The sequence below is a fragment of the Astatotilapia calliptera genome, chromosome 7, assembly GCF_964374335.1.
Source record: "Astatotilapia calliptera chromosome 7, fAstCal68.1, whole genome shotgun sequence".
Lineage (NCBI taxonomy): Eukaryota > Metazoa > Chordata > Actinopteri > Cichliformes > Cichlidae > Astatotilapia > Astatotilapia calliptera.
The window spans coordinates 40,973,653-41,262,010 of record NC_137428.1 but is presented as its reverse complement, the minus strand read 5'-3'; the positions used below and the strand labels follow the sequence as shown (position 1 = coordinate 41,262,010).

The 288,358-nt window shown below is 44.1% G+C and overlaps 1 protein-coding gene and 1 long non-coding RNA gene across 2 annotated transcripts; one reads left to right on the top strand and one right to left on the bottom strand.

The window, feature by feature from the left end:
• Nucleotides 1-63,318: 63,318 nt before the first annotated feature.
• Nucleotides 63,319-211,425, bottom strand: gfra2b (GDNF family receptor alpha 2b). The gene is made up of 10 exons (XM_026174688.2): nucleotides 211,290-211,425; nucleotides 206,561-206,860; nucleotides 135,834-135,911; nucleotides 110,873-111,072; nucleotides 103,617-103,804; nucleotides 85,606-85,715; nucleotides 84,636-84,776; nucleotides 79,813-79,997; nucleotides 70,326-70,373; nucleotides 63,319-67,953 (listed from the first exon to the last, which is right to left on the bottom strand). The coding sequence occupies exons 1-10, from the start codon at nucleotides 211,360-211,362 to the stop codon at nucleotides 67,810-67,812; spliced, it is 1,467 nt and encodes a 488-aa protein (XP_026030473.1). The 5' UTR covers nucleotides 211,363-211,425; the 3' UTR covers nucleotides 63,319-67,809.
• Nucleotides 137,527-138,758, top strand: LOC145430113 (uncharacterized). The gene is made up of 3 exons (XR_013910525.1): nucleotides 137,527-138,233; nucleotides 138,333-138,525; nucleotides 138,603-138,758. It is a non-coding gene; the product is annotated as an uncharacterized LOC145430113 (long non-coding RNA).
• Nucleotides 211,426-288,358: the final 76,933 nt, after the last annotated feature.

The following is a 288,358-nucleotide window of genomic DNA, read 5'->3' as shown; positions in this document are numbered from 1 at the left end:
GGACCATGGCACACACACCTCGTGATGACGATGATGATGACGATGACGATGATGATGATACCTCTTACATGATGTCTCATACCTGTGCTGGGACTACACTTTTTCTATTCTCATATCTGAGTCTTCCAAACTCTCACTCAGGTGGATGTGATCCTGACCCAGGAACCAGGTGATGATACAACATGTGCTGTCGACTTTTCTGAGCACTGCTTCCACGTTTTCATTGAAGGGAAAGATGCACATATTGTCCCCGGCGTCGCCCCTAAAATCTACACCCACAGTGATGCTAAAGACTGTTTTGAGTGTTCAGCATCTCCATTCAGGCTGTTCTAATAGAAGCAGGTGGATGGCAGCATGGCTTCGGCGTGTCTGGATGTCCTTATCATGGGTTTTGTGCCTGATGTGGAGCGGTTTGAATCATCTGTGTTTGAAAGCAGCAACACAAATAAAGCAGCATCACCAGCCCTGGCTGAAGGGCAAGGGAGGGAAGAGGAATGTGGGAAAAGAGGCTACGGATAAAGGAGGAGAGACGGAGACTTTTAGCAAGCAGATAAATGATCCTGTATTTCTTATCACGTTGCTGCACACTGTGTGCACATGTGTGGTTTTCTGTGTGTTTGTGCATCGGCCCGGTTTGCCTAATTCTCTCTGTAAATCAGTTTCCCCCTTCAGTCCTCGCTCGCACTCTTTCCCTCCTGTCCTTTTGCTCGCTGGCTGATCTTGTTGTATTCACAGAGAGCTGAATTGCTATTGTGCGCCGTGTTAATGTTGCTGACAAATTACAACATGTAAATAGTGTCTGGGTAAACGGCGGTCCCCTGGCAGCAGGATAATGGAGGAGAGATTCCGCTGTTTATTGAACGTTTTTCACAGGATTGTAGCTTGGGGCTATCTGTCCTCTCCTCTGTCACAGTTGTTCCATAAGAGACAGTGTGTATGTGTGTGTGTTAGCTAGAGGTAAAGGACACGTCCTTTTGGAAGAGGCTGTGTCTTATTTCACAGCGTGTCTGCCTCTTTGTGTGCAGTATTAATCTTACCCAGGGTGGCAGCGATGGCATTATGGTTCACATGAAAACGCTGGAAGCACAAGAGCACACGGGTCACTGTTTGTTTTAACAGCTTCCTTTAAACTCCTCCTTTCACAGGGAGAGGCGCTTCCTGCAGATTTTCCAGAACATCAGTGCCATCACGACTGTCTGAATATCTGCTCTGTAATAAGGCCACCTTTAAACAGACTGACGGCCACTTCTTTCCTCGTCATCATCCAGTCTGATGTTGTGGCTTATTAGCTGGAGGCGTTGCTAGTTACAACGGACTCACTGGCAGCTGTCATGTTTTATATGAGCAGTTAACAGCTGTCATGTAGATTAAGGGCTTTTTCTTTTGGAAACAGTTCTTTATTTATTTTTTTTGATTTATTGAACAGCAACAGTGTAAATGAAGGCAATATGACAGCATCTGTGGTCTCTCTGTGCAGGTTATATAAGACCATATAACATACAGGTGACAGTGACAGGCAAAAATGATCACAGTTCTAACATGGTCTCCTCTCACAGCCCCCGAGATCCACCCTTCTTTAAAGAGAAAAAAAAAACGTTATTGTAGTGCGCTATCTGATCAAAGTCAGGATGTAACCTCTGCCTGGTAACTTCATGACAATTATTCTTCTGCAGGTTATTTTTGCACTCAGAGTTGCAGAAAAATGGCTACACAGCTAAAGACAAAAACTCGGCTAACTAAAAATCAATCACTTATTTACAACTTGTCACAACTTGAACTAACTACAGTTGTGGTCAGAAGTTTCTATCCACAGAAGGTGGTCTTGATTTTTGATTTGGCTGATATTTGACCGCTCTTCTGGGTAGAATTGGTAGAGTTGTCTGTGAAGGTTCTCAGTCATCCAGGTCATTTTAATCAAAGGAGCTTGGAAAGAAAAGTGTCTGGACTTGTTAAAGACCTTAAAGAAGCCAGATGCTTTTCTTTCCAAGCTCCTTAATTGGTAGAGTTCATTTAAATTGGTTCATTTCCTGGCACAGACCTGGCTTTTAAGCATAGTCCACACATTTTCCACCGGGTTGAGGTCAGGGCTTTGGGAAGGCCATTCCAGAAGCTTAATGTTATCCTGCTTTATCCTAAACCAGTTCTGATTTGTGATTGTCCCGTTGGAACATGATGTCCAAGTTTCAAATGTCTAGCTGCTGATTTGAGGTTAAGTTGATGACTTCATTCATTATTCAAGCCACTGACAGCAAAACAGCCCAGAGGATGATACTACCAACACCATGCTTGACAGATGGTTCAGTAGTCTTAGGTTTGGAAACCTCACCTTTATTCCTCCAAACATACCTCTTATCGTCGTGTCCAGACAGCTCAGTCTTTGTGTCGTCTGATCATCAGACCTTTCTCCAGAAGGTGTTTGGCTCGTCCTTGTGGGCAGCTGTACCCTCTTGGTCCATGGAGATGTGAAACTACTGTGGACATGATGCTGGTGTTCCAGAAGCTTCCAGTTCAAGGTTCAAACCAGTCAGGTTTGAAACTTGGTGGTTCCTGGATTGTTCCTGAACCAGTTTCCTCCCATCTGAGGGAGGCAGTTGGGTCAGTGGGACTTTCCCATTGTTCTGAGTGTTGGTCAGTCCAGTCAGTGCTCAAACAAATCCTTTCATGCTGCAAGCAGAAACTACCAGCAATAATCAATCGTGATCCCTAATGAGAAGTTAACAGGCCATGTTAAATTAAACATACTGTAAGAACCTTCAGCACCACTTATTAAAAGGTTATAAAAGTCGTTAGAGTGTTTGCTTTGCAATCATTTTGCCCTGGAAAAACAACAGTTCAAAGATGGTTGGAAACGTCAGAAACAGCTTTACATAATAAAAATCTGTTAATTACAGCTTCTTTATAAAATAAGTTATACCGTGTGGAGTCATCACACAGTACACAATCATTTTAGAAATGAATCACCACACCTGTTTCTACGGTCTCTATAAATTTGTCTTGTGGAGGCACCTGTACAGGCAGAGATATGACTACACGAGTGCTCGAGTCTCTCCAGGAACATGGAGCCAGGAACATCATGTCTCTGCTCAGTCAACAGAAATAATAATGGATTGGATTTATATAGCGCTTTTCAAGGCACCCAAAGCGCTTTACAATACCACTATTCATTCACTCTCACATTCATACACTGGTGGAGGCAAGCTACAGTTGTAGCCACAGCTGCCCTGGGGCAGACTGACAGAAGCGAGGCTGCCATATCGCGCCATCGGCCCCTCTGGCCAACACCAGTAGGCAAGTAGGGTAAAGTGTCTTGCCCAAGGACACAACGACCAGGACAGAGAGCCCAGGGATCGAACCGGCGACCTTCCGGTTACAGATGCGATTCCCAACCCCCTGAGCCACGGTCGCCCAGAAACACATAATAATGGCATTATCATCACTCTGCTCACTCTTTGTTGACCACAGTGCAGCTCTGCACACACTGCTGCACACCCTCTGCATGTATTGTATGCATGGATTTAAAACAAACAAACACACACACACACACACACACACACACACACACACACACACACACAGGTTAGTGCATATGGCTGTGCCAGGCTGGATGGCAGTGCAGGTGAAGTCTTGGCTCCACACCAGCACACACTGGTCTGAACATCAGTAACAGATTGTGTTATTTTATTGGAGCTTTGTGGGTCTTGTGTGCCTGGCATGGTGCTGGAAGCAGGATGTGATGGGGAGGACTGCTTTCCTTTAACACAGGCAACGGTGCTGTGACAGAGCTGTGACAAAGAAACTGATTTGCTTCTGAAAAACCACCTGCAGGAAGCTGAAATGTTGTGGGTAGTGTTCCATTGATGGCAATACTGTAGGCATGAACACCAGGAAGTGTGACCAGTTATTTACGAGGACTTCTCACTAAAACTAAAATCACCTTGAACTGAGAAAAAAACTTTCCATTAGTGATTATTTCTTATTTTTCTTCAGCTCATTTGGACTTTTATACCTCAAGGCCAGCTAACAAACCTGCAGCATCCAACCATGGAATCATAAAGCCAAGCACCATATGATATCCCCCCAACATTCAAGTATTCATCATCCATCTGTATAACCAACAAATCATTAACCCTACGAGAAGACAACAAACTCTGTAGCCACCAAATCTGATTTGTGTTCAACCCTCCATCCATCCAACTAAACATCTAATCATAAACCACACCACCATCTATTTTCCAACAATATAACTATTAAAAGTTTAACATCCATTCATAAAGCCACCTGATTATCTCAAAGAAGTCAAAGAAAGGACTGGTTTGTTTTGGTCCGCCGTATTCACCCACAAGGTGGAACACTCACATAAGTGATAGAACGGGTATTCTACCAATCTTCTGATTGGTAGATGACCAGCATTCTGGCGAGACGGCAGCAGCATGCAGCAGCCACTCCGGACCAAAATGGTGCTGTTTTTGTGCTCTCTATCGCCTTTTCATCATGACCATTTCATCATCATATAAAAACTGACCAGGAACTGCTGGAAGCGCTGTGTGTCCTCAGGTTGCTACGGAAATCAGGCCTTTAGTTCCTGGCGTTGCCTGTTGCCGTGGCCAGGGGAAGGATTGCCAAAAGTGGTGTGTGAGGAAGCGGAAGTGCGGCAAGCACGAGGGGGTCTGTGCTAAGACTAAGAGCAAATCCAAGCTCTTCCACACATCTTGCTCTCAAACATTTGCTCACTGGACAATAAACTGGACTACATTCGACTCCAGCGGACCACACAGCGGGAATTTAGAGACTGCTGCATCTTTGTTTTCACAGAAACATGGTTCAGTGACAGAGTTCTGGACACTGCCATTCAGCTACATGGGCTCACCTCATTTCGTGCTGACAGAAATGCAGCTCTGTGTAGTAAGGCTCAAGGTGGTGGCTTATGTGTCTACATCAGCTTGGAATGGTGCAAGAACTCAGTGCTAGTTTCTAATTACTGCTCATTGCTGGTAGAGTTTATGACTGTTAGATGCAGACGTTTTTATTTACCTTGGGAATTCACTGCTGTGCTCATTACAGCAGTGTACATCCCACCCAGCGCTAATGCCAAAAAGACACTCTGTGAGCTGTACGGGGAGATCAGCAAGCTCCAGAGCTCACACCCCGATGGACTGTTTGTTATTGCCGGAGATTTCAACCATGCAAATCTCAAGTCAGTGTTTCTGAAATTCCATCAACACATGGACTTTGTGATGAGCGAAGCCCCGCCCCCATCTTGGACACTCAGACCACTTGTCTGTTATGCTAATTCCAGCATACAGACCGCTCGTCAGACGCTGCAAACCGGTTCTGAGACAGGTGAGAACTTGGCCTGCAGGAGCTCTCTCTGCTCTTCAGGACTGTTTTGAGCACACTGACTGGGCAACAAATGGCAACCGCACCAACTTGGAGGAGCGCACATATTGTGTGACCAGCTACATCACCAAATGCATCGATGATGTCACTGACTCCAGGACTATCATAACATGCTCCAACCAGAAACCACGGATGACTGCAGAAGTGCGTGAGTTGCTAAAGACTCCAGACTCCACCTTCAGAGCAAATGACAAGGCGGCCCTGGGAACAGCGAGAGCCAAACTGTCTCGAGCCAGCAGAGCAGCAAAACGCTCTGATGGCCACAGCCACTTCCAGGACAGCAGTGACATGTGGCGCATGTGGCAGGGCATCCAGGCCATCACCAACTACAAGAAGATAACACCTGCCTGTGATGGTGACGCCTCCCTACCAGATGCGCGGAACAACTTCTGTGCACAGATTGACACTCAGAATGATGTGCTGATGAGGAAGTCCACCACACTTCACAGCGACCAGGTTCTGTGTCTGACCTCTGTTGATGTGAGGAAAACTCTTCGCAGAGTTAACCCACGGAAAGCTGCTGGTCCAAAAAACATTCCTGGAAGAGTGCTCAGGAAATGTGCAAACCAGCTGACAGATGTCCTCACTGACACTCAGCCCACCTCTGTTCTCTCTACTGACTCACGACTGCTCAGCAATGCACAGTTCAAACCACATAATCAAGTTCGCCGATGACACGACTGTGGTGGGTCTCATCAAGAAGAACGACAAGTCAGCATACAGAGAGGAGGTGCAACAGCTAACAGACTGGTGTAAAGTCAACAACCTGTCTCTGAATGTGGACAAAGCAAAAGAGATGATGGTTGACTTCAGGAGAGCACGGAGAGATCACTGTCCACTTAACATCAATGGATTGATGGATCCTCTGTGGAGGTCGTCAAGAGGACTGTTACGACTGTTGTCGTAATTATCATATGTAAATTTGAGCGTGCAGGTGCTCCTCCGTGATTGGTGCATCCAGGGTGGATGGATTGCACCGATTGGCTAAGGACCGGGAGGCAGCGGATAAGAAGAAACCGCCAGGGACTGCCAGGTCATTCATCCTCGGCCCAACCCAACCGGCAGACCGTTCACTGTGTCACTATGTTGGTTAATGTAAGAGCATGTAGGGGTGGACCGCCTTTTTGTTTGATCAGTTTTCTCCTGTTTTTGTTAGGCAGGGAGGAAAGTGATTGTCGTTTGAGTCAATTCTTTTGAGTAGGTAAGTTGTGTTTATTCCTGAGATAGGTTACTTTTTGTTTGTTGTTTTGGCCTTGGGTTCACCCTGAAGTTATGGTATGCTCCCTTCCTTTGTTTAACTGCACTCATTGTAAATAAATCATTGTCACAAAGTATTAAGTGTGTGACGTGCTGCATGGGGTTGGACGGGGATCGATCACCCTTTATGTTGTGGTCTGGCCGCGCCTAGACGGGCCATAACAAGGACCAAATTCCTTGATGTTTACTTGGCGGAGAACCTCTCCTGGTCCCTCAACACCAGCTCTACAACTAAGAAGTCTCAACGATGTCTCTACTTCCTGCGGAAGCTGAGAAAAGCCCATCTCCCTCCATCCATTCTCACCACGTTCTATAGAGGGAATATTGAGAGTGTCCTAAGCAGCTGCATCACTGTCTGGTATGGTAACTGCACCTTATCAGATGTTAATATCCTACAATGGACAGTGAGAGCAGCTGAGAAGATCATTGGAGCCTCTCTTCCCTCTATTAAGGACACTTATAGCACCCGCTCCATCTGCAAAGCCACCAGCATTGTGGAGGACCCCACACACCCCTCACACACACTCTTTACCCTGCTGCCTTCTAGAAAGAGGTACCAGAGACAGTAAACACCCAGGCTGAGATCTTCCTCCACCTCTCCTGTATCTCCCCCTCCTGCAGAGTGAGCTCCTGAAGAGAGGAGAGCTCCTGCAAGATGTAACAACCTCCCCCAGGTGGCTCGATGCACCGGCGGCACCCTGCGCCAGGACTGGGCCCCCATACACCCACCCGCCAACAACCCCGGCAACACACCAACCAGGACCCAAGCCCCCGAGGCCCAGCCAGGGCCCCAGCCCAGAGACGGAGCGCCCCCAGAACCTCACGCCCATCCCGGACCCACCCAGGGGCAGCCAGGCTACCAGGTCAGTAGCCCACGTCCGTCAGCACAGACCCTCCCCTAGCCCCGCTGCATGCAGCCACGAGGAAACAGTCACCTGAGAGCCAATAGAGCCCTTAATGGGCCATGACCGCTACCCCGGGTTGAGCCCCCCAAGGAAGATGCTCCCGGGGAACCCCCCGACGCCCTAAGCCTGCCCCTACCCCCACACCAATCACAACAGTGAAGGTGGGACTAAACTATGACCCCCCACCCCCACTAGGTGATGGAGCTGATCAAAGGAGCCCAGAGCAATTGATCTGATGTGGTGGCAGAGGCTGTATCATGTAATCTAATAGATAATCTCTATATTGGTTAGAATTAAGATTATTTTTATTTCTCCAGTTCATGAGGACTGTTTTCTTGGCTATGCATAGGGCAGTGAAATGGGCTATATTCATATGGGCTATATTCTTTTCTGTAGTGACATTATCAGCGCTATATATATATACATACATACATACATACATACATACATACATACATACATACATACATACATACATACAACAGACATAATTGAGAGATCAGTTGAAAATGGAAATCACTGTCAGCTTCAGCCTAACAAACTGCACAATTAAAATGGATAAATCACTTTAAATAACACAGACAGGCAACTGGAGCAGCAGGCGAGTTTCTGCCTTTCAAGCCTGATTAAGCTGTGAGAACAGAAATGCTGTGTGCCACTTTCAGGGGTTTATTTGCTTCTCAGGTGCTGGTCTCTGTATTTGAAGACAGGAGCATCCATTTGCTTTGGAGGAAAGCCAGTTTGGACTGTCTGTCACTGCCTGTTACAAATCAATCAGTGTGTCATGGTGGGGAGTGCTGTGCTTTCAAGGAGAGTGTGAGGAGCTGATTCAATTTGTCATGACTGATAATGTATCCCACAGCAACACAGACTTCAAGCCTGTGTGGTCAGCTGTAGCAGTTTGGTAATGCTGAGGACAAATTCAACCTCACAGGCCTTTTTCCACATTCTGAGCTCAGTCCTAGTGATAATAGAAGCATCATGTTAAATTAAAACAAGAGGATGGTTGTCAGAGTGAGCAGGAAACTGAGTTGTCGGGTACATGGAATATATTAAAGGCAAACAAGATGTATTCATCATGTTTCTGGTGCTTTTAACAAACTGCGAGCTGTGACAACACGACAATAATGGAGCATGACCTGGTCAGAAACATGAAAGCTGACCTTTTTACAGCTTAAAAGGAACTTGAAAGTCAGATGATTACTGTACTCGGTATAAGTCACATTCAAATCCCTCTCAAGCAAATCTATTCATGAAGCATGTTGCTGGTATTTCTCAGAAACTGAAACATGGCAGGGCAAGATTACCGCCTGGTTCCACTGATGAATGCATGAAGGCACAAGAATACAGCCTGTTCAGATTAACCACAGCAGGAGGGAGCAGGAGTACAGCCCAGATAGTTGGATGAAAGCATGACGGTACAGGAAACCTGCCTCACTGGACTGACCAAAGTGCAGCAGCACACAAGTATGACCGGGTCAGCTGGATGAAAGCATGATGGCTGGAATACAGCCTGGTTGGAAGGCTGGATTCATGAAACCCTTTTGGAACTTAAAAGGAACTTCTAACTTGAGATGATTACTATACATGGAAAAAGAATTACTGCCACATGCAAAACGTTTCAAAATTTGAGCAAACATATACATCGAATATGCTTTTCAGAAAATGAGAGGCATGACAAGCTTGGTGTAGGAATTCTGCTGATTTATGGATTATGCAGATTTCTGCACCCGACTGCAGACTCATGAAATTAACCAAAAATGAACCTTTATTAACTAAACTCTATTGACTAAACATGTGAACATCTAATGATGGAGAAGGTGCTGGAGATTCCAAAACAGGACACGGTGAATACAGAGATGACTGAAACTCAGGGAATAAACCATAAATGAAAAATATTACTAAAATTAAAAACTGAGCAAGCCTGAACAAAAACAAAACTAAAACTAAATGAGACAGACTAGAATCCACACTGACAATGACAAGAACAAACAGTGATGAACAGAGCTGAGAACATTGGGAGAGCCAGTCTGATGAAAGCACCTTGCTGCCTGTTTAGATGGACTAAAGCATGATGGAACAGAAAGACGGACGGGTTCGAGCCATGAAAGCATTTTGGAATTTAAAAGGAGCATGAAACTTGAGATGATTACCATACATGGAAAAAAAAAGTCACAGCCACATCCAGATTTTGAGCCACTGTATTCCTGATACAGTGGGGCAAAAAAGTATTTAGTCAGCCACCGATTGTGCAAGTTCCCCCACCTAAAATGATGACAGAGGTCAGTAATTTGCACCAGAGGTACACTTCAACTGTGAGAGACAGAATGTGGAAAAAAATAAATTAAAAAAATCCATGAATCCACATGGTAGGATTTGTAAAGAATTTATTCGTAAATCAGGGTGGAAAATAAGTATTTGGTCAATAACAAAAATACAACTCAATAATTTGTAACATAACCTTTGTTGGCAATAACAGAGGTCAAACGTTTACTATAGGTCTTTACCAGGTTTGCACACACAGTAGCTGGTATTTTGGCCCATTCCTCCATGCAGATCTTCTCGAGAGCAGTGATGTTTTGGGGCTGTCGCCGAGCAACACGGACTTTCAACTCCCGCCACAGATTTTCTATGGGGTTGAGGTCTGGAGACTGGCTAGGCCACTCCAGGACTTTCAAATGCTTCTTACGGAGCCACTCCTTTGTTGCCCGGGCGGTGTGTTTTGGATCATTGTCATGTTGGAAGACCCAGCCTCGTTTCATCTTCAAAGTTCTCACTGATGGAAGGAGGTTTTGGCTCAAAATCTCACGATACATGGCCCCATTCATTCTGTCCTTAACACGGATCAGTCGTCCTGTCCCCTTGGCAGAAAAACAGCCCCATAGCATGATGTTTCCACCCCCATGCTTCACAGTAGGTATGGTGTTCTTGGGATGCAACTCAGTATTCTTCTTCCTCCAAACACGACGAGTTGAGTTTATACCAAAAAGTTCTACTTTGGTTTCATCTGACCACATGACATTCTCCCAATCCTCTGCTGTATCATCCATGTGCTCTCTGGCAAACTTCAGACGGGCCTGGACATGCACTGGCTTCAGCAGCGGAACACGTCTGGCACTGTGGGATTTGATTCCCTGCCGTTGTAGTGTGTTACTGATGGTGACCTTTGTTACTTTGGTCCCAGCTCTCTGCAGGTCATTCACCAGGTCCCCCCGTGTGGTTCTGGGATCTTTGCTCACCATTCTCATGATCATTTTGACCCCACGGGATGAGATCTTGCGTGGAGCCCCAGATCGAGGGAGATTATCAGTGGTCTTGTATGTCTTCCATTTTCTGATGATTGCTCCCACAGTTGATTTTTTCACACCAAGCTGCTTGCCTATTGTAGATTCACTCTTCCCAGTCTGGTGCAGGTCTACAATACTTTTCCTGGTGTCCTTCGAAAGCTCTTTGGTCTTGGCCATGGCGGAGTTTGGAGTCTGGCTGTTTGAGGCTGTGGACAGGTGTCTTTTATACAGATGATGAGTTCAAACAGGTGCCATTCATACAGGTAACGAGTGGGGGACAGAAAAGCTTCTTACAGAAGATGTTACAGGTCTGTGAGAGCCAGAGATTTTCCTTGTTTGAGGTGACCAAATACTTATTTTCCACCCTAATTTACGAATAAATTCTTTACAAATCCTACCATGTGGATTCATGGATTTTTTTTTTTCACATTCTGTCTCTCACAGTTGAAGTGTACCTCTGGTGCAAATTACTGACCTCTGTCATCATTTTAAGTGGGAGAACTTGCACAATCGGTGGCTGACTAAATACTTTTTTGCCCCACTGTATGTGCCGCTCAGGTTTTCAAACCCGGTCCCTGACTAACCTGCCAGGAGAATGAATGCACTGATGAATGTCATCAGTGAGATGGGAGGGAGAGACACTGTGGCCCTTCCATAAATGAAAGAAAACCACTTTTGTGATGTAAAGTGTGAGAATGTGTTTTCGGAAGACATTCAGTGAATCAGCATCCACAAATGGGCTCCTAATGAGAGGCTCCTAAAAGCTGTTAAACTTCATCGCTTATTGTCCAATTACAGTTCATAGATGAAACAGGATTATTTTTGCTGGATTATTGTCTCGTGTATCAGGATTTAGGATTTTAGGACCGGGCTCAGATCAGAGTCTTTGTTAGGGGATTTGTTTTAAGTCTGTCCAGCTTTCTGGTTTTACACTCTGGATTTAGTTTTGGCCGTGTCCAGTCCTCCTCATCCTCCCCCTCGCCCTCCTCCTCCTCACAAGTGCTGTGGTGTTCAGGGTTTAACAACTCGTGCTTCAGGTCAAAGTCTGATCAGAGCCTGCAAATCCGGGAGCTCAGCTTTTCACTCTGTCCTCCTAATAGACACCTCTCCCACTCCCTTATTCTCTGCTCTTCTTCACCTCTGTGTTTATCTGCAGCCTGCAGATTTGTTAGCCCCCTCCGCTCCTCTCCCTCAGGATTTGTCCCTTCCCTCATTTCATCGGAGGAAAACGTCTCTACTCTCTCCATGGTAACGCTGGCTGTTTTCATCAGGTTGAATTTCATTACCTTGTGTGTTTGTGCATCTTAATAAACCAAGTGTGTGTGTGTGAATGTTTGGAGTGTGTGTTGACAACCTATTAGTGTGAGAGCTGCGCTATGCGGCGCTCTGCACATCGATGTGTGTGACTTTACAGCTGTGTGTGCTGCAGAATAAAAAGGTCAGTGTTCTTTTGAAGCCTGAATTCCTCCATCAGCTAAGAAACAGAGCTGGAGGGGTGAGAGGGAGAGGGGAGGAGCGGGGAGGAGAGGGGGGTGCTAAAGGAGAGTTAAAAACAAAATGCTTCTAAAACAAGAAAGAGCAGGTGAGGACAGGAGAGGAGGCAAGAAGAGGAGAAGAGGGGAGTGTTCATCTGAATCATGGATGTCTGAGTCAAATGCAAGTGTTTGATTATAAATGGGCTAAACCAGTAAACTCACATCCATCCATTCATTTATTCATTTATCCATCCATCCATCCATCCATCATCTTCCACTTCTCCAAAGGTGGGTTGCAGTAGCAGCAGGAGAAATGTGGTATTCTACACATTTTGCCTCCTTCCTCGTGGGGGATCTGGAGGCATTCCCAGGCAGGATAAGATATAGGTCTGCCCTGAGGTCTCCTCCCCGTTGGCATACCTGAGAAAACCTTACCTTAAGCACCTCAACTGTCACAAACTCAGCTGAGATCTCTCTGAAAGTATAAACCCAGCTATCCTGTGGAGGAAACTCATTCAAGCCTAATATTCCTGACCTGACTCTTTCAGTCTTATGACCATAAGGCAGAACCTATGACCATAGGTGAGGGTTGGAACAAGTCTCAGTGCTCAGTGCTTCCTTAATTTCTCGAGTCTGTTACTGCTGACTCCTTACCAATCCGCTGGTCCTGGTGACTGTAGCGTCGTTGTCTGGGGCAACTGTGCCACGTAGGGAACGTCTGGTAGCCAGGCCTTAATCTGTGGGGCTTTTTAAAGTGCTGCCTCCCTAAAATAATATGATTCTGCCACATGTGGCCCACTACACACCAGGGCAGGCATAAGGTTCGGGGCGGTTCTCAGGGAGCAGGACCAGTAAACAACTGCCTGCAAAGTTTTACCTATAAAATAATTCAGTTGGTTGATTTATGAATCAGTTTACATTCTGAAAATTTCACTTTCATTAAAGTGATTAACACCCAAAAATGTCTTAAGTAATTTCAACATTACACTGCATTACATTATCACATTATAAAGAAATTCTGCTTTAGTAAAACAAAGAAAGCAGTCAGCATAGCTTAACCATGCTTTCAGAAATAAATCAGTAAAATTACACTGGCAGCTCATTATTTGCTTTTTGTCCCATAATTAAACGAGAAATTTTCTGTTAATCTGCAGAAAATCCTTTTTTACTGTGGACATACTTAAAAACATGAAGTTCTGATATTTGATGGTTCACAGTGAAAGGAACTTTCCTGTTTTCTAGTGGACCCTCAGTTTTAAACGCTGGGGTAGTATTGTACTGTGGGTGAGTCTGTTAGTGACAATGTTGTAAAACTGTGAAAATGATCAGAAAAATGAACATCCACGGGGCTGGTTTGAATCCTGTGTTTGACCTCCCTGAAATAATAATAAGAACATGAGTGTTACAAACTCCGTGCGACTCACTGCCTACCACAGCCTGCTAATAGTTGAACGCTACCATCATGATAATGTCATAACAATAATAATAATAACGTTTCATGCTTTGGAAATGTAATTTTTACAAACTGCCAATCATTTTCTCTAACATGTTAAATTTGCCCTCCACAACAGCAAGGGGTGCTGCTGTGAGCATATAAAATGATTTTTAAGTGTGATTCATGTAAAGCTACTTTTAAAAACTATGACGTCTTTGTTCAGTTGATCTGTGACCTCAATGATCGCTTCTGTTGTGAAGGCTCACCTTTTAGCACACTCACTTCACCATATGCACCTTGTTTCTCTTCCTCACCTTTGATTGGGTGTGGTGCTTGCCTGTCACTCGTTATATAAGGACTGCACTCACCTACACCTCACTCTTTCTTCACACATGGGGCAGCAGCTGAGGTGAGTTTCTATTTGAGTTTCCTGAGTTCATGTATTATTTTGAGTTACTTAAATCATACTTTATTTCCTGTCAGAGATGGCAGTCCATGTGTCTTTCCTTTTGCTCATTATTCAATAAAATGGAAAAACCTGCAAGTGATTGCTGACTGTTCATTCTCATCCTGACCGGATGAGCCTATGATGGTAACAATCTCCAACCTCCTCTGAACCTTCCTCCAAAACCTCTTCACTTCGCTTTTCCAGATGTTTTCACATCTATTAATATTTATGTTCATAGAATGTTCCTAGTTTATAAATGTGCATTATTTGGACAGACACTAGATACCAGAAACCTCACCAATTCCATCTGGCTCAAGTAAGACAACATAAGGCTGGAAACTGGAAACTCGTTGGTGTATGAAGAGAAAGCCAGTGCTCCGATCTCGGAGTTCTGACGTTGGGATTTCTTTGGACTCTGCGCTCTTTGTTGCTATGCATTCAGCAGCTCTTCCTCCTCAGGTGATCTATAAATACTTAAAGTCTGCAGCCAACTCGTTATTTTACCTTCAGCTTCTGAAGCGTCACCTCTTTAACTCACTCCTTCTCTTAAATTTAGATTCCTTCTGTCCTCCCTTTCCTTTCTCTTCCTCCCTCCCACTTCCACTGTTGTTCCAGATCAATATAGCATTAACCTTTACTCTCCCCTCTTTCACCTTTTCTTGGGGGTTGTGCAGGTGTATAATGTGATTACTCCCAGCGGGGCTCTGTGTGCGATGAACATGGATTCTGATCAGACTTATCTTGCTATGGAGCGGGTGGATGTTCATGGTGGAAGTAGACATAAGCATTTTCCCTGCTGCTGTTTAAGTGGATCACACCGATGCCTTTTGAAGTTCAGAGACGAAAACGTAAATTAACAGTGCAGTGAGAGGAAGCACAAATTCCACTGAATTTGAGTCTTCATATTCTCAGGCATTTTCACCATTAAACCTCAAAGAATGAGCACAGGGATCAGGAAACTCCCACTATCAACATGGAGAGCTGAAATTATCCAGTAACACATCAGCATCATCATTTGCACACCTGTGTTGTGCAGTCTAATACCAAACGGCAGCGCCAGCATTCAGGCTGCATGAAAACCCAGTGTCGAGGGGCGATTTACTCTCTCATTTCCTCTTTATCATTGAAGTTTTTGGATATGAACATTTATGTCTGGCTGGTTTCAGTAATATTCTGGGAACTCTTGCATGAGATACCTTTGGTAGATTCACAGCAGATATCATGTTGATACCGACCCTGTCAGAGCTCCAGTTCAGCAGCATCTTACATTCAGCTGTGGCGAATCCCACAGATTCAAAATGTAATCATGTACAAAGGGTAATACATTATATGTATCTATTCAATTTACAGGGGTTGATCATGTTGGAGTGTGAAGGCCATATACTTTATTGTGATTGCTGCATATTCAGCATTAGCTTAGCCAACAACAGTCCAGAGGTTGTTCATGCTACACTGAGAGGAGGGCAAACAGTGGCTGGAGATCAAAGCAGGAGCAACATTATCTGAACTCTTTAAAGCAACTTTGGTACACCAAGAGAGCAGTAAGATGGAGTTTCATGCAATCTATAAAAATGCAAAGATTAACTATATGAGTCACAATCATGGATCAGCTACTAGAAATTCCTCCGCAAACAGGGACATAGTTTCTGCAGGACTGCAATTTTACTACAAAATGACAGACACAACTGTTGTTCAATAAATTTAACCTCATAACAAAACATCAAGCAGTAGAGGAAAACCTTTCAGCCCTCCAGCTGGATGTGGGGATGTGAAGCCAAACACTGAGTTGTACAAGGAAATTATCTCTTTAATTTGCAGCACACTGAAATTTTAAATGGGGTATACGTGCAGGCCTTCCTGCGCTGAAGCACTGGTACAAATGTACTGGAAGTCGGCCAGTAATGACTGGTGTGCCAGATTATTGGCTGATGGATTATTGGTGGAAGTTAGTAATGAGTTTGAAAAATAAATAAGTTGGAGGCCGGATAACTGTAAAGAAACAGATTTGAACATGGGAAATGTGCCACCATTAACTGACTGTGCTTGTGCAATTCCTATTGCTGCCAGAAGGGGGAGACGGACATTTCACACAGCTGCTTTAATCATTTTTAGATTCAAAGAAAAACAGAACTAGATTTAGTAAACATGAGAATTTCTGTTCTTTTAAATTCATTTTGTTTTTTCAAAATAAGAAAGCGTGGTCCCCATTTGGGGACCGATGCCCTACAGTCCACTGTTTACAAATATATAAGAGTGTGTGTGCGTGTGTGTGTGTGTGTGTGTGTGTGTGTGTGTGTGTGTGTGTGTGTGTGTGTGTGTACATAAAGGACTGTGTGTGTATAATCACTGATAGTAAATCCAATGAATTGTGTTTTGTAGAGCATGAGAAAGCTCTGCTGATTTGGCCAATTATACGTGCGCTATCAAAAGGTCACCATTTCATTACACACAACACAGCCGAAGTCCTCCTGTCGCTAAGAAAGGGAAACAAAAAGAAAGAAAAATGTCACCAGAAACAGAACAACAGTGAACATGTTTGTACTGCTGGGTGTCACAAACTCTGTGGAGCAGGTGTTGCATTCAGAGGAAGTGTGTCTGCAGGATCGTCTTTGGAGATGTGATTTTAATCATAGACTCATCTTAAATTCACTTGGAAAGCAGAAAGAGAAAAAGAGCAAGAAACATCCAATGCAAAAGTATTTACATTATTCACCTAATTTATTTCTGTTAGTTTCAGCTCAGTGTGAGAGTCTTTGCTGCTGCTTACACTGTGGTTGAGCTCCTTTCCTTTCTGTCACGTGAGTTCCCCTCCTCACACAGACAAGTAAAGGGAAAAGTTAAAAACACTAAAAGTTTTCTTACTACAAGTGTTAACCTGAACATGAGGAGAGGATGAGAGAGAGAGAGCCAAGCTGACAGTGAACACATCGTTGTTGTCTGTGGCGTAATTAAAGCTACTACTGTTTGGCTGTCATGATACGTTGTGTGGCAGGCAGGAGAAGGACCCAAGATGCAGATTCACAGACACGGGGATAAACTCAAAAACACAGCTTTATTGCTGGCCACGAGAAGCAATACAAAATAAACTAAAACTGGGAAAACTAAAGCATGAGATGTACAAGGAACCGAACCACGGGGAGAATAACACACAACATGAGGGAGAACGCGACGCCGAACAGAGGGAGACTCAGACAGAAATACACAGAGGGTTAACGAGGAAAGTGGGCACACACGGGGAACACAGGTGATACTGATAATCATAACGAGACAGGGCGGGGTGAACTGAACATGACATGTACAGGCACAGAGGTTCAGACAGGAGGAGAGAGAGCACGGGGAAAACACAGACATAACGGGCTGGGGAAACATGAAACAACCACAAAGGGAGACGAGGGCTCATAAATACATAGAGGGCACACAGGGGGGAGAGAGAGCACGGGGATAACTTAGACATAAAGGGCAGGGGAAACATGGAATAAAACATAAGGAGAGACGAGGGCTCACAGATACACAGAGGGGCACACAGGGGGTAAAAGCCATGAAGGGAAAACACTTAGGGAACAACACAACAGGGCAACTCAGAAAACATGGCCTAAATAAGGAACGAAATACAAAAATACAAGGAACTAAGAATACTGGGCCCACATGGCCCAGGACCATGACATTGGCGCACTTTTTGCTCATACCTTCCTCCACGCTGTGCTCGGACCGTGCACCGATGCTCTTAGACAGTAGTGTTTCTGAGTGCAGTTCAGTCTGTGAGTCCCTCCTGGTAGTTAGTGCATGACCACAGGTGGCAGAAAAGATCCACGTAGATGCAGGGTCTGAAAAATTAAGCCAGTGTGGATTTGCCTTACACTTAAATATTTTTATAGGCCACCAGGGGGTGATAGCTGTGGTCGCAGACTTCCTGTCCTAAACAAGCCTGTGGGGAAATGGCGCTCTGCAAGAACCTCAGTAAACACTGAGTTTACAGGCTCAGCCAATCTGAAGGTCTTCAGTACCAGACCACACAAACCAGTGGGTGACATCACTGGAGCACCGCCCATTTTTTTATGGGCACTGTCACCTTCAGGCATCATTTCTGACTGATGCCCACTCACACTAATGCCTCCCCGTGAAACCGAGCCACTGCTCTTAATTAGCTCGTAATACATTTGTTTTTAATGGAGACAGTAACCAACCAATGGTGTGATACACTTCCAGACTCACTGACACTGAAAGCGATCCACTGACCTCCATAGCACGTCTGCAAACCGTCATGGCGTCACCATGAACAGCAGCTCGCAGGCTGAATGCAGCAACTATACATCACACCCATCTGACAGCTGACTGCTCGAGCATCTGCTGTTGGAAACATATAAGTGTGTGTCTTGTATAAATAACCTGTGTGTGTGTGTGTGTGTGTGTGTGTGTGTGTGTGTGTGTGTGTGTGTGTGTGTGTGTGTGTGTGTGTGTGTGTGAGGAAAGTGCCTGTGTGAACAGACTGTGTGTATTAGCCATTCGGGTATTAGTCCACAGAGACTCAGATCAGGTCAGAGGCAACATTCATCTCTCAGCCATTTTTCTGCTGAGCAGGAACATATTACACACACACACACACACACACACACACACACACACACACACACACACACACACACACACACCTTACACTCTGAAATCTGGTGTAAAACTGCGAAAGGCTGCATGAATGCTTGGTGTCATCCAAGAGGGAACAAAGAGAGGATCCAAACAAAAAGCGGTACAGCTGACCTTCAGTTCACTTCAGAAAGCCTGAAAAAGCAGACTAATAACAGCTTACACTCTGCTATTTTACTTCATTCAGCTCACAGTTTAGTGCGGAGACTGGAGAAAAGAAAGTGCTATTTCAATTTCTGCTTCCTGCTGTGCACATTAAAAGTTTTCAGTCGTAGTTTCAGGTCAGATCATCACCAAGCAGAACTTCTTTCAAAGTTTCCAGTGAATGAAAATTAAATCAAAGAATTTCAGTTCAGTGTTTGTAAAATTATTCACTCCTAACCTCTCGACTCTCGCCTGGTTCACATCTGTTCCTGTGTGCAGTGCTAACCTAAGCAGGTAGAAAAAGCTGGAAAGTGAGAGTTCAAGTAGGACACCAGGACCAAGCTTCTTTGTTTAGCATGCAGCTACAGTGCAGCCTAACCTTGTTCCTGCCCCTGAGGATGTTAAGAGGTTAAGCTCATGTACTGAGCTCTCTCCTGGGGATGAATTCACTTTCATAATTTATCAGCACCGTTTGGTTGTGCTGTGGTTAAAGTAGAGCCAGAGGTCCATGCCCGCAGGATGCGCCACATGTGAGTCTTTTGTTTCAGTGTTTTTCATTTTGAATGGCACACCTGTAATCATATCTGCACAGCTTCTTTCTTCTGATGAAGGTTGCAGACAATGTCACGCAGCACAGCACTTCACATTAATAATTATTGAGTTTGTTTGGGTTAAAATATATAAAATAAAAATAACTTCCACACAGATCAAAGCGATAAAAGGTGCAGGAAGAAGAAACTCTAATGAACTTGCAAAAAAAGGGGGGTTTACAAAAGCAAAATGCCTCTATTCATACCTGTAAATGTAGCTATGCTCATCAACACACAAGCAAAGCAAAGCCACGAGACCTGCAGTGATGACATCAGGACCTCATAAATGTTTGTAAAGGTGAGTCTTGAGCTTTGAATAAGCTCACAGGTCATAGACTGCAGGGTGTGTGGGGTGGGGTTGCACGGCTGTGAGACCTGTGTCACCTTCAAGGTTCAAGGTTCAAGGTTCAAGGTTCTTTATTTGTCACATGCATAGTTATACAAGTATAACACACAGTGAAATGTAGCCTGACACGCTCCTCGACATGTGCAAAAATTGGGGGGGGGGGGGGGGGGTGTAGAGGAAGAACATTATATATATTAGGGGTGCAACGATATTCGTATCGATATTGAACCGTTCGATACAGTGCTTTCGGTTCGGTACGCATATGTATCGAACAATACAACATTTGTAATTTATTTTATCAATTTTCCTTCTGACGATGCTGTCTGTGTTGAGCGCTCAGTGAATCTGTGTTCGACTACTCCGCCTAGGCTGCACTGTCGAGCGCAGATCCACTGAGCGCTCAACACTGTTCAATGTTCAGAAACAGAAACAATGTTCAATGTTCAATGTTCAGAAACAGCTCCGACGATGACGTCAACGTGTTTACGGAAGCGGTTGTGGGATTCATCGGGAAACTAGCGGATGATACCATGGAGACAAAGACTATCACAACGTTTCCCAACCAGAAGCCGTGGGTGGATAAAACCATCCGCGACGCTCTGAGATCCCGCACCGCTGCCTACAACACGGGACTCATGACGGGGGACATGGACCCGTACAAAGCCGCGTCATATAACGTGCGGAGGGCGGTGAAAGAGGCGAAGCAGCGCTACGGGAGGAAACTAGAGTCACAACTCCAACAGAGTGACTCTAGGAGCCTGTGGCGGGGACTAAGGACAATAACGAACTATAAAGCACCAAAAACCGGTATGACGAACGCGGCCGTGACTCTGGCAGACGAGCTGAACACTTTCTATGCTCGCTTCGAGGCTGCAGCTAAGGTCTCCAACAATGCTAGTGTTAGCGGCGCTAACGGCTGCAGACAGGAAGATACTGCCAGCACCGGAAACGTGCTCGTCATCTCCGAGCATGAAGTAAGGAGAGCCTTCAAGAGAGTGAACACCAGGAAAGCAGCAGGACCAGACGGCATCCCAGGTCGTATCCTAAGAGACTGCGCATACCAGCTAGCTCCTGTGTTCACTGAGATATTCAACATCTCTTTATCTCAGTCGGTGATCCCCACATGCTTCAAAGAGTCCATCATTGTTCCTGTCCCGAAGAAACCCCACCCTGCTTCTCTCAATGACTATCGCCCTGTAGCCCTCACCTCAGTAGTGATGAAGTGCTTTGAACGCCTGGTCAGAGACTTCATCATTTCTTCACTACCAGACACACTGGACCCACTACAGTTCGCTTACCGTCCAAATCGTTCCACAGACGATGCCATCTCTCATCTCCTCCACACATCACTCACTCACTTGGACACTAGAAGGGGGAATTATGTTAAAATGCTCTTCATAGACTACAGCTCTGCATTTACCATAATTCCCTCCACACTCACCACCAAGCTGGAGCATCTGGGACTCAGCTCATCTATGTGTCAGTGGATCTCCAACTTCCTAACTGGCAGACCACAGGCAGTAAGGATGGGCGGACATGTCTCAGCCTCCACCACTCTCAGCACTGGAGCCCCCCAGGGGTGTGTTCTGAGCCCCCTGCTGTACTCTTTGTACACATATGACTGTGTGGCCACTACCAGCTCCACCACCATCATCAAGTTTGCTGACGACACCGTCGTGGTGGGCCTGATCTCTGATAACAACGAGACGGCCTACCTGAAGGAGATTAGGAATCTGGAGAACTGGTGCCAGAGGAACAACCTCCTTCTAAACGTCAGTAAGACAAAGAAGCTGATAGTGGACTTCAGCACTAAGCAGGAGAGGAACTACCAGACTCCCGTCATCAACGAGTGCCCAGTGGAGAGAGTGGACAGCTTCAAATACCTCGGAGTTCACATCACGCAGGACCTGTCATGGTCCTGTCACATCAACACCGTGGTGAAAAAGGCCCGACAGCGTCTCTACCACCTCAGACGCTTGAGAGACTTCCAACTGCCCTCCAAGGTGCTCAGGAACTTTTACTCGTGCACCATAGAGAGCATCCTGGCGGGAAACATCTTAACCTGGTTCGGGAACAGCACCATGCAGGACAGACGAGCTCTACAGAGGGTTGTGCGGTCAGCTGAGCGCACCATCCGCTCCGAGCTCCCTGACCTGCACTCAATCTACAGCAGGCGGTGCTGGACCAAGGCCAGGAAGATCGTGAAGGACCTCAGCCATCCCAACAACAGACTGTTCTCTCTGTTGAGGTCAGGAAAGCGATTCCGCTCCCTGAAGACCAACACAGAGAGACTGAGGAGGAGCTTCTTCCCGCAGGCGATACGGTCTCTCAATCACACCACCACACAGTACTGACCCACACATACAGTTCTTACACACACACTGGACTTTCTGGACTTTGGTTTTGCACAACACTGGTCACTATATTCTTCATTTCCAGTTAATACTTGTACAGCTGCTGTTATTGTGTATATATTTATTTATATTTAGATTTCTTCATACATTCTTATATAGTTCTATATTGTGTATTGTGTATTTTGTTGTACAGTTATTTTATTTTCAACTTTAATTTATATATTTTATCTTATTCTTCCCAGTTAAATTTACCCTTCATTCTAATTTGTGTTGTACAGTTATTTCATTTTTAACCTTAATTTATATTTTATTCCTTCCTAGTTATATTTACCCTTTTTAATTTTTCATATTTATTTCCTATCTTATTCATAGCCTTTCCTTTTTTTGTTTTCTTTAGGTCACGAGCAGTTGTCCAAGCATTTCACTACATATCGTACTGTGTATGACTGTGTACGTGACAAATAAAATTTGAATTTGAATTTGAATTTGAACACAGACAGCATAGTCAGAAGGAAGAGCACAGGGCAAGCTAGCGAGACAGAAGTTAAGCTCTCCTTGCAACAGGCAAATTGAACCTCATTCAGATCTGGCGTTTGGAATTATTTTGGTTTTCATGTGACGTATGACCCTGAAGGTAAGCGAGTCATGGACTAAAGTAAAACAGTATGTTGGATGTGCCATGCAATGCTCAATTACATTGGTGTGAACTAGTGTGTTAGCGCAGTTAGCTTGTTAACGTGTTGGCCGTCTAGCCCCATGCACGGAGCGATCGGCGGTAGCTCGTTAACGGAGATTTGCCGTGTTGTGGCGTTAAGGTCATTTCAACGAGATTAACCTGAAAGCACTAGTGGGAACACAACGAATATGACTGCACATTTACGCCGACATCATCCTAGTGCAAAGACAAGTGGAAGCAGACAAAAAAAAAGCAAGCATGCTACTAACTTAAGCCGAGTTATTTAGACAGCTGTTAGCACATGATTCTCCTTATGCTGCTGAGAATATAGCCCAGAAGAAGCGGATATTATAGCTTTTATTTTGGAAAGAGCCATTTCTCTGTAATAAACTCTCTTTTCCAAAGATGAGTGATTCCTCAATCAGATACAGGGCTTGCAATATCGCTAGCCCGACGTCCCGGAGCTAGCGATTTTTTCAGTCGGGCTACCAAAATCTATCTCTTCCCTGCCCGTCGGGCTATTGTAGGAAAAATATATGTCAATGCTTTTGCATTCTTTCGGAAATGTAGCTGGGTAATTATGTCATTGGCATCGGTGAGCCACTGTCAATATGTGACATATTGAATTTGCGCTTGTTTTTTTGCTTTCACTTTGCAATCGTGCGAACTGTGTATAGAGAGCGACAGCACTGATCTGTGAGTGATGATAATTTGCGCACCAATTCCTCTGACATCGTCTTATTAATCGTTAGCTTACTATGCAAACATGACAAGTGAAATCTCCCGCAGCTTAAACATGTGAGAGGTTGATCGCGCAGAGAATCGCTGAGCTTATGTGAGTGCGTGTGTAAAAGCATTTCAGTTCTGCTGAGCCAAATAAGACAGGTCAGGGTGAAGAAGTGACAGCCAAAGAAAAGAAAAGCTTACCACAAAACGGAGAAGTTATGACAAATCAGACTATAAGGCAAAAAAGAAAGTGCAGCTTTATGGTTTCATGGACAAAAGAATTTCTGTGGCTGCAATATGACGAGCTAAATAACCAGGGCTGCACATAAGTGGTCCGCAGGTGCGCATTCGCTGTCAAAATAAAAAACACGCACAAGGGTTAGGGTTAAATTTAAAAACTGTACTTTTGAGTTAAAATATATATTTATAATTTTAATAAATGACAAATTAAAAATGCATGAACATTTTTTTGTATCGAAAAAATATCGAACCGTGACACCAAAGTATCGAACCGAACCGTGAATTTTGTGTATCGTTGCACCCCTAATATATATATATATATATATATATATATATATATATATATATATATATATATATGTATATATATATATATATATACAGGCGGTAGGAGCCAAAAAGGGTGTAGTTTGTGGGTGTGATCACCCATGTGTACACCTGTGTTTTTAAAAGGTTCATGTAATGATCTGCTAGAGGGTGTGGGGGGGCCACAGCCCCGTCCTCCAGGGCATGAAGCAGGTATGGAGGAGATCAAAACTCCAGACATCCAGAGGCCCCCAGAACACAAGAGACCAAGGAAGACCAACAGAGGGGCAGCCGCGCCACTGTCCCAGAAAGAGCTGAGGAGAGTCCCAGATGAGGGCTCACTCAGCAGCCGCGGAGCAGAAGCCAGGGGGAGTTGCAGTGACGCGCCCGTGAGCTCCGCCGGCAGCCAGCCGTGCCTGAGTGACCGAGCCCCAGGCCGAGAGGCCGGGGGCCCCCACCTCCGAAGTGGCCCGAGCGAGCCCCAGGCTCCAGGCCCCGATAAGCGGCCGCCAAGGAGTGAGCCGGTGTGTACCTGGACGCCCATCCCCAGACACAAAGAACCACCAACGCACCGATGTCTGAGGGAGTCCGCCACTGGCAGGGGAAGTGGTGGTAGGTGGAGATAGGCCTCCAAACCTTGGAGGGCCTGAGATGTCCCCAGAGAGGTGGCGCCTGACACCCAACCTGACATATAGACACAGAAATACAGGCACACACATATACAAACATCCATTCCCACCCTCATGCTCTCATATGCACTTACTCCACACTCAACCAACGTGGAGACAGACATAAAGAGACGCTGTACACACGATCACACTCCCCAAGCGTACTCTACGAACCGGGTCTAGGTACCCTTGCCCCTGGAGGGGGGAACCGCACCCAGACCCAGGTGGTGTTACCCTTTTCCCTGCGGTGGGGGGAGGCAGACCGCCCCGACTCCGCAGCAGCAGGGAGGCCCCACACTCCAGACCGCAGTCGGACGGCCAACTCCTCCTCCTAGCCCCCCCGCTCCTGCAGGCCGCAGAGAATGGGGGTGGGAGAAGACTCCAAACCTCCCTCCACCCACTCATTGTAGTGTTGATGCATGTGTGTTCTAAGGTGCATTTAAAACCCAGGAGGGCATGGAGCTACCTGCCAGAGAGCAGCAGGTAAGCGCATGGTCCCTCCTGCTAGCCCTCAATGTCTACGTGTATTTAAAATTGTGAGGTGGGCAACGACGCCAGGGGTGAGGTGTACACCCTGATGGTACTTTGGATTCCGTGTATCGTGCCCACCCCCAAGATCCTATATGTATGTGTAATGAGAGTGTGAGTAATGTGAATGTCTAAGTTGTGGGATAAAATTGAGGCAGAGGCAGCCAGAAGGGGACAGAGGGGGAGTGCCTACCCTGCACCCTGGTGACATACCTGCACCCCAAACCCTGCGTGTGTGGGTGGGTGTGGGTGTGGGTGCCCCACAGAGCCTGGGACAGTCCACCCAACCCCACCACAGAGAAAACTGCACCCACCCCACCATCCACACATCTTCCAGACTACATAAGACAATAAACACCCAGGCTGAGATCTTCCTCCACCTCTCCTGTATCTCCCCCTCCTGCAGAGAGAGTTCCTGAAGAGAGGAAAGTTCCTGCAAGATGTGACAATCTCCCCCACCAGTTGAAGAGCCCCCCAGGTGGCTCAATGCACCGGCGACACCCTGCTCCAGGGCTGGGCCCCATGCACCCACCCGCCCACAACCCCGGCAACACACCAACCAGGACCCAAGCCCCCGAGGCCTGGCCTGTGCCCCAGCCCAGAGACGGAGCGCCCCCAGAACCCCACGCCCATCCCGGACCCACCCAGGGGCAGCCAGGCTACCAGGTCAGTAACCCACGTCCGTCAGCACAGACCCTCCCCTAGCCCCGCTGCACGCAGCCGCGAGGAAACAGTCACCTGAGAGCCAACAGAGCCCCTAATGACCGCTACCCCGGGTTGAGCCCCCCAAGGAAGATGCCTCCGGGGAACCCCCCGTGAAAACCATATGGGCGATATTCTTTTCTGAAGTGACATTATCTAAGCTGCCCAACAAACACACTAAGGGGGAAGTTGGAATGTTACATTTCAGACACTTCGATAAGTCTTCACATATCTCGCGCCAGGTAACTTACTTACTGGCATGGGGGGTCTTGGTTTGCTTGGTTTGTCTTGTTCCTTTTTCTTTGGCTGGTGTCATACCGATGATTAGTTGCAGTTGCAGTCACACATTTTCACCCCTTTAAACTTTGTTTTCATCCTCACTATTAATCACAGTCTTAGGTGTCATGCTGTAGACTTTATATGGTTTAATGAACAGTCTTAGGCCATTAAATGGGACTCAGTATGCACTCACTTACCAATTTCAAGTATTTTACCTGGCCATGAGTCCACCTACCTGTAAGTGGTGTGTGTAGAGTATGATCCATGACGAAGTACAGCAGGCTGAAATAAAGCAGAATTATCCTTTAAATGACACCATTTCTCCTCCAGCTGTTCCATAGCACCAGCTATAGAATGAATAGATTAAAAGTCTCTCAAACATTGTGCCTGATTTGGATGAAAATTTGACCGTAGCAGCTGATGTATTTCCCAGAGTGTTGTAGTTCACGCAATTAAACCTAGTACAGTCTTTTTTACCTAAAAGTGAAAAGGATGTGCTAACTCCAAATCTGACCACTTGATTGCGGCCACTTTAACAAACATCCAGTTTTATCCTGCTAGTGGAAATTCATGGAACTGATAGACTAACTGAGAGACTAACTCACAATAACACACATCTTGGCTTCATGTGATTCTTTGTGTTTAAAATGAGTTGGGGTGGGTGTGACTCAAGCAGAAGGCTGACAGCAGCACAGAGTTTAAAAAGGCACCAGGAAGAATTTCCTTATGTGGGAATGAGATGTCACAGTGGTGCCAGCATGATGGGTCAGGATGGATGGTCATGTCATCATCTGCACAGGGAGCAGTGTCACAGGGTATTTCTACATTATGGAGAAGAAGATGAACAAAATAAAAAGTCATAAAATGATATGTGACCTGGCAAAATGCTGTAATGGAGCCAGTCTATCTGCTTGCATGTTGAAGTCATAAAAATGGGGCTGTTGGTCCAAACCTCATTCGATGGTCATCTAACTTACTTCTGCACCATTTGCATTCAATATGTCGGGCCAGGGAATCTATTTTCTGATAAAGGCATCAGCATTTAGGGCAGTGTGGAGGAAAAGTGTGAGGAAATGGAGACAGACAATTATTTTCATCAGGATCGGAGTTATTTAGCGAATGAAATCATTTCCATAAACACATTAAATCCATCTTTTCATGAGCTTGCTTAGTGGTGTGCTGGCTGATACTGTAGCTAGTACTACGGCTGAAGGTTTGTCTTCCTTCCAGCTGCTCTGTGGTTAGTGCGGTTCTCAGTGCACTTTGGGTCGGTGCTGATTTCTCTGGTTAATTAGGGAGTGATCATAAATGACATAACTGACTGATGTAGATTTTGTTGCTATGCAGATGATACCCCAGTATATTTGTCTAAAAGAAGTAATTCAGATTATCTGGTGAAAGTACAGGCATGTGTCAGAGACATAAATGTCCTGATGGCCTGTGCCTCTGCTTGTAAAACCAGATAAAACTGAAGTCATGATGAAATGAATGTCATGTGGTTGGAGCTTACAGAGATTACGGCCTCAGTCACACTGTCCTCTAATTTACTTGAAAAAATTGAGAATTTTTACCTTCAAACTAAAACTTTGTTGGTTGCAGTAAAAAGGCACAACTTATATTTTGAAGGCAAACTATCTTCATTTCCAGGTTGTATCTTCAGTTACTGCCAATCAGAGAAAAGTTTGCAAGAGTTTAGAAAAGATGGCCTCTTCCATGCAAATTAAAGGTAACTGTTGCAACCTGCTAGCAACCAAAGCAACTGCAAAGTTTCAGTGCAGCACTGTTTACCTCTTTCCAATGAATCCCACGCTAAAGAGTGGCAGCATCCTCATAAACCACTCATCAACTGGTTGTTGAATTCATGCTTTTTACCTAGCAATTAGTGGTTACCCATTGATTACCATGTGGTCTCTAGGCCCGTGTAACTAGCCGGTTCCCATTTGCCATTATAACCTCTTAAAAAGATATGAAATAGCACATTCCTGAAAATTTGCCATATTATCTTTTCCAGATGTGTATTTTTAAATGGAAGTGTCTCTTGTTCAGTGTTGCTTGAGCTCAGTGTTGCTCTTCTGGTACCGGCCTTAGTTACAGTTTCTCTTTTTATGCCATACTGAATACATAACTAGATTTATTTTTTTAAGTCTTAGACATACCATTTCAAAGTGGAGGATTATCTGTAGTATGAAATCATCCACTCATCATCAGTCATAAGTCATTAGCCAATGAGCGTGCAGTTTCAGTCAGACCATCTGTTCCTCATCGCATCCATTTCTTTGTAATCAAGATGGCGACAGCTCATTTCACCAGCAGGTGATGTAGCTACATCCACCTTTTATACTGTCTGTGGTTCCAGCACTTAGATTAGATGTTGGTACTTGCTTACTCCTTGGTTCAAAAGTGGGAGAGTGGGCTGGTTTATTTCTCATTTCCAACATGAAGAGAAAGTCGTGTAGGCTCCAAAACTCGTCAAACATGAGTGAGTTAATCAGCAGTAATTCAGGCCGATATCAGGCACACAGAAAGCACAGTGTCCTGTTTTTCAAATTTAAGGAAAGTGAACTGGATCTTCTCCTCTGCTTCAGACATGCCTGTTTTCCCCTCCATGTGCTGACTGCCAGTGTTTTGGGTTAAATGTAGATTCTGCTGTGATTGGCCCTGTGAAACTCTGCCTCCTGGCTGCACCTGCTGCTGATTCGTTAGGAGCCCAGTGTAGTCCACTTGTTGGTGGATCCACCTGAAAGAGGCCCTGTTTAAGCCCGGCTGAGTGTGAGTAATCCTCAGCTTTGACTGTGTGAAAGTCTAGTTTTAGTTTGTAAATGCAGCAGCGGACGGTTAGGGCACCCAGTGTGCTGAAGCCGCCTGTAAGGCTGAGCTCAGGTAGCAGGCAGGGTTAATCCTGTGCTCGAGGTGCTGGTTCCTGCCTGGGGTTGAGCCTGGTGTACACACACATCCAAATGCACTCGTGCATACACACAAGCTGTTGTGTTGATTCACATCAGCTGCGGGGTGCTGCTGCTGCTCTGGATTTGGCTGATTTCTGTTAGCTCGGCGCTCTCTCAGGTCCTGCTGTCCCTGCGGTTTCTCGCCACGTCTTCGAAGTCATCTCTTGATTCCTTTTCCTGTGTTTGACATTAAACATCCTCACCAATCCCTACAACCTCCACCTTCCCTTCCCTCTACCCTTGCTGAGCTGGGAGCTGACCTCCACCTTTACATCAAGGTTCATGGGACAGATATAATTCCACCTCTAACACAATCTGTAACTGAAGAGTGAACCTTTTTAATATTACAGAAATTGTGAGTGTGTGCAGGTAGACATAAGTGACTGCCTGTGGGTATTTACATTTCTAAAACATGAAGCATATTTCAAAGTGGGCGTGTTTCTGGATAAACTGAACACATACGGGAAAGCTGGTCGTTAGCTGGTCACATGCATGTGATGTACTCTCAGTTTCAGGCCTGACTGTTTATCTATCCACAGTATGGAGCCTTTCCAACACAGCCTGCAGTGATTTGTCTGTGAGAAGTGCAGCTCAGAGAGTAAAAGGATAACCTGAACCAGCCAAAACCTTCCTACCATCTTCCACTTTCACCTAACAACATGGAGTCCTGTCTCTGACTCGCTCCTCATGACGTAAGGATCCTGCAGCAGTTATCACATGAGTGTGTTGTCTTCTTCTGTGTTTTCCACAATGGAAGATGGCAGGAAGCACAGACAAGTCTGTGTACTTGTCTTCCTCTAATTAACAGTGTTTGCTCATTTAATTTCCCAGGGTGCTGCGCTGCAGATGGTCAGCATAAACTGTTCAATAAGCTCAGCTGTTCAGCCATCACGGGCTCAGTGTGTGTGCACACACTCATCCACAGGTCACTATGCTTCTGCCTGGATGCAGAGCACAGTGCTCTCCTCCTGGAAGACTTTTCAGCTTTCACACACACCTGTGAGGCAGTGCAGAGGTTTGTCAGGTGACTTTTTAGCAGCTTGGTGTCATTTGCATGTGATTTAATGAGAGCAAAGTCAGAAAACGGCTGCAACATCACTGCTGGAAGACACAGTGCTGTTAGGAGATGTGGATTTACAGTGTAGTCCTGCCTTTGGACAGCAGACGGATTTCTACACATTCCTGCTGAACTTGCACATACGGCCACCAGAACGTCACCCGGTGATTGATTCGTCCTGCTCTGAAACCTTGAGCAATTTTTTCTGTGAGGAGTGAGCGGTGGACATGCCTGAGACTGAGGGAGGTGCTCATCACTTCAGTCACACTATAGCTCCACCCCAGCTCAACATCCCCATTTCCTGCGACTTTATTACTTTAATAATTAATAACCCCCTGAGCCGGCGACTGTAGCTCAGGGGGTTGGGAAGCGCATCTGTAACCGGAAGGTCGCCGGTTCGATCCCTGGCCTCTCTGTCCTGGTTGTTGTGTCCTTGGGCAAGACACTTTACCCTACCGCCTACTGGTGTTGGCCAGAGGGGCCGATGGTGCGATATGGCAGCCTCGCTTCTGTCAATCTGCCCCAGGGCAGCTGTGGCTACAACCGTAGCTTGCCTCCACCAGTGTGTGAATGTGAGAGTGAATGAATAGTGGCATTGTCATGCGCTTTGGGTGCCTTGAAAAGCGCTATATAAATCCAATCCATTATTAATTTCATGTTTTATACAAGCAGACCAGGAACCAGTGACTGAGACCACAAACTCATCACGAAAGAGTTTTTTGAGCTCAGATCAGTTGAGCGGGAGGCCCATTTTCTCATAACAAGTCTATACATTCAGACCTGTTACAACCAGAGGAACCACTCCCTGCTGGACATTAGAGAGAATGCTGTTACCAGTTATCTCAGTTAGTGTTTAAGGATAGCACTGAAGGGAGGGGTTACCTGCCCCTCCCTTCCTTCCCTCCCCATCTCCAGCTGCCTCTCTCTTCCCGCTCCACCACAACCACCCACACATGCAGGGCCTTGGAGTAGGGGTATGTCACCAGGGTGCAGAGGAGGCTACCCCCCCTTCTGTCCCCTTCTGGCTGCCTCTGCCTCAATTTTATCCCACAACTTAGACATTCACATTATTCACACTCTCATTACACATACATATAGGATCTTGGGGGTGGGCACAATCACGGAGTCCAAATTACCATCAGGGTGTACGCCTCACCCCTGGCGTCGTTGCCCACCTCACAATTTTAAATACACGTAGACATTGAGGGCTATCAGGAGGGACTATGCGCTTACCTGCTGCTCCTTGGCAGGTAGCTCCATGCCCTCCTGGGTTTTAATTGCACCTTAGAACACACATGCATCAACACTACAATGAGCGGGTGGAGGGAGGTTTGGAGTCTTCTCCCACCCCCATTCTCTGCGGCCTGCTGGAGCGGGAGGGCTAGGTGGAGTTGGCCGTCCGACTGCGGTCTGGAGTGTGGGGCCTCCCTGCTGCTACGGAGTCGGGGTGGTCTGCCTCTCCCCACCGCAGGGAAAAGGGTAACACCACCTGGGTCTGGGTGCAGTTCCCCCCTCCAGGGGCAAGGGCACCTAGACCCGGTTTGTAGAGTACGCTTGGGGAGTGTGATCGTGTGTACAGCGTCTCTTTATGTCTGTCTCCACATTGGTTGAGTGTGGAGTAAGTGCATATGAGAGCATGAGGGTGGGAATGGATGTTTGTGTCTGTGTGTGCCTGTATGTCTGTGTCTATATGTCAGGTTGGGTATCAGACGCCACCTCTCTGGGGACATCTCAGGCCCTCCAAGGTTTGGAGGCCTATCTCCACCTACCACCACTTCCCCTGCCGGTGGCGGACTCCCTCAGGTGTCGGTGCGTTGGTGGTTCCTTGTGTCTGGGGGTGGGCGTCCAGGTACACACCGGCTCACTCCTTGGCGGCCGCTTATCGGGGCCTGGAGCCTGGGGCTCGCTCGGGCCCCTTCGGGGGTGGGGTGCCCCCGGCCTCTCGGCCTGGGGCTCAGTCACTCAGGCACAGCTGGCGGCCGGCGGAGCTCACGGGCGCGTCACTGCAACTCCCCCTTGGCTTCTGCTCCGCGGCTGCTGAGTGAACCCTCATCTGGGACTCTCCTCAGCTCTTACTGGAACAGTGGCGCGGCTGCCCCTCTGTTGGTCTTCCATGGTTTCTTGTGTTCTGGGGGCCTCCGGATGTCTGGAGTTTTGATCTCCTCCATACCTGCTTCACACCCTGGAGGACGGGGCTATGGCCCCCCCACACTCCCTAGCAGATCGTTACATGGAGAAACCTTTGGAATACAAGCGCGCTGATCCACACAGGTATACACACGGGTGTTCACTGCTCGTAGACCCAAATTACACCTTTCTTGGCTGCTACTTCGAAGCACATCTGTCCTGCGTGCTGCACAACAACATTGAATATTTAGTATTTACTGCTGTTTACACTTAGCTAGATTAATGCGATGGTGTTGTGTTTAGTATGTTGCTTTGTTTTGTTGTTTTTTTTGTCTTTTTTTGCTTGTTTTCTATTCTTCTCTCAACAGGTGATCCAGGAGATTTTTATTTTTTTCTCCCCCCCTTTCTCACTGTCCCTCTCCCCTTCTGTTTTTCCTTTCCTTCCTCTTTCTTTCTCCCTTTCCTATCTCTCACTCATGTCTGTCCCGTCTGTAACATCTGTAAATAAAATATAATAAATAATAAAAACAAAGATCGACCAAATGGACCAATACGGCAATGCCACGATGATCCATTTGGCAAAGTAAATCCATTGGGTATCCTTGTTGGTCTTCAGACAACAATTCTGATGGCTAAAGAACCAAATGGGACAGGCGGAAAAAAAAAAAAAAAAAAAAGGATAGCACTGAAACTTCAAAACTCTGCAGTTCCTCTGATGTCCAGCAGAGGCGGCTGTGAGTCAGTCCCCATAGACTCCCATGTTTTTACAGCAGAAAAATGTTTACAGGCTGACACACAAACCGTTTGATGTCTGTGGATAATTTCCTTCTTTATCATCAACACCTGTACAGGAGGATGTTTTTAAAAATCATCTGGATTAATGTTTACATTATTAAGGGCGTGGCCTCTTTGACTGAGAGGTGGATGGTGACCAAGCAGCTGTAGCTGCTAGCTTCACCTGCGCTGGACCTCTGAACTGTGTGTGCTGTTGGAGACTTTTGAAGCATTTTTTAATGACATCATTTGACCAGGAATATGGCTGCTGTGAGGTTACTGTTCTAACAGACTGTCCAATAAGGTGGAGCTCCAGCTTTGCTGAGTGAAATTTGATTATTTTAATTAGATATTGTTGATTAGGAGGTACTTGTGTCTGAGTGAGGCTCACATACACACTGTGGATGCAGACTGTAAACTGCTTGGCTGCTGGGATTTACTCTATGTGACTTGTCAGTGTTGTAACTGAGAGGTAACACACTCTTTCCCATAGAGACTGATAATTCATTTTGATTTATTATGGTTGTTACTTGTTTATAATGAATCTCGTGGCGTTTTCAGGGTTGAGTATTTTTGGAGAACGTATGAAGATCATTTATGATTTATACGATTTGATTTGGATTCCATATTAAAGTTTTCTGTTGCTGCTGTGATGCTTGACAGTCAGTCTTAATAAAGTTTTCCTGAGTGAGTCTGATTTTGTATTCAGTGTAACTTTATTGTCAGTGCAAAGTAAGACCCATCCATAACATACAGCCTCCCGAACATGCTCCATCAGGCAGCTTCAGTCTCTTTTTTGAGGATGAAATCACATTTCAGCTGCAGCGCCTGTCAGAGTGTGCGAGGTGCACTCGGTTGAAGATGAGCGTCTGCATTTGCATCAGCATGCCACGTCAACAGCTTCTGAACAAAAATAAAACACCCGAGTGAAACGTGTCATTTCTGTGATTACTTTAGTCAGAACACTGAGTTACCTGATAAAAAAAAAATGTTATTCAATCCTCTTGGTCTTCTTTCCTCTGCATCAAGCTACTCTCTGCAGGCATCAGACCCCCAGCCCGCTGTGTCCATGTGGAGCCAGGGCTGAAGCCTGTACTTCAACATCACCTCAGCTGCCACGATGATCTCTACAGATCCTGTCAGAGCAGGTGGAGTTAGGCAGGCAAATGTATCAGCAGTTAGAGGTCGATGCAGAGTTTTTTAGCAGATCAGGGAGAAGCATCAGGATTACTGTTCAGCTGTCTCACCACAGAAGTTTAAACTTTAAAAAAGAGCTTCGGTATCCACAGGTAGGAGATATTTAAAGAGCCTGAAGTGATGCTGTGATTACAAACTCATGCTAAAATGCATGCGAATGTTGTTTGGAGAGGTTAGAAAGTGAATAATGCCACCGACACATTATTTTTGCTGGTTTAACAGAATTACAGCAGACAGAGTGTGAATATGAAGCACAGCAGAATCATGGCATCAATATTCAAAAGTACTGAAAGTCTCCAAAGTGAAGATGAAAACAAGCTAAATGTGCTCTTGCTTCTGGTTCCAGTAATGAACTGGAAAAGCCCCAAATTATGATGATATTAACTGATCTTAAATATGATCAACCTGTCTCTAATAATCGTCTCTGGACCCTTCAAGCTGGCATCACAGCACAGAAACAGCTTTAGTGAAGGTTACAAATGATCTTCTTATGGCCTCTGACAGCGGACTCATCTCTGTGCTTGTCCTGCTAGACCTCAGTGCAGTGTTTGATACTGTCGACCATCATATCCTATTAGAGCGAATATTGCTTCATTGGCTTCCTGTTAAATCGACACTTTAAAATCCTGCTCCTTATTAAATAAGTTTAACTGAAGCAACCTGAAATGTTCTGTCACACTGTCTGCACTCAGTCTGAAAAACTGGGTTTTTTACTAGTAAATATCTGACTTTATAATCTTGGTGATTGCAGGCTCTGTTATTTATTTCTTACTCATCGCTGCCCTAATACAGCACTGTTAGTGATCACAGTATAAATCATGCCTACGTTGAACAGAAACTCTTAAATTAAACAGCGTATTTTTAGCTCCTACAGTATCTGAAGACTGAGAGATGACAGCAGGCTGTTGGGGTCCTATAACTGACTAAACCTTGTGCATGTGCAGCAGGAAACAGGAGTACGACACTTCCTTCACCGTCGTTTCTAAGTGAAGTTGAAACCGTGCCAGGGAGTTTGTGCCAGAACACGAGCAGCACGCTGAGTTCCTAATGTACCAGCAGCCGTATGCCGAGGCCACATCTGAGTGTAAATACTGTACATCCCCACATGTGATGATGTCCTCGGAGCCTCAGGGAGACGGAGTGTGTGGAAAATGAGTCTGAAGAGCCTGAAGTGAGCATTCATGACAGACTGAAGGCTGGTGATTATAAATCTGTCTTCCCTTTGTGAAGTCCTCTCCAAGCATAACAGAAGAGCTGAAGACATTCATCATGTGGCTCACAGTGAAACATCGTCATCATCGGAGGAAAAGGCAGGAATATAGAGCTGGCTTTCCTCCACACAGCAGGATTTCTTAAAGGAAAGGTTCACTCTTCTCTCACGGCCCCTTGCATTCGGTCTTCCTCACGTTCAAACCCTCCAGCACAGGAGGTTCATGGATGCAGTGAAGGAGGACGTGCAGAGGGCTGGCGTGACAGAGGAGGTGGATGCAGATTATTCACTTAAAGCAGGAACATCAAACTCATTTACATCATACAGAGCGTTTTTTAATCAGTGTCACAAACTTTAACTACACATTTAATCCCTGAGATATTCGACAGTTCAGCAGCACATCTCAGGTTTTCTACATGATACAGAAATTCGGCTGCATGTCATAAAAAATAAAATACATTTCAAATTATATAAATAATAAAACAATATTTAAAAAGACTGAAAAGCTTCTTCAGTGAATGAAAGAAATCTGTCAGCATGTCTGAGGGTAAGAAATAAATGTGTAAAATCACAAAGAAAGAAATCGTTTTTCTACTCCTGTGTCATCTTTGTGACATCATTTTAACATTTCTTTATCCTCTCATGTTATCTTTTAGATTTTTTTTTCAGTATTTGGTTCAAATTTTCATTCTTTGGATATTATTATTAAGAAACACAGATTTGTGTAATTTGGACTCAGAGTCAGAGTACTTCCATATAAAACCCTCATAAGGGCTGCAGACTGTGCCCTTCACTGCTTGCACTGGAGCCATTGTGGATCTTGACTGTTAACAGGAGGAGCGGTTGGAGCGAGCGAGTGCCGGCAGGCTGAAAATGGTGTCAGCCCTTCAGTAGATTAAAGTCTCTGCTTCCTGAAGCTTTAAACCTAACATGCAGAACGCTCGCTGTCCTAATTGTTCTCCGAGGACTCTTTAGGTTGTGCAGAAGAAAGAACATGAAGACTCGAGCTGAAACGTGCATTCCTGTTTCCTGTAATGGGGACGTGATCATCCCTCGCCCACCACGTCTTTACTTTGAGTCTATCAGAGGGTATTTTTCAAAGACAAGTTGTACAAAGGCTTTCTCACTTCTATTATAAAAACCACCAGTCAGCCAATTATGCCGCACCTCTGCTCGGCCATCTCCCCAGACTTCCCTCATTTCCTCCTTCAGACGGCGAGCGGCGGGACACAGCGCTGCCTTCCTTCAGGGCCCGCTAGTTTTAGAGCAACCAATGTCAGGCGGTCTCATATTTAGGTGAAGACACGACCAATTTATTTTGTGCACATTACAGTCTGCCTCAGCTCCCTCTTTACCTGCTGTCTGATTTCCTGCTGCTGGTCATTTGTTTTCCTCTCTGAAAGCGACTCTGCTGCTATTTGTGGCACAAACCGGCTCCGCCTCAGATCCGTCAGGAGCTTTTTTTTCAGCCCAGCTGAGCAAATAAAACCAAATTATTTCCATCATCGATTAGGCTTCCAATTATTTCTTTGAACTGTTTTGCGTATGAAACGAAGGTAATCAGTGATAAATCAAACCGTCTTTGATGAACACTTCAAAACTCCAGGATGCTCAGTCATGAGGAGAGAGCTCTGAAGATGAGAACCCAGGAGGGGCAAAACACTGTGTGATTATGGAAACACAAGCAGATTCATTTTGGGTTTATTAACTGAGTTTTACTTTTTTGTTTTGCTAGTTGTGTGTTCATAACCAAACGTGGCTCGAGTAATTCATACCCCGGGGGAGGAGCCCTGACTATCTCCTGTTTAGCTTTGTTCTTGTACTTGGTGAAGTACAGCACCAGGCTGCTGCTGCTGAGTATTTCCCTGTAACACCGCAGTGATTTTACTTAAAGTGCCTCGAGCTGACGCTGTAGGGTCACATTAAGAGCATTAATTCAGCAGTTTGTCTTGGAACTAATGACACAGAGTTACTAAGTGGAGCTGTGAGTGTAATCTGCTAACAGCGCACATGAAGAATGAGTGACTGATCAAACAACATCCTCATGAAACTCAAGTTTCAGGTGTGTTATCCAAAATCGAGCCAAGGCAAATCAAACCAGTGAGAGGCAGCTGACAGCTGATATGAGGTGAAGTTGATGGGGGCTGTGTGGAGGTCAGGGTGGCCCCTCCCAGGATAACACCGTCATCTCTGAAGCCTTAAATATGAAATTATTGCTAGGAAATTCAAAGATTTTAAAATTTGAGTGTTTATTGAACCTTCTGGAAAATGTAAAAAAGAAAGAGAAATTAAATATCAGGAGTTTTCATTTGTATCATATTTGCTACAGCTGCATTTTTGTGTAATTTATATAATTTATCTTATAAAGGATGTATTGTGTATTTTGTTTAGGTTTTCCAGAGTAAAATAAATCACACAGGTGATGTAGAGGTCTGAGAAACTCATGCATCAAATGTGATCCACTTGACTTTACAGGGTAAATACATGTATTTACAGGTATATATGTATGTATATACAGGTATTAATACATGTGTGCTGCATGCTTGCTCTGGGAAGTTTCTGCATGCTGTGGGAGGCTGCAGGTATTAAAGTCAAAGGAAAGAATCTGACTGACAGCCAAAGTTTCTGCAAAATCCAGAAATACATCAAGTAATTCGCTTTCATTTTTCATTTACCAAATCACAAAAGTAATGCATGACAGACAGACACACTGAAAAATCTGATGAAAAAATAGATGAAAACCTAGATTGTGATGTTGCAGAGCCCTTTGTGCACACTGAGTGAAGCCACACAGAGACTTTACACTGTGCCTTGATTTGAGTAACTCTTCCTCTCCTTCCATGAGCACTCCATTTAAAGTCCATGAGATCCCCAAATGAATTAAAGCTCCCTGCAGAAACTAACACAGCCACATCAGGCACCAAACCATGCGAACTTTGTTTGGGTCTAATGGAGGAGGCTGTCGTGTTGGCACAAACCAATGGTGAGAATAAAGAGCCGGAGTTGATGGCAGTCTCTGATCATCGGATGGTTCACACTAATGGAAAGTCTTGAATGGGCTTCATTTAAATGAGGAACTGCACCATTAGGGATGCAGTCCAGTCTCTGACTTCTAATCACGTATCTGCAAACCTGGGACTTTGCTGCTGGATGAGTAAATGTTGGAGAAGCTGTGAACATGGTGAACATTATGAGCTTCAGGAGATTTTCTCAGCTTCTAAGTCTGCGTCAGTTCAATGTGGTGTGGCGTAGCGGTTTGGGGGGGGGGGGGGGTCATCCAATAAAATACTTCTGAATGATGGGAATAAATGCGAGCCATTCTTCATTTCATCACTGAAAAACATGAAGTGGCATTAATGATGTGACTCATGTGGCTTCGTGTGAATAATTAAATGTTCAGCTCTTCCTGCATGGCTTCACGTTCAGTGCTCAGTTTCAGGATTTTATTTTTCTTTCTCGTAGAAATGTGCTGTCTCCCAGCTCAGCTCGAGCGGCTGACCTCCCCTCTCCGTGCTCGTCACGCTTCAGTTCAGCTCATTGAGCAGCAGCGCCCGTAAACGAGCTGTTTGCACATATGCGCTGTTGTTCCTGCTCTTTGTTCCACAGACCGAGGCCGCCAGGCAATAAATGAAAGACACTCTGTCCCTCTGACACTCTGAGCATCTTTGTAAATGGAAATGTAGCTGAAATTAAAGAATATGTGCTCAGACCCTCCAAATGAAGCTCGACAGGCAGAAAGGAATGAATCTTTGGACCAATCGTGATCCACACCTGCACACCTACAGGTTTCTACTGGTCACATTTGGCTCTGACTCAGGAAGTCTGGATGCTGCAGGTACTGACCACATTTCAGGTGTTTTCTGACATTTGTGCCACATCTGGTCCATATGTGCTGTAACTCCTGGCTCACATCTGGCTTGCACAGCTTTAGCCAGTGCAGTGCCTGAGAAATACAGTTCCAGCTGTTACGTGGGTAGATGTCTGTTAGCTGGCTTTTAACCAGATTCCATAAATCTTCAATAGGTTTGAGGTCTGAGCTTTGGGAAGGCTATTCCAGAAGCTCATGTTATCCTGCTTTATCCAAAACCAGTTCTCTGTTTGGGGTCACTGTCCTGTTGGAGAACCTGACTGAGTCCAAGGTTCACCCAGATAGCTCATGATTTCAGGTGAAGTTGAAGGATTTGGAGGTAGTCCTTCTTCTTTATTATCCCGTCTACTTTCTGCAGCTACAGCCCAGGGCATGATGCTACCACCACCGTGCTTGACAGCCTCACCTTTACTCACATAAACATGTCTACGGTCATTCAATTCAGTTTTATTTTAGTTATTATTTTATATATTTTATATATTATTTTTACATGTGAATAACTTGTACTTCAGTACAGTTGTTGAACTGATGACCTTGGAATCTGCCCGTGATCAGCAGGTTTACACTGGAAGCTCTTTAAGTCTTACAGTTAAAATGCTCCTTTATAAAAGTGAGATAGGTGTGTGTGTGTGTGTGTGTGTGTGTGTGTGTGTGTGTGTGTATGATGTTGTTGTTTTGGAGGCTGTGAAATAAAACTAACATGATTTCAATTTTCTGTGTTCAGCACAATAAACTGAACTTACTCATGACAGAGCGTGAATTTAATCATACGACTCTGTTAGTGTGTGTGTGTGTGTGTGTGTTTACTGTGGAGTGTGTTGTTTAAAACACAGCTCGATGATAATCACTGTGAAATTAAACTCCAAGCTGTGTTAAAGACTTCTGACGTGGTGTCTGTGCTGCTGAGCAGCCTGTGAGGACAGCTGCAGATATCGGTGTGATCTGAGCCGGGTGATGCCGCCGCGGGGCCAGATTACCAGCCCGCTGTGCCCGGTGTCCTATTAAGCGCTCAGTGTGCCTCAAATAAAGCATGTGTCCTGTTGAAGGCTGCTGCTGGGAAATAAAAGTGCAGTAACATGACGCTGCTGCTCCTGAAATAGCCCAGAAACAGAGCTATGATGCGGCGTGCTGCCCGAGGATGGAGAGGGGAGGGAGGAGAAGAGCGTAAAGCCCCACACAGCAGTGGATTTTGGTGCAGACCCCCCTCAGTAAATATAAGTTGTTGTGTTGTACCTCAGAGGCGCTGCGTCAAAGAGTCGTTTGCCAGGAAAGGGGACGTAAGAGGCATTAAAGGTCTGCGGGAAACGTGAGTGCCCCACAGCAGATTTTAATGTTAGCGTTCTGCTCGGCAGAAAACATCCCGCGGCTTCAGTAACAGGAAGTTCAGGCACATACACGTGAGCCCGAACAGGATAAGGCGGGGCCAAGCATCAACCGCGGAGGCTGAGAAATGAAGCCGAAACCAGCAGAGCCTGAAAGATAACAGAGCAGAGATGTAACAACACGTTTTGCAGGCTCTCTGCTGAGGTTAGCATGCCTGTCCACCCTCATTATAACACTTCATCACTGAAGAGGCGACAATAACCACCGTGACCTCCAATCTGCCCTCAGTACACACTTTCTGTTGTGTGGCTTGGATGAAACTAACAGTAGAGAGCCGCTGAGGTTTGCTTTAGCCTAGCCAGACCTCCACTTCCACAGTGTTATCATGCAGTGCAGATGTAGCCAGGATCCACTCTGAATCAATGTCTGATCATCAGTGGAGCAGCTCACACACTAATGACGAGGTCGAAGGTGTGATCATCAGCTCTACGTGTCCAAGGACGCGAAGCCCTGAATTACTGCTATCAGTGTGTGTGGATGGAGGACTGGATCAGAGAGGCAGATCTCTGATAAACAAAGAACCAGAATGACAGAGTTATCATCGGGCTCCACGTGTGTGTCACTTCAGGTTCAGTCTCCACCTCTTCATCTCACTGTGCAAAGACATGCTGATGTGATCTAAGGTGTGTGTTTTCTGTGTATAATTCTGGCTACTGATTGGCCAGTGGATTTATTATAATCCCCGACTGCCAGCAGAGTCGCCCAGGTGGATCTGACCGGTGGGTTTAACAAGCTGACCGTGAACCGTAACCTCAGTCTCCTAAATCCACCAAGGGATTACAGATGCATCTCATTATCTTCACTTCCTGTCTTCTCTCCACTATAAAAGCATCAGTTTCTCAGGATTATTGAACCACCAAGTGCGAATGAGGCAGCAGCTCATCTTCCGGCTGCAGAGGTGAAAAGTTTGTGTGCAGAATGTGGTAGATATCATCATTATTATAAAATAAATGCTTAATTTGGAGCTCGTGTCTGTCCTGCTGCTAATTGTCTGTCAAGACATTAAGAACAGGTGTCATTTTGATGTGAGTTTTATTTCTTAGTCTGACGTGGCCCTGACAAATTCATTATTCTATATTTAATCATGCGTATTCATTCTGTTGGTAATTTTAGTTTATTTAGTAGGAACTGAATATTAGGCTGAGTACTCATATTCAGACATTAGAGCTATAAGGCAGTTTCAGTCTCAGTGTAGTCCACCGTCCATGAGCCTCTGATGTTTTTGCTTTATTAACAAGCAGATCTCATGTTTCTGATTATTTCCAATTAATTTCTAACATGAGGATGTCAATCTGTCTGTCCTTTGAATTTTTGTGGTTTAGTAACAATGCAGATGGATAAATACTCACGAGTAACATGTTCGTAAAGATTCCAGGTTACTCCAGGTACTACAAAGAGTAGCTCAGTCACGAGCCACACAGCGTCATGGGCACAGGCTAAAGAGTTAGAAGTCTCCAGCATCAAACAGGTGGATTTCATTGGCTGACGTGAGAGATCACAGCCCCGGGTGAGTGAGTGAAGCAAAAAAAACTTCCTTATATCCATTATGAACCTGGCTGTCTCTCTGTACACAAACACACACACACACACACACACACACACACACACACACACACACACACACACAACAGTTATAAGTTATAAGGTTAATGGGCATCCAGCCAGCTAGCTAGTTAGTACCTTGGGTTCAATATCGGTACATGTACATAGGACAAAATAACCAGTTTCTCTCATTACATTTCAAACAGGACAGTGGTAACAACAGCAGGCTACGGACAATGTTAAGTTTTAGATTTTAAATAGGCTGTATACATTTAAATGGGAGCAACAGGACAGTCAAATGTCGCTGATTTTACTACAGAGTAGGACGGATTGTAGGGTAGCAAACATAGTCGGGAAACATGTTTTCAACACAGCAGGTTACCTGGTGTAATGTTTTTCAGCTAAAAAGAAACATGGTCTGACTCCTACCTAACTTTATAAAGAGTAACTGAAGGTTAAATGCAGCTAATATGTCCTGTTTTAAGCCTGGCTCTAACACCTCCGCTCCGCTGCATCTCAGCCACCAGCGTTCTGGCAGCAACGGCGCTAGAGCCAGAGCAGGGGAGAGCTGGAACAAACCACTTTGTTTGTCAGTCGGTCGTGTTTTTGTAACGTAAACGCTGGCCCTCCTCTCAGAGCCTACTCTCTATCTGCTATTCCCGAACAGAGATACACAAGTTTCTCCGTGACTGCAGCTGCCAGTCAAAGCTGCTATGATGACGTTTCACCTCAATTTAACATCGCCCCGTTAGGAATTAGAATCAAACTTATGGGGAAGGAGACCCCTTGGACATCAATCAGCGTGATGAGAACTATTGATAATAAAAGAAGGAATCTTTGGAAAAAATGTATCTGAGGAGAATTTATTTACCCCAGTCCCATCTGCTAACATGGAGGAGGCGGGGTTTATGACCTATACTGCAGCCAGACACCAGGGCGGGATAGTGACGTTTTGGCTTCGTTTTTGGGGAGCTGTCGTGTCATCCATGTTTTCTACAGTCATTGGTTACAACATTCATATTTTACTAACATATGGACGGGGTTAGTGCCGGCTCCAATATCCCACACCTCTGTCTTTGAGACAGAAAGCTGTCAACATGGTGGACGAACTGTGGCTAACTCACCTGCAGCAACACAGGTGAGTTAGCCTAACTCACCTGCTGCTCTTAGCAATGTTAACGTTAGCTCTGCGAATGAGACTGAGACACTGGGAGTCACGAGCCACACTCTGAATATGTTAACGTCATGCCCACCGCATGTTTGTGCATCGGTAAATTGCGTTTTTAATCAGAGAACACGAGTCACGCCCTGGCTTTGCCTGTCATATGACTTCCTGTCGCTGCATGAGTCTGAAGCAGATGAACCACTGTTCACACTGCTCACATTCAGCGGCTTCTACTACATCGAGTGTATGTGTCTGTGTGTTGCGTGTGTGTGTGTGTGTGTGTGCGCGCATGGATGTACCAGATCCCCCTCTATTGATACAGACACACTGGGCTGATCTCCACCTTTATTCATGGGAAACGAGGAAGTTTGGAAGCTGTAGTGGTGTTGGTGGGGGCTGTACTTATTGTTATTAGCCAAGTGGATAAATGTGTGGAACAACCATGCTCTCCTTTCATTTCTATTCTTTGTTCTGCTCCATGTTTTTTCTGCCTGCAGACTTCAAGGCTGGCGTTCTGTAGCGCTGCATTTGCTCGACAGGTAAACATCTCCGCTGTCTTTAAAGGTGACATTTTCTACAAAGGACGAGAAATTAAAAGAAGAAAAAGACCTCCATGGCTTTGTCGACTCTAATTTTGTGGAGGTGTAATCTGTTTCCCCTAGATTTTTTTGTACATTCAAAGCGCTGCCTGCTGCTCTCAGAGCAGCATTATCTCTGTGATAAGGGCCTGTGTTTAAAGGTGCCAGTATCAGCTAAATCTGCAGTCGTGGAAGAAAGAATAAGAGCATCCGTCACCCATGCGATGCATATCTGCTGGATAAGAGCTGAGCAAAGGGAAGCAATCAAGTGGGAGGAGCAGGAGAGTTGGAAGCGCTGCGCTCCAACAAGCCAAGCGCACTAACTGCTCCGTTTGTCCAAATTAAGACCTGATTTGTCCACGACGGCCCGTCCCGCCTCATCCCTGGACCTCCAACCAGATTTTGTTCCACATGTTTATTTTCTCTTTGCGTCACTGAACGTAATGAAAATGCTCAGAGACTGAACTATATTCAGTGAGAGCGGAGGAGCGTTCTTCTTTTTTTATGCTGTGTGAAGTGCAGCTGTGAACATGATCAGTGACGACTCCTTTAAACCTATGTCACATTTAAAAACATGAACGCTGTTATTAAAATTCATATTTAGAGCAGCTCTGGTTCCCATTCATATTTAAAAACAGAGAGGCAGAAGTGAGGGGAGCAAAATCAGAGCAACCAAGTACAGATGTTTAGGACAGGATCGTCCTAAACATTGAAGACTGCACACGAGATGAGAGAGTAGAGGCTCCAGGCTCAGCCCCCCCCCCCAAAAAAAAATATATGGAGATGGTCAGCTGTCCATTTGTCTCTGTGCATCTTCAGTTTGGTTTCTTTCTTCTCTCTCGCAGTCTGCAGAAAAAAAGGAAAGCCTCGGGCAACGTAAACCCTGCAGAAATGCACCTGTGGATGTTCAAAAAACATAACTCTGTTATTTTCTGCACCATTTAGCTGCTATGGCCACTTACGTTTAGCAGCTCCTGTAAACTTGCGGTAGACCACACAGCTCGCTACTGTTTTCCTGGGGTTCGATACGAAGACATTTCAGCAGCGCATTAAGGATTAAATATGTTTGCTTGGAGGCGCCGAGTTGCACCACTTATCAGTGTCACCTTCAGGCCCGATCCCTGACACAGGAACAATGAGGCCAGTACGTCCTCCTGTGCCAGAGGATGTTTGTGTCAGAGACGTTGCCCGGCGTGCATGTTCACGCTGCTGCTGATGAGCTCTCTGCCAGTGTTCACGATTTACATAAATGATTATATCAGCGCATGTCCCTGCCTCAGCTCACAGGATGAGTTTGTTTAAATCACATGTCCATGGGGGGTCGCGGACCTGAAGCAACCCTGAAGTTTGACTGAGAGTGCGTCATTGCACACAAACAGTGCACAGCCCCCGGCACACAAATCCGTCCCTAAATCAGTCAGAGGAAAATATGTCTCCATCATTTTTAATGCAGATATAAGGGAAGCTTATAGGGCAGACTCTGCATCAACAGCATGTTAAACATAAACATGTTGGTGATGAAGATACACTGTTTAACATAGGAGTCTATCAGCTTTGCAAAGGAAAGGTTGCTGGTTCAATTCCAACTGGAGATGATCATGTCCTTCATTTGGAAGGATATCCAACAGAAATCTATGCCAAGGTCAAACATGCGGAGCGAGCCGCTGTGGTGCCCCCAAGAGGGAAACTAGCCTTAGCCTCTGCAGCAGTGTTGCCAACTCCTCAGTAAGGAAAATCGCTATTGGTTGTCCTCAAAGTCGCTAGAAGTCGCTAAATGACGTCATCGCCTAATTTGCATAATTGGTCATGCTAATCTAATTGTAACCTATGTTGTTGGAGAGAGAAATAACATCGTGGAAGAGACATAAAGTGAGTAAAAAACATCCTAAATGCATTTAGAGTTTATTTAGAACTACAAATTAAATTTCTTTTAGCAATTATTGTTTTTTTTAATGTCACAATTCCAACCCTGCTCCTTTACCCGGGCTTGGACCGGCAAAAGTGACCCGAAATAGGCGCTCTGGTGGAGTTACTTTGTGTGTGTTTATAAGTAGTTTTAAACCTTGTGATCCACAAAACAGCATAAGAGTAAAAGAGTAAAAGAAGAACTGACTGCGTTACAGCACCCGCTGCTTGTTGAGAGTAAAAGCGATATGCGCTTTCATGTCTTTTTTTAGCAAAAAAGTCACTAAGGGGTCTGAAAACCCGTTAAATATAGCGACAAAGTCGCTAAGTTGGCAACACTGCTCTGCAGGGACTGACCAATGACTGTAGAAAACATGGAAGATGCGACAGCTCCCCAAAAATGAAGCTAAAATGTCTCTATTGCCCCCTGGTGTCTGGCTGCAGTATAGGTCATAAACCGCACATCCTCAATGTTAGTTGATGGGACTGGGGTCAGACTAAAATAAATAAATTCTCCCCAGATACATTTTTTCCAAAGATTCTTTCTTTTATTATCAATAGTTCTCATCACGCTGATTTATGTCCGAGGGGTCTCCTCTCCCATAAGTTTGATTCTAATTCCTACCGCGATGATATTAAATTGGGGTGAAACTTGTGTATCTCTGTTCGGGAATAGCAGATAGAGCGTAGGCTCTGAGAGGAGGGCCAGCATTTACGTTACAAAAACACGACCGACTGTTTAAACTAGTGATGTGCGATACCACTGATTTCCTTTCCGATCCGATACCAAGTAAAATTCAGGGTGGTATCGATGATACCGATCCAATACCAATAAAATAAATAAAGTTTTTCTGCAAAGTATCTTTTATTGTATCTCAAATTATAGCATCATAATGATTACAGGACATCTGATTACTTGTTCTTATCACTTAATAATGCAGAATTCATCATATAGAAATAAAAAACCTGAAGTTGTGCGCTATTTGAGCATGTTGCCTGCCTGCAGCACTAAAGGACTCCGTGAGAGACGTTTGTCTTGCCCTAGCAGCACCTGTCCCTGTCCACTCCTCCTCTTCAGTTCACCTCAACATACGCTCATCATTTTCTGTGATATGATTTACTCTGAGATGTTTGACAAATTTGTGGTGTTGCCACAACACACGCCAAGGGGTTGCGACACATTTATACAGCTGTATTTCGCACATGACTATGAAAGGTGGAAGAGGAAGTAGTTCCTTCCAATGTAGACAATTCGAATGATATAGTTTCTTTCCACTGTGTTCTTGTTAATGATAAACTACAAATTTACCCTAAATTACTAAAATATCGATATTTTAATGTGAGAATCGATTCTAGAACATAAATGACTGGTATCGGAGGAATCGATATTTCAGTATTGATCCGCACATCACTAGTTTTAACCTGACAGCCTGAGGTGTCCTTCAGTAAACTGGACTACCTGACAGAAGACAAGGCAAGTTTATTTATATAGCACAATTCAACAACAAGGTGATTCAAAGTGCTTTACAGAGACATTAAAAAACAAAAACAATAAAAAGCATGATTTAAAATTGATTAAAAAAACAGTAGATAAAATCAGTAGTTAAAATATAAGTTTTGAAATTTAAGCTTAAAAGTGTGGATTTGGTGCTTTATTCAAATGCAGCTGAGAATAGGTGAGTCTTCAACCTGGATTTAAATAAACTGAGTGTTTCAGCTGATCTGAGGCTTTCTGGGAGTTTGTTCCAGATATATGGAGCATAAAAGCTGAATGCAGCTTCTCCGTGTCTGGTTCTGACTGGGAACTGATAAAAAACCGGATCCAGATGACCTGAGGGATCTGGAAGGTTCATACTGGGTCAGGAGGTCACTGATGTATTTTGGTCCTAAACCATTCAGAGCTTTATAGACCAGCATCAGAACTTTAAAGTCTATCCTCAAGGACCCGAGGCCCCGCTGCACTTTTTCGGTAAGTTAAACTTGTTTGTAAGCTAATCCGTAACTACCGTCCTTAGCTAGTTCCTGAGACCTAGCTAGCTAAGATGAGCACTCGGCTGTCGGGGAAACTTGCTTCCATTCGTTCTTTAGCTAATCCTTGCAGGTGAATGAATTTACCCCGACTAAAGAAATCAAGAGAAACGTCCGGGCTGCTCAGTCAATAATTACCGTTACTGTACTTTTATTATAAGTATTATACTGTAAATGCAACAGGCTGCACCCTGCTGCAGCTCCTGTGCAGAGCTGATTATTACATATGTGCAAACAACAGCATGTTTTCAGTCTCCACATGTGTAAAGACAGTAACACCATTTTTTTCAAGCTTGTACTTCAGTAATTCCTCATTAATCAGTAACTGTGGATTAAACTGTAGAACTGAAAAAAAAATGTAAGAGAAGAACTTCAGATCCTGAGCGTGTGGGACAGAGAAGGATCAGCTTTATTTCAGATTTGAGAGATAAACTTTATATTTCAGTTTGTGATGGTTCTGTTCTCTTTGTGATTACAGGAGCTGCCCTCAGATTCAGACCTCAGCACCACCCAGTGACAGCAGACAGATCATCCAACATTTTCACATGTTAACTGCAAGATTAACTGATGAAAACAGTACAAAGGTTAAAGTACCCCATGTGCTGTTAGTGAAAGCTGCTGCTGTTTTATTGATAAAGTTAAAGACAAAAAAAACAAAAGGATTAATCACCCGTGTATCTGTGTCACTATATATCAGCATTAACAGGACCTCAGTTTGGTGTTTCACAGAGCTGCTGATCTCAGACCTGCACAGCTTCCATTTTAAACACTTGATGTACTCAGCTGCATGAAGAGCACATGAGATTTTCTCTGACACAATTAAATAAAACCTGATGAAGGTCAAAGGTCGTCACTTGTATGTTGAACTACAGACTTGTGATCTGGAATTCTTTCACAGTTTTTTGCACTTTATGGTTATTTACCATAAAGTGATTCAGAGTTATTCATACCAGAGTAAACAGAGAGGATCATATATTTTTAAATATATAACTTTCTACAGGACTGAATATATTATCTTTATGTAAAAGTCCAGTGCCTCTGGGGAGTATCCGAGTATTTATAACATTACACAAACCAAAGGTCTCCATCACAGTGTTCATGAAATGCTGGGTTTATCCATCTTCTGAGATGGGCCTACAGAGGAGCTCTGAAGATTTCCCTGTGAGGGAGCTGCTGGTGAAGATCATGAGTCCTCATTGATCAATGCAATAAGCTTTAGTCTTCCTGGTGTTTCTTAAATGAAGCCTCTCTCAGTGGGTCAACGGAACTTCTGGCACAGGACAGCTGTGATGAAAGAAAGGGAAGAAGTGTCTCCAAACCTCTGGACCCAGAAACCCAGCTTGATCCTGATGGTCTCCCTCACTAGTTTCTCCCCAGAGTGAATGTAGACTCTACTATTAAATGAAAAGAACCAATTAGACTACACTGCTGAAACCTTATGCTGCTGTTTTTAAAGTTTCCATGTTACCAGGCTGTAGAGATTTCAACAGTTTTAGATCCATTACACTCACAGTCTTAAATGTTAAAATCTCCAAGGACAGCATTACATTTTTGATATTAACAGTAACTCTGGGACTCTGTGGAGTGTGTAGCTGATCTCATCGCTGTCTAAAAATGGATAAAAAAAAACATAAGGAGTGCTGAATCATTCAGTAACACAGACTATTAGAGTAGCAGGTGTGTAGCATTGCTAGCAACAAGCCCCCAACACAGTGCGTATGCTAGCGGCTAATCTAGCAAACGAATTAACAACAGAGTGATTTTAGAACTATAAGATGATAAGCTGTGTGTCTTTTTTTATAACAGTGACATGGTTGTATTTACCTTAATTAAACGAGTCACCAGTCGCGGTAAACCAGCTTAAAACTGGAGCAGCCAGACTACGTAAAAGTGTAAAGGGGTGTGTTTGCAGTCACGTCCAGCGGGTGTGTGGGCGGGAGCATTACACAGTCGCTCCACCTCAAGTCACTACTGCGCAGACTCTGGCTCCAAAAATGCAAGATGGCAGCCTCCACAAGTGGGATATTTTGGCTTCATTTTTGCACAATGGGAGGAGGCGGTGTCGCGTCGTCTATGTTTTCTACAGTCATTGATTGTAACTGGTGTTATCGAAGGCACCAGTGCTGATGTCTCTTCAATAAATGGTAAATGGTAAATGGCCTGTATTTATATAGCGCTTTACTAGTCCCTAAGGACCCCAAAGCGCTTTACATATCCAGTCATCCACCCATTCACACACTGGTGATGGCAAGCTACATTGTAGCCACAGCCACCCTGGGGCGCACTGACAGAGGCGAGGCTGCCGGACACTGGCGCCACCGGGCCCTCTGACCACCACCAGTAGGCAACGGGTGAAGTGTCTTGCCCAAGGACACAACGACCGAGACTGTCCAAGCCGGGGCTCGAACCGGCAACCTTCCGATTGCAAGGCAAACTCCAAACTCTTGAGCCACGATCGCCCAATAAGACACTAAAACGTTGCTCATCAACACCAGAAGTACAATTATTTTCCCCAGGACACACCTGAAACCCACTGCTGCCCCTTGGTAGGCTTCCAGATGAGGGGTATCCATACAGAGACAGAACTGAGGATGAACTGAGGGAGTGCACTGAGGGTGCCCTGGATATTAACAGGTGGATGATTTTCATTCCTCCATTTCTTTCTTAACACCAGGCAGACAGAAGGAGTTAAAAGCTTTCATTTATGAGCTGCTCCACAAACACTCTTTGAAATCAGTTGCTTTTATGGAGCGCTTGGCTGCTAAAGCTCACAGGAGTGGTGTTTCTGAGCTGGTGGAGACCAAAACCAGAGCTAAAAACATCTTAGACATAAACTCAGTTACTGCAGATCTAAAGCTGTAAAGAATACCCACAGCATGTGCTTTCACCCTGTTTGTGCCGGCACAGGTCTGTGGCTCACAGCGCTGGCTTCAGACAGGGAAGGCAGGTGACCTCCTGAGGCTCGCGGCCTGTCTCATTAACACCTGAGTGATTCCACTGGCCTTGGACTCTGAGAGGCACAGAGACGGAACGCTGAGCAGTGATCACAGCTCCCCTCCAGGCTCTGCATCGTCTCCTGGCTCCTGCTTTTATTACGTTTCAGCACGGAGCATTTTATTTTTAGCTGCTCCTACCATAGACATCTCACGCGCACACACACACACACACACACACACACACACACACACACACACACACATATACAAATGTACATATACAAACTTGCACGCACACATATATACACACATGCACGTACACACCCACACACGCACAATCACACACAGACACACATACACACACGCTGCATACATTACAGATGCCGAGTCTGCAGGGCTGTCCAGGGTTTCATGTTGTTCAAAGCTTCCCTGCAGGGTGCTCTGTGTGACATGGGAGGAAGTTTAATTAAAAGCTTTAAGCTTTAAGGATCCTGACAAACTAGTAAAGACAGTTCAGCTGCGTTTACATTTACAGCGATCAGACATGTGGATGGCGAGGTTTCTTAGTTTTTCTTTTTTTCTTCTTCTGCATTTTGAAACCAGCATCCTCTGCGTTTCCTGCTCTATCAGGGACACTCCAGTGATCTGTACAAACTTTGAACTTCATTATGAATATTTTACTACATGCAATTTTTTGTTTAGTGTTACCCAAGTTACTAGGTCGTCAACAAAACACACACAATTTGAACCAATCTGTCTCCACAACCTGGCAAGCCAGACCCCAATTCAGTCTCAGACAGAATGAAAGATGGCGGCCCTGAGCTGAGTGTTTTTCATCATCACCATCTTAGTGTTCTTAAACCTGATGTGAGGAACAACGCTGGATCTGACTGTGAAACACACAGTCATTGGTTAACTCCACAGATCATGATAGATTATGGATTACTTTCTTCAAGATGGCAGGCATAACAGCTTCATGGGTTACAATCTTTCAATCTGAGGTAAATTTTCTGCCACTTTCCTTATTTGCTCTCGGAGGAGGCGGACGCACTTTTTCTCCTCTCCTCTCCCTTATCTTCCCTGCTTAGTTCTTATGTCCTTGTCTAGTCTCGTGTTTTTTTGTATTACTTTCCCTAGAACAGTCTCTCACAGCCTGTTTCTAAAACCTAAAGAGAATTATGGATTTGATCAACTGGTCTCTGAATGCTATTGACACCCTTTTCTCAACGAGAAGTCTGGGCTCGGGAGAGCCCGAGTGCCCTGGAGGGACTTTCCCTGCCGGATACACGATGGATGGGTGGCAGGAATGGAGGGTCGTGTGCCTGGCGAGACTGTCAATTGAGGACGCTGAAGATATCTACCTATTCGGAACCATGATAACAGGGTACTTGCTGATTGGAGCTGGCTTCGCCCTGGCTTATCGGAGAATTAATAAAGCGGAACCGGCTGTTCAAACCCCCCCAAGGCTGCCCGCTGGGATTGAAACGATGGGACGAGGCGCGACTTCTCAGAATGGGCTCATTGAGAGCAGCATGGTTAAGACCTTGGAGATGCTTACAGCTGCCGTGAATACTCAGAATAATACCTCTAGCGTATATTGGGTTACATCAAGAAGAGGCCTGCTCAGAATAACACCTTTGAGCAAAAGTTGGATTACATTGTGGAACAGCTGACTGCAGTCGTGAGTTCTCAGAATCAGCTCTCTGAGCAAAAGAATGAAAACACCAGCAAGTTTGATACCATCATGGGCAAGCTCGCGGTTCTTCAACGGGAGTTTGAGAGACCAGTGTCGGAGTGTTAAAGAACAGCTTTGAAATTTTCATGAGTTGTTGCAAAAGACAAATTACCATCATTCAGCGCCAGCTGTGGGCTCAAGGCTGGAGCTGAACAAAAACTCCCTGATAACGACTGTGTTTAGTCTGTTCCTTCCCATTCCATGCAAGGCCACCTGGGTTGGCTGGAAGACTTAGCCTGGCAGGGCGAAGGACACTGTCTCAGCTGAACTATGGACACGCACACACATACATATACTGATACTGATAAGCACTCACTGACGCATCACCCTCCCTACCCCAGATCCCACGCCACCTCCAACGCTTACCTCCCCTCTGATGTGGACATCGGGTCAGCTGGAGGCGCAGTCGAAGATTGTAGCGGTCCCAGATCAGATGTACACACTGGAACTCTTTCCCATGTTGCTGTCTGTGTTTATTGTGCTATGGTGTGTTGATATCTGTGCATTCCTGTATTATCCTTTTGTGTTACACATTTCAATGTTTTCCTCGCTACCTAGCCTGACCTGTCTCTCCAATGTGATGTTTGTGTGTTGTATGTACGGTCGGCAAGGTCTGTCATCTCGGTTGTGGGCAAAAGACCTGCAACTGGCAAAAAAAGGCTATCTCATCTCATCTCTCATCTCATTTACAGTTAAAGCAGTTTTTATCTGATAAAATTTCAAGTTAGAACTGGGCACAGTACCATTACTACAGCTGTGATAGTTGGCCCTGGACAGGAAACAGCATTGCACTGCTTTACCTGTGTATTAACATAGGAATTTTATATTGAAATGAATTGAAACAGCTGTCAAAGGCATTTTACTCAGTAGATCATATGTTTAAAAAAAAGTATTTATGCAGATTTTTGTGTTAAATGGTTTTGAAATTATCTGGTAAATCAAAATCAGTGTGTTCATGCAGAGGAATATAAATCTGCAGCGTTTCTATTTTACTTTCTATTTTTCTGAGTGATTTCAGTAAAAATCACTTTATGCTGATGATACTGTCATATACACACATGCTTGAACTTGACACTGCATTTCACTCATTGCTAACTGCTTTCCTGTGTTTAAAGTTTTATTTTTATTATTATTATTGTTGTTGTTGTGGTTATGATGATGATGATGATGATGATGATGATGATGATTATTATTATTGACAGTCACACCTCATTTTTCCATGAGGATCCCCTGGATCATCTTTCTTTGACCAGAACAGGATCCAGGGGTCAGGGGTCAAGGGTCAGGATTTCTTTACTACTCAGACTGTTTTTGCAACCACAGCTGTCGCCCCCTGCTGGTCACTAAACAGACTGCAGGTTTCATGCTGGGGCTTCCCTGTTCCTTGTCGACCTACACACGCCCATGTAAATCATCGAAGCCCCCTACGTGCTGTTGTGTTTTTCAGGATTCTTCCTCTTTGAGCTTTTCGGTGCTTAACTAGACCTGCAGCTTTGAGAGAGCCTGTATCGAGGCATCATTCATCCAGTGTTGTCTCACAGTTGTTATAACTCAGCTCCATAAGTTCAGCTGAAATGTGTTTTGGTTTGGCCTTTTCTGCACCTCCCGGCGCCACTAAAACATATAATAAAGAAGGACGAGTGGAGCTGTAGGTGCACGTTAGAAAATCTGTTTTCTGGACTTTAATTCCCAAAATGAGCTTCATGTTTTATTCAGTGAGACTTGAAACCAGCAACTGAACCATAAACTCATCAGGAAGGTGAGCAGTGGGCTCATTTCTCACACTTGGATCCAATCAGACTTTGAAATGCAGGTTTGTCTCTGTGCTGCTTTCATCTGTTTTATTGGATTGCGCCTCTTTGTAGTCATCTGAGATTCATCTTAATTGTCTTTGAGTCTCTTTTCAGCCTTTGCATCGTTTTCTGTTTATTTTCCTTCTGATTTGTGGGTTTGCATCTCTGTGGTCCTGCAGCTCTTTCTGGCTTCAGTCAATCTACAGGAAGTTTTTGTAGTCGGAGGCTCTGGGCCTCACGTCAGTGTGTGCCGTGTTTTCAGCATCGAGCTTCTTCCTAAATCACCAAACCTCATCACCTCTCTGATCGTCATCGTTCAGTGTGAGAAAGCACTGCCTCAGAGCCTGTTGTGGAGTTTCTCTCCTTTCGGGTCGACGGCTGATAGAAACATGCCTGACAGCAGGCGTGATGTAAATAATTACAGGGTGTCGGAGGGGAGTGGGTATGTATGGGTAGTTAGAGCCATGTTAATGCATTCATGTTTGCTTTCTGTGTTCTCTCGACTCTCAAACTAGTTAATCACCAACCCCAAACTCTAAATCCTTAACGCGGACTTTATTCTGCTCATCTCTATCTGTTTTTAACTCTGGACTCTCCTCACACAGCTTCTTATGATTCACAGCCGAAACACGCAACTTTCTTCTGACTGGCTGCCCTTCCTGATCAAGAGTAGGTGGGGCCAGTGTGTTATATCCCTCTCTGTGATGTCACATTGAGGTAACAGTAGAAAAAACTGTGTGAAGCCAAGTGGAGGATTTTCACGAAGAAACACAAAGTAAGTAAAGGGCTGCATGTGTCTGAATCCAAATTAGTGTTTAGGAGGAAAATGTTACTGAAAAATCATAGAAATGTTCTCAGTGTTTAAATGAACTCACATTTTGCCAGCTGTATGATGTCAAACTATGTTTTTAAACACTTAATATCTGAAATTTTATATTTTTAGACTTTGGTGATGATGTGACAAATGACAACAAGGCTTAAAATCCTCTGCAGATCATCTCTCCCCCGCCTCCCGCTCTAGCACTCATCCTGTCCCAGCGGGGCTTAAATTGTGATGTAAATGAAGCAGGAGCTGAACACGTGGCATCTGATTTATCATATTTAATGTTTCAGAGGTTTCATTTATTACGGTTATTTTTAGGCTTTGCTCCCACATCACATTTCACAGCGCCGAGTTCTTCGCGGGAAACACGACCCTCACACATCTACGTCGGTATTTCTCAGACAAATAACGACAACCTTCCTCCAGCCACACGTCGCCGTCGGAGTGGTGAGCGGCCTGATGACTAGTGTGTGCATCGCAGCGGCCGCGATGATTGTTGCTGACATCTACGAGTTATCTCTCACTCTGAAGCACGATTTCCTTTTTCTGACCCTTGCTCAGGTCATCAATCCCTCTGATGTTTGTGTTCCTGTATGTGTGTCTGTGTGTGTCCCGGTGTGTGTGTGTGTGTGTGTGTGTGTGTGTGTGTGTGTGTGTGTGTGTGTGTGTGTGTGTGTGTGTTTTGATGTTACTGCTGTATTTAGGAATTCTTCCACCTCCTATTGCTCCTTCCTGTCTAGTTTCTATTTCCAACCGTTTAATCCCCTCTGCCTCCTCTCACTTCCTCCTTTCCAATTTCACTGTGTCAACAGCAGCTTGTGGTTGCCGTGTGTGGTTGCTGTGCACGAGCAGCCACTGGATGCTCTTAAAGGTAAAACATGTGGTGAGTTGTTGTAAATGTTAAGTTTAGAGTTTGTTTGGTGGGTGTGACCTGAAACATCACCTGCTTTGCCACACTGCCAGCGTCAGTCACTGTGGGTCAGCTATGTCCATGTGATGCCCACCAGTGGAATGAAAAGTTTCAAAACAGTAAAGTGAACATAAGCCAACATGTTACTGCTCTGAAGGTCACCTGCTCCAGGTCCACTTCATCTGCATAGTGGAAATCTCACAAAAACATGTCAGACCTGTGAGACTCAGAGGTGTGCGATTTGGAGGTAACGTCTGATAAAGTCTGATGTACAGCTGTACCTGTGAACCACAGCTCCTTCGCCTACCCCTGATTGGATAGCTTCCAAACTCACCCTGCCTTTTTTACACTGCTTTACTGTCCTTGTGCGTTTGTTTTTATTTAGTTAGTTATTTATTTAGGGAACACAGCTGAACTCTGTGATGAAAATGACCCCTGCTGTGCTGGTGACCTGCTGGATGTTCAGTTTAATTTGAACTTTGTTGCTCTTGATTCAGATTTGACTTCTTGTAAGAGCCAGAGATGGAGACAGCTGCAGAGATATTTCTGCTGAAGCTGGAAAGATGTGGATCCAGCTCAGTGGAGACACAGGTCTCCACAGACCTCCGTTAGAGCCCTCTGAGACTTCTGTTTCCATTTCAAGAGGTCTCTGAGTTTCAGTGGAGACCTCAGAGGTTGGTGGAGGACCTCTGTCTCCACTGGAGACCTCTCAGTGGAGACAGAGGTCCTCACTGTGGTTGCCTGTGTTCACATTTGAAGTTTCTCCTAATTGGCAGTCTCATAGCAGAAGAACTCTAAGGTCAAATTAAGCCTCAGAGGTTCTTCTGCAGTTCCGTGATGGTTGAGAGGTCAACCAAAATCTTCTGTAGGTTTAAACAGTCTCTGGCGAGTCCCAGAGCTCAGCTCCATGATCTGTTTCTTATCTTGCTGTGTTAGCAGAGAAGACTTTCTCTAATTTGAGTTGTGCACAAACCTCTCAGAACTCGTTGGTCTGATAGCCAAAGGGATGCTGGATGAAAGAACGAATCTTCTTTTTAAGAGCCTGAAAACGATTCAGCAGACCTGCAGCTCCTATATGTTTGTGTCTGTGCCGTCCAATAGGATATCTTCATCTCCTTTCTTCATTTGCATTCAAGTGTTTGATTGGCTGTCTGATTGGCACATCACACCGAGAAGAACAGAAGATGCTGCAGACAGATGGACGAGCTGAACCGCTGGGCTCAGACTTAATGAGGCAGGAGCGAGAAAGCCGGCCCTTTAAATATGCTCACACACGTTGCTATAGTGACAGCAAAAACAGTGTGTTTACTCCCAGATATTTCAGACATACCAAACCTCACACACAGACACACACTTGCACTCGCACACACACTTGCACTCGCACACACACACTCGCACACACACACTCGCACGTGCGCACACACACACACACACACACACACACACACACACACACACCCTTGTACACACACAGGCACACATTACTATACATGCCGTCTGAGTCTCTGGATCTGAAGCAGCTCTGATTTTTATTACAGGTCAGACACTTTCTTTCAGCGTCAGTGACAGATTTCAGTTTTTGTTTCACTGTTTTAACAAAGAAAAAATAAAAATATATAATATGCTATAACTTATCTGGGCTCACAGTCTCTGAGGTGCACACACTTGCATAAAAGATGGATGTCGCCTGCTGGTCAGTCAGGTCTCCAGCTTAGTGTTACACTTTGTGATACAGCCCTTACTGTATGTGCCTGTATTACAGTTTTTTACAGCCGCTCGGACACATTTCACAATACTTAGGTCACTTTTGCAAAACTCTTCACACAATCCTCCTAACTGACCGTCAGCTTGGCAAAGCAGCTCGTTTCACATTCAAAATGCACTACAACTACCAAAACACTTCATTCAGGTCTCAAATAAACTCATTCTTCCAGAACACTAGCAAAAGTTGACAGCGGACAAACACACTTTGTCACCCACAAAACAATGACCTAAAAAACACTAACAACATGTAGCATTACACAGTGTTTTCTTGTGTAAAACAAGGACACATCTCTGTTTATAATTTCAATATATGTTACTGGAATGAATCAGACATCATGCAGAATTTGTTAATATTTGTTTATGTATTTTTAATTTTTTGCACTAAGTAATCCCAAAATACAAGAATTTGTATACACACCATCCACTGATACACATACAATAGTAATGCTAATCTACTCGGCCTTCTCCATTTGGCCACAGGTTCTCATCCACATCACATCTTATGCCATCTAGGGTAATACACCTAGGAAATAATCTTCTGGCTGCCAGAATTGAAGGAGTTGAAAAATTGAAGGAGTAACACCTGTGTAGATGTTCATCTACAATGAGAATCAGCTGTGGCTGGTTAAACTGCATTTTTAGATTTAAAATATGTTTCAATAAAATATTGCTGTTGCATTTTGCTGTCTTTTTAAGTTTTGCATTGTGTTATTGTTTTGGCCATAAGTTTAACAGTTTTGAAAACAGTATGTAAGCACATGCAAAATGTCCTGTACGTACAAAGATTTTTGGCAGTTGTTGTGTCTGAGTGAGAAAATAATTCATGAAATTTGAGAGATGTAGTCATTGAATGCATTTTGTGCCAAAACAATGATAACTGATCCTCAGTTTAGCCCACATAGACTTCTGTTGTGGTCAACGTGTGAGGAGTTTTGCAAAAGTGACCTAAGTATTGAGAAATGTGTCCTAGCGTCTGTAAAAAACTGTAAAGTGGAATTTAATGTATTTTATTTGAAATTCCAAATAATGATGCTGTAACTGAATGGAAGACATTTGTTAGTAACTTTATGTAGTGCATGAGTAATTTCTGTGTAGTTTCTTGGTAATTTTGTGGAAAAACAAACAATATTTCTTCATCTTACATTTAAATAAGTTGTTCTTTTTGGGGCTGAATTATGGAGTGGCTTCACCTTCAAGCTGTTGGACAGGGATGGAGTCACAATGAAACTGTATAAAAAAACTGGCTCGATTATGAACATAAAACCTCTTGAAATTAGGCAAAGTTCAGACGCTCCATAATACAGCCTGGCTGAGCCCCAGAAAGTACCGCGTTGCTGTAAATGTTCCAGATGTGATGTGAAACCTGGTGGGCACTGCACACTCAGCCACAGTTCCCATATGTTTACCTGGTTCTTTCAGGGAGTCCACCTTTAACAGGAGGTGTAGTGCATTACAGGTCCGAGGTAATGCTGTGGGGGGGGGGGGGTTGCATTACTGTGGCACGTTTCATTACAATATAAAGCATTGGAGGGGACTCTTGTTGTGATATAAAAATAAAACTGTGAGGCAGCCAGTGGTGAGCCAATCACAGTGTCTGATTATGAACAGAGCTGGGTCACATGGATCTGACCTCATTTTTATGTGAACATGGCTCTCGGCTCTGCTTCTGATTTGAACCTGGATCCCTCATCGTTCAGGCCCAGTCTGTTGAGTTCACTGCTATACAAAAGCGCGGTAAGATCCACCACAGGCACCCCACCAGCACCTCAACTTATTAATGAAAGCAGGTCTAATGAACATTGTAATCAGCCCTCATGCATAATTTGTATGCAAATGTAAACCTGAGAACATGGCTTCCTGTCCGTGGTGGAAGCTGCAGCCCCCGACGGCATATCAAAGTTTCACGTTCAGCGTGTAACAATGTGGACAAATATTTGATTATTTCTGATATAATTAGAGGTTTTCTCAGGCTGACTGGGCACCACTTTTCTTCTGTCTTGAAAGTGCACAATAGTATCATAAGGACCTTTGCTCGTTTATGAGCACGAGTCTAATTAAAATTGTAATCAGCCTTCAGAATCACGCATAATTTCCCAGTAAATGTGGGATGTAAACCTGAGAACATGACTTCCTGTCCTCAGTGGCACCTCCTGAATATTAGCATGATATTAAAGTTTCACACTCAGCTTTTTACCTTGTGAAAATTATTTTATTATTAATGTGATTATATATTTTTCTCAGGATATTGTTCTGCTTCCTTTCCTGTTCTTCTGCCTCAGATTGTTTAGTTTTGCTTTGAGCCTTTCAGACTTGGACTCAGCTTTGTCTCAGTTAATGAGGGGAAGAGGGAAGCTGTCCTTCCAGTCTCTTCACTTCACTTCACTCGCAGGACTACAAAGCCATACACAAATCTTTTATCCTGGTTCTTCCTGGAAGATCCTTTTATACTAAATGAGATTTATAGTATCTCCAGAAAGATCTGTTCCTGCGTCAGAATGCCATCCAGGTAGTCATCCATGGAAAGCTACTGAAGGACCCCAGCTCCTGGAGGAGGAACACACCATCTTATTTGTCTGTTTCATAGATGGTGGCGTCCACACAGTTACCATAGAAACAGGAGCACATAAAACCTTCGCATCAGCTTCATAAATCACAGATCCTGAGAGAAGTCCACAAACAAACACACACACATGATTGGATGTGTGAAGGCTGAAGGCGGGTTGTCGGGCTGAGAGGCACACTGTGTGTCTCAGGAAGCTCTTCACTGTTTTCACACTGATTTAAATGTGTTTATTCTGGGTGGAGGTGGGCTGTTTGTGGGTGTGTTGGCTCTCCTTCAACCCGGACTTCTTCTCCCTGAGCTTACCTGACCTTGTCTGGTGGCTGATGATGGCTGCTCCATCAGGAGCTTGGAGCTCAGCTGACATTAATCGTTAGAGTGAATGTCCACACGGTTAAACTCCTACCTCACCCGCCACCAACCTGCCGCAGCAGGGTGGAGCAGCGAGGACGCTGCGCAGCAGCTACAGATGATTGATCTGCAGCTCTTTGGATTCAGGATGAAATATTTCAGTCATTTAGTGTAAAAGACTGAAAAGATCCTGCTGTCCTAGCGTGATGGTTTGAGGCTTTTAATGAAAAGCACAGCCTGACGTAAACCTGGAGGATCTCTGAGTAACTTCGTCTCACCTTGTTGTGTGTAATTGCTTTAATCAGCCAAAACCAGCAACACACACACACACAGACACACACATACACACAGAGCATGTTCTGGTTGTCACGTATGACTTGATGCCCACTGTCACCGGTTTCGATCCCGGCTAGTCCACAGAGTGTTTCACAGCTCCATGCTTAGTTTGACTTTGTTCCTAACTAGATCCACCTGAGGCAGACCTGAACACTCTGCAGTGGAAACACAAACTCTGAGTGTCTGCTTCATCTAACAGAGCCAGATATTTTCCTGGTTAGGTATGGCTGAAGGAGGCAGTAAAGCACAGCCAGCGATGAGAGGATAATGAGAGGGAAAGACAAAGTGATGAGGAAAGGGCCGGCAGATGGATCTCAGGAATGAAGACACAAAGGAGGCTGAAGCAGACGTGACAGGCGGATTCGGTGTGGAAATGGAGGGAATGGAGATGGATGGAAGGATGATGATTTCACACAACCGGCTATCAGTGTCGTCTGAATCAAAGTGAGAGAATCAGGATTAGCCGGGAGAGAGGAGGAGATGTGACAGAGCTGAGAGTAAGGCAGAGATAAGAGCAGAGAAGCAAAGACACAAACTCTCACGTGCACATCGTTTCTTTTTATTCTCCCGTCTGCTCACTAATCTGTCTCACGGTGTTTCAATCAGCAGATTCCTCACGCTCAGCTAAAAATACGGAACAGCAAGAGTCAGGTCAAAGTTCACATTTAAAAAGCCTCTTGTGAGTACATCGGGGGAAGGGTGCCTCTCACTCTATTCCTGAGAGCTGAACAACGCAGAGAGGTTCAGCTAAACTGGGAAAGGGTTTCTGATGAGCTGCAGCTCCAAACGAGCGAAACACGTTACATAAAGTCTGCATCACCTCCTCAGACTGTGACCTTCAGACGCATCAGCACAGAAACACTTCATTTACCTCCTGCTAATGCTCAAGTTAAACTGACAGTGTCTAATAAAGAGCGTGGTCAGTAAACACTGTGAGCCTGAAGCTCCAAACACTCCGGCTATCACAGTTTCTTCTGCTTGCACATTTTTATGATGTTAGTGAGGGCGGCTATCCTTATATGACTATGTCAGGGACACAGCATCCCCGTGTGAGCACTGAAACTTTCAAGCCTTGCGTTTATGGGGGACAGCCAATCAGACTAAGGTTGGTTAAAGGGGGAAGAACTAAAACAGCTCATTTCAGGCAGAGGATGAAATAAGGAGCTGCAGGTTCAGGATCACACACCGGGACTAAAAAGTACAGGAAATTAAAAAAACTAAAATAAAATCAAGCTTGATGTCCATCTATAGCTCGTAATCAGGATCATGCAGTAGATGTTAGTGCTAACGTTCGACACTAACATTACAGGTACAAACTGTGAGGCTTTAGTGCAGCTTCACAGCCACAGACACATCAGATCTGCAGAGCTGTGCTCGAGTCAGAGACCTGAAGAGTTTCCAAAGCTTTCAAATGTTGTTAACAGAGCAACAATTTACAAAATGAGCCACCCCATATGGAAAAGATATATATAAATCCTATAAAGTTTGTATCTGTCTTGTGTGAAACTTGTATTTCTTTTTCATATGGGACAGAAAGCCTAAATGTGTAGATTAAAGCCATGTTGACTGTTTCTGAAGAGAGAGTGGTTTTTGAATGAGTCAACAGAAGCCTGAAGAGATGTGTTTGGAGCCAACAGCATGGCTTCACTCTGATTTCAGCCTCCAGCCACCATAGTTCCCTCTCGGCTGCACACATGTAGGTTAGTTTGATGCAGAGGAAAACTTCACCAAACTGTAAGACCACACAGAGGGATTTCATCAGGCTAGGGGCAGCACTTTACTGAACACCTGTGTGACGTGTTTGTGGCCTTAACTCAGCACCCACAAAGACAAATGTAGACTGTGTCAGGTACTCAGGCAGAGGTCATCATTCAGAGAGGCTTCAGGAAGACGAAGAACTTGAAGAAGAAATGTTTGTGGACAGCTGTTGTTACAGATGTTACTTTTATTTCCAGACACATATTTCATTACACTGCTGAGCGCTGTTAAGTTTACAAATAGATCAGCAAATTTACAACCTTCCTCACCGTCACCTTTGTCCTCATTTTACTCTGTCCCAACACACGGTCGTACCAGCACAAAGCCCTGTTCAGTCATCCTCAACACCAATGTAAAATCAGACATCCATCCTGAACAAACAGTTCTTTGTTTTCAAATACAATTAGTAATGAATGAATTGTTATGAATCAAATATCATGGTGTTCCACAGGGATCGATTGTTGGACTTAAATTTAAAAAACTTAAATTTTACACTTGCGTCAGTGATTTGTTTTAATTTTAGTTTTTGCTGACGATACCATCCTATTCCTTGGAGATAACCACATTTATACAGGAAGGAAATTAAGTACAAATGTGAAAGATAAACTTGCCTGCCAACATTAACAGAAGTTACTGTAAATATTGCATTGTGACATTTCTGCCATTCATTTCAAATATTTTTCTCCCAAAATTTGAATTCTTCTACCATTCAACAGATAATTTTGTGATTTGTGTGCTGCTGAAATCGAATGTTTTCATGTTGATGGTGCTTGTAAAACAGGGGAACATCAAGCCTGCCAGAGATCATCTTCTGGGGATCATGAAAAGTTACAGTAAAGTTATGGAAATCGATTTTAATATTTTGTTATTTATAAAGTTCTGCACTATCTCAACACTAGCACTTTAATTCTGAAATAAAACCTGAAGCTTCAGCAGCACTAAGGCAGTGGAGGGATGAACTGCCCCTCTGGGGACCATGGATTATCACACTGCTAATGAAACACTCAGGATCCCGATGTGCAGGGCATCATGAACAGTCAGCGTTACGTTAACACTGAGTTAATGAAAATCACATTTTAATTCACATTTTAAGCGAAAAAAGGTGTCTGGATGATGCCGATGAGAAACTCCAGGGAAAAATGCTCCTGGAATAAAAGTAGATGAAAAAAGCAACATGATTACGGGACAAGAGGAAGGCCGAGGTGATTAGAAATATATGACTTCATCGTCCAATTTCAGACACAAAAACAAATCTGTCCTAATAATGATACTGCTGAAAGCCCAAGGGGAAATATCACAATGTTTACAACAAATTTAATAGCAATCTCACTGATTTGGACAATTGTGTAATGACCCTTCACAGACACGGTAATACGTTTTCCTGACCGCTAGCAGGGATGACAGTAATAATCACACTAAAGTAAGGACGCACCAGCGCCTCTGGAACTGATCTCAGGTTTTCCAGCCCACGGATGGCACAAAGTGACGACTACCTCGAGCTTCAACTGGTGACAACCTTGCAGCACAACAGTTCATTTTCTGCATCCTGGTAGCTTCTATGAAACATAAAAAATACCCCACAGAGTGGCCAGAGGTACTGTACACACTGAGAACCCCACACACACTCACATATTAAACACATTAAGGGAAGCAAACGCAGGAGGAAGTGATCCAAATGTTACAAACAGCTGTTTGCCATCCACCTGTCAGTCAGAAGCCACGCCCCTAATAATGTAAACTTTAATACAATTTAAACAGGTGAATCATAAAGAGTGATTATGAAGGGGAAATTATCTATAGAGACCAAACAGTTTGTGTATCAGGCTGTACATGTGTTTTTTTGGGCTGACTGCAGAAGAACCTGAGCCAGTCTGCTGGAAACAGTGACCCTGCCCTTTAACACGCTAACACTAGTGACAAATCCTTTCCTTGAATTATTGATGTTTTCAGTCACCTAGTTCTCTTGGAACTTTCATTTTCTCAGAAGGGAGTTTTTCTTCCCCACTGTTGCCGAGAGCTTCTGTCTAATTGCAGGGTCTTACAGTATAAACACCCCTGAGGCGACTGCTCTTGGATAGTTGAAGCAGTTTTACATGTTTTTTGTGTTATTAGGCTTAAAAGAGAAAGCCTAAAACCTACAGTGAAATGAAATCAACCAACTTGTAGGGACAATAGAGGAAAAAGCTCCTCGAGGTGAGCTAGTGATAAGTTTAGCTTTTCTCCATTCTAAGTGACTGAAGCCGCTACCAGAGGAAGTGACGACAGCCTGATAGCATCGCCTGCTAACATGGTGCCAAAGAAGTGCACTCGATGTCTGGAAGCTAAACATAGATCCAAAAGAAATGTGGTCTACTTAGAAACACGGTGGCTCTGAAGCAGGTACCACTTCATATGATCGTATTTGAACCGCTGATGATAAGAAGCAGCGTAAGAACACAAACAACTTTTATGCTCTGAACTGAAGAGTCTTTGTCAACAGCCCCAAGAGCTGCCAGGACAGAGGATGGTTTCATACAGGTATGAATATAGTTGAGTCTTTGGTGCATCTTGGAGACGGTACATTTGAAACCAGAAACTCCGCAGACATAAAGCTGCTGTGAATATGTCAGGTGTCAGCTGCCACCCAGCTGCCTGAGACTCTGCAGCTGTAACGGGTGGTGGGAGTCACTTTTTCTGATAGTGCGAGCATAGCTGGTGATCATCCAGAAACTGTGTGAGGAAGCTCAGTAGCTATAAAACAGAGACTCTGGGAGTAAGCAGGGAGTAAACATTTTCCCTGCCCATTCTGCTCTTAATCACCTATTTTAACCGCCCGCTGCGTGTGTGAAGAAGTACAACTCAAACCTCCAAATCTTCTAATGAGCAAGTGAATGTAGGTCCGACTTTCATCACAAAGGACAGACTTTTATTTGTTCCCCTAACCCAAACCAACGGGATCCAAAAACCCATTGGTTTGGGTTCGAAAAAATGCAGTGAAGCGGCGAGCACTGACAAGAAGTCTGGTGGGACACAACCCAACAACTGTGCTTCACCCCAGACTGCAGTCACTCTCACTGTCATTTCTAACCTGAGTCCGTCTGTGCTGAACAGAGTGGCTCGTCTTTGCGTAGCAGACATGACTCGATGGGCAGGTCTCTGGTTCTATCCTTATAGAAAAACCAGTTCTGCAGATTTATCGCTGTTGTGCAGAAATGATGTCACTCTTTATTGAGGAATTTCTGTTTCAGGCCGCTGAGGTTCAGGCTGGACTGTGTGACTGAAGACACCAACATGTTTTTTTGCCGTATTATTAGGAACAGCTTGCATTTAATTGCCAACCTGACCTGTTCAGTCACAGAAGGACAGCAGGCTGTATTGCTGTGTTGGTGCTCCAAAGTTGCTCCAAAGTTGGATCTGATTGTGAGCGGTCACAGCATTGTTCCCCGTCTCAGCGCGCTGATCTCTACAACTTTGGTGGGTCTGTGTCCACCACCACTGTCTGCCCTGCTGTAACTGCAGCACCAGCAGCACCCATTTAAACTGAGACTGTGTTAAACTGACAGGGGCTTGGTGGTCTAATACCATGATAACAGCTGTAGCTTTGTTAGCAATACACCTACAACCAATCAAGACAAGAGGAGGAAAAAACCTAAAACTCCCAAATTTTGTTTGGTTGAGAGTACACACACATCGCTGTGTGTCCTGCAGCTGAGTCCTTCTTCCTTTGTTTGCTTCCACATGTCTGTACATCCACATTCAGCCACCGACACTCATGCACAAACACACACACACACACTCGCACAATTTTACACTTACATTTGTGAAATATACACTCTTTTTTCATATTCCACATTAAATGAAGTTTTTACAGAATGTTGACAACAAAATGAAGAGAAAGACCTGCGAAAAGCACACTGGTGTACAGCATGAGTGTTTGTGTCCTTGTGGGGACCCTGTTTGCCCGCTAACGAGGTCTAAGGGGAGGGTTACAGCGTGTGCGTTTGAATGTATGCAGTATAGCTTTCTTGCCACCAGAGAGGTCCAGGGAAGTGATAAATTGAGCTGACAAACACAGAGGAATGATCCGTCCCATCTGTCCAGCTCTGTCGTCTCTCTCACCATCGCGCTGCCAACTTTAAGACTTGTTCTCCGTGTTTGTGTGTGTGTTTGTGTGCGTGTGTGTGCAGTTCCAAGCTTGAGCCAAAGTCCCTGTGTTTCTGAGCCCAGCTGTCTCGGATCCCAGAAAGCTGGAGGCAGTGAGTCTGAGTGAGTCTGCACACAAACTCTGCAGACACCGAGCTTTGGAAACGAAGTCAATGTGATCGAAAATCCCAGGAGTCTCTCTGTGTCTGCCTCTCTCATTCTCACCCTCGCTCAAACACACAACACACCCTCTCACGGTGTGTGTGCACTGTGTGTGTGGTGCAGAGAGCTGGCTAATCCGAACGTCCTCCAGAATAACTTCCCTCCTCCTCTGAAAGGCAGTTGTTGATGCTGGACGTCTGCTGGCTGACATTTAGTGTGTGTGTGTGTGTGTGTGTGTCTGTGTGTATGTGTGTTTGTAAATGTCTGTGTGTGTGTGTGTGTGTGTGTGTGTGTGTGTGTGTGTGTGTGTGTGTGTGTGTGTGTGTGTGTGTGTAAATCTGTGTGTGGGCATGTATGTGTGTATGCTAGTTCACATTTATGAGACGTGGAACAGGAACGCTGGCAGGATGGACACACACACAGTCACAGGGAGGAGGTGGAGGAGTGGGGCTGATGGCCGGCTGCTGCTTCTTGGCCCTGCAGAGTCCTGAGAGTCTATCGAGCCCTGGGCCAACAGAGCCTGAGCACAGAGGGGGGACAAAGGCACGAGCATTAGTGCACAAGTGTTTGTAATGCCTCATTCTGTGGTGTCCTGAAAATCTTACAAATGATGAAGCTGCTTGTTAGCTGGAAATCAATATACCTGTAAATCTATCCATGAAAATTTGTATAAAGTCCCTCTGACCAGCTCCCGTTCTAATTACAGACAGCCACATTTCATTCTTCAGTACTAATATTATAAATCCAAAATTCGTGTGTCACTGGTGACTGCAGATTTCTGAAACAAAGCTTTTCTATCGAGCGGGTTCAGTTGTGGGCGGTGTTAGAACGCCTCATACCTCATATCTGGCTTCAGATAAAGTTTTCTGCAATTAAATATTAATTCTTCATCAATATATAATTTCCTACTTTTTCAGATGTGTACCGTTTAATCTTGTCCTGCTATAATAATATAATAATAAATCTACGTACGGCTGTGTTAAAGTCTCTCACCACTGACTGCATGTCAAACTCTCAGATATCCAAAATTGAATTTTGCTATCAATAATTGATTTATTTCTTTTGTAACTGTCAGCTGTAGATGGCGGCGTCACTTAACTAGAGCAAGCAACTCGGAGCGTGAACCTCTGAAAATGAAGCTGAAGAGGAAACATAAAGCGTAAAATCTGTGGTATTGCACATTTGTAACATCGCTTCACTTTTATTCTTTATGTTTATTTTGTTGCAGGAGGAGCAGTATCCTACTGTGGTCGCCGCCCTCAGCACAGATGGTGTGTGGAGGCCGAGCAGGAGAGGTGTCTGCAGGAAGGTAAAGTGAGTCACAGAGCTGAGCTTTTATGGGCTGCTAAATATCTGAGTCTAACTCTCTTGCTTGAGTTTCAGCAGGTAATTCATTTTGTGTCTCTCTGTTTTACAGACAGATCTCCACCGAGGCGCAGCCGCTCCTTTTCTTTGCCGCCACACTCTCTGCAGCTTCTTATTCGTGCATATTTCATGTTGGAAGTTCATCTCCAGCTTCAGGTTTGGCAATAATATATCAATAAATTCAAACAAAGTGCTCCCATGTTCTCCATCTGTCACGTGACTCTCCTCTCCAACCTGGGGTGGTAACAGCTGCTGATGAAGATATTAGTGTGGTGATCAAGTGTTAATACAGAGCAGCTTATTGGAGGGAGCCTCACTTTGTTTCCTCACACTACACTTTACAGTTCAGCTGTGGATCTTTAACCCGAAAACAGATGGAGGACACTCAGTGAACCGGCCACAGGGAGGCTTACACAGGAAGTCTAGCAGCGAACTCTTAGAAATGAGAGTGGGCGAAAACACTGCTCGCTTTTTAATGTGCCAGCTGTGAAACTGAGAGCTGAGTACACACAGCATCCCATCATACACCATTTCTAAAAGACTACAGACACTACACTCATACGGTCAGTCACAGGTAGCCCCGCCCTAAACCCTTTTCTGGTCCTTTCTGAGTAACAGGACCTGAAACTCCAAAATGGACATGGTGCTTAAATCAGGCCTGAAAGCAGCGACTGACACCATAAGCTCATTGGGAAAGAGTTTCCTGAGCTCAGAGCCAGAGGCAGTTTCACCCATCCTTTAACAGTCTTTCCTGAAGATCACATCTCACCTCAGAATGATCTCCTCATAATCTCACTCGACCAAAAAGCCCATGCTGTAATAAAACACCACTTAAGTTTACTTTTTTCCATTATGTTGACCAATAATAAAAGCTTTCTCTGTGCCCTCTCAGACACACAATCAGAAGACGTCTAGCAAACAGGTGTCAAACTTCAGTTCTTGGGGGCTGGTGAGGTGGCAATTCAGCCATTTGATTCATGTTACAGCAGCTCATGAGTGAAAGCACAAGGTGCAATAAAAGTACTTTTAGAAGTAAAAATTTCCAAACACTTACATTTACTTACATTTATTTAAAATTACTTGAGAAGGGATAGGGGTTGCCACCTCAGCATGGAGTCAAGTTCTATTGAGTCTCGCTAATGACCTAATTTTATAAAAGGTTGCAGCAGGGACACATTTAAAAGTTTCAGGACACTGGCCATTGAGGACTGGCGTTTGACACCCCTGGTTTAGTATAATCAAGAACTTCCATTGTCTGGACTTGACTTCCTGTTCCATAAGGGGCGCTCTCAGGTCTGTCCAGAATGAACTTGCTCAGATGATTTTAGTGAAAGGGCTCTAAGCTGTCTGTCTCTGATAAAAATCATCTGTTCATTTTTCATCTCATCGTCTGATCTGATGATGCACGTCAGCGTCATATAAACAACCTGAACACCACATCAGCTGGTCCAAGTGATGGGGGAGATGGAGACCCCTCCACCCATTACTTCAACCATCGTTTTTAAAGTTTTGATCAGAGCTGCTCACCTCCTCGCACTCGAAGTCATCAGAGGGGATGCACTTCTGTCCTCCATCCTGTAAAACAAGAGCTCACTGTGAGAAAGTATCAGGCTGAGTATTGAATAAGATCCATCCATCCATCCATTCAGATCAGTAATAAAATGTGTGAGTGAACAAGGTGCTTTCTGATGAGTTTCAATAGAAAAATCAAGCCATGGTGCTGGACTGAGATCTGCAGGAATTTGAAGTGTGATCTCCCTCTGCTGAGAGTCTTCATCTGTAATATTGTGCAGAAGCTTGTCAGCGAAAGCTGAAGGCTTTAGTTGATCTGTAAAAACTCTCAGATTCTCTCATGGTGCATGCAAAGACCTCCACAATATTTTCAATAAATGATGGCGCCATTTTCCACAGAACTGACTGGCCAGTGCATGGGCTTAATCATGCTGTAACCACTGTGAACCCAGAGTTAAACCTCCCTAAATTCCAAACCCTGTATCACAGTACAGACCACAGACTAATAATCATAATGATTTTTGTACTTATACTGAGGTTTTGATGCATATGCTCAATAATCCAGGTAAGTAAATCCCCAAAAGTTGATTCTGTTCATGTGGACGTAGCGCTTTCAGTGGGAGAAACATTTCGTCACTCATCCGAGTGACTTCTTCAGTCTCAGCTGACTACAGGTTTCCCCAATCTTATAATGATTCACTTGCTTAAATCAAAAGGATTTAGTTCCAAAAAATACTCAGAGTCAGGTCCATAAATACCTGGACCCCACAGAGGTTTGAAATGCAGCATGCACACTTCAGCTTTAATTCAGAGGTAAAAATTACAGTCAGTGTTTTCAAAGGCTCTCGGGTTCTCTGCAGATGTCTGTCAAACTGAGTGGAAACAACAGATTCCTCAGAAACAGATCATCAATAATTAAAGCAGATGGTCAAAACCTGAAGTAAAATGTGGTGTTTGGACCACTGCTTCTGTGAGACCGTTAAAGGAAGCAGCTCCTCCACGTTTCAGCCTCCTCGGGTTTTTAAATCGAGCTCCACCTTCATTAAAATGCAGTGCTGATGATGACAAGGATGCACACTTATTTGTCCTCAAACACACACATGCCAGCATTTATCTCCGGCCTCCATCAGCTTCTTTGTCAGTGCTTCATTAGCATATCTCCTCCCGCTGCCTGGGTGGGTGAGTCAATCAGATCTTATCGCTCAGCGAGGAGGAAGAAAATTCTTTTCAGCGTCGGGGAAATCATCGCAAGTGGCCAGATCATTATCATTTCCCTGAAATATACATGCGCAGAGCCACAAATAGGCATCCATGTGCACGCGCACAGGCTTATTTAACCTGATCATTAAAGTGTGCAGATGATTTGCTATCATATGGACATCTTCTGACGCCGGACGCCTCTGCATGTCTGCTTCCTTTAAAAGAGCTGAAAATGATCGCTGTATTCACGAGCTTTGGGGAAAAGACACCATTATACAGTATGCATGAGGTGATATACAGCATCAACAGAGACGCAGCGCACAGCAGTATCACATTCCTGCCGATCCCTTTCTCTCTTTATCTGCCTGTTTTTCAGATGTAACTCCATCTGCACTGCCGGCTGTCCACAGAGCATTCAGACCCACTCCAAACATGCACGCTGACATCGCAGGTCTTTAGAAAGAGGCTTTGAAAGTGCTGACAGGTAGCCGTCTGCAGCTCTCTGCACTTGATGGAGGGCTGCAGGGTGAATTCATACTGTCACACTATGTTAAACGTGCAGTACAGGTGCTGTGAAATTGGATCATCTGACTGAGGGTTGGTCTCCTGTGCATTTACAGGTGCTCAGAATGCTTCTGCAGGCACTCTGGCATAAAAGGGTTGGTTGAAGAATGGAGACAGGAAAATAAACCATCCATCCATCGTTCTTCAGCAGTAGCCTTCAGCAGATCGCTGAACTAGAATTTAGTTACAGGTTACAGGAAGCCAGAGGTCACGTCCCATTTGGACCTCTGTGATTTGAACATTGTTCCACTTTTTTAAAAAACAAAACAAAAACCCTGTTTCCTCTCACTTCTGCTCAGTGGTTCTCCTTACTGTCAGCTAGTGGGTTAGGTTTAGGTGGGACTCTGCACCTCATGAAACTTGATGAAAACTTGGGTCTGAGCAGACCATCACTGTGACCTGATGTAGTGTTTTCCAACTGAGGTCCAGGGGTTGTGGGAAACACTGAACAGAAATTCAGAAAGACAGATTTTTGATCATGATCTTTGTTTGTGTTGTCGTTTTTAAGTTTGGTTTTCTGACTTTTAGAAGAACTCATCCTTCCTGCGATGATCTGCTTTCACCTCGGCTCTTTATCCTTCCAGCCGGTTTCTCAAAGCCACATTTAACACGCCAGAGTTTACTTTCCATCTGTTTGCCTTCTTAACGCTTCCATCTTGGCAGTCTGTGAACTTCAAATGAAAACACTAAGCTCAGAACACACACATCTTCATAAAGATGATCCACTGCAGCACTCTGCACCCACTCAGACATTACAGCTGAAATGCTGGCCACGATGTGCTGTGCTGTATGTGGACTGGATGCAGACTCATATCTGTGCTACAAGGATGTCTGCAGGCTGGACATAAAGGGAAGCACCATTGACCCTGAGGCCCGGTTGAGTTCAGACGACCATCACAGTGATCAACGCTGCAGCTGGACTGAGAGATGGGAAAACAGACACATGAGCTCCAATTCATCCGAACACTGTGCTCTGTGCAGCAAAAGAATTAAACAGAAAGAAATAAAAATGAATAGAAATGGTCCAAAAAGCAGGGACAATCCTCACGAGGAGGAACAAACTGAGTCATCTGCTCTTTATCTTAAGCCGAACAAATCCAACCCGTAAAGGTCCCAGAATCGCAAACCCTGGTCTTCATTCTTGCTGCACTGAAGAATGAGAATTACAGAAACTGTTTCCATTCCAGGAAAAGAGGACCAGAACTTTGTGCACTTCCTGTCACAGGGACCACCCTAGTGGGACCTTTTTTACCTCACTGTCACCATAAAGCTGCTGATCCTAAAGTTGGAACCACAGTCATCAGAGGCCATGTGAGAAGTAACTGCAACAAATGCAATAACTGGCAGATGCAGCCTTCAATTTCTAACACCAAAATTTATAAACAGTATCATAGGTGGGCGGAGCTTCTGGGTCTGAAGACTGCAGCCACAGGGGGTGATATATGTGGCTGCAAAACAAATCTACACCCTCTGCAAACACTTCTCTGATTTTATGCTCAATACATTATTTTAGGTGATACTGAATAAAACAAAAAGTCACTTTTGTAAATTTTGGTCGTTTGATGTTTCAGAACGGTTTATCTGGGATACACGCACTGGTTAACTGTCAGTCCTAAATCATTAGCCAATGAGAGTTCCCTTTCATAGTCTCCCCCACCCCGTTCTCGTCACATGTCGTTTGAAAACACCAACATGTCAACAGTGGAAACTTTCATCTCGAGCCTTCAAACTGGAACCTCACAAACGAGTAGGTCAACTGAGTACATGATAATGATATGTAATCTCAAATCTGCTAAAAGGGCCTCTGGTTAAACGTCACTAAAGCACGCAGTGCACAGGGAAAAAAAGAGGGTACTCCAAGGTCAGAACTTCTAAGAAACTCTATAAAACTGCAAGGCAGGGTTTCTCCTCTCAAACCAATCACCACCAGTTATTTGACAACAATCAGCAACCACCTGGAAACCACAGTTACTGTCACTAACAGGACAAATCATCCTTCAGTTTCAAAGATATGTAATAGAGGTAGTAGTAGAGGTATATACTTGCTTGTAGACACTGTGGATGGGCACATTGGTTGGCATGAAGCCATGCTATTCTGACATGGTAGCTGGTACATTGTAGTCTCGGTGAAGTTTGGTAGAAGCTGGAGGCCACATGTCACTCGAAGGTGAACTCACCTTCCAATGACAAAGCTCCAAGCTCACCCAGCCGTAACCAGAACTTCAAAACTTAGCATGGCTTAACTTGCTTCTGCTTCTGTTGTTGGGATTATGTGTGGAATTTACAGTGTGACTGAAGCTGTTACCAGTTATCAGAGCCTTTGAGTCCAGTGCAGTGGAAACAGGCTGAAGAAGTGTCACCTTTACAGGCCTGATCACTATGCTGTACACCGGCCTTTGGTTAGGGTTAACAGACACTGATTATTACAGTCAGGGATGCATGGCTTTGTAATTGGAAGATGGAACAACACTGCTAATTAAAGGTTCGTGGAGCCACCCGTCAACCTGAACCTCCACCTTAGGTGTTCTTTTTTTTTACTAAAATATCAGCTGATTTCCTGTTTTTGTCCCATCATGAGAATTCTGACCACTGGAAAGCTGCTGGTGTTTAAGCACAATTTCCAGAAATGCCTGAGATATCTGCACAAAATAGAGCTATTGCTACTTTTAGCTGCTCCCTCCTTCCCAGCGGGGACCTCCATATGTTTGATTTGGCAGAATTTCATATTGGATGCTCTTCCTTCAACCCCAGAGGGATTAGTGTCTCCTCCGCACAAAATATTAACTGTAAAACTCTTTCTCTACTACAAAGACAAAGAGAATAAAAAAAACCCATATGTTTAGGTGTACGAGTGCACCAAAATAAATGAAAGTCTTCACATATTCAAGGCTTACGATCTAAAACAGAATGCCAAAATCCACAAACTGCTCCACAGCAGACAAATAGGAAGAAGACCCCAGTCTGCAGAACTGCAGACTGGAGTTTATTACAGACACATCAGCTTCAGCTCCAGTTTCAGTGATACTAACTCAGTATTTTGTGACTCCAAAACTGAAATGTATTAGAGGTGTTCCGGGATGGCATGAATGCTGGCAATGTGCTTAAAAAATAAGAACATTGCAGCTTTGGCTCAACCTTTAATTTTCCACATTGGCACAAGACTGCCAACACAGAGCTCAGACAGACCGAAAGAAAAAAATCTGTTAGACATTTGGCTGCATGTGAGGAAACCATCACATAGAAACAGCTGAAGCCAAAACCCTCCAACAGAGGATGGCTGGACTTCAAGACTCAACATAAACTCTATAAAAAATCCAGCATTTACATTATAATTATAAATAAACTAATAAAGTAGCCTTCATGTCTGTTTCAAACTAAAGAGAGGTATCAGCTTCTGCAGCTAGTTGAAATCATGGCCCTGGAAATGTGTTGAGGACATTCTGCGGTACCAGTCAGTGTATGCTGGGTTCACTGGTCCACTTGTGTCTCCTGCTTTGCCTCTCCAGTCTAACACAGATAGTTTTACACATTACACGTTTCTGTGTGTACGTGTGTATATGGTTTTAAATATGCATTGCATGTTTTTTAGAGTATTTTTGGAATGGTAAAGTATATGATACCATGTCATAATTGAGAACCAACAGCAGGAAGTGACATTTATGGACTGGTCATTTAGTTCAGTCCTGAGGGTGGTGCAGTCTTTGAGCATGCTGATGTTGTTTAGCTGTCCAGGTTTAAATAAGAAGATTCACTGATTCATTGAGGTGTGTAAATTGTTACACATCTCAGAAACTCATTAAACTCATTGGTTTGTTGCAGAATTCTCTCTTTTCTGTATTTGAGCCCACATTAAATGAAGCTACAAACTCAGTACACACTGACTTGGATAACGTGCACACTCATGATCAGCAAAACTAATGTTGGGTATTTTTTGTAGAGTTTTCATTTCTTTCATCATTAAAAGTTATATGTGTATGCAAGTGGGTTAAAAATGTAAAAGTTCAGTAAAATGTCACATCCATCCCATTATATGATGAAGTTTTCTATAATTCATGCTTTAAATCTCTTTCATAATGCATAGCAATTTAGTTTGGCCTATATAACCTCCAGCCTTGCACCTCTTCTCTGTACATAATGGATGGAATTCCACTTTCCCACAATGCAGGCAGGATGACGCTAATGTGTGTGAAGGTGAAGAAGAGCGACGCACATAAAGCTGCAGTGCTCAGACCTCCTCAGTCATACCTGCTGTCTGCATTTCTCTTTCTATAACCACCCGTTTTTATTATACTGCTATAAAAAAATTAGCTTTTTCAGATTTATCCCTTTAGAACCAAATATTCATATTTTATTTTTTGAGGCGATCCACACAGTTTGACTTTAGTCACAGTGCTCCAAAGGTACGCGTTCTCCTGCTTTCGTGGTTTAATCGTGGCTATGAAACATCTTCAAAAGGAGAAACAAAATGAGGGCAAACATATATTTTTATGTGTTTTTTTATTGCTAATAATGAACAGACTAACTTAAAGAAAGAAAATAACACAAGACCTTCCACGATTCTTGCTTCCTACTAATAGCTGGTTTAATTTTCCAAAAACTGAAAGTTATCTCAAAGATAAAAATATGCTACTGTGGATGGATGAGGTCAGTTAATTCATCCAAACTCGTGGGGCTGATATGAATACTTAGCCAGGAATCTTCATTTGCTTCTTTATCAGCTTTCCTCGCTTAACCACCACCTGATTTACAGATTTATAATCCGCGGTGTGCCAGCAAAACACCTGTGACTGAGCTCCAGATCTCCTCTCCACACAGGAATGTAAGATGCACTGTTTGCCTACCTGCTAGAGTTCTGAGACTGAGCTGAAAACACACAGACAGAGCTATCATGTCCTAAGCTTAAACACATTTTTACTGAGCCCCGGCATGGGAAGTATGAGAGGCATGCTCCTGTGGATTATACTGGACTGAATACAACCTAATATTTGTTTTTAAAGAGAAACTAGATAGTTATATGCTCCTTATATTTGATATAGATTTAAAATGAACAGTAGTGAGCTACCTGGCATGGATTTAGACTACCAGCATGGTACAGCCAACAGGTCTGTAAGAATCACACTACTGAGGTGAAGGTCCACTGGGGTTGGATGGATGGGTGTAAATTTCAGTATCAGAAAGTAAGTTTGAAGCAGGAACTATGCATGCATTCTTGGAGTGGACTGAAAAATACCGTAATGAGAACGGTTTGTCTGTGGTGTCTCAGTCAGCTCTGGAAGTGTTTGGTTAGCTGAGGGTAAACTGCACTAAGCTTTCAATTATTGAAAACTCAAACCAAGTTCACCATGTCCTCTCAGCAGAAACACAACCATTAATAGCACAGCTTCTATAATACATTTGACCACCTCAGCCTCTATACCCCTGCATCCTTCTGTAATTAATAATCCAGCTGAAAAAAAAGGTTAGGTCCTTTGGACTTAAATTTTCAAACATCTGGCAAACATGGTGGCATAATCTCTGCCACCTAAAACTGCACATACATTTTTATGCAGATTACACTGTTTTATATGCCACTGGCCATTCCTCTGATCAGGCCACTGCAAATGTACAGTCTGCTTTTGGTACATTTCAAAATTCTCTGATCACACATAATCTTATTTTAAACTCTGATAAAACAAAATGCATGAGTGCATTTAAGGTCAACTAAAAATATCCAGCATACAGTCCATACTAAAACTCATCATGGTCATTAAAATTGTTCTCTGTTATAAATATTTAGGACTCTGGCTGGAAGTTAGACTCACTTTTAAAAACCACTATTGAGGAAAATTAAAGATGAAGATTAGAGTTTCACATAGAAACAAATCTTGTTTCTCATTCACAAGCACATTGCCAGTCTTGGTAAATGGACTGCTTCTTACAAAGCGCTTTTCTACTGTACCTGAGCACTCAAGGCACTTTATACAACTTGACTCATTCACCCGTTCACACAAGCACTTTTTCTATGTAAGTGCTTTCTATCTGACATTCACACTCCGATGGATGCATCAAACAGCAACTTGGGTTTAGTACTCTCCACGCAGACTGGAGCACCAGGGCTTGAACCACCAACCTTCCAGTTGGCAGATGACCTGCACTACAGCCATGCCAAAAGGTTTGTGCCTTGGATGGTAATGTGATTGATTTGGTAGATTTTCCATTCCTTCCTGCCCTGTGTCTGTAGAGAACCAGTGACCTTTTGCTTGCCATGCAAATGTGTCAACCATCACATTATAAGCAGAACACTAACGATGATATTGTTCATATGCATGCTTCTATATCCACCTCGACGCCTCTTGATTTTGTGTATTCTGTGCACTGAATCATGTGTCTTTCCAGGCTCTGCTGCTTACCTCTGCGCCTTTGCTGAATTTAAACACAGTACTTACAATGTCAGTTTGCAGGACATTTTATCAATAGCTGTGCCTCTTGAAAACTGCATTTAAATACTTCGCTGCCTATAAATGGAATAAGCTAAAAACAAACCCAAGAATGGTGTTGTCTGATTTCACAGGAACATTTTAAAGGGTTGCATTTGTTTATATGCAACTACTTGAGTAGGTTTTTCTTCATCTGTGATCATGTGTAATGGCTTGTTCTATTGTGTAGCCGACTGTCTAAATTTTTGAATTTTTTTTGTACTGACATTTCTCTTGAAAAAAGATCTCGTTCTCACTGAGCTTACCTGTTGTAAAGAATATAATAAATAAGGCAGCAGCCATGTACTGTAGCTCAGACAGAAACCACAAAAAAACTATATCCAGACCAAGCCTCTCATATATTCATCGAGTAATTTAAATAACTCAATGATAAAAAAATCGTCACAGCAAATTTTTTTCTTCAATGCTTCGTTCCATCATTACCATGTAAATACGAGCGACACATAAACAGGCCAGAGATTTATTCAGGAGTAGTGAGTGAATAAACCACATTAAGAACACACAGGCCCCAGTCTTCAACAAAAACACTGGTAACAGAAGAGCAGCAGAGATGAGGTTTGTTTCACACAGAGAAATCTGCAGTGAGTCTCTTGAAGTTTATTAAAATCTGCAGATGAAATGTTAACTTAGTCTGATACATGTTTAAATTATACAGCTCGCTGAAAGCTGACGGCAGCCGTCCTATTTTACATGGAATTGATACCTGCAGCAAGCAGGGGTGAGTCTAAAGAGGGACATTGGGTGTACTAGTATTGTATTAATATTTCAAAATATAAATATTTTAAAAAATGTAAAAATATATAAATGCAAGACCATTAAAAATGTACATGGGCCAATAAAACTGAGGATTGTTAGGTTGGACAGTGAATTATTATTAATATTAATTAAGGTCTACACCATAATAACATCTTGTTTTCAGCAGCACAGAAAGGCACAGCACACACTTCACAATGCTGATACATTTCTCTTCATCGCAGCCACCACATTTTATTTGTAAGCCTTTTCTTTAAAGGCTTACAGATACAATCTCACTCACTCTCGTGCATAGTAAAACATGCAGACACACGCGCACAAAAACTCATAAACATAAACACACAGCAAATCCACCTCATCCAGGAGATAAAATGCCGTCACAACTCTTTCTGCCTCCTGTTTTTATTATTGCTCAACAATAAGACAAAAGTACTTCTTATCCAATTGCTTGATTAATCAATGAAATAATCACTAGAATACTCGATTACTAAGGCCTAATCCAAACTCACCTGCAGGTTCGCACAAGTGGAAAACATACAAGCACTGTCCAGGGGTTTGATTGCATTTCCGTGCAGAGAGGGAGCAGGTTTGGCGATGACTGGAGGCCCGGCAGGGGGCAGGAAAGTGGATGACGGCTCGGTTACGAAAAGAGTCCCTCCCTCCGAGCTGTAACCAAACGACTGGATGGCATTTTCTGTGTGGAGATAGAGACGGGCGGTCAGAGAAAGAGCGAGAACTTTCTACACCTGCTGAGAACCACACTGACCTGACAACCAATTACTGTTTTCTCATCAAGAGGCAGCTGCCACCTGGCCTTCCTCCAGGTAGGTAACAAGAATCTGACGCTGGTCTGTATCCTAAATTTAGATCAGCACACATGGTTCACTGTTGGGTCCTAAATTCCCCCCAAAACAAGCCAAACCCTCCAAGCTCAATCAAACTGGTAATTATTAGCGAGTATGTCTGTGAATGTTCTAAGTCAACCAGGTCATCGTAGTCTAAGGAGCTTGGAGAGAAAAGTGTCTGGACTTCTTTAAGTTGCTTGAAGATGTTTCACCTCTCATCCGAGAAGCTTCTTCAGTTCTAGGGTCACATGGTGGAGAGTCCCAGATTTAAACCCTGTGGGAGTTTCCCCCCAAAGAGGGACAAAAGAACCCCCTGATGATCCTCTACCTAATCACATGAGCCAAGGTGTGAAAACTGGTGTGGGTCACAATCAGCCAGGGTTTTGGGTGAGCTCATTGTGAAACCTGGCCCCACCCTATCATGTGATTTCCTGAGGTCAGATGGCCCAGGATGTGAGTGGGCGTTAAGGCGTCTGGGAAGGGATCTCAAAACTGGATTATAGATGGCAGACAGTTGGTGTCGTAGGCCACCACCTCTGTTCAAAGATGGTCGCTCACAGTGGACATAGATGGCTTCTTTCACTCCTCTTTCAAACCATCTGTCCAAAATGTGAACATTGGCATCCTCGAAAGAGTGACCTTTGTCATTTAGATGCAGATGGACTGCTGAGTCTTGTCCTGTCGGTGGTGGCTCTTCTATGTTGTGCCATGCGCTTGTGAAGTGGCTGTTTGGTCTCTCCAATGTAGCTATAATCTGGTATGTTTACATTCATGTAATTTTTTTTACATTTATGTTCATTAACATGCACTGTCCTAAATAAATAAATAAATTTATGTCCACTGTGAGCGACCATCTTTGAACAGAGGCGGTGGCTTACGACACCAACTGTGACCCACACCAGTTTTCACACCTTGGCTCATGTGATTAGGTAGAGGATCATCAGGGGGTCCTTTTGTCCCTCTTTGGGGGGAAACTCCCACGGGGTTTAAATCTGGGACTCTCCACCATTTGACCCTAGAACTGAAGAAGCTTCTCGGATGAGAGGTGAAACGTCTTCAAGCAACTTAAAGAAGTCCAGACGCTTTTCTTTCCAAGCTCCTTAGACAATTATTACTGAGGCACACCTGTCAGAATCCAGCCCAAGTGTGCCCAAGTCTAGCCTGAAGTGACCTAATTCAGCTGGTCACCTGGGTGTCTGGAAACCTTTGCTATATTATATATAATACTTACCTAAAGTCATATTCATAACCAATGAACCCGTTTCTTCCTGCTATCTAATCTAATGCTCAGTTCGAAGAACTACAAATCTAAATAGCTGAAATAACTTTTTATCAACAGAAACAAAAGTCATTGGATTTGTGTCACACTGGAGGATGTGTAGTGTTTCCAGTGTGTGCCATCTTTGTGCCATTGTTTCATCTGAGCATATTGTGAGAGTCTTTGCAGATTCTGCAATCATTTATGGTCATGCTACACTCTTAGCTTATCACCTCTACTGTCTGCAGACGTCAGGCAAACATAGACACAGGTGTGGTGACTGGGAGAAGATTATGATTATGTTGATTATGTTGCTGCTGCTTTGTGAAAGTCTGCAGAAGATCTTCTTCTTCCAGCTGATTCATTTAAGGGTCGCCACAATGGATCATCTGCCTCCATCTATCCCACCATCCTTCTCTGTTACACCAACCTTCCGAATGTCCTCCTTTACAACATCCATGGGCGTTCTCTGAGGTCTTTTCTCTCTGTTTACCATCGTAGTCCCACATTTAGCATCCCTACTCTCACCTCCTCACTCCCGCCTTTCCTTCTCTCTCACTGCCTTCTAATATGCCTTCCCCCTCTGCTCTATGGCCAACAGGAGCACAGTTTCCACCAGCAACCTGTTAGCTAACAGAGGCCGAGGTGGTCATTGTTAACCTGGTATTTGGTATGGGTACAGTTTAGCCAGATACTGGGGCATACTGGGGGATACTGAGGCGGAGCAGCCTCGAATAAAGTCATCTGTCTACCAGTTAGATGTTGACTCACTCCACCTCTCCTTCATTCACAGCCTCCTCCAAATACCTCAGTATCTCACCATCAATTAGAAGGACAGCCATGGCATTTAATGCAGATACCCATGGTTGATGGAGGATGGGGAATTTTGTTGAGCTAACATTTACAGTTTTGGGTGAACTGTTAACTCTGTGTCCACCCAGGATCCCCTGAGGATGATTTGGGATCACTTGGTTATTATCTGCTGTTTCTTCATTTGAAGGAGTCCAAATACTTTGATGTTTACTGCACTGAATAATGGGATTTTTGAGTACTGAACCTGAAAAACCTTCACAGTAATAAGTGACGCTATGGCTTCAGACCAGATTCAGATTCGATGTAAGACTTTTAAGGGTTAAAAATGCAACTCATGATGAAATTCAAGGCCAGCATGACAACTATAAAACTAAAGAAACAAACAGACACAGGGTTGGAGACACAGGTGTTTTCTTTCACTGCAAAGACTTTTAAAAGATTGATTTAACCCCAGTTATGTCATTTTTGGTTTAATTAATTAAAGACCTTTTATGGATTGCAGGAATCCTGGTTTATACATATGAATAATGCACATTGAAAATCAAATTTTAACCTTCTTTTATGGCTTTGAGTGTTTTTTCTGGTCTTTTTTACATTCTGGGGATCCACTGGCCTTGGAGATGAAAATATAACCTAACAAACTGAAGACGAATGACTATCGACCATTTTCACGAGGGCTGAATACAGAATAAAGAATATACAAGTTAGTATTTACACCACAGAACTGTGTGTGTTTATGGGAATTCATACTGAGACCAGCACAGAGATACACCAACAACTTTTTAAGCCCAACACACTGGTCTGTGGAGTCTGTTGGTAGGATCCATGGTGGTCTGTTTGGAGAATGATTAATGAACACAGTGGTGCAATGCAACCCACTCAACACAAGGCAGAGGTTGCTGCTGCCTCAGTGCAGCAAATCACGTTCAGATAACTGAAGGTTATTCTTGCATCTGAACACAAAACGTGTTTGTCCAGGTCTGACTACACCTCGACTGCAGAGAGCATTCTCCGCCCCTGTTAAACGTTAACGTGCCGCCGCGTCTTCTGACAGACCGGGAGATCATGGAGAGGGTACTCGAGCCCTGACGCTGTGCTCAGGTATCTGCACCAACATGCAGGTGCTTTCAGGCCGTAACCTGGGAGGTGGACCTCCATGGATTGGAATGTGGGTCCGAAGTTCACCTGATCCATGATAACTCCCGCACACTAACAGGAGCCGTGATGAAGAGATAATCAGTGTTATTCCCGTCACCTGACAGAGCTCACAGTTTTGAGCCTGATCAGAGCACAGTCCAGTAATCTGAGTACTTTTGGGTTTGAACATTTGGAGACATGTACATCATAAACAGGCTTCATCCTTCATTAACTGACTGACTTTCACATATACATGAATGCATGAAGTTCAATGTAACGGCATGGTTGTGTTCTTCGCTGCCTGCAGCACATGGATATGTATGTTTGCATCCACAGGAGGAGGAGGAGCGGATGTGTGATGGAGGAGGCGCAGCGGTGATGTTGGAGCTGGGTCAGTGTTATTTAAAGAAGGTATCTGGGGATCTTCAATACATCGGCTCGTACTTCTCTGTTTTTCCTCCTCCACTAACCTTTCCCCTCAATTATCCGCCTCACTCACACCTCTGTTTCTTTAACCATGCCAACGTTTTCAGCATTTCATGTGCTGAGACGACACATTTAACAGTAACATGTATCATGATTTTATTCATTGATTTAACCTCATACTGCAGTTCCACACCTCTGCACAGCTTGGGTTAGAGTTTGATAACATTTCTACATTAAAGTCTGAAAGTCTCATTATTTATGAACCATTTAATGGTTTCCCAAAATGAAGCCTACTTGTAAATGTAATAATTTCTACAATCAATAATTAAGACATTTAAAAATAAGAAATTATTCAGTGTGAATATTTTCTGCTTTTCTATGCTTCATATTTGTAAACTAAATTATAGTGCCCAAATCACTCTCCTTTTATGGAATAATCAATTAACAGTTTTTGGAAAATGCATAACCTAAACAGGCAACATCATTGATAAGCAACATAGAAATGAAAAATTCTGTTCTGAGTTCTGTAATATGATAGAGCTGAAATTTTGAATTTCCATGAATTTCCACCCTTTCAGTATAAAGGGGTAAGATACATTTCTGTTAGCAGCAGCTTCATAAACTCAGATCCATAAATGACTGAATCCATCAGACAACAAACAGAAAACATGGCATAAAACTACCTGCAGGTATGTTCACATGTTGTTACAGCAGTGTGAAGGCTGATTGGCTTATAACCTGTTTGATTAATAATTTTGTTTTCTGGATTATTTAGGTAAATATTCTCCAGACTAACTGGAGAGGATCAGCACTTTACAGCTCCGACTCTCCTGATCAGGCATGCAGCACTCACTGAGGCAGGTGTTGTGTGTGAAATCGCGGTGGAAAGCTTCACACTCGTGCTCCTGGTGGCCGGTGCCCCTGCAGGTGCACCACAGGCTCATAGTGATGTTGGATGGGCTGCTGTCGCTGTAGTTTGGCGTTACATCCGAGCCTGAGGCAGGGAGGGGGGAGGAGGAGAGGAATAAGAATTAGGGTGGAGATTAGCCGGGAAGAAAGGTAAAGAGGATTTTTGCAAATTGGGAATTGAATCATTGAAAGATTTCCAGAGAAGAAATGAGTCACCAGTAGAATGTTTCTCTGCTCTTAATTCTCAACTGAAAGATTTAAATAACGGTCAAGTGGCTGCTGATCACAGCCAGAAACGAACAGGCTGGCTTCACTAAACAGGTCATGTGGTAAAGTTAGAGGAAGGCACAGTTACCTGAACTCATTAGATCTAAACAACTAACTCTGTGCTGGAGGATCTCTGTACCAAACACCTGTCACAGGTTAGGTCAGGTTCTACTATAAACAGGAAGATATTTTGAGAAAGCAGAATTAATTACTAATCTACGGTGGCCCTGAGAGGCCAAACAGACTGCAACTTAAGAAAACACCAGCAATTAGTAAAACGCACTTCCCTTGTGCTTTTGGAAATCTGTTTTTTCCTATTTCTGTTTTTGTTCTTCCTATTTCTGTTTTGTTTTTTCCTATTTCCGTTGTGTTTTGTGTGCTTTTGCAGCGTTTTTCTTATTGCTGGTGTTTTCTTAAGTTGCAGTCCGTTTGGCCTCTCAGGGCCACCGTACTAATGAAGTCATTCAGATGTCAGTTTTCAGCATGTGTGACCCAAACTGTGATAAAAGGCAAGCAGTATTGTAACGACAGTCTAACCGACTCCATCAAACACTTTAATTCTGTTTCCAGTATTTGGGTTAGGGTTGGGGCCATCACCACTGATGATGTACACATCAGAAGGTTAGCCGAGTTTAGGCTAGACTTACCAATGAGGCCGACATAGGACATGAGGCAGCCGTGGTAGTTATCGTGAGGGCAGGTGGTGACGGTGTGTGGTGTCACCTGGCAGTTCATGTGGAAATCAGCGAGCCGAGACCTGCAACAGGAAGCAACACAACAAAAAACATCAGTAACATGATGTAATTTGGCCAACAGCTACCAGCTGTGTGTGTGTGTGTGTGTGTGTGTGTGTGTGTGTGTGTGTGTGTGTGTGTGTGTGTGTGTGTGTGTGTCGGGGGGGGGGGTGCTGTCAAGCTTGCCTAGAGTGAATGGGGTTCTTTGCCTCTGGAGAATAAACCTCCCCCAAAGGGCTTGAGACAATCGAAACACTTCTATTTTTAGATGTTCATGAAAGACCTTTCTGTCAGTTTACGGAAACGGCGTCCCCCATCTTGAATTGGGGTGTAAAGCAAGCAGCAGCCCCCTGTTAGCATCACCTTCAACCACCACAATCAGCTGCTGCTTCTACACACATGGTAGCTTCTGCTGGGCTTTAACGACGCTGCTAACATCTGCTAGAGTCATCGCTTCGAAACGGACACCATTGAGGGAGGAAGACCTGCCCTAAATCCTGAACCAGCTAATCAGCACACATTAGCAGAGTGCTAGCATTTTATGGCAATCGCTGTGAGAAAAACTAAAGGACAGAAGAGTAGTTTTCCTTCATGCTGGACTTATGGAAGCAAAAATGAAACAGACTTTTGTGTACAATCAGCTGGAAATAACATTTTGTTCTATTCACTCCATCGAGCGCCTCCTGGTGTGCCCCAGCTGAACAGGCACAAGGGACAGGCAGTGTAATGCTGTGGGTGGTTCAATGAGAGTGTGTTTTTAAATCCTGCATGCTGCTCGTCACGTCTGCAGAATCATTCCCGTGAACATTGAAAGCAAACACGTGTCATTTTGGGGGGTTTTGCAGGAAGGACTGATGGTCACATGACACTGAGTGGTCCTTAGTAATTAAGCCTAACAATGGACTGTAATAAGCAGCAGCTGCACAAACAACCTCTGGGGTTGACTTTTTTTTTTATGGGATTTATCATCGGTTGATGGAGCACAACAGCTGGTGGAGGTGATTTAGCAGGTGTCATTAAACCACAGAAGAAGAAAAGAGTGTGGCGAGGTGACGTCAAAGCCCCAGTCAAAGCGCCAACAATGGAGGCGTGTGGGAAACATGACGTTCAGCTCTGTGTAACAGTTTCGATGCTGAGGACACGCCCTGATTATCGCTGAGCTTCACCCTGCATCTCGCTCAGATCAGCAAACTTTTAAAACAGATGGATTTACAGAGTGACTAACATAAAGAAAGTAAGAAAAGAGCAATTTTATTTAGCTGAAAATGATTCACAGATGGCATCATACGCTGTAACAGCTACAGAAATGGAAATGAATGGGAGCCGACTCTCGCAGATGTGAAGGGGACAGTTTTTCCTCTCTACATTTATCATACAGACCTGTCCCACACTCACAGACGAGTGGAAGTAAATCCAACAGATTATGTTTGAAGTCTTTCACACCAAAATTTCCAAAGACAAAAAGTGGCTGATTTGGACTCTTTGGAAAGAAGACGGGTTGTTTTGGCAGCAGCGTGGATGCTAATGAGACACTGGGGGAAAAATATCCTCCCCTCATGAAAGATGGGCGACGGCAGTGCCACAGTTGGCTGCTTATGAGAGATGAACAAACTGTGTTTAATAAGCTTCATGGGCTTGCCTCTCATTGCCTTGCAGTCTGGACCTCACGCTGAGTCCGGTTCGGCCCTCAAAACAAACTGATGAGTCAGCTTTTGTGCATGTGTAAAAAATTCAGACCTGACTGAAGAAAGAGAGAGAAGGGCCAGACTCTGATGGACTCTTTGCAGTAAGTGATGTCACTGTCCATGCATGCATCCACTTCCTGCTATTTATGAGGGCCAAATTAATGTTAAACCACAGTCCACGGCCTCGCCCACAAACCAACCAGTAATTCTCAGTTAAAGGTGCAGTTTATCAACACATGTTTAGTCAAGAGGAAGGGCGGCACACCAAAGATGCATTAAACATGCATCCCTACATGACACCAAACTCCATAACTGACTGAACACAGGGGAAAACAACCGCGGTGAGAGAGCAGCCATTTAAACTACACAATTTAGGTAACGAGCAGGGAGCAGAGCTACTGTTTCTCCATGTAAAACATTGAATTATCAGAGGTTTGGAGATCAGGGACAGGACCAAAACACTGCTGCTGGGAGCAGGCTTTTTAAAATGGCCGGATGTAGACAGGAACCATTTAGCAGCTGACATGTGGACAGACTAGCCCATGGGTTTAACCAATCAGGTGGAGAACACATTCTATCTGTTTTGTCCTCGGTCTGTTCCAGGATCCCATCCCGCTGTTTGGATAGGTGATGAGCCACCTCGGCTGACTCCTTTCGATGTGGAGGAGCCTGCCTCTCAGGCCGAGCACAGACAGCTTTGAAGGAAGCTTTATTTCTTTTGTTTGGATCATCTGATAATGCCACCATCAGGAAAACTGGACCAGACTGTGAATCGAACAAAGGCAGAGGGTCTCCCCAGACAGATGGGCTTATGGCTGAGACTCTGCCTGAAAGAGCCTGCCCTGCAGTGTTCCCACCACCCGGCTGAGGTGCTATAGGGGTCTGATGATTTGTCACTGGGAAGGTAACCAAAACAGCTTGTAAGGACATAATTTACTTTATTTCGATGACAGATTAATCTGCTGATATGCTTCCAGTATTTTCTGATAACAGGGAGAGGATAGAGTCCTGTTTCAAAGAGTCTGCTCTTCTGGATTTAGTTCTTCTTGAGGTAAAAACACAGACATTTCCCAGTCAACCAGTTCAAATCATTCACGCCATGCCCAGTTTATCCACTGAGCAGAGAGATTTCAACACAACGCCTGTGTTAATGCTGTTTAAGTGCTGTGAATGGAGTATAAAGTGGGTATGTAGCACTCAGACTGCCGTTATTTGCACTGTCGAAGTGTAAAGTCCTTCAGAAATGCAAACATTGTTAAAAACAGATCGAACAGATGCCCAGCAAACTCTCCTGAGAGCTGAAAATCCTTGTGGAAATATCCGCCTGATTCATGCAGTAGTTTGGGAGATTATCTGCTGTTCCTGCGTGCATGTCCTGCAGTATCCACTACATCATGCATATGTTAATGCACAAGAAACTGTCACAGGCAATAAGAGTAAAGCTGCTGAGCTTAATCTACTGCCTGTCCTACTTTTGTGTTTCACATCCCGTCTCTCCTCTTGGTTTCCTTTGTCTCGCTCTCCTCTTAAAGCCTCTCACCTGCTTCGTCTCTTTAACGTCGCTCTTCTTCTTCTCTCTTGAAAATTTTTGACAGACAGGTGAGGTGAAAGGTGGCGTGTGGTGACGGAGACGTGTGATCTTGTCGCTGTTTGAGACAGCGTGATGGGCTTTGTGTTTACGCCGAGCTTTAGCTGGCTGCCATCGCAGGACTGCATCATGTCCTCAGAGAGGACACGAGAGCGTGACACGGAAGACATGACTGTGTGGTGGCTGTAGAGAGTGATCGGGTGTGACAGGCCGACTGCAGAGTGACTTTCAAACAGAGGCCACTGAGTGTGTGTCTGTGTGTGGGTCTGCGTGTCTGTGTGTGCGTGTGTGTTTACACAGGCACATTATGACAAAACTCACTCACTTGAACACATCCTCTAAGCATCTCCAAGGAAGGCTGTCACTGATGAAGGTCAAGTGATCTCAGCTTTCTCAGACCTGCTGCTAAACTTCACAAGTTCCCGGGCCTCAGCAGAACCAGACCCTCCAGAACTTGGTGGAGGCTGGACCAAAAAAATAAAACTCACAGGAATGCAGTGCTTCATCCGTCCATCCACTGCAGGCCTGTCTCTGTGAGTGTGTGATGATGTTGCTGTATTTCTGTATTTTGAGTCCCATGTGCTCGTGTCCCGGCCAGTCCAGCTCATAGAAACTATGCGGGGACGTTATACTCTCCAGGAAACTGCTGACATCTGTGAGTCCTTCTGTTGATGATTATGATTATTTTTCTTTATGCTAAGACGATGACCGTTTCTCTCTAACTGATAGAGTTACAGGAGGAACTGTTGGTGCTGAACAGACCAATGACAGTAGCTGTAGATCTCTAAAAAAGTGAAAGGTCAGATTACACCGCTGGTTATGGCGCAGATTTCCAGCTGAAGCATAAATCCTCAGTAAGCTTGGAGCCTGTATTACAGCTTTATGCTGAAATACAGGCAGAGATCGGTGATGATGGTGCGGACTGGTTAGTGTGTGTCTGTGAGTAACTGCACAAACATGAGACCTTACTGAGACTCAGACTAGTTTATAAGCTTATTTTTGTGTCTTTGTTAAATCTGATCTTTGTGTTTGAATCGCCTGCACATACCAGCACACACACCTGCTCTCACATGAGAAACCAGAGCTGTGTTTATGAGAGGACCATCCTGACCTAAACCAGCCTGCCAGTGACCTGCGGCTAAACTGAGTCTGCACCCTCAAACCTCACCTAACCTTCAAACTGCTCATTCCAGAGACAGAAGTACCATCACTCACACACACACCGTACCATCGCACACACTCACACACACCTGCCCCTTCGCCCTTTGCTGCCTCGTCGTGGCAGATGCCATGTGAGGCATGAGCCAACTGCCGTCGAGCTCTTTGTTAGTTTTAAGGATGCATGAGGAGAGGGTTTACCACACGAGGCTGGTTTTTAAAGGACATCACCACCATCAGCCCATGACCTTCCTGCAGTTTTCCTACTAATAATTACTTCGAGTGACCTGAGGATCAGCTCCATCTGTCTGACTTCAAACCTTCACCTTCACGTGAAAACTTAAAAAGTAGGTCTGCACCTCTATAGTGCCTTTTGCTTTGGGTTTTATGAAGGGCTTTCATTTATGCCTCCTTCTGTCATCACACAGTCACAAACGTGCATGCATGTACGAGGCTTTGGTCGTACATGCACGGGTACAATCGTGTTCTGGAGGCTTAGGAGACCTGGCTGTTGTCAGCTCTGTTACCTGCTCAGTTTTCAGCTCAGTCTTCAGCTCAGGCATCAGCTCTGTTTCCAGTTCACCCATTAGCTCTGTCACCAGCTCAGTCAGTTGCTCAGCCATCTTTTCAGCCACTTCCATCCTCTGCTGGAAGCTCCGGTGAGCTCATTCAGCCAGCAGGGGACTGCATCTCTGGTGTTGGCCAGAGGGGCCGATGGCGCGATATGGCAGCCTTGCTTCTGTCAGTCTGCCCCAGGGCAGCTGTGGCTACAACCGTAGCATGCCTCCACCAGTGTGTGAATGTGAGAGTGAATGAATAGTGGCATTGTAAAGCGCTTTGGGTGCCTTGAAAAGCGCTATATAAATCCAATCCAATAATAATAATAATAATTATTATTATTATTAATAAATCCCGGACAGACTGTTTGCACTGCACTGCCCCAGCCGTTGCATCCTGTGCCGGCTGTGTGCCCCATGCAGCTACAGTTAGCGTCCCTTCTGCTGGAGGTCTCCATACCTGCTGGCCTTGCCTTTGTTCCTGCTGGAGGCCCAGGAGAGCCCCTTTGTTCACCTGGAGTCAGGGTCAGCTCCTGAAATGTTTATTAACTGTTTCCTGGGCTCCTGTGCCTTTCGTGGGCCTTTTGTTTCGGACTGTTTGAGTTCCAGGTTTTCTTGTGAACATTTTTGTTTTATTGATCAGTTTCAGGGTCAGTTTTAGGTTGTTTATTTAGTCTCCTCTTGTTTGCCTTAGTATTTTTCTATCAGTTCATTCGTGTCTGCATTTTGAGTCCACTCCTTACTACATACAGTCTGCCTCAGCCAGACTGTGACAGAATATTTGCTGAAGTTTAGGATGCTCAGTCAAATTAATCAGCTCTTCAAACTTAATACAACACGCATGGAAGCCATGACCCAGAAAAGTGGATTCACATCAAATTTTAAACCTGGCTTTAAACACTGAACATCTTATTAATCTCTTAATTAATATTTTACTCATGAACAGAAAGACTGAGCAGGCACAGGTTTGGTTTTGACTCATCTTTGAGACCGGATGTTTCAGACTCTTTCCTCCACTCTGTGAAACCTGAGAAGACTGATGACAGGAACCTGAGGGCATCAGTAAAGGCATTGACGGGTTCATATCCAGACTCATATCCACCACCACTAAAATAATCAGAGTATTTTACCCTGAAACAAAGCGCTTTACCCGTGCAGGAAGTAGTTAGCATGGTGACAAATGAAGGTCAGAGAGCGATGATGGCAGAGCCAAAGACAGCAGAGGAGTTGGGGCAGATTTAGCTGAGGAGTGCAGTCTGCTGCCTCAGAAACCACTTGATCAAATCCTGCCGAGCACTCATCTCCCTGCAGGGCTCGTTAAAGTTTCATCTCCACTAATCATCAACCGGCAGAGAGATGGAGCAGATGTACTGTACGCTGCCTGACCTAAGATGTTTCCTCTGAATTAGACTCAGACCCTCGTAATACCAGGACTCTGGAACAGCATGCATGAAAAAATATGTTTGAAAAAGTCATGCCTGCAGGTTACCGCGCGGAGGTGTTCGTGTGACAGCGGCAGGAAGTTCCCGAGCGTTCAAGTCTTTCTTTGATTTGATGTGTTTCCATCGTCTCGTGTTCAGACATGTTTGTATGAACTTCTTCTTACGGTCATTACATTTAGCACGCTCTTTGAATTTTGGTTTAAAGGTACCGGCTTTACAGCCACCGCTCAGACGCTCCAGGCAGCAGCCATCATAGAAGTCCTGGACTCAGCCATCTACATCAGATGACAACCGAGGCCTCGGTTTGCTGCTCCACTTCGTGGAGATTTATTCCATTAAGGGACCATTTTCAACTCATTAGCCTCTGTTTAGATAACACTTTTATTTGTAACATTAGCTAAAATATTTTTCCATATTTTCTTTAATAAACGTTAATATTTTTATTAGAATTTTAGACAGCAAGTGTTCATGAGTCACGTCTGCCCTGCAATATCTTTAGCTGCACTTGTAGCTAGCCTTTCATACCATCTGTTCAGATTTGTGTTCGATCATTTTATTGTATTACATTGAATTTTTACAGGCTGTGTCCACAGGCAGGGTTTTCTCTTCAACTTCAACTTCATGAACATGAAGCCAATTTTTTGAGTACAATGCAACTGAAGTATATAAAATCAAAGATTTATTTATTTATTCAAACAATTAATCTTTAATTAAAATGTGCTCAGTGAGAATTGAATGTGTAACAGTTGAGTAAATTTAATTAGAGCAGAACATTTTATATTTTACAAAATTATATGGAAAATTTCAAATTAAAAAGTGAGAATTTCAATGTGAAGTTGAAATTCAGAGTCTTTTCAGCACAGAGTTTTTTCCTTGCTAAGGTCACGACACAAACACAAAATATAACCAATCAGGATCGAGAGTGTGCAGACATGACAACATCAACACTGTAAATACCCACGGAGCACGAATGCATCACTTGTTCCCAACTAATAAATAACACATTCACACAGGACACACTATTACACACACACACACATGCACACAAACTCACACATTAATATTTAGTGTTTCTCCGATAAATCAGATCGTCTGTTTTCCTGCTCTCATTTATCGCTGTGCAGTGTGTTTGTGTCTGTGTGTGCATGTGTGTCTGCGGTGGTGTGTGTGTGCAAGTGAAGGTGAAGAATATTAAAATGAAATTACAGCGAGGCTGAGTGAGTCTAAATGCCCTCATTACTGACTGTCAGGCAGCACGATGTATTCGCAGTGACAGACACACACACTCAAGCCCTGCTGGAACGAATGAATCCAATTAGCTCTGCTGTACATCCTGACAAACACACATTAAAAGTGTATATGGTGATTTATAAGAGCTTCCATCAGCCGTCCATGCAGAATGTATGTTCCCTTATCCTCCCACTCTGACCCTGACTTGTCAGTCATGGTGTAACAGACTCACAGATCCCTCAAGAGTTATTCAATTATCAGGTCTGCATTAACGGGGATAAACAAAGCACAAACACACACACACAGACACACCTATGTGAATACTCAGCGCACATTAATGCTCACTAAACAGAACTGTGTGGCGTGGCAGAAAAACAGGATACCAGTGGAAATAAACTTCCTCAAACCTGGAGAAGCTTTCGTGAGTGGGGGAACAGAATGTGTATTTCAGCTTTAGGGGGCTCACACTCTTCTACAGTGAGGTGGGTCCATCCTTCAAGAACCCAAGAGGAGCAGTGCAGATCATTGAACCAGCTCCTTGCAGCCTCGAGGGCGTGTGAGTTTTTCCAGACAGTCTGCTTGTGTTTTCTGGACCTGGAGAAGAAATCTGACTGCAGCCCCTGTAGACGTGCTTGGTTTGCATCACCATAATGGACAGACGGGTGGGCCTCACAGCCTGTTTGATGTGTTTCTGTGGGTGTTACCAAGCAATGACTCCACTGCGGCACTTTTGCCGGGGTGAAAATCAGCACCTCCAAGTCTGAGGCCAGGGTTCAGAGAAGCAGAGCGCTGGGGTGAAGACTGAGGAGAGTGTGAAGGATGTTCTGCCCTCACCTGCTGTACCGAGGTGTGGGCGGTGACTGAGGTGGAAATGGGCTTCCACTGAAGGAGTGTGAGGGCTGTCCATAGGAGAAGAGCCATTGCTCCTTCACATCAACAGCCGACCACAGCTGGGCTGGTTTGACAGCTGGGCTGCATGGCGCCTGGGTGACCAGCACCGGGACATTACGTCGCTCTGCTGACTTGGGAACGTCTGGAGAAGGAGTACAGTTTATGACCTTCAGATGAAACTGCTAAGCTGCTGCTAACTTTATAACTCAGCTGAACCTGAATCCTCTCGTTCAGGGACGCCTCGATTGGCTGTGCTAATCCTGTTATTGGAGCCTTTCAGTGTTTTTAACTCAGCCATGTCTCAGACTGATTTTGTGTGCAGAACTGTTTGTTATCAGTTAGAGGATAATCAATGTGACATGTCATAAGCAAGCGATCATGAAGTGATCACAAATCCATGGGTGATGAATATGAAATGCAGATTTTGTGATGGGCCATTTAATTATGATTAGTCATCTACGGTGTGTAAATGCTCCACATGTCGTCATGAGTTAGGCACGGAGTTTGAAACCTGCGAGTGAGTTCATTCATTCACTCATGTGTAATAAATGATTTATGATTTGAGTACTTGTTGGTGCACATGCCTCGACAAACTTTTGATCTGATTATGAGATTTATTGTGCATGAAAAATTAAAGTGCAGACACTCCAAGGAAAATAGACAGGTTAACACGGCGGAGTCACACCTGTTTAAAGAACCACCCCATCAACTCATCAGCACAGAGAAAACACAGGAATAAAAGTTCCACACAACAACAAGACGCAGTGAAGCTCATCGCTCCATCAAGAGCACTGCAATCGCATCATCACACCCATCACTGCTGACATTATAACGAGTTCAGCTTTCAGCAGCTCAACATTACACGTGTGAATACTTCAGGGTCCCTGGACCACTGCAGAACCCCCACATGTTCACTGATGAGAGGATATAAAACTTGAATAAAAGTCTGTGGATGCAGAGTAGTGAAGCTCAACATCAGGTTCCATGTTCAGAAGCAATCAGTAGCGCAATTAGTGCTCACATCAGAAATGTCTGACAGCAGGATGGACTGTCCCTTTAATCCTTCCAGCTGCAGCGTGCTCCTAAATCCAGAAATAATCCAGGACCAACAGAGAGCTCTCGTGTGCACGTTTCCTGTCCCTGCCCTTGTAAAGACCTCAGGACACGAATGCGACACCGCCGGGCGCTGCACGTACGTAGATATAATTAGAAAAAGATTTAGTGCATGAGAAAGTGCAGAGAAAAGCCCCGCAGCATGAGGGTAACTGAAATCAGATAACTATAAAACAAGCAGGATGCTCACATCAGTAACACTGAGCTGTAACAGTGGATCATAAATCCATATATATTATATAAATGCTTGAGTATATGAGTATCACTTTGCTTTCTACTCATTTAGATGAATAGAGCACCTGAACAGCAGTGTGGTGCTTTGAGCAGAGTCTATTTCACATGAATCTGAGGACGTATATGAGGTAAAGTGTTGTGGGGTTCCACAGGGATCCATTTTGGGTCCCGTGTTAATCACCATGCTAGCCCTAGGGCTAATCGTGCAGAGCGATGGCCTTGGCTGCCTAGTCTCTGTGTCCTGTTAAAGCCCATCAGCTCTGATGACTCACACACTCGCTCTGCTTCATGGTGCAAAATAATCCCACCCAGCATAAGCACCGCCATTGGACCTTTGACTCAGAGCAGGTCATCCACGCTGTCCTTTGTCCTCCACATCAGTCATCCTCTCACACAGTTGAGCTTCACCTGAAATCTGAAGAGCTCAGACAGACGAACTCTGCAGCCTCTTCCTCTTCCTCTCTTCTTCTCTCCTTAAATTTTTTAAAATAATGAAAGCCTTCTAAAAGTTTGACCTCCTTTTTTTCATGTGTGTGATTGTAAGAATACTTGCTTTCTCTCATTTCCACTGAGTTAATAGTGATAACAACTGAAATAGTCACTTAAGGTAACTAAAGGTAAAGTAATAAAGGTCCCGTCTTTGTAAAGTTCCTGCTGATGATTAACTGTGCAGTTCTCTGCAACTCCAACACTACTCAAATTTCATTAGGAGCCATTACTCTGACATTACCATTTGTAAGGCGAGTAACTACAGACTGGGGCAAGGAGGTTCATAAATGATTGGGAGGGTAAGTTAGCTCATGATGTCAGTGTGTTTCCTTCCTGTCCTCCTCAGTATTTGGAGCTGTTATGGGTCTAAAAGCAGAAGAATTCCTTTTTCTAAATTCTGTGAACTGATCCTTTAATAACTTCTAACTTAACTTGTGATAGACTTGTTGGAGCTTTCCGCCGGGACACATCTGGCAAATGTGAGGATTTATGTGCATCAGATTCCTTGTGACCCCCATCAGACTGAGAATGCTCGCTGTAATGACAGCGGGGCGTATGCAAACACATACACACACTCATTTGCCGAGGTGCATGGCACTAAACTGCTTCCCCAAACCCACCAGCAGCGACGGAGGCGGCGGCTCAGTGCTGCTTTAAGGCGAGCGAGCCAATCTAGCAGCGGCAGCGCTCCATTACACGGTCAGTGAGGTGGGGTGGTGCCGTGATGGAAATAGCTGCCTCTTTTCTGTAGGTCACAGAGGACGCCGGTACACGCACCAGGCCCGTCCGCTCGCGCCGACGTGCTTGTGATTCATCTCATTTCCTCTGCACTCGTCTGAAGCCTGCTTTCCAGGTTGGGGGGGGGGGGGGGGCAGTAAGACGAGCTCACCCTGTGAAGATGGTGCAGAAAGCAATATAACCATGAGTGTGACCGAGGGCGAGCCATCCTGATGCAGACGCTGGCTCGTCAGCTATGCTAATATGTAAATATGCAAATGAGCATTTCCACTCAGGGACTCTTAATTAAAGAAACAGCGAGAGAAAACAAAGCAGCAAGATCACCAGACACAGACAGGAAATTGTGTGCACCCAGGTTAAACATTCAGGAGGAGCGCCACGGTGATGCCACCAATCAGAGAGCAGCCCCTACCTGCCGCTCGCCCTCATATTCAGAACAAACAGCGCCATGTTTGCTCATCGTAATGAGATCCAAACCAGGATCTAAATCACTCCAGAGTGCTGTTTGCAGTTCAGAGCAGCTTCAGTGCCTTGCTTTGTTCTCAGCCCCAGAACCACAGCCGGAACCACAGGCCCAACTAAATACTCACGCCCGAGCCCTCGGACCAAACCGCCACCATGGCCGCCTCAGAGAGACCACACCTCTGATACCGGACGCAAACACCACCTCTGTGGAAGCACTGAAGAGAGAACATCCACCAGGTCACTGCAGCCACGTGCTAAACAAGTTTCTAAAACCCAGTCACGTCAAGTTATTCATGAGCATGGTGGACCAACGTGCCACACAACTAGCTGGAAAAAAGCAAAGCAAGAAAATACTGAAGACTAGAAGAAAGAAAAGTGTCAGAAACTAAAGATGTAAAGACTTCAAACAAAGATTTTAAAGATGAGTGTTGGAGAGGTCATAATTTGAAGAGCCAGACCGCTGAGCTGCTGACCTTAACGAGCTGTTAGCACTGTGCTTAGTTAAAGTTCAGAAAGGTAAGAGTGCTGATCCATGTACTCACTTCAAAACAAACAATAAAATGTTAAAATCAATTCTAAAGCGCACTAAAGTGAAAAAGAGGGAAACACAATCTCGTTTACGAGCGCCTGTCCGGAGAAGAGCTGCAGATGCTGGAATCAATGAGCAGATGAGAGAATGTTTTTAGTCTCTGCAAGTCTAAAAGATGATTCCCTTTCAAGTCAGGTGTTATAAGTACAGTTATGTATACCAGGCATGAACAGGTCCACACCTGTATATGGACAAACCCTCAGCAGCCATGATGGACACAAGGACAGCAAATCATGTAAATTAACAGGTGGTGTATACCAGCGGTCCTCAAACCCCGGGCCTCGGACCGGTACTGGTCCGTGAGTCGTTTGGTACCGGGCCGCGAGAGTTGAGGCTCCGGTGTGAAATGTATGGTTTTCAGGGTTTTTATCGGTTTTCAGCGTTATTTTGTTATCGTTTTTATTGTTAACTCGGTTTTCCTGGGTCTTTTCACGTGTGTTATGAATAAATCTTCTTTTTTTCGGTGCCGGTACTAGTTTTATTTTGTTGTATTTATCCGCGACACATTAAAGGCCGGTCCGTGAAAATATTGTCGGGCATAAACCGGCCCGTGGCGCAAAAAAGGTTGGAGACCGCTGGTGTATACCATGACTCCGTGCAGAGATCTGCAGGTGAAGCCTGAGTGCACACAGGTGAGTGTGTGCACTCAGCGGGAGCTCTGAGAGGTGCCGCCGTCTTTGGCTCAGTGAAAATGAACAGTAGGTCTGACTGTGCTCTTATTTGAAATGCAAATAAAGTCCAAAAACCTTTTAGAGCACCCCGTAGGTTTCTCCTACATTACCTGTGGCAAAGGCCAAATTTAATTACTCCTTCTGTCACTCAGAGTCCCTCTCCCAGCAGTCGTTTCATCCCAGCTGCTTTTCAGCCTCAGTGGGAGGCAAGCCACCCTCCGAGGCCGCCGAGACCCGGAGGACCTGCGGGATTCCCATGATTATGCAGCTCTCCGCTCTCCATCCGGGGTTAATGGAGGCTAAAAGGAAAAGAACGAGCCTGCTCCGGATTCTTTTTACAGGCAATCAAACACGATTCATGCTCCATGTGTGATACCGGCCGTCACCTGCAGTGCACTCTGAGGGGAGGGAGGGGACTCGTTGGGGGGGTCGTGGGGACATTTATTTGGATTTTTGCCTTCTGGCTTTCAGGTTCTTTTGGTGGTCTTACTCCAACTCCCACTCACTGATGTATCTGCTGCTTCTCCATAGGTCACACTTAGACACCGAAACCACAGAAACCTCCTGCTGCTGTCACCGAGAGGAGCTTGTAAAAACCTGGGAGCTGTCTGCAGGGGCAAAGGATCATCTAAATACTCCACCAATAACCACGTCATGACTTTCGGGCCATGCCGCGCCCACCCAACAGCTGACATAACCTCTCCATATGTGGGCAACCCAACATGAGCCACTGCCCGAACTGGACTCCGGACTTCTCTGCCAGGTTTCTCAGTGAGTCCTAAAAGCAGCCCAGGTTAGGTCCCGAGGAGTCATCGAGGAGTTGAGTTGCTGAATCAGCTGATTGAAGAGTGGAGGAGCTTTCCTGCATCATATGTTGGAAATACACATTCTTAAAAACAACCTTTGCACATGTGGGAGCAATAAGAGCATCAATCTATCACCTTCACAGGTTCTTCACAGTGAAGAGATCCAGCCTGCTGTGGAGGAGCATTGCTGCTGCTGAAGCAACAAGCAACTTTTGATGGGAAGAGAGCTCAGCCCAGCAGGCAGGTCAGCTGTTTACATGCTTCTCTCTAAGCATGCTCAACCCGCTGAACTGATACCCACATGGAGGACAGAATATGTGACTGAAAGCTGACAGCAGGACGGATAGAGACGGTAAACCCCGGAAAACTGGCAGAACAACCTCGGGATGAGTTCTCTCCGGCCACCGTGTGAGAATTAAATATGCCACTGGTGCACTAACAAAGGATCTCAGTTCAACCTTCAGGTGTTAGCACCTTTCCTCGAGATTACCAAACCGTCCCACCCGCATCGCTGTTTGTTTCATCCAGATGGTTTGAGGTCTGGATTCTGGGAATACCTTTAGCTTGGAGCCCCTTCTGGGGATTTTAAAGGTTGCCTGACATTTACATGTAAACAGCCAAGTGACTTCAATGTGAGTCACTGTGATTCTTACACCTGCTTCAGAGGTTTTCCTCTGTATTTCTATATTTCCTGTATTTTTCAGACTATAAGGCACTTAAAATTCTTTAATTTTCTCAAAAATCGACAGTGCGCCTTATGTATGAATTCTAGTTGAGCTTACTGACCTCAAACCGATTTTTTGTGGTACACGACACTCAAAAATCTGCTTCAACATAATATTATGGTGTGATTATAAGGACCCCAAAATGGCACCTTTTAAGAGACATGCTTACGGGCCGAAATCGGCCACCTGTCAAACTCAGACACTGAAGATCGAGAATTTGATGGATTTCTGGACGAAGAATGAACTGAAAAAGTGAGTGTTTTGTTCTGTATTTTATGTGTTACAACTGAACAATGTTGAGAGTTATCGTGAATGAGTTGATTAAAGTTTGAATTATGTAACAGTTTTGTTTTGCTTAATGCACCTTATAATCCGGTGCGCCTTCTGTAACAAAATAGACCCGTTCATTGATATTGTGCCTTATAATCCGGTACGCCGTATAGTCCAAAAACTACGGTACATTATCAGTTGTAATCACACATAAATAAATCCAGGACCAGGACAAGAGTGGGAGAAGATCCACACAAGGACCCTCTGGCTGTTTGCTGACCACTGTTTCATTATCAGCTCATTTTAAAAAAAGACCTGATCTCCTCTTTAAAGGCTGAAACTGAAGTCCACATGAAGAGGTGGTTGCATGAATCTTATCTGGACCAAAGCTTCACTTTGTTCACTTTACTGTTTCACCATAGGCACCAAGTGTACTAGGGCTGGCATCTGGAACAATACACAGCTAAAAATGTCATATTAAATTAAAATGTAATATATTTCCAAAGCATAAAGAGTACTTTATGAAATGTACCTGTACATAACGTTAACATTCATGTCACAGAGCTTGAATTTCCACCAAACCGCACCAGCGGAGCTCAGGCTGCACTCCCGGTCATCAGATACATGCACGAAACAAATGTTTGACCTTTGAACTGCACCCCGACACTAACACAGAACCAGTGAAAGGACGCTAGCAGTCACAGTGATTGAATGGTTCTGTCTGCTCGAGCAAGTAAGCAGCCTTGGTATTAGCATTCAGAACTACCTGAAAACAATCCAGGGCAGATTTACTAGTTGAGGAAAACAGCGATCGACAGAAATCCATACAGGACAAGACTGAGTACATCAACTTACACCATCTTACACCCCAAAAATCCCTCCATAAGCTTCAACTGGTTCAAAACTCTGCTGTTCGCATTATTATCAGAATCCCCTCCTACCAGCACATCACCCCTGTTCTTCAGGAACTTCACTGGCTCCCAGTGAAATTCAGGATAATATACAAACTTCTTCTGCTCACCTTCAAGACCCTTCATAACCTTGCTCCTCCTTACCTTTTTGACCTGTTAAGCACTACCTACCCGCTACTACTGCCCACTCACTTTGATCTTCTTCTTCTTCTTCTATCTCGTGCCTTCTTTCCACCTCACCACAGTGGGAAGGAGAGCTTTCAGCTGCTCTACTCCCAGGCTGTGGAGCTCTCTACCCCCAGATTTAAGAAACATTGATTCCCTCCCCCTGTTTAAATCTTTAACTCAAAACCTATCTGTTCAAATCTGAATATTCACTGTGAACCCACTGTTTGTTTTTGTTTTTATTGTCCTTCATTTTGTCATCTCTATTATATGTTTTATTCTATTGTTAAGTGTCCTTGGGTGTCTTGAAAGGCGCTTTTAAAATAATTTAAATAATAATAATAATAATAATAATAATAATAATAATAATAATAATAATAATAATAATTATTATTATTATTATTATTATTATTATTATTATTATTATTATTATTTTATACTTATTATTTTATACTTATTATTATTAATAATTATTATTATTATCATTATTGTTAATATCTATAGAAACTATATACCCTGGCAGCAGTCAGGGGGCCCGTTAGCATCAATAATAACCCGATCGATATATCAATGACTGATAAACATGTGTCAGAGTTGACTGTATGTCCACTGTGTTCGCTCATTATCTTCGTGCCGCTGTGACGGCTCGCCCTACTCTAACTTCAAGTTCCTCTTCATGTTGTAAGCCTGACTCATGCAGGTAATCAGTCCTTGTTACAGATGTCTGTGTTTATTTGTATGAAACATGTGGAAACACGGCCTCACTGTGTGACTGCACATCTGATATTTCTGTTTCTCTGCTGAAGCAGCTTCATCACTCAAAACCACGAAGAGACAGCATGTGCTCACTTTAATCAGACAAGTCCATCAAGTGCTTAACCTCCACCGTCAAGGCTGAGTGCGCACACACACATACACACTAACACACACATACACACTAACACACACATTCCCCACTCATACATGAATAAGCTTGATGAGATGAGTCTGACCTCAACTCTGTGCTGAATGTATGAAGGTGCTGGAAGGAAACAGTTTGAATCATTAAATGATGGCAGTGAGCTCTGTGAGCTCAGCCTCAACGGCCAGGCTGAACCAATGAAAATGCTGAAAATGTGTAGCAGGAAATAAAAAACCAAACAGGGACTGACGGACTGAAGGTGGCGATAAAACTGACCTACAGGAACAGGAGGCCTGATTCCAGCCTGAGATCTTCTCCCAGAGCTCGACTAACAGGTTCAGGTTCAAATGGTCATCAATCCAAACAAAGCTCTCGGATATTAATAAAATGACTGACCTGTAGTCTATGAAGAACATCCTCACGTAGCTCTTCCTGTTCTCCAGATGGCTCAGCACTCTCTGTGAAGGGCGATGGACCGATTTGCTCTGTAAGCAAACTACTACCCCTCCATGGAGGGAGGGGGGTAAAGAGTCTCTGATGTACAGTTTTCGTCATATTTTCTCACCACTCTGGCTCTTTTCTTCTCACATTTTCATATTTGGAACTTTATTATATTAAGATAAACTTGATTTTTCTAACTGAGGGACAGGAACATATGCACTGTGAGTGCTTTTGAGGTGATGATGAGATTAAGCTTGACTGTCTTCAGATGCAGCTACTTCAATGGAGAAGCATAAATCCAGATGTTTAGAAGACCCGACCTGCACATGTGGAAAAATAGAGATTTCTTCTGTTTCAGAGTGTAAATATTTCCTGCAGCTGTGGGTTTGAAACTGTGCATAGCGTTATTTCTGATGATTCCTCTAAGTGTGTGGCACCTTTGCAGTATCAGTCACATGACCTAGCAGCTCTGTCTCAGGTCAGGTGCTGCCTCCATCAGTGGATTCAGCTCATACTCACGCAGATAAAAAAAAAAAACATCCAATCATGTGTGAGCATTTTCCCGGCAGTGCTTCCTTCTCAAGGACGCCTGGCCTGTAGTCGCTAAAGGGGGCAGGTGTGTGCGTGTGTGTGTGTGTGTGTGTGTGTGTGTGTGAAATCCTGACTGGCCCACTTTGAGCCTCTCTCACCTTTAAAGCCGGTGCTTACCAATCAAATGTGTAATTTGCACCTGTGCGTCTATGAGATTTCTCCCCATTAAGCTCTTGAGCTGCTGATTTCATTGATTAGCTCCTCCTCTGGCTTGGCGGAAATCATGCTGAGGAGCCCTAACGAGGCCTAACAAGGGTGGCTCACCTGCACAGGGCGTCCGAGCGGCAGGTGCGCCGCAGCTCCAGACAGCTGGCTTTGTGCCTCTCCTGGTGTGAGCAGGACGGGACAATGGTGCGACGGCGACGCTCAGCACACGCCTGGTCCGGGCACGAGCAGAACAGCAGGGGGTAGCTCAGCTCCCATGACACCCGCTCGAAAAACTGTCGCAGGGCCTGAAACACACGACGCGAAGAAAAAGGTAAACAAGACGAGGAATGTGGTACAGGTGATTGAGTGCAGCGAAAAAGCTAAAAGCACTAAACTATTATTCCTTAATATGAGAAAAGAAGCCTGCATTAACAGTATAGCACAGCCTGTTAAATAATAATATCACTTTCCTAAGTGCCGAGGGAGACAACCGCCTGGCCGGGACTGGTGTCTGCATTTATCTGGAATATAAACTAGGAATTCCCAAATTAGGAAAAATATCTGGAAAGAGAAAAGTGGCAAAGTGGTCTGTTTCACTGAGGAGGGATCTGCAGCATCACTGGTCCCTTTGATTTAATACTCACTAGCTTTACAACAAATCAGTGAGACTGGTGTCCACAGGTATCCACATGGTCGGGATGCTGAGTAAAATGTTAAAAAGAAATCTGAATGATTCAAAATGAGCTTAGATTTTTATTAAAACTGAATTTCCTCAGTTTAAACACGTGACAGGTTTTCTGTTTTATACTGAGAATAAATTCTAGATTTCTGAGATCACTGCATTCTCTATTTATTCACGTTTAATTCAGCATGAAAACTTTGTCAGGATTGGGGTTGTACACGGATAAAAGTTGTTCATGTCACACCTGCAGGAGGCCCTCAGCGTGAACCTCCTGGCACACAGCTTCTGTGCTGATGTTAATGCTGAAGGAGATCTGGAGCGCCGCAGTGACCCCAGTACTAACATAGCGTTCCACACATCTCACGGGTCTGAAACATCTGGGCTCAAAGATCAATAGGTCTAAATGTTTTTGTTAGAATCCCGGTGAAGGCCTAAACTTCTTTGGATGCAGCTCATTTGTTTTGCTTGTTAGACTTGTCAGAATTGTTTGCGGCTAGGGATGGGTACCGGTTCTGACATAAACGGTAGTAACCAGACCGAAAAGCAGCGCACATTTCGGTGCTTTTTTTCCCCTGAGATGTCATACACTTCAGATTCTAGCCAATCATTTTACCTTTGCAAGCGTAGTAGGCAGGCCCAGGTACGTACGTTCTTTTAGAGCAGAGCTACAGATTAAAAATGCCCAAGGTAGGGTTTTTTTTTTTTTTTTATACAGCTTGTGAACTCACTGTCTGACCCATACTCCGGAACAGTAGGAGGCGGTAATGCTCCTTTACGTTGGTTGCCAACCGCCGTTAAACACAAAGAAGAAGAAGAAGAAGAAGAAAATGCCCAAGGCGAAGCGGTCAAAAGTCTGGCTGTACTTCACAGCAAAAGATGCAAACTCAGCAGCCTGCAACAAGTGCTTTAAGGTGATACTGTGCAAAGGAGGTAACTCCTCGAATCTGATGAAACACCTGGCGACGTATAGCATTTTGTTAAAAGCAGAGAAATGCACCGTATTTGATAGCTTGCTGCGAGACCTCACATCGAGCACATCTACTGCTCCCTAGCCCTGCACATCTACTGGCCCCTAGCCCTGCCAGTGTAGCAGAAATCATGACGGATGATGATGCAGCAGCAGCTGTTCTTCTCTGCGTGAGTAGCTTAATGTTGTTCGTGTGCAAGCTAACCACGTTATTAAATTAATGCATGTAAGGTGAACTAGCAAACACCGTTGTAGTTCCATGCGGCTGTCTTCTTGTTTGATGGCAGATACTCCCTTCACCCTGGCCAAAAAGGCTAAAATGACCAAAGGAAAAGTGGGAAACAGCTAAACATGAGAGGTTTTTGGACAAAGTTTGTGTTTTTTTTCCATTGTTTAAGCACTGCTTGCAACCAAGAATGATACCCTATAGCTGCAGAAAAGGCTAACATTGTTATCTTTTTACAAAAAAAACTGCTAAACATGAGAGATTTTTGGACAAAGTCTGTGTTCTCCATTCTTTAAGCACCGGTTCGAGCACTGTTTAAGCACCGTCACCGTTTCAAAAGTACCGGTTTGGTACTGGTATCGGATAAAACCTAAACGATACCCATCCTTAATTGCGGCATCATTTGAAGACATAAACTGTAGATAAAAGATGGACTTTGCCTGCAGTCTTTCTCATGTCCATCAGGGGGTGATTCCTCAGGTCTGATTGGATAGAAGTCTGTTCGAGAAGTCTGAGCGTCCTGTTCAACTGGTCTCTGAGCTCAGTTAACTGTTTCCTGTCAGGTGTGACTGAATCAAACAGGATGTTACCTTTTGCATTATTATAATTGCAGGGTCGTGACCTTACAATATAAAACGCCCTGAGGCAATACTGAAGCCGAAACCTGACGAGTCTAGAATTACTTCAGCTGTGATGTTTCCTGACACGCTCAGAGAGGCTGCTCTGGATCCTCACAGTAAAATCTGCTGCACTGAATCTGTGTTTGAGCATCTTCAGTGTCACTGACTCACAGTTGGTAAAAACTCCTCACTACTCTGAGCCGGGAGCAAAACTGGCAGTTTTTCTGCAGGTGTTTGGCTGTGGCCCGGTGATGAGGACACACAGACTTATTGGATTTTCCCAGGAGTCTGTGATCCATGGAGCCCAGGGGTGTTCATCTCAGCCTCGGAGCTGTGGAGCTGAATTTAGATGCTTTCTCAGGTGAAATATAACCGTATTAAAAAAGCATTTTAAATGCTGCACTTTTACTTGACTATTTTTAAAGATTTTATTCCAACAAACAGTTTGTGTAATTCTGCCACTGACGTAAAAGTGAAACCGAGGAGGAGGAACTTGAAACGTTAATAACCTTTTAGCCTTTAGAAAGCTTTTAGCATCACAGCCTGCGCAGCGCTGATACCATAACACCAGCTCTGCAGTCCAGGCGCTGTCACATCATCACCATCATCAGAGAGACCCTCGGACGGTTTAAACATGGAGGCCGTGAGGTTTGAGCCTCAGGTGCCACAAATGCTGTAAATGATGCTCAATCACTCTGAAGGGCGCTGAGACACGGGCAGCTGTCAGTGCTAGCTGTGTGCTTACTGCACACGTGCATATGTTTGTGCTGGTGGAGCATTTTTTTTAATGACATCATCTGACCAATAATATGGCTGCTATGAGGTTACTGTACTAAAAGATCATCTGAGAATAATTACATAATTTACACCTGCAGGTATTATGACCTGGTAAACAGATCAGTCTGTGAGTGAGTGCTGCATGCTCTCAATTTACATGAACTAGTTTCAGTCAGAGGCTCAGAAGGAAAAACGGTTATTTATTTAATTTTTATGTTGGCCTTATTGACAGATACAGTGAAGAACTGGCAGGAAAGCAGAGAGAGAGAGGGGAAAACATGCAGCAAAGGGCCGCGGGTCAGATTTGAACCTGGGCCGGCCGCTCTCAGCCGTACAGCACATGGGTGCCTGCTCAACGCACTGAGCTCAACTGCCACCCTGAGCAGTTATTGACGAATCAGAAAGTTGGAGGTTTGACCCCCTGCTACTGCAGTCTGTATGTTGAAGTACCGTTGGGCAAGATACTAAAGCCTGGTGCATCCATCCGAGTGAGTGTGAGTTAAACCACTTGTTTCAATACAGAAAACTGTGCCTGTGTGACCAGGAGGATGAGGCCTGAAGGACCTTCAGCATAAAACAGGGCTTATACTGTTTTATGCTGCCTATACTGAAAAAGGACAATTTTGACAAGACACAAATGAACAACTACAGGCCGATCTCAAATCTCCCATTTTTAAGTAAGATCATTGAAAAAGCAGTTTCTCAACAGCTCAATTACTTCTTAAAACAGAATAACTGCTATGATGCCTTCCAGTCGGGTTTTAGACAGAACCACAGCACTGAAACCGCTCTGACCAAAGTGTTTAATGACAAATGTCTGAATACAGACAGTGGAAAAATGTCAGTCTTAGTTTTACTGGAGCTCAGTGCAGCATTTGACACAGTTGACCACAACATATTACTCAAACGACTGGAGAACTGGGCAGGTCTTTCAGGAACTGTACTAAACTGGTTCAAAACATACTTAGAAAACAGGAAATACTTTGTATCAATAGGTAACTTCACATCTGAGCAGACAAGTATCACATGTGGAGTTCCCCAAGGTTCCATCTTGGGACCCCTTCTGTTTAACATTTACATGCTCCCACTGGCACAGATTATAAAGAACAACAAAATAAACTACCACAGCTATGCAGATGACACACAATGTCACCAGGAGACCGAGACCCTGTACAGGCTCTTGGTAAATGCATTGAGGAAATTAATGACTGGTTGTGTCACAATTTTCTTCAGCTAAACAAAAACAAAACTGAGGTAATAGTCTTTGGCGCCAAAGAAAAACGATTACAGGTCACCAGAGAACTTCAATCTATACATCTAAAAACCACAAACCAGGCGAGAAATTTGGGTGTAGTGATGGATGCAGACCTAAACTTAGAAAAACACATTAAGACAATAACAAAATCAGCTTACTATCACCTCAAGAATACAGTGGGGCAAAAAAGTATTTAGTCAGCCACCGATTGTGCAAGTTCCCCCACTTAAAATGATGACAGAGGTCAGTAATTTGCACCAGAGGTACACGTCAACTGTGAGAGACAGAATGTGAAAAAAAAAAAATCCATGAATTCACATGGTAGGATTTGTAAAGAATTTATTCGTAAATCAGGGTGGAAAATAAGTATTTGGTCAATAACAAAAATACAACTCAATACTTTGTAACATATCCTTTGTTGGCAATAACAGAGGTCAAACGTTTACTATAGGTCTTTACCAGGTTTGCACACACAGTAGCTGGTATTTTGGCCCATTCCTCCATGCAGATCTTCTCGAGAGCAGTGATGTTTTGGGGCTGTCGCCGAGCAACACGGACTTTCAACTCACTTTCAACAGATTTTCTATGGGGTTGAGGTCTGGAGACTGGCTAGGCCACTCCAGGACTTTCAAATGCTTCTTACGGAGCCACTCCTTTGTTGCCCGGGCGGTGTGTTTTGGATCATTGTCATGTTGGAAGACCCAGCCTCGTTTCATCTTCAAAGTTCTCACTGATGGAAGGAGGTTTTGGCTCAAAATCTCACGATACATGGCCCCATTCATTCTGTCCTTAACACGGATCAGTCGTCCTGTCCCCTTGGCAGAAAAACAGCCCCATAGCATGATGTTTCCACCCCCATGCTTCACAGTAGGTATGGTGTTCTTGGGATGCAACTCAGTATTCGTCTTCCTCCAAACACGACGAGTTGAGTTTATACCAAAAAGTTCTACTTTGGTTTCATCTGACCACATGACATTCTCCCAATCCTCTGCTGTATCATCCATGTGCTCTCTGGCAAACTTCAGACGGGCCTGGACATGCACTGGCTTCAGCAGCGGAACACGTCTGGCACTGCGGGATTTGATTCCCTGCCGTTGTAGTGTGTTACTGATGGTGACCTTTGTTACTTTGGTCCCAGCTCTCTGCAGGTCATTCACCAGGTCCCCCCGTGTGGTTCTGGGATCTTTGCTCACCGTTCTCATGATCATTTTGACCCCACGGGATGAGATCTTGCGTGGAGCCCCAGATCGAGGGAGATTATCAGTGGTCTTGTATGTCTTCCATTTTCTGATGATTGCTCCCACAGTTGATTTTTTCACACCAAGCTGCTTGCCTATTGTAGATTCACTCTTCCCAGTCTGGTGCAGGTCTACAATACTTTTCCTGGTGTCCTTCGAAAGCTCTTTGGTCTTGGCCATGGCGGCGTTTGGAGTCTGACTGTTTGAGGCTGTGGACAGGTGTCTTTTATACAGATGATGAGTTCAAACAGGTGCCATTCATACAGGTAACGAGTGGGGGACAGAAAAGCTTCTTAAAGAGGACGTTACAGGTCTGTGAGAGCCAGAGATTTTCCTTGTTTGAGGTGACCAAATACTTATTTTCCACACTAATTTACGAATAAATTCTTTACAAATCCTACCATGTGAATTCATGGATTTTTTTTTCACATTCTGTCTCTCACAGTTGAAGTGTACCTCTGGTGCAAATTACTGACCTCTGTCATCATTTTAAGTGGGGGAACTTGCACAATCGGTGGCTGACTAAATACTTTTTTGCCCCACTGTATATCAAGGATAAAAGATCTGATGTCTCAACAGGACCTGGAAAAACTAGTCCATGCATTCATCTTTAGTAGGCTTGATTACTGTAACAGCATCTTTACAGGTCTACCTAAAAAATCAGTCAGACAACTACAGCTCATTCAGAACGCTGCTGTTCGAGTCCTCACTAAGACCAAAAAAGTGGACCACATCAGTCCAGCACTGAGGTCTTTACACTGGCTGCCTGTCCATCAGAGGATAGACTTTAAAGTTCTGATGCTGGTCTATAAAGCTCTGAATGGTTTAGGACCAAAATACATCAGTGACCTCCTGACCCAGTATGAACCTTCCAGATCCCTCAGGTCATCTGGATCCGGTCTTTTATCAGTTCCCAGAGTCAGAACCAGACACGGAGAAGCTGCATTCAGCTTTTATGCTCCTTATATCAGGAACAAACTCCCAGAAAGCCTCAGATCAGCTGAAACACTCAATTTATTTAAATCCAGGTTGAAGACTCACCTATTCTCAGCTGCATTTGAATAAAGCACCAAATCCACACTTTTAAGCTTAAATTTCAAAACTAACATTTTAACTACTGATTTTATCTACTGTTCTGATTTTATCTGTTTTGATTTTATATACTGTTTTGTTTGTTTGTTTGTTAATTAGTTAGTTTGTTTGTTTGCTTGTTTTAATCAATTTTAAATCATGCTTTTCATTTGTTTTTGTTTCTAATGTCTCTGTAAAGCACTTTGAATCACCTTGTTGTTGAATTGTGCTATACAAATAAACTTGCCTTGCCTTGCCTTATTAAGCATCCCCTGCCTGTGACCTGCAGCATGTACCTGCAGTCTGGGTCAGAGCTATGTTCCTTGTCTTTAAACCACCTCCCTGCTACATTTCCCACATTCCCTGCCTTTGACGCTGGAGCAGGATGCTGTTGTGGAGAGGTTCGGAGTTTGTTTTTTTTTATCTACGCTTTGTGAAAGTGTGAAATTAAGCTGAGCTTCGTGCAGCTGAGCTGAACGCTGGGCAGTTTTCTCACTGCTTCAGGATTTCCCCTCAAACTTGAGGCGCTGCACCCACCTTCTGACATCGCTTCCTGCTACACGGCTCCTGATAGCCCGCAGAGGGCTGCGGGGGCGTGGTCTTGCTGCAGATGGAGTTATAGGCAGATCGGAGACGTTTACACGTCTCGTTAAGGTTACAAGCCTTCGCCGCATCCAGACAGGGGTTACAGGGTTTCCCTGCCTCGGAGCAGGGGCTCATCTTGGTCAGAGATGAATCTGCAGAGAGAGAAGAGATAAAAGATAAATTAAAGAGACTCACACACGTCTTTGTGCCCCAGCTTGCACTAATTTGTGCACTTAATGAAATAATCTGCTGAAAGATAATTGAACGTTTTCAGAGAGCGACTTGACTTCAGCAAGGCTCCAATCAGCAAGGCTGTAATCACTCCACTCGCGGCACTCTCGCGTCTCCCAAAAGACACTTTTAGACTGAAAGCTTCGATTTCTGTTTTTATGATTAACCGTGTTTTTCTGCTTCTCCACTTACTTTGAAAAGTCCGAAGGCCGGAGGTCAAAGAAAAACAAAAACAAAGAGAAACTCAGAGGAGGAACAGAAAGTCACCTTCGACAAAATAATAAGAACACTACTACAGCATGCACCATTAAACAGGTGAATTTGAATAATAACTACAGAGAAGCTTCGCTTGTTGTAGAAAAGTGAACATTTCGCCTCCTGTCTATTCTGGCCGGGCTTGTCCTCCAGAGAGGAGGTTAGCCTGGGAACGCCTTGATGGTTCTGGATAAGCTGGAGGACGTGGTGAGGAGGAGGTCTGGGCTTCCCTGCTGCTGCCCCCGAGACCCAACTTCAGATCAGCAGAAGAAAATAAATGAATGATTTAATGTGTTATTTTAGATTTGAACTTTTATTGAAGTGGATGAACTAGCTTCAATAATGCACGGCGCATTGCTCAGTCACAGTTTTAATAACACGTGAACTTTTGTACTAACATGTTTTCATACAATATTTAACATTAGTTTATTTAAAGTGTTTTTCTGCCTTGCTGTCTGGAGTATAACATGTAATGTTGATAATGAAGCGGCATGGTTCATTGTTGAAGAATCTTTTTTTAGTAGACGAAGAAATTGGTCGCCAGGAACATCTCTGATTTATCTAACCTGCGATCTTTGTGTAAACCCAGTGACATGTTTGCACTGAATAACATATTAAAATCACACGAACGATGTGTGACTGATTGCTCCGTCAGCCCTCTAGTCTGCACCCGCATGCCCAATAATCACAGGATGAGAGCAGAGTGATCACAGATCACGTCCATCAACGTGATTGGACAGGTTAAAGGTCATCATTGTAACTGTGTTTCTTCCTAAAACAGAAAACTCTAAATACAAAGCTGAGATTTTATAAATGATATTTTTATCAGGATGTCTGAGTTGTTGTGATGAATTCAGATAAACTTAAATGAAGAAGAGCTGTCTTTGGTACGCTGTACGAGCTCATGTGACTAATCCTCTGTAATCCTGCGTAAACCACTTACTGCTTAAGTTTGCTCCATGAGTCAATCAGTCTGCATCCTTCTTCAAATATATAAAACTACTTTTATATATTGGACGTGTTTAATAGAGAGACTCAACATCCACACAGAAACATTTTAACAACTCAGACTGTGAAGAAAGAAAACCACACAAAACAGCAATCAGCGCCGCACACAGACCCACAAACAGACACAGAACATGCCTCCGTCAGTCAGGGCTCCCTGCTCTCAGAGCCAGCTCACTGTGACACAATCCTAAACAGCACAGCTGTCACGGTACTGGGTCATGTGACCCAGTGTTTGAGTTTTTATGTATTTTTTTGTATTTATTTTCAGTCTAGTTAAATTCTAGGTTGCTGTTCAGGCCTTATTTCTTAGTTATTTCTGTCATCTCCGCCTGTACTCAGTCTCCCTGGTTCCTGCGTCTATGTTTCATGTCTATGCGGTTAAGTTCATGTCATGTTTTATCTCCATGTCTATGTCTCCGTGTTTCCTGTTTTATTTTGTAAGAGTCTGGTGTTCTTTGTTCATTGTAGTTAGTGTTTCTCTCCCCTGTATTGTCATTATGTTTCATTCGAGTCAGCTGTGTTCTCATGTGTCTCCACTTCCCCTGATCACCTCATGTGTGTATTTAAGTCCTCAGTCTTCCTTTGTTCGTTGTCGCGTTGTCTGTGTACTTCCCCTCTGGTCAAGTTAAGTGTTTTTCAGGATTCTGTGCAGTTCAGGTTTGCCATTTGGTTTCTGTTGTTTTTCATGCAGCCGCACGATGAGGTTCTGTGCAGGTCATGTCTGTTTCGTCATGCCATTTGGTTCACAGTTTCCATGCATCTGCACAGCATTCTGTTCACAGTGATCATAGTTATTCCTTACAGTCAGGTTAGTATTTTTCCAGTTTAAGTTTTTGGTTAGTTGCAGTCTGTCCCTGTTATGTTTTGTCTACTCCCTCCTGCATCAGCCCAAATAAAGGCTCTCTTTCAGTTTAAGTTCACTCCTGTCTCCTCGCCTGTGTTCGCGCCTGGGTCCACCACACACTCTCCACACGGTCTGCCCCCGCTGGCCGTGACAACAGCATCCACCTGCTCACATCCACCCAACAAACAGCAGCACAGAAGTCTGTTTTTCCTCCATCAACAACTTCAGCTCCATCAGTGCACTCACCATGTGACCTAATTAGGACTGTAACAGGAGGCAGTGTTTGTGGTTCTGTGTCCTGCAGCTGTGTTAGGGTTTAACAGTGAGCACGCTGCAGGAGCAGTGAAAGTGCTGTAGTCGTGTCCATGTCAGGTCTGAGTGCTGCAATCACATGTACCCACATGTGATTACATGTAATCACCTGCATTCACATGTACAGCGGTGCTGATTAGCATCTCCTGCCTGTGAGGCAGACTGCTCTGACCACCTTCGCTGTGCAGGACGTTTCTGATGAGCGCATGATACACAGGGACACGCCCAGACTGGCTGACCCTGGGTCAGCTGCTAACAGGCAAATAGTCTTAAGTGGAGCAGAAGCAGGCCGAAGGACTGGCGGCATGTCTGACAGGTCTCTGCTCACTGGCTACAGAACATTACAGGGAGAGGGGGTCAGCTGACGGCCTGTGAGGTGCTGATTAAACGATATCATCAGCAACGTGGTAAGACACCATCAGCATCAGTGCAGCTTCTTTGTTAACGAGCTGAGTTTCATTGAGTCTGATCTGTTTTACCTGAGTGCTGATTAAATGTGACTGACAGGCTGAGGTTTCTTCTCATGAGCGGCTTCATCCAAATACTGAACATCCTGAGTTTAATGGGTTTAAATGAAGTGCTCCCTGATCATGACCTGCTCCGTTTTTCACTCATGGAATTTATCAGAGTGGCTTTGCATGATTCACAGTTAAGAATCATCCTTCTGTATCATCCTGTTTCCTGATGGCCAACGTCTGGAAGCCTACTGAGGGACAGGACACAGTGTGTGTGTTCATTTCTTTACATTTACTTTATGCCGCCAATGTGTTCTTAGACTTTAATTAAACACTGGCCACTTTATTAGTTACTCCTTGTTAGGATGTGGATGGGCTCTTTTCATTCAGAGCTGCTTTAACTCAACAAGCTGCTGGAAATGTTCCTCAGACTTTGTTCCATGGTATGACATCATCATGACATCATCACACAGTTTCTGCAGGTGTGTTGCTGCCTTTGTGATGAAGGTGAAGGTGCTCTGTTGGACTGAGTGCAGCGAACTTGTCATGTTCAGAAACCAGACTGTGTTGTAAGTCTGAGTTTCTTGTTCTTACTGACAGGAATGACACAATGTGGTCTCCTGCTGCTGCAGCCCATCTGCTTGAAGGTTCTTCTGTAGACGTTGGTTGTAATGAGTACCTTTCTATCAGCAGTCTGCTGTTTCTCTTCTGACCTCTGAGCTCAGCAGGGCGTTTCCTCCCAGAGAGCTGATGTCTGTGATGGTGGTTGGTGGTAAAATCGCAGCAGATTAGCAGATTGTGCAACACTCAGACCAACAACCACGCCGCCCTCAGGCCCTTAAAGCAACTTTCTTATCATTCTGATGCTCAGTTTGAACTCGTGCTGCGCCACTCTGCAGATTGGTGTATATCCAACGCCAGGTAAATACAGGGCCAGTACCACTGATACCGATGCCAATAGTGATATTTTTAACTATTTCTACAGGCAGCTGCTGTTGAGGAGCGCAGTGTGTCCTGATTTATGAGATGAACCATCATCAGGTTGCAAATTCTGAAGGCATTTTAAGTATCACTAAATCACTGTAACTTTTACTTTTAAAATAAGGAGTTAACACAGTAAAACACACCTTCCAGCTTTTATTTTGAAACTGAGGTGAATGTAGAGTTGTCTGGCTCAGCGTCTGTAGTTTAACTGTGCTGCAGGCTGTAAATAAAGCAGACAGTCAGCACAGACATGTTTCATAGCTCATGTTCGGGGTGTAGAATTTTATTTAAAAAATTACTTATTTAACACGCTTCAGTGAGCTGCACATAGAGGATAGAAACAAAGCATCGATCTGATACTATCGATACCTGGACGAGACCACCTCTAGTTTGAATTTCAGCATGTTTGCACACCTAAAGGCTCTGAGCTGCTGCCGTGCGATTGGCTGATTAGACATCAGTGTTAACGAGGGGTTGAACAGGTGTACCTAATAAAATGGGCGGTGATTATGTATTTAATGGTGTGCTCAGAGACTGGGTGGGTGGGTCGTGATGTTTGCGGCTCTACCTGCAGCAGCAGAGCTGAGCACATGTCTGTTGCCCTCCAACATGATCAGGATCTACAGAACAACGACACCTTCTCGTCTCCAGGGCTACGGTGAGATCCAATCAAGCGTGTGAATGTCACACCAGCATGTCGAGTGTGAACACACACGTGTGGACACCATTAAGTCTCAGCCTAACACATCCAATCACACAACTCCAATGGAAAAGACAGCTGTATCTGCGGCTCAGGGACAGATCATGAAGCGTGGCATCATGACATTTCCCTCAGTGTTTTAGCAAATTTACATCAGTGACTGACAACGCCTCCAGTGCTGAGCAGAGAAATCAAAGGCTTCCTGTGAGGCAGAAAACTGGGCACGATCAATGAAACCCCAGAAAAAATAATCTCATGCAGAGAATCCTCGAAGGAGCGGAGCCTCCAAACCTCAGAAATATGACTTAAATTGGCTTTTCCTCGGTGGAGGTATGAGCTCAGTGCGCCAGTTTCTTTGTTTACACAAAAACCATCAAGCTGAACCTCCTCAGGTTGAGAGCAGCACGGGACACCGGATGCAGATTCATCCACTCTGGAAGAGTGGGGGATGATGTCAATACTGCAATCTCAAATACCTAACATGCTGTGCGCTAAACCGAAACCTTTTAAAAGTCACTTCTTTTAAGATGATTCAAATTCATTAGGAAAAGGTGGAGGTGGTGGATTTTTAGGTAACAAATGGTCCCTGCAGGTCTTCAGCCTCAAAGCTGGGAACATTTATCTATATTACACCTTCAGACAACTTCACCTCCAACTCTGTCAGAGGTCCAGTTCCAGAAGGAAGTGACCTTGGATTTTCATATTTATGCCATCTAGCAAAAACCACTGTCAGTATTTTATACAGCAACAACATGCTTCTGCTTATCGCTGATGTCATTTGCTTCCATGAAGACCCTCAACCTGTGATTGCTGCTCAGATCTGCAGCTATGCAGCAGCATCGTTTCACCCTTTGAACTTCTGCACCGCGTCTGTGTCGATACGGCCGGAGTGAGCCGAGGTGATGGAGAGGACACCGCTGTGAGCTGCCATCACCTCTGACTGACACCTCACTAATTAAATATGAATGTGGTCACCATCAATGCACCTCTGCAGGGTCCTATCAGCATCTTCACACTGCATAAAACACACGCACACAGACGCAAACACACATACACAGACATACACACACGAACACACACACATAGTTACACGCACAGACACACACAAACAGACACACTCAGGCTCTCCGTGTGCTACACATGTAGAAGTTTACAGGATGGGATGCTCTCTGGTGGTTTAAAACATTTTATTATCAGTGACAGAGTCGGCCCTCATGGAACATGCTCTTCTTTGAGCTCAAACATCTACTGACAGAGTACAATACACACACACACACACACACACACACACACAGACAGACAGACAGACAGACAGACAGACAGACACACACACACACACACACACACACTAGCCGTTGTGTGTTTCCAAGAAAGCTCGAGCTGTTGAGGTGTTGCTTTGTGGCTCCATGAAAGCAGAAAGTTGAGCCATCGTGAAGACGTCTTCACCACCCACACGTCTTTCAGGAAACATCACTCATACTTTGAGTTTTTTCTCACACTTGTTAAATCTGATGCAGAAAAATAAAAACCAGAAGAAAGGTTAAACCCAGATCTGTTCCAGGTGCTTCCCTAACTCTCCTGTCAAGCCCTAAAGACTGTGGAATCATTCACATGTGAAGGAGTCAGGATGAGTTATTTGGAGCGAGTTGTCGGTTACTTATAAAGACCAATCAAGTTGCATGGGGAAACTGGACATGTTATCCTGCGGGAGTATTGTTTTTTAATTGTTCTCATTGTTCTCTACTCTGCTTCTATTTTGTGCTTTTACTTGCTGGTCAGCTTGTGGTTTTGGTTCTAAGGGTCTTAGCTGAATATTTACCCCTACACCTCCACAGCAGCATGTCAGGCAAACCCAAACCCACAGCAGGCTGTTGCTGGTTTGGGTTTGCAGAGGCTTTAAGGTTTGGGCATTGCCCACCCACAGATGTACTGAAAACTGACTTCTGATGAGGAAAAGAATCAATGATAAGGTCCTTCGACAGAAACTGATAATGTTTGAGAGGGTGAAGAGGCAGAGATGCTGTGACTGAGTGATGCTGCTTCATGCATAAACTGCACAACAGCCAGCGTCCTACATTCCCAGCAGATGTCTCGCTCATGCTAATGATCTGCAGAAAGTTTTTGTTTTAAGCACTTTCCCCAAAAACTTTGTCTGCCCATCATCTGAGTGCAGAGAGTGAGTCGTCTGGAAATGATGGAGCCGTCCACCGTCGAGCACATCCAAACTTTTCACTTTATCTAACTGAGCAGAAAACGTTTGACAGGCAGAGAGAGGAGGTGGAGGTGGAAGAGAAGTACGCTGAATGCAGAGCGATGAGCTGTAACTCTGTTTGTCTCCAACAGCAAACTTTGATCATACTTTTGGGTTGGTAGATCTTTCTACCAGATCAATCATGAATGAGCTGACCGGGCTGGCAGAGCTGATGATGAGGATGTTTCAGTGCCTCCTGAAGGGATCAACGATGTTGGAGAGGGCTGCTGATTCACTCGAAGGCAATTGGGTAGGATGTTGTTGACTGTAGTAGATGATGTTGTGCACGGCCTCAGTGTCTCCAACTCTGTAAATGTCTTACCTCGGAGCAACTCCCTGAGACTCGTTCCTATTCTCATTAAAAATTAACACTTTAATTATCTGGCTGCCCAGTTATTCACACAGCTACATGTCTGACTTATTTTGGAAGGTTGCTGCTTTGCCTGCTGATGGCGCTGAGCTGCAGATGTGACATGAAGTTGCTCTGATGCAAAAATAAACATTTGTATAAATTTGACTTTAATTTTCTCAAAATATTAAACTATACTATATCAATTGCTTTGATTTTGTTATTCATGCAAGTTTTTTGTTTTTTTATTCCATTAGATTCATTTCCTCATGAGGGGGCTTTGTGCTGTTGATAAAATTAGTCTGTCTTTGTCAGACGACATCTGTTCTCTGTTCTCTGTCACTGGTTCTCTTGTGGAAGACATACAGAACTTTTTGCAGTAAAGCAGAAGAAGAGCTGAAAGTTGATTGAAGTTCAGATAAAGGCAGTTAAAGGTACTGGGAGGTGCATGTTATGCAAAAAAACCTCTAAAATAAGTCTTTGTCCTTGAGCTGACAGCCACTTAAGGCCTAAAAGCCACTTCATCAGCGCGACATCAGCACCATTTAATAAGGTGAAAACAGATGACTGAGCCTACAACCAGGTGTTGGTCACACCTACTAGAGATATCCACACCAGTGATGCTGGGCAGCTAATGAGCTGATGAGGTAATCAGGTGCATTAAAGCCAGTATGCAAATATAACTGAGGACAGCGAGGCTGTTTGAACCTTTTTGACTTGCAGCTCATTTTCCAGCTTGAAGTTGCTTCATCACCCTGATCGGCCTGATATCACCTCTGCCTCCACAGCAGCTTTAGCAGCTAAACGCTTGCTGGCCTGGTTGGTTTCATTAAAGTTCAGCAGTTTGGAGTCGTTCTTGCTGAGCTGAATGTGGCGGAAACTCGACATCTTCATCCTTGACAGACAGCACAGATAAAGCCACAATGTGCTTATATTCCTGCAGGACAGCCGGAACATTCTCATTCTCCACATCCAAACAGCGCCGGCTTTGAAGTGGGACAAAACAGCAAGAGAACATGCACGATGATTTAACAGCTTATGTCCAGAAATCGAAATGAAGGTAGCTCAGCGTCGCTGAGGTTTGTGCTGCGCTCGTTATGCACACTGTTTCACGGCACGTTCAGGGACATACAGAAAACTTGTGCTTCCAGCCCATGAATAATTTCTGAATTTATGCAGCCTTCTCAGTGTTTCCATAGCGCACTTAGTTAAATGGGCGTGTTTGGTCTCTGAGGGGCAGCTAACACCTCCTCACACCCGATTATATTGATTCTGTGAAATGAAGCAGGCTTCCTCCGCTCCACACGCACTCGTCTTAATTTTGTGGCTCTGCACAGCAGAGGCAGCTGCTCCCTCTGTCCAGATTAGAAACAGTCCATCACCTGGTTAGGCTGTCACTGTTAATATGACACTAAATTCTACATCAGCCTGAGGGAATGCATTATTATCAATTTAGAATCAGAATCCTCTTTAATGCTCTATAACTGAAGAAACAGTTTGGAAGCACAGAAAAGCTGCATAAAACCAAAAAAAGGCCACATTTGTTTTCAAAGGATGGCACAAAACAGCATAAAGTTGAGCAGAAGTTTTAATGATTAATGACATCACAAATCACTAATCATTAGTGATCTTAATGGGACATCTACGCAGGTGTACAGGAGGATGTTTCCATTTCTTCTCACAAGAACGTCATTATGAGAAAAAAATCATAAAGATCCTTGTTAATGCCTTCGCTGTACTTTTTATGCACTCCCTCTTCATGCTGCTCATTTGTTAAATAAAAGTTTGAAAGAAACTTTTCTGGGTCCCCTCAAACTTTTGAGGCATAAAAATAAAAGTTATTTAAAATGAGTAGTATGCACTATTAAAATATAAATTATGAGACTACAGCAGGGTGCCAGATTTCCACTGACTGTTGTGTAAAAGTGCTTCACATTGTGCACGTTGCACTTGGATGTGATAAAAATAGCTGCTGGGATATTTTCATTAACTGTGAAATAACAGCTGCACATTTCAACAGAAACTCTGAGAGCTGCTTTTTTATGACTGACAACAGTTTTTGTTTTTAGGGACTTTTTTTTCTTTTCTTTTCTTTTTAACATGGAAGCTGCAGACACCAGTATTCACAGACTGGGGAGAGGACATGAATATGATGAAAAGCTGTGCATGTGATTTATTATGGAGCAATAACAAAGAAGAAAAACAGAAAAGCAGCAGAGGCAGCAGTGAGCCAGCCCCCATAGACTCCCATGTTAAATCTTTACAGTAAAAATAAACATGTTTACAGCCTGATACACAAACTTCTTGGTCTCTGTGGATAATTCTAACACCTTCATATCACTTGTACAGTGGGAGGATGTTTTTATAACTCACCTGTTAACTTGCACTGTGGTATAATTGCATGAATTTTGGTAAATTATCCAAATATTTGACATGGTGTCAGTGTCAAATACTGAAGGCATCCTTCAGTGTCACACAGAGAAGCAGAAAAGCTGTGGTTAAATGAGCACTAGACCTGCCATATGTATTAAGAGACTGAAGACTTCAAATAGCAGCATTTTTTGTTTTAGGAAACATGAGTCCACATATAAATGAGGGTTTTCTGGAAGCAGTAACCATCAGAGATCACCGTGAGTCACAAGAAAAGGGAACAGGGCATCACAGAGTGTTTTCTTGGGGCCGTGGCGTTCCACGGGGCTCTATTATTGATCCTCTACTTTTTACACATTTAAATCATGTTCTTGTTTGTCACAGCCCAAAACGTTTCCTCCTTTGTAACAATGTTATGGGGCAGAGTGTTTTTATAACTCACCTGTTTTAAGGCTTAAAGTTTGCATTATTAGGGGCGTGGCCTCTTTAACTAACAGGTGGATGGTGACAAAGGTGGCTGTAGCTGCTAGCTGTCTGCTAGGCTTTACCTAAACTGGACCTCTGGACCGTGTTTGTGCTGCTGGAGCCTTTTGGAGTTTTTTTTAATGACATCATGTGACCAATAGTATGACTGCTATGAGGTTACTGTGCTAACAGACCATGCAAGAAGAGCTCCAATTTAGGGGGGTGAGGCTTTAATTAGTAGGTATTAGCAGGTGACCACCATGCAAATGTTGAGCATTTAGAACAGATCATCATACACTAGTGTGCAGCAACAGTTCAGTTATGTCTGTCTTTTATATACCATCCATACCATCCACATATACCAGTCAGCAAAGCCTGCCTCCACGTGTCATTCATGAACTGGACTTTCTTGTTAAACTTAACTTTAACATCAGCTTTGAACTAAGAGTAGAGAAAAGCTCCATGAATTAAAGATGTACAGGAAAGCACTTTTCCCACTACTGCAGGCGAAAAGATTTCCAAACCTGACTCAGGTACAACGTTTAAATCCTTCCTCACTTCAAACTGCTTCACACCACAGCGCTGCAGAGCACTGATTGTGTGCTAGCACAAGCTGAATACATAACAGAGCCACTTCCTCCTCCTTCAGAGTGACTGTTTCATTAGAGTCTGTCTCGCTGTTTAACCCTCTCGACCCACGGTGTCTTCCTCCCTCTACCCGGCTCTCTCTACCTTCCAGCAGAGAAGAAGAAGAAGAAGGAATGATATGAGCGCAATGTTTGAAGAGGAGCAGATATATATAGAGAGAAAGAGAGCGAGTATCCAGGGCAGGAGTGCGGGCCAATTAGAGAGTTGCCCTAGGTTGTCCTGTTATCTTCCTCACACACAGTCTCAACAGGATATACACACAGAGCCCCGCTCAGGGCTATACGCGCGCGCGTGCACGCACGCACGCACGCAGACACACACACACACACACACACACACACACACACACACACACACATAATGTTTTATTAAAACACTGCTCCAGTGTCCGTTATAGATATATACACACCACGGAGACACGATCTAACGAGGTCAGAAACAGAACTGGAGGGAGGATGTGGGCGTAGGAGAGAGCGAACAAGCGGGGAGATGAAGGGGAAAAGGAAAAGAGGTCGAGCTGTGACAGAGTGAGAAGATGAAGACAAGAAGGGAAGACGTGACTGCAGCAGGATGGAGCACACCCACACCACCTGCAGCTCTGTCAGCTCCACCTTTCACAGGTGACCCCAAACAGCCTGAGGAGCATTTCTGTGGTACACCGGGAGGTTCGCACCTGCATTCAGCTTCATGTGGTGGAAGAATGATCCACCACCCACACAAACAACCTGCAGTCACAGCTACTGAGTCTGACTGGCTTAGCTCTTTGACTTTCTAAACTCGACATGTGACAAGTCTGTACCCCTAATGAAGAGTTCTGACACCTCCACATGTATGAGTGAAGATGTGTTCTGAGCACCATTTGAAGAGTTGCCGGGTTTTTGTGAGTGTAGCTACACTAATTTCTGAACAAACCCAGGCATGTGGTTGTTTAAGCACCCTGAAATACAACAGAAACCTCGCAGCTCAGCAAACAGCTTCAAGGGTTCCTGCTAGCAGGCTCTCAAGACTTAATGAGTTAATCATTTTACATGTGACAGAATATCATACCACAACAAGTTCTCCAAACTTCATACGGACACTACTTACCATGTCCGAGTCTAAATCCTCCTTCACTCCCTAAAAATAACTCCGAGTTAAAAAATAAAATGATGAGTGTCTGTGCTTCCAGCTGTTTCAGTAAAGTTCATTCTGACTGAACTAACAAACAACATACAGCACTGCTGTGCCTAAACTAGATTATATAAGAATGGATTAACTGCTGGCTAGCTACCTGCAAAATGGAGGATGAGGGTTACTCAGTAAAGGGTTAGGGTTCCTGATGGGCAGAGACGAACACCGCCACATGACAGGAAGACAATGCCGAAAACAGAGAAACCAGGTGAGAGAACATACGAGATGATCCATCCACAGCAGAAGGTCTGTCATTAATCTGCTGGATTACTTGCTTTGCAAACGTCCTGATTTTGAGATGGGCACAGGTGGCAACACGTGGCAGCTGTTAGAGTACAGTCACATGATCATCAGCCAGAGCAGAGTGAAGACACGACAGCAACACACTGGGTCCCCGGTTCAAAGGCAACGGTTGCTATAACTGTGGTCTCCAACCGGTGTTCATATGAGCCTCTCATCTCTCACAGCGAGCATCACTTTGGAGCTGACAGCTCCAAACTGGTTGCCTTGGTGTTCAGTCAGCCTCTCTGAGGCTCTGTGTGACATAACGGGCGACCGTGGCTCAGGGGGTTGGGAAGCGTATCTGTAACCGGAAGGTTGCCGGTTCGATCCCTGGGCTCTCTGTCCTGGTTGTTGTGTCCTTGGGCAAGACACTTTACCCTACTTGCCTACTGGTGCTGGCCAGAGGGGCCGATGGCGCGAAATGGCAGCCTCGCTTCTGTCAGTCTGCCCCAGGGCAGCTGTGGCTACAACCGTAGCTGCCTCCACCAGTGTATGAATGCGAGAGTGAATGAATAGTGGCATTGTAAAGCACTTTGGGTGCCTTGAAAAGCGCTATATAAATCCAATCCATTATTATTATAACTATGACCAGCAAACTACGAATCACAGAGAATTTCAACAACCATATTTTCGTTGTAAGCCAATGAGTAAAAACTATGTGTGGTTCATTACATAACACTCAGAAAGTCTGTTTTAATTATGGAAGTGTTGAACTCTTAAATGAAGAACACTTTAATTTTGTCTTGTAAATATTTAAATATCACATGTTGTATTTGGGCTGCTGGTCTCCAAAGAGTAGCTGTGCTGCATCGTGTAGCACCGGGCTAATCCTCATCCTAATCCAAATCCTAATGCCAGTGCTAATCCTAATGTCCCCATTAAAGTCAGAATCAAACGGCTTTCTGTAACTATCGTGCTTTTCACACATTTTTCATTAGTTCATGCTGTTGTTGTGTCGACCTGACGGCGGCATGTCCAGCTGCCTGCTGCTGCTACACAGAACGTTCAGTGAGATTAAACCTAATCTGCTAATTTCATTATGACTGTGAAAGAGCAAAACACAGGAAATATGCTTACTCTGGCAAGTTTTTACTAAAAAAAAAAAAAACGAAGGGGGTTGAAAAATGCACATTAACAGAATTTTTCTGGTGTGTTGGTTTGACAGATGACTGACAAGGTGTGATGCGTCAAACAGGGACGAGTCAGGCAAATTCAACAAAGGGAAGGAAGCTGAAAGAAGCCATTTCATCTCTTTTCCTTAAAAACAACCTGAAGGGGTTTGAAGTGTCAAATGATGTTGGAAATAAACTGAAATGTAACCTCTGAAAGCAGATAAACAACACAGGAGGATAAAAGTTTAGCTGTTAAAGCACTGTGGCAGCCAGAAAACTGCTCTTGAATCGAAATGAACTCTAAAACAAACTGTTAAAGACAAGTTTTCTTTCTTCTTAAAAACAGAGGCCGGGGAGGGTGCGAGCACTTAATCACTTAAAGCAGAGGAACTCACATATTAAAGGACTTAGTGAAAAAGTTGAAATGAAGGTTCAGTTCAGTTCAGTTCAGTTCATTTTTATTTCAAACATTTCAAACATGTGCCTTCACAATCATTACAAAATATCATTCCATTATTTGTTTGAAAAGGAGTAGGCTGAAGTATTTACTTATTTGTCCCTACCCCCTCAAGTTTTACCTCTCATTCATTAAATTTTTTTTTGTCTTAAATTAAACAAACAACATATGAAACATATGAAGTAAAACAAAACATAACATACATAAATCAAAACAAGAAATTAGCAAGCCCCACCACAGTATAGTTTCTTTCATATGAAAAATACAGAATGTGTATATTTGCAGATACACAAGTTATGGAAAAACAACAACCAAAACAAAACAAAAAAAACAAAAAAGAACCGCAACACCATTTCCAGCAAGGTCAAAACAGGGATTCAGAGATAAGTTTAGGTGGAGCAGAAACTAGAAACTGAAACTTAGGCTGAAGTGGAAGAAGAAATCCAGACGCAGTGGAGCGGGAGTCAGCTCATGTCCCAGAGCTGAGGAAGTGATGGTGAAAGGTACAGGTGCAGGTGAGATGTAGCATGCTGCAGGGACTTCAGCGGATAAGCTGTGTGCTGATGGAGTAATGACATGTAAGCAGCTTCCGGTTGCGCCGTAAGATGGCTGCACCGACGAGAGCTCCCAGTCATCTCAGCAAAAATGTTATTATTTATTTTGTACTGCTTTCAATTTCTGTGTGCACAGCGCGATCATACACTCGGTATGACAGACAAACGCTTCTGGAGCTACATTCGTCAGCCAGTTCGGACTTTACAGCAAATCTCCAGTCTCTGGACAAGAAACTTGACGAGCTGCGTGCACGGATTAAACACCAACAAGACATCAGCAACTGCTGCGTTCTGGCCTTCACAGAGACATGGCTGGAGCCCAGCGTCCCCAACTGCGCCATCACGCCGGATGGATTCACTTTTTACCGGGGAGACCGAACGAAGGACTCAGGCAAGAAAAGGGGAGGAGGGGTGTGCTTTATGGTTAACTCCTTGTGGGCTAGAGATGTGTGTATCTTAAAAACTTACTGCTCTCAGAGCCTCGAGCTGCTGACCAAAAAAAAAATTAAAGTCAGGCCTTTTTGCCTCCCAAGGGAGTTCAGCTCAGTTCTCCTCTCAGCTGTTTACATTCCCCCACATGCTGATAAAGCTGCTGCTATGGACGAACTGTATGACATCATTACTGGACTTGAGAACAAAAATCCAGAAGCTGCCTTTATTGTGCTGGGAGACTTCAACAGAGCCAACATGAAGAAGGTTCTCCCCAAATACTATCAGCACATCTCCTTCCCCACAAGAGGTGATCAAACATTGGACCACTGTTACACTCCATTCAAAGAGTGCTACAAACCCCTCCCCCGCCCAGCTTTTGGTAAGGCAGACCATTGTTCCATACTGCTGCTGCCTGCATACAGACAAAGACTGAAACAGGAAAAACCAGCTTCCAGGGTTATTTACAAATGGGACAGTGAGGCTGAGGAGGTCCTGCAGGACTGCTTTGACACAACTGACTGGCAGATATTTGTGGATGCAGCTGATGGCAACATCAATGAACTCACAGACTCTGTCATTGGATATATTGGAAAGTGCATGGATGATACCATCACAAAAACCACTGTCCGCATATATCCAAATCAGAAACCCTGGGTAAATAAAGACGTTCGCGCCAAGCTAAAAGTGCGGACCTCTGCCTTTAACTCCGGGGATGCTGATGCATATAAAGCAGCCAGGTACGACCTCCAAAAGTCCATAAAAAAGGCCAGAAAGGACTACAGGGACAAAATGGAGTCCAGCTACCACAGCTTTGACACCAGGCGACTGTGGAATGGACTGCGCAGCATCACTGACTACAAGAAGGTCAACACAGTCAGTGTTCAGCCCACTGCATCTCTTGCAGACGAGCTTAACAACTTCTATGCTCGTTTTGACGCGGACAACAGAGAGCAGATCCTCTACCCTCAGGAGGACAGTGAGGCTGCAACTTTAACTCTGAAAACAGAAGCTGTGAGGTGGACCTTTAAAAAGGTAAATCCTCACAAAGCTCCAGGACCAGACGGCATCCCAGACCGGCTACTCAGAGTGTGTGCAGGCGAGCTGGCAGAGGTGTTCACCAACATCTTCAACCTCTCCCTGAGGCAGTCAGTGGTCCCCACGTCCCTCAAAGCATCCACCCGTTCCCAAAAAATCAGTGGTCTCCTGTCTGAATGACTACCGTCCTGTTGCACTGACATCCGTCATCATGAAGTGCCTGGAGCGCTTGGTCAAAGGTCACATCTGCTCCTCCCTCCCTGACACACTGGACCCTCTTCAGTTTGCCTATCGGACAAACAGAGCCACAGAGGATGCCATCGCCCTGGCAACGCACACCACCCTCACTCACCTGGAGAAAGGGAATACATATGCAAGGATGCTCTTCATCGACTACAGCTCGGCATTTAACACCATCATCCCCCAAAACTTGCCACGAAGCTCGTCGACCTTGGGCTGGGAACACCGATCTGCAGATGGATTCTAAACTTCCTCACAAACAGGCCCCAGGTGGTGAGAGTTGGTAAACACACCTCCTCATTACTCATCCTAAACACAGGTACGCCACAGGGTTGTGTGCTTAGCCCCCTCCTATATTCCCTGTTCACACACGACTGTGTTGCTAAACACGTGTCCAACATCATCATCAAGTTTGCGGATGACACAACCATCGTAGGCCTCATCACAGGCAATGATGAGACGACCTATAGAGAGGAGGTGATGGCGCTAGAGAGTGGTGTCTGGAAAATAACCTGACTCTCAACATCAGCAAAACTAGAGAGATTTTAGTGGACTACCGGAAACGACCAGTCAGGGAACACCAGCCCAGCCACATCAACGGTGTCAAGGTCGAAAGGGTCAGCAGCTTCAAGTTCCTTGGAGTCAACATCACAGAGGACTTCTCCTGGACCCTTCACACAGACACTGCTATCAGGAAAGCTCGCCAGCGACTTTACTTACTGAGGAGGCTGAGGAAGTTTAGCATGAACGCCAACATCACCTACATTTTTACAGGTGTGCAATTGAGAGCTTGCTGACGAGCTGCATCACAGTTTGGTACGGAAGCTGCTCTGCCAGCAGCCGTAAATCACTACAGAGGGTGGTGAAGGCAGCAGAGCACATCACTGGCACGAGGCTTCCTGCCATTCAGGACATTTATCTCCAGCGATGCCTCCGTAAAGCACACAGCAAGGACCACAGCCACCTCAGCTCTTCTCCTTGTTACCATCTGGCAGACGTTACAGGAGCCTGTCTGCTCGGACTACAAGACTCAAAAACAGTTTTTACCACCAAGCCATACGACACCTCAACCACAACACTTAAACACACACAACACAGTCCACAGGACGCACTCAGAAGCTACCCTGCAGCTTCACAAGTACTCTGTTTAATCTGCACTGGTCACTCCACTTCATTGTTATTGATATTTATGTTTAAAAAGTGCAATACTGTAATTTTCTGCTGCTCATTCCTGTGCAATATCCCATCTGCCCCCCGTCATATTTCTTTTCAAGATTTTCTTATTTAATCACTAGTGTACATATATTTATATTTATAGATACATATATATTTAGTCATCTTTTCTCTTTTACCATGTCGCTCTAATATTTTGCTCCTTACTATTTTTCTATTTTCTTTATTATTTTCTTTTATTATATTTTCTCCTACCGTACCATGCTGCTGAGTTACTGCTGCTGTCAAACACATTTCATTGCAATGTTGACCCTGTGCTAACTTGCATATGACAAATAAAACTGAAACTGAACTGAACTGAGATCATGAGTCAGGTGACAGCGATCAGACTCCACTCGAGACTCCACTGGTCTCCATCCAGTGCTGTGGTGCAGACGAGCTCTGTGATCTGGGTCACAGTTGGAGCTTTCAGACGTAGACAGGGGTCAGAGGTGATGCTCTGTGCATCCTATCAGAGTCTGCATAAACGTTTGAGGTCCAACAGCTCGTCTGTTGGATCGGACCACACAGCCAGCCTTCACTCCCTATGTGCATCAGTGAGACGCCCGTGACCCTGGGTCACCGCTATTCCTTCCTTGAGTCATTCTGATAGATCCCGCCCCTGCAGACCAGGAACGCCAACAGTGCTGCAGGTTTGGAGATGTTCTGACCCAAACTGCACCCAAAATCTTCTTCTAATATCAACTCTGAGGACAACATGTTCACCTGCTCTCTGCTAGATCCCGCCCACTACCAATAGCCATGATGGAGAGCAGTCGCAGCGCTAGGCCTGAGGATCCTGCATGCTGACATCCCTGCAGCACCTTACCTGGCTGTCCTCTGACCTCAGCACCGTTCAGTTATATGTTCGGCTAACAGTGAGTGACCCCCTCTATATTAAACATAATTTCTCACTTTACTGTGATGATGAAGTGAACAGCTGCAGGGAAGTGTCTGAAGTCAGAGTGAATCTCAGAAAAACCCACTTACCTCCTCTGAACGTGGAGGACGCTGGGCGGACGCTGGGCGGACGGTGTCCTGCGCGAGCGCACAGACGAAGCTGCGTCAGAGGAAACGTCTTCCTCCCCTGTGGTTAAATTATCTGCCCCGCTCTCCATTCTGCTGCCATCAACTCTCCTCACTTTCTGCTTTTCCAAGCTCTCGTCTCACATTTCTCCTCCTCTCTTATCATCTCCACTCCTCTCGGTTTTCTTTCCTCCCGTTGCTCCCTCCGGACCTCTGGCGTCACTGTTTCCATGTCCTTTCCTCTATCTATCCTTTCATATTCTCTTGTCTCACCTCCTTTGTCTTTCTTTCTGTCCCTCTCATATCTCTTCCAGATATAATTGAGCCCAAGCTGAAGTTGAAGTGAGGACAGCTGCATCTTTGCTGTGTCTTTGTATTGTTGTTTCAGATGTAAACGTGGACTCTGAACAGGCTCAGACCTTGATCAGGTCAGACAGCTGAATAAGGGGAAACATCTGGAGCTGTAGAGTCTCTGAAAACATGCAGAGGGGTGTAATGAATGCAGATTAGGGGCTTTAGAGATGAAGATGAAGACGATGAAGAGCCCTTTATATGGGTGAGTGGTGATGATGAGCCTGGCCATCAGCTGCAGCGTGATTGTGTCTGATTAAGTGAATCATGCAGTCTCTGAATCATCAGCACAAAGAGGAAACAAACAAGCTGTATTTAAACCACACGACCGTATACGGATGCTTTTCAAAGTAAAACATTACAATAAATCCAACATTAAAGTGACCACACAGAGACTCTAACTGCTGCTTTTTAGATTCCACAGTAAGTGCATCTAAACACCATTAAAAGTTGAATACATGCAACACTTTATTTACAACTACAGTATTTCATTTTAAGCTAATTAAAAGAGTTAACTTGAGCTAAAATGTTATCCATGACGCTGAGCTGCAGATGTTCAGATGTTCACTGGGAGTCCATCAGAGTCCCAGAGGCTGAGATGGTTTGAAGATGTGCAGAGGAGGGAGGGTAGAGGATTAAGGTGGAGCTGCAGGGAGGAGGAAGGAGTGAAGGAGGACATGAAGAGGGCTGGTGAGACAGAGGAGGATGCTGGGATAGCTAAAGGAGAAGAACTGAAATTTTATAACAGGATGTTATAAAGTTATAAATGTTATCATTTTTAACAGAGTGTTATAAGTTAGTGAAATGCACCCTGGGAGTTGTAGTTGTTCACAGGATTTTTAATTAGAGATTTTCTAAAACACTGAGCTTCGTGCTTGTCTGGTGAGGTGATGTAACGTACAAGTTAAAGGAAGTTTCATTGTTTGAGGGTCAAAGCAAGTTTTGGTAAACTTAAATTCTGCCCTGGGTCCCAACCTGATCAGCCTAACACCAAACTCCTCCATCAGAGTGAACCTAACAGAGTTTGACTCAGACAAACTCTCAAGTTGCTTCTGTTGCATTATAATCACAGCTGCTGCTTCTGTGGGCTTTGCTCTGCACATTTCCATCTATGGGAGGATGAACTCTCAGCTCAGTGGCTGCTGTGTAAACTGAGTCTGACAGCAGCCTCTGGGTCTTTCTGCAGGTCTCTGTCCAGCATCAGCTTCACTTACAACACCTGACAGTGTAACACTACCGGCTGCTCACTAAAGTATTCTCTCATATCAGATCACATACCTGTTACAGCGCCGCCTCTCTTGCTGCTTAATGACTGCCTTACTTTGTAAGACACCAGAGCTGCTGTCAGTTTATCACTTTTTGTGTCTGTGAACACAACATTTCATCCAAACTCAAAGTTTACCAACCCATCTATCCACCCACCCACCCGCCCATCCATCTGCACATCCATCTACAAATTAGGGTTGTGCGATATGACCAAAATCTCATATCCCGATATAAGACATTTATTATCCCGACAACAATACATATCACAAAAACTTTACATTTTCTGTAAAGTTTGTGAATCTCGGGTTATTTACCGTAATTGTCGGGCTATAAGCCGCTACTTTTTGCACAAGCTTTGAACCCTGCGGCTTTTAGTCAGGTGCGGCTTTTCTATGGATTGTCCATGATTTTTGTCATATCGTAAGACGATTTGTTTTGTTTGTCCCGCTGTCGTACGGCACTACGTTGCCTGGCGGAAGGGCATGTGATCAGACACACAGCATCGGGGTTCAAGAGTGGTATGTTGGTCACATGTCCATCCGCCAGGCAACATAGTGCCGTACAAAGTAGCGCAAAAAACAAACTTCAAAGTAGCGCTACGCGCTCAGCGGGAGGCGTGGATGATGAGCGGCGATAATCTTGCGAAAAGTACTTATTTAACTCTGTTACTTTTTCTGTCTCAGTAACTTTACCTTACTGGGTTACTTTGTCAGATTCTGTGTTGCTGAGTTTGACCTAAATATTCTGTTATAGGTTGCACATGAATTTTGCAACTTTTAGGAATAAAGTATATCATCACTGCATTGCTAACACACCCCTCCACCCTGACCTCCACTCTGTGCTGATTTTGTGATTCTGGGGAGCTTTGCTGTCCCATGTTTCAAATGTGATGAATGATGACTGACTGAGGGACACCGCCCTATCGTGCCTCTTTGACTCTCCAGATCTTCAAAATAAGCTTCATGCTTTATTCAGTGAGACCTGAAAGCAGTGACTGAGACCATGAACTCATCAGGATGATGTTCACTGAGCTCAGAGATCAGGGGAGTGGGAGGCTCAATCGCTCAAAGACTTCTATACAATCAGACAGCCAGAGGAGTCGCCCCCTGCTGGCCATCAGAGAAATTGCCACTATAAGACAACTGTGCAGTGGATGGCTACCTACATGCATGTTTCATGTGTTCAGGTTATGGCTGCACTGGACTGATGTAGTGCAGACAGAGGAAACGGTAGCAGGTAAAGTGGGCTTGGCCTTTATTGGAGGTGACCTCAGGTTGGCCCGAGAACTTGATGGATGGACCACATATCTACATTTGCTGTGGACTGCTGCAAGTACATCAGTTGCTCGCAAAGGACAATTTGACTTCATTCATGTTTCTACTGACATGACAGGAGCTGCCCCGTGCTGGGCATCAGGAGGAACGCAGGTTTAAGGCACTTCAGTCTGCAGACCCACAAGCTTTGCCCATTTTTTCCGCCTCTGGTGGCGGCGCTCCGAGAATGCAAACAGAGAGTTTGTTTAGAGGAGATAACAATATTTAAATTTTATAATCAGGTTTGCAGCTGCTTGTATGAGCTGAATCATTACAGCTCTAATTCGCTGCACACGCTAAAGTATTCTCACTGCGCCTCGAGTCTGCAAACAGTTAACAAGTTCTCGAGTACACACACTCACACACACACCGTATTCACAAAAACTCTGTCATGCTTAGCCTTTCCCTCCAATCAATTTGCGACACTCTTGTCTGAAACGTACTTTAATGTTCCAGGGCTCTTTCTTCTTGCCACTGCTGTTTAACACACTTCTATATGATCCTCTTATCCCCCCACCCCCGTCGTCTTTTATCAGCATGGAGCATTCGAGCTTCTCTCGCTGCACATCTTCACATCATGCAGTCAGACTCCTGATGACAGGTGATTGGACTGCAAGCCGGCCCCTCCCCCCACGCGCCTGTCCTGCACGCGTGCAAAGGAGCGGCCACAGATTAATGTTGTGTTTGGTGACGTCGTGTTAGAGGAAATAAGGGAAACTTTACACAACACCTGCACCAGTGTCCTCTGTGTGTCTGTGTGTGTGCACCGTGTTTACATGACTTTGTGAGGACCAAAAATTGCTACTATAGTTGCAACTTATGGGGACAAAGTGTTCGTCCTCACGAGTCTGAAGACATTTTTGAGACTCAAAATGTGGTTTCAGTGTCAGGGTTACAGGTAGGTTAGGATTATGGTTAGGGTTAGACATTCATTTTTGATGTTTAGGGTAAGCAGCTAAGGAAAGGGTTATGTCATTTAGATGTCCTCACTAAGATATGAAGACAAGTGTGTGTGTGTGTGTGTGTGTGCGTGCGTGCGTGCGTGTGTGTGTGTGTGTGTGTGTGTGTGTGTGTGTGTGAAAGAGAGTTTGTGAAAGAGAGTGTGAGTGTGTTAGGAACAGAAAGTGCTTTTGAAGCTGTGTTGGTTGCAGCACTCCTGCGTTGACCGTGTTGTTTGGACTCGTGTTAATCTGAGAGAGCAGAAGCCAATTTACAGAGCCGTGAGTCTATTTCACAGATGTTTGACCACACACACACACTAACATACACACACACACACACACAGAAAGAAAGTGTAAATGACGCTGTATCGCTCAGGGCGTCTGACATTTAAACACTCCTCAGAAACGTGTGAGACCGAGACGGAGAGCCATGCACAGCTTTAATGGAGTCCTGCTAACATGCTGACAGAGAGTGAAAAACACATTTTTAATACATCGATTCATTTAAGTGCATCTTTTCATGAAATCCTTCATCGATGGCATCCAAAAACATCCTTTCCATGTTTTATTTTTTGGTGCTGGCTCATTGCATGAGGATAAAGAAGATAACTCTGCAGGGATCCTGTGGTGATGATAACTGAGTCATCAGCAGCCGTGATATCAACAGCGAGGAGGTTCTTTGGAACGTATGAAGGAGAAGACTGAACACACACATCCAACAGTTTCACTCAGTGACTGCAGGGCGTCTGAACCTCACAAGCAGCTTTCAGCACCTTACATGACCCTGGTAGATTTAGTGCCTGAGCCTAACCGCTTCGCTGTTCTCATTTCATCCTTCAAACATTCCTGATGAGCAACTATGCGTTACATATGCCTCAAGAAAAACCAATACTTTACCAAAATCAGTTTATTGAAACTCATTTAAAATTTTTGCCATTTGCACTTCAGGGCATCTGAGAAGCCCAGGTGGTACCAACAGTCATGTGACACATGATACAAAACTAGGATAGGTCCTAAAAACTCCCTGAAAAGCCTTTCAGTTATTCAAAATGCTGCAGCAAGAGCAGATTTCTCCTATATTGGCTTCCCTTCATTGGCTCCCTGTTAAATCCAGAATTCAAAATCCTGCTCCTCACATACAAGGTGCTGAATAATCAGGCTCCGTTTTATTTTAATGACCTTATAGTACCACATAACCCCATTAGAGCGCTTTGCTTTGCTCTCACACTGCAGGCCTACTTGTTGTTCCTAGAATTTTTAAAAGTAGAATGGAACCAGCTTGCAGTTTGGATTCAGGAGACAGACACTATCTCTACTTTTAAGATTAGGCTTCAAACTTTCCTTTTTAATAAAGCATATAGTTAGGACAGGATCAGGTGACCCTGAATCCTCCCTTAGTTATGTTGCAATAGGTGTAGGCTGCTGGGGGATTCCCATGATGCATTGAGTGTTTCTTCTTCACTCAGTATGTGTTTATACATCTCTGCATTTAATCATTAGTTATTATTAATCTCTGGCTCTCTTCCACAGTGTGTCTTTGTCCTGTCTTCCTTCTCTCTCCCCAATCGGTCGCAGCAGATGGCCGCCCCTCCCTGAGCCTGGTACTGCTGAAGGTTTCTTCCTGTTAAATGGAAGTTTTTCCTTCTCAATGTCACCAAAGTGCTTGCTCAGAGTCTGATTGTTGGGTTTTCTCTGTATTATTATAGTGTCTTTATCTCACAACAGAAAGCATCTAGAGGTGACTGCTGTTGTGATTTGGTGCTGTATAAATAAAGTTTAATTATGTTAATAGAGGTGAGGATAAGTGAGATTCATATACCAGGACATGTGAGTGTATTTCATTATCCTGCCATGGTCTCACTCTGGATGTTTTATAGTTAGAAACAACACGTAACTCTGCCACTGATCTCACATAACACTATGATTACACACACACAGCAGCACTCTCCACAAAGAGATGTGCTAATCAGAGCTTTTTATTGGCCACTAAACGAGCCACACCACCCACACCTGTGTGCTTTAAACAAAAGACTGCATGACGTTCCAAATCTGTGAATACTTTAAACTTTCCACGGCAGACGTTTCCACAGAGGTGCAGTGAAAAGCAACAGAAACGTAACAGCGGGAAAAAACTTGAAACTCTCCAAAAAATACTTATGAGCAATTTTGCAGCATTTTTTCTGCATTTAATAAACTTAATATTTCATAATTTCATTAAGAGTAATCTGCAGGTTAATCAATAATGAAAATATAATAATTAGCTGCAGCCCTGAGCACATTTCCACCTCCACACTGATCCATGTGGGATGTCAACGATATGTGACAGCCTGTAATGAAAAGGAGCAGAGGTTATCTCTCTGCCCTCTGAATAATGAGCGCAGTATGTAGAGGCACAAACGCATTTTGGACGGAAAATAGGTTTTTATGAAAGAGCTGCTTCAGCTGCACGCTCTCTCACACGTCTGTAATTACAAAGACGCATTCATTCACGCACTCACAGATGGAGCGAGTGGCCTGAGTTTAATCAGCCCCTCCTCCACCCACACCAACCTAGATGAGTGTGTGTCCGTTGCTTCAGTCTGCTCCCACAAACATACACACACACACACACACACACACACACACAAACACACACACACAGTGGCGTTACCTGAGATGATGGAGGCATGTCTGAATTCCTCAGAGAAGTGGATCGGCTCGTATGGAGACGTCTCGTAAAACTCCTCCCCTGAGGAACAGAAAACAGAAACATGTTCAGTGTACAGTCCCAACCGTCTGTATCTACTCGCGCACGACCTTCAAAGGTCTCCTGTCTGTGCATGAAAACGTTTCTCAACCTCCAGAGCCAAAAACCCAAACCTGCAGTTCCTCTAACGACCAGCGCAGGCAGCAGTGAGTCCTCATGGACTCCCATGTTAACTCACCTGTTTAAATTGTATTGTGGTAACTTTGGTAAATCATCTGAACATTTGACCTGGTGTCAGTGTCAGACAAAATACTCACGATAGCCTTTAGTTTCACACAGAGAAGCAGAAGTGCTGTGGGGGCAGGGATAGCTCAGTAGGTAAAGTGGTCGCCCCATGATCGGAAGGTCGGCGGTTCGAATCCACTTAACGGCTACCCTGAGGTACCCCTGAGCAAGGTACCGTCCCTACACACTGCTCCCCGGGCGCCTGCTTAGTGGGCTGCCCACTGCTTCACTGAGTGAATGGGTCAAATGCAGAGAAAAAACAAGTAAATTCCCCATGGGGATCAATAAAGTATCCATTATTATTATTATTATTATTTAATGATACTGTATATATATTAAAAATACACAATAAACTTAACAGAAATGTTTGTATTAAGAAACATAAGTCCGCATGTATGATGAGCCTCTGAAGGTCTGACCTGAAGTATTTTACATTCAAACCAGAGTTTTACTGGAAGCAGTAACCATCAGAAATCACTGTGAGCAACAAAAACCACCACAGAGTGCCTTCTTACAGCTCATGGTGTTCCACAGGGCTCTGTCATTGATGTCAGTCAAAGGGGCGTAGCCTCTTTGACTGACAGGTGGATGGTGACACAAGCAGCTGTAGCTGCTAGCTGTCTACTAGGACTCACCTGAACTCGACCTCTGGTCTGTGTTTGTGCTTTTGGAGCCTTTTGGAGCCTTTTTAATGACATCATGTGACCAATAATATGGCTGCTGTGAAGTTACTGTACTAACTTCACAGGCAGGGATAGCTCAGTAGGTAGAGTGGTAGCCCCATGATCAGAAGGTCGGGGGTTCGATTCCCCTGAACAGCTACCCTAAGGTACCCCTGAGCAAGGTACCGTACCCTACACACTGCTCCCCGGGCGCCCAATGGCTGCCCACTGCTTCACTGAGTGAATGGGTTAAATGCAGAGAGGAATTTTCCCTACGGGGATCAATAAAGTTCTCCTTCTAACAGAGCATCCACAAAGGCAGAGCTTCAATTTAGATGTTTGTTTTTTTTATACAATTAGGGGATGCAGACTATTAACCACACAAATATAGTCCAAAAAACCCAAAATGGCAACGGCTGAAACACTAAAACCTATGTGCAAAATTGCATGCCTTTTTTTTTAACACTGAGCCTGTTAAACATAAAAAAAGCATGATCATTTGTCTCCTTTTTGAACATTGTGTTGTTTCAAGAATGAAAGAGAAATTTAATGTGAGAATTTGTTGTGGGAACAGTAAAAAAAGCTCCTATATGACAGTTATTTTCTCTTCTCGATCTTATCCCCAGTAATTTTTTCCTTTATGGGACTTCCACGCTGAGCCGAACCCGACTGTCATCCTTTCTCATGTTTCTAATTTTATTGGAGCTTTACCGCCAAAGGTTTCTGTTTGTCAGAGAACGCCGTGTTCACACGTCTAAAATGAAGCGAGGACGACAGACAAAAGAAACAGAGCGCTACAGAGAAGCCAGGCCTGCAGCACTGAGTCACACACTCAAACAGGAAAAGAGCTGGATCCGGATCATTCTGGAAACTTATCATCACTGCAGCTCATTTAAATCAGACAGAAAACAAACATGGCTGATTACAAAGCAATCTACGTATCACGCTTCCGAGAACATTCAGAGCAATTCAGCAGCAGTTTCAGTCCACAGGAGCACAGAAAACAACTGTTGACAGCAGCTTTGGTGTACCTGATCTTCTGGAATATAAACAATTTAAGGCTTAAACAAGCTACTGTGACATCATTCCACTTCTTGTTTCAGCTCTACAGCCGTTCACACAGTCATCGTGCAATGAAGCATGTGTGGAGCGTAGAGAAGCTTACAAGAATAAAAATAAATTATGTAAAAATAAAGTTGTGACTGATGTGACTCACACTGAAGTTTCTGAATTCAAAAATAAAGAATGAAGATGATGGACATCTTTGCTTTTTCTTCAGATGGTTTGAGCCGTCTTTTGGGAATACCCACAGAATTGGTAACCTGACAGCAGATGGACCGCTTGACAGAGGCACATCTGAACTCTTTCTTGGAAACTGACTGAAAACTACTGAGCACTGCGTCACTATGGTCAGCAGGTAATTGGATGAAACATCTGTCTCTCACAAATCAGTCACCTGGAACTGTTGAAAAGTTTTTTCTGGAGAAAACTATTTGCTGCTGTTCTCTACTCTCAGAAATCTGAAGGAACAGATGTAGTCGATACTGTCATGGTCCGTGGCCCGGCGTCCGAGGTGCTGATGGGATGCCCACTCCCGTGGGCGTGGCTGCTAACTCCACACCTGCATCCCATCCCGGGCGATCACCAGGTGGACTATTTAATCCTGCCCAGCCTGCTGCTCCACGCCAGTCCGTAGTCGTCCTTCTGCGGTAACGTACACCTGCGGGAAAGCCCTTATGTAAACCTATCTGTGTGAACTAACACTAACTCTGCCTTGTATACTCAGATCACAGCTCGGCGTGTTTGAGCCACCAGCCTGTCCACCTGCCTGTCCGGAATTTGGATCAAAATCAGCCCCAGCCGCCTCGACCTTTCTGAAGCTTCTCCCCACGGACCCTCACCCCTCCCTCCGGTTCCCTCGGCCCCGCTATTATCGTAAGACGCGTACTCTACTTCCCTTCGTATGCTGCCGTTTTCCCACACCCCAATAATCCTTTTTTCCTTTTTCTGTTTCAGCCTCCCACAGTCCCGCTCTCGGCGTTCCTGCGCGATTCACCTCCCGGTCCCTCGGTTTTTCTGGTTCCGTGCGTTTTTTCCCTTCTACCCTCCCGGGACACCCTCAGTTATAATAAAGTTTATTTTTTGTTCTCTCGTACCGCTGTGTGTGTGTGTTCTGCTCCTGGGTCCAGCTTGTGCCTGGAACTTCGGTTCATGACAGATACATATGCAAGGATGCTCTTCAACGACTACAGCTCGGCATTTAACACCATCATCCCCTCAAAACTTGCCACGAAGCTCGTCGACCTTGGGCTGGGAACACCGATCTGCAGATGGATTCTAAACTTCCTCACAAACAGGCCCCAGGTGGTGAGAGTTGGTAAACACACCTCCTCATCACTCATCCTAAACACAGGTACGCCACAGGGTTGTGTGCTTAGCCCCCTCCTATATTCCCTGTTCACACATGACTGTGTTGCTAAACACGTGTCCAACATCATCATCAAGTTTGCGGATGACACAACCATCGTAGGCCTCATCACAGGCAATGATGAGACGACCTATAGAGAGGAGGTGATGGCGCTGTACGAGTGGTGTCTGGAAAATAACCTGACTCTCAACATCAGCAAAACTAGAGAGATTTTAGTGGACTACCGGAAACGACCAGTCAGGGAACACCAGCCCAGCCACATCAATGGTGTCAAGGTCGAAAGGGTCAGCAGCTTCAAGTTCCTTGGAGTCAACATCACTGAGGACTTCTCCTGGACCCTTCACACAGACACTGCTATCAGGAAAGCTCGCCAGCGGCTTTACTTACTGAGGAGGCTGAGGAAGTTTAGCATGAACGCCAACATCACCTACATTTTTACAGGTGTGCAATTGAGAGCTTGCTGACGAGCTGCATCACAGTTTGGTACGGAAGCTGCTCTGCCAGCAGCCATAAATCACTACAGAGGGTGTTGAAGGCAGCAGAGCACATCACTGGCACGAGGCTTCCTGCCATTCAGGACATTTATCTCCAGCGATGCCTCCGTAAAGCACACAGCAAGGACCACAGCCACCTCAGCTCTTCTCCTTGTTACCATCTGGCAGACGTTACAGGAGCCTGTCTGCTCGGACTACAAGACTCAAAAACAGTTTTTACCACCAAGCCATACGACACCTCAACCACAACACTTAAACACACACAACACAGTCCACAGGACGCACTCAGAAGCTACCCTGCAGCTTCACAAGTACTCTGTTTAATCTGCACTGGTCACTCCACTTCATTGTTATTGATATTTATGTTTAAAAAGTGCAATACTGTAATTTTCTGCTGCTCATTCCTGTGCAATATCCCATCTGCCCCCCGTCATATTTCTTTTCAAGATTTTCTTATTTAATCACTAGTGTACATATATTAATATTTATAGATACATATATATTTAGTCATCTTTTCTCTTTTACCACGTCTCTCTAATATTTTGCTCTTTATTATTTTTCTATTTATTTATTTTTTATTACTTTATTTTATTTTATTTTATTATATTTTATTATATTTTCTTCTACTGTACCATGCTGCTGAGTGACTGCTGCTCGTCAAACACATTTCATTGCAATGTTGACCCTGTGCTAACTTGCATATGACAAATAAAACTGAAAACTGAACAAAAACCTGTAGGTGTTCCTCAAGGGTCCGTTCTCGGGCCTCTTTATCTCCATGCTTGTTGCTTCATAAAGTCTCCTAACATCAGAGCTGAAGATATCACTGATATGGTATATGATATGGTGAAAATCTATATATGTGTTGTATATACATGGACAAACTAAAACACAACAATAAGATTCTGTACTCTCTACATCACAAAACTCTGTTTAACCCTTACATACTGTTCAGGTCAGACACATTTTGACCTTTGACAGCAGTAAAATACCCTAAATTTTATTATTTCAACCTGAAGTTTGATCACCTTTCTCATAGTGATCTAAAGGTCATATACATATATAGAGGTTATATACATTGAGCCTGTTCCGAATTGAAATTGACCAGTGTTTACCGAGACGTATTTTAGATCCACCCGTCTGAGTCAAATCAAGGAAAACAGTGATTTGGAATCTTTAATCTTGAGACCGGCACCAGCTGGACACGACCATGGTTACATTCTGCTGCGATATGAAACCCATTACTTCCTGTGGCTTGTGCTTCATATGAAAGGTTTACAGCTGCAGTGCAGATGGACACTCGTATGCCGTGACCATGGCGTGTTGTGGCAGACATTTTTGAGTGTAAAAGCACGCAGTACCCATAAAGACCACGGCTAAGGAAATGACAGAGCAGAGCGTTACAGGCCGCATTCGTCCCCTGTGCACCTGCAAACACAAGCACCGTGAGGAGTCACCTGAGCTGCCATTTCAGTGAGTGCAGGAAACACCAGTCAATCTCCCATCACTGCTCTGAGTGCTCAGGAAGCAGTTCGCAGCCAGTGTAAGTGAAAAGTGTTGATTAATGTTAAAGGAATATTGGTAATTATAGCTGGTGGTCATTAGGGTGTTTTGATAATGTAACAGTGAGGATATATATCTATTTATATCTACTGCTATGCTATGCTGATGATATTCAAATCTACCTCCACCTGACTGGGGATGTTTCATCTTCACTACATCCTCTGTTTGATTGTCTGAGCGATGTCAAAGACTGGTTATCACGTAACTTTCTTACTTTAAATGAAAAGAAGACAGAAATTATTGTTTTTGATAGAAATATGCCTCTGGGACAACTGACTGGCACATTCGGGCCTGTTGCTAACCACCTCACTGATGCTGCTAGGAATCTTGGAGTTTTCATGGATAGTTCCTTCAAACTAGATAAACAGGTCTCTACTGTGGTAAAAACCAGCTTTCACCAACTACGCCTAATTTCTAAGGCTAAACCTTACATACCACACAAAGATCAGGAGAAACTCATTCATGCTTTCATCACTTCAAGACTGGATTATTGTAATTCTCTCTACTTGGGCCTACAATCTTCTCTTCTTCAGCGTTTGCAGCTGGTTCAAAATGCCGCAGCACGTCTCTTGACCGGCACTAGAAAGTACGATTCTATCACCCCTGTTCTGGCAAATTTACACTGGCTTCCTATTAAATACCGAATTGATTTTAAAATTTTATTGTCTACTTATAAAATTCTAAACAATATGGCACCTGACTACCTAGCTGATCTCCTCTGTCTGTATAGCCCTCAGAGAGCACTAAGATCATTGGGCCAACTGCTCTTAGTGCAACCTAGGTCTCGGCTGAAGACCAGAGGAGACCGTGCCTTTGCCGCTGCTGCACCCAGGTTATGGAATACTCTTCCTCTTCATATTCGCGCATCAGATTCCATTCAGTCTTTTAAATCACGTTTAAAAACGTATTTGTTTAACCTGGCATTCAAGGCGAATTAGGGTAATTTACATCTGGCTTTGCATTTAGATTATGTAATTATTTTATATTTTATTTATATCTGTAATTTATATTTTATATTGTGATTTTTATCTGTATCATGATTTTACTGGAAAGCACTTTGGTGTACTTCGGTCTTTAAAAATGTGCTATATAAAAAAATCTTGATTGATTGATTTTGATATTTTGTAACAATGCTTTTAATGGTTATATAATAAATCCCAGCAGATCCAGGGTGTTGTTGCAACTATCAGTGAAATATGCTGAAGTGATTTTTGCTAACACAGGACCTGATATTGTTATTGAAACATGAATCATCAGTTAAAAAAGCCAGGCCTTCGTCAGGAACTGGAATTATTGTTTTTTTATCACTAAACAACAAATTAGAATCAAAAGGTCACTCACTCAAAGTCCAATACACAAAAATCTACACATCAGAGCTGCAGGTGAGCCGATTCATTTAACATCTACTTGAAGTGAAACGGTCCTCCTTCCCCCTTTAGAGCAGAGCAGGAGTGACAGGATTCCTGTCTCAGCCACATATGGAAATAATTTGTGGAATCGTTTATTTTCAGCAGGCGAGACGGTTTTAATTGTGTCTTCACAGGTCTGAGGAAAAAATCACTCAGACAGCTGCAGCTCGTCCACACGGCTGCTGCCAAAGTCATCAAACACACCAAGAAATTGGATCTATCCTTAAATAACTGCGTGTCACAGCACACATTCAAAATCCCTTCACCTCTTCATGCAGAGGCCCCCTCCTCTGCATGAAGAAGCAGGTCGCCCAGGAGAGGTCCGCTCAAGGTGAAGTGAATTTTATCTGCTGAAGCTCTCAGCTCCATTAACCTCTTCAGGCCCAGCAATGAAGTGGCCGTCTACGAGCACCGTCTCAGAAAATGATCGAAGATTTTTTTTTTTTAAATAAGTTTGGCAGATTCCTCAATAATATCACTGAGAATATTTTAGGCCTTTTTAGGCTGAAAGGTGCTGTCTGAGTAGGTGCAGGTACAGCTAACAGCTGATCATGGAGTCTGTCGACCAGCAAAAACCAAAGGAGACTTTCTTGTTTCCACTAAAGCTGATAAAGTTTTTATTGTTTTTTATGGAATGAGCTTTCCCCACCTCACTCCTCTCTCAGTAGTGTCTATACAACCTTCTCAAACTGTCATTTAGATTTTTGTGTGACTCATCCTCCTAGGACACTGTGCACCACTGCACAGCCGGATCCTGGAAAGACAGAGTTTCCCACAGAGATCATCGAGTTTTACATCTGTTTTCATTCCTGAGTTTCTGCATTTGTGAGAATGCTCGGTCTCTCCTGACACGTCACTCCCATGTGCCATGTTTCAGCTGCTGTGAGAGCTTTGAGCAAAACCAGTATCTTTTCCTAAAACTAACGGAGCCATTTTTCATGCCTAACCCTTACTTGCAACAGAACATCCAAAACATGAATGGCACAAACAACCATGTGTGAAGGCTAACCCAGCGATGATCTACGTAAAATTATACTCTCACAGTTACTTTGCATAACTTTCAGATAAATTTACTTCCTGCCATAACTCTGCATCTGCCGCATCTTTAATTTGCTGTAATGTTGGATAAAAAAATTGGAATTACAGAAAAAACTTGAGACTTTCTCTGAAGGGACTCCTGTTTCCTTTACAACATCATGACCAGTGCTGTGGTTGTGCTGTGCAGGGTCCATCAGAGATTCCCGTCATACTGTTGGTACAAACGCAGCACGGGAAACACTGAACGTTACGTCACGATGATCTGCAACACCATCAGCATCACTTTCTGCTGCAGAAATGCTCACAGAGCAGAGAACGAAACCCACAGACATTGAGAGTCTGAGAGTCCATACTGTTGGATCAGCAGGGAGGTTTGAGGGCCAGACCAACTCCTACTAAACTTCTTCACCTGAACTTTACACCTGTTAACAACCAGCTGTGACCAGCATCATTGAGACTGAATGACTTAACTCTGAAAACCTGTTCAGCTCCTGTTTCTGCCTCACAAGAACAAACAGCCTGCTACATCCTGGAGGGTTTTGGGGTTACTGAGTTCGGGGCTTTCCAGTTTGATCTTCCATCAGAGTCTGCTGCGCTGCTGCTGTTTCTCCATGGCTATGAAGCCCGCTAACTCAGGTCAGTGTTCTGCTAGCACACATTAACACTGACTCCACATTTTAATCGAATACATAGCTGCAGAGCACATTTTTCAGATGTCAGGCCGCTGTGGAGGGAAACCTTAAGAAACAGTAACAAACAACTCCATCGACTCTCAGCGTGACTTTGAAACAGCGTGTTTGAATAGGAAGTAGAATCTGTCTGCTGCTTGTTGGAGGGTCTTTAGAGGAGGAAAGCAGAACAGCAGAAGCTCGATTTTCTAATCCTCAAATCAAATCAAATCAAATCACTTTTATTGTCACATCACATGTGCAGGTACATTGGTACAGCACATGTGAGTGAAATTCTTGTGTGCGAGCTTCACAAGCAACAGATTTGTGCAAAATACAATAATGGCTACATCTGAAACTAATAAATATATGTACAATATATAATAGTATATGCATTTCTGGATGTGTATACTAAATATTTTTCTGTGTGTGTGTGTGTGTGTGTGTGTGTGTTTGTGTGTGTGTACACATATTTTACAAATTAAATAGAGTAAACAATAAATAAATATATAAAATAAAATATACAGAGTGAGACATGTGCAAAACAGTGGCGTTACTGTCCTGACCCACTTTTAGCTTTTAATGCCTAAACCTAACCAAAGAAGACAAGTAAGGCTTCGCAGGGTCACACAGGCCTACAGGCGACTGAAGACGCCACGCCAACCTCACTTGACTAGGTAAAAGAAGCCTTTTCCAGCCAATGTGCGAGTCCTGCTGAATGTCACTGGGTAAACTGTTTATAAAGAGGACGCTGCATCGGAGGTTCATGGAGCTGGGATGACAGGAAGGACTACAAAGCAGAATGGTGGGTTCCTGGAACGTGTATTCCAGTTTGATCGAATTAAGTGGAACAAATTTCCTCTCAGTGTGAATCTGGTATTCTCATAAAAGATGGAAGAGGATTGCTGACTCCCCGTTTGAAGAATGTGGAGCGTTGCATGCTGCTGCGTGCATTAGCACATCCTATATATTTATACCTGAGCTTTAAGCTGCATGCTCTCTCCCACACAAAACATACAACATGACAGGCAATGAGGCGGGTGGGTTGTAATTATGCAAGCGCCTTTGTTTCCATCTGAACGTGTTGGGCTGTCAGCAAGTCTCCAGCAGCTGTTCCTTCACTGCAGCATAGACATAACACTGTGCACTAACACCTCACAGACCGACCACCGCATGTGTCCTCAGTCAGGACAATCCAAACAGGAAGCTGGATCTCTGCTGCATCACAGCGCTGTTCTCCTCACTGCACACCTGTCTTTGTTAAAGAGACGTGTCCACATCAACCGGTGCTCGAAAGCTGAGCTGATTTCTTTATTAATGAGTTAATGATGGAAACGTAATCGGCAACAGAAGCCGTGGTTTCAGGCCTCTGCTAGCAGCTCTCACAGGTTCTTGTCACAGAAATGCTAACTGAAACCAAGAGGAAACAGCTTAAACACGTGTGTGTGTGTGTGTGTGTGTGTGTGTGTGTGTGTGTGTGTGTGTGTGTGTGTGTGTGTGTGTGTGTGTGTGTGTGTGTGTGTGTGTGTGTGTGCGCGATATCAGTGTGCTGCCTTTGACATATTACGTGATGTTTACATCCTGATGTTCCGCTGCTCAGCCTGCAGCAGCTGATATGAGCTCACCGGTGCCTGCAGCACACGGAGGCTAGAAGTCTGAGTGGAACCTGCTGAATTTAGTTATTTCTGTAGCTCAGAGTTGATTCTGAGCTACATAGAGCAGCACCAGCTCCACCTGTGCAGGTTCACACTCTGTTAACCTTAAAGTTGCCCATTCACTTCATACAGGAATCCTTAGGGATGGGAATTAATAACAGTGTAGCAAATCTGATTCTGTTATCAATATCAGTTATCAGTTCAATATCTTATTAAAAATTAATCACATGCCACATGCTCAAATGCACGCATGCTGGAGGTATTTCTCCTCTTTTTTATGATCAGTTTTAGGGTCATTACTCAAAAAAGTAATTATTGCACATATTATACGGAATACTTTTCTTAAAAGTAATGCAGTACATTACTTAATTACACCCAGGATAAAGACATTTGTTACACTACTTGTTACGTTACTTTCATGTTACTCTGTAAAATAATCTGAAACACACTGTCTCATTATCACCAATCAACAATATAAACCTACAGACTACAGCCCCACACACCAACACAAATCCCTGACCTAATGAGGACACACGTGATCTTTCTCTTAGTGTTTAGGTATGAACACAAAGCCGATAACACAAAACAAAGATGAAAAGGCTAAACTCAGCTTCACCATCACTCTGGGTTCTTGGCTAGCTTAGCATTACCATGCTGTCTGTGCAGGTGCTTGCGAAGAGCCGAAGTTGTGCTAACAGTATAATGCAGTCTCCACTTTACAACTGCGCTCTCATTCTTTTGTGCAATAAAAATAAAAGTAATGTTCACTATTTTCCTCACACACGAACTGAAATCAGCTGACCGTAGTGAGAGTGCAAGAACGGATAAGTGGGAAAACTGATGATTGCAAGGAATTGGACTACTGGGAACCGTTCGCTACAAGAACCGGTTCTCGATTCCCATCCCTAGGAATTCTTTTACAGACTTAACTGTTCCAGTTTTCACCATCGTCCTCGTTATCATACAAATCAAACTACTTCTATTTAGACTACTCTAAAACAATAAGCATGTCGCAAACTTTGAACTTTAATTGCATTGTGTGGTGGTCCTGATGAGGGAAACTCTGCTTTTTTAATGATGCATGTGTGTTTGAGCAACATTGTCTCAGGACCAACCCTAATCAGGAACCGGTGCCCAGGGCAGCTCCTGATCTCGCCAGGACCTCATCTGGCAGGTGGGCTTAACGAGACTTCCAGTGAGTGACTCATGTGAGGCTGTGTCAGGTGCATCATCCCCTCTTCTACATACAGCAGGTATGATACTCCTCGCATCATGTCGCTTGGGTCACGTGTGCACGTTCTCAGTCCGCAGCAGGACGGTGCTTCCTGCCCTATGATCATTCCTGAAACACTGACCTAACCGCTGCTCGCCACAAACACTGAGTGTGATGTTGACATGCGAGCTTAGCAACACAGCCGCCGATCAAAGAGCTTTCATCCTGCAGTTGAAGCGGACAGCGGCTGATTCCGTGAAATGTCATATTCAGCCAGCCCTCAGATGCAGGGCTGGGTGAACCAGGACCTCCAAACCACCGGCTCCCGTTCTTCTTCTGCTGCTGTTTTGTTTACAGGTCTGCACTGAGCCCGGAAACCTCAGCGGCTGATTTACTGCCGCATTAATGCTGAATCCCCCCCACAATTGTTTTCCACCCGCGAGCATTCGTCTGGCATTTAGCAGCACCGCGCCCTCCTGCCATGCCGCTGGCACCGCTCCTGCCTGTAGTTACAGAGCTGAGATCATCACATCCCGCCGAGTTTCAACTAATTTACTCTCACAGAGTAAAATGATAGTTTGAGAGAGACAAACCGAGCTGCTGCAACAATAAACAGAGGGAAACACTCCCGCGCCTCACCTGCCCATCTGATCTCGTTTCATGTGCCGAGGCTTTGACACCAGATGCTCGCTGTGTTCATGAGGAAATAAGAGAAATGCTGACTCCCGTACGGGAAGGATTTCTGATCCGGCAGCCTCTGTAAATAAATGCTGCCTATTTCTGTCCACAGATTGGTACTGAGAGCAGATGAAAGGAGAGAGTGCCGCTGTGTGTCTGCAATTACTGCCACGAGCGGCTTTTGCATCCTAAAAATGCATTTTTACAAAGAAACAGCAGAGAAAAGGTCACTGTGACCGGATAACCAACTCTGTTAATGATGTGAGGAAGAGAAGCTGGAAACGTAGGGCAAAACCAAAAAATATTCCCATATTTAAATCAACCACCACAAAACTCCAGTTACTCCACCATTGTGGTGTAGCTCACCTCCATCAGGGTGTTGTCATTCTAGAGTAGCTTTGCATGATTCTGGGAGGGGCTGCAGTTCCTCAGAAGCCTCTGTGACATCACACAGACCCGAGCAGAAAAAAAACTTAATAAACGGAGTGTTTAGAGCATTTACATGGATCACTGCACACACACTGAAAACAATTAACTGAATCAATGAAACAAAAAACTCGTTAAACAGTAAAAATATGAGTCTGAATAATTATATTTGGTTTTATGAGCATATCTAAAGCATCACTGAGTTAGCTGATATAATCTCAGAGTGTGCACGGCTCGGTTTGATGTCTTAATGACTCTTTACCAGGTCATAGCTATTGCTCACCTTTAATAAAAGAGGAAAGGAGTTGAGCTCAGGTTTGGACCTTGTAAACAATTTGTCTGTCCTTGCTCTCACACAGCTTTATATATTCTAATTGTCATTCTTCCCATTTTTCACTGGACCTGCTGCAAACAGAGCAACGTACACTGAAATAAAAAGCGAGCTTCCGAGCAAACAGATGCGCAGCAGCCTTAAAGCAAGCCAACAAATACATGCAGTGACCTTAAGATTAAAAAGGCGGCGTAATGAGCGGTTACAGAGCGCTGACATCATTTTAATGCACGTCCTCATTTAAATTTTCCGCTCAGCCATACGGTTAATGATAACACAGCGACTGTCTCCACCTGAAGGTTAATTATCAGCAACATGTTCCTGAATGATGAGCCACCTCGAAACCAGGAGAGTGTGTCAGGAGCAGAGGAAGTGGAATCATATTCTAATGAAGACTGTGTGTGTGTGTGTGTGTGTGTGTGTGTGTGTGTGTGTGTGTGTGTGTGTGTGCGTGCGTGTGTGTGTGTGTGTGTGTGTAAACAGAGCAGCCCACAGGCACACACACCTGCAGTGGCATGCACGTGTCCAATGACTGCCTGTACAGATTATGAATACCTGGTGTGAGCTGCAGTACGTCGTACTGACTAATGTAAATACTCTCATAGGATCAACACCTTGTAGTTTCAAGCAGACGAGACTTTTCGTTTGTGTTACGCTCAGCAGAACTTCCACACGTTTCCTGTGAGTCTTTGTTTCTGCTCGGGTTCTACACAATTCAAATGTCTGTTTTCTTCACTTCAACAAACTGTCAGGGTTCCTGGGTCATTGACCCAGTATTTTCAGTTCATGTTGGCTGTTTATCTTCTGTATGTTCCACTTCCTGTAGTATTGTGTTAGCCTTACTCTGTGTGCATTATGTTCTAGTTCTCTTCCCATTTATCATTAGTTCATTATGTTCAGCTGTTCACTCACCTGTCTCTAATCACTCATCATTCAGCCTGTGTACTTAAGTCCCTCAGTTTCATCAGTTCAGTGTCGTGTCACTGATGCTGTCACTGCTGTCTATTCCACGTGTTTGCCTTTCAGTTCAGTCATTCAGTCAGTCAGCCAGCCAGCCTGCCTGCCTTCTTCCCCGTTCTGTTCATCCTGACACTCCAATAAACACCTTAATTCTCACCACGAGTCCAGCGTTTGGGTCCCTCTTCTCCACATCCACACAGCAACTCCTGACACAAACTACTGCAAAAATGAAGCACGGATTCCTCAAACTACAGCTGTATAATTAAACTCACTGCATAAAAACAGTACTTTTACAATTAGAACAGATATCGCTTGACTGACTCCGCCCCTAATTCCTTAGAGCAACCTAAGATTGCATCAACTCCCTGTTGCTTTACCATTTAATGCTGGAAGGCAACCCGTCTCCCTTAAAGCAGATGACTTGTAAGCTGGAGAGGAAATGGCAAAAAGTCAGAGCTCTGTTGAGCCAACCATTCCTTTATCGTTAACTAGTAAAGACTTCATGAACTTCTTCACAAGTAAAATTGTAACCATTAGAGAACAAATTACAGATGTAACATTATCTAATGATATTCATTTAGTCTTTTTCTCCAACTGATCTTTCTAAGTTTTTTTCAGTAATTAGTTCCTCAAAACCATCAATGTGTCTTTTAGACTAGGGTTGGGGGATTGGACGAATATATCGACTATCGTTTTTACAAGGGCGATTTATTTATTTATTTGCCCATCAGTAAGTTTGCTAACAATGATGGAGCTAATAGAAGCAGTCAACAGAAAAAAAAAATAGCGCTGTTTTAACAGCACCCTCTTTCATCTGTGAGCAAATGCACCCTCCTCAGAGTGCGCCCAAATGCTTGTTGATGGAGCTGCAGAAGCTAGTGATCGCCGCATACTCAGCCGGATGGTGGACACGTACATGCTCATGCAAATTAGTTGCGTTTGAGTACTTTGCTCGCACTATACGTCTGGACAAGTGACACAACGCTTTGGTTACATCCTTAGGTTTACCTCTTTCATCTGGTTTAGAGCCAAAGAAATCCCAAAATGGTGACTTCATATTGTTTAGTCAGCGTTAACACGCCGTCATCACGACTAGCACGTTTAACAATTAACCCATCTGGAGCGCAGACTGAGTCAAAATCCTTGAAATGTCTCTGTCAACGCATTTCAGGCAGTTTGTCCAAAGTTTGTTCATTCTGCGCTCCAGATGAGATTATTGTACTGACGATTTTCAGTTGGAAAATGTTTACATATCGCCCAACCCTATTTCAGACACCATTCCTACAAGACTGCTCAAAGAAGTCCTACCATTAATTAATGCTTCAATCTTAAATATGATCAATCTATCTCTAATAATCGTACCACAGGCCTTCAAGCTGGCAATAGTACTGGGCGATATGAGGAAAATCTAATATCATGATATGACAGACAAATGTTATTTTCAACCATATAGTGCCTAAAGTTGCACTTATTCAAATTGACCATTCAATGTTTTCGACTTTGTATACTAAAAATCTGAATGAATTGAAATGTTTTATTGAACCATCAGCTGCACACAGAGGTTTTCCACGAATGACAATACTGTGACAGTGAGTCTCTGTCTGTGGTCAACATTAGACCTTCAACAAACACAATATCACAGCGACAAAAAAGGACATTAAGCAAGAATTCACGAGACAAAATAAAACAACTGAAATTGAAAAGGTGCTCTTTGTGCTTATAACATATAAAAATTGTAATATAAAAAATGTGATGACCAAGAACAGTAGAATGGGAGGGAGAGCCTTCAGTTTTCAGGCCCCTCTTCTGTGGAACCAGCTTCCAGTTTGGATTCAGGAGACAGACACTATCTCTACTTTCAAGATTAGGCTTCAAACTTTCCTTTTTAATAAAGCATATAGTTAGGGCTGGATCAGGTGACCGTGAATCCTCCCTTAGTTATGCTGCAATAGGTGTAGGCTGCCGGGGGATACCCATGATGCACTGAGTGTTTCGTTTTCACTCACTATGTGTTTATACATCTCTGCATGTAATTATAAGTTATTATTAATCTCTGGCTCTCTTCCACAGCGTGTCTTTGTCCTGTCTTCTTCCCCCAACTGTCTGCCCCTCCTGAGCCTGGCACTGCTGGAGGTTTCTTGCTGTTAAAAGGGAGTTTTTCCTTCCTACTGTCACCAAAGCGCTTATTCTGTTTGTTGTGGTATCTCTGTATTGGGTATAATGTAAGGGTATTTACCTTACAATATAAAGCATCTTGAGGCAACTGCTGCTGTGATTTGGTGCGATATAAATAAAATTGAATTGAAGTAATGGATGTTTGGATGCAGATGTTTTGAATCACCCTGAGTGCTGAAAGGCTCTAGTGCAGGGGTCACCAACCTTTTTGAAAGTGAGAGCTACTTCTTGGGTACCGATTAATGTGAAGGGCTACCAGTTTGACACACACTTCTCAAATAACAAATTTCCTCAGTTTAACTTAATTATGTGTTATCATTAATAATTAATGATATTCATCTATGTACGGACACTAATTATGTTAATTATTTTTCACCATAATTATAAAGAATGCAATTAGGAAACAAGGTAGGAAACATAAATATCAATATGCAACGCTTTATTTCTATATATCTCTGCAAGTATTTACATTTTGAAGTGATCACTTCTACAACATTTTCACTTACCACTAACAAATTTTAACAAATCATGCACTGTGACATACATTATTTTTGTATGTATGTAACATACAAAAAATCAACTTTCAAATTTTACAGAACTTTTCACCAAATTGGCAGCATTTTAAAGCAAATTGCCACTGAGAACATCTAATATGGCTTTCTTTGTCTGTTAGTGGGAAACCTGGCATTGCATGCTGTTCACCAGTGTGTTGTAATCTGGGGTATAACTTGACACTGCAACTCTGAGTGAGTCTTGCAGATGTGCATCGGAGAGGCGTGTTCTGTGTTTGTTCTTGATGAAGTTCATGTCAGAAAAGGCTGATTCACAAAGATAGGTTGAACCAAACAGGCTGGCAACCTTCATAGCTGCTGTGCAAACACCACTGTACTTTTCTGTGTCAACAAGGCACCAAAAGTTTGGTGCACCCAGATAAGCTTTGAGGTGGACGTCATTTTGCAATGTTACAATTTCGATTTCCACCTGTCCAGCATCCAAGCTGAACATTGAACTTAGTTGCTCAGCAATGCATGTTGTGTCCACATTCATGAAAGGATTGGAAACAAATGAGACACATGGCTCAAGCTGATCAAGGTCACAAAACCTGTTCTCAAACTCTTGACCAAGTCGGTTTATGACTTGAGTGTACTTTTCTGCAACTTTGTCAAAAGTCTCAGATGCAGAAGCATTGTCTTTCAGCACCATCTGCACAGAGGGAAAGTGCAGCACCTTTTTTCTCTGTAAATGCACAGAGAAAATGTTCATCTGGGCTTTAAATCCATTTAAAGCACTTATCATGTCAGCAACAGTCTTACCTTTGCCTTGCAGCTCACAGTTCAAATGGTTCAGTTTCCCAGTAATGTCTGTTAAAAACGCAAGGTCAAGTGTCCACTCAGTGTCCTCCAGCAGAGATGTGTCTTCCCCTTTGGATTGCATGAACTCCTTGATTTCACCCAAAAGTGACAAAAAACGAAGCAAAATCTGTCCCCTGCTGAGCCATCGGATTTCCGTATGTAGTAGCAGGTCACCATATTCAGCTGACAGCTCCTCCAATAGCACCTTGAATGTTCTGTGCTGTTTAGCTCTGGAGCGGATGCTGTTTATGATCTTCACGACGGGAGTCATGACGTGCTCGAAGCCGATCACGTTTGGGCATAACGCCTGCTGGTGAATGATGCAGTGGTAATGCATGAAGTTTGGGAACTCTGTGTCACCTTTACAGTGAGCGATGAATCCCGTATGTCGGCCGATCATAGCAGGAGCCCCGTCGGTAGTCACTGATACCAGCTTTTCCAACGGTACCTTTTTCTTCGCGAAAAACTCCTTCACCGCGTTATAGATGTCAACTCCCTTCGTTGTTGTCTTTAGCGGCAGTAGTGTCAGAAGTTCTTCTTTTGTGGAGAAACCATCAAATACCATCCGGATAAAGACCATCAGCTGTGCTGTACTGCTGCTGTCGACGGACTCGTCACACTGGATGCTAAACCAACTGCACTTTGCCAGATCCTGATCCAACTGATCGGCCAAGTTCCCGGACATAGCCGACACTCTTCTAACAATTGTAGTTGCCCCCAGCTGGACATCAGAGAGAGTGGAGATTACATCGTTTCCATATTTCTCATCTTTAAGCACAGTTTTTGCAATTATCATCATTGCTTCTTTGAAATACTCCCCGTCTAACAATGCCTTCTTTTTCTTAATCATGAAATGTGTAGCTCTAAATGAGGCTTCGGTTGCTTTTTGAGAGTTTTTCACCGGTCTCGTGAAAAAAGACTGCTGTTTGCTCAAACCTGCCTTTAATTCGCGGGCCTTTTCCGCTCACAGTGTGCTGCCCTTTGGGTAGTTAGCATGGTAGCTTGTGTGACACGTTCGGAAATGTCTCTCCACGTTGTGCCGCTTTGCCGTTGCCACAGTTGCCCCGCAAATGAGACACACGCATGAATCTTTCACAGTGGTAAAAAAAAACTCTTCCTCCCATTCACTGTGAAAATTATATGTTTTCTTCCTTTTTTCCGCCATGTTTTCCTCATCTCCTCACCTTTGCCTTTGCTGGTCTTCACGGCAACTGTTTCCGTGGAGACCAGCTAGCACTAAATATTAGATCATGATCTAATATTTAATAATAAACTTTTTTTTAATATATTATCTCTAACAAATTAACGCCAATGCAATTGTGATTAAAAAAATAGCAAGAAAAAATAAAAATAGATGCAGCTTACTGGTAAGTTGTTATGGTGAGCTATTTTTAGAACAGGCCCGCGGGCGACTCATGTGGTCCTTGCGGGCGACCTGGTGCCCGCGGGCACCGTGTTGGTGACCCCTGCTCTAGTGTGAACTGCACTGCTGTTTTCAGATGCATGCGTGTCTAACCCCGCCCCCATAACTTAGTTAGTGACAGCCTGATGATGATGAGGAGTGATGGCGGTACAAGGACTCTGTCAGCAGCTGGTCTGATGAGCTGTGGCTCCTGTGTGAAGCTGCACGCCTGCTTCTTGTCCAGCCTGTGCGTGTGTGTATGTAATACGCTGATTTTGAAGAATCTCAAAGTGCTTAGTTGCACTCCTCCCTGCTACTCCTCTCTCCTTTCACTCCCCCTGTTTAATTATTCTTGACAAGAGGGAGAGCGTGTCCACCCTCTGCAGCTACCATCGCCGCCACACATCTTCTACTTTCTGTCAAACGCTTCATCTATAGTACTCCGGCATCAACTCGCTGCCTCTTCATTGTGGGTCCTGTCATCAGCTGCTGCATGAAAACACGAATAATTACTATCATTCACAGCTAACGGCCATCTAAACAGCCGCTGGACTCTCAACCCTCAGACTAAACTCTGAGCCTGAAGCTGGAGGGCCCTCACCCTCAGCAGCTGGCGGATGCCCCCTGTCAGTCCGTAAGGTACAGTGGGGCAAAAAAGTATTTAGTCAGCCACTGATTGTGCAAGTTCGCCCACTTAAAATGATGACAGAGGTCAGTAATTTGCAGGTCTTTACCAGGTTTGCACACACAGTAGCTGGTATTTTGGCCCATTCCTCCATGCAGATCTTCTCGAGAGCAGTGATGTTTTGGGGCTGTCGCCGAGCAACACGGACTTTCAACTCCCGCCACAGATTTTCTATGGGGTTGAGGTCTGGAGACTGGCTAGGCCACTCCAGGACTTTCAAATGCTTCTTACGGAGCCGCTCCTTTGTTGCCCGGGCGGTGTGTTTTGGATCATTGTCATGTTGGAAGACCCAGCCTCGTTTCATCTTCAAAGTTCTCACTGATGGAAGGAGGTTTCGGCTCAAAATCTCACGATACATGGCCCCATTCATTCTGTCCTTAACACGGATCAGTCGTCCTGTCCCCTTGGCAGAAAAACAGCCCCATAGCATGATGTTTCCACCCCCATGCTTCACAGTAGGTATGGTGTTCTTGGGATGCAACTCAGTATTCGTCTTCCTCCAAACACGACGAGTTGAGTTTATACCAAAAAGTTCTACTTTGGTTTCATCTGACCACATGACATTCTCCCAATCCTCTGCTGTATCATCCATGTGCTCTCTGGCAAACTTCAGACGGGCCTGGACATGCACTGGCTTCAGCAGCGGAACACGTCTGGCACTGCGGGATTTGATTCCCTGCCGTTGTAGTGTGTTACTGATGGTGACCTTTGTTACTTTGGTCCCAGCTCTCTGCAGGTCATTCACCAGGTCCCCCCGTGTGGTTCTGGGATCTTTGCTCACCGTTCTCATGATCATTTTGACCCCACGGGATGAGATCTTGCGTGGAGCCCCAGATCGAGGGAGATTATCAGTGGTCTTGTATGTCTTCCATTTTCTGATGATTGCTCCCACAGTTGATTTTTTCACACCAAGCTGCTTGCCTATTGTAGATTCACTCTTCCCAGTCTGGTGCAGGTCTACAATACTTTTCCTGGTGTCCTTCGAAAGCTCTTTGGTCTTGGCCATGGCGGAGTTTGGAGTCTGGCTGTTTGAGGCTGTGGACAGGTGTCTTTTATACAGATGATGAGTTCAAACAGGTGCCATTCATACAGGTAACGAGTGGGGGACAGAAAAGCTTCTTAAAGAGGACGTTACAGGTCTGTGAGAGCCAGAGATTTTCCTTGTTTGAGGTGACCAAATACTTATTTTCCACACTAATTTACGAATAAATTCTTTACAAATCCTACCATGTGAATTCATGGATTTTTTTTTCACATTCTGTCACTCACAGTTGAAGTGTACCTCTGGTGCAAATTACTGACCTCTGTCATCATTTTAAGTGGGGGAACTTGCACAATCGGTGGCTGACTAAATACTTTTTTGCCCCACTGTACAGTACGATGTAAGATGAGCGGTGATATTTTAATTCTGGTTCTCCACCTGAATCTGAGTCATGAGCCTGCATGCACGAGAACCCCAAACTCAAAGGATGCTCACGCTTTAACGTCAGCTTGATGAGCTGATGACCTTTTCCTGTTCCAAAGACATTTGACGTGCATCAGACTTCATCTACGACTTCTCCGCTGAGCTACTATTACCCCAATAATAATATGGCCTCAGGCATTACTACAATAACCTGTGGGAATGTAATATTCCCATTACTACATCGTGACTTTATGTTACTTGCAGCTGTAAAAGGAAACTTTGTGAGCTGTTGGACGAGCCCACAGCCTCGTCCACAACGCAGCTTTTCAAATCTGTCGTACGCACTGTGGTCAGGATCTGTTTTGGGGGTCTGAGGAATCATAATCAGACTGCTTGGAGCAATACAACACTAAGACAGAGAAGGAGAATTCTTCTAATAAAAGAGTATTAGTACCATTCAAAGAGTAAGAGAGGAAGGTCATGATATCACTTCCTGTGCAGGCTCTAATATTTGTCTGCAAGTAGAAACTGAAACCTCTGAGTAGAATAACTAAACACGCATATTCACTCAGATGTCTGCAGGTCCTAACAGTGGTTTGGTTGGTTTGAGAAGTCAGATTAATAATAAATCATTTGTGTGGCTTGTTGGTAAGCCATACCAGCAGGATTCAACTTTGCACCCAACCACAAACAAACTTCAGTAAAATGTAGCTGAGGTCAGCGGCTGAATCCCCACGCAGGAGTTATTCATTCATTTGCTGGAACATTTCCACGTGGCATATGTGGATAGTTTTTAAATGTAACCACAGTTTAAACACACTTATCACACTCATGACCCAGCGCGGAGAAAGGTTTGACGGTTTCTGCTTAAATTATTGAAAAGTCAATGAGGTTTTTAAACGCAGCCTGCATCTCCACAGCACTCCCACCTGTGGGCAAACACAGACACACCTGCTGGTGTGGTGATGAGACTGTGGCAGTACTCTGATTGGACGGTCACAGCTCAGGAGAGCTGCAGGTTGATGACTGCAGGTGTTCCTCCAGAGTCCAGTCTGACTCCGCTGCTTTCCAACAACAAATGTTTCAATCGATTAGTGAGCACCTCAAATGCTGTCGTTACTATTCCTGTCGAGTGTGTGTGTGTGTGTGTGTGTCTGTAAATGAGTAAACACAGAGCGAGCGAGTGAGCGCTGCCAAATAAGAAAGTGAGAATCATTTCAGGCCTAATCACTGTAATTACTCTGTGTGTGTGTGTGTGTGTGTGTGTGTGTGTGTGTGTGTGTGTGTGTGTGTGTGTGTGTGTGTGTGTGTGTGTGTGTGTGTGTTCCTCATGTTGTGGGGACATAGCTGTGTTTGCTCAGAGGCAATGCGGGGACTCAGTTAAGTCTGGAGTGAGCTCTGGTTTAGATTAAGATTATCTTGCTTCATTCATAGTGCTGCCTTAAACCCATGAGCAAACAGAGACCTGTGATTGGTCTGTTCACGCTGCTCTTAGACAAATTTCACGCAAATCAGAGACTTCAGACCTGAACATGGACAGGAGTGGCTGCAGCCAGAAGGGTTCTGGATTAGTTTGGGATATTTTCTTGAAAACATCAAGATGATGATGTTGGACTCTAACCTGCAGCATGAGTTACCATGGTGATATACCTCAGTGAACTACCTTTAGTGCCCAGAGCCCAGGGTTAACCTGAAGTTACCTGGATAGGGCTAAATCCTGGCTTGCAGTGCAGGGCTCTGGTTTCTCATAGACGTCCATACAGTCAGGCTTCATCCAACACCAGAGGAGCGTGCTCAGATCCAGCTTCAGCTTCACTTTTATTCAGTTCATCTTCAGCAGCTAAACTTTTTTTGCCCAACATTAAAGACAAATTACGCCTTTTTGTCAAAGCTGAGCTAAAGCCAGAAAGTCTTGTTAAAACTGTGAGAACTGTAAAATTTTCTGTGGTTCTTTGTTCACTCTGTGTGTGCTGTGAAGCGTAGTTGCTCGATAGCCCCCCCCCCAACTAAAACACACACACACGTTAGTTGTCGATTGGGGAAGTTGTGCAGTCAGCAGCATCCCAAGGCAGCCGATAAACGCGGGCGCACTCCTTCTTAACTTTCTGTGCTTTCAGATAATCGATGGTGTGCCGTGTCTGGTACCGCTGTGTGGCATTAGAGCCGGACCATCTACTCATAAATAATTAAGCTTCCAAAGAGCTCTGCTGTTGCTATAAAGCTCCACTAAACTGTCTTCTGTTGTGAAACTGCAGCTTGCAGCTTGCAGCTTCGATCTTTATGCTCATTGACTGAGCAGTGGAGCGTTTGAAGACTGTGGGACTAATCTATACTGATTCCTGTCATGTGCAAAATCCTGTGTGTGTTATACAGCTGTGAGTTTGCATGTTACAGTTCCAGGTAGGTGTGGGTGTGTGAGGCTTTAGAGAACATTTTTAGGCATTTTTATTGTTTAATGTTTAACAGAATGTGTCTATTTGCTGTTCTGGTTCAGACAAAAAACATCACATCAAACAAATAAAAACAAACACATTGTCATGGTCCTGGGTCTTTTGACCCAGCGTTTTAAGTTTGAGTTTATTTTGTTCATTAGGTTATCTAAGTTCATTTGGTTATTAGACTCCTTGTGTTTTCTTCCCCTGTATTTAAGCTTCCCCTCACCCTTCGTGTTTCATGCTGCGTGTCTTATGTTATCAAGTTTGTATTATTATGCCTAAGTGTTTCTAGTTATTATTTTCCCCTCGTGTTTCCAACCATGTTAAATCTCCCCTGCTCTTCATGCGTTTCATGTCTGTGTCTTACGTTGTCAAGTTCGGGTTGTCATGTCTATGTCTCATTATGTTTCCTGTTTTATTGTGAAGAGGTCTGGTGTTCTGTGTTCATCATGTTCAGTTTTACTCTCCCACTGTGACGTCATTATGTTCATGTGTGCCAGCTGTTTCCTCATGTGTCTCCACTTCCCCTAATCACCTCCTGTGTATTTAAGTCCTCTGTTTTCAGTGTGTGATTGTCAGGTCGTCTGTTGTCCACGCCATGTTTCATATGCCATGCTTCCAAGTTTCTTGTCTAGGTTTTTCTTATTGTTTGTTTAGATTTCCCAGTTTAGGTTTGTGTTAATTTTGCTTCAGTTTGCCTTGCCCTTTGTTTGTACCTTTTTTTTCCAGCCATATTAAACGGCTCGCTTTTTGTTAACATTCAAGTTTTGTTCCCTGTTCCTTGGAGTCTGCATTTTGGGTCCTTTTTCAATTCATACAGTCTGCCCTCGCCAGACTATGACACACATTATGTTTCTGTCGTTTCTTATTAACATCAAAAGTTTCTAAGTGGCTGTAATTTTAACTTTAACACTTCAGCACATCATCTCTATTAGTATCTGGATGCCACTCATAATGGTAAAGCACTGAGGGTGGAATAATTCTCACAGTCAGCAGGTTATCACAGGTTACTACATCAATGAGTCCTAATCCAGGAAAGTGAAATGCCCACAGCCTTTCCTAAGAGCTCACACCAGAGTGAAAATACACACTAACCTCCTTGTGAAAAGCAAAAATCAGTTTTTTGCTGTCATAAACCAACTTTGCTGGTTGCCAGCTCTCCCACTGACCAACTGGTTACCCAGACTTCAAGCATGCAACTCCCACAACCTCTGAGGAACCTGGTGGAAGGCAACCCGTGTCTAACGATCACAGTGTGACTTGGACCGACTGTGGCTGCTCTCTGTTTGCTGAAGATTAAATCATTTAAACACACACAGAATGCCAACACGACAGGACCACACTGAGCTGGTCTGCAGCGATGAGCTCAGTTCATCTGTGTTTGTAGCGCTCAGCTCAGCGTCATATTCTGCTGCCATGCCCATATCACTGTGTAGACACTGCGTCACCGTGTCTGCACCGTTTGGCTGGACTCTTTCTGTGTATAATCCACGACAGCTGATCAAAGTGTCATTAAAAACAGACTGCATGCAGTTACCAACGTAACCCTGTTCGCAGAATGATGACAGACCGACTCAGCCTTAGACAAACCAGTGTCACCTGTCCCCGCCTTCAAAGTGACCATTTAAAAGCCAATGAGATCGCAGCTCCACTGCACACCGTCGTTCTGCAGCACTTTCTTTGAGTGATGGTGTGAAGTTCAGAGTACGACTCGGAGTTAGTGTTAAATTGAGGAAATGAAGCTAGAAAAAGCTGTTTTGTTTGCGGCGTATTTGCTGAAACTTCTGCTGAGATGTGAAACACAACGTCAGGAGGGTTTATGTTGTTGCACACAAACAGGGACATTTTCTGCTGAGACACTGACCGGGGCCCTCAATCTCCTGCAGACATTACAGATTACTGACAGGCTTTTTGTACTCATGCTGCTCAATCACCAGGATTCAGATTACTGCCATCCCAGCATGTTAGCATTAGCTCTCCATGCACTTTTAACTTCTTGGGCTGGGAGGGTCGCCCTGCATAGGTTCACCTACGAATACCTGGCATGATTTTGTCTTCTCAATACTAAACTCGGCTTTTAGGCAGAGGTGGAAATGCACAGCTATACAGAAAAGAGGTGGACTTCATTTACAGCACAAGAAATCTGTGGAAAATTACCTTGTTAAAATGGATGATTTATCCTCTTTATGGTCTCATAATTGGTGAAAGTTAAAATCAAATTAAATTCCGATTAACTGCCCAGCCCTGGTTTTTTCTCACGGTTCCTGTGAGGAGAAGGAATGGGTGTGGATTTAATCAGAGTAAAAACCTCGTTCTTACGTGTGACTGCAGTCGTTCCCTGCTCACGCTCGCCACACACATACACACTCTGACTCTGTGTGTGTGTGTGTGTGTGTGTGTGTGTGTGTGTGTGTGTGTGTGTGTGTGTGTGTGTGTGTGTGTGTGTGTGTGACACGCAGCTGAGAATGAGATGAGTAAACAGCGAACAGTGGTGTCTCTCTGCGGAGCAATACTAATCAGCCTCCAGCTTACTCATTAGCCCGCATGCTAAATACCTCGCTCATTAGCCTGCATGCTAAACACATCAGTCATTAGTCAGACTGGTAAATTAGCCATTTATTGACTACATGCTAAATACCAACGTCAGTGTTAAATGTGTCATTTAGCAGGCTGAACTCCAAGCACCTCTGTGATTAGCTGCTGCTACAAGCCAGTCACTGGACAGAATACTTAAAGCCCGCCACATTAGCATGCATGCTAAATGGCTTCAGTCAATACTAAGTGCCCTGATCTATTAGCTAAAGGATTTGGCAATCTACTCCAAGCAATTACTTAAATACTGTCAGGTCACTGTGTGCCTGAGCCGCAGGAAATCCTGCACTTTCAGCAGCTCGGGCTGCAGCGAGCTGCACGACTCCCAAACACTTTTATTCATATCTACACAAAGGCAGCAGAGGCAGCTCCACAGGAGGTCCCTGCTACAACAAAAAGGATTTTTACTGTGGCCAACAAAACTCTCGTCTTTATGGACAATTCACTCACTCTGAATGCAGACACAAAGACATCAAACCATTAAAATCATTAGAAAAACTGAAACACTGAAGGAGGTTATACAGCGTAAAACATCCCAGTCCAAGCCTGCAGACTGTTTATTCCTCACTGTCGTGTAAAGAAACAACCAGGACAGTAATCCCTGTAACAAAGCTCAGGCTGCTTTCAACAGTGAAGTTATGGCAAGCTCTGGGATTTTTATGATGTCATACAGAGCAAGAGGATGGATTGTGCATTGAATACTTTCTTCGTGTCACCCAGGCCGTCTCCCCCTCTATGCTTCGCCTCCGCCTGTAGAAAGTAAGACGGTTTGCAGATGCAACCTACTTCTGGGACCTGTGTTTGGAATAGTAACTAACTTCTTGTTTCAGTGACTTGAGTTTCACGCTTCCACCCTTTTTCCTCTACCCCTCTTCCCAGGTTCCTGCTCTGGATATTTCCCAGTGTCGGTTCCCAGCCATGTCCACGACAGCCCCAAGGCTCCCTCATGTACTCCCTCACTGACCACTTAATGATTAATGCGAACCATGTATTCACTGTAAATGTGTACATAGAGTGACTCACATAGTGCCTCTTTCGGTAGGGCAGCGTCTATAGTATTCACCTGGAGTGTTTTTGTATTGAGCTTGTGTAACTTTCCTAGATTCCAGGGAATCTTAGTTTAACCTTCATAGTGTGACTAGTGGCATTGTGTTCTCTGCTGCAGGGATTTATTAGCTCGTTGTGATGATAATCAATCAGATGAGCTAGTTGTGTTTTCATCATTTGAAGTCATAGCTAAATCTGAACTTACAGTGACTGGTCTGAATTTAATTATTCCCCAGGGTTTAGTAAATCACACCAGGTGTCGTGTTTATTTGAGTTGTCACCCTGTCGGTTCTGTTATATGTTGTAAATAAAGTTTCGGATATTTGCATTCGCTTCACGTGCCTCTGAGTGGTGTCTGCACTTGAGTCCTTCCGCCTGTGTCAGCCTGCCGGCCGTGACATTGACCCTTGATTAATTTGGCTCAGATACTTAGCCAAATTAATCAAGGATAGAAAGAGAGAGCCTAGTTCTGCCTAGGTTTCGTCCTGTTAAACATTAGTTTTTCCTTCCCACTGTCACCAAGTGCTGCTTTTAGGGGTCATGTGATTATTGGGGTTTCTTTCTAATACTGTAGGGTCGGTAAGAACTTGACTCGATACCTCCTTATTCCAGTGTGCCTGGCTTTAAGTATTTGTAGGTAAATATAATTACACTGTGATTTAAAATAAAACATGCTGACATGACATGTACTTACAGGGGAATTATACCCTTATTAACAGGCTTCAATATAAAGTGTTATTGTGGGCTCTTTACCTTACATTAAATAGCACCGGAGGACACCACCTGTGTCACTGAAGGACATTACTTTAGCGCTTTAGCGGGAAGGTGAACAGCCTGGAGGCCTCAGTGTCATATTTAAATGAACCTTAGTTGAACAAGGACAATGTGTAAACTCCACAGTGAAGGTTCTCTGCCTTGTTCCACAGCACTGTGGGTTACATCAGTCACTCAGACTCAGTCTGCTCCCAAAATGAACTTTACAACTTTATTGTGAAACAATCAGCTTCTTCTGTTTGTGTGAAAAGGTTAAACATGATCCTGATGTTTGGCTTCATTCAGCTTATATAAGGTCACCTACAACTGAGGAACATGAACTGTCCGAAATATGAGATTAAACGTGTCATCACCCTGTGACCTCAGTCTGTGTACATGGCTGACATCGAGTCATTTCAAGTTTCCCTCGTTAGCTCTTCTACTGAAAGCCTCAGCAGTATTGATTTGATTTGATATACCTTTATTAGTCCCACAAGGGGAAATTTCATAAGGCTGCCAACCTATTGCACGCAATGGCGGCGCCATCTTACCCTCCAACCATACGTACATTACACAAAACATCACATGGGGAAGACAGGTCAGAGAGGTATAACAATGGAAAATGCACCACATGAGGAAAAATAAGGAGGAAAAAAAAACTCCCCCCAGACTGAGCTCCAACAGGGAGATCAGTTTGAGAACAGAAAAAACACCTCTGCACATAGCACATGAAAAAAACTCTTAATACACCAAAGAAACACATGACAAGCAACAGGGGTGGGTAAAGGGTGTGGCATCGGAAGGGAATAAGCATCGAAGGCGTTTGGAAAGGGAGGGGGGATGAGTGTGTGCATATCAGTCTATATGTATGTGTGTGCGTGTCCAGAGTTCAGCTGAGACAGTGTCCTTCACCCTGCTAGGTAAACAGTCTCCCAGCCAACCCAGGTGGCCTTGCATGGAATGGGAAGGAACAGACTAAACACAGTCGTCATCAGGGTGTTTTTGTCGGCTCCAGCCTTGCGACCTCAGCTGGCACTGAAGGGGTATCCGCATAAGTGATGGTGCTTTTTTACTTTAGTGCAAACAACTCATATGAATTTTAAAGCAGTTCTACAGTCCAGCACTGGTCTCTCAATCTCCCGTTGGAGAGCCGCGAGCTTCGCCATACTTGTGTTCTGTGAAGTTGTCATTTCTTGTGCTCAAGGAGCCGATTTCAGAGAACCCACGGCAGTGTGCCTCCCCGAGATGTCATCCAATTTGCGCCCAGAGACGTTATTCCGGGCTAGCCCTTTCGAGATGTATCCAGTCTGCAGTCAGAGATCTTATTCTAAGTATTCACAGCAGCCGTAGCCTCTCCAAGATCTTATCCGTACTGACTCAATGAGCCCATTTTGAGAAACTCACGCCTCTTGTGTTAGTGTTGTAGTAGTATTGTAGTATTTTGATTCTGTTATGTGCCTTCTGCAGTTGGTTTTTGCTCATTCGCACTCGCCCTGAGGGGCCTGCCTTCGCTCTTTTTGTCCTGCTCAGCAGAACAGCCGTCATGCCCTGCAGACTGGATGGAAGTGATAGCATCTTCCTTTTTGTTACTTTCCCACGTCCCCGGACTTTCAGGAGAACATAAGAGGTTGATAAAACAGACTAACCAGCTCAGGTGTGAGAACGACGTTATATCAATAGTGTTCCAGTGGATGCGTGATTTAGTAAATGAGACTTGTAGCAAGATAGCCCTTTGAGTGCTCACACTGAGTATAGAGGAACTATATAAGTATATAAGTACCAGTTATCATTTATTTATTAAGCAAAAACAATTTCTACCAAACATCTGACTCTAAACAAATTCAGCTTTATTTCAGTTTGTTCTTTACTTTTGAATGCTCTGAATCTTATTTCAGCATTTTGAATATTTAATTGTTTTTTTTTTTGGCAGCCTTTTCAAATGTATATTGTACAGTATGTGTACAATATAACAACACATCCTTTTTATCCTCCATTATTCAGTTGACTGTTCATATTGCATGCCCTGTGTTTAGCTATACGTTACTTTTCATAATGATCTGCTCTTTGAAAGATTTTTATTTTGGGGATTTTCTGGCTGCTTGTTAATGAGTTTTCATGGCCGCTCTCTCTGTGGCAGCACATTGTTTTAAGTTTATTTGGATCCATTATTTTCTTCCTAAACTCAGTATGGACATATTTTTAATATTAAATCATAATTTCCATATTTCCACATTAGCTCCTCGTGCCTGCAGGAAACCGCTGAGCCGTCCTCTGGGATTACAGCTCCGCTGGGTGAGAATCACGGGAAGCTGAGGCACTCACATCCTTTATAGTCGACTTTAAATTGTTTCCAGGACAGAAGAGCTCCGTAAATCTGAATATCATTAATGTTCGCAGGCAGATGGGCACAAAAAAAAGATGAAAACAAATTTGGGTAAAATTCAAAGAATGTTAAAAACAGCATCTCTTTATCTGAAAGTCAAATTTCAAGTGTATGGTTTATGCAGCACTGCCAGGCAGTGAAAGAACCTGCACCATGTGTTCAACTCTAAAAACATCTGGATTTGACGCACATCTGTCACTCTTTATGACTTATGGGTTATTTTCTTGTAATCGTAAGAAAGCAGTGAGACTGAAGCAAACACAAAAGACATAAAACCATTAAAGCTGCACATGCGTTTTACCTTTGTGCACAAAGGTAGAACTCACAGTCAGCTGATACATTTGAGAAAGATGGCTGAGGGGAGAATATCTGTATATCCTCAGTGTTTCTGCCTCCTCTGATCACATTAACATAATGAGAGCGCTGTTTACTCGAGCTCTGCCGTTCCCACATTACTCTCTTAATGACTTTTTAATTGCATTTCCATGTAAACTGTGAAGATCACAGAAAGACAGAACAAAGACAGAGGAAGCAGCGCTCTCAAAGGCTGTTTTGGTCACAGTGTTCAATGATTATAACAGTGGAAATAAGCCTCAGACTGACTTATTTCAAGCAGAGTGCATGCTGAGCCCCGTGTGTAACATTTGTGGTGAGACTACTTCAGACTACTACAGCTGTGACCACACCCACGGGTTCAGTCTTGAAGCCTCAAGCTTCACTGTTAAGAACTGATAGTGATGTCACAAGGAAACATCTGGCCAATACCATTCTTTGATGAGGTGTCAGTCCTTGTTTCTATCTGGCAACCATGGCAATGGTGGCAGTGTGGAGGTGTGGTTCAGGTATGACGCATCCAAACCTGTTCCAATAGAGCACCTGCTACCTCCACAGGTGGCTTCGCCTCACCTACCTCCGCCCCCTCTGCATGTTTCAGCTGCAGGAGATGGAGGTGATCGGTCGCAGTGGGAGCTCGGAGCGGAGCTGAAGGAATCAACTGACAATGCAGAGAGCTGACTAATGCCTCCCATCCTCTATCCAACTCCCTCTGGGGACAGCTTAGACTGGCCAAAACCCTCCACCCTCCACCCTGACTCCACTCCCAGCCACACTCGCTCAGATAAAACAATAACTCTGTTCTTTTGGTCCACTCATATCGTCTCATATCCATTTATGTTTCTTTGTGCTAGTCTGTCACAGTGTGACGAGTCCCAATGTACTTCATCTCTCAGGGACTAGAAATGTGTGGAAGAAGACTGGATTCAAAGCTCATCTTCAGCTCTTGGTTCAGTCTGACAAAGTGAGTTATCCTTTCGCTGTACTTTCACCTGGATGTGCTCCTTCGCGAGAAATGCCAGACGTGTTGATTTCACCCCGATCTGCTGCGACTCTGTGAGAACAAAAGGCTGAATCACACCTCTAACAGCTGTTTGTGCTTCTGTCACTGGCTTCATGCTTTTATTTTCTGTAAAGGTGGCCATCTGTTGTTACTACCCACTCAGCTTTGTTGGCATTTATGTCTCTGTATATTTTCAGGCAGAAGAAGGTGATTTGTTCTTTTAATGGCAGCTCAGCATCCAGTGGGTTAGAACTGGACCTGAGACATGTTGCTACCTGAATCCAATCGCATCCATCCACACAGCAGAACACTTTTCATCTTTAACATCTTAGAAGGCAAAACACCAAAGTCACAGAGTGTGGCAGCTGTGGACCAGCAGCTCCTGTGTCAGATAAAAACAATCCCCACAGCTGGGGGTCACCGTGGACCCTTCGAGTCTCACAGTAGTTCTGATTTTGGTCATTAAAGAGAGGAGGATTATTCGAGATCACACCACATCCACTAAATATGAATCAGTGCAGATGAACATAACGCTCTCCTCTGGATAAAGTAGTCCGGAGCTCTACAAATTGAGTTCAGGGCAAGGATTTCTGTCTCTAGATGTGCAAAGCTGGTAGAGTCATACCCTAAAAGACTGGCAGCTGTAATTGCAGCAAAAGGTGGTTCTACAAAGTATTGACTCAGGGGGCTGAATAATTACGCACACCCCACTTTTCAGTCATTTATTTGTAAAAAATGTTTGGAATCATGTATGATTTTCATTCCACTTCTCACGTGTACACCACTTTGTATTGGTCTTTCACGTGGAATTCCAATAAAATTGATTCATGTTTGTGGCTGTAATGTGACAAAATGTGGAAAAGTTCAAGCGGGCCGAATACTTTTGCAAGCCACTGTATCCCTTTAAATGGAGAAGAGTCTGTGCAGGCCACACTCAACATGGATGAGAGGCAGTGAGCTCCTGTTTCAACAGCACTGAAATATTAAACAGAAATGTTAACCTGGCCAGTGAACACGTTAGCTGTTTAACTATTAGAGGTTACCCGATTAGTGTAGCTGCTAGCAGACTGTAGTTAGATAAAGATGACTAATTATAGAGGCTTAATGAGTCATAGATGGAATACTGAACTGTAACAGAGCGGACTGAGGATATATGAAGCAAGCGAGATCCTGCTGTGCAGAGCAGCGGGGATAACACAGCTGAACAGAGCAGAGAGTCTGGAGCAAATAAAGAGTCAAACCTGGACCAAAGCAGCCAGTCAGCAGAGGCTTCTTTATTTTTTGTGATTAGTTCAATCTTTCACAGAACTGTTTTTATATCTGCTTTGTACTTTATCCAAAGGACATTTGAACTTTTCCACAATCATCCTCTTCTACAATAATTAAATGATTTAGATGTGTTAGTATTGTGTTGTTTGTCTTATTTTATCTTCACACTCTGTGATAAAGCAATCCATCAATGACAATCATTTTAAAAAATACATAAAAACTCTAAATTTATTCTTAATGTATACTTATTTTGTTCAATCTCACTAATAACTGGAAAAATTAAGTGAAAACAAGTTCACTTTTTCGAGATATGAGTTTTTCGACAATTACTCCTGTTGTTGTAGGACGGGGTCGAGATCTTCCCCATGATATCAAAACAATAAACTATCAAGTATTATCAGGGTGTCAGTATTGACCTTGTCAATCCTCAGGGCTCAGAGGAATTAGAGGATTTTCAAGCTGATGGAGGGAAACAGAGACTCGCCTAAGCACTCCTCTGGCAGTGAAACGATCCAGAGCAAAAAAGCCAAAAGCACCAAGACTGGACGAAAAGTCGCTCATTCACCATTAGACTAATACAGCAGGTCATCAGTGACCAGTCTTCCATCAGTAAGACTATTTAAGGTCAAATCAGCTTTACTCCCAAGTGGAAGGGCACCAATAAAAATCATCTGTGAGAACAATGGGATCTGTGTATAGAAATGGCTGTGGTTTCTCTGCAGTGATTAATGCAGCATTTTTTATTCTACCCCTCAAACTGCAGCTCAGCCTCTACCCTTTAACCCCACATTCATCACAGAACTGTAACATGAATGCTTGCCATGAAGATAAACAACACGTTCTCACTCCTTAAGCGTAATATTTTACGTTAGGTGACAAATCGTCAACATTTTACGCTTTCGGGTACCCAACACGTTCCTAAATGACGAGATCGGAAAAATGAGAAAACATGAGAACCGTTTGGACTCAATCTACGCATGTTCGTTCACGCCGAAGGTCACCTTTCGCGTTCCTCAGGAACACTGCGGGACATGACAAAACGTCGGTATGCTACGCCCTGGGAGTGAGAACGGGCTGAGATAAAAACACCAAAAAAGAAAACACCCAAGCTGTTTGTCTTCAAGCGTACAGACATTAGTGTACCAAATAATCTTTCTTTATTAGCATTGGATATCCAGGCCCTCTGCGGCTCTTCATCAGCTGCAGATGTTTGTGAATATTTCCATTTTTCTCTGCTTCTGCCTTTAAGTGCTTCTCTTCTCTTTGTTTGTGCTCAAGGACACATAAACGCTGTGATGGTCGTCACTCTCAGTATCGTTTAATGGACCGGCAAGTGGCACAAACACGTGACCGTATGGCGGGCAGGCACCACACATCGGTGCCACGGTGATGGATCTGCGCAGGCCAATCAGAAATCAAGTCTCCATACATCACCTCAGCAGCTCGACACGCCGTAATCAAACAGCCAGCCACTGATTCATGGAGCGTTTTACAGCTCCTGCCACCAAAAAACAGCAAACCCTCCTCAGAGTGAGCCGTGTAAACAGGAAGACTTAACCTGCACCCAAGCTGCCGGTCCGAATCCTTTAACGACCAGCGGCAGAGAAATAGAGGTTTGTGTCGCCCACCTTCTCGTCTATCTGAACTCCTCCTTCTGATCTCTCCCTGCTCTGCACCATTTCCTCCTCTTTCTGTTCCCTGTCCTCAAATTGCATCTTCGTCTGTCATCTGCTGTCATCACACTTTGATCTGATTCCCGGGGTATCAGTCTTTGATCTGCTGATCCTCTGAGTTACCCTCAGCCCCGCCGTCTTGCTGCTGTTCACACAAACGCTGCAGTTTAATCAGCAGCTTGTTCCTTTCAAACAGCCTGCAGACTCATTCTTTTAACTCCATGACTGCAGACAGCTGTGCACATTAATCTGCTGTCAAACAATATTTGTATGCATTGTGTAAGCAATTAAATAACACTTAATAATGTAGCTGCACAAGATCCACAGTAAGAGTTGGAATTCATCTTCTAATGATCGCAGCTCAAAACCGTGAACTAGCAGCCAATTAAACAGAGAGAAGCATCCAGTGAAAGGAATCGCAAAAATCATAACGTTAAAGAGATCAACAGGAAGTGATACGTGCAATACCCGCTGCAGCTTCATATGCAAAGGATCTGTGCACGCTGCTGAAGAAACATGGGTGGGGGAAATCCATCCAATATTTTGCTTGGTGACATTTTATCAATATCAAGGGCCATCAAAAATGGCAAATGGTCTGATTCTTATATAGCGCTTTATATAACGGATGCAAGAAGAGTGGAAAAACTGGTGAGGAGGGCTGGCTCAGTAATTGGAGCCAGATTGAAAAAAACCAAAACGGGGGGGGCATGATAAAATGATACAGTACAAATAGAAATGTATAAGATATCACTGACTGTCGCTCCTGTAAGAGAAACAAACGTACAGAACTTGGAACACAAAAGTATAAAATACACAGAAACATAATACAGCAATCTCCTTATAGTGTGTGTGTGTGTGTGTGTGTGTGTGTGTGTGTGTGTGTGTGTGTGTGTGTGTGTGTGTGTGTGAGAAAGAGAGACTATAGCTGTGTCCAAAAACGTAGGCTGCATCCTACGGAGGACCCGGCCTTCGCGGTCTACATGGGCCGGGTCCTTCGAAGACCGAGACAGCCGGAAGTGCGAGGCTGTGAAATGGGACGGTCTAGCCTTCAGATTTGCGTCACCGCTGTCTCGGTGGAGTTTAATAAATTCAGCCGTCTGCTCCTTGCTATCTAAAATATAACAAAACACTGGCATAAATTCTCGACCGTCTCACACTTCTGTTTAATCAGTTTTCTGCTTGACGTTTATTCAGCTGTGTGAAAATCCCGGAGGAACCCACCCGATGGATTAATAAAGTTTTATTTAATCTAATAATCTAATAACATTGATTTCAGCCAAAACAATTTACTCTGGAACAAATAAAACAAAAGCCAAACAATTACATTTTTAAGTTATCCGAGTGATATATCATGTTTAACCTGAGTAGCAAGTCCGCTGCTCTCGCCGGCTCGAGTGGCCATTGAACCCCCCGGCTTCCTATCGAGCGGGTGGGTAACAGACGTCTTAGAAAACGTTGGCGCACTTTTGCAAATATGCGATGTCTTGATAAACCAAGCAGATATTTAAAGTTTACACAGCTACTTTCTCGTTAAATATGTTAAAAGTTCATTTTGTGACCCAGAAAGATTAATAAGAGTAATTTTAAAACTTAGTAGCGGCCGCCATTGTTGGAAACTGAAATTGGCTAGGCCACGCTATGAATTCTGGGATATGGTGGGCCACGAAGGACACACCCGACCCATCCTTCAAATGAAGGACGCATTTGTCGGCCACATTTGAAGGAGTCGACGAATTGGGACAGCCTTCGTCGCCTGGCTGTGACGTAATCGGCCTTCAAGTGCGGCCTCCGGAGGATGCAGCCGACGTTTTGGGACACACTCTCAGAAAAAATTTTGGTTCTTAAATGGTTCTTCAGATGTCTTCATGGTTCTTTAAAGAACCATGGTTCTTTAAAGAACAAAAGGTTCTTCATCCTTAGCTATCTAAGTTTGATGGTGTAAAATGGCATAAATATTTATTCACTATAATGAATTTTAATAAAGTATTACTAATTTCTGCTTCAAGCCATTACTTTTGAGATTATTATATGTTCTGTTTTCAATATGTTCATATGCTAATGACACAAATAAGTGTAAAGTGTATTTCTATTGTTATACATTGGAAAATTGTGAATCTTTTATTTTGACAACTGGTTAGACAGGAAGGCTTTTATTTTGACATGTGCATAGGCAGGAAGCAGGAAATGCAGAGAACAGTGGGAAAAGCATGTCTACACTTTTGTAATCATTCATGTGGAATCCAAAGCAATCCTTCAAAGGAGTCCTTCAGAAAGCAATAGTCTTTCACTCCAGTTCAATGTTGTCAGTTGAAGATGATTGCTATGTTTGGAGTCATTAAAGGAGCAAGTACGTTCACCTTCTTGGCTCTTGAAAAGGAGTTTAACACATAGAGAGAACAGTACAGTGAAAGACTATATTCGTCAGAGGGATTCTCCAGCATAGTTATGGATACCAAAATGGACGACAAAGTGTCATCGCTCTCCAGCTCCAAGCGCACCTCTTCTTCAAAGCATTCAGTAGCCAGCGCCACTGCAAAAGTCAGAGCTATCGCTGAAGCTGCACGCACCAGGGCCACATTTGCACAGAGGGAGCTCGAAATAAAAAAAAAACAAAAGGCCAAGTTGGATTTAGAAAAGGCTACTCTTGAGGCAGATCTAGAAGCATTGGAACTTGAAAAAGCAGCTGTCGTTGCTGTTGCTGAGGCTGAGGTTTTAGAAGCAGTAACAGCCATAGACTGTGATGATATACAGAGCAACAGGAGTGGCATCTCACCTTTGTCCATAAAACAGCAAACCGAGGCATACCTCGAAGATCAAGCTGGAATCAGTTTTAAACCTGCCATAGATTCTCAAGCCACACTGAGTCCCATCTATGTTAAGAAAGCATCGCTGTCAACAAAACAAGAACTCCCAGAATCCAACGTAGAATATCACACTTTATCCACAAACCCTGGTTACTCACAGCTAAGTGAGCATCAGCCAACTACAGGACAACAGCCATTCTCGCCTCAGTCCACTCCATTAAGCCCTCGCTATTTTTGTAAGGCATCTTCAGAACACAGTCCACACATAAGGCATTCAGATACTTCTCAAAGGATCAGGATACAGCAAAACTCTCAGACTCCATCTACAGGCATGTTAGACTTTGCAAAGTATCTGGCACGCAGGGAATTAGTAACCACAGGTCTCACTAAATTTGATGATCAGCCAGAAGGCTACAGAGCTTGGCAGTCATCCTTCCTCAGCATTTGCTTTTTTTGTGGCAAAAAAGGCAAATGGGGTATGCTTTCCCCCATTTGCCTTTTTTGTGGATTTTGTGAACAGTGAAGCCAAGGCTAGGAACGATCCCAGTTTTGTTTTGACAAACAGCAGCCGTTGTTATAATCGAAATGAAAAACCCATGGCAAATCATGATGGTGGGAGAACTGCCATAGCCGTTTGAAAGACAAATGTCTCTACAGTAGTCAAAGGAGCTTGCAAAGAAAAGCGTCTGGACTTCTTTAAGTTGCTTGAAGACGTTTCACCTCTCATCCGAGAAGCTTCTTCAGTTCTAAGGTCAAATGGTGGAGAGTCCCAGATATAAACCTAGTGGGAGAAACCCCCACATAATTTTAATCATAAACTTGTTGAAATATTTTTACTGAACATGCAAACATCTGCTGATGAAAATGTGTTGATTTATTGGTCTGTTTTGAAGGTGTTGCTATTTCTAATGTGTTTTATCACTTTCTGATGTTTTATTAATTAAACAATACATGTATTAATTGTGGTGTTATCTGTAGATATAGTATTTATATATATATTTATTTATAGTATAGCAAATATATTTAATTATTACTGTTTAAATGACTAATATGTGACATGTATTAGTAGTGATGTTGTGCTGAGGGTTAAAATGTCTTTTGGTATATTACGAAATGACAATAAACCATTAATATATGTCTATGCTGTGCTCGTATTTATTTTACCCTACTCAAATTCAATTTATGATACATTTTATTTTGAAAGACTTAAAATGGTTCTTTAAAGAACCACTCAAAAAAGGTTCTTTAAAATGCTCTTTTAAAAGAACGATTTGAAGGACCTTTTTAAAAATGGTTCTTTAAAGAACCATTTTAAATCTTTCAAAATAAAATGTATCATAAATTGAATTTGAGTAGGGTAAAATAAATATGAGTACAGTGGTCTGCGCTGACGTGATAAATAACATGACTGCTGCTGCCCTCACCTGCAGGCTGCTGAATAACAACACAAATTAGGATGGATGATGAGCTTTCTGAGCCACCCAAATTGCGAGCGGTATTCAAACACAGCCGTTTTATCAGTGTGAAGTCTAAAGTAGGCCAGCGGAGAGGAGAGCAGAGTGCCTCACGCCTCCTAATTGAGATGTCACAGATTCGGCCTGTTTACCTCAGTGAGCGCGTGCTGCAGAAGGGTGGAAAATCTCTCCGGCACACAGGAGGCCATGAATCCAGAGTTAGGACCAAAATAAAATGTCTGCTGAACAGCAACATGTTTAATAGATCCATCAGACAAACAGCATAGACGTCTGGTCCTGAAGACGGTGTACTGCATGTTTCAGATATTGGCTCTACAGAGCAGCCAGAGCTCAAACTTTAGGTTCTGATCCTGATGACTGTCTCACAGCAGAAAGGTGTGAGAGAGTCTGCACTGTTTTCATCTTCAGACTGCAGTAAATGAAACGCAGCACACTCCGAACTGCAGGTCAGAGGCTGCATTCACACAGACCCTCCAGCCAGGTGTTGTCTATGTTTCAGCCAATGAAAGCTGTAATCCTTGGGGTTCGGGGTTGGTCACAGTCGACCTGTGTTTGTAGAATTTCTGCTTATTTGGAAAAGCCAAATAAAAAAGCTATGGAAGGAAAACTGAGAGGTCAGAATGAATGAAACTTCATTTGACTGGCTCAGGCATCTCCACCAAAGAGGGCTCTTTGGTGTTAAGAAAAAACTTTTAGCCTATGTTAAGAAAAAACAAAAATATTTTATTTAAATAAAAAAACACAATGGTGGTGAAGGAAACAAAGAGAAACTGGCTTCTTTTGTGTTTACAGGCTGTTCTATTGTTTATCTGTCTTACACACTCTGCCAAACAACAAATACAAAATTAAATAAAAACTATGTTAAAAGTCAAAATATCTCTTCCAGTGAACATAAAAAAATATCTGTGATATAAAGTTAAGTCTTTTGTGCAATTTGGCGCATATCAAACAAATAAATTAATAATCCAAAAAGTAGCTATATTAATACTGAAACAAACAAGAAAAGAAGGTAAAATATTCCCTCCAAACAAAACTTATAAATTATTCCATCCTAGGCATCCAGGTAAGCCTGGTGGGTCGCCGGGAGGCTCCAGTTGAGGGGTGGGTACTGTCATGGTCCCCATTGTTAAGTCAAATTGTTGAATGTGTCATTGTGGTTCTTAAATTTGTAAAGTCTTAGTTCAAGCAGTAGGATCAAAGTCATTCCTTTGTCTCTGACCACCTCTCCAGCCACTCTGTGCTGGGGGAGGTTTTATTGCAGATACATCCTATCTGAAAGATCTGATTCTTGTGTGGTAAGCTTCCTGCCCTTCTGTGGCTTCACTGTGTTGTGCATGGTGAAACAATACAGGAACTGATGATGAGATGAGATGATGAGATAGCCTTTATTTGTCAGTTGCAGGTCTTTTGCCCACAACCGAGATGACAGACCTTGCCGACCGTACATACAATACACAAACATCACATTGGGGAGACAGGTCAGGCTAGGTAGCGAGGAAAAAAAAACATTGAAATGTGTAACACAAAAGGATAATACAGGAATGCACAGATATCAACACACCATAGCACAATAAACACAGACAGCAACATGGGAAAGAGTTCCAGTGTGTACATCTGATCTGGGACTGCTGCAATCTTTCGACTGCGCCTCCAACTGACCCGATGTGTCACGGGTTGCTCTGAGGATCCACTCGCAGGACTCCGGAGTGTGTTGTAACAGAGACAGTTTATTCACAAATATCTTCACCAAGTGTATTTACAGGCAGTGCGAGGACAGTGCTATATACAAGATGTGCGAGGACGGGTTCCAGGGCTCCAGGGAAAACAAGGGGATCACACACACGCTCACGCCAACCTCTCTCCGCTAGTGACCAGCCACCTCATACACGCTCCACACGGGGAAACACGGGGACGGGTCCGGGGAATCTAGAACAGAGAGACAAGTGTTACTTTCTGAGGCGGAAGTGTGGGAAACTAGGGCTCGACGTGTACTGACAGGAGTCTTCACAACAATCCAGCGTTGAACAGCTGATCTCCTCCTTCTGATATACCAGCTGGTCTGATGAGGCCCAGGTGTGCATGATCCGGGAGGGCGTGGGCCGAGGGCGTGAACCCGCCATGAGTTCCGCCCCGGCAAAACAGGGGAGGGGGAGAGAGATTGCTGATCAGTGCCTTGCCGACCCCGCAGGTCGTGACAGTACCCCCCCGCCAACGGGAGCCTCCCGGCGGCCCCCAGGCTTCCCAGGGTGAGCCGCATGGAACCGCCGAACCATGGCCCGGTCCAGCAGAGCCGCCCGCGGGACCCAGGAACGCTCCTCAATGCCATAGCCCTCCCAGTCCACAAGATACTGCAGGCCACGGCCCCGGCGCCTGACGTCCATAATCCGAGACACGGAGAAGGCCGGACGGCCAGCGACGACCCGGGCGGGCGGAGGGGGTCCGGAAGGAGGGCACAGAGGACTGGAACAGTGAGGTTTGATCTGCGAGATATGAAACACGTTGTGGATACGCATGGTCCTGGGGAGCTTGAGACGCACAGAAACGGGGTTAACAATGGAGTCCACTTCGAACGGGCCAATGAAGGAGGGGGAGAGCTTTTGCGACTCCGTCCTGAGAGGCACATACCGGGTCGAGAGCCAAACCTTCTGTCCAGGTGAGTAGGCCGGGGCCAGGGACCTGCGGCGATCCGCCTGCCGTTTGTTCCGGTCCGCCGTGCGAAGAAGGGCAGCTCTAGTGGCCCGCCACGCGCGCCAACACCGCCGCAGGTGCTGCTGAACAGAGGGCACAAAGTGCTCACCTTCGATGGCAGGGAACAGGGGAGGTTGGTACCCCAGGGAGGCCTCGAACGGGGAGACGCCTGTGGCCGACGAGGTAAGGCTATTGTGAGCGTACTCCACCCACGTCAGTTGCTCACTCCAGGTGGTCTGATTAGTGGACGTCAAGCAACGGAGAGCCGTTTTGAGTTCTTGGTTGGCCCGTTCCGCTTGACCGTTGGTCTGTGGATGAAAACCTGACGAGAGACTAACCTGGGCCCCCAAGGAGGCGCAGAACTCCCTCCAAACACGTGACGTGAACTGTGGGCCTCGGTCCGAGACCACTTCAGCAGGGATCCCGTGGAGGCGAAACACATGAGTTGACAGAAGCCGGGCGGTCTCCAGGGCAGTGGGGAGCTTGGGGAGAGCGACAAAGTGGGCAGCTTTAGAGAAACGGTCGACAACGGTGAGGATGACTGTGTTACCTGATGACGGCGGAAGACCAGTGACAAAGTCAACCGCAATGTGGGACCAGGGGCGGCTTGGCGTAGGCAAGGGATGAAGTAGGCCGGCAGCAAGCTGGTTGACCGGCTTATTCTGGGCACAGGTTGGACAGGCAGCGATGAAGTCTTGGACGTCCTTGGCCAATGTAGGCCACCAGGCGAACCGCTTGATGAAGGTGACGGTGCGATGAACGCCCAGATGACAGGTGAGTTTTCCGCCGTGGGCCCATTGTAGCACTCGTGAGCGAACCAACGTGGGAACAAAGAGCACTCCCGGGGGACCAGTACCTGGATCCGGTTCCGCCCGCTGGGCCTCCCGTATGGCGGACTCGATCTCCCATGACAGGGCCCCGATAACGCACGTGGGAGGGAGAATGGGAGCCTCACGGGTGGGGTCCTCTGAGGTGGTGAATTGGCGGGAAAGGGCATCGGGTTTCACGTTCCGGGAGCCGGGCCTGTAGGTGATGGTGAAGCAGAATCTGGTAAAGAACAGAGCCCACCTGGCTTGTCGAGCATTTAGTCGTTTAGCCGACCGGATGTATTCGAGGTTCCTGTGGTCAGTCCATACCACAAAGGGTTCTGTTGCGCCCTCTAGCCAGTGGCGCCACTCCTCCAGGGCGAGTTTGATTGCCAACAGCTCCCTGTCCCCGATGTCGTAATTCTGCTCTGCAGGAGAGAGACGACGAGAGAAGTAAGCACAAGGGTGGAGCTTACCGTCTAGTTGCTGGGAGAGAACTGCTCCGACCCCTACATCCGAGGCGTCCACCTCCACGATGAACTGCCGCTTGAGATCCGGTTGCCGGAGGATGGGCGCCGACGCGAAACGTTTCTTTAGCCGGGAAAAAGCCTCCTGAGCCTGATCATCCCAGCAGAAAGGCACCTTAGGGGAAGTTAAACGGGTTAGTGGCAAAGCAATCTTGCTGTAGTCACGAATGAACCTCCGATAAAAGTTTGCAAAACCGAGGAACCGTTGAAGCTGCTTACGGTTAGGCGGCGTGGGCCAGTCTAAGACTGCTTGTACCTTAGCTGGATCGGTTCTTAAATCGCCCCGTTCAATGATGTAGCCCAAAAACGACACAGTACTCACATGAAACTCGCACTTCTCCCCTTTAACAAACAGCCGATTCTCCAGGAGGCGTTGCAGGACTTGTCTGACGTGATGTACATGATCCGGGAGAGAGCGGGAGAAGATGAGAATGTCGTCAAGGTACACAAACACAAAACGATCGATGAAATCTCGGAGAACATCATTGACTAGACTCTGAAAGACAGCTGGAGCATTAGTCAGTCCAAACGGCATGACCAAGTATTCAAAATGGCCCAGGTGCGTGTTGAAGGCCGTTTTCCACTCGTCACCCTCTCTCATCCTGACTAAGTGGTAAGCATTCCGCAGATCGAGCTTAGTAAAAATGGTCGCCCCCTGCAGGAGTTCGAAGGCGGAGGATAAAAGCGGCAGAGGGTATTTATTCTTAACAGTAATGGTATTGAGACCCCGGAAATCAATACATGGCCGAAGGCTTTTATCCTTCTTAGTGACGAAAAAGAACCCGGCAGCCACAGGGGATGAAGAGTGGCGAATCAGTCCATCAGCCAAGGATTCATTAATATACTTCTCCATGCATTCACGTTCAGGTTGAGAGAGACTGTATAAGCGACTACTGGGAAGGGGTGCACCCGGGAGCAAATCAATACTGCAGTCGTACGGGCGATGAGGGGGAAGAGAGCGGGCGCGGTCCTTACAAAACACTTGCTTGAGATCATGATACTCTGACGGGATAGCTGAAAGGTCAGGGGGCTCGTGTGGTAGTGGTTTAGCTGCTTTAACGGGAGTAGCTGCTGTCAAACAGGTCATGTGACACTCCTCCCCCCACCCCAGAACCCTCTCCTCCCTCCAGTCGAGCACGGGGTTATGCTGGCGTAACCATGGAAATCCTAGCACCAGGGGCGTGAGAGGGGCTTCAAAGACATAAAACTGCAGCAGTTCAGTGTGATTCCCAGACAGCGTTAGGGACACGGGTTCTGTAACATGAGTTATGTCGGGAAGACGTTGACCGTTTAAAGCGGTGACCTGCAACAAGTGGGGTAATGCCCGTGCGGAAATCTTAAGTTTGAGAGCCAGGGAAGCATCTATGAAGCTCTGCTCCGCACCAGAGTCAATCAGCGCCTGAAGAGAGTGAGAGGCAGAGTGGACAGTCACTTTAGCGGCTAGCATGAAGCGTGGAGGAGAATGTGAAAAGGAGACCTCGCCCACCCGTATCCTCCTTTCTACCGGCGGGCGGGGTCTTTTGGCCGAGCAGGACAGACCTTGGCGAGATGGCCCTTGCGGCCGCAGTAAAAGCACTCACCGGATCGCCATCTGTGTGCCCTCTCCTCCGGGGAGAGTTGAGAGCGTCCGATCTGCATGGGTTGCTCCTGCTCGTCGCCGCGGTCCACTTCCCGATCGCTACTTCCGCTTCCGCCGGAAGCTGACTCCGCACGCCCCACAGGCCTCTGGGAACCGTAGTTGCTGGCGCGGTGACGCGCCCTCAAATGTTCATCAACCTTAACACATAAGGCGATCACCTCCGATAGAGTCTTGGGCAGCTCCCTCATTAACAGTTCGCCCTTAAGGACATCACAAACATTGTTCAATAAAGTACTTATCAGCGCAGGCTGCCCCCATCCCGTCTCCTCAGCCAGTGTCCAGAACTCCACAGAGAAGTCCGCCATACTCCGTCTTCCTTGTTTTAAGTTCAGCAAACGGTGGCCCGCTGCCTCAGCTCCGGTGCCCCTTTCGAACACACTTTTGAACTTTGAGAGAAAATCAGCATAGGTAATCTCCGGGCTAGTCCGTAACACTGCTTGGGCCCAGTTCAAGGCTTGACCGCGGAGTAACTGAACGAAAAAGGCTATCTTAGCTCCATCACTTTCATACGTTCGCCGCAGCTGCCTAAACTGCAACGTAATCTGCGTTAGGAAACCAGCACACTTGTGGAACTCACCAGCGAATGGCTCTGGTGACGGTAGAGCTCGTTCCAGGGGTTCCGCGGAAGCGGGGGCTGGTGGCGTGGAGTGTTCCGGGGCCGGCGGCTGTGCAGGAGCAGACGGGGGTGGCATAGCGGGACCTGGCAGCGGAACGTGCTGAGCGAGAGCCTGAGTGAGTGCGATCAGCTGTTGGTTAATGTGTTGTAGCATCTGCTCGTGTCGCTCCAACACGGCTTCTGGAGGAGGGGTGGGTTGTAGAGCTGAGTCCGCTGGATCCATAGTATGGCTGGATTGTTACTGTCACGGGTTGCTCTGAGGATCCACTCGCAGGACTCCGGAGTGTGTTGTAACAGAGACAGTTTATTCACAAATATCTTCACCAAGTGGATTTACAGGCAGTGCGAGGACAGTGCTATATACAAGATGTGCGAGGATGGGTTCCAGGGCTCCAGGGAAAACAAGGGGATCACACACACGCTCACGCCAACCTCTCTCCGCTAGTGACCAGCCACCTCATACACGCTCCACACGGGGAAACACGGGGACGGGTCCGGGGAATCTAGAACAGAGAGACAAGTGTTACTTTCTGAGGCGGAAGTGTGGGAAACTAGGGCTCGACGTGTACTGACAGGAGTCTTCACAACAATCCAGCGTTGAACAGCTGATCTCCTCCTTCTGATATACCAGCTGGTCTGATGAGGCCCAGGTGTGCATGATCCGGGAGGGCGTGGGCCGAGGGCGTGAACCCGCCATGAGTTCCGCCCCGGCAAAACAGGGGAGGGGGAGAGAGATTGCTGATCAGTGCCTTGCCGACCCTGCAGGTCGTGACACGATGTCCACATCAGAGGGGAGGTAAGCGTTGGAGGTGGCGTTGGATCCGGGGTAGGGAGGGTGATGCGTCAGTGAGTGCTTATCAGTATCAGTATATGTATGTGTGAGCGTGTCCATAGTTCAGCTGAGACAGTGTCCTTCGCCCTGCCAGGCTAAGTAAACAGTCTTCCAGCCAACCCAGGTGGCCTTGCATGGAATGGGAAGGAACAGACTAAACACAGTCGTTATCAGGGTGTTTTGTTCAGCTCCGGCCTTGCAGCTGGCGCCAAAGGGGTATCCGCATAAGTGATGGTGCTTTTTTACTTTAGTGCAAACAACTCATATGAATTTTAAAGCAGTTCTACAGTCCAACACTGGTCTCTCAATCTCCCGTTGGAGAGCCGTGAGCTTCGCCATACTTGCGTTCTGTGATGTTGTCATTTCTTGTGCTGAAGGAGCCAATTTCTGAGAACCCACGGCAGTGTGCCTCCCCGAGATGTCATCCAATTTGCGCCCAGAGACGTTATTCTGGGCTAGCCCTTCCGAGATGTATCCAGTCTGCAGTCAGAGATCTTATTCTGAGTATTCACAGCAGCCGTAGCCTCTCCAAGATCTTATCCGTGCTGACTCAATGAGCCCATTTTGAGAAACTCACGCCTCCCCCATCGTTCCAATCCCAGCAGGCAGCCTTGTGGGGGTTTGAACAGCCGGTTCCACTTTCTTAATTCTTCAATAAGCCAGGGCCAAGCCAGCTCCGATCAGCCAGAACCCTGCTACCATGGTTCCGAATACAGTGGGGCAAAAAAGTATTTAGTCAGCCACCGATTGTGCAAGTTCCCCCACTTAAAATGATGACAGAGGTCAGTAATTTGCACCAGAGGTACACTTCAACTGTGAGAGACAGAATGTGAAAAAAAAATCCATGAATTCACATGGTAGGATTTGTAAAGAATTTATTCGTAAATCAGGGTGGAAAATAAGTATTTGGTCAATAACAAAAATACAACTCAATACTTTGTAACATAACCTTTGTTGGCAATAACAGAGGTCAAACGTTTACTATAGGTCTTTACCAGGTTTGCACACACAGTAGCTGGTATTTTGGCCCATTCCTCCATGCAGATCTTCTCGAGAGCAGTGATGTTTTGGGGCTGTCGCCGAGCAACACGGACTTTCAACTCCCGCCACAGATTTTCTATGGGGTTGAGGTCTGGAGACTGGCTAGGCCACTCCAGGACTTTCAAATGCTTCTTACGGAGCCACTCCTTTGTTGCCCGGGCGGTGTGTTTTGGATCATTGTCATGTTGGAAGACCCAGCCTCGTTTCATCTTCAAAGTTCTCACTGATGGAAGGAGGTTTTGGCTCAAAATCTCACGATACATGGCCCCATTCATTCTGTCCTTAACACGGATCAGTCGGCCTGTCCCCTTGGCAGAAAAACAGCCCCATAGCATGATGTTTCCACCCCCATGCTTCACAGTAGGTATGGTGTTCTTGGGATGCAACTCAGTATTCTTCTTCCTCCAAACACGACGAGTTGAGTTTATACCAAAAAGTTCTACTTTGGTTTCATCTGACCACATGACATTCTCCCAATCCTCTGCTGTATCATCCATGTGCTCTCTGGCAAACTTCAGACAGGCCTGGACATGCACTGGCTTCAGCAGCGGAACACGTCTGGCACTGCGGGATTTGATTCCCTGCCGTTGTAGTGTGTTACTGATGGTGACCTTTGTTACTTTGGTCCCAGCTCTCTGCAGGTCATTCACCAGGTCCCCCCGTGTGGTTCTGGGATCTTTGCTCACCGTTCTCATGATCATTTTGACCCCACGGGATGAGATCTTGCGTGGAGCCCCAGATCGAGGGAGATTATCAGTGGTCTTGTATGTCTTCCATTTTCTGATGATTGCTCCCACAGTTGATTTTTTCACACCAAGCTGCTTGCCTATTGTAGATTCACTCTTCCCAGTCTGCTGCAGGTCTACAATACTTTTCCTGGTATCCTTCGAAAGCTCTTTGGTCTTGGCCATGGCGGAGTTTGGAGTCTGACTGTTTGAGGCTGTGGACAGGTGTCTTTTATACAGATGATGAGTTCAAACAGGTGCCATTCATACAGGTAACGAGTGGGGGACAGAAAAGCTTCTTACAGAAGACGTTACAGGTCTGTGAGAGCCAGAGATTTTCCTTGTTTGAGGTGACCAAATACTTATTTTCCACCCTAATTTACGAATAAATTCTTTACAAATTCTACCATGTGAATACATGGATTTTTTTTTCACATTCTGTCTCTCACAGTTGAAGTGTACCTCTGGTGCAAATTACTGACCTCTGTCATCATTTTAAGTGGGGGAACTTGCACAATCGGTGGCTGAATAAATACTTTTTTGCCCCACTATAGGTAGATATCTTCAGCACTCAGGCTCACCCAAGCCCAAACTTCTCGTTGAGAAAGGAGTGTCAATTGCATTTAAGGACCAGATGATCCAATCCATAATTCCTCTTTTAGGTTTTAGAGAACAGACTGTGAGAGAATGTTCCAGGGAAAATACAAAAAAAACCACGAGACTAGACAAGGACATAAGCAGGGACGATAAGGGAGAGGAGGAAAAGTGCGTCCGCCTCCTCCGAGAGCCAAAGAAGAAACTGAACCATATATTGGGTGTGGGGGAGATTACCATTTTATGACTAAGGATGTTGTTAGAAACAGTTGGAAATCACGCACACAGAGAGACACACATTCTCACACACTCACTCAAACACAAACAGACACACATACACACACATTCTCATATGCATACACACACACACACACATACACACACATTCTCACATGCATACACACACACACGTTCTTGCACATGCATATAGATGTTTACACATTCACACACATAGTGCCTTGTCTTAGAACGATTTGGGGTTTTTACGGTGGGAGGTGCTTTTGCTGTGATGTGTATTGTGTGAACTGTTTTCCCAATAAAAGGCAGCAAGCGGAGGCCGGATATGGGGTCATTTTGTGCTAGGATTCGAAGTGCGTTCCTGAGATACCAACGAGGCCTCCCTTGCAAGTAAATCGATCGATCGCTGACTGTCTTGTTTTCTTCATGATGAATAAGTCTCTAGAATTAGCGGGACTTGTGGAAACACTGACCCAACATTTATTTGGTCCTTCCGAGCTGGAACCCAACACATCGCATCCACCAAGGAGAGGGAGATGACGCCGCCGTAGTCTGCTAGTAGCCAGCGTCTGGGACGCCTGACGAAAGCCCTGGTGCTTAACTTTGTCACCAGGCCGGACAGTTTGCGTCTGAACTCCCCTCGGGTTGGATGGCGATTGACGGGATCCAGAGAATTTTCCGATGAACGAAAACAACACGAACAGTGAGTAGAAAAGGCCTTATACGTCACTGAGACTGCGCGTGCAGACGCGGGTCCGGGGGAGCGCTGGTTGCGCGGTTTCACGCAAACCTAAAACAATAGAGAGCGCCTACGTGACCGTGTGGTTAAACGCAGGTACATGAGTGCGCAAGCTGTGCGTGTAGACGCAAGCTACCTGGTTTCTCCACCAGTTTTTTTCTGTAATTTTTTTTAAGGAGGTCTGGCTTCTCCGCCAGTTTCAAGGAGGTCTGGCTTCTCCGCCAGTGTTTTTAATTTTTGTAAGGAGATTTAAGATGGTTTCTCCACCAGTTTTAAGGAGGTCTAAGCAGGTTTCTCCACCGAATAGAAGGAGAGTTAAAACGTTTTTCTCCGCCGCTGAGGGCGTTGAGTGTTGGTTTTCTCCACCGAAAGGAGGTCAGAGCTCTTGTATGTGTCTATTTTGTGTGTGTGCGGGCCAGACGTGGTCTGCGTGAGTGTGGCTGATTGTTGTCTTGTAATGGAGAATAAACTGAGTAAGTCTCCCTTGAAAGAGGATGAAATACACTGTAAAGTATTTATTGGGCAGCACGTGGTGTGTAGACCGTTGAAGAATGAAGTGAAATTGTGTGCAAAACAAAAGTGAGGGTGAATGTGTCTGACGTCACAGTGTGTGTGAAAAGGTATCCAGCTGGGGCAGACGTGATACTGCAGGTCACCTGCCCAGTGGCCAAAGAAATAAAATATTTGTATGGATGAAATATGAATGATAACATGAAGAGTGTTTGGTGTTTCTCAGCCTGAAACAACTGCAATCCCACTTTCTTTTTTTTTAAGAAAGGAGGGTTAAAAAAAAACAGAGAGAGAAATGTGTGTTGTTTTAAGCAGTGATAAGAATAATGAAAACGTGATGAGAGGTACATAAAACACACACAAACAGAAAATGCATTAACCATACTAACCCTACATGCATATACACATACAATGAAACTCATGAAGACCAGACAGCATCTTCAGCATGAGATTCTGTTTGTCATCTTGTCCAAGTCACTAGTAAGATGAAAGTGATACATAGACTAGTGCAGACCTTCCCAAAGTGTGGGGCCCAGAGCCATTGCAGAGGGGGCACGGCATGAAAAGGGAAAAAAAAACAAAAAAAAACAACGCTGCTAGCATGGGGCGCCTACACAGACGGAAAGCAGGAGATGAAGCATTGCTGAATATGTTTTCAAACCAACTTCATTCTATGCCAAAGACTAGAAAATATGGTGAAGCATATCTTCCCTTTGGCTTCACCTGCACAAGTGCCAAGGTAGGTCTCCCCTGCAAAATTGGTTTTCCCTTAGTCGGGAGCAGCGCTGGGCTCTTCAAATCACGGACAAACAGTATCCCACATTCTTGATTTTTAGTTCACAAACACTTGTTGTAATGACTAACTGACTACTCCTGACATTTTGGAGATGTTAGCTCTGTATACAGTAAAGTGCTCTCTCTCTCTCCTTTGCCGCTCTGCCTGGGCGGAGCTCACTGCGGTCTCCCGGTCCTGTCACTGTTATGTTGCCATTATGTCTCTACCATTTAAGGCTGGGACACAGACTTCTCGTCGCTGGATGATTGTGTGAGACACGTTAGTGATCCTCTCTAGCTCTTGTGAACGTTAGCTTGTGTAAGATTCGTGACTTTGTCTAACCTGCCTTTCCTGTGTGATAGTTCTCCCCCCCGGACCCGTGACCTCCCCGCTGTGTGGACGTGTGTGTGTTGGAGTATAGGAGAAGAGAACGAGTGCAAGAGAGTTTTCCCCTGGACCTTTCCCTTGGACCCTCAGAACCCTGGATTTCCCCCACTGTATATATTCTGCACTTGGTGTTTGTAAATAAACTCTGTGTTTGGAACTGACAACCTGCTCTGCGCTCAGCGAGTCCCTGCAACAGTTTGTGACAGAATCATCCAGCCACAAAAATGGACTCAGCAGATTCAGCGACCTCGACCCCCACTCTTGCCACATTGGCAGCGATGCTGGAGCGTCAGGAGCAAATGTTTATCCACATTCGAGGTGAGCTTGCAAACCTCACGCAGGCTGTGGCTCAGCAAACACCTCTGGCGGTGAATCCACCCGCCGCCGCACCCCCCACAGGAGACGCCAGCACCAGTTGTAAGTGCCACACCACCAGCTCCTACACCTGTTCTATTAGACAGATTTCTCCCTACACCTAAAGCTTTTTCTGGAGAACTTGGTAAATGCACTGGTTTGCTCACTCAATGTTTCCTCCAGTTTTGTCAGCAGCCGCAAGTTTTTTCTAGTGATGGTGCTAAAATTGCTTATATTGACCAGTTACTCCAGTATCGCACACTGACCTGGGCGCAAGCAGTGCTTCACGCTACCCCTGAAATGTCCTTTTCTGACTTCCTTGATAAATTTTAAAATGTGTTTGACAAAAAGTCCACTGCAGCCGCCGCTGGCCAACGCTTACTCGCTCTCAAACAAGGTAAGCGGAGCATGGCCAATTTTTCTATGCTCTCTTCCACTTTGGCTGAGCAGATGAAATGGGGGGAAAAGCCACTCAAGAGTGCGTTACTGACTAACATTATTGATGAACTCAAAAATGAACTGATGCTTTGTGAATTGCCTTCCTCCCTAGTTGCTCTCATGACCCTGTGTATTCGAGTGGACAATCGAGTACGCGCGCACTGGAGTTCACACGCACCCTCCCGTTATGAACCTCTGGGGCTTCACAGAGCCTCCACAGCGACTTGTGGGCTGCGTGAATCTGAGGCCAGTGAAGAGGAGTAGGAGCCCATGGAGCTGGGACGCTCACGGCTTTCGCCCGTGAAACGCCATGGAGCGCTACATCATGGAGTCGCTCGTGGCAGGCTTGATTCGCCCTTCCTCTTCACCTGTCACGGCCAAGTTTTTCTTTGTGGCTAAAAAGGATAAGTCTCTGCGGCCATGCATAGATTATCAGGTCCTGAACCAGATCACTGTGAAAAACAAATATCCTTTGCCGTTGCTTTCCTCTGCCTTTGAGCTGCTTCAAGGCATGACTGTTTTTAGCAAGCTGGATTTGCGCAATGCTTACCATCTAAGATAAGATAAGATAAGATAAGATAAGATAAGATAAGATACTTTATTAATCCCTCGGGCGGGTTCCTCTGGGAAATTCGGTTTCCAAAAGCACAGCACCGACAGAAGTTACAGAGTTACAGAATATTATATACACACACACACACACACACACACACACACACACACACACACACACACACACACACACATATATATAAATACAGAGACATAAATAAAATATACGAAGGGGATAAATAGAATAAATAGCAATAAAAATAAAAATACAAGTGAATTGCACATTTCAAGTATTGAGGTCTTTTGCACTGTTGACTATTAACAAAAGTATTGCACAAAAGTTATTGCACAGTGAAGTGAAGAGGCACTACAGCTTAGTTGTTCCCCCCTCCTTTGTCCTCCTGTTTCCCCTCCCTCTCCCCTCCAGAGAGAAGTTAAACAGTCTGATGGCGTGTGGGACAAAGGAGTTTTTAAGTCTGTTAGTTCTTGTCTTGGGGAGAAGCAACCTGTCACTGAACAGACTCTTCTGGTTGTTAATGGCCGTGTGCAGAGGATGCCCAGCATTGTTCATAATGTCCAGCAGTTTTTTAGTGTCCTTTTCTCTGCCACTGTCACCAGAGTGTCCAGCTTCATGCCGACCACAGAGCTAGCCTTCCTGATCGGTTTCTCCAGCCTGGATGAGTCCTTCTTTGCTGTGCTGCTCTCCCAGCACACCACAGCATAGAAAAGTACTCCAGCAACCACTGACTGGTAAAACATCCTCAGGAGCTTCCTGCAGACCTCCTGAGGAAGTACAGTCGGCTTTGGGCTTTTTTATACAGGTGCTCTGTGTTGCATGACCAGTCCAGTTTATTGTCCACCCACAGCCCGAGGTACTCCTCCCCCTCTATCTGAACCGGCAGTGGACCTTCTCTGGACCTCCCGAAGTCCACAACCAGTTCCTTAGTCTTTGAGGTGTTGAGTTGCAGGTGGTTTGTGTGACTCCATGCAACAAAGTTCCTCACCAGACTTCTGTACTCCTCTTCCTGATCATCCCAGATACACCCCATGATGGCTGTGTCATCTGCAAACTTCTGAATGTGGCATACTTCAGAGTTGTAGCAGAAGTCAGAGGTGTACAGGTGAAGAGAAGAGGGGACAGCACAGTTCCCTGTGGTGCTCCTGTGCTGCTGACCACAGTGTCAGACGTGATGTCCTTCAGCCTGACGTACTGTGGTCTGTCGGTGAGGTAGTCGGAGATCCAAGCCACCAGGCAGGGGTCCACCTCCATCCTGTTCAGTTTTTCCTGAAGCATACAGGGCCTGATGGTATTAAAGGCACTGGAAAAGTCAAGAAACAGGATCCTGACCGTGCCTTTTCCCCCATCCAGGTGTGAGTGGGCTCTATGCAGGAGGTATCTGGTGCGTATCAGGGAGGGGGATGAGTGGAAAACTGCATTCAACACCCACTTGAGCCACTTTGAATACCTCGTGATGCCTTTTGGTCTAACCAATGCTCCCGCAGTGTTCCAAGCCATGGTTAATGATGTGCTCTGTGACTTTGTCAATCGTTTTTGTGTACCTGGATGACATGCTTTCAAAGGTGCTTGTGGAGCACCAAGTTCACGTGAGGCAGGTCCTCAAATGCCTTCTGGAGAACCGGCTCTTTGTGAAGGGGGAGAAGTGCAAGTTCCACGTGACCTCGGTGGTTTTTCTGGGCTATGTCATCGAGAGGAGGAACTGAAGGACCGACCTTCCAAATCGTCGGCAGCTGCAACGTTTTTTGGGATTTGCAAACTTTTACAGGCAATTCATTCGTGATTTCAGTACAATCACTCTCCCACTCACTAAACTTACTTCTCCCAAAGTTTCTTTCCAGTGGGATTCTGCTGCGCAGCATGCCTTTACCCTGCTCAAGGAGAGGCTTTCTGCAGCGCCCATTCTCCGTCAACCGGACCTCACCCGGCAGTTTATTGTGGAGGTGGATGCATCGGACTCCGGAGTGGGAGCGGTCCTGTCCGAGCAGGAGGATGGCAAGCTCCACCCATGTGCCTTCTACTCTTGCCACCTCTCTCCCGCAGAATGTAATTATGACATCGGAGACTGGGAACTATTGGCCATCAAGCTCGCCCTGGAGGAGTGGAGGCACTGCTTGGAGGGAGCAGCGCAGCCATTCATCATGTGGACGGATCATAAGAACCTGGAGTACCTTCGTTCGGCCAGACGCCTCAACTCCCGGCAGGCCAGGTGGGCTTTGTTTTTTACCCGCTTTTATTTCACTATCACCTACAGGCCGGGGTCACGGAATATGAAGCCAGATGCCCTTTCCCGGCAGTTTGTCAGCACAGAGGAGAAATCGGACCCTGGACCCATCCTCCCGTCCGCCTGTGTTATTGGGGCAGTTTTATGGGAGATCGAGTCGCTCATCCAGGAGGCACAAGAATCTGAGCTGGACCCGGGAACCGGCCCGCCCGGCCGCCTCTTCATTCCTACATCTGTTCACCCTCAAGTTCTCCAGTGGGCTCACACCGCCCATTTCTCGTGCCACCCGGGGGTCCTCCGCACTGTATCCTTCCTCCGAAGCTACTTTTGGTGCCCCTGTATAACAAAGGATACCAGGGAATATGTGTCAGCCTGTTCTACGTGCGCCCAGAATCGTCCTCCCCCGGGCCTTCTTCAGCCTCTCCCCACACCGGCTCGCCCATGGTCACATATCTCCCTGGATTTCATCACTGGATTACCGCCCTCTTCAGGTAACACCGCAATACCATCTGCTCATGTCGACCATTTCTCCAAAGCCACTCATTTCGTCGCCCTTCTGAAACTTCCCACGGCCCTGGAGACAGCTCGGCTCCTCACCGCCCAGGTGTTCCGGCTCCACGGGATCCCCGAGGATGTCGTCTCGGACAGAGGGCCGCAGTTTACGTTCCTAGTGTGGAGGGAGTTCTGCTCCACTCTGGGAGCAAAGGTCAGTCTCTCTTCCGGGTTTCACCTACAGAGTAATGGACAATCTGAGCAGGCTAACCAGGAGCTTGAGGCTGCCCTCCGCTGCGTCGCCTCCCATAACCAATTGACCTGGAGTGAACAGCTTCTGTGGATTGAATACGTGCATAACAGCCACACCTCCACTGCCACGGGCAAGTCTCCTTTTGAAGCATCCCTGGGATACCAACCGCCTTTGCTTCCTGCTATTGAAGGTGAGCACACCGTTCCTTCTGTGCAGGCTCACAGGCCGTAGGTGCCGCCGTGCGACTCGAGCCATCCTACTCCGCACTAAAGAACGGAACAAGGCGCTCGCTGACCACCGTCGGATGCCAGCCCCGGCGTATGCTGCGGGACAACAGGTATGGCTGTCTACTAGCTTTGTGCCACTATGGGTCGAATCTAAAAAACTGTCAACCCAGTTCATTGGCCCTTTTGCCATAGACGCCATTGTTAACCCTGTGTCTGTTCGCCTCAAGTTACCGCACAACATGCGCATTCATAACGTGTTTCATGTGTCCCAGGTCAAGCCGGTGCTCTCCAGCCCGTTGTGTCCCCGCAACCGTTTGTGACATATTTGACAGGAAAACAAGCATGTTTACTTTATCAGGTTTTGGCAGTGTGCGCAGGTGGTTAACAATAGGTGGTGTTGAAAGACCTGTTCTGAAGGTTTGCTTGTGGCTGGTATACGCAGATATTTCCGAACCATGTGTGACATCAATGGGAAATATGGCGGCGCGTGAACAACGCGAGGCTCAGTGTCTCTCCAGAATCTGCTATTTAGCGGTTTTTTATCTACTTTTAACCGGATTATTCGTCCAGAATTGCTGTGCGTTGCTGACCTACAGCAGACAAGAGCTTCTGGACATCTGGACTCACAACTCCAACAGTTTTATCGCCGATCTCCGACTCATCCCAGAGATCTCCAGAACACCGGAGGCTGCCCACTCTCCCCGGCCGGGCGGAAGTGCACGCAGACGGCGCCGAGATCGTAAACAAAGGCGAGGTAGGCGCGGAGGGCTACGGGCTAAGCTAAAGCTAACACCACACCGGCTGCCTTTACCCAGTATTTTCCTCGCCAATGTCCGTTCTCTGGCAAACAAAATGGATGAGATACGGCTCTCCATCACTAACAACAGACGGATTATGGACTCAAATGTCATGTTTTTCACCGAAACATGGTTGAACAACAGCTGCCCGGACAATGCTATCGAGTTAGCAGGACGCCACACACACCGAGCCGACAGGCTAGCAGATGACTCCGGCAAGACCAGAGGTGGAGGTTTGTGCATTTATATTAACATGCATGAACTCCACTACTGCTGAGAGTCACTGCTCACCTAATGCGGAGTTTTTAATGGTCAAATGCAGACCTTATTATCTCCCCAGAGAACTCACTTCGATCATACTCACTGCCGTGTATATCCCCCCCGACGCTAATGCTAGGTTGGCCATGAAAGAACTTTCTGCAGCCATTAACAAACACCAGAATAAACACCCCGAGGCTGCTTTTATTGTTGCTGGCGACTTCAACCACACCAACTTAAAGTCAGTCCTCCCCAGATTCCACCAACATGTCTCCTGCCACACCAGAGGAGACAAGACTTTAGACCATGTGTATTCCAACCTGGCTGGAGCCTACAAAGCCACACCCCTCCCCCACATTGGACAATCGGACCATCTCTCCCTGTTCCTTACACCTAGGTATTCACCACTCATCCAACGTGTGAAACCTGCTGTGAGGACAATTAAACTGTGGCCAGAGGGGACAGAGGCAGTGCTCCAGGACAGATTTAAAAACACAGACTGGAATATGTTCACCCACACAGACCTGGACCAGTACGCCTCATCTGTACTGGATTACATCTCCGAAACCACAGACAGTGTCACCACCCAGAAACGGATCACCATGTACCCCAACCAGAAGCCTTGGATGAACCGGGATGTTCGTCTCCTCCTGAAGGCCCGCAACACTGCCTTTAGGTCAGGAGATGCACACGCCTACAGCACAGCCAGGGTTAATCTAAAGAAGGGCATCAAAAAAGCCAAACACCATTACAAAAAGAAGGTAGAAGAACACTTCTCCAACTCCAACCCCCGACGAATGTGGCAAGGACTCCAGACCATTACAGACTACAGGACCACCAAACCCTCCCCCGCATCCTCTGATGTCTCCTTCCTCAATGAGCTCAACAACTTTTATGCTCGTTTTGAGCGAGGGAACCCCACAACCACAACCAAAGCAGACATGACGCCAGACCACCAACCTCTGACTCTCTCCCCCACCGATGTAGGAGCGGTGCTGAGCAGGATCAATGTCCACAAGGCTGCAGGTCCTGATGGCATCCCCGGGCGTGTTCTCAGAGCGTGTTCTGGGGAGCTTGCAGGAGTGCTCACAGACATATTCAATCTGTCCTTGGCCCACGCTGTGGTACCGGCCTGCTTCAAATCCACCTCCATCGTCCCGATACCCAAAAACTCCAACCCATCTTGCCTCAATGACTACCGCCCAGTAGCACTCACCCCCATCATCACTAAGTGCTTAGAGCAGCTGGTCCTAGCACACTTCAAATCCTGTCTCCCCCCCACCCTGGACCCCCACCAATTCGCATACCGCCAGAACAGGAGCACAGAGGATGCAATCTCCATCGCACTGCACTCTGTCCTCTCACACCTGGACAACAACAACACCTACGCCAGAATGCTGTTTATAGACTTCAGTTCAGCATTCAATACAATCCACCCCTCACAACTCATCAGGAAACTGACAGACCTGGGCATCAGTTCCCTCATCTGCAAATGGTTACTGGACTTCCTGACCAACCGCCCCCAACATGTCCGGCTGGATAACCACTGCTCATCTACCATCACAATGAACACCGGTGTACCACAAGGCTGTGTGATGAGCCCTTTCCTCTACTCCCTCTTCACCCACGACTGCAGACCTGCTGATGGTTCCAACACCATCATTAAGTTTGCAGATGACACCACGGTGATTGGCCTCATCAGTGACAACGATGAGGCCGCCTAAAGGGAGGAGGTGGATCGTCTGGCTGAGTGGTGCGACACAAACAACCTGCTGCTTAACACCGAGAAGACCAAGGAGCTCATCGTGGACTACAGGAGGAATGCTGACCCACATCCACCCATCCACATTAAGGGGACGGCTGTGGAGCGTGTGAGCAGCTTCAAGTTCCTGGGAGTCCACATCTCCGAGGATCTCACCTGGACGACCAACTGCTCCAAGCTGGTCAAGAAGGCTCACCAGCGCCTCTTCTTCTTGAGGACTCTGAGGAAGAACCACCTGTCCTCAGACATCCTGGTGAACTTCTATCGTTGCACCATCGAGAGCATCCTGACCAACTGTATAACAGTCTGGTACGGGAACTGCTCTGCCTCGGACCGGAAGGCGTTGCAGAGGGTCGTGAAAACTGCCCAGCGCATCGCCGGAGCACCACTTCCTGCCATAAAAGACATCTACAGGAAGCGGTGTCTGAAAAGGGCTGGGAAAATCATCAAAGACCCCAGTCACCCATCACATGGACTCTTCACCCTCCTGCCCTCTGGGAGGCGCCACAGGAGCCTCCGGACTAAGACCACCAGGTACCGGAACAGCTTCTTCCCCACAGCTGTCAGACTCCTGAACTCTGCCTCCTGACAGCTGACCCACGTTAAACTCATGGACTGAACATACACACACACAATGGACAACTGTACCCTCAAACACACAATAATAACATGGAGTGAACCACCACTCACAACCACTAGCACTTTATATAGCCTCTGTAGAAACTATCTACACCCTCACTTATCTTAACTGCACTACTGTATAGCTCTGTGTAAATAATCATTCTGTACATTCAATAATCTTTAATCCTACAACTGTTTACAACTTGCATAGTTCCCATTTCTGTATAGCTGTATATCTCAGATTTCTGTAAAGTTATTTATTTCATATTCTGTATAGTTTTTCATATTTATATCCTGTTCATAGCTTGTACTCACTACAGCCTGTACATACTTAGTTATAGAATATTCACAACATACTTCATACCGTGTACATTATAACATACCATAATAGACCCATTTCTGTAATATACTTACATATCTATACTATTGCTAATATATATTGTAATATACCTATATCACTAAAGCACTTCTGGATGGATGCAAACTGCATTTCGTTGCCCTGTACCTGTGCATGTGCAATGACAATAAAGTTGAATTCTATTCTATTCTATTCTAAACATTTTTCATGCCTTTTCCACCAAGCCAGTGGATCGTCTTCTCCGTTTACGACCTCCTCGCTGAGATAACGGTTCATTTCTATCTGAGCCTTTTCCTCCAGTGTGCAATTTGGCAATTAGTTTGTCCAAACACAGAAATCAGTCCGTGCATGATTACATTGCTCCTCCCATCAAAAAGTCTGGACATGCGTGAATATATTGCCTATCGTCGGTTATTGGACTGACAATTGTCGCTTGGAAAATTTTTACATGTTGCCCAACCCTAGTGGGACCTGATGTAAACTTTTCGATACTTTAGCCCAGTGGTTCCCAAACATATTTTGTTAGACCCCCTTTGTATTACAAGAAAAATCTTCGCGCCCCCCCACCACCCAACCACACACACCCATATTTTGAGGTGTGAAATAACCTCCATCGTGGTTTATTTCACACCTCAAACATTTAGTAAACAATTAAGCAAATACAAGTAAACTGCAATAAATTACACGTAGAAATGAAATAAACTTCTAATTCTTTTACACTACGTCCACACCTACATGGTATTTTTGAAAATGCAGCTGATTCTATGCGTTTGGGCCTTTCGTCCACACGTAAACGGCGTTTTGAATAAACGAAAACGGCAATGTTTTAAAACTCAGTTTTTGCCATACGTGTGGACGAGGAATACAGAGTTTGTCACGCAACGTCAAAGGTATGTGCCTTTTTTCACGCCACGCTGTGCGCCACGTTATTGTTTGCATGAGATTAATTTCTACAATGACAGATAGAGACAAAATACTGTTACTGTTAATCTTACTATCTTCAGTTTTTACACGCTTACAATTACACACACACAGTTACTGTCCCTCCATTTAGAAAGGCAGAGGCGTCACGGCGTCATTATTTTACGTGTAGTTGTTTTTTCGTTTGTAATAATATTCAACATTGCTATCAATAAATTTTTCAAAAATGCCTCTCTGTGCAAAATGGGTTTAAAAACATAAACAACTGTGGGATACTGTGATTTGGACAGGGAGAACAAATTGTGGCAGGATCAGCCTGATATTATTTGTATCCCACTGTAACTTTACTGTATAAAGAGCTAACATCTCCAAACTGTCAGGAGTAGTTATTTATTACAAGAAGTGTTTGTGAACTCCACGCAACATTGTAGAGGCGTGGAGATCAGGGGCAGTACCCCTGGACTGGCAGACCGGGTTGGTGGTCCCCATCTTTAAGAAGGGGGACCGGAGGGTGTGTTCCAACTACAGGGGGATCACACTCCTCAGCCTCCCTGGGAAAGTCTATGCCAGGGTGCTCGAAAGGAGAGTTCGTCCGCTAGTCGAACCTCGGATACTGGAGGAACACTGCTGTTTTCGTTCTGGTCGCGGAACACTGGACCAGCTCTTTATCCTCTCAAGGATACTTGAGGGTGCATGGGAGTTTGCCCAACCAGTCTATATGTGTTTTGTGGACTTGGAGAAGGCATTCGACCGTGTCCCTTGGGGTGTCCTGTGGGAGGTGCTGCGGGAGTATGGGGTGTCTGGCCCATTGCTACGGGCCATTCGATCCCTATACAACTGTTGCAAGAGCTTGGTTCGCATTGCCGACAATAAGTCGGACTCATTCCCGGTGGGTGATGGGCTCGGCCAGGGCTGCCCTTTGTCACCGATTCTGTTCATAATTTTTATGGACAGGATTTCTAGGCACAGCCAAGTGGCGGAGGGCTTTCACTTCGGTGGCCTCAGAATCTCATTTCTGCTTTTCGCAGATGATGTGGTTCTGTTGGCTTCATCAGGTGATGGCCTCCAGCTCGCACTGGAACGGTTCGCACCGAGTGTGAAGCAGCGGGAATGAGGATTAGCACCTCCAAATCTGAGGCCATGGTTCTCAGCCGGAAAACGGTGGAGTGCCCACTCCGGGTCGGGGATGAGTTCCTGCCCCAAGTGGAGGAGTTCAAGTATCTCGGCGTGTTGTTCGCGAGTGATGGGAGAAGGGAGCCAGAGATCAACAGACGGATTGGTGCGGCGGCTGCAGTGATGCGGACGCTGTACCAGTCCGTCGTGGTGAAGAGGGAGCTGAGTGTAAAAGCGAAGCTCTCAATTTACCGGTCGATCTAGGTCCCTACCCTCACCTATGGCCACGAGCTGTAGGTAGTGACCGAAAGAACGAGATCGCGGATACAAGCGGCGAAAATGAGCTTCCTCCGAAGGGTGGCTGGCCTCTCCCTTAGAGATAGGGTGAGAGGTTCGGCCATCCGGGAGGGGCTCAGAGTAGATCCGCTGCTCTTCCACATCGAAAGGAGCCAGCTGAGGTGGTTCGGGCAAGGATGCCTCCTGGGCACCTCCCGGGGTTGGTGTTCCGGGCATGTCCCACCGGGAGTAGGCCCCGGGGCAGACCCAGGACACGCTGGAGAGATTATATCTCTCGGCTGGCCTGGGAACGCCTTGGTGTTCCCCCGGATAAGCTGGAGGAGGTGGCTGGGGAGAGGGAGGTCTGGGCCTCTCTGCTTAGGCTGCTGCCCCCGCGACCCGGCCTCGGATAAAGCGGATGAAGATGAATGGATGGATGGATGGATGGTGTTTGTGAACTAAAAATAAAAAATGTGGGATACTGTTTGTCTGTGATTTGGAGAGCCCAGCGCGTGCTTCCAATGCAGGGAAAACTAATTGTATTGCAGAGACCTAACTTGGCACTTGTGCAGGTGAAGCCAAAGGGAAGATATGCTTCATCATATTTTCTAGTCTTTGGATTGGAAGGAGGTTGGTTTGGAAACATATTTGGCGATGCTTCATCTCCTGCTTTGCGTTTGTGTGGGAGCCTCGTCAAAAATTTGTTCATTATGCTAGCAGTGTCCAAGCATTCTTTTTTTTTTCTCTTTTCATACCGCGCCCCCCCTGCAATAGCTCTGCGCCTCCCCAGGAGGCGGGCCCCACACCTTGGGAACCTCTGCTTTGGCCAATCCGGTTCAAGCTACTACCAATGAGCAGGACATTATTCTGGGTCAAGCAAAGGTCTGCAGGAAAGAAATCTGTGAACGTCTGGTCCAAGGCAAAAGTGCCATGAGACCCATGAGGGAAGCAAACAAAATAAAATGATGGAGCTCAGACGTGTGTTGTTTTGCAAAGAACTAACCTCCCTGTGTTTTACAGAAAAAAGTAGCTAAGGCCATTTTTCTCTCTGTTCTGGATTATGGCGATATGATTTATGGGCATGCCTCTGCAGCTGCTCTTAAGGCCCTCGATGCTGTTTATCATTCTGCCCTCGGGCCCCGGCTTACAGTCATCATCACTGCATCTCAGATGGAAAAGCTGAATGGTGTTTTCTGTTTAAAGACGTGATGATTGTTTACCATTCTATATTACCTTTATGCTAGAACAACTGCGGGTCCACTCACTGGTGCCCACCAAGAGGATGCTCTTGTAGCTCTCAGAGAATTAAATAACATTTCACCTTCTAGTCATACCTGACTACCTGAAATAATCCTACTCAGAAATCTGATACCATCAGGCCTCCATAGACTAATGCTTTACACGTTCACCTGACAAGCAAGAGCTCACAGATGGATTTGTGACCCCACCCCCCAAACCCATTCCTGGTAATGGGATTAGCTTTGCCATGGTTTTGTAATGTGTGCAACTATAGCTATGTCTTGCGAACAGATGTGTGTTGCAAGCCAAGTGATGAAATCCTCAATCATCAGTCCACCTTAAGTCCGTGTAAATAAAATAAAGAAATATATTACCGTATTTTCACGACCATAAGGCGCACTGTGCTAAAAGGCGCAGTCTCAGTTATGTGTGCCCTTACTGTATTTAACACACACATAAGGCGCACTGGACCATAGGGCGCATACAAGTACCGTATGCGTATTTAAAAATAAAGCGGGAGCAAACCTGAATTCGGTACCTTATGCCGGTAATCGTCATCATCAACAACACACAAGCATACAAGTGTGCATATTTAAAAATAAAGCAGGAGCAAAACTGAGTTTGGTACTCACATTTTTATTACCAATAATCGTCATCATCAACAACACACAAGCATACAAGTGTGCGTATTTAAAAATAAAGCAGGAGCAAAACAAAGTTTGGTACTCACATTTTTATCATCAATCAAACCCATCGAAGTCCTCATCCTCTGTGTCTGAATTGAACAGCTGCGCTAAATCTCCATCAAACATGCCAGGTTCACTGTCTTCACCGTCAGAGTCACTTTCCGTGCCGTGCGGCTCCTCGGAAATGATGCCGGCTTTTGCGAAAGCTCGAACAACAGTGCCAGCAGACATGTTAGCCCAAGCATCTACAATCCATTGGCAAATTGTGGCGTAACTCGCCCAGCGCTGCCTTTCACTCTTAGTGAAACTGTGGTCTCCACCGGTCATCCATCGCTCCCAGGCCGCTCGCAGCCTTACTTTGAACGGGCGGTTCACACCGATGTCCAGCGGTTGGAGTTCCTTTGTCAGGCCTCCCGGAATGACAGCAAGCTCACAGTTCATTTGCTTCACAAGTTTTTTCACATCGGCTGTGAGATGGGCACGCATAGAGTCACAGATCAACAGCGATGGTGATGCGTGGAAAAAACCACCTGGTCTCCTTACATACACCTCCCTCAGCCAGTCTTTCATCATTTCCTCATCCATCCAGCCCTTTTCATTTGCCTTAATGATGATTTCTGCTGGAAACTTCTCTTTAGGCAAAGTCTTTCGCTTAAAAATCACCATAGGCGGCAGTTTCTGTCCATTAGCATGGCAGCCAAGCACAACAGTAAAAGAAGACTTTTCATACCCCGTTGTGCGTATCGCTACCGTGCTGGTCCCCTTCTTCTCCACAGTGTGACTCACCGGGATGTCAAAAGTGAGCGGGACCTCGTCCATGTTTGTGATGTGGCTGGACTGGATGTTTTTGTCGCCGATGTGTTTGCTGCAGTAGGAGCGGAAGATGGCCAGCTTTTCCTTATAATCCGCTGGAAGTTGCTGCGCTACCGTAGTCCTGGTCCGGATGGAAAAATGGCACCGTTTCATAAAAAGTGAAAGTGAAACTGCTTTTAGCCGAATGGTGACCGTCGAAACGCTTCTCCCGCTCGCTCTTTGCTCGATGATCCACCGCTCGAGTCTTTCCTCCAACTCGAGCCACCTCGCCTTATGTCCGCGGAAACTCAGCTGCGTCTTCTTGACCTGCCGGACCTTGTTTTCCAGCTTCCTCCATTTGCGAACCATCGATTCGTTAATCTTAAATTCTCTCGCCGCTGCTCGATTTCCATGTTCCTCCGCGTAGCTGATGGCCTTCAGTTTAAACTGTGCTTCGTAAGCGTGTCTCTTTGCCATTTTCAGGGTTGTTAAAACAACGATGTCCTGCATAATGCACATACCTGTTCTTTTATACAGGTATGTGCGATTGTCCCGGTATATACGATCAACGCCCACACTTCACCCTTTAACGTTCTCATGGTGTTCTCTACTACGTCCTCCTTACAACACATAGGGCGCGCCGCACTTTTTGAAGAAAATCTAAGACTTTTAAGTGCGCCTTATGGTCGTGAAAATACGGTAACAAAATGACAGGCAAAATGTTAAATCAACAGATGATGCAGGTCTTTCCACAGGTGAGTCATGGTGACATCACAGTCGTCATCATCATAGCTACTGTGGTAATAGATTTATTCAGCATCTCTAACCATATCCAGGTTTTTATTCTGTGCCTCACTTTCTGATAATTTGTAAGTTTCCTTCTCCTATTAAGGTGCTTCCACTCACCTCCTTCACATTCACAGTGAACATAATAACAGGTGGGAGGAAACCTCTGAGAGTCTCTGTCACCCCACTTTGTTCCTCCTGGGTGAGTGTTTCTTCTGCAGCCCTCAAAGAACGAATAATGAAAAGAATGCCAGAGGAAAAGCTTTCAGGAAAGACTCCAGTCCTCCATCTCTGGACTCGGCACTCTCCACCCACAACCAATTTTCTGTCCCTCAGCTCATTACTCATTTCCACCCTTCCCTTCAACACCTTCCCGGCAGCTCTCGGAGGATCTGCCGGGCAGAGACACTCACTGGAGAGTCTGCAAAGTGAAACCTGGATGCTGCCGTCAATCACAGCTCTCCTAATTAAGCCACAGGCTGCTGATTTACTCAAGTGACTCACAAAGACCATATTTAAGACTAAGTGAAAGACTCTGTATCAGACTATAAAAGCAGCGTCACGCAGGAGTGAACTACGTGTAATTAGCAATTTAAACACATTTCCAGAGCATGCTGGTATTTCAGAGACCATTTCACTTCTGACTCTTTTCTCTTTCTGTGCTCTGAACAAAAGGATCGACAAAATATTTGCAAGAAAAGAAACGATTACTGGCTGTTGCTGGAATGCAGGTGGGCACGTTACAGAAACCAAAACCAGAGTGAGGCAACAAACTAAACCATAAACCCTCAGAAACACAATGACAAGTAAAGATTTCATCACATATTAAAGACTACATTCAGGAGTGAAGACGCACTTCAGAGGATGTGACAGCATTATTTCTGAAAGTTAGCATCACACAGTGACAGAGTCTTCGCCCATCTACATGAACTTTAATAACAATTAAAGTAAATCTTTGACTAAAAACACACAAATAACCTCCGCGGTGGAAGCATTGCAGTCTCGAGAGGAAAACCCTTCACGAAAATATGTAGAAATGTCTGGAAGGTCTCCTGAACACAGCGCTGAGCCCAGCAGTAAGCAGAGATTAGACTGAAATTTACAGAATTAGGCCTAAAGACAAGACTCAGGTCTAAATGTAACACTAAGGACTAGATGATCTATGTGAGGCCCTCAGCGACCCCAACCTCTCATTTCCAAAACAAAAGACATTTCGTTGTGTGTTAGTTTCAAGGTTTATTTTTTATTAGCAGCCAAAAATCCAATAATCTGACAGGACTAATCCTGATTAGGTTGGAATTTACTGATGATTATTTAGGCCAGAATAACACATAAAGACTTGGCTAAAATCTTTAGACTAGATTAAACATGTAAGAATGAAAATCAGACTAAAGACCAAGTTTGAGACCGAGAACTAATTTTAACATGAATCAGATTAAAAACCTAAGAGTAGATTAAAGATCTCAAACTGGATGTCTGCTGCACACTTTAGTTTCACTCCTGTGTTTGTAGATTTTCTGTGTGTGTGTGATGTAACAGTCATTGTAAAATTTGTATTATTATTATTATTACTATCATTATTATCATTATTTCTTAGTGACATTTTTGTTGTTGTTGTTGTTGTTGTTCTTATTATTATTATTATTATCATTATGTAGTTAAAGACTGGCTCCTCTGATGACCACAGCTCTGAGTTTTGAACCTGTCTCCTAAATCAACCTCTCCAGGCACATAAACACAGGCTGAACCTCGTACTGGGAGAAACTTCGGAGTCTTTTCAGTCTCACCTGTTCTTCCTCCTGACTTCTATTATAAGTTTTAAGCTGAAAAGCCAACACATCCCCTCCTGCCCGTCATGCATGAACGAGACAAACAGTGCAAGAGAAAATCTTTTGTTCAGTGTCACATGAAAGAAAAATATAGCTGGAAGCCAGAACTACAGGAGCACAATTTCTATAAACCCATCAGAAGCAGGATGTAATTAAGCGAGCAGCAGATGAACTTTTCTGTGAGAAACCTTTTAAAGCTTCTTTGTAGTCACGCTGACGTTCCTAGCAATCTGCACAGACTGCTGCCATGTTCAAATCATTTTTAAGATTCATGACTCAAGGCTGCGCGCCACATCAAGCCATTTACCTGCACCCTTGAAATCCTGCTCATTAGCTGAAAGTGCACAAACACTGTTTGAGTTTTTAACTTTGAGTTGTCACCTTGTTCAAGGTTTGGAGAGGACTGTAGTCTCTGATGCGACAGCTTTGTAGCACTGATCATCATCCCTCATACCCACTAAAAAAACATAACTATTGATTCAATTCAATTTTATTTTCAATTTTATATATAGCACCAATAAAATAGTCACCTCAAGGTGTTTTAATACTGTAAGGTAAAGACCCTACAGGATTACAGAAAAATCCCAACAATCACATGACCCCATGTGAGGAAGTACTTTGGCAACAACATGAAGGAAAAACTCCCTTTTGACAGGAAGAAACGCGTTAATGCAGCGTTAACATGGTCATCACGATTAAAAATTTTAACGCGCTCAACCCATCTGGAGCGCAGAATGAACAAACTTTTGGACAAACTGCCCGATATGCATTGACAGAGACATTTCAGGGATTTTGACTCAGTAGGGTCGGATTAACAATTAACCCTCCAGATGGGTTAATTGTTAATCGCGTTAGTTAGCACTGACAGCACTAAAAAAATATAAAGTCGCCAATTTGGGATTTCTTTGGCTCTAAACCAGATGAAAGAGGTAAACCTAAGGATGTAACCAAAGTGGTGTGCCACTTGTCCAGACGTATAGTGCGAGCAAAGTACTCAAACGCGACTAATTTGCATGAGCATGTACGTGTCCACCATCCGGCTGAGTATGCGGCGATCACTAGCTTCTGCAGCTCCATCAACAAGCATTTGGGCGCACTCTGAGGAGGGTGCATTTGCTCACAGATGAAAGAGGGTGCTGTTAAAACAGCGCTATTTTTTTTTTCTGTTGACTGCTTCTATTAGCTCCATCATTATTAGCAAACTTACTGATGGGCAAATAAATCTCCCCTGTAAAAACGATAGTCAATATATTCGTCCAATCGCCCAACCCTAATTCATCCAGGTGTCCATCATCAGGCTAAGTAACCAGGTAATCCTCAAACATCTCACCAAACCTGGACACCCATCTTCAGTACCTCCCCAAGAGGCTTCCAGCTCTTCTGAAAGAGGACGGCAACTTCTGCCAAATACTTTCAAGTCATTCAGATGCACAGTCGCCTCTACTGAGGCTCTGTGTTGGAAGCTTGATGGTTTCTGAACTCTGCAAGCTTTACCTTTAAGTGTGAAGTCATGGCTCCTGTTTCTTTTTCCTCTGCTTTTGTGCAAGCTGGGCCCAGTTGAGGACTGACTTTCAGTTCCACCTCCTCTCAGGGTCCAAACTGGACATATTCTGTGACAGCTAGCATTGTAATTTTCACGCTCAGGTCCTGTCTTTGAATAAACACAGTGTTTCTGGTCATCAGCCTCTAGCAGGGCTGGAGGATTGATCAGATTATAATTTGGCTTTTAGAGATGATGAAAACAAGGCAAGCTCATTTAATTTTGTCCAATAAACCAAACACTCCCGTTGCCCCTCCCTAAAAGTCATTCACTGTTGGTTTAGCTTGAGCTAAAAGTCACTAAAAGAGAGATTTTAGTGAACAAGATCAGTGCAGAGGAAATAATAAAGGTTTGGAAGATCATTAAGAACTGCACATGACTCTGTCTCTGGATCTCAAAGCGTTTCTCACTGGTCCACCTTCAGCTGTGTGCGACCAAGATGTTTGATCGCCAGGTTAAGATGTGATGCTTTAATGCAAAAAGACTCTGAAACACACTGCAGAGCTCAGACACATAAACACAGCACGAAGGAAAGCCGTGTGAGCACGTGCAGTGTTAGTGGGTATAGATATTTGTTCTGCTGCGTGTCAGACAGCATGTTTGTGTTTCTGTACATTACAACTTTGTCAGGCTTAAACACACGGCCTGTGTGTCTCCGCACAGCATTGTGTGTGTGTGTGATGTGGAGACTTTGCTAGCTTTGCTGGCACTACAGAGACATCCTCAATGGAAAGGAGAACAAAGACAAAGGCTCTTAATGAGCTCTGCCACTGCCGAGACCTAAACTAGGCCAGCCAACGGGCTGTGTGCACGTGTGTGTGTGTGGCAGTGGGATGTGAACGAGCCACGGGCGTTATCCAGGTGACTGAGAACGCAGCAGCTCTGCAGCGAGCGAGCGTTTCATGTGAGCGGCTCGTTTGTTGTGCTAAAATTCCCAAAGAAGCATCTCGGAAAGCCGTCAGAGGCTCGTCTGTCGGCGCACCGCTGGAGCGCTCGCGATGGACACTTTAAAAGGATTAAAATCATTTTTAGGTTCCTCTGCAGAAAACCAAACAGCTAAACAAACACGCCGCCCTCCCTTTGTAAAATCACAAAGTCAGAGCTGACAAAGTTTGGAACACAGCCCCGGGTGAACCTCAGCGTTGCTGCAGGTTTATTTGGACTGAGAGTTTTTGGGTTTTGCAGATTTCAGTGAAACATGGCAGAGGAAGGGACGCCTGACACCCACAGCCATCACACTGATGGCTGTGGGGGTCTGTAGGCAGCCTGGGGTACAGTGCTCTGCTGTATGAACTGTGTTTCATATACACCTGACCTGGATGTGATGAAGTCACATGTCGAATACATGCTGTGAAGCTATGCTACAGCTAACTGTCTGTTATTATAGAAACTAAATGGTAGTAAAGCATCTTTACTCTGAGCCTTTACACGAGATTTACCGATAGATAAAATCAACACTCTTTGACTTCATGTATTTACAGCTAACTACCATCTGGATTTTAAAAATCATTAACTGAGTCCAGTCTGGGGGTCCATAAACACCAATCCCACTTTTGTCAACAGCCCAGCTCACACTCCACCCAACCCCAGGCCCTCTGGGGCGGTGGGCTCACTGAGCAGCAGATCCATGTTATTCAGTAGGTGTCCAACCAAGCCTCATGGACCCAAAACCAGGCGCTCGATAGATGGTGGGATGGTTATCAATATCGGCCCTAAAACTCCAGCATCAATAATGAAATAATAGTTTGGTGAAATAAGAGTAATCTTAAAAAAATAGCACAAATATGAGTCGATCTGAACCAGCAGCTGGCCCAGGTTAAAGGTCACCCACTAATCAACATGATTGCAGCAATTTTGTCAAACAATCAGTAATAACTCCCTCAAACCTGACTGCACAGACACGATCCCATTGTCATTAGATTCAGGGTGGCTCGTGCTGCTGAGAATTTCACTACATCTACTGTCCATCACACATAAACAGCCAGAAAAACAACTCTGCCCAGGATGCAGAACCTGCAGAGATTGAGGGATCAGTGATGCTTCCCTGACAATCCAGAGGAGCATGAAGAATCCAGCCAATTCAAATTATACTGATGAAAAACAGCAGGGCTCGCACTGCAGACACAGTGTAACTCATCCATTCCCCATTCCTGTCAAATCTCTTCATACTCTGGTGATGATGTCTGAGCGTCTCCTGAATAAACACACTTCCTGTCACATCAGACTTCAGGCTGCTCCCCTGCACTCTCTCACGTCTTTAGCTGCTGTTTGCAAGTGCTCACTGAGTAAAACTTTCTCTACTTTCTGTCTGCGCTTCAGGCCAACAGACGACCTCAGCGTGTGAAGAGAAGACCTGACATACAAACACCAGCAAGCTGCTGTGCTCCATCGGCGGCAGCAGGAGGCTTTATTAGCTCTGGACAGGGCCCAGCATGGGAGGCTTACCCTCAGTCAGGCCCATGTGGATGCTCCAGTAGTTCTGCAGGCACTGCAGCTCCTTCTTCATGCCTCTCTTGCAGCGGCAGTCGTAGAGCGGCGAGTCCTGCAGCACCTCCAGCGCCCCCTGGCACTCCTTGGAGGCCAGCATGGCGCTGCGCTCCTTGTCCCCGCCCGACAGGCACTGGCGCATGATCCGGTAACGCGAGCTGCACTGGCTGTTCTGGTTGCACAGCTCGGAGGCTCGGACACAGTCTAGAGGTTCCCTCCAGCCGGGGGTGCCGAGCTCCGAGTCACAAACGCACACATCTGCAGGAAAACAGGGAGAAGGCGGGAGTTAGACACAGAGGTGTTAGCTTCACTCACTTCCTGTTTACTTTTGTGATCATTTTATCTATTTGCAGTCATTTTGTGTCTCATTAGAGTCACCGTGTGTCTCTGCTCTGCTTTTTGTTAAATTTTTGTGTGTGCGTATGGTCTTTTTAAATATTTTTCCAATATTTTTGTCTCTTTGTAGTTTTTGGCACCTGTTTACTGTCACTTATTGCTTCTTTGTGATCTTTTTCCACCTCTTTAACCCTTTACAGCCGATCGGAGCGGGCACGCTCTGTTTTGCGTAACTATTTTTAAATCCTGGTAGCTCTGCAACCACATAAGCTAGCGCAATAATTTTTTTTGCATATGAAACTGGAGGAGTTGTACTTACATCTTATGCCATCAGCTTGTCCTAGGTCACAGTTTCCTTCCACATATAGCTTTGCAAAAACTGCATAAAAATCACTTGCAGCAACAAAAACATGATATTCCAGAAACACGCTTCGCCGATCCATCAGCTGTTTGTAACACTTCCTACGTCCATCAGCGCGAACTATCACATGACCGCATGACCTGCCCAAAACCGGAAGTGACGTCATTTTGCGGAAATGTAGTTTTTTACGATCGGGGCCTTATGAGCTTGTGTTTTACTTGTTATGTGTTTTAAAAAGTTATGTTTGACTTTATGACTTTCTGTGTCGTTTCTGGGATGCTTAAGACTCATATTGCACTGCTGGAAATAGTTTATTTTGATGCATATGCTGTTATTTTGCAAATTTGCACTATAATATTTATTTTCGTTTTTCCTGCAGTATATAAAAATTGGTGTATTTCAAAAATAAAACTATGAAGACACTCAAAATAAATTTCCTGTGGTGGGAAACTAGTTTGTGTAACTTTTTTGTATTTACAGTTTTGAGGGATAAGCCTCTTAAATTTCTCTAACTAGAAATATATGTTAAAAAAACAAAAACGATTTTCAATTTTTTTGTAGTTTATTGCACTTTTTTGCAATTTATGTAATTACTATGCACCTAATGCAGACATATTATTAAAGTTTGGGCTATAATGGTTGTATTGATGTATAGCAACTTGAAATGCTCCCAAAAATGGCTCCACAGCATGTAAAAATATAATATAAGCTCTGGCGAACTTGGTTCTATGGTAGGTCTTAAAGGGTTAACATAGCAAACTAATCAGTTCAAACAGAGCTCGTTTAAAACTAAATGTAAAAATATTAATGGGGCTATTCGTCAGATAAATGTGCGTCTCTGCAGACTCAGGCAGGCTTTTCCTCTGGTGCAGGTGGAGGTGTGTCTGTATGCTATGCCTCAGTTTCTCAGCTGTAACTCAGGATTGCAGATTGAAGGCTCAGTGATGGATCTCGGATCGAGATGAGGTGATCTCCTGATAAGAAGCTGAGGATAAAGCCAGCACGTGTTCATAGAGCATCATATCATATATGTCTTCCTGTTGTAGATTATTGTTGTTCCAGCGGCCGTTAGCTGTGACAGAAACATATGAAACTGAAATAGGAAACATTAGAAGGCATTGCGCGGATGTCCTCAAGAAAATATCCCACACTAATCCGGTTCGACATCTCCTCCAGGGCGCACAGACTCAGCTCCATCTGTGTCGAGCGTGGCCTTTGTCAGGCAGTTCAACAGCTTCCGTCCAGCAGAGACAATAGCATGCGGGTGAATCCAATTAAGCGAGCATCACAGGGACCAGATAAATGAATGTTTACCTGTCGGCAGCCGCAGATAGCAGGTGTGTGCATTTCGTGGGATTTCGAGGGTTTTCAGAAACAGGAAGTGTGTGTGTGAGCTGCTGGAGTCATTATTTTAGAGACATAACATGCTGAACGCCAACAAACAACACGATCTAACGGTTAACCGGCACAAAACCAGGCAGGAGGGTAAAAGTAAACTATTACATTACATGCCGCTGACATTTCACAGTCCCAAAAATTACCTATGATAACCAGAAGCATAATCATATAATAATTCTGTGAATGAATATAAAGGCTGTGTTATAGAGAGGAAACACGATGTGGAACAAACACACATTCAGATCTTTGTCCTTCAGTGCGCAAAGCACCATAGTCCTTCTTCGAAATTAAAAATGTAAAGCGCTGTAGTTCTCCTTCAAAATAAAAGTGCAAAGAGCTGCGGTTCTTCAAAATAAAAGTGCAAAGAGCTGTAGTTCTCCTTCAAAGTAAAAGTGAAAGTGCTGCAGCATGCTCCTCCTTCCATTTTCCTCGTCCCTGGTACAGCTCCTGAAACCTCACATGTGGACCAGAAGCTGGGGATCATGGCTTTCACAGTGAGTAATCCAGACTATGAATGGTTGACCTCATGCTGTGGACAGATCATCTCACCCATTCTCTCGGCTGAAGTTTGATTCGTTTGGCATCTTCTTTGTGCCTTCTGCCCATTGAGGGACCTCAAAGTGAACTTTCATTTAGGAAGATTTTCACCCTTATCCTCCATCTTCTCTGTGTTCATACGAGCCTAACCACAGCTCTGCAGGTAACGACTGATATACCTCAACCTGCCCTCCAAATATTGCTGCTGTTCAGTTTTTTCTTTCTGTCTAAAGTTCTAGCAGGGAAATCCTTCAGTGAGAACATCTGGAGAACATCTTTGGACCATTTCTAACTGTCAGATGTGTTTCAGAGCTTCCTGATTCTGGGATTTGAAGAAGACAATCAGGTGCTTGAGCTGAACTTGTTTTTGTCCTTGCAGATGTTTGAGCTCTCATCTGAAAGGCTTTACAGTTCAGAAAGCTGACGGCCGTCCCAGAGTTTGAGGTGGTGAGATCAGCAATGATGACGTGAAGAGCAGTGCAAACTAAAGCTAAGCCCACCTCTCGAAGAGGCAGCTGTTTCTTACAGGTGAGCTGTCTGTTACAGCCAGGTGGACCGTTAACCCGTTACTCTCAACTAACCATGAACCTAAAATCTTTGTAATCCGTGTGAAAACATTCATGAACGAGGCTGTTACTGTGGGTTCATCCACATCTTTATATGCTTTCTATGGTCTGCAGTGAATACTGATGTCCCACACAGGCTGTGGTCCCTGAAGTCCTCCTTAATCCTCACAATCACTCGAGGAGGCTCTTCCTGTTCACCTGGTCTAAGGAGAGCACTGTGGAACATAGCCACCTCAGAACCGGAGCTAGTGGAGCTGCTGGAGCTGGTGAACAATGCTACACCTTTAAGCTGACTGGACCGGGACTGACGCCTGAGACCTGAGACCTGAGCTGGCCTTCACTGAGTCTCCTATGATGAGTAACTGATGGAAGCTGTGGGACACTCTGCAGGCTCCCCTCATCTCACACTTTATCAGCACCTGACGCGATGCTTGCAGGGGACATCTGCACATTGTATCTGTAAAAAATAACCTGGATGACTCTACAGACTTTCCTGTGGTTAGTGCTAGGTCAGTAGGGCACCAGGCGCCCCCTGCTGGAACAGTGGGACAAAATCCTGTGCTGCTCTCATGAAACGTGCATTTACACTCTGCAGAGACACAAAAAAAAGGTGGCACGAAAAAACACGGCTCCACACTCTGTTTGTTCCACTGCAGACAGAAATGCTCCAGCACCACAAGCTTGTGTCACCCACCCCACAGCTCCACCTCAACAAGCTGCAACACATCAGACCAGTGCTCAGAACCAGGGGCAGAGGAACAGCTCCCACAGGTGAGGGCCACACAAAGAGCTAATTACTGGACCTCGGGGTAACGATGTGACCTTTCAGGGGTACGTGGATGTTTGTGCAGCAGTAAAAAGTTCAGATTAAAATATTCAGGATCAGAACAAATGTTCCCGAGACCTGCTGTCCTCAGTCCTGGTATCAAGCATGGTAACAGCATCTTTTAGTAGAAGCTCACAGTAAGGCAGAGGTGTAGAAGTAGTCAAACCCCTAGGAGTACAAATAACTACACCCTGTCAGGGATAAAATGGCAGTACCTCAGAGAGTACTTCACCTGAATATATTTCATTTACTGAATGTAACAAAGATGCTCTTTATGGCTCTGATGATCAATAGAAACATAATAGAAATCCAAACAGAATGTACAGCAGAGTACACACAGTACTCTGTACACCAAGTACTCTGTAAACACAGTACTCTGCACACACAGTACTCTGTACTATTCTAACACGTCACGGCTGGTACATGGGTCTGAGGGTAAGGGCGCGCGCTATTTGTCTGCGGAGATTTAAAAGTTAACTTCATGCACTGCAACATTTTCACTTGTAATGGAGTATCTCTGTGAGTATCCGAGTACTCCTGCTGACGGTTACTCGGTGTTTCAGAGCACGAGAGCATCTTTAGACCCAGCTGACTGACAGAGGCGCAAACCGAGCCTCTGCCCTCACCTGTGCGCGTGCACGCGGGCAGCGGAGGTGTACTCACCGAGCACGAGCAGCAGGCAGACGACGCCGATTAGGATCATGTCGCGTGCTGCTGTAATCCCACAGGAAGTCATGGTTCTCTCGCTCTGAGCGTCGGGGTCTCTCACTCTCTCTCTCCGCACATCACGCGGACTGCCACCGACATAGTGGCACTAGCACGAACCCCGGACACGGTGGGATCCCCCCCCTCCCACCCCGCCGTCCTGGGCTCACAGCAGCCCCGGCAGGGACGCAGAAGAAGACGAAGAAGCGTGGGAGTCTGGGCAGGAGCGCATGCTCCGGAGCGGCTCTCCCGGAGATGGAGCTCTGTCCTCGGTGAAGAACATCAGCTGCCCCCGATCACTCCGCAGCTGTACTCCAACTTTCCGGGCTCAATGTGACTCTGTCCGCTACTCTTCCTCCTCTTTGTCACACACACACACAGTCACACACCGGAGCTGCCCGGTGGGTAACGGCACGCGCGTCTCCCGCCGGTTAGAATCTACTCCAGTAGCAGCCTCGTGCGTCTTTCAGCAAGCCCAGCGCGTGCGAGCACTGAGGAAAACCTCGAAACCTCCTTCTCCTCCTCCTCACCCCCTCCTCACCCAAAACTCAGACTCTCTTTCGCTCTGTCTCTCTCTTTCTCCCTTTCTCCGGGTGTCAAACACACGCGCGTTTACTCCTTACGTTGACCCGGAGTGTGACCTCAGAGCAACGTCATCTGACTGAAAGACACGATCTGCTATTACTGTAATGACTGTTTATTTATTTATCTTTTATTATTGAAAATGTCCCAGGTATTTTATATTTTAATCATACATTTTATTTATATTCATTTTTTATTTACATATGAATGTATAGTTTTAGTGTAATTATTTTTGTTATTTTACATTTTAATTATTGTCATTATTAATTATTAATTTATTTTTATTCTTCGTTTTATTATTTACCTTTTTGTGCTGTAGTTATATTTTTCCTTATTTCCCTTTTTTAAACTTATATGAAATTAAATTAAAGTTAGAATCACATAACTATAATTAATTTTTTATTATAATTTCATCTTAACATATTTTTTTTTGATCTACCTTTATTATTTTAGAATATATCACACCCTGGAGGACGGGGCTGTGGCCCCCCCACACTCCCTAGCAGATCGTTACATGGAGAAACCTTTGGAATACAAGCGCGCTGATCCACACAGGTATGCACACGGGTGTTCACTGCTCGTAGACCCAAATTACACCTTTCTTGGCTGCTACTTCAAAGCACATCTGTCCTGCGTGCTGCACAACAACATTGAATATTTAGTATTTACTGCTGTTTACACTTAGCTAGATTAATGCGATGGTGTTGTGTTTAGTATGTTGCTTTGTTGTTGTTGTTTTTTTGGTCTTTTTTTGCTTGTTTTCTATTCTTCTCTCAACAGGTGATCCAGGAGATTTTTATTTTTTTTTCTCCCCCCCTTTCTCACTGTCCCTCTCCCCTTCTGTTTTTCCTTTCCTTCCTCTTTCTTTCTCCCTTTCCTATCTCTCACTCATGTCTGTCCCGTCTGTAACATCTGAAAATAAAATATAATAAATAATAAAAACAAAGATCGACCAAATGGACCAATACGGCAATGCCACGATGATCCATTTGGCAAAGTAAATCCATTGGGTATCCTTGTTGGTCTTCAGACAACAATTCTGATGGCTAAAGAACCAAATGGGACAGGCGGAAAAAAAACAGAAAAAAAAAAAAGAATATATCACATAGATTTATTATGTCTTTTATTTCTAATTCCTCTCCAACTCCATAATGCTGTTGTAATTTTATTTCTTTTTCAGGATTCTTGTTCTGATTATTGCTTTTTTTTAAAAATCTTTTTAATCTGTGTATGTAATTATTTAATATTGTTTTAATATTTGGGTTTTTTAGGGGGAGTAATCAGATATAATAATTTATTTATATATATACATTTATTATTTTCTGAACTTTTGACTTAGAGAGTTATTTTTATGTGGTCTTGAAGCATTTAGTGAAATGTTTTACATAATATTTTTATTTTAATTATAGTTTTTATCCCAACAATCCATTTGCCTTAATTTTGTAAATAATCGTGTGTGTGTGTGTGTGTGTGTGTGTGTGTGAGAGAGAGAGAGGTGTGTGAGAGAGGTGTGTGTGTGTGCGTGTGTGTGAGAGGTGTGTGTGTGTGTGAGGTGTGTGCGTGTTTGTGTGTGAGAGAGGTGTGTGTGTGTGTGCGTGTGTGTGAGAGGTGTGTGCGTGTGAGGTGTGTGGGTGAGGTGTGTGTGTGTGTGTGTGTGTGTGAGGTGTGTGCGTGTTTGTGTGTGAGGTGTGTGTGTGTGCGTGTGTGTGTGTGAGGTGTGTGGGTGTGCATGTGTGTGTGTTTGTGTGTGTGAGGTGTGTGCATGTGCGTGTGAGGTGTGTGTGTGTGTGTGAGGTGTGTGCGTGTTTGTATGTGAGGTGTGCGTGTGTGTGAGGTGTGTGCGTGTGAGGTGTGTGTGTGGGTGAGGTGTGTGTGTGAGAGGTGTGTGTGTGAGGTGTGTGTGTGAGGTGTGTGTGTGAGGTGTGTGCGTGTGAGAGGTGTGTGTGTGAGGTGTGAGGTGTGTGTGTGTTTGTGTGTGTGTGTGTGTGTGTGTGTGTGTGTGTGTGTGTGTGTGTGAGGTGTGTGTGAGAGAGAGAGGTGTGTGTGTGTTTGTGTGTGTGTGTGTGTGTGTGTGTGTGTGTGTGTGTGTGTGTGTGTGTGAGGTGTGTGTGAGAGAGAGAGGTGTGTGTGTGGTTGACTGATAGTTGCAGATTGTGGACTCTGTGTCTCAGCTCACAGACGTCGCTCTGATACTGGTTCAGGATGTGCTTCTGATTGTGGTCGAGCAACAGCACCAGCAGCAGCAGCAGCAGCAGCACTCGTCCTGCTGAGCAGTGAAGATGGATGGACAGTCGGCCTTTATCATCCCTGGCCGACACATTTAAATTCACCACCTGTAGGTGCTCATGTCTCCCAGGAAGAAAAAAACAGAGAGGCTCAGAGCTCATGAAGAAGACTTATGAATACACAGACTGAGCTCTCAGAGCGTGCACTGTGATCACTCATATCAGCAGGAGCTGAAATACACTCCCAATGAGCAGCATCACAGGGCTCACTCCTAACTCCAGCTCATTGTTGATCTCACATTATTTGGCTGTAGAAGCGTGAGGTCAGCATGACTTTAACAAACAACAAATGATAAAATGTGTTTTTGTGCTTCCAGAGATGAGGAAGTGTAACAAAGAAAACACAGGGCAAACTTAAGAGTTCATTCTTACAAAAAGTCATTTTAATTTTACTTTCTGTAGACAAAATCAATTAAAAAACTATTTTCAGTCTAAACCCTGAGTACAGCCTGGAGGCTTCTGGCATCCAGATGTTATACACAGACAGATGTGGTCTCTGTGACATAAACAACAAAGCTTCCGGACTTGTAGCAACCACTATGTTGTTTTTCATTTGTTTTGTTTTTTTTGGAGCCAGAAGTGACAAATGCTAAAATATCACCTAATGCTGGGTCACTTAGGTCACTTGGTTAGACCAGACCAGGGGTCGGCAACCCTAGGCACGCGTGCCACAGTTGGCACGCGAAGGGTTAACTAATAGCACGACCATAGCTGGATTGGCCATCGGGCATACCGGGCATTTGCTCAGTGGCCCGGTGACTTTTTTCTTCTTTGCAACGGTATAAACAAGGAAAGGTGGTGGATTGGCCAGATCCTGGCCGGTGTGTAAAAATAACTCAGTAGTTTGGTGCTGGCTATGGCGGAGCTTCCACAGATTCAGTAAAATTAACAAGTGGTGGAGGCCAGCAGGTGGATGAGGGAGAGGGGAGGCAGGAGGAGGAGAGACCCGAGGCGGCCGCCGGTCCGAGTGTCAGGTGAACTGAACTTCAGGTAAGAAGTTATGACCTGCAGTCTATCTGGGTCAGATATAAACCAAGTTTAGGTGCAGTTTATTTTTGTTGTGCTGACGTTTTACAGTCAGTTAGAATAACTCGTATTGCGTACTAGCTAGCATGATGGAGTTTCTATACAGCTGGGTCGGTGCTATGATGTAACTGATAATGAACTTTATTTTATTCATAAGGTTAGTTAGTAGAGTTGCCAACCTTCCTGTAAAAAATGGAATCGTCCCGTATTCAGAGAAAATATTACGCATTTTGTGTTGAGCTGAGAAGGGATGCAGTTTGTCCCGGACTTCAGCTAGAATGGAAAAAGACACAAAGCTGGAGTTATTCTGTCGTTACGCTGTCAGCTGCCTCTTCTTCTTCTCTCATTCTCTCCCCTCCCTCTCCTGTTTCTACTTCAATCATTAAACTGATCAGTGATCAGCTGATCGGCTTTTCTCTCGTTTGTTTATCGCCCACTTTGCGCCAGAAAGAGGAAACCGCCAGATGTCGCGCTAAACAACAGCAGCACGTTTAAGCTTGATCAGCTGTTGTTAGAATTTATTTAATATTAATTTCTAGTATCAGCTGATGTTTGCTGGAGCCACAGCTGTAAAGCTGCTGGTCATGATATCGGTTTGTATATCTGGTGAGAGGGAAACATGAAGATGAAACCAGGAGATGTCCTTACTGAATCATCAGAGCTGAACAGGTGATGGAGAAACAGGTTTAGGTGACATGAATGAGTTGAAGGGAAGTTATGAACTGTTTCTGAGAGACAAATAACACCAGGATCCTTTTCTATGTAGCTGACAGCTGGTAACTGTGCAGGGGCGGGTCTAGCAAAGTTTTGCCAGGGGGGCCAGGTAGGGCATTAACAGGGAGAGGGGGCACAGAGAAATACTTTCTTATTCTCATTTAAAATGTCTTGCTGTTATTAAATAATTATCTGAAACTTACAACCAATGTTTTTATCTGACATAAAATGTATAGAAATCATACATATACCAACAAGATTGTACATCACTGTCACAACAGCATTTGTTTTCATTCAAAGGCTTTATGGCTTTAGTACCTGGTGGGCCGGTCTCTAGTCAAAATGCCCGGGGCGATTTTTTGTCTCAGTCCAGCCCTGGGCACGACACGCAGTGAACTAATCTGAGATGGTGCATTAAAAAATAAATGGCTGCGCCAGCGGTGCACATCGCAAATCAGCTCGCATAGACACATTAGTTGTGCCTCTTCTTAATGACGGTATCTTAGCTAACAAACCCAACTACCAGATTCAACTTGTAATTGGCTAAAAATAACTTGGCCTACTGGTGAGAGGGACGTTGTTAACTTTCCACATTCCGACACTTCAAAAGCTTCAGGAGCTTTCTGCTCAGCACAGCATCAGCACCACGGAAACACACGGATACATCCGTAGACTCGAGACACAATGCATTTTTGGGACTTTCAGGTGTATGGACCAATGTTCTATTTTCTGATCAAAGCGGAAATCTTTAATGAGCAGCTAGATTTGTCTCGCATTAACTGGCTGAGTTAATGCCAGTTAATGCAACATCGAAGCAGCCGGAATCCACAGCTTTGCGTGTTCATGGAGCTTGCATTTTCACCTGCTGGACATCACTGCCTGACAAGTTTAACTGTCTTCAGAACATTGCAGAGGCCTTATTGACAGTATTTGGCTCTACATGTCTGTGTGAGCAGATTTTCTCTCACATGAGTCCTCAGGTAGCCGTCTGAATGCTGGACATTTGGAGACCTGAGTCTCTGAGTGGGAGACCAGAGATCACATTAACATGTGTGTCTCTGTATTAACAAACATGCCATATTGACTTAGTTTATTTTTCTTATCATTGTTGTGAGGAGACCATAAATAGGATTTGTATTGTCTGTTGTGCAGTTCATTTGCTTTTATGGAGTTGTTATTATGGATTTGTTTCAAAATAGCTGATATTATTCGCTGATAGCTGTCAACATCTGCAAACAAATATAATTCTTTAAAGTGGTTCTATATATTGTGTAACTGTTCATATAGAGCGTTATTAAATTTATTCCTAATGCAATCATATGGCACACTGACTTCTGAGGAAATTTTAAATGGCACTCGCCATCAGAAAGGTTGCCGACCCCTGGACCAGACTATACGAAAGTATCAAACACGTTTTATTGTGTGAATGCATCATTTATTCTCTTTTTTTGTTGTTGTCATATTTCTATTTGGACTGAGGGTGTTGTTCAGTGAGTCAATACCCTAAAAACTTGTTTTAATCGAGCCCGGATCAAGAATTTTAGGTCACACTGACTGACTGAGTTTTATATGAGTAACTGAATAAATTTGAGTTTGAGTCATTTTGTGTCTGTTTTCTGTCATTTAGCACCAGGGGTGCCACCAGAGATATGGGACATAAATAATAATATCACTTTTGGGCACCACACACAAACACTGTGCAGACATGAAAAATGGATAAATAGAATTAATGATTTCATGCAAGGTTGATGAGATATATGCTTTTAATTATTTTAATGATAACAATACTATAATTTTATTAATTTTTTTAAATTTTATTTCTGTTGATTGGTACCTTACACAAAATACAAATTAAATATACATAAACCTTTGAACAGAAATAATTTTTCGTTCTCATCTATAAAATGGTGTAAAGTATTTTTACTGCTAAAACATTGTATTCATAATATTAAGTATTGGGAAATATAACTTAAATAATCCTTTGGATCTTAGTGTTCAAACAAAGTAAATCCGTGTGCAAAATATGTGCAGAGCAACACACACGTCTCCATAACTGCTCTGTTTATGTGGGTTATAGGGATAATGTATTATTATTATGAAATAAATAGCGTGTAGAATAAAAATACATTTCCCACGGGTCCTCCTGCAGTCAGACACACGTTTTAAGTTAAAAGAGCTTCCCTGTTTCTTCAGGTGTCAGTGGGCTGGTTCAGTGTCAGCAGTGTGGCTGTGGGGAGATGTGAGTGGGACAGCTGAGCCTGAGCTAGAGGTGTGATCTGTGTGGCACCACGTAAGTAACGTAGTGCACACGTGTACAAAGGGTCAGGCTTCACCGAGCACATGCTTCCTGTTAGTGAGGAAGTAAGCTAGCTACCACTGGGACACGCGGCAGTTTCTTTCACTTCACTTCACTCCACCTGTCCCTCTTTCATTTTTTTCAAACCCAGCCTTCACTTTTAATGGAGCCATCCTACTGCAGTCCAGGAGCACGTGCACGTGGAACAAACCAACTCATGAAATAAGAGGGGGGTCAAAAACACATCCAACTAGTGATAGGAAACAAACATCTTTATAAGTACCCGAGAAACAAAAATAATTTTATAGCGATAGGTTCATATTTTTTTTTAAAGATTTTTTAAATGAGATTTAAAAGATTAACTGACTGTTTACTGTTTTCGAATGCCCCTGTCAGTTGCTGTCAATCGTGGGCCTTTAATATGGTCATCGCTTTCTTGTGGGAGAAATACCAAATGACACATGGTGAGCGAACACAGGTGTAAAATTTTGCTTTATCTTTAAAAAGCATGGACAGACTCCCCCAAATTGAGGAAGTCTTTGCAAGCTCCTTTGACGAGGAAGTCTGTCCATCACTTTTCATACACCTAGTGACAGAACATAAGGAATTCCTTCCCTATGTTAAACATAGTGAAACTAGTGGGGCTGAATGCGCAATCAACAGGTGTGTGTGTGTGAGCTATGTTTATCATCAAACAAACTTTCTGAAAATCATTTATTGGATAACTCTTCTGGTTTTTTCCCATCATTTATGCTATAAGACAGGGGTGGGGAACTCCAGGCCTCAAGCGCTAGTGTCCTGCACGTTTTAGATATCACCCTAGGTGATAATGATTACTTCATTATCAGGCCTCTGGAGAACTTCAAGACCATTTGAGGAAGTAATTTAGCCATTTAAATCAGCTGTGTTGGATAAAGGACATATCTAAAACCTGCAGGACACCGACCCTTGAGGCCTGGAGTTCCCCCACCCCTGTTATAAGGGGTTCTGCTCTCTCTGCAACAGCAGGTTGATTCATGCACCACAAGCAGAGGTTCCTCTTCATGTGCTGAGAGTCTCACAGATGGAAACATTTCAGCCTCCAGCTCATTGTCCTCTGTCTGAATGTTGGGTGTTCTCTGTATTATAGTAGGGTCTTTATCTTAAAGTATAATACACTTTGAAGTGACTATTGATTTGATGACTGAAAAGCCAGACAGACATGACCAGGCAAGCGAAGAACTGTAGATGTGGTTAACCTGTAAAGGTGAGGTTGGAAACTCAGAGTTTTGGTCATGAGGGTTAGTCTATCATTTCTAAAAGCCTGTTCAAACATCTTCAGTTTTTTTAGTTCAAACCCCAACAGTCAGACGACTCCCTATGAGCAGCAATTGGTGAAAAAGGCAAGGAAGAACTCTGGGTTCATGGATAACGCTGGGTATCATCTGGTGGGTAATGAAAATTTTTGCAGTGAAAAAAGTATAAGTCTGAGTACACAACCCCAACGAACTCCAGTGTGAAGAAGACTCTTTATATTAACAAAGAATTATACCCTGTTGGATGAAAATGATTCAAACCACTGCAGCACAGTACGCTTAATACATCTAAAAATGAAGAGCATGCAGTAAGCATCAAAAAGCATTCATGAAAAAAAAATAAAATAAAATAAAATAAACACTCTGAATTGTCAACGAAAGGGTTGATGTGTTACAGTGGCATGTCTCTGGGGTACAAACAGAGTCTACAAGAAGCTGGTGTTCATCCAGGGAAAGCAACGTGTCGGTGCGATCTGTAACATTTATACAGGAGTTTTAGGTTTCAGAGAACTGCAGAACATTCGGGGTATTTTATAAAAAGGTTTGGTTCAGCTAATTACACCTCATGGGCCTTTTTTTGGACCACTGTGGTAACAGACCCCCCTCCATCCACCTCCCCAGCACAGGCTGCAAACATTTACAGGCCTACTGGCTGGCAGCACCCACCCGTCCCTATTTAAAAACCTCCACCTCACAGGTAACTTTAGTTCACCTTCAGACACTGAGTACACAGAAATCAGACAGAAACAGGCGAACATCTGTGGCGATGCTGCAAACCTTTGTTTTCTTTGTTATTTGTGACACGCAGTTTGGGTCATCAGTTATCGAGGGCTTTTCTCAGAAGAATTAAGCAACTGGGAGTGTGTTTTGGATGCTAAACAGTGCATGACCAGGCTGTTGCAAAACATGACAATCAATCCCCTCTTGATGTTTGCTTCAATTTATAGTAGACATGTTAGATACAGCCTGTTCCTTGCTAATCGAAAAAGGGAACTAAGATGATGGTGAAAGAGCCTGACAATCACTTTATTTATCCTGAAAAAGAGCTTTGATAAATTGGAAGATGGCATAATTTGTATTAAACATATTAGATTCAAAATAAAAATCACAATTTTAAATTAAAAAAAAAAAAAAGCATTCATGACAGTCAGCTTATTTCCATAGTGGACACTCTGAGGGACTTAGCCGGAGAATTTCAATTAGATTAAATTCAATTTCACAACAACAGTCGCCTCAAGGCGCTTTATATTGTACAGTAGATCTTACAATAATAGATAAAGAGAAAAACCCAACAATCATATGACCCCCTATGAGCAAGAACTTTGACAACAGTGGGAAGGAAAACCTCCGGCAGAACCAGGCTCAGGGAGGGGCGGCCATCTGCTGCAACCGGTTGGGGTGAGAAAAGGAAGACAGGATAAAAGACATGCTGTGGAAGAGAGACAGAGATTAATACCAGGTACGATTCAAAGCAGAGAGGTCTATTAACACATAGTGAGTGAGAAAGGTGACTGGAAAGGAAAAACTCAATCATACATGTAATCATAGTGTTGTGTGAGATCAGTGGCAGAGTTATCTTTTGTTTCCAACTATAAAACATCCAGAGTGAGACCATGGCAGGATAATGAAATACACTCACATGTCCTGGTATATGAATCTCACTTATCCTCACCTCTATTAACATAATTAAACTTTATTTATACAGCACCAAATCACAACAGCAGTCACCTCTAGATGCTTTCTGTTGTGAGATAAAGACACTATGATAATACAGAGAAAACCCAACAATCAGACTCTGAGCAAGCACTTTGGTGACATTGAGAAGGAAAAACTCCCTTTTAACAGGAAGAAACCTCCAGCAGAACCAGGCTCAGGGAGGGGCGGGGCCATCTGCTGCGACCGGTTGGGGTGAGAGAAGGAAGACAGGACAAAGACACACTGTGGAAGAGAGCCAGAGATTAATAATAACTAATGATTAAATGCAGAGATGTATAAACACATACTGAGTGAAGAAGAAACACTCAGTCCATCATGGGAATCCCCCGGCAGCCTACGTCTATTGCAGCATAACTAAGGTAGGATTCAGGGTCACCTGGTCCAGCCCTAATTATATGCTTTATTAACCCTTTAAGACCTACCATAGAACCAAGTCCGCCAGAGCTAATATTATATTTTTACATGTTGTAGTGCCCTTTTTGGGAGCATTTCAAGTTGATATACATCAATACAACCATTATAGCCCAAATTTTAATAATATGTATGCATTAAGTGCATAGTAATTACATAAATTCCAAAAAAGTGCAATAGACTACAAAAAAATTTAAAATCGTTTTTGCTTTTTTAACATATATTTCTAGTTAGAAAATTTAAGAGGCTTATCCCTCAAAACTGTAAATACAAAAAAGTTGCACAAAATAGTTTCCCACCACATGAAATTTATTTTGAGTGTCTTCATAGTTTTATTTTTGAAATACACTTTTATATACTGCTGGAAAAACGAAAATAAATATTATAATGCAAATTTGCAAAAAAAGCAGCATATGCATCAAAATAAACTATTTCCAGCAGTGCAACATGAGTCCTAAACATCCCAGAAACGACACAGAAAATCATAAAGTCAAACATAACACAAGTATAGGCTCAAAAGGCCCTGATGGTAAAAAAAACTACATTTCCGCAAAATGACGTCACTTCCGGTTTCGGCCAGGACATGGCGGACATGCTATAGTTCGTGCTGATGGACGTAGGAAATGTTACGAACGGCTGATCGGATCGGCAAAGCGTATTTCTGGAATATTATGTTTTTGTTGCTGCAAGTGCTTTTTATGCAGTTTTTGCAAAGCTATATGTGGAAGGAAACTGTGACTTAGGACAAGCTGATGGCATAAGATGTAAGTACAACTCCTCCAGTTTCATATGCAAAAAAAATTATTGCGCTAGCTTACGTGGTTGCAGAGCTACCAGGATTTAAAAATAGTTACGCAAAACGGAGCATGCCCGCTCCGACTGGCTTTAAAGGGTTAAAAAGGAAAGTTTTAAGCCTAATCTGAAAAGTAGAGATAGTGTCTGTCTCCCGAATCCAAACTGGAAGCTGGTTCCACAGAAGAGGGGCCTGAAAGCTGAAGGCTCTGTCTCCCATTCTACAGGGTGGGCCATTTATATGGATACACCGTAATAACATGGGAATGGTTGGTGATATTAAAGTCCTGTTTGTGGCACATTAGTATATGTGAGGGGACAAACTCCTCAAGATGGGTGGTGACCATGGTGGCCATTTAGAAGTCGGCCATCTTGGATACAACTTTTGTTTTTTCAATAGGAAGAGGGCCATGTGACACATCAAACTTATTGGTAATGTCACAAGAAAAACAACGGTGTGCTTGGTTTCAACGTAACTTCATTCTTTCATGAGATATTTACAAGTTTCTGACCACTTATAAAATGTGTTCAATTGTTGACCATTGTGTTGGATTGTCAATGCAACCCCCTTCTCCCACTCTTCACATACTGATAGCAACACCGCAGCAGAAATGCCAGCACAGGCATCCAGTATCCGTAGTTTCAGGTGCTGCACATTTCGTATCTTCACACCATAGCCAATTGCCTTCAGATGACCCCAAAAATAAAAGTCTAAGGGGGTCAGATCGGGAGACCTTGGGGGCCATTCAACTGTCCAACGACGACCAATCCACTTTCCAGGAAACTGTTCATTTAGGAATGCTCGGACCTGGCACCCATAATGTGGTGGTGCACCATCTTGCTGGGAAAACTCAGGAAACGTGCCAGCTTCAGTGCGTAAAGAGGGAAACACATCATCATGTAGCAATTTCAAATATCCAGTGGCCTTGAGGTTTCCATTGATGAAGAATGGACCCACTATCGTTGTACCCCATATACCACACCAAACCATCACTTTTGTTGTTCCAACAGTCTTGGAGGGATCCATCCAGTGTCAGACCAATAGCGGTGGTTTTGTTTGTTAACTTCACCATTCACATAAAAGTTTACCTCTCTGGAAATGAAGCAGTTTCTTCTCTCGTCATATCGACGGAGGTACAAAGAGCTATGAAAATCACAGTGAAAGTTCAAGTCTTTTCAGCAGAATTTTTAGCTTCTTGGCCTGTTTACAGCAGAATTCTCAGTTTCTTCAAGTCTTTTTACCATAAAATTCCACAAGTTCACTTTTTTCAGCAGAATTTTCAGCTTTTTCACCTGTTCTCAGCACAAATCTCAGCCTCTTCTGCTCTTTTCAACAGAATTTTAAGAATCTTCACCTCTTTTAAGGAAAAATTTCAGTTTCATATCGTTTCAGTCACCTGAGAACCAGTTTGGCTCGGTGAGATAAGCAGCCGCCTTGAGACCAAGTGGCGCAGGTTCAAATCCTACCTGTAGCTGATGCCCTAGGTCTTCTCCTCTTGCACTCACTCTACCCTTTCAAATAAAGCAGTTTTCAACAAAGACAAAAGCTTCCACACAGTGTTTTCAGCAGATAGTTCTTCTTCTGCTTTTTTCAGATTCCACTACAAGGCATTCACACAGTATTTTCGCAGGAAATGCAACTTTTTCTAGTTTTTATTCAACAGCTAAATGTATAAAACATATATATTAAACATATAAGGTAAATATGCAATGTCAGATTACATTAAGATAGCTCAGAATCAGTGGCGGTCCTAGCCTGTTTGGCGCCCTGGGCGAACACTCCCTTCCTCTTCTTTTTTATTTTTTCTAAACTGATCACCTGATGGCTTTGAACTTTTTTTGTCCATCTTCCATTGGTTTTAATTTTGCACTCCAGTATGAACACAAATCCCCCAACTCGAGGATTGCCACAACATAACCTAATAGACCTACACCTTAGTTCACAGATATGCTTTGTCTAGGGTTTATTTCTGGGATTTCGCACAACCCAGGATTCAAATCATGAATACATAATGGGCTTGGATTTATAACATTATGAAGGAAATGTGCTCTATTTGGAAGCAGCCGGCCCCCCTCCCCTTTCGACAGGTTGTGTGTGAGACGTTAAATCATCAAACATCAAACCCTGGAGGTTATTAGATGCTGCTCCAGCCAGCCAGAGAATCCCCCGCCGCCCCGCCCTCTCCTCCCTGTGCCGCGAGCAGTAGGCGCACCTCGCAAACGGAGGGCGCCCTTACTCCCAGCAAATGGTTCTCAGTGAGAACACAATTATCTGTAAAAAGGTTTTTTAGCTCCTGTCCATAGTCAGTGGTTTGAGTCAATAGTTCTCGCATTTTTAGTGCATCACTTCAGAATCTAAACAAAGTTCACAAGTCACAGCTCACTTAAAAAAAATAAATAACTGTCAATAATAAAAAGCATCCAGATTTAATTGTAGTGAATCAAAAATCTAGATAAAAAAGATTTACATGATCAAACTCCCTTTTTGCTTGTTTTTCTTCAAAAACATTCATATTAGTTTCCCTGTAATCTCGAGTGAAATTATGCAGGTTTCTTCCTCCAGGATGCTCTCTTCATAGTAAAGTTACAGACTACTGGGTAATTTATACTTTAGTATGAAGTGCATGTAAACACTGGACCAAGCAGCAGTATGAAGCCTGAGCTAAGAACATGTCCAGCTTCTTCTTCCTTATAATAAACTAAATAATGCATTCAATTTGTGATGTGTTCACCCAACCAGCACACTGCCACAAAGGGCAGCATGCAGCCCCCTCATTATGTCAAATTTGCCAAAACAGATCAAAGGAGCTGCAGAGGGAACACGGAGCTCTGCATCAGCCGGTAAAAATACAACTCATTTAGAAATGATTTGTATTTTTACCGGAAAAGGAGCAAACAACCAGCATCGCTTCCTCAGACTAGCCCTTGGTTGGCCTTTCCTTCAGAGCAGGAGCTGAAGCTGCTGTCCTGGTTTTTGTGAACCTCAGGTGACATGGATCAAAACACAAAGACTCCGCATTTATAATTTTACTCTGAAACCTGCAGGGAGGATTACAGCAATTAGCAGACTTCTGTCACAAAATATGAATCTCATCAGGGAAAGTAATTAGTCACAGAACTGTAAAAACTCTGCCTCCAGTGGAGTTTGCTCAGAGTAAGACAGTCTCATCTGTTGAGGGCAGCAAGTCAAAGATCGGAACCAGAGGGAGTGGAATCTGCTGGATGTGAAGTTTCATGGTTGGTGCTCTGTGGCTTGGGCTTGCTTTCCAGCACACTCCACAGATGCCCAGATGAGATTAAGATTTGAAGAAATTTGAAGGATCTGATTTCTTAAAATGTTGCTAAAAATGTCTAAAACACTCCTGATTATCATGCTGAAAGAGGCCCCTGCAGTCACGTTGACCTGTGACCATCAAATCTAATCTGATCATTTCTAAATCCAAGTACGTTACTCCGTTTTGGAGCCAGCCTCAACAGGTAATTTGACAGAGTGCACTTCCAAGTTGGCTTAATTTTTAACCCTGGAGGTTACTTCTTTTTCTGTCTATCTTTCCATGTGAGCTCTTGCTCCAGGACAATGTGTTGCAGCTTTGAACTTTCTGTTTCTTTGAGGTCTGAGTGTAATCATTCAGATGTCCAGAGGGGAGTTCAGAGCTGAGTCTCTTTATGTTAAAAGGACCCTTCTGAGATGGTTCAGGTCCTCCTGAGTCCCCTTCATTGATGCTTTTCCAGACATCGTCTGGACCCAGAACACAGTGAGGAGATTATCCTTTTTGTTTGTACTTGAAATGTCCTGGGTTTTGTTAGGCAGAGGCATGACTGGAGTACCATGACCACAGAGAGGTGGACAGATGCATTTATAAATAGGTGTTTGTGTTGATTAGCAGCCATTAACAGTCTATTATCAGAGATCTCATTGACTTGTTGTGACATTAAAGTAGTGAGCTGGGTTCATTAGAAGTTTTCTGAGCATGCTGTCTGGATGTTCTTGAAATTGCAGCCTGCAGCAGAATGCTGGCCAATGCCAGATTTCACAAACAGTGGAGGAGTTTCTGCAGTGGCACTGGCTTGGCTGCAACACAATCACCCTCACATCACAAGGCACAAGAGGCGTTTGAGATAACAGCTCCTACAAAGAAGCTTTGCATTTTCTTTCTACAACAGACTGAAATAGACTAAGACGAAACCCACAGAATCTATATCATGATGTCTGAACAGGAACTGCTCTGTGCCACAGACTCAAGCAAGAGGCAAATATTGGATGGTAAAAAGAAATATTCCTGTGTGTGAAAATTAAGTGGAGAAAGTGTGACAATTCAAACCAGATGCAGTCTGCTGGGAAATCACTTTTACAACAAGCTCTCAGGATTAGTCTGCCATGATTTCCATTCTCATCACCCTCCCTGTTACATGCCCTCTACTTATCCACGCCTTCATTCCTATTTCTCGTTAAAACTTCATCTCTCTGATTGCTCTTCTCTGCCTCTCTCTCTCTTTTGTTGCTCTTTTTTCCGTCTTGTGCAGCAGCACAAACCTGAACTTGCTGCAACGCTGACCTCTTTTACCTTGGTCTCCTGGCACTAATTCAATTACAACAGCCACTAGAAAAGGCATTTATAATTAACACTGATTAATGAGGTGAAGTCAGAGGATACATCCGAGATAGAGTGATTGGACAACATTAGTGGGGGACAATTATGGAGGCGAGCTATGAAGTGAATCACACCCACAGTCATTAGAGGAGGAATCAGCGCTCACTGTGGGGAAAGCAAGGCCAGAGGTTTACAATGTGATCAACAGCAATCCAAATCTGGCCCAAATCACTCTCCCCTTATCAGAAGCTGTGTGACTCCAGGCCAAAGGTGACTCTGAAAACAGAAAAACTACGTCAACGTTGATAACAGACTGTTGTATTGTATTGTTACCTAATATATGGTGACTATGTCTGCTGAAATACGAATAAAGTCCAAGAAGGCATCCTGCTGCTTCCAGATGCGGAACCACTTTTGATGTGGAGGAGTAGCAGCCGTACTCGATTGCCTTCACCCATCAGAGGAAACTCATTTCTGCCACTTGTGTCTTCAGATACATTCTTTTGGTCATTACCCAGAGCTCCATCAGTGAGGGTAAATCAACAGCTTCACCTTCACGCTCAACTCTCTCTTTATCACGTAACTGTAGATGCCCCACCTGCTTTCTTCCCTCACTTGTGAAGAAGACTCTTAGATTCCAGAGTCATGGATGAGGACCAGACTTGGAGCCTCAACACATCCTCACAGCTTCACTGAGCTGTAAATGTCCCCAGTGTGAGCAGCATATCAACACTGAATGAGCAGTAATGGTCATCCCCTGCTGAAGTTAAAATTTCACTCAGAGTTTCATCAACCCTCTCCTATATTAGCCGTCCAGATAAGAAAAAGGCATCGTGTCTCTTTAACGTCTGCTGTGCAGTGCTTGTGGACCACTGTAGAGCCAAACACCCAGCAGCATCATCGCTCTTGGTCTGGTCTCTGGGAGTTTAAGTGTTAAAAGCTTCATTGAGTCTTACCTTTTTCAGGCTGAAGACATACAGAATGTATTGTAGCTGCACGTTACTCTGTAATTAAACTGTCTGAATGCTTTTGCCTGCACATAGTCATTAGCTTTTTATGAGGAGTCACTTATGGTGCCATACAACAAAATCAGTGAGGAAGTGAAGCAGAAAAGCAGCTAATGGTGTATAAGCTTGTCTTACTGACATGTTGATTCTTAGTGCTGTCAGAACAGGAACAACAGGTTTTCATGCCACTGATAATACAGACATATGATAAGACTCAACGGAGAGGTAGCTTTATCTATTTAAACCCGAAGCATGGCTCTTAGGCTGTTTTCAGATAAATCTGGCTGGGATTACTTACACTAGTTTCTGGAAGATGTAGTGAGAACACACTTTAGATACCATAATTTTCGGTCCACAAAACACACCGAATTATAAGCCGCACTGTCCACGAACAGGTCCGTTTTCATACATAAGGCACACTGGATTATAAAGCGCATTAAGCAAAACAAAATCAGATAAGTCAAACTTTACTCAACTCATTCTGCTTGCTTCCTCCACTTCCGATTCATTAATGTTGAATTCTCTCGCAGCTGCTCTATTCCCATGTTGTTGCAGTATAATAATGACTAACCTCATATTGTTGATGAATTATTTCAGTTTTTCTCCTGACTGAACTTTGGTCCCTTCATAGCATCCTGCCATGCGATTGCATTTGTCCCTAACCATAGGGAACCCTCACATTAACTTTTATGGAGTGGAAAAAAGTTAGTGTTCCTCCTCCAGCTTCACTGTGTTTATGTTATGCTAACATAGCTGTCTTGCTAGTGATCACGTAGCACATTATTATATACCAGCTAGCCCAACTTCAGTAAAAATCAGTTCGAGGGCAGTAAGCATCAGAACTCATACATGAGGCGCACAAGATTATAAGGTGCGAAGGGATAACCAGTGAAGGTGACTAAGGGATGTTGACAATGCCACCTGGGGAGGGAGTTGCACCCCAGGAAATATGTCTGTGAAGGTTCTCAGTCATCCAGGTCATTTTAGTCTAAGGAGCTTGGAAAGAAAAGCGTCTTCAAGCAACTTAAAAAAGTTGCTTGAAGACGTTACACCTCTCATCCAAGAAGCTTCTTCAAATGGTCAAATGGTAGAGAGTCCCAGATTTAAACCCCTGTGGGAGTTTCTCCCCAAAGAGGGACAAAAGGACCCCTGATGATCCTCTACCTAATCACATGAGCCATTGTGTGAAAACGGGAGTAGGTCACAATCAGCCAGGGTTTCGGATGAGCTCATTGTGAAACCTGGACCCACCCTATAATGTGATTTCCTGAGGTCAGATGGCCCAGGGTGTGAGTGGGTGTTAAGGCGTCTGGGAAGGGATCTCAAAACTGGATTATAGATGCATAGTTGATGTCGTAGGCCACCGCCTCTGTTCAAAGATGGTCGCTCACAGTGGACATAAATGACCTCCACTAAAGCAACAAAACAACAAAACATATAAAACATTAAACAAATCAGTAAAAGAGATATAAACGAAACAAATACTCCCTAAGGTACAGTTATGGTTTATAAAAACATGATTAAAATATATCAAACAATTCAGAGTAAAAGACCATAAAACCCGGAGTCAGTTAAGGCCAGTCCATAAACGTTTGCAAAATGACAACATGGCTACAGCAGTGTGGCACAATCCACTCTCTAAAGGGCAATACTGAAATGAGCAGCTTTCCTGGAGAAATCAAACCGCTCTACAATGCTTAACCGCTTAACGCTCTTGGCCACTTTGGATGGGAACGGACTGCCAAATGCCTCCGTGTGGTAGTGAAGCGCAGCCGTTTCTTATAAGGCCTCTAATTATCAGCTGGAAAGGTGCGCTGCATTCAAGGACATCACGTAAAAGTCTACCCCAAAATCTACTTAACTACATTACTTTCAGCTGGGTTTAATTTTTCTGCCATCATCCATGTGTATAAATAGCCCTGTCTTCCTTGTTGTCTCTATTGCATCCTCCTATCTTCTTTTAAGTTTCCTGTGCCTAGTTATTTACTTATCGTTACACTCAATGTAAGAATGAGTGTTGGGGAGTAACGTAATACATGTACCAGCATTACGTATTTAAAATACAAAATATGAGTAACTGTATTCTTACAGTTACCGTTTTAAAAGGTGATATTCAGAATAGTGTTACTTTGTTGAAATAAAGGGATTACACAGCGGTCTTTTCCTGTTTCATATGTTAGGCTATGCACTCTCTATTTTTCGTAATTGACTATGTGCACGTTAGCATATGCTACTTCCGGGGGGGGAACTCCTGTGGGGAGCTTTGTTTCCGGTGTCCTATTCGTCCCTGTTTACGGTCCAAAACAAGTTAAGCAAATGAATGAATCAAGCGGCGATCTACATTTCTATAGATGTCTTGGGCATTTACCCAATATATCTGTAAATGATGTTCATCGACTTGTCGATATTTTGACTTCAGAGTCACACTGCTAGCGATCGATGCAGCGATTCTGTACTGTACAGGAGAGATGTCATGGAGGAGATCATCTGCAGTGATCAGGACGCAGGACACAATGTGACTTAAAAAATAAGCATGCAAACTTGCAATAAAAAATCTGCGAAACAGCGAGGTGAAAGGTGAACCGCGTTATAGCGAGGGACCGCTGTAATTTTGAAGGTAAGTCACAACATACCCTTCGTAAATACTAATGTATAGAAACCCTTACCAGCAATCATTCATTTTTTTGTGTGGCTTTTTTCACGGTTTGTTAACATGCTGTGTAGATGTGTACTTGACTAGCTGATCTCGACATAAAGGGGGAAACCTCTGGTTTGACTATTCTTCACCTGTAGTTTGAATGCTGAACATTTGCCTGTTTAAATCATAAGACCAGTTATGGGCTCAAAATGTGGTCATAAATATTTTGTACTTGTAAATCAGGATTTGTATGTTTAAAAAAAATTTGTGTGTGCGTAAAAAAGATTTGTATGTGTAAAAAAATTTGTCTGTCATGGGCCGTGGTGCGCGGGCACGAAAGGATCCAGGCGCAGACTCCGAGCTAACAGAAAGACACTTTATTGAAACAACGAAAGGCGACCCGGGGAAATTAGAGAGCAAAACAGAAACTAAAAACCCGGGGAAACAATGACACGAGGAAGCTGGGATCGGGACGGCGGGGGGCTGCAATAGAAAGGGGAGATGATTACTAGGGAGCCAGGAAGCGGGGAAAACATATCAGGACTGAGTTAGAGTAGGGGCTTACGATAGAACGGGACCGTGGGAGCTCGGGAGGGAAGTGTGGCAGTCCGTGGGGGCAGGAAGTCCGTGGGAATGGCGAGTGGGCCGGGTGAGCACCGCGAGATCCAGTCGGAGGACAGGCAGGTAGCAGACGCCGAGTAGAAACCTGGACAGAAGTAGGCAGGTTAAACAAAGTTCCAAGCAGAAGAGAACGCACACTTTTCGTGGAAGTCTGGTTACCACTGTGGGGATGACTAACGGACTGGCGTGGAGCATCCGTCAGCGCCGGATTAAGTGGATCTCCGTGTAATCACCGTGATGGAGAGCAGGTGTGCTGGTGATGGCCCAGCCCGGGGGTGTGGCTACCCGAGCATCACGCATTCCACAGACACAGGACCACGGACCATGACATTGTGTGTGTGTAAAAAAGATTTGTATGTGTAAAAAAATTTGTGTGTGCGTAAAAAAGATTTGTATGTGTAAAAAAAATTTGTGTGTGCGTAAAAAAGATTTGTATGTGTAAAAAAAATTTGTGTGTGCGTAAAAGAGATTTGTATGTGTAAAAAAAAAAAGATGGGTTTGGCTGTCAGAGGGGCGCTTTTTTGAACTGCAGGTCCTTGAAGGGTAGCAGCTAGGTCGACTAATTTTCAGCAGTTGTTGAAAGGGTAAAGTTGTGGTATATCAGTGGTTAGAAATACCATTATTACTTTAGGATTAGTTTAACACAAAGTCAGGGCTGACCCGGGACCATTGCTGTGAGTCACAGTGCGCAGCATAAAAGTCCTTTCACATGGGACGCAGGATGTGCTGCTAATGCTAACTAAAAGCAAAGGATCCAGAATTTGTTGCACTGGCTGCTGGGCTCTGTGGGTTTTTGCAGCAGCTCTACCTGTACTAGATGCACCTGCTCCTTGTCTTTTCTATCTCTGACTTGATGTCCTCTACAAGAGTTTGGGTTTTTTTGCTGGTTCTTCAAATGTTCAATAAAAACATGTATGCTAATTCATAACGAAGAAAGCGGGGGCGGGCAGTGTTTTGTAATGAAGACTGTCATTTCCAAAACACTGCCCACCCCCACCCCACGGTCCGCAGCGCTGTTGAAAAGGCTGTGGAAGTCCCTGTATTAAACACGTAGACCTGTGACACAAAAATCACCAAACTCGGACGACCACAGACTGTTTTCCTTCGTGGTGATGAAGGAAAACGCTGGGTTGGCATGTAAAAGGGCATTTATTCCCTTCAAAGACCTGCAGTTCAAAAAAAGCGCCCCTCCGACAGCCAAACCCATCTGTTCTCTGATTGGATTGTTACATTTGTGATGTAACAATCCATTGACCAATCAGATGAAAGGAAGAAAACTAGGGTCAAAATTCGTACTTGTAACTTGCAGGGGGTTTTTTTTGGCTAAGTCCACACACAAATTTTTTTACACATACAAAACCGATTTACAAGTACAAAATATTTATGACCACATTTTGGGCCCATAACCAGTCACTATACAGAGATGTGCTACTGAATGTGGACGATGTGTCTTCTGATTTTGTAATGCAGTTCTGCTTGTGTTGAGTGATGTAAACAACTGATCGATCTAAACTCTTTAAACGTCAAAATTGATCATTAGATTTTTTATGACACAACAGTGGTGAGCGTTTCCACCTTCTGCTCTTTGTAACTTAACGCGATCTTTCCGTTTTCGAGTTTTGGACATGATTTTGGAGTATATCTTCGCAGTAGACTCTCCAGTGAGAGTCCAAGAATGGCCCTGTAGTTGCTTCGAATGAGCTCATATTTTTATTTAAATAGTACATTTTCTCAGTTAAAACATTTGAAATGACTCTTTAAATCCAGAAAACAGTCCAAATATGAACCTTTTACATTTCTAGGTCTTGTAAGGCTATCCTGAGGTCCAGTAACGAGCCTCAGTGGTCAGTTTGTGCAGATTATATGTGTGGAGGACAGAAATGGATCTTTACTGAACTCTGACCATGAAGATCAGACTTAACCCTCGTGCCGTCACCCGAGTCAGGTCTTCTGAGAGGCCTCCCAGGCTGCTTTGCTGTAATCGTCTTCATTACTTTATGGTGACCTGCGTCTGATTCGTCACATCTGAATCCTCGCCACCCCTCCACTCTCACCTTTTCCTTGCTTTTACAGTACCTCACACTCAGCTTTGTTCATTTAATTAAGGTGTAATTATATCTGAAGCTGCAGACATCCAGCGTCAACTTCTCTGCAGGTTTAATATCCACCTTGCACGCTAAATCAATTCTCCTCCAAACTGAATCTGAAATTAAATCTCAGATCATGTTAAATCACATTTGAATCAGAAAATTATGCTACTTTAGCATAAGGACATCACATGGAGCTCAGAAGGATGACTGAAAGAGTAATAATATGTTAATAATTATCATCATCTTCATCATTATGAATCTAAAACACTTCCCTCTGGTTAAGTGTCCTTTGCGGGGAATGTTAAATGTGCTTAGTATCACAAACTGAAACTCGATCAGATTCAGACCACCAAAGGTGCTAGCTTACATAAAGACTGTTGACCTTCTTGTTTTAGTTCCTTTAGGCTGACAAACTCTGAGGCCAAAGAGGAGATTTTTCCTCTCTGCTTTGACTGATCTAAATTTGCTGAGAATATGAGCTGAAGAAGAGGTGGACTCCTTTTGTGAAGAGTCCCGTTGATGCAGTGTTGTGTGTTCTGTGTTTGTGATAATGACGGATCTGATTGGGTGAGTGGACAGTGTCTCGTTCAGAGAAAGGCCTTTGCTTTTATTTTCAGGCGATGTGCTTCTGCTGGCTTAGTCAGAATCCACCTCAGTTTGCACCAAGCGTGAAGTGATGTGGATAAAGCTGTGGTTCGCTGGAACACGGTGGAATAAGAGTCGTTGCCCCCAAAGGGAGCAGTTTATGAATTTTGGGATCTGGACAGTGGATCTGCAGGGTCAGTGGTAATATGAGCGCTGTGCTGGACTAAAGTGAAGCTTAAATGTTACCTCAATTGTCATCCTGAGCTCTCAATAATGACCAAAGTGAACAGATTCAGATACAAGGATTAGGATAAGGATTCAATTTTATTGTCATTACACATGTATAAATACAGGGTAACAAAATACAGTTTGCATCTAATCATAAGTGCAAAAGCAGTAAGTGCAATAAGAGCAGATTATATACAGATAATATACAGATAAGACACAAGTTTCCTGTGAGCCCTACAGACAGGCCGAGGAAATCCTGTAACAGTAAAGTGAGCCTTTGAATCATTCAGTCTTCTGTGTTCATGATATCTCAGTATTGACCAGAAGAACAAGACTGCAGGTAAAAGAAGCCGGCACAGTTTCTGACTGGTCTCAAGCTTTGGTCACCCACACAGGCAAATGCCCCTGGTGGATTTTAAGGCTTACCTGCCACTCACCTGACTGCCCACTCTTCACAGATCTCCACTGCCCACTGGTACCTCCTCCTGAGCTCTGCTTGCTTGGACTCTCAAATAAGACCTCATCCTGCAAACCCTTTCAGTTACTGCCCTTTAATAAACAAAGCATACCTAACCGTCTCCCTCCCACTCTACAGACGCTGCTCATGTTCAGTATGATGAGGACGCGTTTCCCTACAGTCTATCACGGCTCAACACTCAGACAAACAAACCTTTAATGACTCTCTCTATTGTGTGACTTTCTTCTCTCTGCGTCAGAATCTGGCGGGCATGCAAAGCTCAGAGGTAGACTAAGAAACTGCTGGATCTGGTCTGGGAACACCTCAGAATCCCAGGCAAGGGAGTGGAAAACATTCCTGGGGAAAATGATACAAGGAATACACTGCTTAATCACGACCAAATTTCACATAGGTAGAGTAGATGGAGCTCGCCTCTACAGAGACCTTTTTACACCTGTAAGTAGGGATGGGTATCGTTTAGGTTTTATCCAATACCGGTTCTTAAAGAATGGAGAACACAAAATTGGTCCTAAAACCTCTCATGTTCAGCTGTTTTTTTGTAAAAAGATAACAATGTTAGCCTTTTCTGCAGCTATAGGGCATATATGGTATCACTCTTGGCTGGAAGCAGTGCTTAAACAATGGAAAAAACACAAACTTTGTCCTAAACCTCTCATGTTTAACTGTTTCCCACTTTTTCTTTGGTCATTTTAGCCTTTTTGGCCAGGGTGAAGGGAGTATCTGCCATCAAACAAGAAGACAGCCGAATGTAGCTATGATGATGTTTGCTAGTTCACCTTACATGCATTAATTTAATAACGTGGTTAGCCTACTCAACGTAAATTACATACGAATAGGGTTGCCAACTCCCTGAAAAATAAATAAGGGACACCTCGTGGCCAGGGCCGGGCAACCCAGTTGTCTTCACCCTTCCCAGTGTGGTAGCTCTTTTTTTTTGTGTGTGAAATTATTTTTTAACCATTTGACTTGAATTTGATTTAAGCAGATGCATTTTCTTTGTGATATGACCATATGTGAAACAAATGATCATTTAGCCATTTATTTTTAGCTCAAAATGACAACATTAACACAGTAAAACAGGTCTCTTTCTTAAACAGAAGCCTGTCATGCTTAACTTTTGAGAATATAAGTAAATCTTTCTTTAAAAGAACTCTGTCCTGCTTAACTTAAAATTATATAAATTAATAGAAAGCAATAGAACAAAAATATTCTTGTAACAGTGCACATATAGTGCATTTAGTACAATTGGCTTCAGTTGAGGTATTATTTCAGCTTTTCTAATGCTAATCAGCTGCTCCTGTTTGTAAACCCACTTGTTCCCATGATTACGCATCTTAACTCATCATCATTATTCATCTATGTATTACTTTTATGTATTAGTGATCTATTTGTTGTAATCATCTATCCTTGCAGTTGTTTATTACACAAAATAAATTATATTATCACACTTCTGGCCACATAGCGCTGATATTCACTGCACATGCCCATATTAACCTTAACCAGAGGGTTTAAAAAAACAAACCAATGTTTACATACCATATCTGCTTCTGCCGTGGCCTGGTGGACAAAAAATTGGTTAAGGGTTCCCCAAGCTTTCACGCCCCTCATGTTCTTCATGTGCCCACCATTAGAAGCATGCCTATGGAAAAAGTGCGCCGGCACACTGTGCAGTGCGTTTTATAGGTGTTATCGTGCATTTTTCCAGCCAGGTGTTTCCCTTTTCTCATTCCTCCCTGTACTTTTGCAGCCTTTTTTTTCTTTCTCTGAGGGGAACAAACATTGCTGCTCTAATGCTGGGCTTACACTGTGCGATTTCTGGCCCATTTTGAGCCGATTTTTGAGTCGTGCGACCGATTTGGTGATCTGCCCAATTTTGGCCTTCATCGTGCATTGTGTAGTATACGTGGGGTAACGAGAAGCGATTAACACCTCGAGCAGCTCCCGATCATCAATCACTCGTGAGCCGCTCACACTGCTCACGCGCAAACAGGTAAACGTCAGTGAAAAAGACGGTGCAGCACGGCTGTGCAGCGTGTGATCTGGACACAAGCGATGGAGGCACAACTTGTAGAACTTTGGAAATGGTAAATGGACTAGTTCTTATATAGCGCTTTTCCACTCTTCTGAGCACTCAAAGCGCTTTACACAACTTGTGCATTCACCCATTCGCACAAGCACAACTGACATTCACACACATTCATACTCCGATGAATGCATCGGAGAGCAATTTCGGGTTAGTATCTTGCCCAAGGATATTTGGCATGCAGACTAGGGGAAGCCGGGAATCGAACCACCAACCTTCCGATCAGTAGATGACCTGCTCTACCACCTGAGCTACAGCATCCGAGCCTTTTCGATGTGGCATGACAAAATTATCACGACCACAACAACCGTGAAAATAGTTGGATCTACATTGCTGCTCAATCACAGCTGCCTGATCAATGTTTTTCATTAGCAATTTAGCAAAGTTGATGGTGGTGGTGTGTCTGTGTGAGTGAAAGACAGAGAGAGAGAGAGAGCGACAGATTTTCTGTTATAACCTTCATTTTATGGAGGCACAGTGTGAGCACTCAGGTCGCATCAGAGCATCGGGTGAGACCCTGCATCGTGACCTACCAACTTCTAACCCCTGCGAGTCAATCGTGCAGTTTGAAAATCGCACAGTGTCTGCCCAGCTTTAGGTTTACTGTCGTCCGAGACTTGCACCGCAGTGTTGGCGTTTGTTTCCCTGTTGGCCATGCTTCTTGTTGTGGTCATCTGTTGTCTTCCAGTATTTTCTCCGTAAGCGACCTTTCCTCGACCAATGAGATAAGCGGTAATCTGACTTGTCATACTCGAATTGTCATAAGTGTGCTGTCAGCTCATTGGTCACAAAGCAGGAGAGGGGCTGGGAATTATGTTTTCAAACAAAGCGTTAATTCCATTAAAAGTTATAGACTACTTTTGATTATCACATTGCTGCTCTAATGCTGGGCTGTAATCAATTTTAAATCATGCTTTTTATTTGTTCTTGTTTCTAATGTCTCTGTAAAGCACTTGTTGTTGAATTGTGCTATACAAATAAACTTGCCTTGCCTTGCCTTGCCTATTACGGGACAAACTGCATCCCTTATTAGCTCAATACGGGACTTGTACTTTTGTTTCGAAATATGGGACGATTCCGTTTTTTAAGGGACGGTTGGCAACCCTACACACGAACAACATTAAGCTACTCACACAGAGAAGAACGGCTGCTGCTGCCATCATCATCTGTCATCATTTCTGCTACACTGGCAGGGCTAGGGGCCAGGACTCTAATCTTCGGGTTTTTGGGGGATGTTGCTAACATCCAATAACAGGCACCACACCCGCAATAGATGTGCTCGGTGTGAGGTCTCGCAGCAAGCTATCAAATATGGCACATTTCTCTGCTTTTAACCCTTTAAAGCCAGTCGGAGCGGGCATGCTCCATTTTGCGTAACTATTTTTAAATCCCGGTAGCTCTGCAACCACGTAAGCTAGCGCAATAATTTTCTTTTGCATATGAAACCGGAGTTGTACTTACATCTTATGCCATCAGCTTGTCCTAAGTCACAGTTTCCTTCAACATATACCTTTGCAAAAACTGCATAAAAAGCACTTGCAGCAACAAAAACATAATATTCCAGAAACACGCTTTGCCAATCCGATCAGCTGTTTGTAACACTTCCTACGTCCATCGGCATGAACTATCACATGACCGCATGACCTGCCCGAAACCGGAAGTGACGTCATTTTGTGGAAATGTAGTTTTTTACCATTGTGGCCTTATGAGCCTATACTTGTGTTTTTCAAAGTTATGTTTGACTTTATGACTTTCTGTGTCATTTCTGGGATGCTGAGGACTCCTATTGCACTGCTGGAAATAGTTTACTGTGATGCATATGCTGTTATTTTGCAAATTTGCACTATAATATATTTTTTCGTTTTTCCTGCAGTATATGAAAATTGGTGTATCTCAAAAATAAAACTATGAAGACACTTAAAATAAATTTCCTTTGATGGGAAACTAGTTTGTGCAACTTTTTTGTATTTACAGTTTTGAGGGATAAGCCTCTTAAATTTCTCTAACTAGAAATATGTTAAAAAATCAAAAACGATTTTAAATTTTTTTGTAGTTTATTGCACTTTTTTGCAATTTAGGTAATTTCTATGCACTTAATGCAGACATATTATTAAAATTTGGGCTATAATGGTTGTATTGATGTATAGCAACTTGAAATGCTCCAAAAAATGGCTCCACAGCATGTAAAAATATACTATAAGCTCTGGCGGACTTGGTTCTATGGTAGGTCTTAAAGGGTTAAAAAAAAACGCTATGCGTTGCCAGGTGTTTCATCGGAATCGAGGTGTTACCTCCTTTGCACAGTATCACAGTATCAGCTTAAAGCACTTGTTGCAGGCTGCTGAGTTGGCATCTTTTGCTGTGAAGTACAGCCAGAATTCGACCGCTTCGCCTTGGGCGTTTTTAAATCTGTAGCTCTGCTCTAAAAGAATGTACGTACCTGGGCTCGCCTACTATCCTCGGAAACATAAAATGATTGGCTAGAATCTAAAGTGTATCACAGCTCAGGAAAAAAAAGCACCGAAATAAAGCACCGAAATGTGCGCTGCTTTTTGGTCTGGTTACTACCGTTTATGTCAGATACCGGTACCCATCCCTACCTGTAAGTTTTACTGAAATTTACGGGAGACACCAGGCTGAAAAAAACCCCCACAAGCTCATGTCCATGACCTTCTTTATCCTTTGGATTAGCTCAGGCTGTAAGTAGGCAGCAATTTTCCAGGATTTTGCCAAATTTGCAGATAAATAGAGTATGTTGTGTCTTATCCATCAACCTGCTGACATTTCTTCTGTTATTACCTGAACAGCTGATGTTCCAGCTGCACGAGCTCACTGCTCTTCTAAAAGAGAAAAAACGCCTTCTGCACCTTTTCTCAGCAAACTCTTGTTCCTGCTGCTGCTTCGGCATTCTGTTTTATGTTTGTCTTCACACACATGCACACACACACACACACACACACACACACACACACACGAAGAAGCACACCTGAGAGGCGGTATCAGTGTGAGACATGTTGGTTAGGTAACAAAGCTCTGAGCTGTAATTGGAGACTTTCTCGCTGCCTCCTCTGAGCTGACATTGATTTAATTTAATTTAATTTCGACTCCCTCCGTGGGGACGCTCAGATAACATTAATTAGGTTTTCTCTTTTAACTTTTTTAATACTACCCTTGTGTCCCTACAGAGTTTATGCAAAGCCAACCTACCTTTCTATCTCGCTGTCTATCTGCCGCTCGTCTTTCTGTCTGTCTTCTAGACTCCCTCCATCCCTGTCTCTACATGCACTTTATTTTTCACCTTTATCTCAACCCACAGCTCTAATAGGAGCTATTTCACCCGCACACATAAATATTTCCTCTGACACACACATAGTCTAGGTGGTAGTTATGGATACAGTCCAGTTTTTAAATGTGTTTCTGAGCGCTCAGGACTGATGCTGTGACTGCTATATAATTACAGTTGACAGGCAGGAGGCAGACAATAAAAGCAATACATCCACTGTGGCTTTTATCTTTGAATACTTAAAATACATGCACTGCATCAGCAGAGACTTCCAGGGTCTGACAAAACTACAGAACTGAGCTGCCACACTTTTATTTAGTTTTTTTGTTTTTGCACCTCCTGGGGACAGACTGTACTTAAACAATGTACATGGCTACCATGATGTAACCCACTGATTGTGGATTTATCATTTGGATTATTTATCGGAATTTCAGGAGCGGGACCACAGCTCCAAATACGCTCCTTCCGGTTCTCATCTATATAGGTTCCCCCAGTTCTGCAAGCTGTTCATTCTCACTTACGTGCCCCACCCTCCCTCTCTCCCCTTTTCAATTCTTTAACTTCTTTACTCCTATTTAGTACATGGGGATCTGCCAGGCCCGGGAGCCATCGCCAGTCTCCTTCGAGGCCTTCCCCAAACCGCAGCTCAATTCATGTCCAAGCATTCACATTTACCTACTGAAACGCTGTCAAACCTAAAATGAGGACGTGGGCCCAGCCAGTGAAATTAGAGTTTTGGTTACCACTATCTTGAATTTTGGGAGTCAGAAATGTGCCATAATGTACCAAATTGTCAGCTGGAATTAACTCCGGCTAATCAATACTCAGTAACATCCAGTTTCTGCTGGACGCTCTGTTAGTACAATGGCCATATACTGTATTGGTATATTGGTCACATGATGTAATCATAAATGCTCCAACAGCACAAACACGGTCCAGAGGTTTATTGTGTTAACTGGCTGCTGATAATAAGATCTTTATTTTATAAATCATAATAATTAATTATTGTCTTCATAATAATCTACATAATCAGTGCACAGTCTTTGGATATTCATGAAATTGACAGAAACAGACTTCAGCAGCTATAAAGCAGAGTTAACTTCGGCACAACAACAAACTGCTGATTCTGTTCAGAGTTTCTCTCTTGGTAAAGATTCCACACTTTACTTTTTCTAATTCAATGAAAAAAAATAAGATTTCTTCCTTTGTTTCTATTCAGGATTTTCAGCTACAAAACGTAAACTTTCCCTTTATGTGAAGATGAATGTATTATTGAATCATCCAAGGCCAGCAGACACTGTGGGAACATTTCACACTGGAGCACTAGTACATGGTGTCAGGTGAAAACCTTGCATTTCCAAATGATTGTAAAGACCATAAAAGCAGAGACAAATAGAGTGAGATTCTTTTTTTTTTTTCGGATTCTCAGAACTACAAAGTAAGAAAACTGAGAATCCAGTGTTTTTCATCAGCAGCAGAATGACTTTAAATGGTTGTTCTCTACACCTACACTGCATCAACACCAAAGCTGGCAGCCTGTATTGTTCTACTCGCAACAAAAAATTATACAGAAGCAATCAAAGCGATTTCCTTTCATCACCAGGACAGCTACAGCGTGTTTGCATACAGATATGAAAGACAAAATGTGGATGGAGAGCAGTCAGAAAGCATGTGAGTCTGCAGCTGCAGATTTAGCCCTCCCACCTCCACCTCCACCACCAACACCCCCACCTCGTTTTCATCCCCTTATCTTCATTTAGCTCCCAGAGGCTTTGGTGCTGCAAACACTGCCGCATGCACTCGCATTCACACACACCTGCTGCAGTGTGTATAACGCGCACACGCCGTTATAACAGCAGCGTGCAACCTGATGATGATCTTCCTCCACTGTTTAACAAACTGGACCAGATTAAAACACCTTTTCATGGTTTTATGCTGCCGATCTTTTATTCTTTCATGCTATTCTTGTATGCTGACAGACTTGTATGTCTTGCTGCGCTTTGCGTGGACATCCTCACCTTTCTGTGAGTAATTATGCGTTTCTTTCATAAAATTAGTGAAAGTGTTAAATGGAATAATATTACTTCTGCAGGTGTTTAAGCTTCTAACTACTCTGTGGTCAGTGGTTAGCATCGGTTTCTCATCAAAGAACAGACATTTATTCATAAAACATACATGTAAACTAGCCACTGTTAACTGGACACACACGTGCTATCAAAACGACAGATGCTTAACATGGAGCCCTGCTTCCAGAGACAATTTCCAACTGCCGTCACAAGATGGCAGTAATTTAAAGGATGTTAGTTTCCAGTTCATGCTAGCAGGTCAGTCAACATTAGCCAGAAGAAAGTGGATCAGATTCAAATGTCCTGCTGATATCACCCATAGTTTTAACCCAATTATCAACGCCCTGTTTGGTCAGACAGGCTTTATTAGATAAAACTAGACTTCTTCTGGCTAATGTTAGCTGACATTAGCTGCTTCACTAATGATACAGGCTTGAGCTAAGTATTGGCTCTGATGTTAAATGACTGTGTCTGGCTGTTTTCAGTGTTTAGTTACAGGGAACACTAATAACAGGAGAGTCTGTTTGTTTGTTTTTTAAATTTGGGCTTTAATGCATATAAATGAAGTGAAATGAAAATATTCTTTTATAATGGAATTGCATTTCTTATTATTATTTTACTTGAAGTAATAGCTACTGTTTCCCCTGAAGCGAGAGCCAAGGCGGAGGAATGCGGAACACCAGCACAAATTTGATGAAGCTCAGCTTAGAGGTGGAACACAGGTGAAGGGGGACGCTTTTAGCGGTTGGTGCAGATTCACAGCGCTTTCTTTAAAACTGGCTTATGGTGTTTTTGAGTTTCTGTGATCTATTAAATATTACCTCATCAATCAGCAATCATGTAGTATCAATGTGGTGAAATTCCGACTTGCATCACTTGGTTCTCCTCCACCTGTGTCAATGTCATGACACATACAGGTGCGCACGCATCCTGACAAACACTGCAGGCCTTTCTGCCTCCTGCTGTGACTGCAACACATCAAACACTCTTTCTCTCACATACACACACACACATATGCACACGCACAGACACACACTTCATGTATTGCATCATGTGTAAATGTGCATAAACACTCTCTCTGTCAGCGTGTTTGTGCGTTCAGGCGGTGTGAGCGAGCTAAAGCGACAGCCCGCTGACCGAACTCCTGCCACTGTCGCCATCGCCGCCACTGAATACCAAAGAGCAGCTCCCACTGAGCGTAAACACAGGGCGCAGCAGGGCCGTGACAGATGACGGCAACGCTGCTGCTCCTGAGCACCTCCGGCATCAGACGCTGAACGTCAGTGGAGGGAAGATAATCACAGGCCGACGGCAAGAAAGGAGACAATATGCAGGCAGGAGAAGCAGGGTGAAGCGCTCTAACAGCCTCACCACAGGATGCTGGCCTCGGAGGCGGAGTCAGCCCGACATGCAGAGTTGACTCGCGTGAGTCTGCTGTGGAAGGTGGAGGCAGTCAACTCCTCTCACCTCTTCTTACTGTGGTTTCTAGCTGCTAGGTCGGGTTCCTTCAAGTTTTTTTGGCCAGCAGGGGGCAGAGGCCTTCGGCGGATTTTACACCTCAGGCGCAGCAGCTCCACCACAGAGCTCCTCCATCACTTAGTTTTCACATATGAAGGTATAGATTTGTTCGACTGATAACCTCCTCCAAGAAAAGCTGTTTTTATAAAGAAGCAATGCCTGAGAATGTATCACAAGGTTTTACACCCTAAACACATGTTTAGGGTGTAAAACGCTGTGTAACGTGTAGCGGTGTAACGTGTAGCGGTGTAACGCTCCAATGTTCCAAAGCAGCCAATAACACATCAAGATGCGCTCACATCCACAGGGATACTGGCAAGTTCTGTTAACTAAACGTGCGCCGAAATCAGTGCCTTTGTTACACCTGATAATTTTTTGCACTACACTGTCATGCCGTTCGGGTTAAGAAATGCCCCAGTCACATTCCAGCGACTGATGAAAACTGTGTTACGTGGAGTCCGGAATTTTGAAGTGTATTCGGATGATATAGTGGCCTATTCATCCACCTGGACTGAACACCTCAAAACCCTTAGCGAAATATTTGACCACCTGTGTGATCCCTCTCTGACACTAAACTTGGCTAAATGTCAGTTTGGAAAGGCTGTTGTAACCTACCTAGGCAAGCAAGTAGGACAGTGTCGAGTCCAAAATATGACTATCCAGATGTGACGGAGTTACATCGCCCAGCCGCAGACAGCTGATCGGGGCGCATATACGCACCGCCACCATTAGTTCTAACAGACACCAATAAACAAAAAGGGGTGAAGGGGGGGGGGGATTTGGAGCAGCATAGAGGGTGGCCAACTTATTTCCCCTCACCTTGTTAATAAAGTCGGTCGAGGAGACGCGCTGTGATCTCCAATGATGCGGGATGATGCAAGCCGATGGTATTGTGTTCCGGGGTTTAAATAATGGGTTCACGTGGGCTTGGACGGTCACGTGAACTGCATCCTTTGTTTGGATTGTTTTAATGTTTTGTGAAACATTGTAGGCTGATTGGAAGTTGCCTAAGAGTCTGTATATACATGTGTGTTGTGAGACTACAGTGAGAAAGAAGCTGAGGGGGGACAGTGAGGATTAAAGTAATAATAAAGAAATGATTGTTACGTCTAGGGGGAGGGGCTACGGGATATAAGAGACAGGTCATACGGGGTGGGAGAGAGAGTCCAGTGAGCTGTTACAAGGAGGGTAACATGCAGGCTGGGTCGGGTATACAGACGTTTTGTTGACACTGACCCAAGTTAATTCTATTTGCTGTAAATAATTTTCTGTGCACTGGGGAGGCCGGCTAAATAAATTATCCACACTAAAAGACCTTACCGACTGCACCTGTGTTTGTTGTCCGGGAGAGGATTAAAAGAGGACCCCGCGACATATGGTGTCAGGAGTGGGATGGCTAGTCGGAAGAGGAAAACGCGCCTCCCAGCGAAGCGCACAGGGCTGCGGTCCCAGCAGCATGAGCTTCCGGGGGAGAAGACAGCAGAGGAGCTGGCGTGGGACACAGTGCCGGCGTCGTCTTCTTCAGCAGAGGAGGAGGAGATTTCCGGCAGGATTGGTCCGGAGTTGCCTACAACCTCGACCGCAGCACGTGATGGAGAACTGATTGCGATGATGAGGGACTTCCTGGCGGGACAGCAAAGGAGAGAGACGGTGTTATTGGCAGAACTCAGGGGACTGAGGACCATTTCCCCTCCTAATGCGCCGCTGCCCGCAGATGTGGCTGGTCAGCAAAGCCCAGGTCCCGCACTAGCTGGAGCTAGCACCACGGCAGCAACGGCTACGCCAAGCACGGCAACAGCAAGCAGCCCCCGAATGGTACTGCCTACACCGGCGCGGCAGAGGGAATACGGGGAGTCGCCAGCGGAGGTTCCCTCTCGTCAGTCCCAAGGAGGGATTAGCAGTATCGACCCGTCAGGGGGAGAGTGGAGGCGATCGGCGGGGCCGAAGATCCCGCCTTATCAGATGGGGGAAGATATTGAGAACTATTTGTTGCGTTTTGAGCGGGTGGCCAGAACATGGAGATGGCCAGAGAGCGAATGGGCCTGTCGGCTAGTTCCACTGCTAGCGGGGAAGGCGTTGGAGGCCTATACTGCAATGGGTGAAGAAAGAGCCCATCGGTATGAAGATCTCAAAACTGCCTTGTTAATTAAATTTGACATTTCACTGGAAACGTATCGGCAGCGGTTTCGCTCTAATATAATTCCACCTGGTGAGAGCCCCACCGAGACCTATTATCGCCTGAAAGGACTTTATCGACGCTGGCTCCGACCAGAGCAGCACACGAAGGACGAGATGGGAGAAGCGATCATCTTGGAGCAGTTAATTCGAGTACTGCCAGGGGAGGTGAGGACCTGGGTGAGGGAGCATGAGCCAGCAGATGGACTGGCCGCTGCTAAGCTGGTGTCACAGTACATCAACGCGCGTAAAGGAGCACCACCTGTACGCTCGTCTGGGACGCCACAGCGACCACCACTGCCATCGTCGGGGTTTTTGAAGAGGGAGAGCAACCCCGAGCCACCCGGGATCCCCAAGGTATCTAATCTACGAGGAGCGGGTAAGGACTTTCTTTGTTATTATTGCCAGCAGCCAGGCCATAAAGCCTCGGTGTGACCTATTCGGAAGGCCAAAGTCACGGGGGCCTGCTATGCACCCCGACTGGAGGCGGAGCCTACAAGGGTCCAGCCAGTGGATGTGCAACGCTATAAAAAAGTGATAGTAAATGGTCAGCAGGTTACTGCTTTGCTGGACACTGGTAGTTTCATGTCATTAATTAAGCAAAGCTTGGTACCAGTGAACTGTGTGGATTACAGCAGACAAGAAGAAGTGTTATGTGTGCATGGTGATAAACACCCATACCCAAAGGTGGAAGTAACAGTGACTATTAATGAACAGCCATACCTATTGTCAGTTGGGGTGGTACAGAATTTGCCGGTAGAGGTTATTCTGGGGATGGACTTGCCTGTGCTTATGGATTTGTTGCAAGAAAAAGAAGAACGGGCCACAGAGACTGAGAGGGGGGAAGCGGGGAAGGTTAAAGTGAATGTGTTAGGCCCGGTGGTCACTAGGGCCCGGGCGAAGGCTGAATGCCAACCCCTGCCAGACTTTGACAGTAGTCTGTGCGATGGTGGCACGAAAGGGCCAGGAAAATCTCGCCGCCAACGCCGCTTTGAGAAGCAGCTATGGTCAAAAGAGCCGGACACTAAGAACATGAAATGGGATGTGCCCGAAAATATCTCTGTGTTGCAAAGGGAGGATGAAACGTTAAATGTGTTGTTCGCTAATGTGATTGAAGGGGGAACGGGGAAATGGGGAGGGAAAGAGAAGTTTATTCTTGATAAAAATGTGTTGTATGCAGTTGACGGGGACCACCAACGGCTTGTGATTCCTGCTAGTTGTAAATCCCTCATTTTGCACTTAGCACACACCCTCCCCTGGGCAGGTCATTTGGGTCGCCAAAAAACGTATCTGCGAGTTAGCTCTCGTTTCTTTTGGCCGTCGATGTACACTGATGTCCAAAATTATTGCCGTACATGCCCTGTATGTCAGAAAACATGTCCAGCCTGCAAATCGGACCGGGCCTTGCTACAGCCCCTTCCAATCATCTCCACACCCTTCCGTAGGATAGCTATGGATATTGTGGGTCCGCTGGTAAAAAGTAGCCGGGGTCATCAGTACATTTTGGTGGTGTGTGATTATGCGACCCGTTTTCCAGAAGCGGTCCCGTTGCGTGCGCTCACGGCACCTAATGTTCTGCGTGCACTGGTACAGTTGTTTTCCCGGGTGGGGATACCAGATGAGATTTTGACTGACCAAGGGACTAACTTTACCTCTAAGTTGATGCAGCTCTTCCACAAGCAGCTAGGCATTTCTGCCATCAGGACGTCACCTTACCATCCACAGACAGATGGGTTGGTGGAGAGGTTCAACCAAACTTTGAAGAGGATGTTGCAGAAGTTTGTGTCAGACACTGGGAAAGACTGGGACCAGTGGCTACCTTTCCTGCTGTTCACGTACAGAGAAGTTCCCCAGGCTTCCACTGGTTTCTCACCATTCGAGCTACTCTATGGTTGGGACGTGCAGGGGCCCTTGGATCTCCTCCGGAAGTGTTGGGAGACTCCTGCTTCGGCTCAAAATGAGAAAGGAGTGGTGCAGTTTGTGCTGGAGATGAGAGATCGGTTGGGGAGATACCAGGCAGAGGCCGAAGTCAACCTGCGAGATGCTCAACGAAGCCAGAAGATCTGGTATGACCAACAGGCCCGGCAACGTGAATTCCAGCCCGGTCAAAAAGTGTTGTTACTTCTCCCCTCATCCAACAGTAAACTGCTGGCGAAATGGCAAGGCCCCTACACCATTCTGCGCAGAATGGGACCCGTGACTTATGAGGTTCATCATCCGGAGAGAAGGAAACAGAAGCAAACGTACCATGTGAACCTCCTGAAGGAATGGGCGGAGCGGCCCCATCAGGCCCCAATGGAGGCACTGATGGCCAGGGGAGTGCCCAGAGAAGGACAGCGCGAACCTGAGCAGGGAGTCGATCCAATGTCTCCGGTACTGGCTCATCTGACCTTACAGCAGGCTGCTGAGCTACTGGAAATCTTCCGGGAGACTCCATCGCTGTGTTCAGCTAACCCTGGCAGGACTACCTTGGTGGAACATGTGATACGGCTAAAGGAGAGACATCCCATCCGCCAACGGCCATACCGGGTTCCACAACACTTAGTGGGTAAGCTGCGACAGGAGGTGGAGCAGATGCTGGAGCTGGGAGTGATCGAGCCGTCCTGCTCTGAATGGTGTAGCCCGGTGGTCATTATCTTGAAGAAAGATGGCTCCCTACGTACAGTGGGGCAAAAAAGTATTTAGTCAGCCACCGATTGTGCAAGTTCCCCCACTTAAAATGATGACAGAGGTCAGTAATTTGCACCAGAGGTACACTTCAACTGTGAGAGACAGAATGTGAAAAAAAAATCCATGAATCCACATGGTAGGATTTGTAAAGAATTTATTCGTAAATCAGGGTGGAAAATAAGTATTTGGTCACCTCAAACAAGGAAAATCTCTGGCTCTCACAGACCTGTAACGTCTTCTGTAAGAAGCTTTTCTGTCCCCCACTCGTTACCTGTATGAATGGCACCTGTTTGAACTCATCATCTGTACAAAAGACACCTGTCCACAGCCTCAAACAGTCAGACTCCAAACTCCGCCATGGCCAAGACCAAAGAGCTTTCGAAGGACACCAGGAAAAGTATTGTAGACCTGCAGCAGACTGGGAAGAGTGAATCTACAATAGGCAAGCAGCTTGGTGTGAAAAAATCAACTGTGGGAGCAATCATCAGAAAATGGAAGACATACAAGACCACTGATAATCTCCCTCGATCTGGGGCTCCACGCAAGATCTCATCCCGTGGGGTCAAAATGATCATGAGAACGGTGAGCAAAGATCCCAGAACCACACGGGGGGACCTGGTGAATGACCTGCAGAGAGCTGGGACCAAAGTAACAAAGGTCACCATCAGTAACACACTACAACGGCAGGGAATCAAATCCCGCAGTGCCAGACGTGTTCCGCTGCTGAAGCCAGTGCATGTCCAGGCCCGTCTGAAGTTTGCCAGAGAGCACATGGATGATACAGCAGAGGATTGGGAGAATGTCATGTGGTCAGATGAAACCAAAGTAGAACTTTTTGGTATAAACTCAACTCGTCGTGTTTGGAGGAAGAAGAATACTGAGTTGCATCCCAAGAACACCATACCTACTGTGAAGCATGGGGGTGGAAACATCATGCTATGGAGCTGTTTTTCTGCCAAGGGGACAGGACGACTGATCCGTGTTAAGGACAGAATGAATGGGGCCATGTATCGTGAGATTTTGAGCCAAAACCTCCTTCCATCAGTGAGAACTTTGAAGATGAAACGAGGCTGGGTCTTCCAACGTGACAATGATCCAAAACACACCGCCCGGGCAACAAAGGAGCGGCTCCGTAAGAAGCATTTGAAAGTCCTGGAGTGGCCTAGCCAGTCTCCAGACCTCAACCCCATAGAAAATCTGTGGCGGGAGTTGAAAGTCCGTGTTGCTCGGCGACAGCCCCAAAACATCACTGCTCTCGAGAAGATCTGCATGGAGGAATGGGCCAAAATACCAGCTACTGTGTGTGCAAACCTGGTAAAGACCTATAGTAAACGTTTGACCTCTGTTATTGCCAACAAAGGTTATGTTACAAAGTATTGAGTTGTATTTTTGTTATTGACCAAATACTTATTTTCCACCCTGATTTACGAATAAATTCTTTACAAATCCTACCATGTGGATTCATGGATTTTTTTTTCACATTCTCTCTCTCACAGTTGAAGTGTACCTCTGGTGCAAATTACTGACCTCTGTCATCATTTTAAGTGGGGGAACTTGCACAATCGGTGGCTGACTAAATACTTTTTTGCCCCACTGTATCTGCATTGACTTCCGGAAGCTTAATGCCATTTCTGAGTTTGATGCTTACCCCATGCCCCGAATCGAGGGGAGGTCCGGTCTTTCCTGGGGCTGGTTGGTTGGTACCGAAGGTTTGTGCCCCAGTTTGCAACCATTGCGGCCCCTCTTACTGCGTTGACCGGTAAGATCCAACGGAATCCGGTCATATGGACCGCAGAATGTGAACAAGCTTTCCAGGGGCTGAAAACCTGCCTGTGTACGACCCCAGTTCTCTGGAGCCCGGACTTCAAAAAGAGGTTTTTGGTCCAGGTGGATGCCTCCAAAAGTGGCCTGGGAGCAGTGCTGGCTCAAGGGGACCCTGGAGAGGAACATCCAGTCCTATACTTAAGCCGCAAGCTGCTGCCACGGGAGACCAACTACTCGACGGTGGAAAAAGAGGCCTTAGCTATTAAGTGGGCGTTGGACAAGCTCAGGTATTATTTACTTGGAAGAGAGTTTGAGCTGGAAACCGATCACCGAGCGCTCACTTGGATCCAGTCCATGAAGGATCATAACAGTCGACTCACCCGCTGGTACCTGTCACTGCAGCCTTTCAGATTCACCATCCGTCATAGACCAGGAAAGCTCAATGTGGTGGCAGATTATCTTTCCAGGTTGCCGCACATCGGCCACCTCCGGGTGGAAGGGGATGATGTGACGGAGTTACATCGCCCAGCCGCAGACAGCTGATCGGGGCGCATATACGCACCGCCACCATTAGTTCTAACAGACACCAATAAACAAAAAGGGGTGAAGGGGGGGGGGGATTTGGAGCAGCATAGAGGGTGGCCAACTTATTTCCCCTCACCTTGTTAATAAAGTCGGTCGAGGAGACGCGCTGTGATCTCCAATGATGCGGGATGATGCAAGCCGATGGTATTGTGTTCCGGGGTTTAAATAATGGGTTCACGTGGGCTTGGACGGTCACGTGAACTGCATCCTTTGTTTGGATTGTTTTAATGTTTTGTGAAACATTGTAGGCTGATTGGAAGTTGCCTAAGAGTCTGTATATACATGTGTGTTGTGAGACTACAGTGAGAAAGAAGCTGAGGGGGGACAGTGAGGATTAAAGTAATAATAAAGAAATGATTGTTACGTCTAGGGGGAGGGGCTACGGGATATAAGAGACAGGTCATACGGGGTGGGAGAGAGAGTCCAGTGAGCTGTTACAAGGAGGGTAACATGCAGGCTGGGTCGGGTATACAGACGTTTTGTTGACACTGACCCAAGTTAATTCTATTTGCTGTAAATAATTTTCTGTGCACTGGGGAGGCCGGCTAAATAAATTATCCACACTAAAAGACCTTACCGACTGCACCTGTGTTTGTTGTCCGGGAGAGGATTAAAAGAGGACCCCGCGACATATGGTGTCAGGAGTGGGATGGCTAGTCGGAAGAGGAAAACGCGCCTCCCAGCGAAGCGCACAGGGCTGCGGTCCCAGCAGCATGAGCTTCCGGGGGAGAAGACAGCAGAGGAGCTGGCGTGGGACACAGTGCCGGCGTCGTCTTCTTCAGCAGAGGAGGAGGAGATTTCCGGCAGGATTGGTCCGGAGTTGCCTACAACCTCGACCGCAGCACGTGATGGAGAACTGATTGCGATGATGAGGGACTTCCTGGCGGGACAGCAAAGGAGAGAGACGGTGTTATTGGCAGAACTCAGGGGACTGAGGACCATTTCCCCTCCTAATGCGCCGCTGCCCGCAGATGTGGCTGGTCAGCAAAGCCCAGGTCCCGCACTAGCTGGAGCTAGCACCACGGCAGCAACGGCTACGCCAAGCACGGCAACAGCAAGCAGCCCCCGAATGGTACTGCCTACACCGGCGCGGCAGAGGGAATACGGGGAGTCGCCAGCGGAGGTTCCCTCTCGTCAGTCCCAAGGAGGGATTAGCAGTATCGACCCGTCAGGGGGAGAGTGGAGGCGATCGGCGGGGCCGAAGATCCCGCCTTATCAGATGGGGGAAGATATTGAGAACTATTTGTTGCGTTTTGAGCGGGTGGCCAGAACATGGAGATGGCCAGAGAGCGAATGGGCCTGTCGGCTAGTTCCACTGCTAGCGGGGAAGGCGTTGGAGGCCTATACTGCAATGGGTGAAGAAAGAGCCCATCGGTATGAAGATCTCAAAACTGCCTTGTTAATTAAATTTGACATTTCACTGGAAACGTATCGGCAGCGGTTTCGCTCTAATATAATTCCACCTGGTGAGAGCCCCACCGAGACCTATTATCGCCTGAAAGGACTTTATCGACGCTGGCTCCGACCAGAGCAGCACACGAAGGACGAGATGGGAGAAGCGATCATCTTGGAGCAGTTAATTCGAGTACTGCCAGGGGAGGTGAGGACCTGGGTGAGGGAGCATGAGCCAGCAGATGGACTGGCCGCTGCTAAGCTGGTGTCACAGTACATCAACGCGCGTAAAGGAGCACCACCTGTACGCTCGTCTGGGACGCCACAGCGACCACCACTGCCATCGTCGGGGTTTTTGAAGAGGGAGAGCAACCCCGAGCCACCCGGGATCCCCAAGGTATCTAATCTACGAGGAGCGGGTAAGGACTTTCTTTGTTATTATTGCCAGCAGCCAGGCCATAAAGCCTCGGTGTGACCTATTCGGAAGGCCAAAGTCACGGGGGCCTGCTATGCACCCCGACTGGAGGCGGAGCCTACAAGGGTCCAGCCAGTGGATGTGCAACGCTATAAAAAAGTGATAGTAAATGGTCAGCAGGTTACTGCTTTGCTGGACACTGGTAGTTTCATGTCATTAATTAAGCAAAGCTTGGTACCAGTGAACTGTGTGGATTACAGCAGACAAGAAGAAGTGTTATGTGTGCATGGTGATAAACACCCATACCCAAAGGTGGAAGTAACAGTGACTATTAATGAACAGCCATACCTATTGTCAGTTGGGGTGGTACAGAATTTGCCGGTAGAGGTTATTCTGGGGATGGACTTGCCTGTGCTTATGGATTTGTTGCAAGAAAAAGAAGAACGGGCCACAGAGACTGAGAGGGGGGAAGCGGGGAAGGTTAAAGTGAATGTGTTAGGCCCGGTGGTCACTAGGGCCCGGGCGAAGGCTGAATGCCAACCCCTGCCAGACTTTGACAGTAGTCTGTGCGATGGTGGCACGAAAGGGCCAGGAAAATCTCGCCGCCAACGCCGCTTTGAGAAGCAGCTATGGTCAAAAGAGCCGGACACTAAGAACATGAAATGGGATGTGCCCGAAAATATCTCTGTGTTGCAAAGGGAGGATGAAACGTTAAATGTGTTGTTCGCTAATGTGATTGAAGGGGGAACGGGGAAATGGGGAGGGAAAGAGAAGTTTATTCTTGATAAAAATGTGTTGTATGCAGTTGACGGGGACCACCAACGGCTTGTGATTCCTGCTAGTTGTAAATCCCTCATTTTGCACTTAGCACACACCCTCCCCTGGGCAGGTCATTTGGGTCGCCAAAAAACGTATCTGCGAGTTAGCTCTCGTTTCTTTTGGCCGTCGATGTACACTGATGTCCAAAATTATTGCCGTACATGCCCTGTATGTCAGAAAACATGTCCAGCCTGCAAATCGGACCGGGCCTTGCTACAGCCCCTTCCAATCATCTCCACACCCTTCCGTAGGATAGCTATGGATATTGTGGGTCCGCTGGTAAAAAGTAGCCGGGGTCATCAGTACATTTTGGTGGTGTGTGATTATGCGACCCGTTTTCCAGAAGCGGTCCCGTTGCGTGCGCTCACGGCACCTAATGTTCTGCGTGCACTGGTACAGTTGTTTTCCCGGGTGGGGATACCAGATGAGATTTTGACTGACCAAGGGACTAACTTTACCTCTAAGTTGATGCAGCTCTTCCACAAGCAGCTAGGCATTTCTGCCATCAGGACGTCACCTTACCATCCACAGACAGATGGGTTGGTGGAGAGGTTCAACCAAACTTTGAAGAGGATGTTGCAGAAGTTTGTGTCAGACACTGGGAAAGACTGGGACCAGTGGCTACCTTTCCTGCTGTTCACGTACAGAGAAGTTCCCCAGGCTTCCACTGGTTTCTCACCATTCGAGCTACTCTATGGTTGGGACGTGCAGGGGCCCTTGGATCTCCTCCGGAAGTGTTGGGAGACTCCTGCTTCGGCTCAAAATGAGAAAGGAGTGGTGCAGTTTGTGCTGGAGATGAGAGATCGGTTGGGGAGATACCAGGCAGAGGCCGAAGTCAACCTGCGAGATGCTCAACGAAGCCAGAAGATCTGGTATGACCAACAGGCCCGGCAACGTGAATTCCAGCCCGGTCAAAAAGTGTTGTTACTTCTCCCCTCATCCAACAGTAAACTGCTGGCGAAATGGCAAGGCCCCTACACCATTCTGCGCAGAATGGGACCCGTGACTTATGAGGTTCATCATCCGGAGAGAAGGAAACAGAAGCAAACGTACCATGTGAACCTCCTGAAGGAATGGGCGGAGCGGCCCCATCAGGCCCCAATGGAGGCACTGATGGCCAGGGGAGTGCCCAGAGAAGGACAGCGCGAACCTGAGCAGGGAGTCGATCCAATGTCTCCGGTACTGGCTCATCTGACCTTACAGCAGGCTGCTGAGCTACTGGAAATCTTCCGGGAGACTCCATCGCTGTGTTCAGCTAACCCTGGCAGGACTACCTTGGTGGAACATGTGATACGGCTAAAGGAGAGACATCCCATCCGCCAACGGCCATACCGGGTTCCACAACACTTAGTGGGTAAGCTGCGACAGGAGGTGGAGCAGATGCTGGAGCTGGGAGTGATCGAGCCGTCCTGCTCTGAATGGTGTAGCCCGGTGGTCATTATCTTGAAGAAAGATGGCTCCCTACGTACAGTGGGGCAAAAAAGTATTTAGTCAGCCACCGATTGTGCAAGTTCCCCCACTTAAAATGATGACAGAGGTCAGTAATTTGCACCAGAGGTACACTTCAACTGTGAGAGACAGAATGTGAAAAAAAAATCCATGAATCCACATGGTAGGATTTGTAAAGAATTTATTCGTAAATCAGGGTGGAAAATAAGTATTTGGTCACCTCAAACAAGGAAAATCTCTGGCTCTCACAGACCTGTAACGTCTTCTGTAAGAAGCTTTTCTGTCCCCCACTCGTTACCTGTATGAATGGCACCTGTTTGAACTCATCATCTGTACAAAAGACACCTGTCCACAGCCTCAAACAGTCAGACTCCAAACTCCGCCATGGCCAAGACCAAAGAGCTTTCGAAGGACACCAGGAAAAGTATTGTAGACCTGCAGCAGACTGGGAAGAGTGAATCTACAATAGGCAAGCAGCTTGGTGTGAAAAAATCAACTGTGGGAGCAATCATCAGAAAATGGAAGACATACAAGACCACTGATAATCTCCCTCGATCTGGGGCTCCACGCAAGATCTCATCCCGTGGGGTCAAAATGATCATGAGAACGGTGAGCAAAGATCCCAGAACCACACGGGGGGACCTGGTGAATGACCTGCAGAGAGCTGGGACCAAAGTAACAAAGGTCACCATCAGTAACACACTACAACGGCAGGGAATCAAATCCCGCAGTGCCAGACGTGTTCCGCTGCTGAAGCCAGTGCATGTCCAGGCCCGTCTGAAGTTTGCCAGAGAGCACATGGATGATACAGCAGAGGATTGGGAGAATGTCATGTGGTCAGATGAAACCAAAGTAGAACTTTTTGGTATAAACTCAACTCGTCGTGTTTGGAGGAAGAAGAATACTGAGTTGCATCCCAAGAACACCATACCTACTGTGAAGCATGGGGGTGGAAACATCATGCTATGGAGCTGTTTTTCTGCCAAGGGGACAGGACGACTGATCCGTGTTAAGGACAGAATGAATGGGGCCATGTATCGTGAGATTTTGAGCCAAAACCTCCTTCCATCAGTGAGAACTTTGAAGATGAAACGAGGCTGGGTCTTCCAACGTGACAATGATCCAAAACACACCGCCCGGGCAACAAAGGAGCGGCTCCGTAAGAAGCATTTGAAAGTCCTGGAGTGGCCTAGCCAGTCTCCAGACCTCAACCCCATAGAAAATCTGTGGCGGGAGTTGAAAGTCCGTGTTGCTCGGCGACAGCCCCAAAACATCACTGCTCTCGAGAAGATCTGCATGGAGGAATGGGCCAAAATACCAGCTACTGTGTGTGCAAACCTGGTAAAGACCTATAGTAAACGTTTGACCTCTGTTATTGCCAACAAAGGTTATGTTACAAAGTATTGAGTTGTATTTTTGTTATTGACCAAATACTTATTTTCCACCCTGATTTACGAATAAATTCTTTACAAATCCTACCATGTGGATTCATGGATTTTTTTTTCACATTCTCTCTCTCACAGTTGAAGTGTACCTCTGGTGCAAATTACTGACCTCTGTCATCATTTTAAGTGGGGGAACTTGCACAATCGGTGGCTGACTAAATACTTTTTTGCCCCACTGTATCTGCATTGACTTCCGGAAGCTTAATGCCATTTCTGAGTTTGATGCTTACCCCATGCCCCGAATCGAGGGGAGGTCCGGTCTTTCCTGGGGCTGGTTGGTTGGTACCGAAGGTTTGTGCCCCAGTTTGCAACCATTGCGGCCCCTCTTACTGCGTTGACCGGTAAGATCCAACGGAATCCGGTCATATGGACCGCAGAATGTGAACAAGCTTTCCAGGGGCTGAAAACCTGCCTGTGTACGACCCCAGTTCTCTGGAGCCCGGACTTCAAAAAGAGGTTTTTGGTCCAGGTGGATGCCTCCAAAAGTGGCCTGGGAGCAGTGCTGGCTCAAGGGGACCCTGGAGAGGAACATCCAGTCCTATACTTAAGCCGCAAGCTGCTGCCACGGGAGACCAACTACTCGACGGTGGAAAAAGAGGCCTTAGCTATTAAGTGGGCGTTGGACAAGCTCAGGTATTATTTACTTGGAAGAGAGTTTGAGCTGGAAACCGATCACCGAGCGCTCACTTGGATCCAGTCCATGAAGGATCATAACAGTCGACTCACCCGCTGGTACCTGTCACTGCAGCCTTTCAGATTCACCATCCGTCATAGACCAGGAAAGCTCAATGTGGTGGCAGATTATCTTTCCAGGTTGCCGCACATCGGCCACCTCCGGGTGGAAGGGGATGATGTGACGGAGTTACATCGCCCAGCCGCAGACAGCTGATCGGGGCGCATATACGCACCGCCACCATTAGTTCTAACAGACACCAATAAACAAAAAGGGGTGAAGGGGGGGGGGATTTGGAGCAGCATAGAGGGTGGCCAACTTATTTCCCCTCACCTTGTTAATAAAGTCGGTCGAGGAGACGCGCTGTGATCTCCAATGATGCGGGATGATGCAAGCCGATGGTATTGTGTTCCGGGGTTTAAATAATGGGTTCACGTGGGCTTGGACGGTCACGTGAACTGCATCCTTTGTTTGGATTGTTTTAATGTTTTGTGAAACATTGTAGGCTGATTGGAAGTTGCCTAAGAGTCTGTATATACATGTGTGTTGTGAGACTACAGTGAGAAAGAAGCTGAGGGGGGACAGTGAGGATTAAAGTAATAATAAAGAAATGATTGTTACGTCTAGGGGGAGGGGCTACGGGATATAAGAGACAGGTCATACGGGGTGGGAGAGAGAGTCCAGTGAGCTGTTACAAGGAGGGTAACATGCAGGCTGGGTCGGGTATACAGACGTTTTGTTGACACTGACCCAAGTTAATTCTATTTGCTGTAAATAATTTTCTGTGCACTGGGGAGGCCGGCTAAATAAATTATCCACACTAAAAGACCTTACCGACTACGCCTGTGTTTGTTGTCCGGGAGAGGATTAAAAGAGGACCCCGCGACACAGAGTTGGGACCAGGAAGCAGAGTTGCAGTCTTTCTGCAGCTTCTCTCCTCCTGCTACACCCCCCCCCCCAAAAAAAACCCCCATCTCCATAGAGACTGTCAAAAAAGGACAAAAAACAAACTAAAAACCAGCAACAAACAACTTAAAAATAAACAATTACAAAGAAAGAACAATACAGTATCCACATCTGAACCAAAGAGTAAAACAGTGAAATGTGGATTATTAAATATTAGGTCTCTCTCCTCCAAGTCTCTGTTAGTACATGACTTAATAATTGATCAACAAATTGATTTACTCTGCCTTACAGGAACCTGGTTGCAGCAGGATGATTATGTTAGTTTAAATGAATCAACACCCCCGAGTCATTCTAACTAGCACAGGCCGAGGGGGCGGTGTGGCAGCAATTTTTCACACCAGCCTATTAATTAATGAAAGACCAAGACAGACTTTTAATTCATTTGAAAGCCTGATGCTTAACATTGTCCACCCCAGCTGTGAAACTCAGAAACCAGTCTTACTTGTTATCATCTATCGTCCACCTGGGCCTTACACAAAGTTTCTGTCTGATTTCTCAGACTTTATATCTAATTTAGTTCTGAGCTCAGATAAAATAATTATTGTGGGTAATTTTAACATCCATGTAGACGCTAAAAATGACAGCCTCAACATGGCATTTAATCTGTTATTAGACTCAATTGGTTTCTCTCAAAATGTAAAAGAACCCACCCACCACTTTAATCACACTCTAGATCTTGTTTTAACATATGGCATAGAAACTGAACATTTAACAGTGTTTCCTGCAAACCCTCTCCTGTCTGATCATTTCCTGATAACATTTACATTTACAATAATGGATTACACAGAATTGGAGAGTAGACTTCATCACAGTAGATGTCTTTCTGAAAGCGCTGTAACTAAGTTTAAGAATATAATCCGCCCACTGTTATCATCTTCAATGCCCTGTTCCAACACAGAGCAGAGCAGCTATCTGAACGCTACTCCAACAGAGGTCGATTATCTTGTTAATAATTTCACCTCCTCACTACGTACGACTCTGGATACTGTAGCTCCAGTGAAAACTAAGGTCTCTAATCAGAAGTACCTGACTCCGTGGTATAATTCTCAAACACGTAGCCTAAAGCAGTTGACTCGTAATCTGGAGAGGAAATGGCGTGTCACAAATTTAGAGGATCATCATTTAGTTAACTAGTAATGACTTCATGAACTTCTTCACAAATAAAATTTTTATCATTAGAGAAAAAATTACCAATAATCATCCCACAGATGTAATATTATCTACAGCTACTCTTAGTACCATTGATGTTAAGTTAGACTTTTTTTCAAATTCAAATTCAAATTTCAAATTCAAATTCAAATTTTATTTGTCACGTACACAGTCATACACAGTACGATATGTAGTGAAATTCTTGGACAACTGCTCGTGACCTAAAGAGAACAAAAAAGGAAAAGGCTATGAATAAGATAGGAAATAAATATGAAAAATTAAAAAGGGTAAATTTAACTAGGAAGGAATAAAATATAAATTAAGGTTAAAAATGAAATAACTGTACAACACAAATTAGAATGAAGGGTAAATTTAACTGGGAAGAATAAGATAAAGATAAATATATAAATTAAAGTTGAAAATAAAATAACTGTACAACAAAATACACAATACACAATATAGAACTATATAAGAATGTATGAAGAAATCTAAATATAAATAAATATATACACAATAACAGCAGCTGTACAAGTACAAGTATTCTCCAATTGATCTTTCTGAGTAACTTCAATAATTACTTCCTCCAAACCGTCAACGTGTCTTTTAGACCCCATTCCTACAAAACTGCTCAAAGAAGTCCTGCCATTAATTAATTCTTCGATCATGATCAACCTATCTCTAATAATTGGCTATGTACCACAGGCCTTCAAGCTGGCTGTAGTTAAACCTTTACTCAAAAAGCCACCTCTAGACCCAGCAGTCTTAGCTAATTATAGGCCAATCTCCAACCTTCCTTTCATATCAAAAATCCTTGAAAGAGTAGTTGTCAAACAGCTAACAGATCATCTGCAGAGGAATGGCTTATTTGAAGAGTTTCAGTCAGGTTTCAGAGCTCATCACAGCACAGAAACAGCTTTAGTGAAGGTTACAAATGATCTTGTAATCGGAAGGTTGCCGGTTCGAGCCCCGGCTCGGACAGTCTCGGTCGTTGTGTCCTTGGGCAAGACACTTCACCCGTTGCCTACTGGTGGTGGTCAGAGGGCTCGGTGGCGCCAGTGTCCGGCAGCCTCGCCTCTGTCAGTGCGCCCCAGGGCAGCTGTGGCTACAATGTAGCTTGCCATCACCAGTGTGTGAATGTGTGTGTGAATGGGTGGATGACTGGATATGTAAAGCGCTTTGGGGTCCTTAGGGACTAGTAAAAGCGCTATATAAATACAGGCCATTTACCATTTACCATCTTCTTATGGCCTCAGATAGTGGACTCATCTCTGTGCTTGTCCTGCTAGACCACAGTGCAGTGTTCGATACTGTCGATCATAATATCCTATTAGAGCGATTAGAACATGCTGTAGGTATTACAGGTACTGCACTGCAGTGGTTTGTATCATATCTATCTAACAGACTCCAATTTGTGCATGTAAATGGAGAGTCCTCTTCACACACTGAGGTTAATTATTGAGTTCCACAGGGTTCAGTGCTAGGACCAATTCTGTTTACATTATACATGGCAGCATCATTAGAAGACATAGTATACATTTTCACTGCTATGCAGATGACACCCAGCTCTATCTGTCCATGAAGCCAGACAACACAGGCCAATTTGTTAAACTGCAGAAATGTCTTAAAGACATAAAGACCTGGATGGCCGCTAACTTTCTGCTTCTTACTTCAGATAAAACTGAGATTATTGTACTCGGCCCTGAAAAGCTTAGAAATATGGTATCTAACCAGATTCTTACTCTGGATGGCATTACCTTGGCCTCCAGTAATGCTGTGAGGAACCTTGGAGTCATTTTTGACCAGGATATGTCCTTCAACGCACATATTAAACAAATATGTAAGACTGCGTTCTTCCATTTGCGCAACATCTCTAAAGTTAGAAATATCCTGTCTCTTAGTGACGCTGAAAAACTAGATCATGCATTTATTATTTCCAGGCTGGACTACTGTAATTCATTATTATCAGGATGTCCTAAAAACTCGCTGAAAAGCCTTCAGTTAATCCAAAATGCTGCAGCAAGAGTCCTGACAGGGACTAGAAAGAGAGAGCATATTTCTCCTGTTTTGGCTTCCCTTCATTGGCTTCCTGTTAAATCCAGAATTGAATTCAAAATCCTGCTCCTCACATACAAGATCTTAAATAATCAGGCCCCATCTTATCTTAATGACCTTGTAGTACCATATCACCCTATTAGAGCACTTCGCTCTCGCACTGCAGGCCTACTTGTTGTTCCTAGAGTATTTAAAAGTAGAATGGGAGGGAGAGCCTTCAGTTTTCAGGCCCCTCTTCTGTGGAACCAGCTTCCAGTTTGGATTCGGGAGACAGACACTATCTCTACTTTCAAGATTAGGCTTCAAACTTTCCTTTTTGCTAAAGCATATAGTTAGGGCTGGACCAGGTGACCCTGAATCCTCCCTTAGTTATGCTGCAATAGACGTAGGCTGCCGGGGGATTCCCACGATGCATTGAGTTTTTCCTTTCCAGTCACCTTTCTCACTCACTATGTATTAATAGACCTCTCTGCATTGAATCATATCTGTTATCAACCTCTGTCTCTCTTCCACAGCATGTCTTTTATCCTGTCTTCCTTCTCTCACCCCAACCGGTCACAGCAGATGGCCGCCTCTCCCTGAGCCTGGTTCTGCCGGAGGTTTCTTCCTGTTAAAAGGGAGTTTTTCCTTCCCACTGTCGCCAAAGTGCTTGCTTATAGGGGGTCATATGATTGTTGGGTTTTTCTCTGTATCTATGAAGCGCCTTGAGGCGCCTTTTGTTGTGATTTGGCGCTATATAAATAAATTTGAATTGAATTGAACTGAATTGAGTCCTCCCTTTTGCCGCGAAAGTGCGGGCAATATTAGACTTCCCAGCTCCTCAAATGCATTGAGAGCTGCATTGTTTTTTAGGCATGGCCGGTTACTACCGTAGTTTCTGCAAAAACTTCTCTGAGGTAGTAACCCCGTTTACCAGCCTTGCCAGTCCTAAGTCACTGTTCGTGTGGTCAGAGACATGTCAGTTTCCTCGGGTTTGATCCTGTACTTACTGACCCTGACTCTACATGTTCATTCAAGCTCGAGGTGGACGCCAGCGCTTTGGGGGCTGGCGCCATGCTCCTGTAGGAGGATGAACATGGCGTTGATCATCCTGTCTGTTTTGTTTTTTTTTTTTTAATTCATAAAACACCAGCTACATTATAGCATGATTGAAAAGGAGGCTTAGAGCTTTGCTGCTCGCCTTGCAGCATTTCGAAGTGTACCTTGGGTCCAATCTAGGGCTGGGTATCGTCACTGATTTCTAGAATCGATTCAATTCCGATTCACAAGGTCCCGAATCGATTCGATCCACGATTCGATTTAATTCGATTCGATTCGATTTAAATCTGGGAAATTTTGACAGTCAGAGATATAATTCAGATCAGGACATTTACATATTTTTGTATCTATAAAAAGGAAGCTGACACTCTCAAGACTTTATCCAAGGTGTGAGCATCACAGCAGATGCCTTTGTGTCAAAGTAGCTGAAGATAAAACACAGAAAAACATGTAGGTGATTTTCCTGGCCTGGGATTTTATAAAAATATTCTGCAGTACATCAAAAACGAAAGAAAACCATTAATTAATCAACATTACCTCTGACGTTACAGCGGTTTTATTAGAGACATGGCTAAGCATTTTGCATTTTGAATAATTTTAAAAAGTTTCAATTTGTTCAGTATTGAACAGCAGAAATGAGGTTTTCTTTTTGGAAGAATGTAAAAGGGGAAAAAACAGCGGCCGACAGCCTGTAAGCAACAGTAGACTTGTGTAACAAGCAAGCGAATAATGAAGAAAGCGAAACTGTTCGAGAGAGGGGGGGGGGGAGAGAGGGGGAGGGAGAGAGGGAGAGAGAGAGAGCTGCGCATCGCAATGGAAGCAAAACAGTAAAAGAGTGAATTCATGACGATGTTTATGTGAAGCGTTTGGATCTTCTTTTGCTGCTGGTTCGGTCAATATTGTTTGGAGAGAGATCAAACTAACAGCTTTAGAATCAGCGCATAAAGGGCGTGAACACAAAGCGCGGACCCGGATCAGCGAGCTGTCGGCTTTCAGCCCCGACTGTGAGAAAGGCGACATCTAACTGATTCTGATCCGCGGGTCGCGCTGTGTGTTTAAGTCTATGTGCAGAATCCCTGTACCTGCTCTCATTTACTGTTTGGTGGTTCTTGAAATTTTGTGAGATGTCACCAGAGATTTTGGCATTTCGGACAAAATAAATTTATATTAAAAAATCGATTCAGGATTTTAATGAATCGATTTTACGTTATCCAAGCCAGAATCGATTTTAATCGATGAATCGATTATAAAAACCCACCCCTAGTCCAATCCTCTACTAACCATTGTATTTTCCAACCATAACCCCCTCGTGTTCTTATCTCAGATGCAGAACAGCAACCAATGGCTCATGCTCTGGTCTTTACTCCTCCAAGACTTTAACATTGAAATCTGTTAAAAGAAGGGCTTAGATAATGTCATGGCTGATGCGCTGTCTAGATCATGAATCAAACTTCCCGTTGAGGACGAAAAGTTTGATATTGAATAGGGGGGTATATTATGATTCAGTGTTATGGATGTTTTGCACTTTGTCGGCCACACCAGAGGGCGGCATAGTTTGTGTCCTGTGTCATTGATGTTATGTGGGTTTTGGGTGTAGGCTGACCATTGATGGAGGACTGGGAGAGGCCGGCTATAAATGAGGACCCTTCTGAACCGGGACACGCCTCACAACTACTTCCTGTTCCCAACGAACTGTGCATGTGGCTGCATATGAATCTGTATTCTGGAATGAGAAGCTTTTGCTGTGTTGTAAATAGTTTTGTTGTAAATAGTTGTAAATACTTTTACTCAGTAGATTTAGAGGTGAGAAGCCATTTTCTTTTGGAACCTTTTCTCCTGTTTTTGGTTAGGGAGGCAGGTGGGGGTTTTTCCGTGTAAGTAAGCCAGTTGCACTTCATTTCTAGAGAGTTTTGTTTGTTGTTTTGGCCATGCTCACCCTGACGCCCGCTACCTTTTGGGACTTAATAAACTGACTGGTTGTTGTAAATCTGTGGCAGTTTTTGGTTCGTCTTCCTTGAGAGCAGGGAGTGTGGGGGCACTTTCCTTTCTTTTCTTTTTTTTAATTTTCCTTGTGTTGCACACCGGTTTCCCCTGGGCTGGGGTGTAAGTTTAGCCTCCACACTCTAAGAAATAAAACGTTGGATTTAATTGACAAAGTTAAGGCAATCTTTTCCACAAAACCTGGTCAATTAAACATAAATCAATATGGTTGTTATCTGCAATTTCAATGGTGATGTATATCAGAAGTGAAATTGTTGTATAAAAGCAACAGCTTTCCTTTCATTGTTACTATTTAACACCATTAATTAGAATTTAAACACTTTGTTCATTTTATTAACTGTATTGCTTTAGGTTCAATTGACAATATTAATTTGAATTTAATGGCACCATTTAGATTGCGTTTTGGACCTAATTAATTTGATTAATTATGATTTAATTAATAGTTTCATCTATATGTTAAATGTTTAGGTATCAACAAAACAAGTCTAGAAAGGTTCCTGAGTTGTCATCTATACATTGTAATTAGGTGTTTGGACCTTTCAGAGGTCTTCAGCAAAGGTCTGACACTTAACTACAGAGTACAGGTGACAACTCAAGAACCTTTTTACACTTGCTCACACGTTACCATTTATAACATTCAAGATCCTTGCACTTCAATAGAAAACTCTTACGCCAAAGCTTACATAAAGTGTAAATGCAATAAAAGGGTGCTGCATCAACAACTTTATTTACTGTGAGCCTTGACAAGGCAAAGCTTCTACAGGGAACAACACCGCATAAGGCAATATTAAATGCTTAAAGTTCATGAACAAAATTTAAACATTGGAAATAACTTTCCGAGTTTCAACAAAGTGACATTGTAAATCACTTAAATCACTGTATGTAATGCAATTACAGAAAATATTTAAGTGACACAAAAAGGTAAAAACGATTTAGTCCCCAGTTACAAAAATCTGATTCAGAATTTTAAGTTTTCTATTATATAATAAATTTTACAATAAAAAATGCGTATAGCAAATCTCAAAATATTCTTAATTAAATGCTAAGACCAAAAATCCAGTACTTAACTTGAGTACAGGTGACAACCTTAGAACCTTTTCACATTTGTTTGCACATACACTTTAACATTTATAACACTCAAGATCTTTGACCTGCAATGGAAACCTGGTACACGAGAACTAATATGAAGTGTAAATACAAAATAAATTGTGTTGCTTTAACAACTTGAACAAAAGCCTTCAATGAGGCAAAGCTTAAACAGGGAAACAACACTGCATAATGCAACATTAAATGGTGTGTAAAATAAAATGTAAACATCTGAAACAACTTTCCAGTTTCAACTAAGTGACAGTGCAGTGTAGTACAGTTGTAGGTCTGCAATGGCTACAGTCTGCAGAATTACCACAGCAACTCAAACTAAAGAAAATGTTGTGAAACAAGAAAATATATCCATCTGGGTAATTTTGTCCCCAGTTCAAAAAACTCAGTTTCTGAATTATGTTTTCTTTTCCACAATCAAAAAAAAGAAAAAAAAAGAAAAAAAAGTATTCAGTAAATCTCTTAAATATTAAAAGCTATGACAAAATATTTACAAACAAGGATCAACATATATACAATTTATAAACTTTTAAACAGTGAAACAGAGCACTTATTTTGGGGGACATTTTGATCTAGAAGAGTCATTGCGTCTCCTTTTGGCAGAGTTTGTTCTTCAGCACTTGTATTTTGTTAGACAGTTTTTTGTCTTCCAGTCCCATGAGCACCTTCTGGAAGAACTCAAATGTGTAGCGAAGTGGCTTTGGGTAACTCAGATTGAGGCAGTAAATTAGCCCAAACAAAAGTGCACACCCGCTCGCCACATCGTGAAGATCCTGCAAGACGGTGCATCTCTCGATAATGATGCCAACATCTTCAAGGGAGTCATCAGGCTGTGCTCCTTCATGGATTATTTTATAAACACCCAAATCCATCCTCTCGAGCTCTTCAGCTTCCATCACGTTGAAAGCCTGAAAAGGACAGAAATATTTTAAATCAGTTGTATTTTGGTCATCGCATCATCTATCTATTCACTCCATTTTAGTTCAAATGGTCCACACTACCCTAATTACACATATCCCTGAATGAGACTGAGGAGAACAGACCAAAGAAAAATGTGGATTTAAGACTATCAAATAAAGACCAAGAAGAAGATACATGAAACATGGACAGAGGGCAGAAGGAGTATGCATTAATAATATTATCAATATTCTGCTGACCAGGGTCATTTTCTTTAGTTTCGCATAAAACAATGTAAGTGAATGGAAACAAAATCCTAGTATTTCCCATGCACTTTATTGTTGTAAGCTAATTTAAAGAAAACTGATTGCTGCCAGATCAGGAGAATGCCTGGGGCCTGTTTAGAAAATACATTTTTCAACTTACAAAACTCTGGGAATTATGACAGTCAAAATTTTACTGAGGGGTGGAATATCCCTTTAAAAATAAACTTACCATGTACTCTTTGATGAGATTTTCAGGGTTCTCATTCAGGTATATAATCACAGCTTTAAGGATGCATTCACGCTTCACTTCGATAAACAAAACAACACATGCAGCGCAATTACTTTTTTGAAGTTTTTAGAGACCCCCACAGAACTTAAGTCAATTTTTATTGTTGTTTAACCAATTCATAATTGTTTCTAAGTAAATTTTAAACATGCTTTTTGCAAGCAAGTAGTATTTTGTGTTAGAGAATGAGAAGCTTACCAATTCATACCCATAAAGATTATAAGTTATGAGTCCAATTACACTGATTGCGATACATTGGGTCGTGGAAAATGCAGCTTTAGCGTGGTGTACCACCCGAAAGAAGGAAGAAAAGTGTTGTTGCATAGGAGTGCTGTTCAAAGGAATCAAAAACATTTTGATAGAGATTTCCAAAAATTAATGACAAAAACTACACACTGTCACGTTAATATGAGGTATGCCGGCTACCACCACATTTGCAGTATTTATACCAAGAGTGAAAAAAAATAATCTATTGTGTCACTGAGTTGTGGCGAAATGTGAAATGTTGTCTGCCTTTGTCTTTTCTCAGTGTAGCTAATTATTCCTTTGGACAATTAATGAGTAACAAAAAAAAGAAAAGAAAAAAGCTACAATGCCAGCAGCGGCACTTATGGCCTCTAGGGGCATGAGTTACTTAGTTCTGCTTTGTGTCAGGACCAAATCCAGAATATAAGCCAAAAGCGAGATGAAAAGTATAACGCAGGAGAGAACAAGCATGAAATGACCCAAGAAAGTTAAAAATACAGGTTAATAACCAGACCTGAGATCAACCTGCAACTAATCTATTAGTTACAGAACATTTTAACAAGACAGAATACCTGTGAAATTGCAGACAACGCTGCTGTGATCCGCCGCGCTGTTTCCCCTCCTTTTTTTTCGTAGAATCTTCATCAACTGGTCAGAGTACTGGTCAAGACTGCTCATGAATGTGGACAGCAGTGGAACTGTGGTGATTCGGGTGAACTCCGCATTGATCTACAAAGTTCAAAAATAAATTTTTTAAATAGTTCAGCTCAAAACGGGACTAAATCCAGACCAAACCTGATCTAATCCCAGACAAAAAGTTCTGGTGCTCTCCAGGTTTGATTTAAAGAAAGAAAAAAAAGGGGGGGGAGATTGGTTAATCAGATGGGAATGTGCAAAATCAATTACGATTACAAAAAAGGAAAAAAAAAGATTTTTAAATCGACATAAGTTATTCCAACATGCCACCCAAAACATTTATAGATGGACCGGCAGAATCAGGTGGCTGCAAAAGAGTGCCTCACCCATGCAGTACAAAAAGAAAAAAAAAAAAAAAAAAAAAATCACTAAATGCACAAATTTTGCACTTTAGTTGTAAAAGGAAACTGACGTGTATCATGTTAGCAACGTCCTGTTTTCCCAAAATTTTTCATTCTATTGGAGCTGCCCTTCTCACAACACAATTTAGCTGCACTAAGCTGAAAAGACATCAGCTCGGTGACATCAGCTTTGTAGCAGTACTTTTCTGTTCACGGCCAGTTTTTAACCAAGACTCAAACTCATACCTCAGGTACTTTGAAGAGGGCCGGCCATCTGCTTTTGAACTCTGCGATGAATGGCATCTCTTCAATCACCTCTCTTCTTCTGTGTGCAAATGTCTTATCCATCTTTGTTTTGATTATTTGATCGTTGTTTGTTTAAAGAGCAAAGCTTACAACACCACATTCATAACCTAAAAGACCAAATAAGAGAGTTCAAAATCTAAAATTGCGTATTAAGGAAAAAGTAAATAATATGAAAGCATTAGGTACCTTCAACATGCACTTTTGGAGCACAGCTCAAATCTCTGCAGCTCCAAATTCCACAACCAGCAACCTGAGAGAAAAAGAAAACCAGAAAAAATGAATCGTGTACAGTGAGACACATGCAAAGGGGTAGCACAGAGATGGTCTAAACTTAAGAACACTCCTGTTTCTTTTAAAATGTATTAAAATGTATTAATAATACAAGTTAAATTTCAAATTTCAAACGTTTGAAAATGTCATCGTTGTCCAAACAGGAACTTTAGAGTCTTGAGGTTTGTTGATAAAAAGATTTTAAAATGGCAGAGCTGATCCAAAAGTGTTTGTGTGGGAAGCTAACATGAAGGTGTTTAAAAGAAAACACACACACAAAAAAAATTAAGAACACAAAAAAAATAAGAACGCACACAAACACAAAGAGCACACAAACACAAAGAACACAGAAACACCAATGTCCCAGGCAGGATGTAGACCCAAACGCAGGACTCGAACTGAAAGAGGCTACTTTATTGCAGTAGAAAGAATTCCACAAAAACATAAAGTTGCAAAAAACAAAACCACATTAAAAACTAAAAACTATTAATAAAAACTCTGGGAAACCTGGAAACTCAAGGAGCACGGAAGCCAGCACAGCATGGTGAGGGAACAACACAACAGAGAGCAGAGGAGAACACAGGGCTTATATACACAGGGGAGTAATCAGGGAATGGGAAACAGGAGACACAACTGTGAGAAATTAGACTAACGAGACAGGGGAGACGTAAAACTGAACACACTGACATCAGACTGGGATTATCAAAATAAAACAAAACACAAAACAAAGCACAAAGATGTAGACTTGACACTGAGAGGCAGGCTGAAAGAATATAACACATGGAACGCAGAGATGACAGAGACTTAAAGAAGAATTAACATCAAATTAAACTCATGACCAGAGCAAAACTGAAACATCGATTTATAGTACTCGTCAAAACAGGATAGCTAAAGAATCAGACATAAATCATAATTGAGAAAAACACAAAAATATAAGAAACAGAAAATGATGGGTCAAAATGACCCAGAACCATGACAAACAAGATCACAAAAAACATCAAGAACACAAAAACACCAAGAACACAAAAAACATCAAGAACACACAAGCACCAAGAACACACAAACACCAAGAACACATAAACACCAAGAACACAAAAAACACCAAGAAATCACAAACATCAAGAACACAAAAACATCAAGAACACACGAACACCAAAAACACAAAAAACATCAAGAACACAAAAACACCAAGAACACCAAAAACATCAGGAACACAAAAACACCAAGAACACACAAACACCAAGAACACAAAAACATCAAGAACACACAAAAACCAAGAACACACAAACACTAAGAGCACAAAAAACATCGAGCCCATGAAGACCTTCAGTAATAGTAATAAATCACATAGCAATAGTACAATAGTACACCCAAGTAGTTGTAAAAAGCATGATAATATATTAAGCAATCCAAAGTATTAAGAATACGTTACTCTCATTCAGTAACGTAACGGAATACGTTACAAAATACATTTTGGGGCATGCATTCTGTAATCTGAAGAAAAAACACCAAGAACACAAAAAACATCAAGAACACAAACACACCAAGAACACACAAACACCAAGAACACACAAACATCAAGAACACAAAAACATCAAGAACACACAAGCATCAAGAACACAAACACACCAAGAACACAAACATCAAGAACACAAACACACCAAGAACACAAAAAACATCAAGAAAACACAAACATCAAGAACACAAAAACATAAAGAACACAAAAACACCAAGAACACAAAAAACACCAAGAACACAAAAAACATCAAGAACACACAAACACACCATGAACACACGAACATCAAAAACACACAAACATCAAGAACACAAAAACACCAAGAACACAAAAAAACATCAAGAACACAAACACCCAGACCACAAAAAATAAAGAACACAAAAACACGAAGAACAAAAAAAACATCAAGAACACACAAACATCAACAGCATAAAAAAAAGAACACAAAGACATCAAGAACACAAAAACATCAAGAACACACAAACACCAAGAACACAAAACACCAAGAACACAAAAACACCAAGAACACAAAAAACATCAAGAACACACAAACACCAAGAACAAAAAAAACATCAAGAACACACAAACATCAACAGCATAAAAAAAAGAACACAAAGACATCAAGAACACAAAAACATCAAGAACACACAAACACCAAGAACACAAAACACCAAGAACACAAAAACACCAAGAACACAAAAAACATCAAGAACACACAAACACCAAGAACACAAAAAAACATCAAGAACACAAACACCCAGACCACAAAAAATAAAGAACACAAAAACACGAAGAACAAAAAAAACATCAAGAACACACAAACATCAACAGCATAAAAAAAAGAACACAAAAACACCAAGAACACAAAAAACATCAAGAACACACAAACACCAAGAACACAAAAAACATCAAGAACACACAAACATCTTACTTACTTACTACTTAGACTTAGTTCCTCCTACGCCGGGCGGCGCATCGGGCAGCTAGTGATCTCCATCGATGTCGGTCAGCAGCGACTGTTTCAGCTTCGTCACAGGCAATGTCGACAGTTCTCAGATCGTCCATAAATGTTCGACGCCATTGCCGGTCCCAAGCCCGGATGAGAAAGGAGGAGGGAGTGGAGAAAAGCCCTCGGGTCGTCCACTGCCCGATGCGTCGACCAATTTTCGACCCAAAAGAAACAACACACAAACATCAAGAACACAAAAACATCAAGAACAGAAAAACATCAAGAAAACAAAAGCATAAAGAACACAAAAACACCAAGAACAGAAAAAACATCAAAAACACAAAAGCACCAAGAATATAAAAAAACATCAAGAAAACACAAACATCAAGAACACAAAAACATAAAGAACACAAAAACACCAAGAACACAAAAAACACCAAGAACACAAAAAACATCAAGAACACAAACATCAAGAACACAAAAACATAAAGAACACAAAAACACCAAGAACACAAAAACACCAAGAACATAAAAAAAATCAAGAACACATAAGCATCAAGAACACAAAAACACCAAGGGCACAAAAAAAATCAAGATCACAAAAACACCAAAAACACACAAACATCAAGACCACAAAAAACATTTACAACACACAAAATCACCAAGAACATAAAAACACCAAGAACACATAAACACCAAGAACACACAAAAACCAAGAACACAAAAACACCAAGAACACAAAAACCAAGAACACACAAACACCAAGAACACATGAAAACCAAGAACACACAAACACCAAGAACACAAAAACACAAAGAACACACAAACACCAAGAACACATGAAAACCAAGAACACACAAACACCAAGAACAAAAAAAACATCAAGAACACACAAACATCAAGAACACACAAACACCAAGAACAAAAAAACATCAAGAACACACAAACATCAAGAACACACAAACACCAAGAACACAAAAAACATCAAGTACACAAAAACATCAAGAAAACACAAACACCAAGATCACAAAAACATGAAGAACACACAAACATGAAGAACAAACAAACACCAACAACACACGAACACCAAGAACACAAAAAACATCAAGAACACAAAAACACCAAGAACACACAAACACCAAGAACACAAAAAACATCAAGACCATGAAGACCTTCAGTAATAGTAATAAATCACACAGCAATAGTACTATAGTACACCCAAGTATTCAGACTACGTTACTCTCATTCAGTAACGTAACGGAATACGTTACAAAATACATTTTGGGGCATGCATTCTGTAATCTGAAGAACACACATATACCAAGAACACAAAAACACCAAGAACACACAAATATCAAGAACACAAACACACCATGAACACACAAAAACCAAGAACACATGAACACCAAAAACACAAAAACATCAAGAACACACAAACATCAAGAACATCAAGAACACAACACACCAAGAACACACAAACACCAAGAACCCACAAACATCAAGAACACAAAAACACCAAGAACACAAAAAAACATCAAAAACAAACACACAGACCACAAAAAAATCAAGAACACAAAAACACCAAGAACACAAAAACACCAAGAACACACAAACATCAAGAACACAAACACACCATGAACACAAAAACATCAAGAACACACGAACATCACAAACACAAAAACACACCATGAACACAAAAACGAAGAACACAAAGAACATCAAGAACACAAACACACCAAGAACACAAAATCACCAAGAACACAAAAACATAAAGAACACACAAACACCAACAACACACAAACACCAACAACACAAAAAACATCAAGAAAACACCAACACCAAGAACACATAAACACCAAGAACACACAAACACCAAGAACACACAAACATCAAGAACACAAAAACACCAAGAACACACAAACACCAAGAACACAAAAACATCAAGAACATACAAACACCAAGAACACACAAACATCAAGAACACAAAAAACCTCAAGACCATGAAGACCTTCAGTAATAGTGATAAATCACACAGCAATACTACAATAGTACACCCATGTAGTTGTAAAAAGCATGATAATATCTTAAGTAATCCAAAGTATTCAGAATACGTTACTCTCATTCAGTAACGTAACGGAATACGTTACAAAATACATTTTGGGGCATGCATTTTGTAATCTGAAGAACACACAAACACCAAGAACTCAAAAACACCAATAACACAAACACACCAAGGACACACAAACATCAAGAACACAAACACACCAAGAACACACAAACACCAAGAACACAAAAAACATCAAGAACACAAAAACACCAAGAACACAAAAAACACCAAGAACACACAAATACCAAGAACAAAAAAACCCACCGAGAACACAAAAACATCAAGAAAACACAAACACCAAGATCACAAAAACATGAAGAACACACAAACATGAAGAACAAACAAACACCAACAACACACGAACACCAAGAACACAAAAAACATCAAGAACACAAAAACACCAAGAACACAAAAACACCAAGAACACAAAAACATCAAGAACACAAAAACATCAAGAACACAAAAAACATCAAGAACACAAAAAACATCAAGACCATGAAGACCTTCAGTAATAGTAATAAATCACACAGCAATAGTACAATAGTACACCCATGTAGTTGTAAAAAGCATGATAATATCTTAAGCAATCCAAAGTATTCAGACTACGTTACTCTCATTCAGTAACGTAACGGAATACGTTACAAAATACATTTTGGGGCATGCATTCTGTAATCTGAAGAACACACATACACCAAGAACACAAAAACACCAAGAACACAAAAACACCAAGAACACACAAACATCAAGAACACAAACACACCATGAACACACAAAAACCAAGAACACATGAACACCAAAAACACAAAAACATGTAGAACACACAAACATCAAGAACATCAAGAACACAAACACACCAAGAACACACAAACACCAAGAACCCACAAACATCAAGAACACACAAACACCAAGAACACAAAAACATCATGAACACAAAAACACCAAGAACACACGAACATCAAGAACACAAACACACCATGAACACAAAAAAACATCAAAAACAAACACCCAGACCACAAAAAATCAAGAACACAAAAACACCAAGAATACAAAAACACCAAGAACACACAAACATCAAGAACACAAACACACCATGAACACAGAAACATCAAGAACACACGAACATCACAAACACAAAAACATCAAGAACACAAAAACGAAGAACACAAAAAACATCAAGAACACAAACACACCAAGAACACAAAATCACCAAGAACACAAAAACACTAAGAACAAAAAAAACATCAAGAACACACGAAAAGCAAGAACACATGAACACCAAGAACACAAAAACACCAAGACCAAAAAAAACACCAAGAACACAAAAACATAAAGAACACACAAACACCAACAACACACAAACACTAAGAACACAAAAAACATCAAAAACACACAAACACCAAGAACACAAAAACATCATGAACACAAAAACACCAAGAACACACGAACACCAAGAACAAAAAAAAAACATCAAGAACACAAAAACACCAAGAACACACAAACATCAAGAACACACAAACACCAAGAACACACAAACATGAAGAACACAAAAACACCAAGAACACACAAACATCAAGAACACACAAACATCAAGAACACAAATACATCAAGACCATGAAGACCTTCAGTAATAGTAATAAATCACACAGCAATCGTACAATAGTACACCACACAACACACAAACACTAGTGATGGGATTTTCGGCTCTTTTTAGAGAACCAGCTCACTAAAAAGAGCCGGCTCTTTCAGCTCCAAACCGGCTCTTCGGGTTGATTTTTTTTTTTTTTGCTTTAATTTATTATTAACAATAATATAAAATTATGCACAAAAGGAATTATTAATTGTAAAAAAAAAGTGGTTTTATTTATCAATGTTTATATATAAATATATGCGGTGGCCCCTAGAGACAAAGTACGTACAATTTCAAAGCATGTACAAACTCCAAAACACATTTCTAGCGGTAACTGAACTTCCAAAACAGAGCTACCTAGATCACTTAAATTACACAATTGAAAGCATATGTGTATTGCTTGTGTATTTATACACAAACACTCATATATATTCAAATAATTAAAAAAAAAAAGTTCATTTACCTGTTACTACCACACACAAAATCTGGTCGTTGGTACTTGCTGGCTTGTGTAGCCACTAGGTAACAAAAGCTCAACACTCCGCCTAGCAACCTGGAGCACTTCTGTTGTGTTTTGTACATGTTTTGAGTTTTTATGTGCTTCTGAGTTTTTACGTGTTTTGGAGTTTGTACGTGCTTCAGAGTTCGAACGTGTTTGTACGTGCTTTGTCTCTTGGGGCCACTGTAAACATACTTTTATTTATTCACTCCGCATAAAATGTAATAAATAAATCATATTGTGGCATGCAGAGGAATCTTAACAAAGAAGCTCACAGAGAGAGATTGAACTTGTTATTCAACCCCAAGCTCGTAGGGGGAGCTCTTTATTAAAACACTTGCCGGTGCTACAATGTGCCTCATGGTTCAACAACAGCACAACAGAAGTCACTCATGGTACAGCACTCTCTCTACAAAACAACAACTGTCAGTGGCTCTGCACCACAGCGTAAACACAACATTCAAGATAACAGTTAAAAGTAACGTAACCATAAACAATAAAACAAGAACATTTAAACAGCAGCACATGTCCCAAGGCCATTACATCCTCACCTGATCTAGTCCCCCATTAGATCCCCCCCCCGCAGTTACCCTGTACCACATATCTAGCCCCTTCTGAAGAAGAGCAATTTGGATTGTAATGATTTTAATAACTACAGACCTGTATCCAACTTACCATTTTTAAGTAAAGTCTTAGAAAAACTTGTTTTTACTCAGATTACTGATTTTCTCAATGATAGACAGATCCTGGAGATATTCCAGTCTGGATTTAGGGTGAACCACAGCACAGAGACTGCTCTCCTAAAGGTTTTCAATGATCTTAGATGTAACTGGGACGCCCAAAAGCTCTCAGTCCTGGTGCTACTGGATCTAAGCACAGCCTTTGATACAGTAGACCACGCTATTCTTTTAAACAGACTAAAACACATGGTGGGCCTCTCTGGTGCTGTACACAACTGGTTCACTTCCTATCTCTCTGACAGAACTTTTATGGTGAGTATGGATACATGCTCCTCTAAGATCCATGAAATGACATGTGGTGTGCCTCAAGGGTCGGTTCTAGGCCCTGTACTTTTTAATTTGTATATGTTGCCTCTCGGCAGTGTCATCAGGAGGCATGGAGTGAACTTCCACAGTTACGCTGATGACATGCAGCTGTACATCTCCGTGTCTCCTGATGACACCAGACCAATGGATGCCCTTTTTAACTGTATCTTGGATATAAGATCTTTGATGGCAGAAAACTTTTTACAGCTTAACCAGGACAAGACTAAAGTTTTAATTGTCGGTCCTGAGGCTCAGAGAGAGAAACTCTTGTCTAAATTAGAGGCATTTTCACTATGTCCTTCGCTACAAGTGAAAAACCTGGGTGTTACTTTTGACTCTGAGCTTGGTTTTATCCCACATGTTAAACATGTAACCAAAATTGGATTTTATCATCTAAAAAATATAGCCAGAGTCCGCCCTATTCTCTCTCGGGCCAACACGGAGATGCTGATGCATGCTTTTATTACCAGTCGCATTGATTACTGTAATGCCCTGCTCTCTGGTCTTCCTAAGAAGAATATTTCAACTTTACAACTCTTGCAAAACTCGGCAGCTCGTGTGCTGACGAAGACCAGAGGGCGGGCCCACATTACACCGGTTTTAGAATCGCTGCACTGGCTCCCCGTGTGTTTCAGGATCGATTTTAAAGTTCTTTTATTGGTTTTTAAATGTCTTAATGGTCTTGGGCCTTCTTATCTCTCAGATCTGCTTTTACCATACGGACCCTGAGGTCCTCTGGCACTGGCCTTTTGATTGTCCCTAAAGTCAGGACACATACTCACGGAGAGGCAGCTTTTCAGTGGTATGGTCCTCGTCTGTGGAACAGCCTGCCGGAGGAGCTCAGGGCCGCAGAGAACGTACATGTTTTTAAGAACAGGCTCAAGACCCACCTTTTTAATTTAGCTTTTACTTAGCGTTTATTTATTTTTTATGCTTATTTATTCTATCCTGTTATTCTATTATTAATTTAGGATTTACCTAATATTTTTTGATTTTATTCTTATTCATTTTTTAATCTTCTTACTCTATTTATATTTATATTTATATTGTATCCTGTTCTTATTTATTTTATCATTTTACCCTGTATATATCGTATTGCGTCATATCTCCAGTGTTTCCTCGGAGGGCGCTCTCTGCACCGGGGCTGTTATTGACCGTGGCTGCTGGTCTCTGGGGTCCTCTCAGCCTGGTTGGGGGGCTCCTTGGCCTCCCTCCTGCTGTGTGCCCAGCCCGGAGGCTGCGGTCTGTGACCGGCTCCCGGTGCAGACGGCTCTCTGTTATAATGTTTCCTCACTTGGCTCATGCGAACCCAGCCCAATTTTTACTCTTTAAGTGTGCGCGTGTGTGTATGTGTGTGTGGGTGGGGGTGGGGGGATATATGTGTATTGAGAGTGTGGGGAGTGAGTTGGAGGGTGGGGTGGGCTGTTTTTAACTATGTAAAGCACTTTGTGCTACATTTTTTCTGTATGAAAAGTGCTTTATAAATAAAGATTGATTGATTGATTGATTGATTGATTGATTGATTGATAATGGGAGAGAACTAGCTGCTCCCCAACACGCCACAATATAATACAAAAACCAACTATTCAACACAACTTTTAACTATTTAAATTTTCAGCTTTTTCCTTTTAAACAAATTTAAAGTGAAACAACACAAAACACTGCAAACCACAATGCAATTAAATATAAATTAAAATATGAAAACAAAAAGAAGATGCATATTCTCTGTCATATGGGCCTGCATGAATAAACTTTCTGAATCCTTTATCATCTGCAACTGAAAATAGTTGTGGATGATTACTATGCCTTTCTAATGTGACGTTGTTTCCCTGGCTCTCTTTCTCTGTCTCTCCCTCCCGCTCTGTTCCTGCGCTACTGCAAGTGTAACTACCGCCCTTCCCCCCTCTTCCCAGCGCAAAACACAAGGGTCGCGTGCAGAGTGAAGCGGGAAAAAAGTGCGAGAGAGAGAGAGGGTGAGAGAAAGAAAAAAAACCCCACAGTTCGCGATAAGGAGCCGGCTCGCGTTGTTCACGTCAAAGATCTGGCTCTAAGAGCCATTTTGTTCGCGAACGACACATCACTAACAAACCCAAAGGATACAGAGATACACCGAGCAGGACTTCTGGTAAATCTGTCAGTGGTAAATAATATTATTATTATTTACCACTATTATTATTTACCACTGGTAAATATTAATATAATATTATCTAAATAATTTTGTTTAGATAATAGAGAGATGCTATTTTGGTCGTCCCTGGTTCATGCTCCGCAGAGTGACTGACTAACCTTCAACAGAGTCCCTCTGAAAGACACAGATACGATTCTTCTGATCCAGCGCTGAGCGCACATGTTAAACTCAAATGACCGCGTGTGTGTGTGTGTGTGTGTGTGTGTGTGTGTGTGTGTGTGTGCACTGATCCCTGTGAGTTCACAGCTTGGGCTGCTATGAACACTCACTTGATCAGTTTTTTTACTCTTGGATCGATCTGATGTCTGCATATGGTCACACAAATGGCTGTGTTTGGAATACAGCACCCATTTCACTAGTCTCACTGGTCGTGTCACGGACAAACAACCTGCTGCTTAACACCGAGAAGACCAAGGAGCTCATCGTGGACTACAGGAGGAATGCTGACCCACATCCACCCATCCACATTAAGGGGACGGCTGTGGAGCGTGTGAGCAGCTTCAAGTTCCTGGGAGTCCACATCTCCGAGGATCTCACCTAGACGACCAACTGCTCCAAGCTGGTCAAGAAGGCTCACCAGCGCCTCTTCTTCTTGAGGACTCTGAGGAAGAACCACCTGTCCTCAGACATCCTGGTGAACTTCTATCGCTGCACCATCGAGAGCATCCTGACCAACTGTATAACAGTCTGGTACGGGAACTGCTTTGCCTCGGACCGGAAGGCGTTGCAGAGGGTCGTGAAAACTGCCCAGCGCATCGCCGGAGCACCACTTCCTGCCATAAAAGACATCTACAGGAAGCGGTGTCTGAAAAGGGCTGGGAAAATCATCAAAGACCCCAGTCACCCATCACATGGACTCTTTACCCTCCTTCCCTCTGGGAGGCGCCACAGGAGCCTCCGGACTAAGACCACCAGCTTCTTCCCCACAGCTGTCAGACTCCTGAACTCTGCCTCCTGACATCTGACCCACGTTAAACTCATGGACTGAACATACACACACCCACAATGGACAACTGTACCCTCAAACACACAATAATAACATGGACTGAACCACCACTCACAACCACTAGCACTTTATATAGCCTCTGTAGAAACTATCTACACCCTCACTTATCTTAACTGCACTACTGTATAGCTCTGTGTAAATAATCATTCTGTACATTCGATAATCTTTAATCCTACAACTGTTTACAACTTGCATAGTTCCCATTTCTGTATAGCTGTATATCTCAGATTCTGTAAAGTTATTTATTTCATATTCTGTATAGTTTTTCATATTTATATCCTGTTCATAGCCTGTACATAGCTTGTACTCACTACAGCCTGTACATACTTATAGTTATAGAATATTCACAACATACTTCATACCGTGTACATTATAACATACCATAATAGACCCATTTCTGTAATATACTTACATATCTATACCATTGCTAATATATATTGTAATATATCTATATCACTAAAGCACTTCTGGATGGATGCAAACTGCATTTCATTGCCCTGTACCTGTGCATGTGCAATGACAATAAAGTTGAATTCTATTCTATTCTATTCTATTCTCTTCTATTCTAAACAGTGACATCACCACAATCCTGGCAATTTTATTTATAAAGCACATTAACTCAATGTGCTTAAGACATAAAACCATTAAAAACAGGCTTATACTTGAACAGTCATTCAGTGTAAGCCTGCGGGACCACTGAGCTGAAAGCGCACTCTGATCTGATTCTACATCATTTCAAAGAGGTCTAATGGGGTTAAAGATGCCCAGTTAGACCAAACAGTCGACGGCCTTCAGCTTCCCATTGCTGTTTTATTTGCAAAACTGAGTTATATGTTTTAACCAACAGGGTCTACTTCAAACTAATTAACCCACAGGCTTCTGTCCAAGATTCAACAAGTTTATTGTCATATACACTGCGTGTGTGCAATCACATTTCCTTGAGCAGTCTCCCCCTGCTGGCCATTACAGAGAATATAGATTTAATATAAATTTAATACATAGAGACTTAAATAATTAGATCTTTCAGAGGCAGTCCTGGAATGTCGTCCTGTACTGGTGCAGCTCCTTTAACTTGATGGTCGTCTCCAGGTGTTGGAAGAAGCTGCAGGCAGGTAAACCTGGTGCATCGTTCAGGTGAAAGCTTTCAGGTTTGCGTGGGCAAGAAACAAACCTCTGTTTTCAGTCTGAGGCTGGCAGAGTTCATTCTGTTTCCTTTGAGTGTTTTCCCTCAGATGCCCTAGGATGTTACAGTAGAAGAATGCACTGACAGTCTCACCCTGGGAGACAAATAAACACTGCACAACACAATGAATGTAAAGAAAAAGAATAATAGAAGACGAGCACTGCAGTCTCAGTCCTCACCTCACCTGCTGCCTTCAGGTTTGGAAGCACTGAAAACTATTAGGTCCCAGCTGGAGATCAGCAGCAGCCACCAGCCGGCATCTCGCCCTCGTAGGTGGGTCCAACTCCAACTGAAAACAGTGTGCTAATACATGAAACTGATTGTGTTCATAGTCAACGCATACTTCACTGAAAGGGTCACTGGAACTATTTTATCTGCTTTATGTTTCAGACTGAAGCTCTGAGAGTGACACTCTCTGTATGTGACCCACATGTTACCTTCAGCTTGTCTCTTTCTTTCTGACTTGTTTGGCAGGCCTGACGTGGTAACAAACACCCAGAGCCAAAAACACAAAACAGAGTGACACCCCAATACTTCAGCGAGATATGAATCAATATGGATGGAGACAGCCCAAATCTGGCTCCAGCCCTTCCCCGGGCTTAAAGGCACCGATACAAGAACACAAAATCAATACTCACTCTGAAGCTCTTTCAGAGGAATCTCATCTGCCAGTAACAAGCCTCCAGTCTACTGCTCGACACTCAGTTATCCTTGTTTAAATCAAGTTTAATGCATAATAAGGGTCTTTGTAGCAGCTGTAACAAGCTCGTATAATCAGCGAACAAAGACTGGAAATACTGTTAAAGGAAAATGTGAAGACAGAAACTCGAATTTGCCCTCAGCTAAACGGAATATCCTGAAACAAAGAATAGTTTTACACTCTGAGAAAAACAACACCGATATACATCAGCTACAGATACATCAGAGCCAGCAGCAAGTCCCAGAGTTACCCACAGAAACAAGCTGGCCAACCCTGCAGTTTCTCTACCGTCCAGCAGAGGCAGCAGTGAGTCAGTTCCCATAGACTCCCATGTTAAAACTTTCCAGCAGAAATAAACGTGTTTACAGCCAATTAGCTCAGTTGTACAGCGGTCCTTCTTCAAACTGAGGCTTTTATCTAAGGTGAGATCATTTTTATCTTTTAAAAACTTCGAACGGGCGATTCATGCTTTTATTATATCCCAGCTGGACTATTCTAACTCCTTATATGCTGGAGTTAGCCAGACCTTCCTGGCAAGGCTGCAGTTGGTCCAGAATGCTGCAGCTTGTCTTCTGACACGTACTAAAGGATGTGAACACATTTCCCCGGTGCTCGCCTCTCTTCATTGGCTCCCTGTCCACTTCAGAATTAACTTTAAAATTATATTGTTGACCTACAAAGCCCTGAATGGACAGGCTCCCGGGTATTTGTTTGACCTCTTGCAGACTTATACCCCCTTTAGATCTCTTAGATCAAGTGATCTTTTGCTTTCAGCTGTACCAAGGTCGAGGCTGGTTCATAGAGGCGATCGAGCATTTGCAGTCGTAGCGCCTAAGCTGTGGAATAATTTACCCCTATACATCAGACAGGCTCCCACTGTCAATCTTTTTAAATCTTATCTTAAAACGCATTTTTATTTACTGTCTTTTAATACAGCATGAGAGTTATTTATTATTTTATTAGGTATGTTGTATTCTTGTACAGTTTTTTTATTATGTATGTTGTATTCTTGTACAGCACTTTGGTCAACGCTCCTGTTGTAATTAAATGTGCTATATAAATAATTAAACCATTAAACCATTACAGCCTGATACACAAACTGTTTGGTCTCTGTGGACAATTTGCTTGTTTATAACAACATGTGTTTATAACTCACCTGTTTAAACTATATTAAGCTATTCTCTGCTAGTCTTCACCCCAGCTAACTGGAGTCCCTGAACTGGACCTCTGGACCATATTTGTGCTGTTGGAGCTTTTTTGAGCATTTTTAATGATATCATCTGACCAATAATATGGCTGCTGTGAGGTTGATGTACTAACAGACGTCCAAGAAGGCTGAGCTTCAGTTTTGGTGTTAGAAATTCTCTGTGATCATGACAGTCATGAAGCTACAATCTAGGCGTCAGTGGGTAATGGTCTAGCGACTATGCCAGTCTTGATCTGAAGTTTACAGCTAGGTTTTTTTGTCTTTTAAAGCAAATGTTAATTCAAAAGTCAATGAATGGCGAGTCCACATCCAGAAGCAAAAGAAAGCCTGCATGTGCAAAAGGAATATTCCAATATTCCAAACCGGCTCTGAATCCAACCAATCTGCTGAGTGACATTTCACATTGTATTTGGGACTTTGATGTGGACGGTTTACGTCAGATGGTTGTTGTAGGTCAGACTCCTGCCGACCCAACTGGTTTGATCCCTGCATTCTTCTGCTGGAGTAAATAAGACGTTCAGTAAAATCCTTCAGTGCCGATGATTAGCCTGTTAGCACCATCTGAAACATCTCTTTGTGATAAATGTGACAAAATGTCAGATGCTTTCTGCCCGTAAAGGTCAGAGTCAAGCTGTTTGAACTGGTTCTTGACAGGTTTAGGACGGTTTAGTTTAGGCCAGGTCTAACACACTTTAGAAGCTTGTCAAAACCAGCTGTTGACCTATACACACACACACACACACACACACACACACACACACACACACACACACACACACACACACACACACGTGTATATGTACAGGGTGGGCCATTTATATGGATACACCGTAATAACATGGGAATGGTTGGTGATATTAAAGTCCTGTTTGTGGCACATTAGTATATGTGAGGGGACAAACTCCTCAAGATGGGTGGTGACCATGGTGGCCATTTAGAAGTCGGCCATCTTGGATACAACTTTTGTTTTTTCAATAGGAAGAGGGCCATGTGACACATCAAACTTATTGGTAATGTCACAAGAAAAACAATGGTGTGCTTGGTTTCAACGTAACTTCATTCTTTCATGAGTTATTTACAGGTTTCTCCTTGTTCACATGTCGAAGAGGTTAACACGTGAGGAACGGATCGAAATTGTGTTGATATCTCGTGAACGCAGTAAACAGGTCATTGCAGCAGATTTCAATGCAAGACACCCTACGAGACCACCCATCTCCCATGCTACAGTTAGCAAACTGTGTCGTGAAACTGGTTCAGTGTTGGATTTGCCAAAATGTGGACACAAGAAAACTGTCACTAATGAAGAAACATCAGTGGCTGTTCTAGCTTCATTCAGCAAGAGCCCACAGTGTAGCACTCGCCGCATGTCACTGGAGAGTGGCATTAGTCGAACATCCCTTCGGCGGATATTAGCTACTCACAAATGGCACCCTTACAAACTCCAGCTGCTGCAGCATCTCAACGAGGATGACCCAGATCGGCGCACAGAATTTGCAGAATGGGCAAAACAAAAATTGGAACAGGACCCTCAGTTCACGCAGAAGATTTTGTTCAGTGATGAGGCAAACTTTTATGTGAACGGTGAAGTTAACAAACAAAACCACTGCTATTGGTCTGACACTAACCCACATTGGATGGAATTCTCCAAGACTGTTGGAACAACAAAAGTGATGGTTTGGTGTGGTATATGGGGTACAACGATAGTGGGTCCATTCTTCATCAATGGAAACCTCAAGGCCACTGGATATTTGAAATTGCTACATGATGATGTGTTTCCCTCTTTATGCACTGAAGCTGGCACGTTCCCTGAGTTTTTCCAGCAAGATGGTGCACCACCACATTATGGGTGCCAGGTCCGAGCATTCCTAGATGAACAGTTTTCTGGAAAGGTCGTCGTGGGCCAGTTGAATGGCCCCCAAGGTCTCCCGATCTGACCCCCTTAGACTTTTATTTTTGGGGTCATCTGAAGGCAATTGTCTATGGTGTGAAGATACAAGATGTGCAGCACCTGAAACTACGGATACTGGATGCCTGTGCTGGCATTTCTCCTGCGGTGTTGCTATCAGTGTGTGAAGAGTGGGAGAAGAGGGTTGCATTGACAATCCAACACAATGGGCAGCACATTGAACACATTTTATAAGTGGTCAGAAACTTGTAAATATCTCATGAAAGAATGAAGTTACGTTGAAACCAAGCACACCATTGTTTTTCTTGTGACATTACCAATAAGTTTGATGTGTCACATGGCCCTCTTCCTATTGAAAAAACAAAAGTTGTATCCAAGATGGCCGACTTCTAAATGGCCACCATGGTCACCACCCATCTTGAGGAGTTTGTCCCCTCACATATACTAATGTGCCACAAACAGGACTTTAATATCACCAACCATTCCCGTGTTATTACAGTGTATCCATATAAATGGCCCACCCTCTATATCTATCTCTATATATATGCAATTCACACAAAATGACCTGATTGTATTAAAGACAAACAGAAAGAGAGGTTCCACCTCGACAAATGCCGTGTGAAGATTCATATGACGAAGAAGTATTTGATGATATTTCGAGGAAATCAGAGTCCTCAGGTAACAAGAAGAAGCATCCACTGAGTGCATTTCAACTGTTTTGCAGCCATTTCTCTCTGGAAGTGTTACCTGTATTTCTTTCCTGTTTTGTATTAAGATGAGCAGATTTGCGTGAAAACTTTACCAGTGGTGTTGAATGGCCTAACTGATTAATTTTGGGAGGTTTTTTCCATCAAAGGTGTGGTTGGTCGGGGTCAGAGTCATTGTCATCTTTGTTCCACCAACCATTCATGTTCTGTGAAGGCTTCTTATTTCTCTGAGGAGGTCCCATCTTTTAATAGCAGCGGTTTCTCAGACGAGCGTGCAATCGATGGCATGATCTGACTCCGTCTCAGGATCAGTAATTGTGTTCAAATATTTTGCACTTGTCTTTGTCTTTGCTCTCTCTGCAGCTGAAGTGTCCATGTGTAATTTGTCTGTGAATGTCAGCTGCTGTCTGCACTCGTCTCTGAGCAATCTGGCATCTTAAAAAGCTTGGCCTGACAAGTAAATAGCTGAAAATTGCCTCAGACAAGATTTGTTTTGGCTTTTTGTTTTGATTTTTGCAGAAATTACATTCCTTTTAGGAAATGGCAAGAAGATAGCTGCGGGTGAAGTCGGCGGCATGCAAGGCCATCCTCATTTAAACTTTGGACATTTCAGCAGTGCGTCTTTGTCTTTGGCATAATGTCAGCTGTGCAGGATGCACAGACAGAGGTCCGATGATGACGATAACACCTGAGAATATTAACAACATCCCACGGTCCTGCGGACAGTTTATCCTCTGAACTCGGGAGGTTGAGAGGCTGTCAATTCGGAAAAACATTGCTTTCACAATCCATCTGCGAAATGTTAGAGGCATTTATTCTGGACGTGGACCCAAACCTGCTCTATGTTAACACATTTATGTGGAGTTTACCTGCAAAGAGGAACTGTTCTGTTTATTATGATTGTTTTATGTTGTGAATTCAACTGAGTAGATCTGCATGAGTCATACTCAGGTTTTAATTCATGCTTCCTCTTATGCATCGGCCTCAAACGGTCTTTTTCTTTTGCATTTCTAAATATTTGTGGCCAGTGTCTTTCCTGCCACCAGCATGAATCAGTAAGCATGTCACTTGTCCATTTGTGTTTTATTCAGTTTAGGAGACTCAGAAAGGTCAGCTGAGTTTTGTACAAAAAAGAAATTAGAGCTAGATTAGGTCAGATTACTGCAGTTCTTCATTCAGCTGATCCAAACTGCCGCAGCCAGACTTCTTCCTGAAACCTGAAAAAGGAAACAATTAATTTAAGATTTCAATGTTGACTTTTAATCTCCTTTAAGTGCCACTCTGAGCACAGCCCCTGGCTGTAACCACAGGTTCTCAGCTGAGGCTCTGCTGGTCATCCAACAATCTTGGCTGAGAACTAGAGCAGAGCACTCCAGTATCAATAGTATCGATACCAATTGTATGATACTGTAGCAAATGTACGATGATTCAGCTCATAAATCATGAATCATAAATCATACCTAACAAAAGTTAGGTATCAATCTCTTTAATGATCCCACCGAGGAGATTTGAGCTATTTCTATGATGCCCTTCATTTGTTTAATCACACTCTCCTTTAATGTATCTTAATTGTTTTATGTTTGCTTTTAATTAATCTGTCTAGGTTTAATTTTATTTATTGATCACTTGGAATCTCTTTGAATCCTGTACCTACAGCTGATCACCTGAATCTCCTCTATAAAGTTTGATTTGCAGTTTGTTTGCTTCTTATTCCTGAAGCACTTTGAAAGGTGACATGAAAGTAAAGTTTGTTATTATTTATTAGGACCTGCAGCGCTTTTTTTAAACTCTGCATTCTGAATTTAGAATTAGAATTTAACTTTATTGTCATTGCACAGGTACAGGGCAACGAAATGCAGTTGCCCTGCATTTAGTGGTGAGACAAACTAAATTCTGTTGTGGATACAAATTTTGGTGGTATATAGCAACTTCTGCTGAATGTGACAAACAAACACAAACGAAGAGCATAACATCGCATTCGCGGCATGATGATGAATCCAAACATCCAAAGAACTGGAGTTTATAGTAAATGTTTTTTAAACTTGCAGATGTTAATAATCGCTGCAGGAGTGACGGTGTTTGTGCAGTTCAGCCAAGCCTCTGAGGAGATAGGGTACATACAACTTGCAAAAACAAAATGTGTTCAGCATCATCACCGAGCACTCAGATCATAATTCTGATTGCAAAAGCTGCCAGACAGGACAAGATTTTTTTTTTTTTTTTTAAACGAACAAACAGAGCTCTTTGGGTCACAAAACTGAAGTGAACAATACGGAAATTTCAAAAAACAAAACACCAATAAACTGAGCTGTCCTACATGGCAATAAAACCTCCTGCTTAAACGTTTTGTGGTCTATACCTCCAGCACCTTACTCGTCTGTTCATGATAACTTTATTGGTCTTTTAAATGAAATGTTTAAATTAAACTTATATCAGAGAGAAAAAAATGATTTGAATGCAATAAAGAATGCGGTTTCCTTTTTTGGAAACATATTTTTAAGCGATATAGTTGATTTTTACCTGAAAAGAAAGAAGAAATAAGGAACTCAGGGATCACTGATGACTCAGTTCAGCAACAGATATTATTTTCACTATGATGGAAAAATGGAGCTACAGCATTCAATCAGCACTGCAGTAGCACAAACACAGAGGGCAAGCACAGCAAAAAGTACTCCGAAATGCAATTTATCCACATTCTGGAATCTACCACCAAATGCAACAGTCATGTGCTCAGAGAATAAGCTCTCTATCCTTAAAATACTATGATTTTATAAGCCAGCATTAATAACTGTCTCTACATAAGATGCAATTTGACATTTCGTTCTCCTTCAGTAATACTGATTATAAGAGAATGACACACACATTTTACAGTATGATCGCATATTTTATAACGTTTGCTAACATATAAATTGTGTTTTTCTTCTTTTTTCAGCTGCTCCCTTTAGGGGTCGTCACACCAGCTTATCTGCCTTCATTTCTATCCCAGCATCCTCCTCTAATCACAAACCCTCTGCAAGTCCTCCTTCACTGAATCCATGAATTTTCTCTGAGGTCTTTTCTCTCTCTTTACCAATCATAGTC

Bases quoted from the DNA above. Each gene is read 5' to 3' on its own strand.
- gfra2b (XM_026174688.2), bottom strand. From the start codon at position 211,362: ATGACTTCCTGTGGGATTACAGCAGCACGCGACATGATCCTAATCGGC. The intron at 206,861-211,289 runs GTGAGTACACCT...GTTTTCCTGCAG, and splicing joins CTGCCTGCTGCTCGTGCTCG to ATGTGTGCGTTTGTGACTCG. The intron at 103,805-110,872 runs GTGGGTGCAGCG...CGTGTGTTTCAG, and splicing joins GCAGGAAGCGATGTCAGAAG to GCCCTGCGACAGTTTTTCGA.